Below are 288,358 nucleotides of genomic sequence, written 5' to 3'. Positions count from 1 at the left end.
TCTTTCCAGTGAATTCTCAAGCATACAATATTAGATTGGATACCTTCCCTTTAATTATTTCAGATCAGTTTAAATACCTAGGGGTAAACATCACAAGTAAACACAAAGCTCTTTATCAACAAAATTTCGCCGTCTGTATGGAAACAATTAAGCAAGACTTGCATAGATGGTCAACCCTTCATCTCATTTTAGCTGGAAGAATTAATGTTGTTAAGATGAATACTCTTCCTAAGCTTCTCTTTTTTTTTCAAAGCATTCCAATATACATCAATAAATCATTTTTTTAAGCAATTAGATTCAACCATTACCTCATTTATTTGGAATTCAAAACATCCACGTATTCAAAGAGCGACCCTACAAAGACCTAAGGCAGAAGGTGGCATGGCTCTACCTAACTTCAGTTTTATTACTGGACAGCAAACATACAAACTATAAAAACCTGGACACAAATAGATGAACATACACAGGCTTGGTCCGCAATAGAAATAAAATCTTGCAGTACTTCTTTATATTCCTTGCTTTGTTCCCCTATAAATGCAAGTTATCGCCAATATACTAACAACCCAATTGTGCTTCACTCACTCAGAATATGGAACCAATGTAGGAAGCATTTTAAGATGGAGAATCTTTTATCTGTGGTACCTCTGCATGAGAACCACCTTTTTCAACCCTTGCAAACATATGCAGTTTTTAACATCTAGAAAACATTTGGGATTAAATCACTTAGAGATCTTTACATAGACAACGTCTTTGCATCCTATGAACAATTACATTCCAAATTTAACTTTCCAGCAACAAATTTCTTTCACTATCTTCAAATTAGAAACTTTGTTAAACAGAACCTGGCCGATTTTCCTCACCTCCCACCTCCCTCTATGCTGAAAAATATATTGCTCAGTTTTGAGGACTCAGACCGCATTTCTGTAATATATAAAACCATTTTACAGTCCCTCCCTTTCAAAGATCCAAGAGGACAGTGGGAAAAGGATCTCTCACTCAACATCTCAGAAAAGGAGTGGAAAGTAGCAATGCAGAGAATTCACTCGAGCTCCATATATGCAAAGCATACAATTATTCAACTCAAAATTATATATCAAGCACATCTGTCTCATTTTAAAACTGTCCAAAATGTTTCCAGGGCAAGATCCAACCTGTGAACGCTGCAATCAACTTCCAGCCTCACTGGGTCACATGTTTTGGGCCTGCGCCAAATTAACATCATTCTGGACCAAAATCTTTAAATGCCTTTCAGACAGCCCTGGTGTCACAATACCTTCTAACCCATTAACAACTGCGTTTGGTGTACTCCCAGATGGGCTTAAAGTGGAGAAGGACACACAAACTGTGATTGCATTTACTATACTATTGACACACAGACTATTTTGCTAAACTGGAAGAATCCTAACTCTCCTCTTTTAAGTCAGTGGGTAACTGATGTTTTATATTATTTGAAATTGGAAAAAGTCAAATATTTAGTTGGAGGATCTGTGCAGAATTCTTTCAAAACCTGGCAGGATCTTATCAATAATATTTTAGAATAAGCTTTTAGAGCACTGAGGAAGTAGATTCTCTTCCCATTTCTTTTTCTTCTCCATTTATCTTTATCCGCCTATTAAACTCATCAATTTATTTTTACTAGCTTTAAGTTTTACTCCGTTGGCCATGCTCTCTTTCTCAGGAGTGGGGGTTGATTTGTTTTCAATACTATGTTTTGTAAAAATGTATCTATTTGTATGGAATGATTACAATAAAATCAATAAATTCATTAATAAAAAAATAAAAAAAAGAAGAAGAAATCCAGCTGCACAAAGAAATGCTCAGCCATGGGTTCCTGATCTTGGTGATGAGCTTGGAGGAGATTGTTGTGTTAAATGCAGAACTATAGTAACATTGAAACATAACATCTCTCTCTTGTTGTTCAGTAGGGAAAGTCAAGGACGAGCGGTCAGGGGAGGCAGAGCCTCACATGTCATCATGAAAAGTAAAAAACTAACAATGATAACATAAAATAAATTTGTCCACATGTCTGCGCTATAAATTTGTTTTCTGTATGATTCCAATAAACTTGATAATTTTATAGTCAAAATCGCTGAATTGGCACATTTACTGTTCAAATACAGGGGAGAAACGCGGGGTGCAGCCTCAGACTGCACTCTCCCGCACACGGATGCATGCAGTTGGCGCCTGCCTGTTGTTGTCTCTCTGTATGGCGCCAATATAATGTTTGCAGACACGTTTATTATACACCCTGACTTCCCACAGTCTGTCTAATATCTTTAATGAATGTGTATGACATATTTAGTCTTGCTGATCGGACATAAAACCGCAGTGAAAAGGCACAAGGCGAGGCCGACAGTACCGTGTCACACTGAAGGGGGCGCATGTGAGCCCAACAGGTGCTAGTTGTGGCTGCTCTTCTACGCAGAGGCGCCAATAAGTTAGCGATATCAGAAAGTCAAATGCACTGCAGCGGTCCCTGTCAGCCAAAATGGAAGGTTAAGACTTTTAAAACTAAAGTAAAATAAGGAGGGCTTTTACAAGAAAGTGACGGAGATTTTCGTGGAGAAGGATAGGCGCATGGACTTCATTTACAAATAAAGGTAAGCCCATAGACTGTTTTCAATTAATTTTATAAAAAAAATGGATCAGACTAAGAAAAAAACAATCTAATATTTAAAAAGTAAATTTTGACCTTAAATAAAATATTCTTTTGTTTTTCTTGTTATCCTTTTGTTGAACCGTCTGTATTAAAACGGATTGAAACATCATAATTAAAACCTTTTAAAAAAACAACCAAATATTTCAATTAAGGTCAAAAGGGAAATCCGTTTTTTTGTACATCACTCCATACTTTCATTTGTATTGAATGAGTATGAATTGTGGAATTGCAACGGCAAATTTAGAAGACATGGAGGGTGCAGAGCAAATGCGCTCTCTCGCCGCTATAAATGTAACGCTCTTTCTTAGCCAAATACAGTATGTACGTTACCTATGTGTGTGTAAAGAATGCTGATGAGATAAGAAACATAACCACTAGTCCATGTGCAATGGTGAATAAGCTACTCTTTTGGGTTCATATATTTGTAAATCTGACTCTGAAGGAGTCCGTACCTCACCAGCCATGAACCTCCCCGCACGTCATTGGGTAAAGTGCAATATGAAGGATCAAGGTAATTTTTATCTTCTGTGGATCCGCTGGACTTGTATGCAAACTGTAATGGATCCAGCCCTTTTGGCGGAGAAGAGCACATGTAATTCTGACCTTTCCTAGTATTTATTCTTAAATACAGTATATATTGCCTAATCTTATTTGTTTTTCTCTTCTTGTAACGTTCTTTTGTCATCTTGTAAAGCACTTTGAGCTACGTTATTGTATGAAAATGTGCTGTATAAATAAATGCTGTTGCTGTTTTAATTCGGGACTAGCCTCTGGGAACATTTCATTGCTATTGGCATTAGTGCGATGGGACAATAGTCATTCAGACAGGCTGGATTTGCGTTCTTTGGTACAGAAACAACGGTGGATCTTTACAGGTATGTTGACAGGACAGACTGGGTAAATGCAAGATTAAATATTACTGTGAACACTGGGGCTGACACAAATCTTGAAAACACGTCCTGGATTGCGGTCTGGACCTGCTGCCTTCAAGACTTTCACTTTCCTATAAGCTCTCGTTACGTCCTGACAATGTGAGCGCTGTTTTTTCCAGGTCATCCTCCCCGCGCACAATTCAAATCAGCTTCTGCTCACGTGGTTGTGGGCAGGACACGCACAATTCCTAACTGTGATCTCAGTCCGTTTCTGACCACCTCCGGATGAAATCGGGGTGATGCGATGCTAAAGTGCATTTACCCTTTTAATGTCTGTACGGCCGTGATCGAATTACTGAAAACCCTTGTTAATTCCGTGTATAAAGAGAGCCTATATGTGCCCCCTCCTGGCTGTCCAGCACCCGCGGGCACATCGGCTGCGCTCCGCCGAGCAGGAGGTGCAGTGAGCCCCGAGAGTTGAAGTCTCGCAAATACAACGATGATCATCGAGTCGCGTTTACTTTTTGTACTTCCCTTCTTTCACTCCTCCTCCTTCAGAATTCGAAATCGGCTTCTTTTGTCTTCTTGCATTTTTTTCCAGTCGCGTATAAAGGATATTGTTAAACTAAATTGAATACTCGAGGTTAGCTCACTTCTTAGAGCTTAGTTTTTTTTTGTTTTTTTTAATTACGCATCCATGTTTGTTTCAGGGTTCACGCCCTTCTTCTCGCGCTATTGCTTTACCTGGTGTGCAGTGCTTGGGTGTGACCGCTGCAGAGTAAGTCTGTGTAGCATAAACCAAGGAACGAGCCCAGGCAGACCTATAAGCTGATGATAACGCCGAATGTTTGTAGCAGTCGGCTTCCTCGCCTAAATGTGTGCGCGTGTGTGTGATTTTGAACACTTTGATTGGCTGTCTAGCCTCAATCTCTGAACTGCGCCTGCGTCGCGTCATTTGTTGCCATGGTGAGCCAGATGCTCTGAACGCCGAATCTCAGACTATCAACTGCAGAGTCAAGTAGACTGAAGCAAGAAGTGACATTTGCCGAAGACCCCTAGTGAAACGGTGGCACTCCGGGGTGTCGGAAATGCCGGTTCGCAGGCTGCAAAACGTGTGCTGTGTGTCACAGAAAAGGGAAGCGCAATCTTCACTGTTTAATTAGCGATTCTTAATTAGGCTTCTGGCTGGAGTAAATCATGTGCAGGCTCTTCATAGGAGCGAAAAGAATCGAGCTGGCTGGGGGGATCCAATAAAAAGGTGATCAAAACCGAATGGGATGGCTTGAAAAATTAAAGTAGTGGAGAAAAAAATAAATTTAAAAAAGGAGCATCCGCAACAGTAAAGACAGTGGAAGTAGTCTTGGACCTCGATCTCAGCTGCTGTGGAGGCGACTTTCTCTGTTGAGATCCACTTTCGCTCCAGCCATTGCTAAAGTTTTTATGTTCACCCTGATGCCCTTTTTTTACGGGGAGTAAAAATGGCCTTTTTGAGGGTTTGCATGTAATAAATTCAAACAGAAGTTCAGACAGCTTTCCAATCAAAATTCCAGGTATTACTTTATGTTGTTGCCTTTCATGACAGTGTACAAAATGTTTCTACATGTCAGAAATTTTAGATGGTGAAGGTGGATTAACTTTTTTTCCATAAATTGACTTTATTATCTATCTATCTATTACAAATTACAATGAACAAGATGTTTTTTTACTTTTGTATACCTTTTGTTAGATTTCATCACAAATATTAAATGCATATGTTTGACTGGGATCAGTCTTCTGCGACTCTGAACTCTATTATCTGTGTTACAAAATGAACAGACAGAGGGAAGTCATTTTTCTGTTGTAGCGGCCACAAGAAATTGCATTCATTCTGTTTTGCTTGTAATATTGTTGGCTGGCATGGTGCTGCAGTGGTTAGGGTTACTGCCGCATGGATCCAGCATCCTGGGTTTGAATGACCTGTTCAGTGGCTGTCCATGTGGAGTTTTCAGTCTGCCATATTTCTGTGCTTTTTTTTCTCTGTAGATTAGTTGAATTATTCATTCTAAAGTGACTCGGTATGAGTAAGGATGTGTGTGTGGGTGTTTGACTGGGTCATCGTGATGGGCTCATCCCAGTTTCTGTCTGATGCTACTGGAATAGATTCTGGTCTCTTCATGTTTCAAAAGTACATGCTGGCCAGACACGCAAGTAAGAATTTCACCGACCTCTGTACAATACAACTGCCCTGAATTTGATTAACTTGGTTGGGTAACATTAAGGAAAAACTTCACCAAAAATTCTGTTTTCTTTTTTAAATGTTACTTTCCCCATGTAGTTTGTAGTGGTGGCCAAATAAAAATATGAATTTCATATTTTCGTGGCGAAATTAAATATTGAATACTCAAACCTCTGATCGGGGATGAACGCTGGAGAAGCTTTTGAAGGAGCGCTCAGCACTGGTGCTAACAAGTTTTCAATCTGTGGATTTAGAATTTTGTTATTGTAAGTACCTTTTGAGATGTTCTGGCTATTTGAACACTGCTTTGACTTTCAGTTCTGATTCCACACTTAACCTTGTTAAGTTTTTAACCTTACTGAAAAACGTTTTGACTTCTTTTATTCTTGTTTTGCATGTGAGTTTTTGGTAATACATTCTTTTTAAATGTTTTACATTGAACTCTGTTTTGTTATTGTGGGCCACAGGGTTTTTTGGATCCCTTCTCCCTTTACTGTGAACTTTTCTCAGCGTTGTTTCCATTGGCCAGTGCAGGCTGCAAAGTGAGCTTCTCCAGCTTGGGGCCAGAATGAGGCCTCATTGAAGTCCTGAGGCATAGTTTTCACATCGGAACTCTTTTATTTTGATGTTTGTGAACTGGCAAATCATAATAGGGGAATGCTACACAACTTTCTGTAGGTATTTCAAAGTGGTTCTGAGAATTGCCCCCAAAGTAGCCCTGCTCTTTAGTATAATGGTGTCTGAGCTTAGAATCAGGAGGTGGCTTGGCCAAGAGCTCAAACTGCCGAATATAAGTACATAGTAAAGCAAGTGCCCCAGTAACAGACTCTAATATTTCCACCACAGTTCCTCCTCTTACTGGTGTTCACAGTCTTGTTTCATGTATTTTTTAATTATTTATGTTAATGTTGATTTTATTGAATCATGTGGATTATTTTTTGTTTTTGACCATATCTGTAAGCTGCCTGTATTATGTTCCATGCATTTTGTGGGTGGTCCCCCAAGTGCTGCCACTCACTACCAAGAACTGCCCACCGCTTTATAAATTTGCAAGGTCTTCCACAATTCCTGGCAGTTTATTTCTAATGTGAGTTTATTTGTCCCCTTTTCTCGTGTTTCCTTGATTTATTTAATTTCTGACCGCTATTGCTCAGTTTTTGAACTTGTTTCTGGAATTCTTGTTCACTTGAATTGCTCTTTATTTTAGGCAACTCCATTTTGCCTTTTGTGCTTTACAGAACTTCATTCTTGTTACAAGCGATTTCTGTGGAAATAAACCTTTTGGTTTTTGTAAGGACTCTGTGTTGCCCTTTAATCTAGCTAGGGTTTGGCGGTATATTCCCTTCTAGTGGGCATTTTTGTAAGTGTTTTTAGAGCTTAATGGGATTTATTAATCCATGACAGAGACCGAGTAATAGGCGGACTGAGAAATGAGAGCATCCACAGTTAAAAACCAGTAAATTGACTGGGACAGGCAAAAATTCTATAGCAAACATTAATCCAAAAATGATCATTGCAGTTATTAACACTATTAAAAATGAGTTCTCTAAAATCTAAATGAAAATCCTGTCAATTCTAATAAGAGATTTTCTTAAACAAATTGATTCTTAAATATAGTTTTATGTGTTTATGAATTTATTCAGAAGCTTGAATGTCGAGGGCTCTGCACCACCAGCAACAGACAGACGACATACGGTGACAATAGTAGTGTACAAAATGTTAATGGAGTCACTGCTGAACTGGCAAAAATAAAGAAAGAAAGAAAGAAAGAAAGCATGGTTTAAAACCAAATAATTCAAGCTGCTCTTTTACCTAGTTAAAAGATGAATTCAAAAATGTCAAAACATAGAACTGAAAGCCATTAGCCCGCAAAAACAAGTAATTAATTCACAAAGAGTTGCCTTAATCCACGTTCTTGGACAGTGAGGTTGCCATGATATCGACTTACGAACCATTGAGTTAATGACATTGTCCAACACATCGTCTGGTGGATATACCCTTGGTAATTCACATTCATGTCATGTCAGTATGGCAACATCCATAAAACAAAATGCCATTGTGGGAAAAAAATACTAAAACACAATGGGCCAAATTCCCACTTGTTGAATTCAACTTTAAATTAGGAAAATAATATTATTTATGAATTTATTGACATTCAAAACATGTTTCTACTAAAGGAAACATGCAGAAAAATGTATCAGAAATAAAAATCACACTGATATCATAACAAAAAGCAGTGTCAACGATGAGCCACATGATCAGCAATGGACACAGTTACCATCATCAAAGAATACAAAATGGTTTCAACAATTAAAAAAGATGCCATTGCTAAGATATAAACAAATAATGAAAACATATAGTAATCAATAAATACACAATGTATCACCATAAAATAGTCACAAGCAAAAATATGCATGAAAAACAGAATTTACGACAACGGCAGTGGGACACTGAGGTCATAGCATAAGACAGAGAGAAAAAGAGACAGAAAATCACAGTTTGGTAGGTGACAGGCCTTTATCATGATTGTGCTGGCCACCGGAATGTGTCATCAAAGAAGTGTATCACAACCTCTTGTTTTCGCCAGTGGTGCATCGTGGACGTTTCATCATGGGACTTCTAGTTGTTCAGTATGTCAGACTTGACAACCCATATTAACAAACTGTTTATTGGGATTGTCTGAAAAGATATAGTAGCTTTCTAAGGATATTCATTTTGACAGCATTAATTCTCCCAGCTAAAGTAAGGTAGTGACGGGACTGTTTATTAACCTCTCTTTTAATGTTTTCAGTCATAATACTGAAAGCATGTTTACAGAGATGTTTGTGGACACTCAAATGTTAGTTTAACACTGGTGATTTAATGTGTCACAATAATTCCCAAGTATTTAAACTGTTCTGATACAATCAGTGAAGAGTGTCCTGGCTTGGCCTACTGTGAGAGAAAATTCACTGAAAAAATCACCTTGCTATTGAAATGAAATCTGAATCCAGAGATATTATGAAAATCTCCAAACATTTAATATTAATGGCAAAAGCAGAATATAGGTCTGAGATATGAAGCACCGTATCATCGACATAAAGAGATTTCTCTGATCAAGGCCTTCCCTTATGATCGATTTTGTCTCGGACTGCTTTCAAATATGGATAGCTAGGGGTTCTATAGCAATTGCAAACAGCATTGGTGATAAGGACACCATGGCTGGTTCTACATTCTAATTTGAAACCATCTGAATTTTTATGGATGATGGCTTCTGAACTAGCATAGAACAATTTAATACATGTAGATATACTGGGACCAAACCCAAATCTATGGTAAATAAGATATCCCCATTCAACTCTATCTGTATGAAGGCTTTTTCTGCATCCAAAGATATTAAGACCTTTGAAAATTTAGATTCTGTAGTAGAATGTATTACATTAAACACACACTGAAGATTGGGTACCAAGTGTCTGGCTTTAATAAATCAAATTTTATAAGGCTGAGCACTTTTTTTGTTCTTTTAACTATAATATTTGGTAGGATCCTAACATCGTTATTTAGAAGTGATCCACATTCTAGATCTTATTCTTTGGAAAGACAGTAACTAATATTCAAAATCATGTTTTTGGTAGACTTTAATCCAGCTCCAGTAAACATTGTTAAAAATATTGGTGTTGACTGAGTTGAGAACATTTCATAAAATTTCCCTCAAAATCTATGCAGACCTGCAACTTTGCCACTTCGCAGTGATTTTAACTCATCTTAAATTTCAGAGAGCCTCAAAAGTTTATCAAGCTCTTCTACACAAACAGTATCAAGCTGTGGTATTTGTGATTCTTGTATTTGAGAACTCTGTGACTTACACATCATTTTCTTTACACCATCGGGAATATAATGACTTATAGTATTTCTTAAATGTGTTAGTTATTTCTCTGTGCTTCCTGATTTTATTTCCTTCTACATTATTATTCTCTATAATTGTGTTTCATGTTACCTATTAATGTATTTATTGTGTTAAAATGTTACAGTGGGGGAAATAATTATTTGATTCCCTGCAGAATTTGTAAGTTTGCTCACTTACAATGAAATGAACAGTCTCTAATTTTTATGGTAATTTTATTTTAATGGAGAGAGACAATGAGAGGTGATGAATTTTATGAAGTCCCCATTAGCTAGTATTAACAAATTAAGTTGCTGAATGTGAGCTGGATTTATGGGATGTAATGATTTGAACAATGTGGTTTGGCACTAGTGCTTTTTTGTTACATTTTAGAATGTTTCTGAAATGGATGTGAGCATCACTGGAGTACCACAAGGAACAGACGTGTCTCCTTTTCTCTTTACTCTATCCACCACAAACTATATACAGTGGTGTGAAAAACTATTTGCCCCCTTCCTGATTTCTTATTCTTTTGCATGTTTGTCACACAAAATGTTTCTGATCATCAAACACATTTAACCATTAGTCAAATATAACACAAGTAAACACAAAATGCAGTTTGTAAATGGTGGTTTTTATTATTTAGGGAGAAAAAAAAATCCAAACCTACATGGCCCTGTGTGAAAAAGTAATTGCCCCCTGAACCTAATAACTGGTTGGGTCACCCTTAGCAGCAATAACTGCAATCAAGCGTTTGCGATAACTTGCAATGAGTCTTTTACAGCGCTCTGGAGGAATTTTGGCCCACTCATCTTTGCAAAATTGTTGTAATTCAGCTTTATTTGAGGGTTTTCTAGCATGAACCGCCTTTTTAAGGTCATGCCATAGCATCTCAATTGGATTCAGGTCAGGACTTTGACTAGGCCACTCCAAAGTCTTCGTTTTGTTTTTCTTCAGCCATTCAGAGGTGGATTTGCTGGTGTGTTTTGGGTCATTGTCCTGTTGCAGCACCCAAGATCGCTTCAGCTTGAAGTTGACGAACAGATGGCCGGACATTCTCCTTCAGGATTTTTTGGTAGACAGTAGAATTCATGGTTCCATCTATCACAGCAAGCCTTCCAGGTCCTGAAGCAGCAAAACAACCCCAGACCATCACACTACCACCACCATATTTTACTGTTGGTATGATGTTCTTTTTCTGAAATGCTGTGTTCCTTTTACGCCAGATATAACGGGACATTTGCCTTCCAAAAAGTTCAACTTTTGTCTCATCAGTCCACAAGGTATTTTCCCAAAAGTCTTGGCAATCATTGAGATGTTTCTTAGCAAAATTGAGACGAGCCCTAATGTTCTTTTTGCTTAACAGTGGTTTGCGTCTTGGAAATCTGCCATGCAGGCCGTTTTTGCCCAGTCTCTTTCTTATGGTGGAGTCGTGAACACTGACCTTAATTGAGGCAAGTGAGGCCTGCAGTTCTTTAGACGTTGTCCTGGGCTCTTTTGTGACCTCTCGGATGAGTCGTCTCTGCGCTCTTGGGGTAATTTTGGTCGGCCGGCCACTCCTGGGAAGGTTCACCACTGTTCCATGTTTTTGCCATTTGTGGATAATGGCTCTCACTGTGGTTTGCTGGAGTCTCAAAGCTTTAGAAATGGCTTTATAACCTTCACCAGACTGATAGATCTCAATTACTTCTGTTCTCATTTGTTCCTGAATTTCTTTGGATCTTGGCATGATGTCTAGCTTTTGAGGTGCTTTTGGTCTACTTCTCTGTGTCAGGCAGCTCCTATTTAAGTGATTTCTTGATTGAAACAGGTGTGGCAGTAATCAGGCCTGGGGGTGGCTACGGAAATTGAACTCAGGTGTGATACACCACAGTTAGGTTATTTTTTAACAAGGGGGCAATTACTTTTTCACACAGGGCCATGTAGGTTTGGATTTTTTTTCTCCCTAAATAATAAAAACCATCATTTAAAAACTGCATTTTGTGTTTACTTGTGTTATATTTGACTAATGGTTAAATGTGTTTGATGATCAGAAACATTTTGTGTGACAAACATGCAAAAGAATAAGAAATCAGGAAGGGGGCAAATAGTTTTTCACACCACTGTATATAACACCAGGTTATGTCACTTGCAGAAATTCTCAAATGACTCTGCACTTATGGGGTTTTATTGATAAAGCAGATGAGACAGAGTATAGCAGTCAGGTGAAGAACTTTGTTTCTTGGTACGGAAAGAATTAACAACTTAACATCAGCAACACCAAGGAACAGGTTTTTGACTTTCACTGCACCAAAGATCCTCAACGTCCAGTCACCATTCATGGAGTAGATGTAGAGGTGGTGCAACTCCGACAAGTACTTGGGGGTCCACATTAATCACAGGCTGGACTGGTCTCATAACACAGAGGAACTAGAGAAACTGCATTTATTTAATGTTGATAGTGGCATTCTTCACATCTTTTACACGTCTGTGATGACCAGTGTGATTTTTTTACGCTGCAGTGTGCTGGATTGGTAGCATCACTTTAAGAGAGGTCCACCGAACCAACAAACTAATTAAAAGGGTAAGCTCAGTTAAAGGACGCACTTTGGACCCCCTGAAGGTTATATCAAAGGAGAGAATGAAAACAAAACTGAGTGCCATTATGAACAATTCTGCACATCCCCTCTCTGACGCACTAACACTAAGCTAACAAATTATTCAGCAGAAGTGTGTCAAGAAACGCTACTGGGACTTCTTTATACCAACAGCAATACATCTGCGTAATGCCTCACTGTGACTGGGATTGCCAGTCAAATGTTTTCTTTCTCTTTATATTTCTTCCATTTTAATCATTCTGGTGTGTGTTCCAACTATAGTGTGTGTGTGTGTGCGTATATTCATGCATTTTTTAATTTATTAAGCTTCTGTAAAATTCCAAATTTCTATCTTATCTACCTAGATTGGTATCTCTAAATGAAACAAGTATGTATTTGTCTGTTTTGAGATGGATTGGCTTCCCATCCAGGGGTTGTTCTCCCATATATTCAATGTTGCAGGAATAACCTAGTTTTCCTCTGTTCATGATGGAAAACGCAGGTTTAGAAAATGAATAGCTAGAGGCAGTTTTTGCCCTCAGATTCAAACATCAAGTATAGAGAACAAACTATTCTGTTATATATGTTACGTTATGTTATGTTATGTTAATTGCTTTTTAAAATATGAAACCTAACATACCAACATCTTTACCCTTCACAGGTCTGGCTCATTATTAGTGTACCTGGCTTCATGTGCTCAAATATGCCATCAGTGAACTTCTCCGAGATTACTACATCTATCATTTTAGAGACTGGAGTTACTCAAAGCATCCCAAAGTTTTTCTCTCCTCGAGAAGGTGCTGACAGGGTTTATTTCTTGGATTCTTCTGCACATGGTTTGGAAACCATTCCAGAAGATATCCTGAGGATGAAACATCTTGAAGAGCTTCACTTGGAGAAGAACTCCATTAGTTTTATACCAAGTGGGATAAAAAACCTTGAGCACCTCCAAGTTCTCTATCTGCATGAAAACAGCCTGGAGAGCCTGTGCGATGAGCTTGGTGAACTTCATCAATTGCAGTGTCTTGATCTGAGTGACAATCCTCTGACATCAACGGAGGAGACTCTTCGGCCACTAAGTTGCCTTTGGGAATTGCAAGAGTTGAGGCTCTATAACCTTGGCATCCAGGAAGTCCCCATCCTGATGTGCAAAAATGTTTACAACTTGCAGCTGCTTGGCCTTTCTGGCAACCAGCTTTCCAGTTTGCCCAAAGAGATTGTCAATTTGACCAAACTTCAAGAAATTTACCTCCAGAGAAACCTGTTTGAAGAGTTCCCCACTGTATTGTGCCAACTTTCTAACCTGGAAATTGTGGACCTGGAGCAGAATGCCATAAGCTGCGTGCCAGATGAGATTGCATTGCTGCAGAATCTGACCAAGCTTTTCCTGGCATCCAATCGCCTGTGCTTTGTACCTCAATCCCTTTCACAGTGCAGCAGGCTCACCTATCTTGATGTGACCGCCAACTACATCAGCAAAGTGCCATGGAATGCACTGACAGGCCTTGTGGAGCTGGCGCTCTCTTACAACAGGCTTCGTATTTTACCCTCACACGTGGGCAAGCTGGTTTTTCTGCAGGTGCTCTACCTAAAGAATACAGGCCTAAGGAACGTGCCATCTCACATTCGCCAGCTCTCTGAGCTGCGTGTTCTGGATCTCAGCCAAAACCGCTTCAGCACCTTTCCAGTTGCCGTCTGCTCTCTGCCCCGCCTGGAGATGCTATCATTAGATGACAACAAATTAACACAGGTATGAACACTAATCTTTTTTTACTTAGGACATTTTCTTTACTTCATATTGCACCTCCAAAAAAATCTTTATTGAGAGGCTGGCACACTCAGTAGGGTCATATTCTAGATTGAAGAAGACCTCATTAGATGAACTTTTTCTTTCTTAAGTTTTGGTAAACAAAAGAGTGCTATAGGTAGTAATAGTGTCTTGTGACTAGCCCTCTGCACAGAGCATACAAGCCACTTAGATCCACACCCTGTCCCCTGTTGAAAGAACAGTCTGACCCTGGGATATTGGAGGACCAAGCAGCTGTCTGGATGTGTGAAATGGCAGCCTAGGAGATTTTAAAAGCGTTGGTAAAGATTGGATTTTCTGAAGACACTCCTAAGCTAAACCCCTGTCCATCGTTCATTGAAAGATCTCCTCAATCATCTAATGTCACATCTATAATCTTCATAGACATCATTTGAATGCCAAAAGAGATGATAGGCAGGGATTACATACTGGTCCTGTCAATGTCTCTAGGAAGGTTGCTTCTTTTCCACATATTCCTATACTTCCCAGAGATGTGCAAGTTAGGCTAAGCATGTGTGATTGTGGGTTTATGTGCATGGAGGACTATGCCTTGTGACAACTGCTGCCCTATCCTGAGCTGGTTCCTGCATTTTTCCTGACTCTTTTAAGATAGGCAGCATATTCTGCAGTTTTGAAACCTTATTGTAGCATAAAGCCAAACTTCACACACACCAAAACAGATGGACATTCAAATCTTGGAGTATTATTTCATGTTTTTCCTCATACTTTACTTACCTTGACCTTTAATGCTGGCTTGTTGTACTGCTGCATAAATATAAATTTTGTATATATGTCCAGTTTCTAAATGTTGTTTGTGGCTGTCCTTTTGCATATAAATGAATGTTAATGTAAGTGTAAAGGTCAGGAGATGGGATGGGATGGCAGTACGCACAGAATTTTTCCCACCTTAGTAATGAAACGTCCAGTTTTCTACTTACAGTGCATCTGGAAAGTATTCACAGCGCATCATTTTTTCCACATTTTGCTATGTTACAGCCTTATTCCAAAATGGATTAAATTAATTTTTTTCCTCAGAATTCTACACACAACACCCCATAATGACAACGTGAAAAAAGGCTACTTGAGACTTTTGCAAATTTATTAAAAATAAAACAATTGAGAAAGCACATGTACATAAGTATTCACAGCCTTTGCTGTGAAGCTCGAAATTGAGCTCAGGTGCATCCTGTTTACTCTGATCATCCTTGAGATGTTTCTGCAGCTTAATTGGAGTCCACCTGTGGTAAATTCAGTTGATTGGACATGATTTGGAAAGGCACACACCTGTCTATATAAGGTCCCACTGTTGACAGTTCATGTCAGAGCACAAACCAAGCATGAAGTCAAAGGAATTGTCTGTAGACCTCCGAGACAGGATTGTCTCGGGGCACAAATCTGGGGATGGTTACAGAAAAATTTCTGCTGCTTTGAAGGTCCCAATGAGCACAGTGGCCTCCATCATCCGTAAGTGGAGGAAGTTCGAAACCACCAGGACTCTTCCTAGAGCTGTCTGACCATCTTAACTGAGCGATCGGGGGAGAAGGGCCTTAGTCTGGGAGGTGACCAAGAACCCGATGGTCACTCTGTCAGAGCTCCAGAGGTCCTTTGTGGAGAGAGGAGAACCTTCCAGAAGGACAACCATCTCTGCAGCAATCCACCAATCAGGCCTGTATGGTAGAGTGGCCAGACGAAAGCCACTCCTTAGTAAAAGGCACATGGCAGCTCACCTGGAGTTTGCCAAAAGGCACCTGAAGGACTCTCAGACCATGAGAAAGAAAATTCTCTGGTCTGATGAGACAAAGATTGAACTCTTTGGTGTGAATGCCAGGTGTCACATTTGGAGGAAACCTGGCACCATACCTACAGTGAAGCATGGTGGTGGCAGCATCATGCTGTGGAGATGTTTTTCAGCGGCAGGAACTGGGATACTAGTCAGGATAAAGGGAAAGATGACTGCAGCAATGTACACAGACATCCTGGATGAAAACCTGCTCCAGAGCGCTCTTGACCTCAGACTGGGGTGACGGTTCATCTTTCAGCAGGACAATGACCCTAAGCACACAGCCAAGATATCAAAGGAGTGGCTTCAGGACAACTCTGTGAATGTCCTTGAGTGGCCCAGCCAGAGCCCAGACTTGAATCCGATTGAACATCTCTGGAGAGATCTTAAAATGGCTGTGCACCGACGCTTCCCATCCAACCTGATGGAGCTTGAGAGGTGCTGCAAAGAGGAATGGGCGAAACTGGCCAAGGATAGGTGTGCCAAGCTTGTGGCATCATATTCAACAAGACTTGAGGCTGTAATTGCTGCCAAAGGTGCATCGACAAAGTATTGAGCCAAGGCTGTGAATACTTATGTACTGTACATGGGATTTCTCAGTTTTTTTATTTTTAATAAATTTGCAAAAACCTCAAGTAAATTTTTTTTCACGTTGTCATTATGGGGTGTTGGAAAAAAATGAATTTAATCCATTTTGGAATAAGGCTGTAACATAACAAAATGTGGAAAAAGTGATGCGCTGTGAATACTTTCCGGATGCACCGTACGTCTGTTCTAGAAATTAGGATTTAAAGTGCCACCCAGCAAAGCATGGTTAGCCCAGTTCTCTCCACTCACCAACACAGCGATAGTTTTGAACCAGTTCTCAACCCTGCAAATATCTAGACTTCTGTAGTCTGTAGCCAAGGAATTTACTTTTGTTCATCTTGCCGTTGCTCCACGTTCATCTCAAGCAGTCAGTATGATGGTTACTTGAACTCTCATTTCTGACAGTCCCTCTGTGGCTTGCTGCATCTTCACGCTACACATTATGAGATTATTCCAGTTACTGTTCTTGTGTTTTCTGCCTTTCATTTTCTTCTTTTTTCTTTCCTTTTTATTTTTTATTGAACTTGTTAAAAGCATGTAACATTCCATACAATCAAGTCAAACTTAACAAAACTAAATTCAAATCAGCTTCCATCCATGAGAAAGAGAGGAAGGCCAACAGCCAGAGCAAAACTGTTAAGAATAGTAAAGAGAGAAAGAAGTCTTTCTCCCCAATATAAATGCTTATTCTAAGATGTTATTAATTAGATTCTGCCAGGTTTTAAAAAGATTTTAAACAGATCCTCTAAGTGAGAATTTGATTTTTTCCAGTTTCAAATAGTATAAAACATCAGTTACCCACTGATGTAAAAGAGGTAGGTTAGGATTCTTCCAGTTGAGCAAGATAAGTCTACGTGCCAATAGTGTAGAAATTACAGTTTGGTTGTCCTTATCCACTTTAAGCCCATCTGGGAGTACACTGAACACAGCTGTTAATGGGTTAGGAGGGATTGTGACATCAAGGCTGTCTGATAGGCATTTAAAAATTTTGGTCCAAAATGATGCTAATTTGGTGCAGGCCCAAAACATGTGACCCAGTGAGTTACAGTTACCATCGTTTTAGTTAAAGACAGGTTCATGCCAGCTTTACAACATATCAACTCTGCTTCTTTCATAAACCATTTAAAAACTGGACTGTCTTCCAGTTGTGGACTTTGTCTTTATGATTTCCTTGTTGTTTATGTGTTTTGGGTTTTGCTGGGGAACAGTTTGTTTTGTGCATTGCTTATTGTTTCATATGGCATTTTTATCTGAATGCTCATTTCTTTTAAATATATATGTGTATGTATTTCTGTGTTTTGCTTAGTATTCTTTGTTTTATTTAATATCTTCCTCGTTTTCAATTTTCACTCTGTATATAGTTGTTTTTCTTGTTGATGGGTGGTGAGGGGCTGGATTCAGTGTAATACTGGCTAAGTTTGAACTTACACCAAGCTTATACTCCTATGGGGACTGGCCAGTGTTGTGACACTTTTGTATTCTTTTTTGAGGATTTGTTACAGTCTTTACATGACAGATACAAGCTGTCCTTCATATTATCTGCACATCAAGAATCTCTAGTTCGCATAAGTGAAGACAGGAACATGACTGAGTCTCTTTTAAATTACTTTAGCTTTCTCCATGTGACTTGTTTCCCACAATAAGTTCCAAAGCTTCATGGAAAAGCACATTCTAAAATGTCAGATGAAGCAGCTGCATTCTTACCTCCTTATTTAAATGTTGCCTACAAAAATTTGTTTAATAAATTATAACTTTTTACAATTTGGTTCCCTTTCAATTTTTTTTTTGTGGTTATTGTGAAATTCTTTGGGAATTGCTTTTTTTGCTCGGTGTTTTGACATGTGCTGTATCTGAAAAATATTTAAATTAAATTAAAGATTTTTTTTTATTTTCCCGTCTCTTTTTAATTCCATCTTGTTTTGTGGAAGGCATCAGAGTTTTACAGCTTGTGACTTTTATTACAATGCTTTGTCAATTGTGACAGTATTAAAGGTCATCACCATTCACTCTCTGGCCATCTGTGATTGGAAAAATATTCTTTACGTGTGGTGCGTTCTTTGCTTTATGCTTGTTTTGATTTTATGAAATACAGACTTGTTGTTTCAGTTTCCTCAAATACTGTTTTTCTGTCTAGGCTTTGACTAAAGATAGGACTGGTTTTTTGGTTACAAACGTTCGCTCAGTTTAGAGTTTCTTGTCATTTCCTGAGCTCTGTGTAAACAATATTTCTGCCTTCCCTGCTAAAGGCATAACAGAAGTGATAAGACTCACAACCCAAAGGACAACGATTTTGAAAGAAGGGTTAGAAAATGAACATACCAAGGGACAAAACAAAGAGTAGACAAATAAACGGGCCATGATCCTAACCAAAAAGTCAAAAACACCATTTGTTAAGGCTGAACTGGAGATCAAAGAAAGAAGCCAAAAATCCCAGATATGTAATCATGCTTGATTAAGGTTTATATGCAGAAACTTGTCAAAGACTGAAGCCCATAGCTGTTCTTTAGCAGTTGCTGGTGGATGGCATTACGTGCCGTCAGTATAGCAAATATGATGGTGCATCATTGTCACAACCTAACATAGCTACAGCTGTTAGAACAAGGAACAAAATAGCAGTGAACACAACCTACAATAAAGCACAAAATGGCAGTGCAAAACAATCATGACAACAACACAAGTGGATTTCCCACCCACATCCAACGGACAGGCATGTTGGGTTAATTCACATTTCGAAATATGCTCTGTGCGTGTGTGAGTTGGTTGTGCAATGGACTGCACCTGACGCTGCTAGGTTTACGTAGAACTGAGAACATTACATTATGTTACAGTGGCATGCAAAAGTTTGGTCACCCTTGCTTAAAATGTCTTTTACTGCGAATAGTTAAGTGAGCAGTGATCATCAAAAGGCATAAAGTTAAAGATGACACATTTCTTTAATATTTTAAGCAAGATTACATTTTTATTTCCATCATTCACAGGTACAAATAACAAAAAAAAAATTAAAAAGGGCCTGAAGCAAAAGTTAGTGTTTTGTCTTGGTAGAGTAATATTTTACTCTACTTTCCCCTTTTGTATTATTAATATGTAGCCTTAGTCAGAATGCCTCAAATCTCCCAGATTTACCACTGTTTATAAGGTATTGTACCATATAACTTCTCCCCACCTTCCCTTCTACATTTATAACCTCAGGCAATTAGGTGTAGTAAAAACAAGCAGGAGTTAAGTTACACTTTAATGAATGTATTATTGATAATATTCATAAATAATAACAATAAGCAAAGTACATTTGAATATTGGCAACCATACAATCTGATAAATGGTGATGTGTAGTTTCAGACGGCACACCAACTTGTTAGTTACTTAAAATGTCTCTAGTTAAGGCATCATTTGTGGTCAGCTTTCTTCAGAACAGGCTGCATGCCTGTCTCAATATGGCTGCCGAGCTGTGCTCTTCATTGTGTTGTACTTTTCAGTTCATGGTGTGTGAGTGAGATGCTCCTTCATCATTTGGTCAGATAGAAAGGGAGGGGTAAAGCAAGCAAATTTATAGATTTTCTGTCTAACCCCTACAGCCAACAGGGCATCATGGTACTTAAAGGCTTCTGATATAAGCCAATTCCAAACAGCCTTACTTCAGCCCAATGGGGCAACGAATACCCTCACACCAGCCCCCAAAACCTTTTGTTAAAATGATGGTTGCCAGCTAGGCAGTCTGGCTTTCCTGTGGGGGTTGATTGAGAGAGTCCTGCAGAGAACCATTTGCCAAACTTGCTTGAGGCACTTCCCCAAACCCTGTCGCAAAATTCACTATCCTGACTTAGTCATAAGGTGTAAACATGAAGGCTTCTCACTAATGTAACACTAATATTACATTGCTTTGCCTAAGTTACAAATAGAGACATACAAAATATTTATCAACTTGTATGCAAAATTTCATACCACAACGGTTAGTAACACCCTTTTTGGCACTTTCAGCTACATTGTTGTATTATAATGTGCTATTTGAATAAATGTTGTTGCCCTTGATGTTTTTTGGCAAGTATCACGGCTTGTAAACACTTTCTGTGACCAGCTAAGAGTCTTCCACTTGTTACGTGGTGTATTTTTGCCCATTTGTCCATGCAAAAGATTTCTAATTCTGCAAGATTCTTGTGCCGTTTTGCCTACACTGCTCTTTTAAGATCAATCCACAGATTTTCAATGATAATTAGGTCAGGGGAATGTGAGGGCCATGGCAGAACTGCCAGCTTGCACCTCTTGAGATATTCCACTGTAAATTTTGAGGTGTGTTTCATATCATTATCTTGTTGTACGACTCCTCCTCTTTTTAATTCCAACATTTTAACAGATGGTGTGATGTTTGCTTCCAGAATTTGCTGGTATTTATTTGAATCCATCCTTCCCTCTACCAATATCATGTACCCTGTGCCACTGGCTGTAACACGAGCCCAAAGCGTGATCGATTGACCACCATGCTTAATAGTTGCAGATGTGTTCTTTTCCTGGAATTCGGCACCCTTTTTTCTCCAAACATACTTTTGCACATGGTGGCCAGAAAGTTCTATTTTGACTTCTTCAGTCCACAGCACTCATTTTCAAAATGCATCAGGACTATTTAGATGTTCATTTGCAAACTTCAGTTGCTGAATTTTGTGGCTGGGATGCAGGAAAGATTTTCTTCTGCTGACTCTACCACGAAGGTCATATTTTTTCAGGTGTCCCTGCACAGTACAACAGTGGACCACCACTCCAGAGTCTGATAAATCTTCCTGAAGGTCTTTTGCAATCAAACAGAGATGTTTATTTGCCTTTCTAGCATTCCAATGAACAGTTCTTTCAGAAGGTTTTCTTGGTATTCCAGACCTCAACTTGACCTCCACTGTTCCTGTTAACTGCCATTTCTTAATGATGCTACAAACCAAGGAAACTGCTATGGGAAAATACTTTGCCATCTTCTTATAGCCTTCTCCTGCTTTGTGAGCATCAATTATTTTATTTTTCAGAGTGCTAGGCAGCTGCTTAGCGGAGCCCACAGTTTGAGGAGTATAAGAATTTATATTGCTTTACCGCTGGGGCTTCCTAACGATGATTGTGAACAAGCCATAACTCTAATGGGCTTTGGGAACTCTGAGACTCTGGGAAAACATCTGAGACCTCAAATATTTTGGGGTGCCCAAACGTTTTCACGGTGCTCCCTTCTTTCCTTTTTTTTCCACCAACTGTACAAAACAAAACCAATACACTAATGTGGAATAAAATGGTGAGAAGAAATGTGTCATCTTTCACTTTATGCCTTTTGGTGATTAGTTCATCTTCTGCTCACTTAACTATTCACATTAACAGACATTTTAAAGTAAGGGTGCCCAAACTTCTGCATGCCACTGTATGCTTTTTTACAGTGAGGTCTTCGGTGATATGTGTAAAATGAAAAGTGAAAAATGAGACATCAAGTCATGACTTGAAACTGCAGGTGCATTGATCTTGTGAATCTGTGTTGAGATCGCAGACTTATGTCAAGTGGCTTCAATTTTAATTCATTTATATACAGTGCCCTTCTCAAGGCAGCTGACAGCTTTGATTATTCTGTTTTATACACCAAAATGTAATGCCTGCCTTGTGACAAAACCAGTAGTCAACAATTATTATTGTTTCTTCTGGATATGCCCTTGCTTAAGGCACCTTACAACATAATAATATGTTACTATTGTTTACATAGGTACCTTTTATATTATGAAACAAAGGCAGGTGATGTAACTTGAGCAGGGACACAGAGAGGGTCAGAGGTGGGGAATGAACCCGCACCCAGGTAGTTTATGGTTAATTGTCCTCGACATTCGACTATGCCTGCTGAGCAATAGCAAAGAGCTTTACCTTCATCAATCTGAACACCTTATCCAAATGAATATCAATATATCTACCTATCTATCATTAGCTCGCCCATATCAATCTACAGTATACGCTTACAGTGTTCTCATTTCCACTATTAATGCAACATTTTTGAGACTGAATGTTTTCATGGTTTCAGCCATTATCTAATATTAAAGTGCAGCTGAGTAAATAAAAAATGCTTCTTTAACTTACATTATTTATTAAATTAATAAAGTTATTCAGCACTATGTGCAAAAGTAATTTTCCCCTTACACTAAAATGCTGCTTGTGCCATCTTTAACTGCAATGGTTGCAATGAAACACTTCCTATTGTTCAAAATCAGTCATTCACGTCACCACAGAAAAATGTTACCCCACTCTTTCTTGAAGAACTGCTTTAATTCCAAAACACTTCGCATTTCATTTCTGTTTGGGCGCCGTTTAACTCTTTCAGGGCTGATGTTGACTCTTGTCAAAATTCAGAAGTAGACGGTAATCAGCTATAAACTGCAACAAAACTCACCCTTACGTTTTAGTTTGACTCTCTTTGCTAGAAGGAAAGTTACATAGCTTTGTTGATTGAATCTCGATTCCCTACATGTGCATGAGTAGCGAAGAGTATACAACCTCTAAAAATGGCACCGACATCTGGCAAGAGACCAAAGCGAATGTGCAAAGCAAAATACTCCATGGACGTTTTACGTAATTTTGTTGAATAGGACTCTGGCCTGTCAGACTTTAAGTTTGATGCAAGTGATCTGGAGATGGATATCAAAAATGAAAGTGAGGTACCAGCATCATCTCGATCAGTCCCCAGCTGATCGTGGTGTTGAATACTTTCATGTAGCTGATGCACCTACAGCAGCATTTGCCTGGGAGGACCACCACTTATGATGACAAGAGGTACAAACCATATTGTGTCACACTGCAACCATCTCCACCACCCACCTGCTGTGCGAAGACAGTCAGGCAGCTGGCCCACCATGCATTCCTGTTGTCCAACAAGGTGTCCCCACGCAGCCACTGCCGCCAGAGATGCTGAACATGTGCCAACAGCAGCCACAGCACATAGCAACTGACGTTTTATGTTGACTTATGTGTGAGACCATTGCTTTGTGTGCTTTCCAGAAAACTGAGTTGTTTGAAAAAAATATTCAGCCCTCAAAGAGTTAAGGAATGAAATGAAGCAATTTAGAGGAACAATGAAGCAATTCAGGGGAACAAATCTTAAAAAAGCAATTTAATTAATACTGAAAGTTAATTAGCAGCACAAACCAGGTAATCATTGAAAAAAGGATTAGAATGAAAACCTGCAGCCACGGTGGTCCTCCAGGACTGGAGCTGGCGACCCCTGTATTAGAGCAGGGGTGTCGAACTCCGTGCCTGGAGGGCTGCAGTGGCTGCAGGTTTTCATTCTAACCCTTTTCCTAATCAGTGACCAGTTTTCACTGCTAATTAATTTCTTTTCCTTTCATTTTAATTTCCCTGTTTTTAAGGATATAGTCCTTTTAAATTGATTTTTTTTCTTCATTAAATGACAACCAAACTGAAATGAGACGTGAGACGAGCCAACAGATGACCAGTTAAATCGGGGCTTCAGACTCCAACCAATTTCACTCCAACCAGTTTCTTAATGAGTTCTTGCTGTTAATTAAACCCGTTATTTAATTCTATGGCTTGTTGCTGCTCTCATTCTGCTATAGCAGACATTTCCAAAACTGGTCATTTTCTGTTTTTTTCTAAGAACACCTTCAAAATGTTTTGGTGACCTGAGAGATCAACCTTACTGAGACCTTCACCTTTCTTTATGTCCACATATTGTGTGATGGGCACAGGTGAGCTGGTCATGGGGTGGCTCGTTTTGTGTCTCATTATTGTTTTGCTGCTTAAGGAACAAAATAATTCAGAGGTCAATTAAACTTAAGGCAAAAGAAGTTAATCAGCAACAAAAACAGGTCACTAATTAAGAAGATGGTTAGAATGAAAACCTGCAGCAACTGTGGCCCTCCAGGACCGGAGTTTGACACCCCTGCTCTAGAGGAACATTCCTCACTCCTTCTAGTGCTCCGAATGGCTTTGTAGACCATTCCAGTCTAATTAACATCAACAGCATTTTTTTTTTTACTTTTTTAGAAAATTCTTTTGATCCTTTGATCACAGCAGTATGTGCTTGTTGAATCTTTGTGGTGGCAACTTGATTTTCATGGTATGGGTCAAAAAAGTGAGTTTGTTTGACTCTGTAGCCAGACCTACTGTAGTTGTGTTCAGTCAGATGGCTCTGACTGTCCACTCTTATCTCTCTTGTGTTGACTTAACTAAGGGGCAATTACGTTTTCACAAAGTGCACAAAGTGTACTTTGTTAAGTGAATGAAAATGGTTTATTTAAAAAAAAGCATCTCTTTAGGTTCCCTTTACTTAATATGAGATTTTGGAGGATGATCTGAATGCATACAGTATTAAAATTTTGCAATAACAGATGAAATTAGCTCTCTATTTATTGCTCATCACCATCAAGCTTTTTATGCACATCTTTATTGCTTTCATTTTTTTGTTTGTTTTTGAGCATGCTTCGTCTTAAACAGCTCTCCTATTAACAGGCAGATCATTAAATGATGCAAGATAAAATGAAAGTTAATTGATTGATAATTTTAAAAAAATTATTGTCCTATGTTTTTATTCCCAACTCGTATTCCCATCTTGTGTCCTTGAATGATGTGGAAGAGTTTAAGAGCTGATACGGACATCCTGAATCAACCTTTGACTCCTCTTTTACTTTGCCTTGCAGCTACCTGCAGACATTAAACAGCTCACCCAGCTGAAGAGTCTGGGGTTGACCGGCAACAGGTTTGAAATTTTCCCAGAGGAGATCTGCTTCTTACCTGCTCTGGAGAAGCTCTACTTGGGGCAGGATGAGGGGCTGAAACTTACACGTCTGCCGGACACAATCTCTATGCTGCAGGTTTGTTACTTGTTATGTTTATTTCTGTAGTTTAAGGGTGACAACAGACTCTATGTCCCTTTGTCTTTTAAAATGGGAATGGTAAGCTGCACTAGAGTCACACAAACACAACTGACTGACACCTGCTTACATAGCATTTGCAACAAACATGACATTTTAAAAAAGTTAAAGCTTAAAAAGAAAGACACTGCGATAAGGAAACTGACAATGTTTTAGTTTGAGGAAGACAGAACAAAAATCTCTCAGTATCTTGATACTTGATAAAAACGATACTTTTAGAAAGTGATGAAAGGTGGGACTTTTAGGGTTTCTGATAGACATTTCTTTAGGAATAGTAAGTATAATAAGGTTAGCGCAATGATCAGTGCTGCTCCATAATTCCCTCTAACATGCCAAACGTGTGTTTAGAGCTAAATGGTGACCATACATTATCCTGGTTTTTGGAAGACAGACTGACACCTTGTCCGGAGATAGCTCCTACCTCCTAGCTACTTGTGACCCTGAACTGATTTAGGTGAAACAGTAACAGTGCTTCAGACGGTGGTCTGTAAATTATTACACAACTAGAGGCTAAACTGTACAGAGCTAAAAGAATAACGTGAAAGGAAACCCAATACAGATGTGCTGACCTTTGAAAAAATGATTTTAAAAGGAAAGAAAATATAATACTGCTTTAGTCACCTGAAGAACATCCAGTATGACAGGGGTAAATGCTGTAGTCACTGGAGTCCACATCACAGCTATGAAAATGTTTCTGTTGTTTGGGGTTATCATGAGTGACCTAAATTACTCCCTGGATACCAGGAGTGTTTTGGGAATTTGAACTGAAGTGGAAACTCTGAGACTGAATTTACTGCCCTAGGCAGTTGCCTAGAGTGAACTAGTAAATGGGCCAGCATTTAACAGCCATTACAAAAAAACTACAGAGGTTTCTAATGCCTTAGAGTCTTGTTACATTATTCAGATTTCAGTATTGTTAAGCCACAAGCCAGAGTGTCATTAGTTCATGTTGTAACAGCGTTATGGCAAAAAAAAGGACTGGTTCAGGTTAATAAAGCCTATCCTGTTACCACTGGGCACAATGCACGAAACATCCCACACCTCTAGTCAGTTATATGGGCCCAGTTTACACCCAGCAATCAACCTAAACTACATGTCTTTGGGATGTGTTGGGAAAATCGCTGCACCACAGAGAAAAACTCAAGCAGACAGAAGAAGAGCAATCAAGCTCGACCCTGACAGTGACTGGTATGGCATTTGAATATAGTCACCTGAGGATGTGAAGCAGCAGTGCTAACCACTGTGCCACCATACCATATCTCCTTATTCCCTGTGGACCCTAGAGGGCACTGTTGCAAATAGTGAAACAGAGGACAACACACCACAGTCCACTTTTGGAAGTTACCAGAAGGAAAGATGGTATCTGGTTCAGTAAAAATACTTAATGCTGAGATGTCCGTTGGTCACACAGAGACTCAGGAGGAGAACCAAGACCAGTTATCGCTAACAAACAAGAAGTTTAGACTTGATCAACATTTTCAGTTCAGTACAGGGTCATGAAGGATGGGAGTCTATCATTGCAATATCGTGTGCAAAGCAGGCACAAGTCCTGTGGCCTCATGTATAAAGAGTGTGTATGCACAAAAATGTTGCGTAAGAACGTTTCCACGCTCAAATCGCGATGTATAAAACCTAAACTTGGCGTAAAGCCACGCACATTTCCACGGTAGCTCATACCCTGTCATACGCAAGTTCTCCGCTCAGTTTTGCAGATTGGCGGCACCCAGCGTCAAAGCAGTGTTACTGTTCCTGTGTGGTTACCCTTTCTTTTTTAGATCCACATCCCTGACGCAGCTTTATAAATACACTGAAACTAACCGCATGTTGTTTATTAGTTTAATGCATCTGATTGTAATTAACTTGTAACAATATAATGGGTCCACAGAATGGTCAAACTATTCCAAATACCATAACTGCTTTAGCGTTGTTACTCTCACTGCACCTTCTTCTTCTTCTTCTTCTTTCAGCTGCTCCAGTTAGGTGTTGCCACATCGGATCATCTTTTTCCATATTACTCTCACTGCACCACTCGGAGTATTTATATCACTGTATCTGAGTGTGAATCACAGCTGTACAGCAGCTGATCGGAAAGAGAATTATCAGTATACAGCATCAAGCACACGCTGCCTCAGCCATGCTGTCTATATCCGACAAACGCTTCAGAGCCTTTCCTGTACTGACCTCGCGGTTCAAAAACAGTTTCATCCCAAGAACTATAAACGTACTCAATCAGTCCATTAAGTGCTCCTTGTGGAACTGTTTGTACTTATAAGTACAATTACCTCACTGTAAACTTGCATTACAGTTATAATATTGCACAACCTGAGCCGCTTTATAAAGCGCGTATCTAACATATGATGACGATATCATTTTTAAGATGAAATGTAGCATAATATGTTTATTATATTATACAGATAAAACTTTAACTTTAACTACACGGTGCTGCAGCACTAGCGAGCCGCTGGCGCTCCGTTCACGGATTGTTCCTGCCTCACGCTGTATTCTTGCTGTGGCTGGCGCGACACTGGAAGGATAGATAGATAGAATAATTAAACATGTACTACAAAGATATCTCAATGTTCCTTAAAAATTTTGAAAAATCGGCGCTCTAAGCTTACAGATGGCTTAATGTCTATTATAGAACTGATTGTGTGGCAACTGGATATTTGGACAAAGAAAAGTAAGGACAGGAATTGGAGGTTAGTACGTTTGAAAGAGACAGTAATGAGGCAATAAAGTATTTCATCGAAGGTCGCGCATGGCACAGCAAGCCTCTTGCGTGAGACATGAACAATCACTGCGCCACCGTGTTCCCATGTTTAATAACATGCTTTAACTCCTATCATAATGAAAATGATATCACATATACATCTCAGTATTTTAATTATTCAGAGAGCTGTAATATCACGAATATAATGGATTCTGTGTCCTGTCGGAAGAAGAGAAAGCCCGGAAGCATGTTGTGATTCACACACATAGAGCACATAGAAGATCAAATACAAAACAAAGCATTTAATATGCTACTTTAGTTCCGATGGGATTGAGAAACTAGTAAATTAAACGATTTAGGATGAAGTTTATGTTGTTCTACTTTAATGACAAAATAAACTACGTGATTAAAGTAGAAATTTAGAGATTAAAGTTGACATTTTGTGCTTTTTTCCCCACTGTGTGCCTTTTTTTTTTAGCTGTACCCTAATAAGCTTTCATGTGACACTCAGACGGTGGGCTATGACTCACCTTTTCACGGCGACTTTTATATCTGACAACTTCTTTTTTATTTCGGGCACTGTGCGACTTTGTGAACTTGAGCTTTGTCACTCAATCAACTTCCTTTTGTTGTTAATACCACTGTTTAAACCAACAAATAGTATGTTTTTCCTTGCCTCCACTTGGTATTCACTGAAATTCTTCTGTTTTCCCCCATGCTTTTGCCATTGTCATTTCACAGAAGGCTGACCTTAAGGGCTATTTATATTGATTTGCATATTCAAAGAGGCATAATTTTGGGAGGAGTTGGGGCGGGACAGAAGGCGTGTGCACGTGCGTTAGTTTTCACACTGACCAGGATTTATGGAGCTGAAGAACGTGGAAATTGGCGTTCGCACAGATTTATGCATCTGGATTTTTTTGTGCGTAAGCACATTTCCGCTTTTGTGCTTATATCATGTTATAGTGCGAATTCTATGCACGGTATTATGCATGAGGCCCCTGGTCTGTTGTCAGTTCCACCAGAGGCGTACTCACTCATACACCCACAGTTAGACACACCAGTCCATTAAGAGTTGCCAGTTAAGCTAAAGGGAAGAGGGAGGAAAGTCGAGTACTTGGTGAAAAACCTATGCACAGGTAAGGACAATGTGCAAACAACACCTAGACAAGCAGCAGTTCATGGGACTTTAAGGCAATGGTGGTAACGACTACAACAGAAAGCTGGAATTAAAGTGAGCCATAAGTAAATGATACAGGAGAGCATTTTTTGCAGTTAACTGGAAATAAGTATGCTTTAAGGATATGAGCCATCTTTCTATTCTTCAGAGCCTGAAAGAACTTTATGTGGAAAACAACAGCTTGACTGCTCTTCCTGCTGCCATTGGCACTCTAGCCAACCTGAACATTCTCGACTGTCATAATAATCAACTAACGGAGCTATCTGAGGGCATCTGTAACTTACAAGGTACTCATAAGTGTTGTGTGTGTGCGCGTGTGTGTGTGTGTGTGTGAGACAACTTAATCACCTTAATGGAGTGTAGGTGTCTGGATCCATCTCTGCCCTACCTGTCTTGCTGATGTCAATCCACAAGCGTAGTCTCTCCAAGTCGCAGACATGCAGCTCCTTTTCCCAGGTGTCCTTAAGGAAACATTGCTAATAGTCAGGAGAAATTGAAAGCCAGCCATTTACCACCCTTTATTTCGGTATCCACTTACTGCAGCCTTATGTTTTCAGTGAGGTCTTGGTTGGCAACTCCAAAGATGAAGATAAAGCCTGCAAGGGAGAGCAGGGTAAAAAGAAAATGACAAACAGGCAGAAAGTTGTGAATGTATTTTTTGAAAACCCCCACCCAGGTCCTCACAGACTGTACCCCTCCTGAATCTCATGTCTGGCAGGCTATTTTTGCACTATACACCTCACTCTGTGTGCAGCACAGCTCATGAATGTAAATGCCATTTAGCCACAGATGGTTCATGCTGCAATTTCTGTGGACTTCATGCTGCTATTGCTGTGGACATTTGTCATTCACTGAAAAGTTCATTCCACTGTTCGTAGACTGTGCGTAGACAAAGTCAAACCTGTGGTACCCAAGGATTCTCCAAAGAGACACAGTACCAATGGAGTCCAGTCTTCGTCTCAGGTCACCAGATAGCGTCCATGTCTTGCAACCATAAAGCAAGACAGGAAGCACCAGGACTCTAAAGACTTGGACCTTCATCTTTCTCCATAGATATAGGGAATGCCACACACCCCTGTCCAGCGACCTCATGACCCCCCCCCCCCCCCCCCCCCCCCCCCCCCCCCCCTCCCCCCCACACTCTCTGAATCCATCTACTGACTTCATAGGAAGAGTCACCGGAGACATGAATGTCACTGTTGAGGTAAGTAAACTTCTCGAGTAAACAAATTAAAATGTGGTATATACAGAAAAAGGGGTATGGGGGTCCTCTTTGAATCCAACCTGAGAATAGACCCCTGTAACTTAGATCAAATTGAACCAGCATGTTCACTGGTTCATGTTTAAATTGAAAGTAAGTTTCCTTTGTTGTCTTTGCACTGGCACAAGGAGAGTGATGGACAGCAGATGTACGGTAAAGTCCAAGACTGCACATAAACCCATCTACAAATGAATTCAGTTCTCACTGACACTCAAAGGGGGCTGATCAGAAGAAAATAACACTGTATAGTGGCCCCCAAGGGCGTCTGTGTAATTGGAATGAGAATATGACTGTCAGCAGCTGTGATCTGAATAGCTGAACATGGTGGTGTATGGGTGAAGGCTGCAGATTTTAAACTCTAAAAAGGTTTTGGTTTATCTATTGGGGTTAAATAGCCTCTCTTCATCAATTGTTATAGTTCATAAAAACTAGTTCATTAAAAATGCTATATGTTATTTTTCAATGTTGAATAGAAAGGGTTCATTATTCACTTCATAACCAATGAATTTTTTTTTAATCTGCAAACTACAGATCTAATGCCACTCATTCCTAGTGACGTCACCTGCAAAATAGCCACCAAACCTGGATGTTATGCCTCTCCATCATAGGGCTCAGTCATGCTTTCACCCAGACTCCCTCATATTGAACCACTTTTCATTCGTCCATCCGTTTTCTGGACCTGCTTAGTCCACAACAAGGCTTTTGGAACACTGCAACAATTTACATTGAAAGGAAACAGAATGGTCAGAGAAAACCTACACAAAGACTAATCTTGAACTCAAATCCACAGTGGCGGACGGAGGGGGCAGTCCGCCTTGGGCGGAACATTTTTGGGGGCGGCATTATTGGCTTCGTGTGTAAGCAGCAGGGTTCGGAAAAATATCACTCATGAATGAAAAAAGTAAAATTCTCTGATTTTTATCCACCAATGCTTCAAAATTAATTTTCAGACTGTCTTTCTATGACGGCATCAGACACAGCAGTTAAAATTTATGAGGCAATAACAAAAATAGAAATTAACATTACACCGCTAATAATTTCTAGAAAGATAAAAAACTAATTTACAATTTATAATTTTGTTTCGTTATGAATCCGAATGCGTTCTCGCTCTGCACAGAAAACATCCCCACCTATCACTTGTACACTACACTGGTTCTGGTTTTCGCAGCGTAATTATATTAAACTAATAATTAGAACACGGCTTATCAGTGCGTCTATACTATATTCTTGTCTAGTTGATGCTTATAAATAATTTTATGTGAAAAATTATTGCTGTTTCTCTATATATGAATAACTCTATACAAAATTTATCCTCATTTTTCTCTATGCGTCATTTTAATTTTCTATTTAAATAGAAAATTAACATATTCAGATATGTTGGAGGGCAGCAAATTGAAGCACCACTCCGCCCTGAGCGACACAAACTCTAGCTATGCCACTGCCACTGCACCACCCTGCCATCCAGATCTATTAGTAGTTTATCTTAATTACATTTTTCTTGGAGGTTTTTTTTTAGGTCCCCATAGGAAAAGAAAGTTAAGTCTGCTAGTGTTCCAGTCAGGTTTTTCTCAGGAAGACAGGGATTTAATGCATGCTCTCTTAATTAGAAAATAGTAATACATAGTGTGAAAGGATCAGACTCGACACACTTTAAAAGATTTGGGGCAGCCACCCATATATTATCCCTGGCTGCAATGGGTTTTGGAAGTAAGACAGTAGTGTCTTTGAAGGAGTTCAAACAAGAACCGATGATTAATGGTTAAGATGGTGGCTTTAAATGCCAAGATCGGAAGTGATGTTAGGGAACTGGAAATGACCTCCTTCTAGGTGCCAGAACCGGACGTGATGTTCTTCTAGCCGCCAGAACCAGAAGTGAAGTCTTTAGGGATGAGTCAGACAGGTTTTTTTGGTCTGTAGAGGTAACAGAAGAATGTTTACTGCACCCCACCACCCCCTGGCCTGGTGTGGAATTTCCCTCACTTGGTCCATACAGCTTCTTCCTTCTTGCACGTGTATGACAATAGACATTATATAAAAAACTGAATGTAAAACAACTGAACTAAGTACCTACTAAGATAACCAATAAGTAAAAGGGCAAGCTCAGTTATAGTGCACACCCTGGACCCTCTGGAGGTCACAGAGAATTAAAACAAATCTGAGTGCCAATATGAACAATGCTGCACATCCACACTCTGACACACTAACACTGAAGACTTTCAGCTAACAAATTATTCAGCAGAAGTGTGTCAAGAAAAACTACTGGGACTATTTTATACCAATAGCAATACGTCTGCAAAATGCCTCACTGGGACTAGCACTGCCAAGTCAGAAGTTTTCTTTTAAGTTTTCTTTTCTTTTGAATTCCTGTGTTTGTTCAGACCAAAGTGTCTGTTTATTTATTTATTTACTTACTTATCTATCTATATTTATTTATTTAAAGAGCTTCTGTTAAAAAACAAAATTCCCCCCAGGGACAAATATAGTTCTGTCTTTTTATACAGAAAGCCTTGGTACAGAAGAATAAAACACAACATTAAGAGCAGCATTCAATCATACGCAAACTGTCTATCCTTCAAGAGTCCTTCATTGTCCTAAGAACCTAAAGAATCCTGTAGTCTCCAGCACTGCAGATCACGTCAAACTTGTGTTAAGCATCCTCTAAACCCCTTAAAGTGATTTTTCAGGTGCAATACTAAATATTTCCTTTAAGACATGGATTGAAAAGTATGAAAGCTTTGAATTTCAGGTGTCTTTTTCATTAGCTTAATCATGCCAGATATCACGTTTGTGTTTCTGTGCCCCTGCTTAGTCCACATCCCCTTGTAACCTGACCTTATAAATGGGAGTTTCTTGGGTGTTGTCTTCTGGCTTGGTGTAGAAGGTACAAAAAAAGGTGGATGGATTCTGAATGAGAACTGCTGCAATGCATCTGAAGAGTTGTTACTGGTTTTCTCTTACTTAACATTTCTCATTTGAATTACACAGCTTTAAAGAGGCTCTTCATTCAGGGCAACCAGCTGAGTCAACTTCCCGATGATTTTGACCAGCTGCAGAACCTTGAAGTACTTCAGCTGGAGGGTAACCCACTTTCAGATCCCCCGATGGAAATATGCACGATGGGAATTGTGGCCTTGCACAAATACCTTCAAGACAAGAGGATGCGGCAGATCAAAGCCACAAAGGTACCGTAAGCGACAGCTTATAAGCTGTATAGTTCACAGGAGTGGACACTTGAGTTTTAGATCAAATTATTTCTGAAAAACTGTCACTCAATGTGCTCACATGTACTTGGGTAACGGTTATTCACACAAATCTGGTTTCTAAAATGCCATGCAAACCTTTACTCCGGTTAGAGAAACTGAGTTTTTGGTCCCTGATAAACCTCGTTAATGCACACAGATTTCTCCATGAGTAACCTGGTTATTTTGCCATGTAAGCACTTAGCCACATTACAATTTAGCATTTTGCAGTCTGTGCATGTCTGTTGCATTCTGTTCACCTGCGTATATTAGCTTTGCAAACACTTTCAGCAGCCACAGGTAGAAGCGTCCACAAGATAAATTTCTTGAGGCAAATATTCAAGCAACCGCATTATTCCTTCTTCTGGTTGAAATAATCTGTCTCAGTATTTCAGAAATTGATAGATTTATGTGGATGAGATGAACGTATAGCAGTGCAATGTACTGTAAGTAGCAGTGTTGTGGATAACATATGAAATGTGCTGTGTAATCTGATTGCTTTTTAAAATAATAACCAACCGAACACTATAGTTATTTTTTGAGGTAAAAATACCTGAGTTATTATTATCCCTGCAGCACTGGGTGTAAGACCAGAAGCACATTTTATAGGGCTCAATTGCTCAACCAAGAAGAAGAGCGTGCTGTATGCAGCCCAGTAGCAGAAACCTATAAAATATTAGTTTAGTTTTAATCCAGCAATCTGCTATATATATTGTAGGGGACGGCTGGGAGTCTGGCCTGGTCAGGATGCCCTCAACCTGCAAGGGCAGGGGGAGACAGCTTATATGAGGCTTTGTCTCCCCATGGACACTAGATGGCAGCCAACACAGGCTGGAATCCCTGCACGAGTGCCCACAAGACATGCCAGGTGTTGCAGTTTGAAAGGACATCCCTGTTGACTCCCGTGGGGTCCGCCAGGGAGAGCTTTGGGATTTGGGCGTCCCTACTTCGTAGGGCTCCAACCTAACTCAGAAGCGCTTTGGAGTTGCAGCTTCATACCACCAGACGTACTCACAGGGATTGGATAAAAGGGGCTGCCACAGAGTCGGGAGGAAGGAAGCCAATGATTGCATGGAGGGGTGGAGACAGCGGCAAAGAGAGAGACAACACAGAAAAGCATTTCTGTGTGCTTGCTGTGTTTATTGTACTTGGCTGTGGTGGGAAATACTTACCTGAAGAGTTTCCCACAATAAAACTTTTTCATTCATTTACACTTGTGTCCAAGCCTTTATGTTGGGTGTTTGGGGAGCTGCCAGAGTTCGTAATGCAAATCATTAGTGGCTTAGGTAGAGGAACGAAAAAGGGGATGGAAAGTATTCAATTCACAGCGGATGAAGGACTAAATGGATTTACAAAACACAATAAAATGATCACAGTCTACGCCCTTGTTTTTGGATTCATGATGACATTTAACTCTTTTTTGCACAGTTTAATGTTGGAGCATTTTGCCAAATAAGAACTCTAGCAGCATACTTGTGCATGTAAACAGAGGTTTTTGTCTTAACAGGGTTATTCACCTGATCCCAGTGTTGTGTGCATACGCAAACACACTCAATGCCATCTTAAGTCCCTCTGGTAAAGTAATTTGAAACAGTAGTTTATTTAGACACTGCACAAATTCATAATGCTATCTTGAAACTCTGCATGCCACACTCAGCGGTTAGTTTGAATATGGGTATACAGACTTCACCAATATGTACTTTGTCATTAAGACTTGAAGAAGTCATGCCACCTTATTTAGCTGTCCTGACATAGTAGGCAAGTGGCTTATAGTTTTTAAATATTGCCATTGATTTACCCTTTTTGAAACCTGGCCATCAAGTACCTTCATTTCACTTTTTCCCCCCAAATTCTCAATGAATGTTATATACTGTACATACAAAAAAAAAATTACGAGGCAAGTATTGTGCATTAATGTGATAACTGAATAAAGCCAAGATTGCTAGTTGGAGAGGGTGCAAATTCATCACAAAACGTCCTTTTGAAATGAACCAGAGCAATGTTCTTCATGATCTTGTATTTCTTGTGCATTGTCCTTAGCATGTAAAATGAATTTATGTGAAGCTTGGTCACTGGCCTAACAAGTTGTTTCTGCAATGCTATTACAGATTCAGGCATGGTGGCGGGGCTTGATGGTGAGAAGGGGCCTAGGCCCATTCAAGGAGCTCTTTGGGCAAAGAATGGCAGCCATCAAGGGCAAAGGAAAAAAAGGTGCACCAGCCAAAGGAAAGAAAGGAGCAGCAAGCAAACCAGCAAGTGGCAAGAAAAAGAAATAAACAAGAAAAGAAGTTTGGAAAGTTTTTGATATAATAACTGCTTCTGTCAGGTTTTCTTAATAAACTATTTTAGTTATTGAAATGTGGATGTATTGTGAACTTCAGAAATGTTCTAATGATGAAAATTTCTTTGTTATGCCATCCATTTATTACCCAAAAATGTTTTCCTTCATTATAGGGCTGTCAGAGTGTACCCTAACAGTATTTCGCACAAGTCAACATTCGGATCTTGATTAGACATTTACACAACACACAGAATTGCAAAATGGCTAATTTCCAGTATTATAAGCTGAATTAAACACTAACAGCAATAAAAACCACCACTGTCTGGCAGTGGTATATCTACAACCCTCAGGCTTAAAGTTCTTAAAAAAATGTGTCATCTATAACTCAGACATGAAACAAATTTAGGAGAAAATGTAGTGATGACAAATTTGAACAGTAAAAATGATCAGAATAGTCACCTGGTAATAATAACATTCTTAGCATACAGTATCGGGAGTGACTTAAGCTTAGATGTCACCATGTAGACTGTCCAAATGAGAATATCTTAATAGACCAAAAGAGAGGGGCAGTGCGGGGTTTTCATACAGCTGAATCACCTTATTAATTTCTTAGCAGAATGGCATTCTAGCCATGAATCTCACTATAATGATCTAGAGGGTTAGACGTTAAGCACTGGACTCTGCTGTATCATCAGTCAATATCCAGTGGTCATCAAAAAGGCTACCAGAACCCTGTATGAAGGGTCAAAGTCAAGAGACTGAGATTTAGTTATAGAATGCACTCAACAATTCTAAGTAAACAGTTTAAGAGCAAACATAAAAAAGTGTTGAAGATGCTGCTGGGAAAGCATAAGGCTGATGTCAGCTGTAGGTGTAATACAAGTCCTTCATCAAGAATGTGGGAACACAGTTGGGTATAGTTTATGAATACAATTCATACTGTTGACTAAAGATGCATGAAATAAGTTACTAAGATGTGTAATAAAAAGCAGCACCTCAGAGATCTTAAAATCTTGATACACTGTATTATTATACTGTGTATACACATTACGTGAATATAAATAAATAAATTATGTTGGACTTAACTTGAAATTCAATGTTGCAATGTGCTTGTAGAAACTGTAAAATGATTTGGCTAAAAAATCATCATGAGTATAATTTAACATAAAGTCTACTCTCACAAGATACCCAGCTCCTTCCAACTGCTCCCATCTATTAATCATTGCCAGTCTTGAGGCAACAATTTCACATTATACCAAAAACAAAATCTAAAATATACACAATAGGGTATAAAATCTTATGGTCTGCAATCAGCCACTGTTTAGCGTAATGATAACAAATTGTTAGCCATTAACAGAAAAGCAGTCATTAGGCAGAATGTCAACCTTTGCTACTTATTGCCTTCACTTCACCTCTAAAATCATTTGTGCTCCATCTTCTTATTCCAGAAGTATGAGGCTTGAAGGCTTATTTTTAATGAAAGAAAAGGAGAGCATGCAGGATTCCTCCTGGTCTACATAGCCACGAATGTGCTGTTCAGGCAACATCTACAGGAGCATGTTGTTCTTTCTGCGCTGGTTCACTAAAGTCAAAGTGAACCTTGATATTGTGACTTTTACTGAAGGTTTCCAGAGAGGCAGTCTGAAGGCCAGACAGCAGCCATCTGTGCAGCCCCAGTTCTCTCAGGGCAGAGGTTCCAGTCAGAAATGTCTTTAGGCTTGAGAACCATGGAGTACAGTCCCTTCTTGTGGAGGGCCGCAAGCTTATATCTAGCTCTGTCAGGTCCTTCAGAGTGTTTGCATTTTTAAAGAAGTGGTCCCAGCCTTCATCTTCCACTGTGTCATTGTATGTCAGATCCAGTTGTTTAAGGTTAACCAGGTTCATTAATGACACTGAAAGAAACGAAGACATTAATGGGTGACAGTGTTATTGAAATACTACAAAACAGTTTTCATCAGTACGTTCAGTCACTCCTTTTTTACCACACTTATTCAGCTCAAACAGCCAGTGCCTACACCAACAGCACTCAATGCAAGGCAGGACCCTAACCTGTACAGGATACTCATTAGGTACACTCACAAAAAAACTTACTGGGAAAAGAAAACCAATTTAGTCACCAACTAACATAACAGACATCTTTTGACATGTGAGAAGAAAAGTGGAACACCTGGACAAAAACTTGATATCGACATGGAGACAATATATACTGTAAACTACGCAAGCAGTGCCTGGACTGAGATTTGAATCCATGATTCTGGAAACTTGAAGCATCACTAACCACTTTGTCATCTAACATTGTAAGTAAAGCCATCAAATCATGCAGACAACATGTACAGTATATTCCTATTAAACCTGACATCACTGAAGTTCCACAGCTTACAGAACAAGAATATGAGCACTGACAATAAGTGTTATGAAAGGCTATCTCTAGCCAAATAAGAATATTGAGGAAAAAGATAGAAATAAAAATTTAAAAGCAAGTTTGATCAGGGACCACAAAGTTTAAGATCCCATGACACATACAGTATGCTGCTGTCAAGTAGCACCTCTTAATAATGTTAATCTGTTGTGGTAATAAATAATGCTGTTTAATAAAAGTGACAGCAGCATTTGCACTTACACAGTTGTAAATGAAGCATTTGTGATGACTTGGATTACAATCTCAAGTACACATCACCAACAACTTTCACCTCTGCTAAGTTAAAGCAGTTTAAAAACAAGCTATACTAGATAACTCAGTTCCAAATATCAGGTTAATGGAAAAGTTCCTAGGTCTCTAGGAACATGCCCAGATTTCTCTCCGAGACTGAAAAGTAAATTAAGAGAATGTCAAATTGGCATATACAGTAAATGTGCATAACATTAACCAACAACCGCTAAAACACATTCAGTCAAGTACTATTTTTCTTTTTTGAAGAAACTAGATTCCTGCTAATATTAATAGAATTTAGCTAAAGACAAGAAATACAGGTTCAATGTCCCAGAATGCAAGTAGTAATATACTGAAAATGTAATTTCCCCCATGCAATACATATAACCTGCAAGCGGCTTCCACTAAAAAAACATTTTCAACATTGACGTGTCAAAGGCTGTGAAATAAAAAAAAAAAACATTCAAATCCACTGAAGTACCAAATTGTTGCCTCTACATGCATCTCTTCACTGCTGATGACAGCAAGAAAGAAAAGTGATGAAACCAATGACTGTACAAAAATTTCTTTACTTAGCATTTACGTGTGAATGCAATATATTCTTTGTTTCACCTATTTGCCGTGGAAGCCAAGGGAACGGAATTTGTGGAACCCTAGTTCAGATAATACAAGTATAGTTCTTTCTGACATAGCAGAACAAGCATTCCCTCTTTTTTAAAAGCATTCTTCATTACTAAGAATAGATAAAATGGCAACAAGCATGAGTGTTAAGTTCCATTCTATTTTTTTGTGCAATTTCTGATGTTTGCTAAAAAATACAGTGGCTCCAGAAACACACAAGGTTATCATGGTAAACTAAAATTATTGAAAAAGCATTTTTGTAAACTGAAATAAAATTTAAATTAACAAAAAACTAAAATGATACAAAATGCTTACAGTAGCTGAAAAGATTAACTGAAATAAAATATTAAATGACAAAAAAATTTTCAATTTTTGTGATTATACTTCTATGGTAGAATGCATTTTTGCATTTTCCGTAAACTTCCTGGCCTGGCCCTGTAGGTGGTAAAATTCAATATACCTGTATAAATTTTCTCTGACTAAAATGGCATCAGCCATAAACATGGCGGGAAGAAAACGACAAAGTGCTGCGTGGTAACTTTTCCCCCCTGAGTATAACACTGAAAGCAATAATAGCAAGTGCACGGTGGTACAGCAGGGTATGTTGTGTGCTGCACTGATTAAGGGTAAAAACCTGACAAACCTTAAAGTTCACCTAAATAGCCATCAAAAATTAGCCTATGATCTATTTCTGGGCAAACTAAAAGACAGGCTGAAAAGCGCAAACAATCGGAGCACACATGCAAGTTCAAGTCCACATAATACAAGACAGCAAACATTAACATCATGTTTGCAGTGGACAGCAGCTTGGGGAGCAAACTCGACTGAATATCTAAAATGCAAAAAAACAGTAAGTAAACCTGTTTATTGAAACTAGCATAAGTCTATAAGGCTATGTGACATGCCATCATACAGAATATGTGTTTCTTCTCTTGACTCACAATTTAACCTGCCATGTGCTACATAAATAAATGCACACATCACACATAAAATTGATACAGCAATACAACATGTCCAAGAAATTATCAAACAAGAGCAAAAAGTAAGCCTTTGTGTAGTGGAATGCTGTAAAGACAGTCTAACAGTTTAATTTTTGGGAATCTTTGCATGCTTTTACCGTTCACCAACAAATCAAACAAACCATGCTTTGTCAAGTTTACATCAAATATGTCATCCACACACAGGTGAAGCTTTGGCAAATGCTGTCGGCTGTACTCTGGATGAATGGAACATACAAGAAAATATCCATCCATCCATTATCCAACCCGCTATATCCTAACTACAGGGTCACGGGGGTCTGCTGGAGCCAATCCCAGCCAACACAGGGCGCAAGGCAGGAAACAAACCCCAGGCAGGGCACCAGCCCACCACATACAAGAAAACAAAGTTATGATAATAGTGACACACAATGGAGCAAAAACAGAGTAAAAACTGTATATAACTGTATGTTGTGGAAAGAACGGAGGTGAGGAGACTATTATAATTGACAATTGAGATACAGATATATAAGATATGCACTATATGTTATATTAATTTCTTTTTTCCATCCTTCCTTTATTGAACAAGAACTTTGTGCATATTTAATATGAAACAAATAACCTCTATGCATAGAAGAGCCCGTCCTAATATGTTTGTAGCAAAATTCATACAGGTGTTTGTTTAGATAGAATAAAAATATATTGTTAATTCTGCACAACTATTTGGTTAAAGCAAAGTTGTATTTTTTATTTATAAATTGGCATGCTAATTAAATATTTTAAACACTGTTAAAAACTTTAATGTATTAGGTAGAAATTATGTAGTGCCAAAATAATTTAAGGACTTTATGAAAGAAGAGATGGGAAAATGTGTTTTGCACGCATTACTTGCTAGCCTCAGACATACTGGAATATCTGTCACTCTTGCAACTGGTTTAAATCCTGAGATTAAAAAGGGAGAAAATGGAGAAATGTACACATACCTGAACAAATATTTTTCATTAGAAAACTGAATGGTACCATGGAGCCTAAGTGTTTTTGAGAATTTGATTCAATTTTACTGGTACATTCACTCTTAGCTTGCCTATGTGCACTGGCCACTCCTTCTCTTCTAAGATGAGTTAATACAACAGTTATTTGTATTTACTGAGGCAGTGGACCACAAACACACCATAGCATAACTACAAGATGAGGCTGCATAGGTTCTAGCAGTTTCAGAAAACTCCACAGTTCTATAGAAAGACAAGTTATTAACTATAAAAATGATTAGCTTAAACTCAGAAAACCACTCTTGACCATCTGAAAGTAATCCACTTGCAGAAATATCTGAAAAAAAGTTAGGCACGGTGTTTTCACTGGCACTCCTGTTTAATTCTGGCAAGCCAGAGTGGCTGTGTATCTTACCCGTGTGACTTTGGATATTGTGTGTACCCCAAACTCACAAGCATTTATTGGATTGGGAAACAAATGATCACTTCTCCAGAATACAGAGTTTTCTTCAAAACGAACAGAAGGATGAATAATCAAATCACTCTAACAATCAGGCTCTGTTTTGTATTAATGTTATGGTGAGACCTTAGAAATGTAAATTGTATTCATTGCTTGCTTTATACAATTTAAATTTGGATACATAGTTTGCATTCAAAAGTGTAGTTTATTCCACATAAATGATCATAAAATGCAAGTATCTTCTAAAATTGTTAATTTTCAGTGCTAGCGAACCCGCGGTGTAGTATACGCTGCATAATTATTTATTGATGGGTGAACACTTCCTGAAAGACACAGTTGTCCAAATGGGGTGGGTTTGAGGATACGACTGTAAGTGCATGAAAAGATGGAACTCTGGAGAGAGCAACATACAATTGTCCGTGACTGAAAACTGGAGGACCACCGCCGCGCCTCCACCTCCCAGAGCTAGTGATGGGGCTGGACGGCGCATGGGGGCGGAACAGGGGGAGACGGGAAGGACGCACATTCTGCCCCGGCCCCCTCGCCTCTCCGGAGAGAGGGCAGGGAAGCGGGTCCGAGAGGTTTCGGGTCCTAACCGTCTAACAATGGGTCTGTAACACGTGTAACACCAGTGTTTTTGTTGGCTTGTCTTTGTAACGTTTGTTCCTCGTGACCCTCATGAAATAAGATGATTTGTTGTTCCGGCAAATGAACTAGTAATCGTGTAATCACGTGAGATTTTTCTGAAAGACTGTACTCATTCAAACGCCACATAGCCTCAGGAGCACTAACATATCTACCGTCAAGGAAAGTCTGTATTTTGTCATGTTGGAAAATATCATCGGCTGGCTCACTGTGAAGTGCAATGGATGCAGCGTCGTGTCCTTTGTACACATACTTATATAGATACTTGATACATTGAATGGACGCGCAAACTTCAACATTAATAATGCCCGGATGTGTTGACCTCTGCTGGCCAATGAAGAGCATTGCAAGAAGCACATAGTGCAGTAGGTAGGCCAATGTTATGTTCTTGGACGTGAATGGCGGTATCTTCTTGAAAAGCTGCGGAAAACTGAATGCGATATTTGTGCATGAACGATTTAGTGCTGTGCTGACACTGAAAGGAACTGGAATGAGTTGTTTTGAAGCATTGCTGGCAATGTTCACATTGCATAATTCGTTCAGTGGAGTGTGTTTTTAAATGCGTGTTGAGATATCTCTGCACTCGGAACGTTTTGGAACAAATGGTGCATTGAAAGATCTGTTTGGAATGCGTTTATTCAGTGGAGTGTGTGTTTAAATGTGCTTTGAGATATTTCTGGTGCGTGAAGGTTTTGGAGCAGTGTTGACACTGAAAGGAATTCATCAGTGAATGTGTTTTGAGATGGTTAGTAAGATATCTGCGTGCGTGAAAGTGTTTGTCACAAATTTTGCAGACAAATGTTTGTGTTGAATGGATCTGCACATGTTTGTGGAGATCCATCTCACCCGTGAAGTCCTCGTTACAAAATGTGCAATTGAAGGTGAGAGTGGAATGAGTTTGTAAGTGTTTTTTGAGAGCGTGAGTTGCTTTGAAGCATTGCTGGTAATGTTCACATTGCATCATTCGTTTAGTGTTGTGTTTTTTTTAAATGTGCGTTCAGATATCTCTGCACTCGGAAGCTTTTGGAACAAAAGGTGCATTGAAAGTCCTGTGTGGAATGCATTTGTTCAGGGGAGTGTGTGTTTAAATGTGCTTTGAGATGTTTCTGGAGCGTGAAGGTTTTAGAGCAAATGTTGCATAGAAATTCTGGTGTGAAAAGCGTTTGTAAATGTTTTTCAGGAAGAGGAGAGTGGGCAGGTGACGTCACATTAGTGTGGTGATCACGTGGGTGTGCACCCTGTGTGCACATACCGACAGCGTCAAAAGATGTCACCAGAAGGTTATCACATGTGTATTTGAGAGGCATGAGAACCTCGTAATGACCATGATCCAAAGGACCGCTAAAGAGCAGGGATATGGAGAGACGTTGGGCCGGATTGTAAACTCGAGGAGAGGCATGAGGACGTTCTCAGAAGTAAATGGTGATAGTAGCTGGAAGCATTTGGGACATTGCCACAATTTCTGCCTCGCCACCATAGACTCCGGACGTATTCATGTAGTCAGCGTATTGTTGAGCAGACTGTATAACAATGCTTCTGTGACTAACAACAACGGACACCACGTCGCCGAAGTTATCCCAATGTTGGCAAACAAAGCTAACAGCCATGTTGTGAAGTCTGAGAGCAACAGTTTCGTCGATGACATTTTTCCAGAAAAACCCGACTGATAGAAACAAACAGTTACCTGATGCAGGAATTTGTATAACATTGAAAGAAGTGTTGCTTCCATGAAATACATTTGAAGTGGTGGCCATGGAAGGCAAATGAATAGTCAACGTGGCTCACAGCTGGATGTGGACTGTAGCACAGACCAAAGCGAGTGGGTATGTGTTTGGTGAGCTGTTGGGGGCGGGCACATGAGTAAGCCGTGCCTCGAGAGCAAGGGTGGACGTGGGAGGACGTTTCGAGTTGGCGGGCAGGGCTCTAAGGTGCGTTCCCTATCACGTGGGAGGAGGGTTAGAGTTTGTGGGCGGGGCTTCGTCATTCCTTTCCCATGGTTTGCGATGGTGGACGCGGTCGTGTGTCGTAACCGAAAAGAATAATGAAGTCAACGTGGCTCAGAGGTGCATGTGGACTGTAGCACAGACGAAAGTGACTTACATGGTTGGTTAGTGAGTTGTTGCGTCCGGGCACATGAGCAGGCAGTGTGAATGCCTGGAGAGCGAGGATGGACGCGGGCCGGGGAATAAGGAGTGCTGGTGGGCGGGGAAACATTTTCCGTGTTCCTGCAGGACCATCTAAGAAGAAGCATGTTGGTCACGGATGCGAATCGCTGTATGTAGTGTGTAAAACATTTTGTGATGGTGGACGCGGTCATGCGTCGTAACCAAAAAGTCAACGTGGCTCACAGGTGCATGTGGACTGTAGCAGAGACGAACGCAAATGAGGCCGTGTTTTGTGAGTCATCGTGTCCGAGTTGGTGGGCGTGGCTCTGTGAGTTGGTGTCCTATCCCATTTGGTGGGCATGGCTCTGTCCTGCATGCTCCATGGGTGTCTTGCTCTCTTGCAGCTTAGTGAATTATATATATAGATTTGGTTTTATTTTTGTTTGTTTTTAACCCCTTAACCGCCCTCTGCCGGATATATCCGGCATCGTAGCTTTATTGCTGACGCCTTACTGCCGGAATTATCCGGCACATTTGCCTGTGGTTATGTGAATGCCTGGCGCGTAGTATAACTGACAGTTTGGTGTGGGTATTATTACTACGTTGTATTTCGACAACTCTGCGGTTGTATTGGCCGCTCACGTGATGTGATTCGAAAGTGAAAGCTGTGAATATGGCGAAACGTAAACTGACTTCAAGTGAGGTTTTGCAGGCGATTTTGGACAATAATTCTGATAATGATTGTAGCAGTTCTGAAGAAGATTTTAGCGACAATGATGATCAGCAGTGTCCTGCGGTGGGTTGGCACCCTGCCCAGGATTGGTTCCTGCCTTGTGCCCTGTGTTGGCTGGGATTGGCTCCAGCAGACCCCCGTGACCCTGTGTTCGGATTCAGCGGGTTGGAAGATGGATGGATGGATGGATGATCAGCAACGTGCGCTGCATGATACTGTGAATGACGACGCCTCGGATGATGGCGATGAGTGGGTGTATCCCCAGCATCTCAACTGGACTGCTGCCCGTTATCTGAGCCAAATATGAAAGATCCAAACCGTGACCGCTTGTTCAAGCTACGTCCTTTGATTGACCATTTATTTGAAACATTTCAGCAGGTATTTCAGCAGGTAAATACTGCTTGAATAAATGTAAAGTAAAAAAACGAAAATTGTTCAGATTTCTCCTGGCATGGGGAATATTTAGGGAGTTGGCGGTTAAAAGGTTAATAGGACATACCCACAGATTCACTGTTGCACAAAATTAACCTTCATTAACATCGCTTTAACCATGCCGTAATTACTAAAAGTGAAACTAATATATATAAAAAAAGATAAAAATGTCTTGTGATAAAATAAACAAAGCTAAAACTAGTATGGTATGCAAGGCTATCTAAAACTAAAAACTATTAAAATATATAAATGCTTTTTTTTTACCAAAATTCATGCATTGATTTTTTTTTCTTCCATTTTGGCGGAGTCGTACTTTAAAGACATTTAAAAAAAAAACACATAGAAAAGCCACTATAAAAGTATTTCAGTGCATTAGCTCACTAACTGTTGTGAGGGACAACATGCTCGGACCACCGACCCAGCCAGAACTGGTTTGGGGTCCTTACCTGGATGGAATGCCCATAACGCATAAAGGACAGGGAAGAGCAATAATTCCTGCTTGTTGTATTCTCCCGTACACTAGATGGCAATAGACCTGGATATCAGTACCCATTTGGATACTCATAGGGAATGCTGGGTATTGTAGTCCGGCAGCACAGCACTGCTGGTGTCTGTGGGTGCTACAAGGAGTTACACTCCCCACTATGGCCCGGAAGTACTTCCAACAGGCAAAGCATGGGCACTAGAAGTACTCCTGGGTCCTCCATAAAAGACCACACTGCCTTGTCCAGGCAAGTCAGAGCTGGGTGCAGAGACAGGCAACACTCGCCTTGGAGGAATGGCAGTGTGGTGGAGAGAGAAGAACAGAAAAAAGAGAATACCAGGTATTTGTAATAAAAAACCCTTTATTTGAACCCAGGACTTATATTGTGTGTTGTGTTTGGGGTTCAGTGGCACCCGATAGCCTGTATAGCATCTACAGCTTAAAAGTGCATTAAATAATAATGACGAAACTAAAACAATGAAACTAGTAAGGGAAGCATTTGTGTTCCTCACCTAGATTGGTCAAGTCTTTGTCAGTCAGGTTGCAGCTGCTCAGCCGAAGCGCATGCAGGGAAGCAGTAGAAGGCAAGACATCCAGGAGCACATGTAGATTTCCCCCGATGCATTTGTTCCAGGAAAGATGCAGGCACTCCAATCGAGGCAGTTGGGATATAGCATCAGCTATATAAAACAGATATAGTTTAACATGAATTAACAGGCAGCGTGAAAGAAACAGTTAGCCTGTTGCCCTATGTAAAGTATTTAGTCAAAGTTATAAATACAAAAAACTCTTACTGTCCAAAGATAGCAAGCACCTTCAAAGGATTATAAAACGTTAAGTTTTAAATCACCTTGATACAGAACATATGTTTGCACATGGCTGTCAACTCACCTAGAGAATGGTAAGCGTCCTCACTTATGCCACAGCTGCTTAACAAAACACACTTGAGTTTTGGCAGAAAACGCATCCGGGAAAACATCTGTTTAGCACAACCTCCTATGTTTTTATTGGCTGACAAATCCAGCATCTCAAGTTCTGACAATAATGGGATAACTTGAGCTGCAAAAAAGGGTAAAAGAAATGCTCACACCCCCTCTCAGAACTGCACTTAAATTCTTTTTCCCCTTTATTTATTGTATTTAAAACATTTTACCTATGTATACATTACAGATCAATACAGTTTTTTCAAAAATTAAACTAACAGGTATGTTCTGATTTAAATTATCATCTCATGCTTGCTACACATATAGTATATAAAGCTCTAATTCACAAACAGTAAATTATTAAACCATACAACATCTATATACATAAGCACACAAATTGCATTAAACATACAGAGTAAAAGAATAAATATCAATTACTGACAAACAAATCATGACCACATAAAGTATCAAGATAATAACTGAGAAACAGCCAAAAGATGGCAGAGGACAGGAAACCAAAAACTTCTATTAATAAAATTCCTGGTCAAACAATGGTCAGAAATAACAGGTTGTGCCACATGTAACTTTTCAGTAAGTAAAACACAACAAAGATAATTTCTGATCTACAATAAATTTGGTTTTACTGGAGACAACATCCACGTGAGCCATGGTCACTACAGTTCTGGTGCTGCGGCACCACAGATCATAGTCAATAGTAAACCAAGCTTGAATGGACAGAATGCCCTGGTCTATAAATGATCATATTAAGTATGGGTCAGTGAAGTCAAAAGACACACCTCAGGTAATCACCAATAATACTTTGAAATCATTCACATTTCAAGCGAAAGCTACAGCCACCCATAGCCTGGGCCAACAATTATGTCAAACCTAAGCTAAACACCTCCCACTTAAGTCCAAAATTTTAAAAACAGGTTTGGAAAATGGGTGGATGGATTAAAAACAACAAAACACAAACTAGCCTGAATGAGCAGCCACGTCTGGTCTAGTACAATGTCCAGATTAAGCCTTGGCTGCATATCTTCGTCTTTCTTCCATCCTTCGATTTTCCTAACCTCCTTATCCAGTGGAGAAGCTGGAGCCTGTTTATATCCCACCTATAACAAAATGAAGGTCCCTCCATGTGAAAAGAATTACTCACTTAGAGCTGCCATGTCCTCCTGATTTAAGCAGCATAGATGGAGATCAAGACTCTGCAGCTTTTTAAGACTTGCCAGGTGGGTGGCTCCATCCTTGAAAGACCCAGCAACCTCTTTATTACAAGACAGATCCAGAGTCTCCAGACATGTAAGGAAATTAAATACTTCACCTACGGGCAAACAGAATTAAAAAGTAAGATGTCTGTGAAGGGATTGTATCTGTGTAACAAAGACTCCAGGAAAACTGATTGTTGTTATAATCCAAAACAAAAAACAACTCAGTATGGAGCTACCCTCAGCCCAAAGGCATACAGGTAAAGTGCAGGTAAAGACAGCTATTAGTCTCCTGTATTTCCAAGTGTCATGTTGCAGAGTGTTAACTCACCTGGAAGTACACATACAGTTCTGGATACAAACATAACATTTTTAGTACCATATGTTTTTTTTTAGCTTTTGCATTGAAATTTAGCCTGAAATGCCACATGTTTATTTCAAAGGTTCTTTACTAGATTCTGTCATAATGTCTTACCCTGGTAAGTTCAGTGTGCAGTTCCAGTTACATTTTTTAAATCAATAAGGACCTGAGTGCCTTGGAAAAATGTTTATTATGAAAGGTGATATGGACCAATAATATTTTGCCCCAGTAATTTCAGACTGAAACAAACAGCAGAATGTTAAATTCAGCCATCACCAAGAATCAAAAGCAATTTGAGTTTCGGCACCTTTCTAAAGTTTTAAAGCAAATTAAAAAATGCTGTAGGAGCTGGAGTAAATTTCTTTTATCGGCTTCTTTACAACCTTATGACGTCCCCAGTCAATGCTCTAGCATGTACTTTGTGAGCGGTCTCTGGTGCTCCACAAGCCTCATACCAAGAATGTGAATGCTGTCCTGTCTCAGTCCACACAAGTGCATCTTCAGCACTTTCAGGCGTGTAGTGTGGCTTAGCTGTGGAGCAAAGTCACAAAGGCCATCAGCAAAGTGCTTATTTACAGAAAGATCAAGCAGTTCCAAGTTTGGAAGCACCTTCAGAGATTCTCCTGGAATAAAAAGAGAAAAAAAAAACCAAAAGAATTAAGCTGTAGAATCAAGGAAAAAGTATACACTTCAGCTCACATATTACAGTGACTTATCTCTATACTAGTGACAGCACTACAAATCTAAGTTCATAATATCTTTTGCATGACCACCAAAAAACAAAAAAAAAAAAAATAAGAGAAATGGTCAGTTTAGTAGGTTGAGACTGATACACTCTGCCTGAGATAATCATGGTGAAGCCCTTGTACAGAGGGTATGCTTACCTGGGGACCAGCAACCACACTGTTATATTTCTAAGGCCATTCATAACAGGTAAATCCACTTATAGAATGGCATGATTTGAAATTGGTATTTGCAGTCAGATATCTTGGTCTGGTAGGCCTTTCAGGAGCTCAAAGATTGAATCCGACAAGCCATTGAATTTTAGTTTCAACCAAGGTGCAAGAGATTACTGGACATGTTCCTGGCAAAGAGTACAGCAGATATCTAAAGAAACTAAACCATAAAACAACCCATAAAATCCACTGAGTTAGCCAAGGAGCCTTCATAAAAAAAACTCAGATCTTGTGTGCTGCATTCTATATTGCAAAACAAAAGGCAGCAAGCCTCAGTACAGCCACATTATGTAGCAACTGAATTACAGAAGTCAGATACACTTTCTGCTAGAGGAGGCAGTTTGTTCATAGATGGATTTACCTGCAATTCTAACTTCTCACATAGGTAAAAAAAAACAAAAAATTTTACCTAGTGCTTTAGCATCGACTGCTGTAAGGCCCAAGTCCACCAGGTGTAGTACTGTAATCTTGCATCCAGGTTGCAAGTAATGAGTAAAGCAGGACAAATTGCCTCCCAAGTAGCTATTCCATGACAGTTCAAGCTCCTCAAGATGAGGTATGAATCCAAGGGCCTCTCCTATACATTTGCAAAAGAAAAGTAATGGTCTTCAATCAGTAAATAATGTGCTTTTTAAATCAAACTAGCACCTCAACTGATAAAACTTTCTTCCATTTCAAAAATATGGTTTTCTAGTACAAGCTTGAAAGGTGCTAAAGCTAAAGCTGCATGCTATTAAAGATGTCACAAAAACAGATACTTTTTAGTACTTTGGTACAAAACAGTACCTTTTTTTTTTTTTACAGTATCGGTAGTTCAAGGAAATTGGTATTATGGTTATGTGTAACTGCAAGTAGAATTACTTCAGAAGGCACAATAATACATGGGAAAAACATGAGTAAAAACTACATATAAAAATGGCTCACAGTAGTGGGCACAGCTGCAGTGCTGGTAGCATACAAGTCCCCAATTTGCCCATGAACTTCATGTTAGCACGTTGCTCGAACTGCGACATTGTGCCGAATGACTACACACAGGTCTAACTCAAATGGTAATTAAAAAAATACTACACACCGAAACCAATCCAGACCTGTAGTAACTGGTCTAAAGACATGCTGTGCTCCCCTCCACAACAATGTGTGCGTTATCTGATCTCTCACTACTATATCACAATTCCGGGAGCTTTTTGGATGCCCCCTGTATAAAATCTTAAAATACCACATATTGCAAACCAAACAAACAGATAGGTTCATTGACAAACAGACTTTAAAGCATGTTGTTACAAAAACAGTTTTGTTTAAATGGAAATACCTTAAATTATCTTGAAATTCACTAATTCAACAGTACACAGATAATAATGTTTAAAATTTTAGATTTACATTAGCATACATTTTAAGCAGTATTTTTCAGTTACTAGACAGAAAAAGTCAGAATAAATTCAAAATATGAAAAGATAAATCAGATAATTCATGATATATCATTCTTTATAAACCCAATACTAAAATTCCCCCCAAGATTATAAACACCCCATTTGTTGTTAGACTGCTAGGCTGGTCACCTCTGCCACACTTTAAAGTTCAAACTCTATATTGCATTTTGATGTAGAGTTTAATGAAGAGCCATTGAATGGGATTTCTGTTTTTGTCGTGGTATCAAAAGGTAGTAAAAAGGCAGTATTATAAAATTTCGAATATAAAAATTCTGGTATTGAGACACCACTAGCTACAATTATTATACATTATTGTATATTTAACTGGCTTACAATATCAGGATATCTTACAACTATTTTTAGATATTCTTTACATTTGGAGAAGCTAACTGACTTGCTCAGTATAACACTGTAACACACAGGCAGAAACTGATCCAGCCACCTTGGGGTTTAACATCCAGAGTCTGAGCCACTAAACGCAATTACTAGGCATGTGGAAAAATTTTCACATCACTCATTCTCACAGCATTGCATTTCATATTATCTCTTTGTGCTTAAATTTTGTGATGAATCGACATTTTTGCAGTTTTGAGTTTACTGCGCTTAAAAGTTATCATTCTCATGCAGAAGGAAAAAAAACAAGTGTGTTACTCTCAATAGCTCATTCTTAACTTTGTAATTCATCCATCCATCCATCGTCCAACCCGCTGAATCCGAACACAGGGCCACGGGGGTCTGCTGGAGCCAATCCCAGCCAGGGTGCCAACCCACCGCAGGACACATACAAACACACCCACACACCAAGCACACACTAGGGCCAATTTAGAATCGCCAATCCACCTAAACTGCATGTCTTTGGACTGTGGGAGGAAACCGGAGCACCTGGAGGAAACCCACGCAGACACAGGGAGAACATGCAAATTCCACGCAGGGAGGATCCAGGAAGCAAACCCGGGTCTCATTATAAATACAATTTCATAGCTCATGTCACATGATAAGGCACTAGAAGGATTTGTATCATAATTTCTACATAACTATTTTAAAACTGCTGACCTTTCTTAGCACAGTCCCAAACCCATAGCTGTAGATCTGCTTTAAAGAGATTCATGGTAACTCTAGTATTACATTCTAAGTCACTTTAAACATTAATAATCTTTTACATATATTCACAGAATACTTAAACAGACAGTAGGGTGTTAAGGCTATTGCAATACGAAAACAAAGTACAACACCCACTACCTTCTGCTAGAGACAAATAGATAAAGATACTTAATTCATTAGATTTAAAAACACAACTAAAACAGTTTATGGGGTCTTAGTATGTATACAGTAATTAATATAAAAAATTGCCATATGAAATAAGATTGGCATGTGCCTGCTGCTTCCTTAGTACTACTTATAGGCCTTGCATTCATGAGCCAAGAACCTAGTCCACCGTGGGACAAAGTGGGCATTGTTTATTTAGCTAGACTTTTAGTGGTACACAAAGCATGTTAAGGCAGCAGATTTAACAGTAATTTAGAAATTCACCTGCACTCCACACTCTCACTTGAGTGAATAATTGAACTGTTGTTCTGCCAACATTTTGGTCAGCCCTGTACTTCATCTGATAACAAAGATTTAAATTAGAGTTGAGCTGACACCTTTGTCAAAACTTCTTTAGACAAAAAGGCACCCAACTGGACATTGATTTTAGACTTGTAACTGCTAACTAAAAACTGCTTGGATGTACAGTAATCCCTCCTCCATCGCGGGGGTTGCGTTCCAGAGCCACCCGCGAAATAAGAAAATCCGCGAAGTAGAAACCATATGTTTATATGGTTATTTTTATATTGTCATGCTTGGGTCACAGATTTGCGCAGAAACACAGGAGGTTGTAGAGAGACAGGAACGTTATTCAAACACTGCAAACAAACATTTGTCTCTTTTTCAAAAGTTTAAACTGTGCTCCATGACAAGACAGAGATGACAGTTCAGTCTCACAATTAAAAGAATGCAAACATATCTTCCTCTTCAAAGGAGCAAACAAATCAATAGGGCTGTTTGGCTTTTAAGTATGTGAAGCACCGCGGCACAAAGCTGTTGAAGGTGGCAGCTCACACCCCCTCCGTCAGGAGCAGAGAGAGAGTGAGAGACAGATAAAAAAATCAATACGTGCCCTTCGTGCTTTTAAGTATGCAAAGCACCGTGCTGCATGTCGCTTCACGAAGCAGCTGCACAGAAGGTAGCCAACGTGAAGATAATCTTTCAGCATTTTTAGACGAGCGTCCGTATCGTCTAGGTGTGCGAACAGCCCCCCTGCTCAATCCCCCAATGTCAGGATCAGAGAAAGTCAGAGCAAGAGAGAGACAGAGAAAAGTAAGTTGGGTAGCTTCTCAGCCATCTGCCAATAGCGTCCCTTGTATGAAATCAACTGGGCAAACCAACTGAGGAAGCATGTACCAGAAATTAAAAGACCCATTGTCCGCAGAAATCCGCGAACCAGCAAAAAATCCGTGATATATATTTAAATATGCTTACATATAAAATCCGCGATGGAGTGAAGCTGCGAAAGGCGAAGCGTGATATAGCGAGGGATCACTGTAATGGACAGAATGATATGCACCTATAAGGAAGCATTGAATCTATAACTGGAAGTGACATCGAACCAATCACCAGAGGTTACACCTTCCTTCATAGTTAGTGGCATTCATATCATCCAGTCCCTTTGGGAGTGTTGAAAGATGAAGACCTGTTTTCTTTGTAAGATAAAAGCCAATGAGCCATTTTCTTTGGGGTGAGAAGCCACCCTCTGTCTGTGCAGCAAAAAGCTCACAAAACATTCTTTCACCTCTACATATAGCCTTGTAATTGGACAACCTGACCTGGCTCAAATAGTCACTCTGCCAAGCCAAGCTCGGTGCCAGTGACTTAACTCAGTCTGAGAATATTGAGAAGCAGAATTACTTCAGGAAGGGAACTTTAGTGCCCACACTCTGGTGCCAGAAAAAAGTAGTGCCTTTCACTATGAGGCTGCAGAGGGAACAGCAAAGAGCCTAACAACAAGCTAAAGAAGACAGCACCACATCACATCATAGACAACTAACAATGAAGCAAAGAGAAAGAGTGCACTCCAACACAAGAAAAGCCCTCCTTGAACTTGTAGCAACAAGACACAACTCTACACAGCATCAGACATCATTGTTAATGCACTGGTATCATAAAACTGAATTATCACTCTAAACAGCCAGTAAACAGTCGGCATGTTCTGTGTTAAATGTTAGTCTGTCTCATATGTGTTATGTCCTTTCTTCTGAATCCATATATTTGCATATATTTATCATATTTATATAATCCCTGCGATGGGCTTGCGCCCTGCCCGGGTTTTGTTTCCTGCCTTGCGCCCTGTGTTGGCTGAGATTGGCTCCAGCAGACCCCCGTGACCCTGTAGTTAGGATATAGCGGGTTGGATAATGTATTATTCTTTTTCTTAAAACAAGTGTGTTTCAGAAAGGTAAGTAAAAATAAAGTGGAGGCCTTACCAAATTATTTAATTAATTACTGCCATTACCAAAGGCAAAATTGATAATTAATTAACTGATTGGTTAACTTCAATCAATCAGTTCTTTTTCTCATTGCACTTAATTCCCAACATTTATTTGGTGTCCTTGGGTAAGAGATCCCTCACTCATTTCTTATACCACCCATGGTACACATTTCTCTAAGAATTGTACTTAAATGCCAAGATGAGATTTAAAGAATTCAGCACAAGTTCAATGCAATGATATTCTGCTTCCTTTTACCTAAAGCTGTCACATCCTCAGCAGTCAGTCTGCAGTTGCTCAACTTCAGGTTTTTCAGGCGACTTACATGCTGCAGGTGTACAGTTAAAGCCTTTAAAGCCCCACCAATAAAGTCATTCCAGGACAGGTCCAGTTCCTGCAGCTCTGGCAGAAATGCCAATAATGAAGCTGTAAAGAAAAGATATTTTAAATGACTACAATGTCAGAGGATATACTGGATCACTTCCACTCATATAAAAAACTGGAAACTGACTTGTTGCTGCACCAAAAATGAAAACACACAATAATGGCTGATAATATTTCAAGCAATGTAAATACTAGTAGTACTAGCCAAGATCATTAGGGTATATTTTTATCGGGAGTTCAGTAGATGAGGACTGAAACTGCTACATATGCCACCTGGCTACATAAGAGGAGATAACAGCAAATTAAAATGCCATGCTGCATTTACTGGTGCTAACATTGTACACTCCTGCATGTAATATAACTTCATATAACTTCTATATTTAAGGTCAAACAGTCCTGAGGAAATAAAAACAAAAACTACCAAGGCCTACCATACTAAAAGGGTTGAGAAAAAAAAAAATAACAGCTTTTTCATCCAATAACTCACCTGGCTGTGTTTGTCAAGTAGGAGTTACACTTTTCATGTAAGCCAGCAGATGACGTTTAATAATCAAACAGCATGATATCAAAAGTGCTGCCACATGTAAGCAGCTGTAAATATGACTGTTGGCTCACCCAATTCTAGCAGATCAGTGGCAGTAAGTCCACAACTGCCAAGAGTCAAGTGCTGTCGGTCAGCCTTCTTCCCCAGTTTCTGCAAGAAGTGTTTCACTCGCCCCCAACCAGCCACCGAACACAACTCACCATCCACAGATGACATCTCATCTAGAAATGTTGTGGGGAGCAAAGGCAGAAGACAGAACAGTGTGAGGAAGGAAATGAGTGACAAGTGATTAAAAGATAAAGACACATTAATTATAAAGGTTGTTTTGTGAAATCCATTATGCTTTGTTTTAATTCACCATAGCATCCATTCTGGGATCCAGGATGATTTGTGAGGCCATGAAGTAAATCACATCACTTCAGAAATATTCAACATAATATCAATACCATCAGCCCAAATTCCTCACCCTGAAGAGGAGGCCTATCTCCCAGTGCCCACATATGTAAAAAAAAAAAAGAATAATTACATATTTTCTGGTGCATTTGCAAAACACCTAACATCACACTCAGCATCTAGTTTATTTCAAATTGTCATTGTTACTTGCTTTACACTCAGCATCTAGTTTATTTCAAATTGTCATTGTTACTTGCTTTGTAAAGTGTATTAAGTTCTCTGTTACTCTGTTGGAACTGTATTACATAAAATCTAACAGATTCAAACATTTCATGTTTGAGGTTGATATTGGATATGGGTGTTGAAGCCTGTTCTAGTCAAATGAGGCATAAGGCAGAAATCGTACTAGAAGAGGCACCATTATGTCACAAGATACACTCATGCACATTCACTCAGTTTAGAGTTTCCAATTAATGAAACTTGTAGACCTTTAGACACTGGAGGAACCCACAAAGACATATGGAAAACATATAAACTGGCCTGGATTCAAACCCAAGTCTCTGAAGCTGTGAGGCAATGGGCATTTTAGGTCCTACTATACTGCCTGGTATACAAAGTGACAACGACTCATTTTATCTTGTCTCACTGTTCAAGTAACAATGGAATATGCAAGGAAATGATTACACCAATTTGGGTTGCCTTGTCTCAGGACCACACACTATATCTTAAGAAATCACTGTAGAATGGTTCTTCGTAAGATAAAAACATAACTCCTTTCCTCCTGTACCACCAACAGCCTTTATTCTAGTTGCCACTTAACTAACATGCATCTTCTGGAACAGGAAAAGGATTCAGTTTTATCGTATACAGTATCTCTCATAAAAAACAGTGAACAAATGTGTTCTCACAGAGCAATGAAGAGAACGAGATTATAAAACCAAACAAGTGATTCATGGTAGAGAGAGAGAAAGAGAGAGACTGTAGAGTCTGAACAACATGTTGGGACACGAGACAGGTAAGCAGTGTCATACCCAAACTTTAACATAAAGCTCCTTAGACTTTAGCTGCATTGTACCATGAGTGTGCAAGTCCACTAAGAACAGACCATCTGATCTACTCCCACTTTCTTTTTGAGAATACAGCATAGACGGAGTAATGTTTATTGTTTTGGTAAACTGACATACAATATACAGTAATAAAGAGTGCTGGGTATAAGCAGTAAAGCTATGGCATCTTGTGGCACACACAAAATATTTTCAGAAGAGCAATTTAGCTGAAGTAAAGCACCACATTGCACAGATGTTTAACTTGATTTTCTTTTTTGTAGTCAATAGCAAGTTTTTAATTGTTGGTACTTCTGTAGAGGTTTATGAATAACCATAGTGCATGTCTTGAAATGGGGTGCTTCACTTATTGTTAGTATTTTATCCAGATAAATGTCTGATTTGGTCATTAAAACTCTCCACAGTAAAGATACGTTGAAATAATTTTTATATTTATTATATTGTTTAAAGATGCCTGCATATTATACCTTCTTCATTGCCTTCTTTATCTGCATCATTTCTTTCTGATTCCTTGGTAACAACTTCATTCCTTGCAGCCTTGTCATTATTGTCTGATGTTTTGAAGAACCTCGTCACAGAAACCCGTTGACGTCGCTCCACCACTGACTTTTTTCTCCTAAGCTGATTCAAAATCAGCTCAAAGGGTGACCTTTTATTTGATGATTCCTCTCTTTTTTGAGAATCTGTAAAGAAAAAAAGGAAAAAATTACTTGGCACACTACTTCAAACAATACTTTTTTGTTTGTGTCAAGGTGACAGTGCAGCTACCAAGCTGCAAGCAGTTTTACCATTTTATCTCCTATTTCAATATCAAAATTCAAAAACACCAGTATACTTCATTTTAAGTTTGATAATACATCCATTTTGTTATTCAGTTATTCATGAAGCATTAGTCATGCAAAACAGGAGACACTTCTTGAACAAGCACAGCATTTAGCCACAGGGCATATTTGTGCACATACCCATGCAGGGCCAATTTAGAGTCACTAATTAAATTAACATGGACATCTTGGAGATACCCTGTGGAAAACCCTTGTGAACACGGTGAGAATGTGAAAAACCCAAACAGACAGTAGCCTAGACTCTGGTGCTGTGAGCCTCTGCTGCTAAGCACTATGTCATCCACATCTGATATCAACATTATACAGTAAAGCTTGCAAAGCATATTTTAAATTTGATATTAAACATTGATTCAAACATTTGCAGAAAAGTATACATCTCTGCACTATGATGAAATAGATAGATAGATAGATAGATAGATAGATAGATAGATAGATAGATAGATAGATAGATAGATAGATAGATACTTTATTAATCCCGATGGGAAATTCACATTCTTCAGCAGCAGCATACTGATACAATAAATAATATTAAATTAAAGAATGATAATAATACAGGTGAAAAAAAAAACCAGACAATAACTATGTATAATGTTAAATATTAACGTTTACCCCCCCTGGTGGAATTAAAGAGTCGCATAGTTTGGGGGAGGAACGATCTCCTCAATCTGTCTGTGGAGCAGGACAGTGACAGCAGTCTGTCGCTGAAGCTGCTCTTCTGTCTGGAGATGACATTATTTAGTGGATGCAGTGGATTCTCCATAATTGATAGGAGCCTGCTGAGCGCCCTTCGCTCTGCCACAGATGTTAAACTGTCCAGCTACACTATCCACTACATATGCACATAAATCCACTGTAAAAGTGATAAATTGTTCACTGAAAAAAATTATAATCTATCTTTTATAAACTAAAACCTAATTGTGATTAATGCATTTCACTGCAGTCTTTTTAAGTGGTAGCCACTGAAAATAAACTACAGTGACCAACAGGTTAGTACTGGAGATGTTTTGATTCCTTGGATTGTGAGCTAGCAATAGGCTTTTTCTATACATAGAAAAATGCTATAGTAAGTTATACAGTATACTGCAGTGCTTTACAAAATTGAAGAACACTGAAAAAATATTTAAAAGAAAACAAATCACATGCTTGCATTGATATCAAAAGCAATTTACCTGGGTTTTCCAACCTTTTAATTATTTTGTCACACATCTCTACAACAGGGTGGCACAGTGGTACAGTGGCAGTGCTGCTGCCTCACAGTAAGGAGCAAAGGGTTCTGGTTCTGGGTCCTCCCTGCGTGGACTTTACATGTTCTCCCTGTGTCTGCATGGGTTTCCTCTGGGTGATCTTACCACAGTCCAAAGACATGCAGCTTAGGTGGATTGGCAATATTAAATTGGCCCTAGTGTGTGTTTGGTGTGTGTGTTCGCACTGTGATGGACTGGCACTCCGTTCAGGGTTTGTCACTGTCTTTCGCCCTATGCAGGCTGGGACGGGTTCCTGTGACCCTGTTCAGGACAAAGTGGGTTTGAAAATGAAATGAAGTGAAAATCTCTCTACAGCAATGTAATTAACTGATTTTTACTAAAAACAAAATTTGTGTTTATGACATATGCGCTTGTTTTTTGGATGCTTACAGTTGTTAATATTACAAATCATTGTATTTGTTTATTTGTTACTTGGATTACATTTGACGACTTTTAAGTGTCCTAAAATATGCTAATAACAGCGTACTATATCACATATTAGCAACACACTTTCAGAAAAAAATCTTGCTAGCAGCAATCCACCAAATCTTCTTTCAATATCACTTCAGGAAGCACAATAAAGGTGAACTGATCTTCAAAGTAGGAAATAAAAAGCAGACAACAGTATATAGGCTTGCCACTTCCAATGCGGCCAAGTTATATGGAAGTCACAGAAAATGTTTATAATTTGATGCTTTCTACATCACAAATTTAAACAGAAAATACCACGTAACTTCAAACAATTCAAATAATGAGAGTCACAAGAGGGATAGAGGTTAACACTGCTGCCTCATAGTTTCGAAGTCCTGAGATCAAATCTCACTGCAAGCACTGCTTGTGTGGACTTAGCATCTTTTCTCAAAGTCTTTCTTTGAATATGCAGGTTAGGTTAATAGATGACCAAAAATATACACTGCTGAAAAAAAATTAAGGGAACACTTAATCATCACGGTCTAACACCAAGTCAATTAAGCTTCAGGGATATTGATCTATTCATTTAGGAAACAGAAGCAATTGTGAATCAACTTCATCTGCTTCAGTACAAATGAAAGTGACAACAGGTGCGCTACATAGGCAACAGCACGATAACCCCAAAAAGGGAATGGTTTTACAGGAGGTGGCCACAGACAATTGAACCAGTCAGGAAGGATAAGGAGAGAGCTTCTCTAGTTTTGCATTTTGTTAGTGCCCTTGCCAATATTGGAAGCATGAGAAGGTAGCTGCAGCTGATTCAGGTTGGATGGCACAATCATATGTGCCGTCATGAGAAGGTTTGTTGCGTCTCTCAGCACAATCTCAAGAGCATGGAGAAGATACCACATTTTTAGTATCTGGTAGAAGATCAGTTTTGGTGGAAAAAACGGGCAAAAACTTAATTTTTCTGTCAAAACCGTTTATCTGGGTGTGAGGTGTCTCATCGAATGTTGTTTACTTATATCTATTTTCTTACAGCATAACGTCAAAGTAGACTGCAGAGCTTCCTGTGTTTGGTCGACATGCAGTAGGTATGCTGACAAAGTACATGTGCAATGCCACTCCTTATTTAGAAAAAGATCCCAATTGTCCCACGGGAGAAAGACTTTCCAAGACTAAGGTCATAAAGCTTATGGAGCCGTTTCTGGACAAAAGCATAATCATAACAACAGACAACTTCTTCACATTACTTTCACTGGCTATTAGACTGCTGCACCACAACACAACTCTGTTTGGCACCAGTGCGATGGTAGCTTTCACCTGCAGGTAGAGACACTTCAGTACATGAGCAATGGTACAGAGAATGCAGTCATACTTCTTCTTTTTGGGCACATACACCGTAAGCACAGCGCTGTCAGATGTAAACACTAGTGTGGAGAGTTGCAGAAACAAAGTACAGTAATAAAACTATTATAGTACACAGAAGTTGGGATCAAGCGCCGATGGCACATTGCCACACATGACAAACCACCTGGTTTGGGACACAAGTGCAGCAGGTGATGCCTCAGCGTGAGGGTTTTTTTTTTTTACGGTGGCTGGAGTGCCAATCCTGCCACCAACCCCCAACTTTTCCCTGTAAGTTAGAGGACCTGCTTGCAGGTCATTAACACCACACCCAGGATGAAGCAATTGCAGGTTAAGGGACTTGCTCAAGGGCCCAACAGAGTAGATTCATTTCTGGCATTTACGGGATTGAAACTAGCAACTTTCCAATTGCCAACACACATCTCTAGCCTCACAGCCATTCTGCCTAATAGTACACAGTACACAGGACGCAGTTATTTTGACAAGTTATCCTCTTAGCCTAGTTGAATTTGAGAATATTAGACCATTCAATCTCAAAATCTCTAGGCTTCCTACTATTTATTACATATCTGTTGGGTGAAAGAAACCAGAAGATGAAATCATAAAGGTCAGAGGCTGCACAGAAGGTATTCATGGTTTCATTTCTTTCTTCCACATCTTTCTGTGCAGGGTTATTAACTGCCTTAGCAATTATTTTACCTCTGACACTTCTTTTACTTATCCAGTACCTCTCACACTTATTTTACCTATCCAGTATCAGTGTTAAAAATAATCAGTGTTACCGCAGTGACAAATGTATTTCTGTAGAAGTATCATTTGCGTCACAGCATGTCTGTGTTAAATTGTGAATATTGCATAAAAGGAGAATAGAGATTTTGGGGCCAACTCTGTACATTTTACCTTCAACTTTATGTATGTTGTCACAGGAAGTTATTTGCCTACTAAATCATTGCTCATATATGTGCATGTCCTGCTGCCCAATTTGTCAATGTTCATGCTTTAAAAAGACTAATTTTACTAAGATACAATTAATTACATTTGATGCAGATAATTGTTTAATAATGACTGTCATCATGCCAACATTGACAGATTTCTAAGGTAGTGTTTAAGTAATAAAAGGCACAACCCAGTCAAGAAAAGCTTCAATGGCATTAAAGATTCAAGTTAACTTTACAAACACACAAAACAACAGAATGTAATAAGTCAGTATTTAGATGTCTATTAATGATCTGTACAAAACCTGTTTAATAAAAAATTAAACATTAAACTTTTATTACTCCAACAGAGCTCTAATGTTAATCACTTTTGAAAAAACATCTAATTATTTTATAAAGTGTTTATTTGAAGTTGTCACTTGCCAGATGAAAGTTAATTCCACAAATGCATTCATCACTAATCTTTTTCTTGTTGCTGGGATAGGTCTCATTTTCTAATTTGCTACAGCACTAACATTTCATTAGTATTCTAGTTTGCCATGTAAAGTGCATTGTGACGGTGTACTCTGTGAAAGGTCATGAATAAAATAAACTTTGATTGGCTACTGGCTTCATAATAGAACCTTTACATTTAACAATTTCTCACCATATAAAATAAATAAATAAAGTACATGCATTTACTAAATTCTTTCTCAGTTCTTTCAGTTTGTATATAAACATTAATATGTTATATTTCCATCCAACATAAGGTCAAGATCCCTGTAATCTTCTAATGCAGATTCAGAAAAATCAAATCATTGATGACTGACTGGCAGCTATCGTGACAAAAATGCCATGTAAGATATTCTAAAACTGAAATCTTCAAGAGTAATACGGTTCTATCATGATATGAATGGCAGTTTACACAAGTCGTGACAAATTGCATTTTTTTAATGTGACAGAAAACATTAAACACTTTCTGCTGAACACAGTTAACTTAAACAATGCTTAAATAATAACTTAAATAAAAGATAAACGTATGACATGTCTACATAAATTACCATTAACAAATGAGAAATCACTTTTTCTACATTTAAACATACATCATCACTCTGCAAACTTCTGAACACTTTTGGCACCTATATGTAATGCAGTAGTAGTGGAGAAAACAGAGGCATGGGTGGATCGTTGAGTCTGCCTACGCACTTGCAGTGATAACACATTTAGCACAATGAAAAACCGCAGAACCACATCTGTGAAAAAGGCTTGCTATAAACCAAGAAAAAGCAGTCCATAAAATAATATAATTTAAATTTTTAGCTACAGAGTGATGTCTGCCATTCAAGTTTCCTTTACACTTATATGAGGTTATATCAATAAGAATTCTAAAATAAAGTACAGAGACAGAATATTTACCAGAAGGACAGGTAAGTATAAATAAAAACATATTAACCTGTGACAATAAAAGTTAAGGTTACCCTATATTTTCATTAAATGCTTCAAGTTTTATATTAAGATGTCCTCATGAATGTATGATAAATTGCACATTTATGTGTTAGTTGGGGTGCTTGAGGCTTTTACTGCTGGATTAAAAATATTTCTAAATGGCTTTAATTCAAAAGCGTGACCTTGTGTGAGAGGGCTTCTGGTTTGTGGATCACTGTCATTTTCCAAAGGCATTTATTTAGCAATATTTTCACAAAAAAAACTATGTTTTTTGCACACTGGGGGCATAAGACTAAACGACTTAGCATGTGGATTAAGCAAAATAAGGAAGAGATTTTTTTCATTGACATTTTTGATAATGTTTGCTGTCGTTCAGCACTGGTCTCCATTGACTCCCTTTCTATCAGAAACATCTCCATTCTTCACAAAAACATGAGATTAAAAATTTCTTGCCCAACACTGCAAACTACAGGAGTGAGTAATATAAAAATATTTTTGGGTGGAAATTCCCTTCAAAATGTCAAATTAAATTATGATAGGGTCTCATGTTTACCTCCAAAGACAAATATTATAGAACCTATTTGCAATTTCATTTTAGGCATTAAAAAAACAACATCCTTGAAACACATATTAACTCAATATGTGCTCAAGTGTATGAGTTGCATGTGAAATGGCTATCATTAACACCTGTAATATTTTCCACTAGTGTACAGCTCAGCTTTCAACAAACCTAAAAAATAGAAATAGAATTGTTGGGAGTAAAACTAAAAAGCAGGCTTTTAAAATGTAATATTATGGTTACAAAACTTATGATTTCCAACTGCTTTCACAGTTTGCAAGCTCACAAAAACAGAGTTAAAAAGTGATTTTATAAAGATCATAGATGGAAAACAAAAATCTCCACTTTTATGATACAGAGAGGCATTTCTTAATTAAGAAAACACAACTTTACAGCAACAAAGAATGGTAGCTAATGGGCGTGTTTTTGAAATTCTTCTCAACAAATGTCAATGTAAGACATTTGGAGTCCTATAAGCAGTATGCTAGTCAGACAAACAAACAAAATTAAGCCTCTTAAACTTCGTGGGTACGATTGGAGAAAAAATATGTCAAATATTTAAGTTCAAAAAGAATACCTGCACGTTCCATGTTAAGGTTAGCCCAAATGAAGCTAATGAGTTTTGTTGAAATCTGTAAGGAAAAACAAATACAAATAAATTTACGAACAAGTAATATCACAGCAGGGATGAGGAGTTAAAAAAAGAAAACTTAAAAAGAAGCTGCTGGTACTTGGAGCTGACAGCGCACGGCGTTTACCGCTCGAAGTCCGCGCTTAGTGGCCACTCTCAGGCTGAACTGCGGCGGTTCAAGCCTTTGGTGACAAACCGCTGAAATCATGACACAAAACTCATAGACAGTGACTAAATTATATAGTTCCAAAAGTAACAGCCCACATAAGCAAAGAGCACTAAATATAAAATTAAACTCGTGGACTAAGATAGTTCTGCTGTGGTGAGAAAATCGCTGACTGCGACATAATTCCCATAGTCGCCAGAGGAGGTCAAACCCCAAAGGACAGGGCTCACGTCTTATGTCGGAGTTACCTGAACGAACACGTAGACCCGTGTAGTTCACCTGTACGACAGCCGGACCTTGACAAACCTTTCTTTCAAACCCCGTCCCGTGGCTCTCTGAGGATCCAGGAAGCCAGTACGCCTTGGCACTTTGAAGCCCTCCGGTCAGGTGAGCGACTGTATGCAAATGAGCCGAGATTCAGGCGTCGAGTTTCAAATTCAGTCCCGCGAACAGGACAAAGAGCAACATCTCGATGTGTGCGCCTCGCTCAGCTGGGGACATTTCAGAATGTCTTCTTTCTTTCGCAAAATTATGTAAAGATAAGAGTTATGTATGGATTCTTTTTACATATCCTGGTCCCACCTTAGGATCACAGTTGCGCCGTGAATCGCTTTAGCTCCAGGTGGTTTCCAGTTGGCGAGTCTGCTATGCTCGGTTTGCATGTTCTCCCGTGTCTATATACAGTACATGGGCATCTTACAATTCTCAACTGCTCAGAGGGTGAGTGGTTTCCTTCATTGTACCCAGCCTGTGTGTGTGGTGGTAGATATGGGAGACATATGGAAAATTGTAAGCCTGTCTGGACAGTAACCAAAACTCTGGACAGAATGCAAGTCTAGTGCAGACCAAGCTCACACACACATAACCACACTCACTTAATGGGGCTCATTTACACCCTGTCCACTGGTACCTGGGTATTTTTGCAGTGAATACACTTGACTTGAGCATTCATAGTTTTCATACTCTTTCTTTATATGTTTAGCATTTGTTTGCTGAGAGGTTCATGTGCTTGCTGCTTCCTGAGCAGCTCTTCTTTTCTCCACCCTAGTGGCCCGCTTCTTCTCTTCTTTCGGCATCTTTTTGTGTTAAAACTGGTTAAGTCAGTGTTTGTGTTGCAATTACTTTGTACGTTTTCCATATTTTTTCAGTTAAGCTGGCACTTAAGTCTTCAATCTGCCTCAAGAATGATTTGGGATATGAAGAGGTAGGGGTAGTGATGGCGAAGGTGGTAGGGAATGAGAACGGCGCCCATATGCATGCTCCGCAGGGCCGGCCGCTGCCGTGATTTGATTCTACAATAAAATAAAATAAAAATATTGGCACGTAGACTTATCTTGCTCAACTGGAAAAATCCTAACACTCCTCTTTTAAGTCAGTGGGTAACTGATATTATATAATATTTGAAACTGAAAAAAATCAAATTCGCACTTAGAGGATCTCTGCAGAACTTTTTCAAAACCAGGCAGGATCTAATCAATAACATTTTAGAATAAGCTTTTAAAGCACTGAGGAAGCAGATTATCTTCCCTTTTTTTCTTCTCCATTTATCTTTATTCATTTATTAATTAACCTATTTACTTATTTTTACTAGCTTTAACTTTTACTCTGCTGGCCTAGCTCTCTTTCTCAGAGGTGGGGGTTGATTTGTTTTCTGTCCTATTTTTGTAAAAAATGATTTATTTGTATGGAATGTTGTGTGATCTCAATAAAATAAAATAAAAAATAATAAAATAAAAATAAAAAAAGGAATAACCTTGGATGCCAATCATCACCCCAAAAGCGGATAATAGATGTCACGTAGTATATGTGTACCAAATTTCAGGTCAATAGTTCAAATGGTTTGGGAGTTACAAGTTATTTAAAATCCTGGACAAACAAACAGACAGCCACGGTAGCATATTATATAAGAAGATAAAAAAAATATTTAATGTGTTTTTATTAAATACATAAATTGACTTTGAATCCTAGTTAATTCTAAGATTAGCATTACTAGATTGTAAGAACTTTCAAATGAAACAAGTAGTAAAAAGGAATTCATGTTCTGTTTTAAAATGGGGAAAGCTGTGAGCAGGCAGGATTAGGAGTATGCATATATATATATGTATATATATATATATATATATATATATATATATATATATATATATATATATATATATATATATATATATATATAAATACAGTAGATTTCCTTTTCTTGGGTATGAATATCACACAAACTGGTTATCTGTGAAATGTGCATGTTGTCTCCCCCTCTCTGTTGGTCTTCCTGTGACATCTCCAAAGAAGGTTTGTTAGGTCGTCAGTTTCAAACTGACTCCTATGTGAGTGGTTACTATCCGGATTTGTTTACTGCCTTGATAGAATGTGTATCTGTTGGCACCATAGTGTTGCTGGGATAAATCCTTGCAATCCTGAATTGGATACAGCAGTTTTGAGAATAATACATTATGTAGGTAATGGCATTGTATAAAATGAAAAATTAATGGGCTGGTTGATTGACTAATTAAAATGTCTAGGAGGAGTTAAACTTAATCCTTACAAAGCATTGAGAATTGCAGGTTTGGTGCAGTTTCTTTTCTTCCAATTAAAAAATAAATTACCATATTTGTATGTACGTCCATGATTCATGCCAGAAGAGATTATGTTAAAAACAAATTTCTTTTCATAATTTGTTTAGGAAGTGAACCATGTTCTACTATATTTAATGAAGATGGAATGAAGGAAGACTTTACAGCTTCAAAGAAATAAATACTTGGAACATGACATGCATAGCATATTAGACTAGCCAGCTGTAGAAAGTGCTGTCTCAGTCATCAATTTCAATTACAGATTTTACAGTATGTATGGTTTTGGTGAATTTCATGGAGCAATAATGTGATTATGGACTCAACAACCTGTGAAGACTGAATATGAACTTAAGTTCATAAGAATAAAAACAGACATTACATTTGATACACAAGCAAAAGCATTGCACAGTTGTCTGCTTAACATTTCACATGCCATAGAAAAATTGGTAAGTTTGACTGACAAAGCTCTACAGATGGCAAAGTCCTTATTCAAAGTGTTAGTTACATGCAGTAACTGTATACAGCTATAGTTATGTCTCTAGCAGGCTGATGTGCGCAAAGTTCTTTTGATAACTTTTTCACAAACAGTCAAGAAATCTATATGATTTATGGGTACATGATCATAGACACAGTGACATAGGAGACGTTAGGCTTGGGAAAAAACTGACATAGCACAATAGAGTGGAATGATCAGATGCTTCAGTGCATTTTATTCTCTCATTTTTCAAAATGGAATCAGGAGTATCATCCAGGACAGGCCACTGAAGTTTCCCTGGAAGGTGCTGGAGGCTAATCCTTCACAAGAGAATCCAAAGTAGGAACTTAAGGCAGCCTGCTTTTTACGCATTACCTGTAGAGGTCTATACAGTGGCCTAGGAAGAAGGCTGGGTAGTTTGTTTTCCCCCTTCAAGCAGATAAGAGACTCACCTTGAGAGGCTGCTCTCAGTATTTAAGTAGGAGAATGTAGGCTGACAACAAACTGAGATCTGTTGGGGACTCCTATAGGTTAAATATGATTTTAAACTGTAAACTTCCATGTCTGAATTAAATGCATATTGCTAGTTATCTTTGCTGTCACATCCTTTATTTCACCAAGCCCACCCTGGCTTTGGCAACAATGGCTATCTACTAATCATTATAAACTTTTAACCATGAGTATTCAAAGTGACTGTTAACATGCAATGGTCTTTCATATTTTTGAATAGCCTTTTTATCTTAGAAAGATTATGGCTGAGAAGCAATTTCTCTGAGATTTGCTTCTAGGAGGTATAGTTATCTACAGGTATATAATTATTAATTAATCTATCAATTCATCTTTCTGAATACATTTAGTAAACAGCAGGATCTTGAAAAGCTGGTTCATTTATTTGTTTCAAGCTAAATTGACTATTGCAATACTTTATGGTCAGGAAGTTTGAATCTTCATTTACTTGTCTAGAGTTAGTTCAAAATACAGCAACAGTAATCATAAGTATAAATAAGACATTTGACCATATAACAGTTTTTAAATCACTTCATTGGATTCAAGACAAAGTTTGCAGCCTATTTTAAAGTCCTCCTTTTCATATATAAAATTTCAAATGATTTAGGGCCCTCACTATAAAGGTGCCTATACCATAACTATGATTATGTTATGCTAGTGCCTATACTTAGTGGAAATTGCAATCTCAAGATGAAAGCCTTTCCGGAATTTTGCTAATATGTAAAATTAGTTTGGGAGAGATAGTCTTTAGCTTTTAGCATCCACACTCTGGAATGACATACTTTCCCAAATTAGAGAACTCCATAAGTTTTGGCAGACTTATTATTTTACATACTGTATCATAGCATATTCTAAAGGCACAACAGATATGGTTGTTATTGCCCTCTTATACAGTACTGCTTTCCAATTAATTGTAGAAAATGTTTGGTGATTTGTCTAGTTTGGCAACTTTGTGGTGCAGCAGTTAACACTGCTGTATTGTAGATCTTGGTTCACTTGTTACATCCAGTGATTGGCTATGTGCAGTTTGCATGATCTCCCATGTTTGTTTGGGTTTCCTTTGTTACTGCTGCTTTTCACCTGCATCCTCAAAGAAATCAGTGTGTGCTGATGGGCTCTCCCATACTATGACTTGGATTACACTGATTTGAAAATGTATGTTTGCATAAATTACTAAGTCTTTTACATTTTATTTGTAATCTTGGTGTCCAAGGTAGCACTTTACATCAGGAAGGGTGCATCATCATGGAGCTGTTTTCAAAGTTCTTCTCTCCAAATAAAATGGTCATCGTGCATCATTATACTTTGCAGAAAGTGTCTAATCATTTACAGATGGAATTTGGACATACGGCCACTCTCTCTCTCTCTCTCTCTCTCTCTCTCTCTCTCTCTCTCTCTCTCTATATATATATATATATATATATATATATATATATATGTGTGTGTGTGTGTGTGTGTGTGGCCACCAGGGTACACACCAGCTCCCCAATCCCGAAACAGACAGACGTGGACACAAGTTCAGCACACACTTTTTTATTTTATCTCATGGGAAACGCCTTCCCCCGTTTCCCACCTGCACAGCACAGTTCCAAACACAATAAACATGGTACACCCCAGTGTCTTAACTTCTCTCTTCTCTTTCTCTCTCTATGTCTCTCTTTCTGTCTCTGTCTCAGACTGCCTCCACTCCCCATATAGTCTAAGCATAAAGTCCCTTGATTTATATTACAAAGTTTTAAAGATATGATCTAACATTTTATTTTCCTTTTTAATTTCTTCTGCACATTCCTCAGATAAGAACATTGTGTCAATGTAGCCCCCTAAATTCTTTTCAGAGGTTGCTTCCTGTAGGACATGACTGCCATCTTGTATTTATAACTGACATTCTTTTGCACTTTGCACCTTTTTAAGTGAAACTCTATTTTCCTCAAATTTGGCCAATTTTGAAGATTGTCTAGGTCTTTTTTGAATCTTTTCCTGCATCCTCAGTATCTGCTATTTCTCCATTTATAATATAATCTAGGAAATCCGCAAGTTAACCAATTACAACAGAATGTGTATCTTTAAATTAAATTAGAAAAAGTAGTGGTCCAAGGACACCATTGATGTCTGCACTCTGTCACCTGCTGGTTAATCAATTTGAAATCCAATTTTGTAAGTTACCGTGATGCTGACAGCTTCTAGTTTTATAATTAATCTTCAGTGTAGGACTGTATCATAGACTCCTTGAATGTCTAAGTAAATTATGTTAAATGTTTATGTTGCACCTCTTTTTTACCATAGTTTTATTTATTGCATTTATACCACATTGGATTTGTAAGTGCAAATATGGTTAATAAGAATAGATCAAACTGATTTCAGCTGAATTCTGTTACAGAAGTGTGAAAAGCCAGAGCCTTTCCCTGCAGTAAACAGTGCCACTTAACCCTGTCCATTGCTTGATGTACACACCTGTCCACACTGGGTTGATTTAGAGTCACCAGGTAATATATCCTACTGATCTTTGGAATGTAATAATAATAAGAACATACCTACAAGACAACACCAAGAATGAAACCTTTATGACATGAAAAGTGAATTAAATGCATCATATGAATGCTTTCTGCCTCTTGCAAGGGAAACATTTGATTTTTTTATACCTCATGACAAAAGAGTTTACTTTGACCAACACTTTCAATATTGATGAACATATTTCTTTCACTTTTCATTTATTTTCTGACCAGTTTTCCTAATTTAAACTTGTCAGATTCTTCTACTTTCATAAAGTCAAACTCACTGTAAATTGTTAACACTTTAATCCACCTTGCTCATTTGATCTTATTTCTACAGTTGCTAGGATCATTCATTCAAGTTTCATGAAAATAACTTGATTAACAACACACCACCTCCTTTTTTATTAGTATGATGTTACAGTAAATTAAATTCATTTTTTGGTTGATTAAGGTTATCTTCACGGGTAACGTTTAGAACAACTGATTAATACAAAACATTTCAGACTGTTAGATATAGTCTTGGCATGTTTAGACTGCAGAAATGAAAGTGCAAGAGCAGTGAGGTAAACTGTCCTAACACCTAGGCATCGCTCCAATACTTCCACAAGGTGGCAGGCTTTCCATGAACAGGTTCAAAGTCTTAATACTGTACACATACGCACGGAGCAACAGTCAGACGGACTCTTATGCAAAAACATCCAAATATACCAGGACAGTTTAAAGTATTCACTTAACCTAAAATACACTATTTGTGAAAGGAAGGAAACACCAACACCACACAAAGCTAACCCAAGTCACTAAAATTGTGAGGCAGCAACATCTTCTCCCAACTGGTCACATGCAGTTGCTCTAAGAATGCCAATTTATATCTTACTGGGTGGTTCAAGAGAAAGGATGATCCTCTATTTCACCATTTCTAATGAAGACAGTGAGACTGCCATTTTATGTTCAATTCCCAGCATTTCCTTGGCAACCACCTTTATCCTAATATAAAGCTGTTTATTTGCCAAAGCTTAAGTATCTTCTTCTTCTTCTTCTTTCAGTTGCTCCCGTTAGCAGTTGCCACAGCGGATCATCTTCTTCCATTTCTTTCTGTCCTCTGCATCTTGTTCTGTTACACCCATCACCTGCATGTCCTCTCTCACCACATCCATAAGCCTTCTCTTAGGCCTTCCTCTTTTTCTCTTGCCCGGCAGCTCTATCCTTAGCATCCTTCTCCCAATATACCCAGCATCTCTCCTCTGCACATGTCCAAACCAACGCAATCTCGCCTCTCTGACTTTGTCTCCTAACCATCCAACTTGAGGTGACCCTCTAATGTACTCATTTCTAATCCTATCCATCCTCGTCAGACCCAGTGCAAATCTTAGCATCTTTAACTCTGCTACCTCCAGCTCTGTCTCCTGCTTTCTGGTCAGTGCCACCTTCTCCAACCAATATAACATAGCCGGTCTCACCACCATCCTGTAGACCTTCCCTTTCACTCTTGCTGATACCCGTCTGTCACAAATTACTCCTGACACTCTTCTCCACCCATTCCACCCTGCCTGCACTCTCTTTTTCACCTCTCTTCCATAATCCCCATTACTCTGTACTGTTGATCCCAAGTATTTAAACTCAACCACCTTCGCCAACTCTACTCCCTGTATCCTCACCATTCCACTGACCTCCCTTTCATTTACACACATGTATTCTGTCTTGTTCCTACTGACCTTCATTCCTCTCCTCTCTAGAGCATATCTCCATCTCTCCAGGGTCTCCTCAACCTGCTCACTACTACCGCTACAGATCACAATGTCATCAGCAAACATCATAGTCCATGGGGACTCCTGTCTAATCTCGTCTGTCAACCTGTCCATCACCATTGCAAATGAGAAAGGGCTCAGAGCCGATCCCTGATGTAATCCCACCTCCACCTTGAATGCATCCATCACTCCTACCGCAGACATCACCATGGTCACACTTCCCTCGTACATATCCTGTACAACTCTTACATACTTCTTGCCACTCCCGACTTCCTCATACAATACCACAACTCCTCTCGAGGCACCCTGTCATATGCTTTCTCCAGGTCCACAAGGATGCAATGCAACTCCTTCTGGCCTTCTCTATACTTCTCCATCAACATCCTCAGAGCAAACACTGCTTCTGTGGTGCTTTTTCTTGGCACGAAACCATACTGCTGCTCACTAATCATCACCACACTTCTTCACCTAGCTCCCAATACTCTTTCCCATAACATCATGCTGTGGCTCATCAATTTTATTCCCCTGTAGTTACTGCAGTCCTGCACATCCCCCTCATTCTTAAATATCAGCACCAGTAGACTTCTTCTCCACTCCTCAGGCATCCTCTCACTTTCCAAGATTTCATTAAACAATCTGGTTAAAAACTCCACTGCCATTTCTCCTAAACACCTCCATGCTTCCATAGGTATGTCATCTGGACCAACGGCCTTTCCATTTTTCATCCTCTTCATAGCTGTCCTTACTTCCTTCTTGCTAATCCGTTGCATTTCCTGATTCACTATCTCCACATCATCCAACCTCTTCTTTCTCTTGTTCTCTTCATTCATCAGCCTCTCAAAGTAGTCTTTCCATCTGCTCAACACTCTCTCCACGCTTGTGAGTACGTTTCCATCTTTATCCTTTATCACCCTAACCTGCTACACATCTTTCCCAGCTCGGTCCCTCTGTCTAGCCAATCGGTACAGGTACTTTTCTCCCTCCTTAGTGTCCAACCTCTCATACAACTCATCATACGCCTTTTCTTTAGCCTTCGCCACCTCTCTCTTCACCTTGCGCCTTATCTCCTTGTACTCTTGTCTACTTTCTGCATCTCTCTGACTATCCCACTTCTTCCTTGCAATCCTCTTCCTCTGTATACTCTCCTGTATTTCCTCATTCCACCACCAGGTTTCCTTTTTCTCCTTCCTCTTTCCAGATGTCACGCCAAGCACCCTTCTTGCTGTCACCCTTACTACATTTGCTGTAGTTTCCCAACTGTCTGGTAACTCTTCACTGCCACCCAGTGCCTGTCTCACCTCCTCCCTAAACTCAACCTTGCAGTCTTCCTTTTTCAACTTCCACCATTTGATCCTTGGCTCTGCCCTCACTCTCTTCCTCTTCTTGGTCTCCAACGTCATCCTACAAACCACCATCCCATGCTGCTTAAATACACTTTCCCCTGCCACCACTTTGCAGTCTTCAATCTCCTTCAGATCAACTCTTCTGCATAGGATGTAATTTACCTGTGTGCATCTTCCTCCACTCTTGTACGTAACCCTATGTTCCTCCCTCTTCTTAAAATATGTATTCACCACAGCCATGTCCATCCTTTTGGCAAAATCCACTATCCTCTGACCTTCTTCATTCCTCTCCTTGACACCATACCTACCCATCGCCTCCTCATCTCCACTGTTCCCTTCACCAACATGCCCATTGAAATCCGCTCCAATCACCACTTTCTGTCCTTTGGGTACACTGTTCATCACTTCATCCAACTCACTCCAAAAATCATCTTTCTCATCCATTGCACACCCAACTATGCACTAACAACATTCATCATCACACCTCCAATTTCCAGCTTCATAATCATTACTCTGCCTGACACTCTTTTCACCTCCAAAGCACTCTTGACATACTGTTCCTTCAGAATAACTCCTACCCCATTTCTCCTCCCATCCACACCATGATAGAACAATTTGAATCCACCTCCAATCCACCTGGCCTTACTCCTCTTCCATTTAGTCTCTTGCACGCACAATATATCAACCTTCCTTCTCTCCATCATATCTGCTAACTCTCTCCCCTTACCAGTCATACTGCCAACATTCAAAGTTCCTACCCTCAGTTCCACTCTCTTGACTTTCCTCCTCTCCTCCTGCCTCCAGACACATCTCCCCCCTCTTCTTCTTCTTCTTCTTCGGCCAACAGTAGCCCAATTTCTGTCACACCCTGTTGGCTAACAGTACTGGTGGAGGTTGTTGTTAACCCGGGGCTCAAAAGATACGGTATGGAAATTTGTATTGTTGTCCGCATATTGAAGTATCCCAATACCCATAAATTTGTGAAGCATTTTAAAGAAATACTCTAACAAAAATCTGTTACTCAAGTCACATTGTTTGTACTGATGGTCGACGAACTAAACAATAGCATCTCAGACAAAGTGTCACTAATAGATCCTTAACTGGGTTATGCACTATAAAACTACCACAAACTCTAATAACGTTATCTGGCAGTAGTAGTAGCAAGGCTTTTTGGATTTGTGGGTTTAGTTGTGACTCAGGTGTCACAATGAGATGGCATCAGATGTACTCCTGGGTCTACACTTATAAGGTCTTACTCAGTAAGACAAGCTTGGAGTTGAGAGAGGAGTAGAGGCAAGTGTTTGCCTGGCAGGGTAGAAGAGGATGCTAATATATTGAGGAAGGGGAAGTCGAGGAAGTAGGATAGAGCATAATACATCTGAGGGTTAGGTGTGCTATGCATGCTTATGTTATGTCTGCAAGCACTGAAGCAAAGCTCTATGAGCAAAAGAAAGGGAGACCTATTTTCTTTAAATATAAAATATAAAAAGCAAGTGTATGTGAAGCATCACAAAATTGTTTTACCCATGATCAGCTAACTTGCAACTTTTATTAGTATTTCAGTACGGAACAGCCTTGTTTGCTTGTTTATGGAAGTTTAATACTAACTTAATACTGAGAAAATAGGATGGTAGTGGTCTACATGTATATGCTCATATTCAGTAAGAATTTTAAATGCATATTTGCATATATTTAAAATTATTTTAAGTATGAATCTTTTTATTCTCAGTTATTTGTTTGCAGCTATATTGCAAACATAAGGGCTTATCTCGCCCTGCGGTGGACTGGTGCCCTGCCCAGGGTTTGTTTCCTGCCTTGTGCCCTGTATTGGCTGGGATTGGCTCCAGCAGACCCCCTTGTACCTGTAGTTAGGATATAGCGGGTTTGGTAATGGATGGATGGATGGATGGATGGATGGATGGATGGATGGATGGATGGAGGGCTTATCTCATAGAAAGTTATATAGTGTAACTAAATATTCTGAGTCTTACTACACATCAGGTCCCTTCAACCATTAAAAAATTAAATGGGATGGACTGAATAATAGGATTCTAGATAGATAGATAGATAGATACTTTATTAATCCCAATGGGAAATTCACATTATCCAGCAGCAGCATACTGATACAATAAATAATATTAAATTAAAGATTGATAATAATAATAATGCAGGTGAAAAACAGACAATAACTTTGTATAATGTTAAATGTTAACGTTTACCCCCCCGGGTGGAATTGAAGAGTCGCATAGTTTGGGGGAGGAACAATCTTCTCAATCTGTCAGTGGAGCAGGACAGTGACAGCAGTCTGTCGCTGAAGCTGCTCCTCTGTCTGGAGATGAAACTATTTAGTGGATGCAGTGGATTCTCTATAATTGATAGGAGCCTGTTGAGCGCCCTTCGCTCTGCCACAGATGTTAAACTGTCCAGCTCCATGCCAACAATAGAGCCTGCCTTCCTCACCAGTTTGTCCAGGCGTGAGGCGTCTTTCTTCTTAATACTGCCTCCCCAGCACACCACCGCGTAGAAGAGGGCGCTCGCCTCAACTGTCTCATAGAACATCTGCAGCATCTTATTGCAGATGTTGAAGGAAGCCAGCCTTCTAAGGAAGTATAGTCGGCTCTGTCCTTTCTTGCACAGAGCATCAGTATTGGCAGTCCAGTCTAATTTATCATCCAGCTGCACTCCCAGATATTTATAGGTCTGCACCATCTGCACACAGTCACCTTTGATGATCACGGGGTCCATGAGGGGTCTGGGCCTCCTAAAATCCACCACCAGCTCCTTGGTTTTGCTGGTGTTCAGTTGTGTAGATGACATTTTAACATTGTATACTTGATCCCTGGAAATTTCCACTCCTACTGAATCATTGAAGTAGAAGCTATATTAAAATTATTTGCACCTGTATATTTGTAATAACTAGAGTTCAGACAGGTCAAGTGTTCAATGTCACAAATTGGTGGTGGTTTAAGGTCTACTGCTGCTAAGTGAGCTGAATAGACCTCACAGCCTATTTCCAATGAGTCCAAGTAATTTTACCTACACGGCCTCACACTTTGTCGTGAATGCTTAATGATTATTTTATAAATGTGTTTTAAAAAGAAAGTATGATGATCAACAAACAAGCAGAGATGTGGCTGGAAATAATCATGTATTACTGGCTGTATTTTTCTCCAAACATGATTAACTTTCTTCAGTTTTTAGATAGAAAATATGCACATTGGTGATGCAAAAAAAGTTTTGTGAATATAACATCCTAAACAATTCCTGTGTTTTTAAAATTTCTTTGTAAGGTTAAACACTTGATAAATTCATTCTACCCATCTGAATATCTCTAACATGACCGATGAAGCAATAACAAATTAACAGTCTGTGATTTCATGATCTAACAAGAGTATTCTGTATCAGGTTCCCAGAAAGTATTCAGAGCATTCAGGTACTTAAATTTAACACAGTAGTCTAAGCAATTTAATATTAAAGCAAAAAAAGAAACTCTGTATTATGATCATGTGACCAAATTCCATTGACCTCAATTTATACTTCTTTTAATAAGCTCAAAGCTGTCTCTGGGCTGTCTTCACAAGGAGCACCGTTGACTACTTGAGTAATTCCCCGCCACTGTGTGCTTCTTATCTTTCCAAGGAGCATATCGTCTGCATTTGTAATGAAACTGCGGAAGCATAAAGTATTTAGAGAGCTGCATTTAAAGGTTAAGCTGGCTCTAATCGCTTTGCCTTAACCTGACTCTATAATGCAGGGCACACTCCAAGGCCAAAAATCCGTTAAAAAGATTACGAAGACAAGATGATTTAATTAGCGCTTAACATGTCTTATCTCTATTTACTTTGCCGCTAAGTCCCATGTTAGGCAAGCCTTTCTCAATTTAGTTTTCTCAAGAAGAAGTAAAGTATGTGTTGGACAGGGCTTGCTGCATGTAGAGCGCGCTTCCAGCATGCTGCCAGTGTGTGGCACCCAAGTTAACCTGTAAATAAACCAGTGCCAACAGGCAAGCTGCATCACTTTCCATCCATCCATCCATTTTCCAACCCGCTGAATCCGAACACAGGGTCACGGGGGTCCGCTGGAGCCAATCCCAGCCAACACAGGGCACAAGGCAGGAACCAATCCTGGGCAGGGTGCCAACCCACCGCAGGACAAGCTGCATCACTTTTTCTAAACTAATTAGGCTCACTATGTGGGAAATCTTTCCAGGTGCCGATTCTTAGATTTCTTTTAGATTTGATAGCTTTCATAGCATAAAGCTTATCTCTGATAGCAAAAAACCTTTTAACTTCATCACAAGCTTCTCCAGCAGTCTTTTCTGTGGATTTCTAAAACCATTAGAAAGCATGTGAAGCCCTAAAAATAAGTGTTTGCCATTCTCAGGGTCTAAGATACCTGCAAATGGAACCCCAGAATTAGAAAGAGCTCATGTGTAAAATTTTACAATGTACTGTATCAGGGTATATCGATGTGTGTGATTTTTCTTTACTGTATTCCATGAGGAAATTGGGCATGGGTGTCAAATTAAAGATAGTAAGTCAGGAATGAACATTTCCCTACTAAAAATAGTATGACAACTGCAATCACTTTTAGATTCATGAAAGCTTACTCATTTTTGACCTCTAGGTGAGGCCCTGGCCCCATTTCTCTATTGCTATGTTCCTTCCACCGAAAGAGCCACCTTTGAATATTATACCATAACAGAATTGAAGTATTGGTAGCACACTTTGTCCAGTCAATACAAGCTCCTCTTTCTCCAGCTAGTGACTACTTTGAACATTCATTGGTGGTCAAGGTTTTACACAGAATACTCAGTTTGGAAGTACTTATTTTACATCTGCAGGATATTTCAGCCTGCACCACAAAAAAAAAAAAAGCACCAGCTAATGAGCTACAAGGGTCTGGCTCACCATGTTTTCATTTGAAAGAGATAAACAGAGTGGAAACAAAGCTGTTTCAACTAAATTCCACTGTTTAGTTTATTCTTAAATGTCACACTAACTCACATTTATGAGCTTAGCTCCATATACACTATTATAAATAGATTAATCCATCGTCTAGCCTGTTCACTCAGTTTAGAGTTCTGGGGAGCCAGTGTCTCTCTGCACAGTATAGGGAGGAAGTAATGATATAAGCAGCAGCTGTCCATCAAGTAGCAAACTAACACATACCGACCAATTAACCCAACACATGTAGACACACAGGAGGAAAACCTATGGAAAATGAGGGATAACATGCAAACTTCACATAGATAATGACCAGGTATGGGATTTGAACCCACTGTTGCTTGATTTATAGACAACAACAATAGCTACTGTGCCAATGTACTGTTGTAATTGGAGAAATCTGAAAATGTTATGTAGCTTGCTTGTTTACTCTAATTAGGTTCTCAGAGCATAAAAATTACAGTGAGAGAAAAAAAAAAACCATTTGACCAACAATACCAACTACATCTGATCAGCCAGCTGCCCAGTTCCACTACAGGAGCTCCACAATGCATCATGGTGTAGTCAAGTATTGGCAAAATACAATGATGATCAATCATTAACAACATCACATTCACTTTAAGCTCCCATTCCAAGATCTGGAGGGAAGTTTGTTCAAAGTAAAGCAACAAGAACTGGAAAACACCTAGTAAAAAGCCAAGTAAGAAAATTACTACTCTTCTTACAAGGCAATGTAAACAGTCTTAGAAAACATTCACAAAAAGGGTATTCTACAGGTGTCTTTAGCATTAACTTAAATTCTTACAATGAAGTGGCCTTTCTAATACTGGTTTTTAGAACAGTTAATGTATCTTTATTTTATAAAGTTCTTTTTATTGTAAGCACTATTACTTTATATTGTAACAAATCAGTCTTCATTTTTAAAGTGTTCCTTATACCTCTCAATGTTACCCCACCTTTGTTCGGAACAGGATGAGTAATGCTGTGTCTGTACTTCTGGAAACATGAGACTAAATCTTCTTTGAGGCTTCATTAAAGTTTATTTATTTTGGCCCTGCAAGTGTGACTACATCCAAGACTGTGGAGAGTGATTCAGGAAGAAAAAAAACTTGGTTTTGTTGTTACTTTGCTTAATGGTTTAAGACTCTTGCTGTCCACTTATTGACAATGACCTTGGTTCATGCTTCATGTTCTGGAATTCGTGCTCAGTTTTGACTTTTTGGCTTTGACTCTTGTGTATTTGCTGACTATAATTGTTTTGCCCATTTTCTGAGATGCTCATCCAGTAGTTGTAACATTATGATCAAGAGAAGCAATTTCTACTTTTAACCACAGCTCTTGCAACCATGTCAATTTTGAGTCCTGTAACTCTGATGATTTAAGTCATTTTTATTTCTTTATTTTGATTTTGTTTATTTCACCATTTGTCAGTCATGTTATTGGTGCACTTTTCAGAACCTGTCTTTAAGTAAATGCATGCTTCTGTGGCATATTCATGGTGACACGGTGTTTATTGTTACAGTGGTCATGTTATATAAGACACAGGTCCTGGTTTATTTAGCATCTGCTCTTTGTTCATGTTCAGAATTAAAACGTTAGCACATACTCATCAATGTAACTTCATTTTCTGTTAAATCTGACCTTGCCTGTTGTGACTACTCTTTTGTATGTACATAAAAAACAAGAAAATATTTAAAAAATAATTTGCCTCTACTCTTGCACTGTCACTCTTCTCCAAAACATTTCATGAATGCATTCTAGTAATAATTTACATTCAGACATCACAAACCTAACCTATTGAGTGAGGTGAAAATTGAACTCTGCCAAAAAACAATTTTCTTCCCTACTTCCCCAGAATACCTTACATCCAGGATGCAAAGTGTCCAGCCGACCACTCTGGGCAACTGAGCCAGCTATCACCAAGTAATGGTCAATTGACATTTCAGTACATCTCTTTTTTTGAGTGCCTCAGATCAAACTACTCCACTACAAAGCCAAATATTGAACTTTGGTCTTAAATGCTTGGATACTCTGTGCTTAAATATAATATTTGTAAAATGCAAAGCAAACTTAGAACATAAATTCAATAAGAATTCATCACCCAGATCACATTAGATGTTCAATGTCTCCCATTCAGCCCCCCTGTTTTCTCTGCCACTGCCACATGTAAACAATTAAGTCTTGAAGTATGAGGAAACAGCCAGTAAGAGGTACCTTTTTGAGTCCTGAACCTAATGTCTGTAAGCAGGACAGATACTTGGAATGGTTGCTGAGAAACACAAATAACTTTTCTGTCATAGGACAGAAGAGCCAACATACCAACTCCAGCAACCCAGTGCAACTCCAGTGAAGCCAGATATTGCATATTTATTAAAATATTTTCAGATAGGGGAAGGAAAAGCAAAGCAAAAACTAAAGTAATCAGCAAACCAGTAGCCTCTCTTGGACTACAGTTCCAGCTGCTAATTTCTACCTTCCTTACAGCATCATGACACACTCTCTTCCTCCATCTTTTTCTCTCTCTCAAGTTACAGATACCTTCTTCATTACATGATACATTATCCGCTAGATATATTAATTTGAAAAAGAGTAGACTTTGGGGATGCACGGGATATGCAATAATGCTAAGGTGCTATACAGCATTCAATTGAGGAACTATAGGTATTGTATATACCAAGAAAATATTTCACTACACCATTATATTACCTCCTGACCTTAGTCAACAGGTGTGAAACCCGGTATGTTTCTGTGCTACTGCAGGGTTTGATACATTCAGAAATTCCGCTCTATTGTAAAGAGATATTATTTGAGCAATTGTGCCCTGCTTTTCTGTTAACTTGAATGAGTCTGACCATTCTTCTCTGACCTTTCTCATTAACAATGTGTTATCACTCACAGAACAGTGGGGGTGGGGCATCTCTTTGAATCCAAAGTTTCACAGAGCAGTCTTTGCTACTTGTGCAATGAGAGCAAGGACAATGAAACAATTCTTAAATTTATCCCAGTTCAAAATTACTAGATTGAGACTGAACTTGGAACATTGGATGTTGTGATGCTTCATTTTAGAAATCAACATTCTGGGCACCCTGCACACACATAAAGTATTTGCTCAAAATTGATTGTTCATAAAGAGTGGATTCCATGGACTCAAGTAAAATCTATAGTGTCTGCTATCCCAAGCATGATCACAATTAATTCCACCATAGCAACATTTTTGTATGTTATTCATGTCAAAGGCCAGACAGGCTTTGCCTAGCAACCAAATAGCATCATTGTAAATATATTAGTATGGGGTGAGTGGAGCTTACTAGATTTGTTATGGGTTGCTTACTCTTGTGCACCCTAAATATAATATACACACACACATTCAAAGAAAGATCGACACATACTAGAACTTTAGCACTGATACGGGGGTCATACACACACAGCCTATCACTCCTCTGTTACTCATAGAATAGACTCAAAACCTTTGGCTTGAACAGAAAAGACATGTGTCCTGTGGACAGTCTGTAGACACTGTCGGTTGATACATCCTATTTATTGCTACTTACCAATGGTGTGTTACTTTCAAACTACCCACACCAGGTGCCATGTATCTATATATATAATTCACTAAGCCATCGACAAGTAGCCACCCATGGAAAGCACGCAAGACAGTCACGCCCACCAACTCTAAGACCATTGGATACGACGACAACTTGCAGAGCCACGCCCACCAACTCGGATGCAGCAACTCACAACACCGGGCGTCATTCACGTTTGTCTCTGCTAGACTCCACATGCACCTCTGAGCCATGTTGACTTTTCATTAGTCAACCTCAGTGGAACCTCGGTTCACACAGAGGCAGCGTGAGAGAGAGCCGCGCACACACACAGGCAGCGCCAGAGAGAGACAGAGGCACACACACAGGCAGCGCGAGAGAGAGAGCTGCGCCCACACACAGGCAGCAGCAGAGAGAGACAGAGGCACACACACAGGCAGCGCGAGAGAGAGAGCCGCGCACACACACAGGCAGCACCAGAGAGAGACAGAAGCACACACACAGGCACCCCGAGAGAGAGACAGCTCGTACAGTCTGGAACTGATTAATTGTATTTACATACAATTCTATGGGAGAAATTGTTTTGGTTCACGACCAAATCGGTTTACGACCAGAGTTTTGGAACGAATTATGGTCGTGAACCAAGGTTCCACTGTATTCTTTTCGGTTATGATGCATGACCGCGTCCACCATCGCAAACTGTTTTACACGCCATGGTCTTAGAGTTGGTGGGTGGGTCTCCGTGAGTTTCTCTTGCGAGCGGGCACATGACCAGGCGGTGTGTATGCTTCGAGAACGAGGGTGGACGCGGCAGGACTATCTAAGAAGAGGCATGTTTGTCGTGGATGTGAATCGCTGTATGCAGCGTGTAAAACAGTTTGCGAGGGGTATTCCATGGTCTTAGCAGTGTCTATACTTCGATGTGAATCGCTGTATGCAGCATGTAAAATGCTGTATTGTGTGTTGCCCTCTCCAGAGTTACATCTTTTCATTCACCTACAGTCGTATCCTCAAAACCAACCCCATTTGGACAACTGTGTCTTTCAGGAAGCGTTCACCCATCAATACATAATTATGCGGCGTAGTGGCTAGTTTACTATATTACTCAAGATGGGCAGACAAAGTATAGAAAGAAATATTTATTATGAAAAATTAATAATAGCAAAGTAAACAATACTTTCCATAAGGATCTAAAAGCTGAAGAATATTATCAAATGTGCTTTGGGAGGAAGCTTGTCTTCAGGCAGCTAGTCTTGATCAAAAAGTCAGGCTGATGCACTGGTGGTGTTTCTTGGTCCAACTGGAAGGAGTCTCTCTCTCACCTTCAGGAGGTTCTGTCCTTTATTCCAAATTCCCATGTGGGGTTCCAAACCCTGTAATGTCACATTCAGGTAATTGGATAACTCCTTTAATGATTGATGGCTTGTCCCACAGGCTTTAATCATAAAAGTATGTGCAAAACATTTATCTTGTCAAGAGTGTTTATCTGTATGGTATCCAGTTCCCTTGAGAAAGATATTCCCATCTGGCATTTGAGTTATAGAAATATAAAATATAAAACAATACATAAAATAGAGTCTCAAAGCATTGCTCATTATTAAGCAGGTAACAAAAGACTTCAGAGTTTAATTACAGTTCACCATTGTTAATCTGAGCAAAGGTTTACAGCGAAAAAGCAGCCCTCTATGATATTTGAGCAAAATGCCTACATTCGCAAATTGACAATTTTGTCTCTCCTTAACAGGAACCAAAAGTCCCAAAGCAAGCACTCAAAATAGTGCAATATACAGGAAACAAATACATAAAATGGCAAAATTATGATGTCACTGCAATGAGAATAATAATAACAAATGGGTGCAAAAATAAGTAACACACACAAATAAAAATAAACACAATAAACAAAATTCACCATTCCTGTTAACTTGGTGCTGAAAAAAAGAAACGTACTTTGATGAAATTGAGGGGTGTCAGCAAACCCCAAACCCCTAAACACGATCACACCAAGTCCCGAGTTCAAATGATGGAAGGTTTATTAAACAATTCTTCCTCTCTTTCTCTCTCCACAATACCTCTCCTTTTCCCACTGCACTAACCTCCTCCAGTTGAGTGTTGCTCTACATCCTCCCAGCTCCAACTCTCCTGGATAAGGGCGTGTGGTCCCTTTTATTATGGACCCGGAAGTACTTCTGGTGCCAGGGTGATTGCTTGAAGGAAGTACTTTTGGGTCACACGGAAGTCCCATAAATTGAGGAGCGCAACTCCATACAGCGCCTCCTTGTGGCACCCATGGTTTGCAGCAAGGCTGTATTGCCAGATTTCCTCTACCAGCATTCCCTGCTGGTTCCCAAATGGGCGCCTTCATGAAGGGCTGCTGCCATCTTGCGTCTTGGGGGAGTAAAAAGCCTCCAGTGAAATCTTCAGTGGGCTGTCCGTCCATCCCTTCTGGTCCTTCCTTCCGGGTCTGATCCCTTTCTCCTCCCTGGCCAGGATGCATGTCTGCCTACTAGAAGCCTCCTGTCCGGTTAAGGAATCATCCCCTCTTCTGGCCGGAAGGCCCATCCCACCCATGTGGCACCTATAATACACAATAAACTACAAATTCAACAAATCTGTAATTCACATTTAACATACAAGCACTAATATTTGATCTCTTACAAAATCAGAGCCAAAGAATTGTCTTTTGGATTCAGGCTCAAAACTTTTTAATCAACCCTGGTATATACTGTATCCATCAATATATACATACACAGATATATGCTATATAACCTAACCTCTTGTGATTTAATCCTTGTCCTGACTAATCTCATAACTATAGACTCATGCAGTTCTATTGATGGTGTTAATTACATCCTGAGGTTACTTCCAGTCAAACAACAGGATTGGGGCAACCACAACTTTGCTAAAAACTTTCCTTCTGGTGGTCTCTGAAGTCACTACACCCTAAATATTCAGTTGTTTAAAAGAGGCATTTCTACAAGGCAACTCTGCCAATGCCTGCAGTGCATTTTTAATTATGGAACCTTGCTTTCCCAGCCTAAGACTGTTTCCTTCTTTAAATCAGCCACAAGGTGTTTAATCCATCCAGGGCCTGACATTTACACCATAAGGGAGAGTTAGGTTCCCAATATGTCTCTACTCAAGCCCCAAACAAAACACACATCCTCTCTGAGACAGAGACAGTGAATTATCAATTTTTTTCTGTTACCTTGCTAAAGGACAACTCTTTCAGCCCTACGACTAATTGGGCTGCCTACTATAAAAGGGCCTTTTATGCAACATCATGTTCTCTCTCAGCCTTGTTACACTCTTGCACCTGCCAAGGTGCTTGATCTTTAATGTTATTACAGCATATACTTCTCACTTGCTTCTTGTCCTTTCTGGTTCCTCTCTTTACGCTGAACCATTTCATGTCTGGAAACGTCTTGGTAACCCGTCATAGGATGGAGAAAAGAAAGGCATTTACAAAATATTAGACCAGGTAAGGTTAAGTTTAAATGTTATTCATTTATTATGTCAGAGAGACAGCTGGGCATACAAGCTGCAACCTGTGTAAATGAAGGAAATGAGAGGAAGATCCAAGCATAATTGGTATAGAAGTAGTAAAAAGCCATAAGAAGATATAAGAGTGTGTAGGGAACAAATACAGAGAGAGAAAACTGACACTAAGCCAAATTTGTACAGAGCTTCTCAAGAGATAACTACTGTGTTAAAACCGGTCAGGAGAAATGTCAAGTCAAACTATATTTTTCGTGTGACAGAAATGAGTAAATGTCTTAAGACATGTCTTAATTAAACAAAAGGGTAGGCCAAAATTAAAGCTAAGATTCCTTACACAGGTTTTCAGTTCTAAGATTGTTATCAAAACAAAAACATTAGCGAAAACCAAACAAGTAGTCTATACCACAAGACATTAACAAATATTCTTTAGCTGTTTAAGAACAAGTCTCTCTCCTCTCTCCTAATGGCCATCTTATATATCATGGCCACCATGAGGTCACAGGTCATATAGTGTGTGCATCTTGTTCCTTGCAACCATGCAGTATCAGTGATCAGTAGTGGTGCAAAGGATCAAAAAACTCACGATTTGGATCGGATCACGGTTTTAAGTCACGGATCGGATCAATTTTCGGATCAGCAAAAAAAAAAAAAAAAGACAAGACAAATTTAACTCTCCATTTATTTAGTTAAGTATATTTTGCCCATTAAAAAAACATTCAACTCAAGACTCATTCCACTCAATTATATAAATACAAATTAAGGTGCAATATAGGGCATGATAACTATTTCCTTTAATATGGACACAATAAAAAACAACTTTAAATGCAATTTAAGGCATCATTGCTTCTTACTTTGAACATGGAGAGAGAAATAAAAACTAGCTTATGTCCACATCATCAAAAAAGAAGAAAGAAAGCAAAGCAGACCTAAGCTTATAATTTCAAATTTTTTTTCAAAAACATGAGGATGTCTACATTTTCTGGGGAAAGTGTAGATCTCTTTGCTGTAACTATGTCCCCTGCTGTTGAGAACACCCTCTTGCTAGGCACTGAAGTGCCAGGCACAGCAAGATGGTGTCTTGCCATTGTGGCAAGGTGAGGGTATTTACATTCGTTGCTTTTCCACCAAGTCAGTGGATCACCATCGACTGGAATGCCACTTGCTGCCTCATAGGATACCACCTCCTCTTTGATGGTGTCAGCAAAAGCCTTGCTGACCATGTCCTTCTGTGCAAAGGTCTCGGCAAAAAGCTCCGCCATTGCCGACTTCTTCTGAGGAGGAGATGTGTCTGCTCCTGTTGGTGCTGCATATTGACGCTGCAGGGAAAGTTACATTATTGATTAAAACTTTTTTTTTTCCATAGACATTAAAATGTGGCAATAACTTAATAAATAACTTAATAAACTTAACTAAAAACATCATAAAAAATAAAAAATATATAATTTCAAAATATTTATTTTCTTTACCTTTTCACAGTCTTCAGTGCCAAGACTGCTCACAATCTCAGTAGTGAGATCACTGTATGTCCTCAGGCGTAGGGCAAGGTCTAGGTGAGACAGCGACTTGAACCTTGGATCAAGTGCAGTAGATCTGTGAAGGTAGTCCTGTTGGGTTGGTGGTGAAGTGTATCTGGGCTTCAGGTCCTCTCTAATGGCAGTCTTGACATCTCTTGTGATGGTGCTGTCTTCCTCACTTGGGGCCATGGATTGTAGGATCCTTGTTTTCAGAGGCAGGATCATGGACACAGATGGTGCAGTTTCAGTGCTCAACAGAGTTGTAACCATTTTGAGTGGTTTGAGCAGCTGGAGGACCTCCTCTGCCACTTTAACATCATCATCAGACAAGGTGATGATGTCTCTGGCATTTTTCTTCAGGGTTTTGTCTGTTAGCGCAGAGTATATAGCTGCCTGCTGCTCAAGATAACGCTCCAACATATCATAAGTGGAGTTCCACCTTGTTGTGACATCATGTATGAGCTTATGAGTAGGCAGCTATAGCATTTCTTGCTTGGTCTTAAGCACATGAGCAGCTGTTGAGCTTCGGTGGAAGTAGGAAACCACCTTCCTGATCCTCCCAAGGAGACGGTCCATCTTACACACTTTCATTCCCTTTTGGGATGCTAAATTAATTGCATGTGCAAAGCACCCTATCTGTGGGCCCAGTCCTGCTTCATTCACTGCATTTATTTGGTTTTAGGCATTATCTGTTGTGACTGGGATATTAGTATTGGGCCTCTCTATCCTCCACTCTGCCACTGCTTCCGTCAATACGTGTGCCAGGTTTGTGCCAGTGTGACTCTCATAGAGGGGGCGTGTCTGCAGTACAGGGCTTTATATCTCCCACTCCGCTGTGATGTAATGAGCGGTCACGGTCACATAGCTTTTTGTTGCCCTGGAGGTCCACCCGTCTGTAGTTAGGGCCACGGAAGATGCCTGGGACAGTTCAGCCATAACCTTTGACTTTTCCTGCTCATACATACTTGGGACGATATTGTCACTGAAGTGAGTGCGCGACGGAATATCATAGCGTGGCTCAAGCACATGTATCATATGTTTAAACCCCTTGTTTTGCACAACGGAATATGGCCTCATGTCTGCAGCAATAAACACCCCAATAGCTTTTGTGATAGCTTTAGCCCGGTCTGATTGGGCAGCAAAGGGCTGCTTATCTTTGGTTGTTGTGCAGCAATCGTCTTGGGTCCTGTCACATCAGGGTGGTGTCGTTTTAAATGAGTGGCCATGCCCGACGTGTTGCCAGTCTCATAGGGCTTCCTCGTGCCACACAGTCGACAAACTGTGGTGGTTTTATCCACCACCCTTTTCCCATCAACATATTTAACAGGGAAGCCAAAATGCTCTCACACATGAGACTTAAATGATGCTGGAGGTATGTCGAGCTCCTCTGCTTGAACTGCTACCGCTGGCCATGACCACACGTATGAAGCGGCAAACCGGACAAAAGTCGAGCGAAAATGCGCGAGAGAGTTTGAGTTAGTGTGCGAGAGAGACTGAGTTAGTGCGTGAGAGAGAAAGTTAGTGCGCGAGACAGAGAGACAGAGTTAGTGTGCGAAAGAGGTTGAGAGAGTGCGCAAGAGACACGCACACAATACAGTGGAACTTTTTTTTTCTCGGATCCTCGGATCATGTGCGTACCAAACCGTGGACAGGAATCGGTTCGGATCACAGATCAACAGTGATCCGTTGCACCACTAGCAGACACACAATGTGGTGGCACACATGAAATCTAGAAACACAAAATAGCAGCGCCTATAACAAAACAATTACACAATATGGTGATGTGAAGTCACCACTGCAATAATGAAAACAAATTTAAACAAAGAACAAAAATATTCTGAAAAATTGTCCAAAATTTTAAAACAAATGAAAAATTGAATATTTTAATGAATTCTTAAAAACAAAAGTGAATTATACTACTACACACAGAAACACTGATCAGAGAGGTACAGCTTGAATCAGAAAAATTAATGATTCTATGTTTATGTAAATAATAATAACAATAATTCTTTACATTTATATAGTGCTTTTCTCACTATTCAAAGCATTTCTGTGAGTGGGGAGCCACTTCAACCACCACTAATGTGGAGCATTCACCTGGATGGTGCGACAGCAGCCATTTTTAAGCCAGTATGCTCACCACACATTAGCTGTTAGGTGGTGAAGTAGTGAGAGAGACAGCCAATTAGAGACAGGGGATGATTATTGGGCTAGAATCACTAGCCCGTGGTAGCCAATTTAGCCTGGACACCGGGATACACCCTACTGTTTATGAAGGATGCCCAGGGATCTTCTATGACCACAGAGAGTCAGGACCTTGTTTTTACGTCTCATATGAAGGACGGCACCATTTTTACAACACAGTATCCCCATCACTGCACTAGGGCATTGGGATTCACATTCAGACAATGGGGTAAGTGCCCCCTGCTGGCCTCACCAAAACCCTTCCATGCAGCAACCCAAGCTTTTCCTAGACAGTCTCTCATTTAAGTACTGGCTGGACTCGAACATGCTTAGCTTCAGGTGGATGACCCGTTCTGATGTGTATGTGGTACGGCTGCTGAGAGAAGCCAAATATATCAAAAGCTGATAAAAGGTCAAGAGGCATAAGGACAAAAGAGTGAGAAGCAGAGGCAAAAGCACTGTGTGACTAAAAGTTGAGCAGTCTCTGCAGAATAGCTTCTTTGGAAAACACACCGGAGAAGGTCTTACAGATCAGTGTCTTCCTGGAGAATGTGGAGGATTATTTAAAATGTATCCAATCCTGTTTCTTGGATAGATACAAGGAGGAGGAGGAATTGACTCCTGGCATCAGCCAAGGTTAGAGAGTGCTTCTTGAAAGTAAGGATCAATTAAGCTTTCGGGAGAATGTACTAAAATGACATGTGGAATATACAGTATAAGAAGAGACAGAATGAAGGAAATGCAAACAAATGGGGTTCATTACATAGATGGTGTGTGTGTGGTTACAGAGTAGTTAAGAAATGTCAGAACAGATTATAAGGGAGAAAAATGAAATAGAAGAGCCAGTATTCAGTGAATCAGAGGATATCTGAGTTTTGAACTGTTTCTAAATATCGGCAAAGTTAGAAGAGAAGAGGGAAGGAAACACATCTAGGAAAAAAGACAGAGGGAGCAGGATCGCATGAGGGCTCAAAAGACAGTTGAAGTCAGAGAACAAGCAAAATGGATTCCATTAGGAATACTGACTGATGAATTGAAGGAAGGGAGAATGAAGGGAACTATGGACACATAGCACAAACTGTGGTAAGTAAGAAAGGCAGAAAATGTAAACGAGTCAACATTACTTAACCTTTATCGCTCCTCCAGGAAAACATAAAGCAGAAGAATTTTTTCTTTGCATACAAAACAGCCAGGGGAAGTCGTTAAATTACATCATTCAAGTATCTAGTATTATTGAATAACATCTCTCTATTATAAAAAAAAAAATCCTTGGGAGGCAGACTAGGGAGACGAGATGTGATGTTCTCGGAAGACAATTTGAAGTCCAGCGATAGACACTTTAACTTGCTCCTGTGGTGTAGCGGGTCCACAGCTCAAGTCAAAAAGGCCACTTTTAAAATAAATAATCGGCGCCTGCGTGGCTTAGAGAGGGGGCGTGGTAGTGTGACCGGATGCGGTTCCCAGGGGAATTTGTGATGCGGACGGTCCTCGCTTAAGTGCACGGGTGGGGAGTCATCCGCAACCATAATTGTTGCTGGGAGCTGCTGATTGCCACAACTGATCCACGTCCCTGTGATAAATAGAAGCGCAAGGTGGCCAGGAGGAAGAGAAAAGATAAGAGAGAAGGATGGAGGTTAAGGGAGAGGAAGGATGGAGAAGTGGGGAGCCGGTGCGAGCGAGCGATAGCAGGCTCGCTTGAGCAAGGCAGGCAGCTAGAAGGAGAGCCCTGAGAGAATGTTTGGCCGACACTCAGGGTGGATGGATTGGGTCACTCCTGCTGAGCTTTTCAGAGGAGCAGGTGTGACCAGGATCATGGACGGCTCGCCGTGTAAGGCCAAGAAGTCAGTGGCAGTCGTGGAGGCTTTGGGGGTGTTGAGCCCTAGTGTGAGCGCCCTGGCTGCTTAGGAAGGAACCCAAGTCTCAGTCCGGCTAGAGCCCAACGTAGCCAGGGATCGGACGGCTACCAGACCAGTATTGAAGAAGCTGTATTTTGCTGGTAGGGCGACTCCCCTGTTCCAGGGCCCGGAAGGGAGAAGCAGGGGAGTAGCCGGGTTAAAGAAGTATGCACCACATTATTTAAAGAAAAACTGCTTACAGCCGTTATGTTAACCTCGCTGTTTTTAAAAGGATGTATTTATTGGATTTTAACCTCCACGGATTCACCTCTGTTTTAATGGATTATTTATTTAAGGATTTGTGATGCACTGCACTTATTTATTTGAACACTGTTTTTGATTTTGTTTTTAATAAAAGGACTTTGCAGTTTTTGCACCATCCCCTTGCTTAATTGTTGATGTCTTCACTGCTTAGCTCATCGGTGACATTATCGACGGTGTCGGGTCCAAGAGCTCCCAGAAGTCAGATGAGAGCATGGAGCAAACCCGCATTGCCACAGCTCCTAGCTCTTCAAACAACGACAAGCGACAAGCAAAACACACAGCTTGCCAGCAGCAGAAAGCCAGCAGATGATCTGACTGCTTCTCCTTAGCGTGTGTTCAGTCCCCACTTCACAACGTGAGCGGCAGAGACACGAAGTGGCAAAAGGACTGCTGCTGTACAGGCTTTAAAATGATCGACGGGCACGCGACAGCAGCAGCAGCAGAAAGACAGCAGATGATCCGACGGCATCTCCTTAGCATGCGTTCAGCTGCCCCCCCCCTCCCCCTTCACAATGCGGGCATCGTTGTACATCCTGCAAGAAAGAGATTTAACCATGCCCACGGCCGGAAATAAAGGAGAAGTATTGTTTTTACAACGTCACGCGAGACAAGGCAGTGAAACATAATTTAAAACAAGTCCACGGACATCTAACCTAGCAGTTGTTGGATTGCTTTTGGCAGACACGCTTCATGTGCTCCCAGCTTTTAAAACAACAAGTGACAAGCAAAACACGCAGCTCGCAAGCAAGAGAAAGCCAGAGATGATCCGACCGCATCACCTTAGTGTGCGTTTAGGCACCCTAAACCCACCACCCCTCCACACCCCATTCACAACACGAGTGGCAGAGACACAAAGTGGCAAAAGGCTTTGAAATGATCGGGCAGCAAGACAAGCAGAACAGGCAGCTCACCAGCAGCAGAAAGACAGCAGATGATCCAACGGCGTCTCCTTAATGTGCGTTCAGCTGCAGTCGTGGAGGCTTTGGGGGTGTTGAGCCCTAGTGTGAGCGCAACACGAGCAGTGTAAAATGTCCTGCGAGAAAAAGATGTAACCACGCCCGGGGCCAGAAATAAAGGACAAGTATTGTTTTTACAAAAGTTTTAAAGTAAAAGTGAAAATAATGCATATGTAACAATTCCCATGAAAATAACAATCTCTTTAAATTGTATATCCGGTAAACCAAACCCGGGGGTGGGTGAGTGAAGCGAGCAAGAGGCGGAGCCCCCTACTCTTAAATATAATTAATTAAGAATAACATTTTGATGACTAAGTAATTGGCAAATTGTGAACTCAGTAATACTAAGTCAATTGTCATGAACCGACTAAATGCACAGTATGTTGGCTTAAAACAACTCTAAAATGTGCAACTCTCAGCTTGAACAATGGAAGCCAATGAGTAAGCACTGACTACAAGGATGCGTTAAGCCGAGGGTTTTCAGCAGTTGTTAATCAGATCAGCCCATTTAATCCTTAGTTCATGTGAGTTTGCTGAAGTGGCATTAGCTACAGAAAATTAACTATTGACTATGAATTAACTATTCACTATGAAACAGCGGGTCTTTAGAAAATGACCCTTCTAAGCTTCCACAGCCAGCTTTGTTTGGCATATTTCCTTTCCATACATTGTCTTTCAACTGTGTTCATATTATATGACAAACTGTTCATATGGTAAATATATAGCGGGTGAAACCTTGTCTTCAAAACTGCTTGAGACAAAGAAGTGCTTGATGGAGGCCATATAAAAAAGCAACCCAATTTGGGGACCGTAGAACCTCTTTAAAATCTAATGCTACAAGAACAGGGGCTGTTGAAGTAAATTTTGTAGGTATAGAGGGTTCCTCAGAACAAATCTAGTTACATAGACTAGATAATGGAAGAGGCTACAGTGGGACTTGCAGGACACATACTTTACTCCCTCAAACTGCTAGATACAAGCAGGAAGTCTCAAAAATTGGCTACAAAGTTGCCCCTAAACATAAAACCACAATGGTGCATAAATTGCTGCAACATCCCAATACACATTTGGTCTACAGGTTTTGTTGGTAAACCTTGGATAACACCCACTAGCAGGGAACTAACAGAGCTCTAGTTAAATAAAGAGCAACATGACCTATTGAGTTGTAAGGTGGGTGAGCAAATGGACCACCTCACCACCTAATGAAGGAAATTGAGTATTATGAAGTTTTCTTTTTTAAATAATTGGTACTTAGTATTTTCCTTACTTTTCTAAGATTTCCCATGTTTTCTGTGCTCAAATTGGCATAATTTTGTCCATCTTTATGTGAAGTTTAAATGAACAATTTGAGTTGTAGTTTAGGGTTATACTGGCATCACTGAGCAAAATGTACTGTATAAGCGAATACGGGAAAGAACATCAGTCAATTATAAGGTACACGCATGGACACACTCACACTCGCAAAGAGACAATTTAGAATCACCATTTAACCTAACATTTATGAGATGTAAGAATGCTGACGAAGACAAAAGATAAACCAAACAAAAAGCCAACACACACACATAAGAATGTGCAGCCTCACCAAAGACAGCAGTGTCAACCTAATATAATCACATTTTAATAATAAAAAAAAATCCCCTATAGAACATAAAACAATAATAAAAGGGAATACTGATAGCCATTCAATAAATAATGATCCTACTGACTTCATTACAGTATTTAGGGTGCAAAGTACACCTCTTTTTTATGTTGTGTACTCTTGATGAGGGACAGACAATAGGTGCTATCAAAAGGTAGGAGATGGTGAAATCCATCCTTAACTTTTCTTCTTTCTGGTAGAAAGATCAATTCATGTTTCTCCATCACTCTGTAAGACCTTTTTATATATTTTCAAAAGGATGTAGTAAACTATTTGACACATGTGGTGCAACCTACTCTCTCCAATAATGGTATTTTAATATTAGAACCACTAATTAAATTTTTATTCATAACTTTCCATATGTTGTCAAAGTATTGTTGACAAGTGTATATATTGTAAGAGGAAGTTTACTTTCTAACTACTACAGAAGTATTTTTCACCCAGTATTTCAGTAAAAAGCTAACATAAGGAAGCTAATTTTTGCTTCTAAATAGTCTGCAGTGACTTTATTTCAATTTGCACAAATAACAAAACTAAAGTAAAAGGATAGCAGGATAAATCAAATCTTTCTGAAAAAGCTGCACTATGTAAAGTGTATCTTATGTATACAACTTGATGAATAAAGTAGCTGTGATTAGAATTTTATAAAAATTTGGAATGATTTTTAAAAATATTGTGATTGTAGAAGAAGCAGCTTTGCTGACATGAGGTGATTTGCTACAAGAAAAAACACTTTCTCATAAACTTAAATTAAGGTAATTCTAGATTAGATGCAGCAACATGCAAATCTCATATCTCACTGTAATCAAAGTCTTTAAAAGTGCCTGATTTCGTAATAAAAGAAGTAATTTCCTGGCTGGGATTCTTCACTCTTTCGGGTCCTCGAGGAGGGCAGAATGCATCCCCAGCACAGTAAGCAGCTCTGATGAAGACATTTATAAAATTTACTGGATTTAACAAGAAGGGAGCAAAGCCAACTCAGCCCAGAAGATTTACCAAGCCCTCTTTTATGTTTCCATGTTGTTTTTAAATACTATTCAAGAGCCTGAAATAAAGTCTGGTTTGAAAAGAAACTGAGTCTCTAGTTTATTTATGCAATGCAGAGCCCAGTATGCAACAATATGTAAGTTACAATACTCCACCTGCAGAAAGAAAATTTCATAAACTTTGGTGTGAACTGTGTACATAATCACACAGTTAAAAATATATACATCTACTGCTAAAAAACATTAAATGTTGTATTAAGATAATGGCTAGTAGGACAGAAAACGAGGACTATTGTACATTTATCTTCCTACTTTTAATTGTTAACTTTATAAAGGACCTTCTGATGGCATATTCTGGGAAAAGCACTATATTAATAAATCCAAATTTTCAGTTATGAAATTTATTACAATCTGCAGTAACTTTTTAAAGTTATAACCATGTACCTTGGCAAGAAAGATAATGCTGATTATTTTAATCACATTCTAAAATCTGCTCAACTTTTTACTTTTTTATAAATAGCACTTGCCAAATGTTTGTATGAAATACAGTTGCATTAAGGAAGTATTCAGTACTCTACACTTTTTACACATTTTGCTATGGTGCAGCTTTGTGCTAAAATCATTTAAATTCATTTTTTTCCCACATCAAGCAACACTTAATACCCTAGAATGACAAATCAAAAACAGGATTTTAGAAATTGTTGCAAATTTATTAAAAATAAAACACTGAAATATCACACTGACTCAAGTATTCAGACCCTTTATTATGATACTTGAAATATGGCTTAGGTGCATCCTAATCTATTGATCATCACTGAGATTTTTCTACACCTTTTTTAGATTGCATCTTTGGTCAATTCAATTAATTGGGACATGATTAGTAAAGGCACACACCTATAGAAGGTCTCTCAGATAACAATGTGAAAAAAATTGCCTGCACAGCTTAGAGGCAGGATTGTGTTGAGGCATAAATCTGGGGAAAGCTACAAAATATTCCTGCAGCATTGAAGGTTCCTAAAGGCGCAGCTACTTTTATAATTCCTAAATGGAAGAAGTGTCCAGAAGACAGCTATCACTGCAACACTCCACTGATCTGGCTTTTGACAGAATGGCCGGATAGAAGAGTCTCCTCAGTCACATGGAGGCCTTCTTCTAATTTGCACAAAGGCTCCAAAGGACTCTCAGACTATGAGAAATAAGATTCTCTGGTATGATGAAATCAAGATTAGTGTAATGTCTAGGAGAAAACCAAATAGTACTCATCACCTGTGCAATACCATTTCAACAGTGAAGCATGGTGGTAGCAGCATCATGTTGAGGAGTGGTTTTTCAGCAGCAGGGACTGATAAGACTAGTAGTAGTTAAGGGAAATCTGAATGGAACACAGAGTACTGAGATATACTTAACGAAAACCTACTCCAGAGCACTCTGGACCTCAGTCTCTACTAAAAGTTCACCTTCCAACAGGAAAATAACCCCAAGCACAAAACAAAGACAACACAGAAATGGTTTAGGCACAGCTCTGAAAATGTCCTTGAGTTGTCCTGCCAGAGCACTGGCTTGATCCAAACAGAACATCTCTGAAGAGTCCTAAAAAGTACTGTCTACCTACGCTACCCATCCAATCTGACAGAGCTTGAGAAGGTCTGCAGAGAAGAATGTCAGAAAATCTCCAAATCCAGGTTTATGAAGCTTGTCACATCATAACCAGAAAAAGGCCAGGCTGCAATTACTGCCATAGCTGCTCCAACAAAGTACTGAGCAAAAGCTCTGAATACTTGTGTCAATGTGATACTTTGGTTTATTTTCTTTTATTATTAATAAATTTGCAAAAATGTTTAAAATCCTGTTTTCGCTTTGTTATCCTGGTTTATTAAGTACTGCACAATGTAGGGGAAAAATGAATTTAAATGATGTTAGCACAACGCTACAACATAGCAAAATGTGAAAAAGTGGTCTGAATAGCTTCTGAATCCTCTGTGTTTGTCTGTGTGTATGCATGTTTTATATATGTAAATATATATATATAAAAATATACTATCAGACTACTGTTTTGCTGTAGTCTACAGTAAAATAAAGCCTCACTAATCACAGTGGTTAGTACTGTGCCTCATAGCTCCAGGAATCAGATTTATAAATCTTGCATACGCACAAAAAGAGGCTTGAAATGTGTGTATGCAGCTTTTGACGGTAATGTTGGGATCTTTAAAAGAAAATTTATTGGGAGAACCTGCATATATTTTACGGCAACTCGGACCCATCCATGCACATTTTAGAGAAACTTGGAAATAATGACACCCTTGATCAAGCAGGCAAATGCAGCCAAACCAGCCAAAGGATGACTTACTCATGTAAAAATTAATATCATTAATTACACTTTAATTAATATTACATATTACACTTCAATAGCATTGAATATGATGTACAAACTGTATTTTAGTTTCCTTTTAAGAGGGTCAATGTTGCTTTTCACTTTTAACTCCAGCATGCTTGCTGTGCTGGAAGGCATTATCCAACCAACGAGGCACTACCTTCTGCTTCTGTATGGTGTGGGTGTACATACATAAACCATAATTTAGACAACAGTCGCTGGTTTTTCTAACATAATCGGAACACTTTACTGTGCTCAAATTGCAATGATAAGGGCATCTAGCAAGAATTAAACTGCTTGTTAACTATAAGCAGTGCCATCCCATTAATGCACAAGCCATTTGTGATGGCAAGATGAGACTGACTATTGTCATGGCTTGGTGACCCATGACTCATTTATTTTCAGGCAAAGCAGCTTTGGCAGATGTGATGATGCTGTATGTGGTGGCTGGCTTGTTGTTAAGGTAACTGGATGAACCCTCAGTTTTTTATATGGTCTGCACTATTCATTTTAACAGCAAGAGTGTTATTGCATTTGCCAGGCAAAAACAGTTATCTGCATAGACACGTGTACCTTATGCCATTCCTCAATCCTTGGAATGCAGATTTTTTTAAATGAGACCCCAGGAGACTAATTTGAATTCCACTCTTGTCTGCATGGAGCTTGCTTGTTTTATTGTTCTCACTGTGTTTGCATGGATTTATTAACACATATTTTGTTTTCCCTACCACATCCCAAAGACACACATGGCAGGTTGATTGGGAAGGCATATCAAAATGAAAGAGAATGGATGCGTGTATGTGTTATGAATTACAGGTCAAACAAAATTCAAAAAAGGCTTCACATTCAAATGTAGATCTCAGGATACAAATGAGATCTAGAAACACTGAAACATTGCTATAAACTAAATTAAACTTGCGTTCTGAACACATAAAAGGCAAAGCTTACAAATACGAAAAGAGAGGGGGAACTGTGAAAAAACCCTGGTGCCAAAATGTATAAACAGTCCTTCTTATAACACTAATAATAAAGTTTATCTAAAAAATGACAGAATTCCCAAACAACAAAACAAAAAGTTAATCAAAAAATAGAGAAAATACATTAGAAAAATGTTATCTCTAAGTGGGAACAATAAGTAAACAAATCTAAAATCCAACAATTAAATCATAAACATAAAAGAGATCAGAGAATCCACACTGAAAAAAAGGGAAATGGCAGGTTGTTACATTTACAAGAATGTAGTATTGTTTATGTTCCACTTTTGAACATAACTCGATCATGTTTAATTTATTGAATCTTATGGGATGTGCAATATACTAATTTCAGTCATTTAGGTAGAAGTCAGAATAGTTATATTTAGTCCTCACCGGAAATTAATACGCACCAAGCGGATTTATCATCAACACAGGCTGGATAACTTGGCGGTAAAGTCATGTGACTTTCAAAGAAGCAACAAGTTGTTCGTTTGAGTTATTGTCGCTGATTAAGAGCTAAAGGTTAATGAAATAAAAGTTAAAAAAATAAAAACACACACACACAACGAGAAATATTCAGATATTCATTTAAAATACTTAATCACACAGACTAACGTTACTCCATTTTGCATTTTTTCTTGTATTCTCTTTTAATGTTTTATCAAGGCTGGCACAGGGGCGCAGTGGTAGAGCTGCTGCCTCGCAGTAAGGAGACCCGGGTTCGCTTCTTGGGCACTCCCCGTGTGGGGTTGCTTTACTGACATGAGCCATGTTTATTTAACATAACATAATTAATTTAACAGAGAATAATAAGTTTCATTCATTTTATATAAAAATATCATGCTGTTTCAGAATATAATGATTTACTGCATTAAGCATAATGAAATTATTTTTGATAAAAAAAAATTTATTATGTGCAACCAATGTACATTTTATTTTTATTTTAATCTGACATGCCATTTTTTTCTGTGCAGAAACCAGAAAATCAAACAGTTAAACTTACAAAAATACCAAGAGTAAATCCAAAAAAATGCCAAACAGCAAAAATCGGGAAGCTGATTATGTTTGAATTTCCTCACATTAAAATAGTGATGAGGGTGATCCCACAGCTGTAGCATTGGGGGCTTCCATCCTCCTTAGGTTCCACATACAGAGAACATGAGGGACTGCAAAGAGAATGGACATTATTGCAGAAAGAATAGATAACTACAAAATAATTGAACTGCAGAAAAATACTTGACAAAAACTATTAAACATAATGACAAAGAAATTGAATACAACATTCATTAATACATATATTGAAATATCTTAATACATAATTCGCCTGCCTCCTCACTCACTCACTCACGTCCGTCTGTGCACGTCCAAAGCCAAATGCGCAGTCGCCTTCAGCGCCGCTGCCAGAAAAACCTTACGAGACTGACATCCAACCCCAACATCGCGGCAGGCGGCGGATTTACGGCCGCAAAAATTGAAAGAGAAAGGCGACTTCGATTAAAGCTCTAGAGGCCTGAAAGGCGATTCCGACTACAGCTCGAGGCCTAATTACGCATTCTGATTCAATTACGCTGCGGTGGGTTGGCACCCTGCCCGGGATTGTTTCCTGCCTTGTGCCCTGTGTTGGCTGGGATTGGCTCCAGCAGACCCCCGTGACCCTGTGTTCGGATTCAGCGGGTTGGAAAATGGATGGATGGATGGATTCAATTACACATTCATTCAATACGCCTATATCAGGTTTGTGGTGCTTATACTTATTACTATTCCATATTGTACTGGAACATTCATTATTCAATATTATACTATAGGCCTGGAAAATTCATCAACTAACAGTACAAGCCTGTACAGTAATGAGTAAAGCGGACTACAATCATTACAAAACAACTTCTTCGTTACTTATCATTTGTTCTTCATGGACAGTTTGACATCCGTGGCAGAGCGACGGGCACTGAGCAGGCTCCTGTCAATAATGGAGAATCCACTGCAACCCACTAAACAGTGTCATCTCCAGACAGAGGAGCAGCTTCAGCGACAGACTGCTGTCAATGTCCTGCTCCACTGACAGACTGAGGAGATCGTTCCTCCTCCACACTATGCGACTCTTCAATTCCACCCAGTGGGGTAAACGTTAAAATTATACAAAGTTATTGTCTGTTTGTATACCTGCATTGTTATCGGCATTGTTATCACTCTTTAATTTAATATTGTTCTTTATCAGTATGCTGCTGCTGGAGTATGTGAATTTCCCCTTGGGATTAATAAAGTATCTATCTATCTATCTATCTATCTATCTATCTATCTATCTATCTATCTATCTATCTATCTATCTTTATCAGTTTAAGGTGACGCAGTGAAAAATACAAACATACGGTCTTGATGGGCCCATTCCTGGAGGTGCACCAGTTTATGTTCTGTATCTAATGTTAATTGCTTTAAAGATCAGCAATTCACTGTAACAGGTCCCTTTTTGTAGATAAGGTATCATGTCCAATATTTATTATATAAACGATTTTAAATGTACTCTAATTAATACAACATAGTGTAAGCTGATGTCTTTATGTTACTGAAATCATACGGTGTGCTTTTTTTATTATGGCAGTTATGCTAGAAACATTCACCAGGGTGTTTGATAGCACAATACTCTTCTTCAGACTCTGAGATACCCTTTTGGGCAGATGTTGTGATAACAAAAAGAACAACAGACAGATTAACAATATTTGTTCCCTTTTCCAGAGTAGTTATATTTTGACTTGTGAAGCACAATTACACAGACTTGTAACACTTCAACAGCATACTGCCCACCAGCTCTCTTATTATAACCTCTGTGTCGTCACAGTGACCTTTTGCCCTTAATTTTAAAAATTAAATATTTTTTTTTCTAAATTATGTTACAATAAAAACCTTAGTAATCATCCATGCATTTTCTAAGACGCAAACTGGCTCCAAGGTTACAAGATCCTGCGATATGAGTCTAACTGCAGCCCGTAATATCAGTTAGACTCTGTTGGGGATCCTGCATCTACCCCGACAGCACTGGGCACAACTATCCCTGGACGGGACGACACTTCATCGCTGCTTTAGTACTTTTTCTGTTCATATATAATGCTTTTTTTAACAGCGATATTTCATCACTGCTTTAGTACTTTTTCAGTTCATATACAGTATAATGCTTTTTTTTTTTAACAGCGAACATCTTAGCAAAGTGGATCGATAAGCGACCGTTCAGCAACATAACCGACCAAAACACAGATACAAAAGATAATCATTCATATATTTTACCCATTCACTCTAATTAAGGGGCAAGACAGTCTATCCCGGTAAAGCACCAAGAAAAAAAATCAGCACTAGATTGGGCGCCAGTCCATCAGTGGGTCCACTCACTCACACTGGTACAACTAAGAGTCGCCAGTTAACGTAACAGGTATGTCGCCGGGGTACGTGACTGAAATCTCGCATAGCACACAATTACATGTAAAACAGCAGAAAGCGAATCTTAATTGGGAACGCAGCTTGTGTGTCAAGTGGCTCAGAAAAGTGTCCCAGGAAGGAAGTAATCCGAATCCACTGGGGGTGAATGAAATCACGCATTGAAACTTAGTTGAAAAAGAGCTCCCCTGGATAGTCATATCAGCGTCTTCAAAAAATGAGAAGGTAGGTTCATGCGTTTTTATATTTCAGGTTTTTCGACATAATACGAAGCAACAAAGTCTACCTCAAGACGAAGCATTTCTACCTGAGAGGGAGGAGTCCGATGAGGAGGCACCCGCTAGCTTTCCACAGCAGGGGGCCTTCTGGGAAAATCCGCTTTCCACTAGGTCGCTCATCGCAGGCCTCGTTCGCGTCGGAGAATCCCAGGAGGGTATCGCAAACGCAATGCGAGATTCGCAGGTCGAGCACGACGAGTTCACCGGGAACGCAGCTGTGCACCTTGACGCCCTGCAGGCTCCTAGCCTCCTGAACCCATGGCTGACGATGCAGAGTTCATGCTTCGCAGAGTCTGTGCCTTCCGAAAAGGTTTCGGGAAGTCCCCCGTCTCCCTGCTCTTATACCTTTCCTGGCCATTGTTACCTGCCGCCTGCCGTCGGCTACACGGAGCTACGCGGCGGATTACCGCCGGCTTTTGCTTGCCCCTGGCTGACCTGTATGCCTGAAGAAGGCAACGGAGAGGACGCGACCTTCGCCATGGAAGTGCTGTACAACTGTGGGGAGCCCTGTGTACCGGTAGAGTGCGGAGAGAAGCGGGCGCTGCTGTACCCCTCTCGGCTGTGCCAGGGCAGCCGTGGTCTGTCAATCTTGTACGGAGGCATGTGGCTCACGCCAAATGAGTTTCAGAGCGCCAGCGGAAGAGAGAATGCCAAGGACTGGAAAAGAAGCATCAAGCACAAGGGTGAGAACTTGCATCTTACAGTGACCCTCTTCCGCCAGACCCTGCTGCATCATACAGTGACCCCCTCCCGCCAGACCCAGCGTCATAGTCGCACTGCCCAGGTCTCAAACCTGACGTTCTTTTTGCATACTACACATTTTGTAAAAGCTGTCGAACAGATGTGGTCTCCCTTTCCATTCGAAATGTGTTGGAAACGTTCAACATACGATGCATCAGCTTGCTCTCCCAGCTGTAAGGTTTGTTCCATTTGTGACCAACAGTTAGAAGTGAAATGTATCGTTTCAGTCACCTTTGTCATGTGGAACTGGACTCAGTGGGGTTGACGTTGAAAAATAACATTCTGTACCCCTGAGCTCCCCTCGCTGGCATAAAAAGATGTGAGATGGGAGTGCTGATTTTTAATGAAACTGCCACAGCCTACAGTGTTCACTGTCAGGTTTGAATTTTAAATTAATGTGTAGTACTGTTATCCATATTATCTCTGCTTTTAAAATAAAGGTCTGTAAAGTAAACCTGGTGTAAATAATAAAATGAAACTGTTTTACCAGAGGACTTCTTTGACCTCCTTTGTTTACTTTAGTGTTTTTTTACATGTCCAATAAATCAATTGCTTAAGTCCTTATCTCTACTGTGTGATAGTTCATGTGGTATTTCAGTAGAAGATGTGCAGGCAAGATGAATAAGAAATCAGTACAGCAGATAGAAGAGCATGACTTTCACCTTTTGACTTTTTTTTTTTTTTTTTTTTTTCTTGTTTTATTTTAGGGAGGAATCTGAAATGGTTAATCTCTAGAGGGCTGTTGAGTACTCATCCCCCAGTTTGTGAACACACAGGATGTGATTTCCACCAGTTAACAGTAAGTATAATATTAAAGTAAGAGGTCAAATCTCCAAACAGCATTACATAGTCAGAAAGTCACAGGTTCACAAAAATGCTATCACAAATAGTTCAGAGAGCATCTTCCTCAGTATAACAAACACAATTATGTAGAGGATTTGAACCTACAGCTTTGTGAATTTTCTTTTTTAACTTTATTTTAACCCAATATGCACAAAGAGGTTTTTAGCATTATTACGCCTAAATTACATACCACAAAATCAACGGCTGTTACTCTGCTTATGTAATAAAGAAGCTTCATATGGCTGAATATTAGTGAGTACAATACTCCAGGTTTTTAAAAGAAAGTGTTTATCTGTTTAAAAAAACTTTTTGTTTATAGCAATATCAACTAAATAAAACACAAAAATCCACTTTAGGAATTTCTTTAAAAAATGGATTTTACAATCAATAACTAAGACAATTTATGATGCACAACCCTGGGATCAATTTTCTTTTGTGCCCCAATCTGTAGTCTATCATTGTACCAAGTTTAGATGTCATATTCCATAGCATTGCAAAGTTACACTGATTGGCACAAGGTGTCCCCCTTTTACGAATCTTTTAGTCTCTTAGATCTAAACAATCTCTCAAAACAAGTATTGCAGTTGCAGTTTTTTTATGAAGGAGGTTAGAGGGTGGGGATAATGCCTTTCCTGTGTTTTTAAGGTACTTTTGGGTCACAGGTGGCCTTTACTGCATTGCGAGCACATGAGAATAGTTCATGGTATAATCGCCCCCTCACAGATTCTAGTCAAATTCATTTCTGCCTTCTGGGGGAAGGAGATTATACCTTAAACAAGACACTAGCTAAAACAGTTTTTATTCCTGACACCTTGATATGCGTGATGTGATACAATAACTGAATTTTAGGGGGATAGGGTGCAGGGGAGATTTCCTCCCTGTGAAACTGAGTGGCGGCATAGCATGGCACAGCGTGTCGCTGTGTGATTTAGTGATATTTGATTGGGGGGATGAGGGTCTCCACATGAAACTGTGAGCAGCAGCGTGATACCAGTCTTGGATCAAATGTATTTGTGTCCTGTGAAAGTTTGCATGGGCAGTGACATTCGATCAAAGTTGAAAAAGGAAGAACACTGCTTAGCAAACTAACAGAGAGAGAACATGTAGCAGACAGCATCCAGATATGGTAATTGAACCCATTACGCTTAACTCTTTCAGGGTGGACATCAACTTTTGTCGAAATTCAGGGGTAGAGGACAGTAATCGGGTGTGAACGGCCACAAACTCACTGTTACATTTTAGTTTGACTTTTTTTGTTAGAAGGAAAGTTAGCTTCGTTGATTTGACCTTGATTTCTTGCATGTGTGTGAGTAGCGAAGAGCAAACCACCTCTAAGATGGCATCGACGTCTGGCAAAAGACCAAAGTGAAGACGCAAAGCAAAATACTCCGTGGACAACGTTTTGTGTATTTACGCCGAATAGGACTCTGACTTGCCGGGCTCCAATTTTAATGAAAGTGATCTGGAGATCAAGATCAAAAATGAAAGTGAGGTACTGGCATCAGCAGATCGGTCTCTAGCGAATCGCGGTGCTGAACACCTTCTTGCAGTTGATTCACCTACGGCAACATTTGCCTGAGAGTATCACCACTTGTGATGACAAGAGCAACACACTTGATTGAGTTGTATTGTGACTGCCACCACCGCCCACCCACCAGGCAGCAGACCCAATGTGCTGGCCATCAAGACGCCCCCACACCAGAGATGGCGACTGTGCGGCATCAATAGCCACAGCATGCAACGACATATGTTTTATGTTGATTTTTGTGTGAAACCATCACTTTGTGTGCTTTTCAGAAACATATTCAGCCCTCAGTGTTATACTTTAAAAGTGCATGCCTCAATGCTTCAGCTATACTAAGCAGTACTTAAAAATCAAGCATAGCATCAATTTCTTCAGCAAACATGTCGTTCTCAATAGACTCAAAGCTGTGACACATGGCCTTCATATTTTGTATCTTTATTCTGTAACTTTTCTAGGACTTCCTCAACTGTATGTTTTCTTTCTTTTGTTTTGAAGAAAACATTTCCCTAGTATAAATTTCGAGTCTTATTGCACATCAACCAAACAATCTGTCTGCAGTATTATAGAGATGTGTGTAACAATGTACAAAAATTAGCTGTCACATACACAATATATTTTGTGTCTTTTATGCACAGCACTGACATGTAAAACAAGGGACCAATCACAGACAACTATACATTATTGAAAAGGTCTTAAACTCTGCAGTCTGTTAAAACTTGGTTAATGAGTCTTTCACTGTATGTGGCACGATGTAGGTGGGATCTTTGATAAAAGAAAATTCACTCGGCTGTAATGTGGTGCTCACCTCTGTATATACATGTGCAAATCACATATTCTATTAATGTAAGAGAGCAGACAACATGGACATTTATGATTTACTGTGTATGAAAGAAGACAGTCTTGGATATATAAAAATGCCATTATTGCTTTTGATTGAGTTGTGGGTTTTTTGTACTATACACAAACAACAACTTTGAAATATGATGGTGCCCCGACAGCAGGGCACCTTGTGCATAAAATGGCAACAGGAATATACAGTGGCAAAATATTTTTTTTATATATTACTTATCCCATGCAGTTTGTAGTAAAGACAGAGAAAAAAAATATTCTCATCTGTTTGTGAAGTGCGAATATAATAGTGTTTCTAATAGAACAGGACTCTTGCTCCATGAATGAGGGGTAGAGATGGGTCTTCATTTCAAAAGCACAAACCCATGTGAAGGGGTTTTCTGTTTGTGGACTGCTTTAATTTTTCAGAGCTATTTATTTAACAATATTTTAACAAAAATGTATGTGTTTTGCACATTGTGAGCATACTGCAGGGTTGACAGGAGATGTGGGTTATGCAACATGAGTAATGTGCAATTTATTTATTTTTTTTTCATGGACGTTTTTATATTGTTTGCTAGAGTCCAGTGTTGGTCACAATTGACTCCTGTTCTATCAGAAACATTCTGTCAGCTCTCCATGAAAATTTGTTCATTTTTTTGTCAGCCATTACTACAAACTACATGGGGTAAGTAATAAAGAAAGAAATACAATTTTGGGTTGGAATATTCCTTTAATTTTTTTGTAGGGCTTGCTAAATTTTATGATTGCTTTGTTCTTATTTTCCCTCCAAAGCAAGTAACCATTTTCTCAGTAATTTTTTTTAACAGTTTAGAATATATATCTTTTCATTCCTTTTTGGAAAGTTCATGTTATTTGATCATAGGCAATTTACATTTCCTGTTTGTGTTATATAGATGATCACAATATAAATGCCTATGCCTACTCCTACTGGGAACCATATATAGGTGACAGAGCACTTTTTTAATAATCAATTTGGGGTAGAGATTTTAATGTGAGGTTTAGATGATACAAGTGTCATGGCATACCTCATAGTTCATTAGCTGTCATTAAGAAGAGGGCACACAGACTGATTACAAGAGGTATCGCCAGATGGCTTTTATGTAACTTTGCTTCACTTCTCATGTACAGTTATGTAAGTTAATTATTTAAATTATAGTGATGATTGCTTCCACATTGAGTGCATTGCTATTGCCTAATTATGCAAAGTAACCAGAATACCTAATTCATGCATTGTTGCTCTCCTAATCTATTTATATTATTAGTATGTATCTGGCAAGTGTTTACCCCAAGTAACATGCAAGAAATGTTTGCAGTGTTTTATATATTTACTTTTTTTTTATTTATCTTTCATAAATAATGGAGAAGTCTGACTCCTTTGTACCTTGGTTCATGAGGGGAAATCAGCACTCAGGTGTGTAGTAAATGCTGATGTAATAATAATAAGAAATTGTGGAACATTGTGTAGTCTTACCACCAAGTATTTCCTGTTCGCTTACAGCATCCTGCTTCTTCATGGAACATGAGGACTGCACACCAAAGTATAGCTAATATCGTGTTGTTTAGAATATTCTTAGGTGATACTGTCTTTTTGGTGTTCGGTATTGTTACATAGTGTATTATAAAGACAGGGTTGTAGGCTTCTGTAATCCTTTATCAGGTTCCTATACTATTGTTTACACTCTTTTATCTCATATGCTACATATAATTGGTTGGAGGCACCCAATATAGCAGCGGCCACTCCAGTTTCTTGATTGTGATGTGCAATTTTCATTAAATGTACTGTCTGCTCCCAAGTAGTTAAATATGAGATTGGTCTACAATCGATGGCTTACTATCCTTAAAACTCAAAACACTCAAACCTGGGAATTTATACCAGCAAGACCCAAATGTCTGTGCAGCAGTGGACTCTTTTATTATCACTGACTGCAACTGGAAGCGACACAAGTGGTGTGAGAGACCAAACAAACGTGGTACTGGAGTGGGTATTGGAGCTAGCCTAAAGACTAACCACTATGAACCTGCACTTCCATCTATTCTGTTGTCAAACATCCACTCACTGGAAAACAAAATGGACTATTTGAGACTGGATTTAACTACCCAGTGCAAGGGAGGATCATATTGTGCCCTCATCTTCACCGCGACATGGCTAAATTCCACTTTTCCTGGGACCGCCATTCATGTGGATGGACTAACAACATTCCGTGCAGACAGGAGCCATGCTCTTAGCGGTAAGTCATGGGGAGGAGGTCTGTGTATTTACATTAACAACAATTGATGCACTAACAGTGCATATAGAGTTCCTACTGCTAAATTGTCTATCATTCTACTTGCCAAGAGAATTCACAGCTATTAGCATTACAGCTGTATGCATTCCCCTCAGTGCAAACACGAAAGACACACTATTCACACTGTATCAGTCAGTCAGCGCAATGCAAAATACTAATCTAGACTGTGTGCATATTATTGCTGGAGACTTTAACCAAGCCAACCTGAGGCCAGTTTTACCACATTATTACCAACATGTGGACTTCACAACCATGGGCGAAAACACATTAGACCAGGTTTACACAAACATCATATAAGCATTTGGGGTAGCCCCCCCCTCACATTGGGAATTTGGACCATCTCTCTGTAATGCTTATATCAGCATGCAGGCGACTGCTATCTAGAAGAAAGCAGTTTTAAGCAGATAAGGATTTGCCCAAAGGGAGTAGTTCCAGCACCTCCGGACTGTTCTGAATGCACAGATTGGAATGTGTTGAGAAAGGCTGCCACTGTTAACCAACAAATCAGTTTGTGGTGGTACGCGGAGACTGTGATGGGATTCATATCTAAGTGTATGGAAGATGTGTCCATCATCAAGAATATCACCATATGTGCCAGCTAGAAACACTGGCTCACCAGAGAGGTGTGTGCACGTCTGAGAGCATGAAATGCTGCCTTCAAGTATGGGGACAAAAATGCTCCTTAGATTTGCAAGAGCCAACCTGAACTGGAGCATGAGAGCAACAAAGCATGCTTATGGACAGAATCCAGGGTCACTTCACTGATTCAAATGATCCCGGTTGCTTGCCGCAAGGCATACAGTCGATCACAGACTACAGACAATGACATTATTAATTTCTTTAATACACTTAACACTTCAGCTGGTTTGAAGAAAAAAACAAAACGGTAACAATGAAAGCCCCGCCCAGCCTGGCTGAAGTAGTACTCTGTCTTGACCCAGCTTATATTCAGAGGACACTACGCAGGGTCAACACACGGAAAGCTGCAGGTCTTGACAGCATACCAGGGTGTGCACTCACAGAATGAGCTGACCAACTGATCTTGGCAGACATTTATAATACCTCCCTGAGTCAAACCATTATATTCCCTTGCTTCAAGGCCAGTACTATCCTGCCATTGCCAAAGAAGTCACCAACATCAGTGCTCAATGACTATTCCCCTATAGCACTCACTCGCATTGTGATGAAGTGCTTTGATAGGCTGGTCAAGGATCATATGACATCCAGACTTCCTGCAATGTTTGACCCACTTCAGTTTGCATACCACCCTAACCGCTCTACTGATGATGCCATATCGGCAGCACCTGACCATGACCCATCTGGAGAATAAGAACAGTTATGCAAGGCTGCTCTTCATTGACTTTAGCTCTGCTTTTAATGCAGTTTACCCCCAGCACTTAGTAAGAAAACTTGACCCACTAAGCATCAACACCGTATTACACAACTGGATAGTGGACTTCTTCACAGACAGACTCCAGATGGAGACCATCACCATGAACATGGGGTTCCCCCACGGCTGTGTTCTGAACCCTCTGTTGTTAACTTTGATGACTCTTGATTGTTGGGCTGAGCAAATCATATCAGATTCGCAGATGATACAATGGTGGTGGGCCTCATCAGCATCAATGTTGACTCGGCCTACAGAGTGAAAGAACTCATTGTCTGGTGTGATAACAACAGCCTGTCCCTGAATGTCAGCAAAATGAAGGAGATCATTGTTGACTTATGGAGGAAGTACATGGCACGTACTTCACTTATAATCCATGGCATCACTGTGCAGTCAGGAGGAAGTACCTAGTTCCTGGGGTGCACATCATGGATGACCTGACATGGACTACGAACACCACCTTCCTTGTCAAGAAGGCACAGCAGCATCTACACTTTCTGCGATGGATGAGGAGAGTAAACCTCCCCTCACAACATTCTACAGAGGTGCTATAGAGAGCATCTTGACCAGTAGCCTCTCAGTCTGGTATGGTAGCTGCACTGCTTTGGATCACAAGTCCCTACAAAGAGTGGTGAGGACAGCAGAGAAAATCATCAGAACCTCCTCCGGTCTATACAAGATCACGCTGCCTTAGGAGAGCCACCAAAATAGTCAGAGACTCCACCCATTCAGACTGTTATTTCCATGCATTATTTTAATGTTTTTCATCATTTGAATACTTACCATTGTTCACCAATGTCAAGTTTACATCTTTTGTCACATTAGTATGCCTTAGAATTTGAAATCTATACTAATAAAAGGCAAAGCCCTGACTCACTCACTCACTCACTCATCACTAATTCTCCAACTTCCCGTGTAGGTAGAAGGCTGAAATTTGGCAGGCTCACTCCTTACAGCTTACTTACAAAAGTTAGGCAGGTTTCATTTCGAAATTCTACGCGTAATGGTCATAACTGGAACCTCTTTTTTTGTCCATATACTGTAATGGAAGGCAGCAAGATGGCCGTAGGAGACGGAGTTGCGTGTCGCGTCATCACGCCTCCCACGTAATCATGTGAACTGACTGTGAACTCAGTACGTAGAAAAGGAGGAGCCCCAAAGAGTGCTGAAGAAAACATTCATTACACAATTGACAAGGCAGCGAAACAATAAGAAGCGAGTGAGTGACGCATACAAGCATCTTCATAAGACACGAGGTATAAAAAAGCACGGTGTAAACCGTAAGTTTAAATTAAGTTTATAGAAACGCTCCCGCTGCCGTTTGCAATACCATATTCGCCCCTGCAAAGCGCGGGGATTTTACTATATATATTAAACTATTTCAACCATTCTATGATCTGCTTCTCGCAACTGAAAGAGGGCACCGTGGCAGAAGTTAGCCGACTTGCTGACCAACCACAAGCATTACCTGGTAGGTAACCACCCATACAATCAGATTGTGAATCGGACTACGAATGCCTGCAATGTAATTACCCCGATTTACATGCTGTCAAATGAACGAACCACACGGCGTGGCACAACGTTAGGGTCTTCGCCTCTAGCGCTGACGTCCAAGGTTCAATTCCCGTAAGGGAGTGCAATGAGTGTGTACGCCTGATGAGCCCACAATTACGGCGAAACACGTGTCGCGTACTATGCATCTTCAAAGCACGGTGTAAACCGTAAGTTTAAATTGAGTTTATAGAAACTCTCCTGCCGCCGTTTGCAATACCATATTCGCGAGATACAAGTTTAATGAGAAGACACGAGGTATAAATGAGACTTTGGATGACTTTGTAACAGAGTTAAAATTGCTGGAGCGAGAAACTTTTAACTGCCGGGTCATGTCGTGTGTTCTTGGGTAGGTACACCAAAAAATGTATACATTTATGCATGTAATGGGCAAACAAAAAAATGTACTATATCCGAAAGCACTGCAGTAGTACTCAATGTATCTTTACTTCTTAAATGTTAATGTTTTACTGTTTAATAATTTATGCGCTTCTTATATGTTGTTCAAATTCTTTTATCAAAACACCAGTAACAGCGCACTGCACGATAACGTGGAGTGAATACACTTGACATGAGCATTCATGTTATTTATCCTCTTTCTCTGTACGTTTACCATTCGTTTGCTCAGAGGTTGTTGCGCTTGCTGCTTAATGAGCAGCTCTTCACCCTAGCGTCCCGCTGCTTCTCTTTTTTCGTCGGCATCTTTTCCCATTAAAACTGATTAAATTAGTTTTTGTGTTGCGATAACTTAGTATGTTTTCTTTAATTTTTCAGTTAAGCTGGCACTTAAGTCTTCAATCTGCCTCAAGAATGATTAGCAAAGGTGGTAGGGAATGAAAACGGCACCCGTACACATCCGCCATGGCTGCACTGGTACGCGCAATAAAATCTACAATAAAATAAAATAAAGATAAAAAGAGTAATAAAATCATCACCCCGAAAGCGAATAGTAGACGTGACGTAGTATATGTGTACCAAATTTCAAGTCAATAGGTGAAACGGTTTGCGAGCTACAGGTGATTTAAAATCCTGGACAGACAAACGAATAGCCACGGTAGCGTATTATAGAAGAAGATTTTACTGTTTAATAATTTATATTTATATGCAATGTGCTTCTTATATATTACTTCATATTCTCATATGATAATGATGTTAATGTAAATGCTCTTTATTTGTGGAAAAATAAATTTGGCAATTAACAAACTTATTTTATACATACTACATTTTATTTTTTTCTCTTGCACTCAGTGAGCGAATCCACTGGTTAATCAGCTATATATATATGTAGATATGTATATATATGTGTATATATATGTAGATATGTATATATATGTATATATATATGTAGATATGTGTCTGTGTATATGTATATGTGTGTATGTATGTATGTGTATATGTATATATGTATGTGTGTATATGTATATATGTATATGTGTGTGTGTATATATGTTGATATGTGTGTATATGTATATATATATATATATATATATATATGAATGGAAGAGAAGGTCTGTGATACGGTTTGCATATTTGCAGTTGGAGATCCACAAAGGGAGAAAAAACGAATCACGTATCATAAAATAGTTTTATTCCTGAGCTTTTTCTTGCTCAGCTGTATACATAGGACAAACGTCAAAAAAAATCTCAACACGTGTACAGGAACATAGTGCGTCCTTTCTTCTGACGGCGTTGCGATCTTTGATATATGCACATACTAAATCGACAGGACACACATTCAACTGGGACAACGTGAAAGTAAAATTTAAGGCCAGTACAAAAAGCGCCAGAGAGTTGGCCGAGTCTTGGCTATCAGATGAAAATGCCATCAACAGACACTTGGACATAAACCCAGCATATGCCAACTTAAGAAGGACATATGCACTTTAATTTAACGATACACCCCCCCCCCCTTTGATCATACTGACTTAGTCACCTCCACCCACCCCCCACTGAATGTGTTGCTATATATTGCCTTTGATTCTTGTAAGTCTAAGCATTATCCTCTGATGAAGACCCCTGACAGGGGTTGAAAGCTCAGGAATAAAACTATTTTATGATACGTGATTCGTTTTTTCTCCCTTTGTGGATCTCCAACTGCAAATATATATATATATATATATATGTGGATGTGTATATGTAGATATGTATATATGTGTATATGTATATATATGTTTATGTGTGTGTGTGTGTGTGTATATTATATATATAAAAGACAGCAACACTCATAACAATGACAACACAATTACATTGACAATCATGTTACGTTATTTTTAAAGTGTTTCCTTTTCTTTTTCATAACCTCTTTAACACACTAATTCTCCGCTGCGAAGCGCGGGTATTTTGCTATATATAGATAGATATAGATAGATAGATATATAGATAGATATATGTGTATGTATGTAGATATGTATATATATGTGTATATATATATGTAAATATGTATATGTATATATATGTGTCTGTGTGTATATATATATATATATGTATGTGTGTGTGTGTGTGTGTGTGTGTGTGTGTATGTATATATATATATATATATATATATATATATATATATATATATATAATGTGTGTCTGTGTAAATATATATGTGTGTGTATATATATGTATGTGTGTATGTATGTGTGTATATATATATATATATATATATATATATATATATATGTTGATATGTGTATATATATATATGTATATGTAGATATGTGTATATGTAGATATGTGTATATATATGTATATATGTTTATGTATATATATGTTTACATAACCTCTTTAACACACTACTTCTCCGCTGCGAAACGTGGATATTTTGCTAGTATTCTTATATAACTTGCAATTTTTTTTGTCTCTTTGTCTATTGGACTATACCAGTGCTTCTCAAATAGTGGGGCGCGCCCCCCAGGGGGGGCACGTGGCTCCGTCAAGGGGGGCGCGTTTGACCTCGGGGAACATGCTTTTTTATTTTTCTATTTTGATTTTTTTTACTGTTCTAGAATAAAGTGCAATACCACTCCACTACATTAAAGGGCAGTGGCGCTCTCATTGGCAGAGTGTGCGCAGGGAGCATTCGCTCGGTGGTGTAGGGGTTTTGTTTGCACTGAGCATGCGCGCTTTGCACACAGTACAAAGTATGAGTATGAAGTGTAGACACGAAGTGTAGCAGACCCTCAAGTGACATCATGAAAAATTTTTTAACAGGGATGAGAAGACAGGCGGAGAAAGAAGAAGATAAAGAGACAAACGAAAGTCTCCCGAAAGCTAAGACGAGGAAATATGATGAAGCGTATGTAGCGCTTGGCTTCACTGTGACTACGGTGGGAGACGAGGAAAGACCGGTGTGCTTACTGTGTCTAAAAATGTTGGCAGTGGACAGCATGAAGCCAAATAAATTAAGGCGTCACTTAAAGACATTACACCCTAATCACGCTGATAAGCCGCTTGAGTTTTTTCAGCGAAAACGTGTTGAATATTGCCAGCAATCATCCCGCTTTCTGACTGCTACTTCAGTAAACCAGCGAGCGTTGTTGGCATCATATAAGGTGGCGTACCAAATTGCTCAGTGCAAAAAACCCCACACCATAGCAGAAGAGCTGATACTGCCTGCAGTATTAGACATGGTCTCTGTCATGCTGGATGACGCAAGTGCTGCAAAAATAAAAACTATCCCTCTGTCAAATGACACTGTTGCTAGACGTATAAATGACATTGCTGACGATCTTAAAGAACAGCTGGTAGAAAAACTCAAAGATAAACGTTTTGCCTTACAATTTGATGAAGCAATTGACAGCAACAAAGACTGTTTGTTTATTGCTTATGTACGTTTTGAAATCACAAATTCCCTGTGTGAGGATCTACTTTTTTGTAAATATGTCAGAGACAGAGCCACAGCCGAAGAGCTATTCAAAATGCTAGACTGCTTCCTGACTGAGAATGGGCTAAAGTGGGAGAACTGCATTGGTGTTTGCAGTGATGGTGCACAGACCATGGCAGGGATGAGAAAAGGACTTCGGACTCTAATAAAGAAGGCTTCACCTAATGCTGAGTGGACACACTGTATTTTACATAGAGAGGCACTGGCATCAAGGCACCTTTCCTCTGAATTAAGTGAGGTTATGACTGACATTGTAGGAGTAGTCAATTTAATAAAGACCAGACCACTAAAAACAAGAGTTTTCTCTGCTATCTGTGAGGAGATGGGAGCTGAACATCAAGCTGTGCTGTTTCACAGTGAAGCAAGGTGGCTGTCACGAGGAAAAGTGTTATCCCGAGTTTTTGAGCTCAGAGAAGAGATAAGAATGTTTTTGGAGCAGGAGCACAAGTATGAAGTTGCAAGAAAGTTTAGTGATGAGAACTTTCTGATGAAACTTGCTTACCTGAGTGACATATTTGGAAAGCTCAATGAACTAAATCTACAGCTTCAAGGGAAAAATCAACACCTCCCTCAGGTCACAGACAAGATCAACTCTTTCACTCGAAAGCTTGCAATGTGGGGCAGGCGACTTGATGAAGGAAATACTGTGTCATTTGAGAACTTGCAGGAATTTGTTGACACTACTGACTATGATGTCACCTCAGTGATTCCATATTTTAAGCAGCATATTTCATCACTGATGGGATTCTTTACAAAGTACTTCCCTAAAAACAGTTCCCAGTATGACTGGGTGAGAGATCCTTTTAATGCACCAGCTCCAACTGGTTTTAGCCTTGCAGAGAAGGAGCAGTTCATAGAAATCACATCTGACTCCATATTGAGACTAAGTTTCACATCCCAGACACTGAGTGAATTCTGGCTGAATGTGGAGAAGCAATATCCACTCTTAGGACAAAGAGCTGTGCACATTCTTCTTCCATTTGCAACTTCTTACTTGTGTGAGACTGGCTTCTCTGCTGTTGCTGCTCTGAAAAGCAAATACAGGTCCCGGCTACACATTGAGAAGGAGCTGAGAGTTGCTGTGTCCTGCTTCAAACCCCGCTTCGAAAAGCTGTGCATTGCAAAACGTGCTCATTGTAGCCATTAATCCAGACATCATCTCTGATTAAAAAATCAGCTCAAATTATTTTATATATTTTTGTTTTGCAGGTTAAAGTTTTTTTAATATTGTGCTCCTGAGTAAATGTTGGTGATCAGTTTGAATGCATTATTATTTGTTGATTTTATGTATTTTTTTTCAGTATCATATGGTTTGACATGGTCAATCAAAAAATGTTTATAGTTTAATTAAGGATTTAATTTTTTTTGAATTTAGAATGCACTTTAAATCTTTTCTGTTACATTTAATAAAGCTATTTTTTGTTGTAAATTGGTCCATATTTCTTTCTTTTTTTATTCTCTTATACGTTAATAAGGATACAGTGTTATGCAGAGGTGTACTTATAACAATTTTATAGACAAATGATACTATTTATAGTCGCGCGGGGGGGCGCGAGATGTTTTCTTCTTCCTAGGGGGGGCATGACAGAAAATAATTGAGAAGCACTGGACTATACATATAGTTTGTCAGTTTATGCTATTATGTCTACCTGTTGCTGTATAACTATGCACTTTTCTTTAGGTTTATGTTTGCACACTGAGCCTAGAGAGAGATTCATTCTACTGTGAGCTCCTTGTTGTATATAGTCTGAATGACAAAGTAAATTTACTTATTCATTTATATACAGTTATATGAAAATGTTTGGGAACCCCTCTTAATTCTTTGAATTTTTGTTTATCATTGGCCGAGCTTTCAAAGTAGCAACTTCCTTTTAATATATGACTTGCCTTATGGAAAAAGTAGTATTTCAGCAGTGACATTAAGTTTATTGGATTAACAGAAAATATGCAATATGCATCATAACAAAATTAGACAGGTGCATAAATTTGTGCACCCCAACAGAGATATTACATCAATATTTAGTTGAGCCTCCTTTTGCAAATCTAACAGCCTCTAGACGCCTTCTGTAGCCTTTGATGAGTGTGTGGATTCTGGATGGAGGTATTTTTGACCATTCTTCCATACAAAATCTGTCCAGTTAAATTTTGATGGCTGCCAAGCATGGACAGTCTGCTTCAAATTATCCCATAGATTTTTGATGATATTCAAGTAAGGGGACTGTGACGGCCATTCCAGAACATTGTAGTTCTCTCTCTGCATGAATGCCTTTGTAGATTTTGAAGCTGTATTTTGTCTTGTTGGAATATCCAACCCCTGCATAACTTCATCTTTGTGACTGATACTTGAACATTATCCTGAAGAATTTGTTGATATTGAGTTGAATTCATCCGACTTTAACATGGGCCCCAGTCCCTGAACTAGCCACACAGCCCCACATCATGATGGAACCTCCACCAAATTTGACAGTAGGTAGCAGGTGTTTTTCTTGGAATGCGATGTTCTTCTGTCATGCAAAGCACTTTTTGTTATGACCAAATAACTCAATTTTTGTCTCATCAGTCCAAAGCACGTTGTTCCAAAATGAGTCTGGCTTGTCTAAATGAGTATTTACATACAACAAGAGACTCTCTTTGTGGCGTGAGTGCAGAAAGGGCTTCTTTCACATCACCCTGCTATACAGATGTGCAAATTGCGCTGAATTGTAGAATGATGTACAGATGCACTATCTGCAGCAAGATGTTCTTGCAGGTCTTTGGAGGTGATCTCTGGGTTGTCTGTAACCATTCTCACAATCCTGCACATATGTGGCTCCTGTATTTTTCTTGGTTTGCCAGACCTGGGTTTAATAACAACTGTGCCTATGGCCTTCCATTTCCTGATTACATTCCTTACAGTTGACACTGACAGTTTAAACCTCTGAGATAGCTTTTTGTAGCCTTCCCCTAAACCATGATACTGAACAATGTTTGTTTTCAGATCTTTTGAGGGTTGCTTTGAGGATCCCATGCGGTCCCTCTTCAGAGGAGAGTCAAAGGGAAGCACAACTTGCAATTGACCACCTTAAATACCTTTTCTCATGATTGGACACACCTGTCTATGAAATTCAAGGCTTAACGAGCTAATCCAACCAATTTGGTATTGCAAGTAATCAGTATTGAGCAGTTATATGCATTTAAATCAGCCAAATTACAAGAGTACCCAAAGTTTTGCACAGCCAATTTTTCACATTTGATTTAATTTCATACAACTAAATACTGCTTCACTAAAAATCTTTGTTCGGAAGACACCCCAGTACAGTACTCAGATATTCCTAGGAAATGAAAGACATACCACTGTTATCTTTTTTTGTTGAAAGTAAATTATTATGCAGGCTGAGAGGGGTTCCCAAACTTTTTCATATGATTGTATATCTTTCTTTTAACTGGTTTCATATGACATTAGCAGTGGTGATTAAATACCAATGTTTAGAATACAAATTTAGGGATGCAAATGATTAACTTTTGATTACCTTGTATTAAGTATATAAACTGAACAGTCTTTAAGTAATTAATTAAAATTTTACATTTTCTTAATATGATCTTCAACTGATCCTTATAACGCTTCCTCTGCCCCCAGCAGAGCGTCATCCATGATGTAGCTGGCTATATACCCAATTTAAGGGCATGCTTACCATAAAGTGCTCCAGAGGCTTAATGTGGTGGCTGTACATTACCCAAGCTTCACATCTATGAAGAAGGGTGCTAATGCAGATGGCTTGGTAGACACGGACCTTTATGCGGAGATGCAAATTCTTGTTTTGAAAGACCTTGCACCGAAGTCTCCCAAAGGCAACTGCTGCTTACTGGATTAAGTTCTGGACCTCATTGTCAATGCTGCTGTCTTCAGTGAGAATACTTCCCAGATGTCCGAACAGTCAAAGTACTGACTGATATTCATCAGCAGTAGTAAAAACTGGCGGTATTATTGGCACTCCATTGATGGATTATTTCCATTTTGGTGGTGTTAATGATCAGTCCTATCCTGCTGCATGCTGTGACTGCTGCATCAAGGACAGACTGGGGGTCTTGTTGGTTGTGAGAAACAAGACTGCAGTCAGACACATACTGCAGGTCAAGAACTCTCACTCTGAAACCAGTGCCATCAGATCAATTGTTCTTGGCTGTTAACCAGTTGGCTAACAGCTTATGTGGATGACTGACTCTCAAGGTTTTTGATGTGTTCGTATTAACAAACTTTTATAAAACTCTTTCAGTAATGAAAAGAAGTTCTAACACATTGTCATTTAAGGTTGAAACAAAGCATAATGCATAAATGAAATCATTTCTGGAAGTTTATCCTTGTGTTATTTCCTGTGTTATTAAGGAGGGTGTCTCTTAACTATAGACAATATTACTTGATTAGGAGTTTGATTATCAGTTATGACATGTAATTAAAGTTTGCCTCCCTATTTATCAGCAAAGTGATTAAGAGTACATCTAGTCTCAACTGACTTGCACTAGCCACAAAGCAGTGTTTCAGAAAACAAGGTGCAATGAGAGAAATGTGTACTTGCTCTAGCATCATTGCTTTTTTGGGCTCTGCATGCTTCTCACATTTTTGTTAGGATATTGTGAAATTTGTGCACATTAGAACATAGTTACCATCTTCAGTTGTGTAGTTTTCTTTATTTGGGTTGGTTTCTTTGTTTTTATTTTCTTGTAAGTATGTAGATGTGATATTAGGACATCTTAGCTATTAGCTTACCAAACAAGCATGTTGGACTGAAAGGTCTCCACTCACTTGTCAAACTCTTTGGTTGTGTCTTGGAAGGTATGCCACAGATATCATTGCATCCGGAAAGTATTCACAGCACATCACTTTTTCCACATTTTGGTATGTTACAGCCTTATTCCAAAATGGATTAAATTCATTTTTTTCCTCAGAATTTTACACACAACACCCCATAATGACAACGTGAAAAAAGTTTACTTGAGGTTTTTGCAAGTTTATTAAAAATAAAAAAATTGAGAAAGCACATGTACGTAAGTATTCACAGCCTTTGCCATGAAGCTCGAAATTGAGCTCAAGTGCATCCTGTTTTCCCCAGATCATCCTTGAGATGTTTCTGCAGCTTAATTGGAGTCCACCTGTGGTAAATTCAGTTGACTGGACATGATTTGGAAAGGCACACACCTGTCTATATAAGGTTCCACAGTTGACAGTTCATGTCAGAGCACAAACCAAGCATGAAGTCAAAGGAATCTGGGGAAGGTTACAGAAAAATGTCTGCTGCTTTGAAGGTCCCAATGAGCACAGTGGCCTCCATTATCCATAAGTGGAAGAAGTTCGAAACCACCAGGACTCTTCCTAGAGCTGGCTGGCCATCTAAACCGAGCGATCGGGGGAGAAGGGCCTTAGTCAGGGAGGTGACCAAGAACCCGATGGTCACTCTGTCAGAGCTCCAGAGGTCCTCTGTGGAGAGAGGAGAACCTTCCAGAAGGACAACCATCTCTGTAGCAATCCACCAATCAGGCCTGTATGGTAGAGTAGCCAGACGGAAGCCACTCCTTAGTAAAAGGCACATGGCAGCCCACCTGGAGTTTGCCAAAAGGCACCTGAAGGACTCTCAGACCATGAGAAAGAAAATTCTCTGGTCTGATGAGACAAAGATTGAACTCTTTGGTGTGGAATGCCAGGCGTCACGTTTGGAGGAAACCTGGCACCATCCTTACAGTGAAGCATTGGTGGTGGCAGCATCATGCTGTGGAGATGTTTTTCAGCGGCAGGAACTGGGAGACTAGTCAGGATAAAGGGAAAGATGACTGCAGCAATGTACAGAGCCATCTTGGATGAAAACCTGCTCCAGAGCGCTCTTGACCTCAGACTGGGCGACGGTTCATCTTTCAGCAGGACAAACGACCCTAAGCACACAGCCAAGATATCAAAGGAGTGGCTTCAGGACAACTTTGTGAATGTCCTTGAGTGGGCCCCAGCCAGAGCCCAGACTTGAATCCGATTGAACATCTCTGGAGAGATCTTAAAATGGCTGTGCACCGACGCTTCCCATCCAACCTGATGGAGCTTGAGAGGTGCTGCAAAGAGGAATGGGTGAAACTGGCCAAGGATAGGTGTGCCAAGCTTGTGGCATCATATTCAACAAGACTTGAGGCTGTAATTGCTGCCAAAGGTGCATCGACAAAGTATTGAGCAAAGGCTGTAAATACTTATGTACATGGGATTTCTCAGTTTTTTAAATTTTAATAAATTTGCAAAAACCTCAATTAAACTTTTTTCACGTTGTCATTATGCGGTGTTGTGTGTAGAATTCTGAGGAAAAAATGAATTTAATCCATTTTGGAATAAGGCTGTAACATAACAAAATGTGGAAAAAGTGATGCGCTGTGAATACTTTCTGGATGCACTGTACATATCCTTAACTATTTATAATGTCAGTTATACCATGTCTTAGGTATAAACAGTGGACTGTGAGTGCAGTACACTGATTAGTGCTTTTGTTTTCACTTTAGATACCATGTCTCCCCGAAAATAAGACCAGGTCTTATATTAATTTTTGCTCCAAAAGATGCACTAGGGCTTCGATGTTTAATGAATGGCTCGATGTGGTGAAGCAAAATGCTGACATACAAATGTATTCATGTTGCCTTTATATTCAAGCATTGCATATTCCCCAAATACAGTTTGTCCAGATATTTATGGACTTGAGACAACTTTTTTCTAATTTTGGTTCTGTACATTACCACAATGAATTTTAAATGAAACAACTCAGATGCAGTTGAAGTGCAGACTTTCAGCTTTAATTCAGTGGGGTGAACAAAATGATTGCATAAAAATGTGAGGCAACTAAAGCATTTTTTTAACACAATCCCTTCATTTCAGGGGCTCAAAAGTAATTGGAGAAATTAAATAACTGGAAATAAAATGTTCATTTCTAATACTTAGTTGAAAACCCTTTGCTGGCAATGACAGCCTGAAGTCTTGAACTCATGGACATCAGCAGATGCTGGGTTTCCTCCTTTTTAATGCTCTGCCAGGCCTTTACTGCAGCGGCTTTCAGTTGCTGTTTGTTTGTGGGCCTTTCTGTCTGAAGTTTAGTCTTCAACAAGTGAAATGCATGCTCAATTGGGTTAAGATCAGGTGACTGACTTGGCCATTCAAGAATTTTCCACTTCTTTGCTTTAATAAACTCCTGGGTTGCTTTGGCTGTATGTTTTGGGTCATTGTCCATCTGTATCGTGAAACACCGCCCAGTTTGACTGCATTTAGCTGCATTTGAAAAGACAGGTATGTCTTTGAACACCTCAGAATTCATTCGGCTGCTTCTGTCCTGTGTTACATCATCAATAAACACTAGTGTCCCAGTGCCACTGGCAGCCATGCACGCCCAAGCCATCACACTGCCTCCACCGTGTTTTACAGATGATGTGGTATGCTTTGGATAATGAGCTGTTCCACGCCTTCTCCATACTTTTTTCATGCCATCATTCTGGTACAGGTTGATCTTGGTTTCATGTGTCCAAAGAATGTTTTTCTAGAACTGTGCTGGCTTTTTTAGATGTTCTTTAGCAAAGTCCATCTAGCTTTTCTATTCTTGAGGCTTATGAGTGGCTTGCACCTTGCAGTGTACCCTCAGTGTTTACTTTCATGCAGTCTTCTCTTTATGGTAGACTTGGATATCGATATGCCTACTCCCTGGAGAGTGTTGTTCACTTGGTTGGCTGTTGTGAAGGGGTTTCTCTTCACCATGGAAATGATTCTGCGATTATCCACCACTGTTGTCTTCCATGGACGTCCAGGTCTTTTTGCGTTGCTGAGTTCACTAGTGCTTGCTTTCTTTCTCAGGATGTACCAAACCGTAGATTTTGTCACTTGTAATATTGTATTTTTTGGATGGGTTTTTTCTGTTTTCGCAGCTTAAGGATGGCTTCTTTCACCTGCATGGAGAGCTCCTTTGACCGCATGTTGTCTGTTCACAGCAAAATCGTCCACATGCAAGCACCACACCTCAAATCAACTCCAGGCCTTTTATCTGCTTAATTGATAATGACATAACGATGGACTTGCCCACACATGCCCATGAAATAGCCTTTGAGTCAATCGTCCAATTACTTTTGAGCCCCTGAAATGAAGGGATTGTGTTAAAAAAATGCTTTAGTTGCCTCACGTTTTTATGCAATCGTTTTGTTCACCCCACTGAATTAAAGCTGAAAGTCTGTACTTCAACTTCATCTGAGTTGTTTCATTTAAAATTCATTGTGGTAATGTACAGAACCAAAATTAGAAAAAAGTTGTCTCTGTCCAAATATTTATGGACCTAACTATATGTTACATTTTACAGATAAATCGTTAACTTTTGTTTAAATAATGAATACTATTAATAGTTACACATATGGGGTGGTAGAGTGGTAGCGCTGCTGTCTCTCAGGGAGTCATGTCCCTTGTGATCCCTGCCTGGAGTTTGCATGTTTTCATGGTGGGTTTCCACAGTGTGCTCAGTTTTCCATCCAAAGACATGAAGGTTTGGGGATTTGGTGAAGCTACAATGACATCAGTGTATGTATGTGCTTGTGTTCACCTTGCTATGAGCTGATTCCCCGTCCAGGGATTTTGTTTCTGTCTTGTGCCGATGCTGCTGGAATGGGCACATCCCGAATTGATTGATGTTCTCATTAAACATACTTATTTTTGGGGTAGGGCTTATATTACAGAGCAGCCTGAAAATCATGCTAGGGCTTATTTTCGGAGTAGGTGTTATTTTCAGGGAAACACGGTAGATTGGTAGATAGAACTTTATTTGTCCTCGGAGGAATATATGGCTTTTTACAGAAGCGCTATATATATATATATATATATATATATATATTTATAATATAAATACATTATATATGTGTGACTGTTTTTTCACTAGTTTTGCATTTGCCTATGGTCAGTGTCACTACTGGTAGCATGAGGCAATATCTGGACCCTACAGAGATTGCACAGGTATCGGGGTTGTCCAACTTCTCCAGGATGGCACATCAATATGTGCCACTGCCTGAAGGTTTGCTGTGTCTCCCAGCACTGTCTCAAGGGCATGGAGGAGATTCCAGGAGACAGGCAGTTACTCTAGGAGAGCTGGACAGGGCCGTAGAATGTCCTTAACCGGTATCTTGTTCTTTGGGTAAGGAGGAACAGGATGAGCACTGCCAGAGCCCTACAAAATGACCTCTAGCAGGTCACTGGTGTGAATGTCTCTACACAAACAATCAGAAATAGACTAAATGAGGGTGGACTGAGGGCCCGACGTCCTCTAGTGAGCCCTGTGCTCACTGTCCGGCACTGTGGAGCTCGATTGGCATTTGCCATAGAATATCAGAATTGGCAGGTCCACCACTGGCGCCCTGTGCTTTTCACAGATGAGAACAGGTTCACCCTGAGAAAATGTGACAGACGTGAAAGGGTCTGGAGAAGCCTTGGAGAATGTTATGCTACCTGTAACATTGTTTTGCATGACCGGCTTGTTGGTGGGTCAGTGGTGGTCTGGGCAGGCACATCCATGGAGGGACACACAGACCTCTACAGGCTAGACAACGGCACCTTGACTGCCATTTGGTTTCGGGATGAAATCCATGGACCCATTGTCAGACCCTATGCACGACAGTGCCCGGCCTCATGTGGTGAGAGTATGCAGGCAGTTCCTGGAGGATGAAGGAATTGATACCATTGACTAGCCCCCACGCTCACCTGACCTAAATCCAATAGAACACCTTTGGGACATTATATTTTGGTCTATTCGATGCCACCAGGTTGCACCTCAGACTGTCGAGGAGCTCAGTGATGCCCTGGTCCAGATCTGGGAGGAGATCCCCAGGACACCATCCATCATCTCATTAGGTGCATGTCCCGATGTTGTCAGGCATGCATACAAGCACATGAGGGCCATACAAACTACTGAGTACTATTTTGAGTTGCTGCAATGAAATTCTGGCAAAATTGACTAATCTGCCGCATCATTTTTTCACTTTGGTTCTAAGGGTGTCAATCCTCTGTAGGTTGATAATTTTAATTCCATCAAACAATGTGGCATCCTTTCGTTCCTAACACATTACCCAGTCTATATCCGTATAGATATCCAGCATGTTTTTTTTCCCCATCTTCTGATGTGTTTTCAGAGTGTTCCTTTTTTTGACCAGTTTTTATTTTATATATAATATAATATACACACACAGTGCTATGTAAAAGTTTAGGCACTCCTCTGAGGTTGCATAATAATTTGTTCTATCTGCATAAGAGAAGATCACAGCAATATGCCATTTTTTACTAGAGAAATGTAGATAAGGGAACGTTTATCAGACCAAAGTTCTCAATGTAGCATTATTGAGGTGTATGAAATAAAATAAAATGTAAAAAATAGGATGTGCAATACTTTGGGAACTCTTTTAATTGCATTAATTTGAAGACCTGTAATCATTTAATGCTGACAGGTTGCAGCACAAAATTGCTTTGATTAGCTCATTAGACCTTAAGCTACAAAGACAGTTGCAACCAATCATGAAAACAGTTATTTAACATATGTAATTGCTAGTTGTGCTTGTCCTTCATTCTCTCTGAGAAAGTGGCAACATGGGAACCTCTAAAGAATTCTCTACTGACCTAATAACTAAGATAATTCATCGTTATGAATTAGGAGAAAGGTACAAGAAGTTATCACTAAGGTGTGGACTGTCTGTCTCCTCAATCAGAAATGTAGTTACAGTAGGAAATTGAAGTCCACAGGAACAGTCCTTGTGAAGAAAAGATGTGGTAGGTTAAGAAAAATATCTGAAAGGCACAGCGGAAGGCTGGTTAGAATGGTCACAGACAAACCACAGACCATCTCCCGACAGTTACAAGAACATCTGGCTGCTGATGGTGTCATTGTACATCGTTTCGCAGTCTAGTGCTCTTTGCACGGGGAACAGCTCGCTGGAAGGGTGATTTTCTGAGTACTCGCCATAAGAAGAGTCGCATGAGGTAAGCAAAAGTGCATCTGGACAAGCCAGAAACATTTTGGAAAAAACATACTGTGGACAGATGAGACTAAAGTAGAGTTATTTGGTTACAACCAGAGGCACTATGCATGGCGAAAAACACAGCATTCTAGGTGAAGAACTTGCTGCCTATTGTAAAGTTTGGTGGAGGGTCCATTATGTGATGGGGCTATGTGGCTAGCACAGGTACTGGAAACCTTGTTAAAGCTGAGTGCAGCATGAATTCCTTGCAGTATAAGCAGATTCTTGAGAAAAATGTTCAAGGGTCAGTCAAAAAGTTGAAGTTACACCGGGGTTGGATGTTTCAGCACGACAATGATCCAAAGCACCATTCAAAATCTACCAAGGAATTCATGCAGAGACACAAGTACAATGATTTAGAATGACCATCCCAGTCACCAGACCTGAAAATCATTGAAAATGCGTAAATTGATTTGAAGCAGGCTGTCCACACTCGGAATCCATTAAACCTGACTGAACTGGAGGCATTTTGTTTGGTCCAAAATACCACCAGCCAGACTTCATGGATTTGTCAGTGGCTATAGGAGGCATCTACAGGCTGTTCTTTCAGCAAAAGGAGGCTCTACTGAATATTGATGGGATTATTCCTTAATTAATATTAATTTATGCATCTGCCTGTATTTGTTTAAATTGGTTCTGTTGGTCCAATAAAAAATATTTCACTACTGAAATGTTGCTGTAAAAAAACTCAAACAATTGACTCGAACCAGACCCCCCATCCCACCTGGTACACGCTTCCTTATCAACACAGTGTGTCTGAAGCTGCAGCACGCATCCTGGCCAAATCAGGCATCAGAATAGCACACAAGCCTATAAACAATCTGCGCACTGTCCTTTTCAACACTAAAAACAAGAAATCGACAGCAGAAACGCGAAACGCAGTTTATAGCATTCCATGCAGTTCTTGCCCAGCGGTATACATAGGACAAACATCAAAAAGAATTGCAACACGTATACAGAAACATTGCAACACCATTAGAAGGAAGGACTCGCGATCACAGATCTATACGCATATAAAATATCTATACTAATAAAAGGCAAAGCCTTCACTGACTCACTCATCACTAATTCTCCAACTTCCCGTGTAGGTTGAAGGCTGAAATTTGGCAGGCTCATTCCTTACAGCTTACTTACAAAAGTTAAGCAGGTTTCATTTCGAAATTCTACGCGTAACAGTCGACAACGTCCGCCATGTTAAACTTTCTTATTTATGGCCCCATCTTCACGAAATTTGGTAGGTGGCTTCCCTGCGCTAACCGAAACCGATGTACGTACTTATTTCGGTGGTATGATGCCACTGTCAGCTGCTATATTGAACTTTCCAACGGTCTTTGTTACTTATGGGCCCATCTTCAAGAAATTTGGTACGTGGGTTCCCAACGCTAACTGAATCCTACTTACGTACATATATACGTCCATAGCCTGCAGCTCGGTCGCCGTGTGAGGCGGCGTTGGGTCCCCTATCCCCACGCCTCCCACATAGTTGGCTGCCTGCCTATATAAGGCCGTCAGTCGCACCGGGCTCTTCATTCCCTTCCTTGCTTCGCCATGGTTTTCACGTCTCCCTGCTGATAACTGCAGCCTTTTTATTTAATCCACGGCTTCTCTGCTGTTTTATTGTTCATTTATTACGATTATAGTTATTGTGTAGGTATTTTAGACTTAGTTTACATTGTTCAGGTACCCATTTCCTTTATCGTTCCAACCGTACCCCCATTAGCATGTCACCATGATCGCCATCGATCAAAGAACTGTCATTTACCGAGTGGTTTCCATGCCTGGAGATGGCGACTGCCTTTTCCATTCTCTGTGTTACATATTGCACAGCCATATCAGGATCACTCTTGATATTCGGAGGAACATTGTGTCTTATGTATTGAATGACTGGGACAGGTTCAAGGTGTGGACTGATGACGGTACAGGAGATAATTATACTACACAGGAGCACTATAAGAGTGAAATGCTTAAGCCCTTCACCTATGGTTCTGCATGTGAGTTGATGGCTGCTGCTGAATTGTTCAGTTGTCGCTTTCAGATGTACCGAAATGGCCAAATATTTTACACCTTTGGATAACCGCCAATGCCTCTTAAACATCTTAGATTCACAGGTGACGATTTGAGTAGTGGACACTTTGATGTTTATGAATGTTTAAACTCTCAAAAGCTGGATGCGAAGTTATCGATGAAACCCATTTCAATTCAAACGCCTCCAATTTCCAGTAAGGCTCTACTTCGCAATGACAAAAAGTCTCAGGGACAGACTCTACAAAAGGTTGGCATTGATTTGAGGCAAGATTGCTTTTCACATGGCCAACTATACATTGCATGCTCAAGAGTAAGCTCAGCGCACAGCTTGATCATATTACAACCGGAGGGCTGAACTGACAACGTGGCATACAAAGAGATCCTTAACAAATAATTATTGGTATATTTTCCCTTCAGTTTAAAAAGGTTTACGTTTCTTCTTAATAAAAATTTTAAAGCAGTACTTCGCCGCTGTGAAGCGTGGGTATTTTGCTAGTATATACATATATAGTGGCGAGCGACTGGGGGCGGCATCCAGCCGGAAGGACCGGAGGGAGGATTACGCCTCCTCCCGACCACGAGGGGGCGACCGCCCTGGTGGCTATGGGGACCATGGAGAAGGAGCATAGAAGCTCAACCCTATAGGGGCCCGTGGTCACCACCAGGGGGCGCCCCAATTCCTGAAGGGCCCTGGCCCTCAGCACTTCCACCGCACCCGGAACTGCTGGGGGGACGAAGACCAGGGACACCTGGAGTGCTTCCGGGTGCACAGCTGGCAATTCCGCCACACCAGGGAGTGCCGGCAGGAGTTCATTGGGAGGCACCTGGAGCACATCTGGGTGGATATAAAAGGGGCTGCCTCCCTCCATTCGATGGCTGGAGACGGGAGGAAGAAGGACAGAGCTCGGGAGGAGAGGAGAGGAGTGGAGGTGGACCTGGAGAGAGAGGCATTGTGAGAGGCCTGGACTTTGGGGGTGAAAGTATGGAAGTACTGGGTTGTATGCTGTCACTTGTAAATATGTGTGTTGGTGCTTGAAGCATCAGTGTCCGCCTGTCTGTGTCAGGACCATATCCCACAATATATATATATATATCCTCTTTAATAAAATCCCTGTGTGCGTCCAGGTGTCCGTGTGTGTGTGTGTGTCTTCTGGTAAAGTGCGCATGTGCGGGGCACGGTGCGATGCGCGATATTACTGTCACAGAAAGTTACAGGCGTTTTACGGAAATACAAACCAGTATTACTGCAAGAGGAAATTAAAGGTACACAATACAGTGACTCATATTACAGCCACATACAAGCCAGTATTACTGTCAGAGGAGATTAAAGGCATATTACCGACGCGCACGCCTGTGTTACTGCCAGAGAAAATTAAAGATATATATTACGGACGTACAAGCCAGCGGACGTACAAGACAGTATTACTGTCACAGAAAATTAAAGACACACAATACACAGCGGCAGCCCACGAAGAACGGTCAGCTCAACAAGTAAACATCAACAAAAGAAAGGTTGAAAGAAAGAAAAATATGACCAACAAAAAGAATGAGTTCAAAGTCCCTTGCCATTTAATACAGACTGTTCCTATTAATGTTTATGCACTACTGTTCCAGCGCCCGTTATTGTAACGGGCTAAATGACTAGTATCTATATATATATATATATATATATATAATTCACTAAGCCGGAAGACAAGTAGCCACCCATGGAAAGCGGCGTGGATTCACTAAGCCGCCAACAAGTAAGACGCCCAAGACCATTGGATACGACGACAACTCGCAGAGCCACGCACACCAACTCGGACGTGACAACTCTGAAAAAACGACATCATTTATGTTCGGCTGGGCTACAGTACACATGCACCTCTGAGCCACGTTGACTTTTCGGTTACGAGGCACGACTGCGTGCACCATAGCAAACTGTTTTACACGCTACATACAGCAATTCGCATCCGCGACAAACATGCGTTTTCGGTTACGACACGGAAGACATTTCCCCGCCCACCAACACTCCTCTTTTCCCGGCCCGCGTCTACCCTTGCTCTCTAGGCATTCACACTGCCTGCTCATGTGCCCGGACGCAAAAACTCACCGACCACCCAGTTAGCTAAGCCGGAAGACAAGTAGCCACCCATGGAAACCAGACGCAAAAACTCACCGACCACCCAGTTAGTCCCTTTCGTCTGTGGTAGGAGTCCACATGCACCTCTGAGCCACGTTGACTTTTCATTATTCTTTTCGGTCTCGACACCCGACCGCGTCCACCATCTAAATTAAAAATGGATCCGTCATCATGCTTCTCAGAAACCTCCTGCCTGCAAAAGGTCTTTGTAATGGCACTAGACTGTCTGTTAGCGCCATTCACCGCAATGTACTGGAGTGTAAAACTATCACATCTGTAACCTCACAAACTGTCCTTATTCCCTGGATATGCCTGACCCTGTCAGATTCAAATTTGCCTTTTACCCGAAGACAATTTCCTGTTCGATTGGCATTTGCGATGACAATTAATAAGGCACAGGGACAAACTTTCAAAAAGATATGCCTGTATCTGCCAAAACCAGTCTTCACTCACGGACAATTATATGTTGCTCTCTCCAGAGTTCCATCTTTTCATTCACTTTCTGTTGCATCCTCAAACCCTCCCTTTTTAGACAACTGTGTCTTTCCAGAAGTGTTCAACCATCAATAAATAATTATGCGGCGTTTGTTATGCTGCGGGTTCACTATTGTGTTGTATTTTGCTCTCTCCAGAGTTCCATCTTTTCATTCACTTACTATTGTATTCTCAGACCAACCTGTTTTAGACAACTGTGTCTTTCCGGAAGTGTTTAGCATTCAATAAGTAATTATGCATGAGATTGAGCATTAACAGGTCTGTGATGCGCTTGGATGTCCCGTACTGCACGCGCACTACACTGAATGGATCAACCGGGGCTTGCATTTGTTCCCCATGAACGAGGAATTCCCAGGAAGTGCGGTTCATACGCTCGCACTGATTACGTCCCTACCCTTTGTACAATCCCCCCCCCCCCCCCCACCATGGTCGGATGACACAAAACACGGCATCAATCCAGCTGTAAGCTGCGTTGACTGGTCATTTGCCTTCCATGACCACCGCTTCAAATGTATTTCATGGAAACAACACTTCTTTCAATGTAATACAGATTCCTGCATCAAGTAACTTCACCCGCGCTACACTGAATGGATCAACGTGTGTCTACCAGGCGCAGAAAGGCGTGTGTAAGCCGTTGAGCCCCATTCGTGCTGCAAACCGGGGAATTACAAGTAACTGTAAGTCATACACTCGCACTGATTACGTCCCTGCCCTTTGTACACCCCCCCCTCCCAAGCCCCCACCCCCGCTACTACCGTGATCGAGTAACTTGGTGAATTATATATAGAAAAGCAGCCAAAACCGCAAAGAACAATGAAAAGTCTATGTGACTCACAGGTGCATGTGGACTGTGCCCGAGCGCCGTCCACCCCCATCCCTCGGTCTGGGAGGAGAAGGTGCGATGGCGGTCCGCCAGTTTTCAGTCACGGACAGTTGTGTGTTGGTTTGTTCCGTGCATTGTTACAATGTTACTTTTCTTGGTGATTTATTACATTACCCATTTTTCAAATGTTAATTTTCTCCCTGTGCTTAAAAATCATTAAAAAAGCGGCTTGATTATGCGGCATATGGTACACCGCGGGTTGGCTAGTATATATAATATATATACAGTGCATCTGGAAAGTATTCACAGTGCATCACTTTTTCCACATTTTGGTATGTTACACAGCCTTATTCCAAAATGGATTAAATTCATTTTTTTCCTCAGAATTCTACACACCACACTCCATAATGACAATGTGAAAAAAAGTTTACTTAAGGTTTTTGCAAATTTATTAAAAATAAAAAAAATTGAGAAAGCACATGTACGTAAGTATTCACAGCCTTTGCCGTGAAGCTCGAAATTGAGCTCCGGTGCATCCTGTTTCCCCTGATCACCCTTGAGATGTTTCTGCAGCTTAATTGGAGTCCACCTGTGGTAAATTCAGTTGACTGGACATGATTTGGAAAGGCACACACCTGTCTATATAAGGTCCCACAGTTGACAGTTCATGTCAGAGCACAAACCAAGCATGAAGTCAAAGGAATTGTCTGTAGACCTCCGAGACAGGATTGTCTCGAGGCACATATCTGGGGAAGGTTACAGAAAAATTTCTGCTGCTTTGAAGGTCCCAATGAGCACAATGGCCTCTATCATCCGTAAGTGGAAGAAGTTCGAAACGACCAGGACTCATCCTAGAGTTGGCCGGCCATCTAAACTGAGCGATCGGGGGAGAAGGGCCTTAGTCTGGGAGGTGACCAAGAACCTGATGGTCACTCTGTCAGAGCTCCAGAGGTCCTCTGTGGAGAGAGGAGAACCTTCCAGAAGGACAACCATCTCTGCAGCAATCCACCAATCAGGCCTGTATGGTAGAGTGGCCAGACGGAAGCCACTCCTTAGTAAAAGGCACTTGGCAGCCCGCCTGGAGTTTGCCAAAAGGCACCTGAAGGACTCTCAGACCATGAGAAAGAAAATTCTCTGGTCTTATGAGACAAAGATTGAGCTCTTTGGTGTGAATGCCAGGCGTCACGTTTGGAGGAAACCTGGCACCATCCCTACAGTGAAGCATGGTGGTGGCAGAATCATGCTGTGGAGATGTTTTTCAGCGGCAGTAACTGGGAGACTAGTCAGGATAAAGGGAAAGATGACTGCAGCAATGTACAGAGACATCCTGGATGAAAACCTGCTCCAAAGCGCTCTTAACCTCAGACTGGGGCGACAGTTCATCTTTCAGCAGGACAATGACCCTAAGCACACAGCCAAGATATCAAAGAAGTGGCTTCAGGACAACTCTGTGAATGTCCTTGAGTGGCCCAGCCAGAGCCCAGACTTAAATCTGATTGAACATCTCTGGAGAGATCTTAAAATGGCTGTGCACCGACGCTTCCCATCCAATCTGATGGAGCTTGAGAGGTGCTGCAAAGAGGAATGGGCGAAACTGGCCAAGGATAGGTGTGCCAAGCTTGTGGCATCATATTCAACAAGACTTGAGGCTGTAATTGCTGCCAAAGGTGCATTGACAAAGTATTGAGCAAAGGCTGTGAATACTTATGTACATGTGATTTCTCAGTTTTTTTATTTTTAATAAATTTGCAAAAACCTCAAGTAAACTTTTTTCACGTTGTCATTATGGGGTGTTATGTGCAGAATTCTGAGGAAAAAAATGAATTTAATCCATTTTGGAATAAGGCTGTAACATAACAAAAGGTGGAAAAAGTGATGCGCTGTGAATACTTTCTGGATGCACTGTATATATAAAATGTGTGTGTGTGTGTGTGTCTGTATATATGTATACACGTGTATGTTGTGAGGTTTCTGAACCCTTTTAGGCCCCCCCCCCCCCCCAACAGGACAGTATGCCAAAGTGTGATTGCTGCGTCTGTGGAGGACTGCATGTCCGCTGCTGAGGCAACCACAGGTTTGCAGCAGAGCATCACGGAAACGACTATGAGCCGATCGAGATTGCGCTATACATGCTTTTTGCTGATGGGTGATCCAAGGGACATTATAAATGCAGGGAACAGTATAACTTGGCCACTAACCTGGCCCCGACTATGCCCCATTTGCTATGTCTGTTTATAGGAAAATGGTAGCTCCCGCTGCATTCAATAACCCTGCTGTTCATGGTCCTTTGTGTGTGTGTGTGTGTATATGTGTGTGTGTATGTGTATGTGGTACCCAAGAGGACTGGAGGAGGGCTTATGCCTCCTCCAGACCATGAAGGGGTGACCGCCCTGGTGGCTTTGGGGACCACGGTAACAGAGCATAGAAACTCAACCCTATAATGGCCCGTGGTCACCACCAGGGGGCACCCCAGTGCCTGAGGAGCCCTGGCCCTCAGCACTTCCACCACACCCGGAACTGCTGGGGGGAAGAAGACCAGGGACACCCGGAGTGCTTCTGGGTGCGCAGCCGGTACTTCAGCCACACCAGGAAGGGGCGGTGGAAGCTCATCAGGAGGTACCTGGAGCACGTCCGGGTGTGTATTAAAGGGGCCGTCTCCCTCCATTCGATGGCTGGAGTCGGGAGTGGAGAAAGACGGAGTCTTGGAGGAGAGGAGCGGACCTGAGGAAGGCAGTGTGAAGGAAGGCCTGGACTTTGGGGAAGTACTGGGGTTGTGTGTGCACTAATTGTAAATAACATGCACCAGAAAGACAGAAAAGGAAGAAAATTAAAAAGAAATACTTCTGACAATTTACTGTCTTAAAAATATCCTTACAATGAAATACTGCACATCATAGAAGAAAAAACGAGAGGAAATATGTTTTGATTTTTAGTGGGTTCCAAAATCATGTTATTTCTGTTGTTAACCTAACTATTGAACACAACACACCAACAGCTTCCTCCTCTTTGTTATTCTTCCCATTCAATGTATGTTTGTGTTTATGGTAATTGTTCTTTGCTTGTGTTTGTTTCTCCAGTTTATGTAATGCCACATGTTTCTCCAAGTAAAGGCAGCTTAGTTGTAGATTAACCATGTGTCCTGCTAAGTGATGACTGATTATATTTAAATTTATTCTCAAGCCTGAGGATGGTGATTTGTATATTAGGACTTTCTCTCTCTCTCTCTGTCTCTCTCTCATGCATTTTTGTCTGTGCATTTGTTGAGAAGAGGCCAATAGCACCCAACTAGCAACTGCCAAATCCTTTTTGTCTGTGCAGCTGTGGTCTTAGGATGAGAAATGAACAGGTCCCTTGGCATTTTGTGAAGAAGATACAAAAAGGACAAGTTCCAACCAATTGGCAGCTGCCTAATTTCTATTTCACTGTGTAGCAGGCATATCCCATCTATGCACAAGCAACCTATTGTCTTTCCTGTCTCTCTCTCTCTCTCTCTCTCTCCTTGATCTTGAAGCAGTGATCATTATATTGTAACTTGGCAATAGTTGTCTCTTTAGCAGAGCTTCTTTGGTTTTGAGGTTGGTATGTCTCATGACTTGATGTTTTTTTTCCTCTTGGTCTAAAAGCCCTGCATTCTCAGTTTATAAAATTTCCCGGTAATAATTGTTTGCTTTTATCCTTACTGTGTTTTTTACCTAGTACTTAGGTACTTGACCTCTATCAGTAGAAAATAACATTTGTGTCCCAATTAGTTCAACAACAACTGTTTTTTTTTCTTTATTTACTTACCAGGCTGGATTCTAAAAGCACAAATGAGTGCCACCTAGTTGGTGTATTATTCAAATTTTACAGAAAATGAAAGCATTATGGATTTTTCTTTAAAAAAATTATTTCCATAACTCTCCATTCAATAAACGCTTTTACCAAATCTCACAGAGTAGTCTGTAATGCCTCTGTAATAACAGATCTATGCACCATGGAGGAATACATAGTTTCTATTATGCATCTTGTAGTCTTGTGATCTGTGTTGTAATGGTGATCAGTTATTAATATTTTCTATTTAGTATAACATTTGTTCCTCAAGAGAAATAATGGCCCAGGTTGCCTTTGCTTAACTGTAATGTTGGCTGTCTTTTGTTCAGTCACTGAAGAATAGGGAAAAAGGATCAATTCCAAAGTTATTTTACAAATTAAATGTTCAAATATTATAAAGATTTGATTGATAAGTATTTATTGGTTGACTGATCTTGCTTAAGAGAGTAGTATAATAGGCTAATACACCAAGAGTAGTTGGCTGTGTTCCTCCACTGTTAATTCTATAGTTTTTTAATTTTTCCCTTTTTAATTATTCCTGAGCTGTTTTTTAAGCTGTAATTTTAGTATTTATAACATTTGTTTGGATGTCTTATACAGTTTCACCGCAGGCAATTTCCAGTTTTGGTGTATATTCATAGACACCATTTAAATTTTACCAAAATTCACATTCCATGTCAAAAAGAAGATAAAAGAAAGTGATGCCTACCCTTCAGCACAGCAAAACCTTTACTACCTTCCCTGTCAGCATGCCTGTATCATCTGAGATGCTTTTTGGACAGTTCAGCGAATTTTAATTTGGTTTTGTTAACTTTCTGTGCTGCATAAGCTGGGGATCCAATTTATCCTGCAGTTTTTGTAATGGTTAATCATATTATTTTTCCCTCTTTGAATCTTTGAAACAATTCCCAAGTTCTATTTGCTGAATGTATGATTAAACTCTGGGCTCTACAATGTAGTTGTGTTGTGCTACCAAAATATAATTCATTTTAATTTAGGAGCAGATAATGCCTGGCTATCTTAACTATCGCATGCTGTTGTAGTGCAGAATATACATGTGAAGCTTGAACTGGAAGCATATGGAAAAGGAGAAGGAGGCATAAATGAATATTGACAACTGCTGCAAGTTGCTTTAAGTACTTAAACTTGCAAGTTCTGAAGGATTTTTAAATGAATTAAACCAGGATGATTATTTCTGTTTAACAATGAAGAGGCAAACTTCACCTGAAATTATGATTTTGCTGTTATATTTGCTGCCTCTTTCTTTGTCATAGGACTAAGCTGATGATTAACAAACACACAGTTGTTCAGTTCTTTTTATTATGCATTGTTGTCTGCTAATTTTTTCATTCACTGCTATTTCAAGCACAGGCAAAGCTGGAATAATCATGTAAGTTAAGATTGTGACACTACCAGGTGCTGCACAGGTAGCTGCCTTTTACAAGAGCTCTCTCTCCTTTTTTTTTTTCTTTGGGACAACCTTCTTTTTCTTCTTTTTTATAATTATTAACCAACTTATGTAATTATTAAGATTTGGCCTGTGATCACATATATATATAACATCTCAGAATGTGAGATACTGTGAGAACATAAAGTGAGACATATTATGTATTCCCATACTCGGCTGGTAGTACTGAGATCACCACTTCCTGCTACACTTTTTTGCAGCTCATCCTAAGATGGAAATAATATGGAGCAAGGATAAAAGTAAGGTGGAAGGTACTCAGAATTGGCATGTCTGATAAAGGTAGAATGTTCAATTGCTTCTAAATTAGTTCAATGAACTTTTATATGTCATTGCAATTTCAGGTACTGAGGAATTTGTTTATCGTGGAGATCCAACTTAAACTTCATATTTTAATGCTGGATGTTTTTTTCACCTCATGTGATCAGATGGAATGGAAAAGGCAAGAGGTGGACTGGAAATTTTAATGAATTGATCATTCTGATCCTAGAGTGCTGTTGACATAACCAGGGAGACACTGCAATGAACAAACTTCAGTTAGCATGTTGAATTTTGTGGACACAAGAAGCTGAAGTTGGCTTTATTCAGATGTCAATGCTTTACATGTAAGCCTGCAGTTCAGCTGAACAGATCTGGGGCTTCATGTATAAACGGTGCGTACGCACAGAAATGTTGTGTAAGAACGTTTCCACGTTCAAATTGCGATGTATAAAACCTAAACTTGGCATAAAGCTACGCACATTTCCACGGTACCTCATACCCTGGTGTACGCAAGTTTTCCGCTCGGTTTTGCAGACTGGCGGCACCCAGCGTCAAAGCAGTGCTACTGTTCCTGTGTGGTTACCCTTTCTTTTTCAGATCCACATCCCTGACGCGGCTTTATAAATACACTGAAATTAACCTCATATTGTTTATTAGTTTAATGCATCTGATTGTAATTAACCAGTAACAATATAATGGTCCATGGAATGGTCAAACTATTCCAAATACCATAACTGCTTTAGTGTTGGTACTCTCACTACACCTTCTTTTACTTCTTTCAGCTGCTTCCGTTAGGGGATGCAACAGCGGATCATCTTTTTCCATATTACTCCCACAGCACCACTCTGAGCAGCTGATCAGAAAGAGGATTATCGGTATACAGCATCAATGCACACGCTGCCTCAGCCATGCTTCCTATTTGAACTGCTTCTCACACGGCAAACGCTTCAAAACCTTTCCTGTACGGACCTGGCGGTTCAGAAAGAGTTTCATCCCAAGAGCGCTAAATGCAATCAATCAGTTCATCAAGTGCTCCTTGTAGAACTGTTTGTACTTATAAGTACAATCACCTCGCTGTAAACTTGCACTACAGTTATAATATTGCACAACCTGAGCCACTTTATAAAGCGTGTATTTACATATGATGATGATATCATTTTTAAGATGAAATACAACAAAATGTTTATTATATTATACAGATAAAACTTCATTTAAATAATCTATATTATTAATAATTAAAGGACACGGTGTCGCTACAGTAGCAAGGATCTGGCGCTCCGTTCACGGATTGTTCCTGCCTCGCACTGTATGCTTTACTGGGACTGGCATGAAGGATAGAATAATTAAACATGTACTACGCAGATATTTCAATGTTCCTTAATAGTTTTGAAGAATCGGCATTATAAGCTTACAGATGGCTTAACGTCTATTACAGAGCTGATTGTGTGGCGATTGGGTATTTGGAGAAAGAAAAGGAAGGACAGGAATATGGTGGTTAGTACGTTTGAAAGAGACAGCACTGCTGTAATAAATTATTTCATGGAAGGTCACGCACAATCACTGTGCCACCGTGTTCCCATGTTTAATAACATGCTTTAACTCCTATCGTCATGAAAATTATATCAAGTATACATCTCAGTATTTTAGTTATTCAGAGAGCTGTAATATTGAGAATGTAATGGTTTTTGTGTCCTGTTGGAGGAAGAGAAAGCCAGTAAGCACATAGTGATTCACACACATAAAGCACATAGAAGATCAAATAACAAAACAAAGCATTTAACGTGCTACTTTAGTTACGATGGGATTTGAGAAACTAGTAAATTAAATGATTTTAAGGTGAAGTTTATGATGTTCTACTTTAATGACAAAATAAACTACGTGATCAAAGTGGAAATTTCGAGATTAAAGTTGAAATTTTGTGCTTTTTCCCCACTGTGTCCCTATTTTTTTTTTCTCTGTACCCTAATAAGCTTTCATATGAAACTCAGACGGTGGGCTACGACTCGGCTTTTCATAGCAAATTTGATATCTGACAACTTCTTTTTTTATTGTGAGCACTGTGCGACTTTGTGAACTTGAGCTTTCGAGTTTCTCTGACATGCTATGTCACTCGATCAACTTCCTTTTCTTGTTTATACCTCTGTTTAAACCAACAAATAGTACATTTTTCCTTGCCTCCACTTGGTATTCGCTGAAATTCTTATATTTTCCCCCGTGCTTTTCCCATTGTCTTTTCACAGAAGGCTGAGCTTAAGGGCTATTTATATTGATTTGCATATTCAAAGAGTTGGGGCGGGACAGCAGGCGCGTGCACGTGCGTTACTTTTCACGCTGATCGGGATTTATGTAGCGGATTAATGTGGAAGTTTGCGTACGCACAGATTCCTGCATCTGGATTTTTCTGTGTGTACGCACATTCCCGCTTTTGTGCTTATGCTATGTTATAATGTGAGTTCTACACACGGCGTTATACATGAGGCCCCTGATCATCTTACTGCCACCAATAAGCCTTTGATCAACAGAAGTACCTGTCTTATGGGTCATTCCATGTCAAATCAACTAATGGCCCACATACTTCAGGCTCAGAAAATTCTGGAAAAATTACCAGTTTGTACCTATGTTAGTCAGGAGACATCCTTTAATTTTTTTTTTGATGTAAGATTAATACTTTCCAAGATACAGCCAGTTTCCCGAGGGGAGGGAGCGGTGTCGATTTTATCCGGCCTCATTTTTTTATCAAATCTCACAACTCCATAGCTCAAGAACTAAACCACCGAGCAGGCTCAAACATTGCACGGTGGTACATTAATTGGTATAGCATATGATGATCTTAAGTTTGCCAGTGAATAGCTGGGCCTGTACATGTGCCATCTTCAGCAGGGGGACCTTGTGGGTGCTGCAAGATTTCAATCCATTACGGCGTAGTGTGTTATCAGTGGTGTTCTTGGTGACTGTCGTCCCAACTGCCTTCTGATCATAGCCCATTCCAGCCTTGTAAAGGTCTACAGTCTTGTCCCTGATGTCCTTTGACAACCTTTGACAGCTCTTTGGTCTTGCCCATGGTGGTGGAGAGGTTGGAATGGAAGAAATTGATTCTGTGGACAGGTGTACTTTATACACATAATGAGTTGAGATCAGGAGTATCTGTAATTGATTGATTGATTATAATTTGTGTGCCAAACTGTGGAAGCCAGAATTCTGGTTGGGTTGTAGGGGATCAAATAATTATTTCACTCAATGACATGCAAATCAATTTATAACTTTTATGTAATGTGTTTTTTTTTCTGGATTTTTTGTTGATATTCTGTCTCTCTCCATTAAAATGAAACTACTATAAAATTTAGAGACTGTTCATTTCTTTGTAAGTAAGCAAACTTACAAATTCAGCAGGGGATCAAATAATTATTTTCCCCACTGTATAAAGGTACCATTATGCAAAATATGAGCCAGTTAGGTGGTTTAGTTCCTAAGATACGGTCTTATGAAATTAATGAAATAATAAAGCTGTGTCAAAAATGAAATCTCCCATCACAAAATTGGCTGTATCTTGGAAGGTCTTTATCTTGCATCAAAATAATTTTTACAGGGTTTCTCCTGGATAACATGGGCATACCTGGATTTTTTCAGACTTTTTTGAGACTACAGTATATGTGGGATTTCTGGAAAATCAATTGATTTGACATAGAATGACCCTTATTCAAGCCAGAAGTTCTTATGTATGTTTGGAGGGTAATTTTTTGTTTGTTTTGTTGCAATATAAATATTTACATTTTTTTTCTGTAAAGTTTTAATTTCCCCTTGGGAACAAAAAAAAGTACATTCATCTACTGTATCTGTCAATGGTGCTGAAAAAGTGAAATTTTATCTTGTCTGAATACATTTTATACACAAGTAATCCAAACTGGATGGTTAATTTCATGACTGTCATACTAAAAAAAAAATATGATTCATCAAATTAAACAAGGTGTTTACTTAACAGAACTGTATGGATTCTGGTTAATAAATGGGCTGATACAAAAACAGTAGCCACAGAAGTGCCTTCTAATTTCTAAAGTGAATTGAGGCTGCAAATCTTATTCCTTAAGTACTATGTATTTGCATTTTTGGATATCCTTTTAGATATATTTTGTTAAAGGTTTCATAACAAGGCTCAAAAGAGTTACATTGTGGTCCATTTATTCAGATGTGTTATGTTATATAGTAGTTTAAATAAATGTTGTAAGTAGGACAGCCCGGACACAACCAGACAGACAGCAGCAGTTCTAAAAAACACGTTTATTCCACAATGTCACAAATACAAGTCCCGCACACACACAGTGCTCCAGCACCAAGCACCCTTTTAGTCAGGCCTTTCACTAGTCCTTTCTGGGCCGCCTTTCCTCCTCACTCCCGAGTGTTGCCTTCTTCCACCCGACTCCGGTTTTCCGACTCCCTTTTATCCCCACCCGGACGTGATCCAGGTGCCTCTGATGAACTTCCGCCGGCACTTCCTGGTGTGGCAGAAGTGCTGGTTTCCAGGGCTCTACGATTCTCCAGGCGCCTCCTGGCAGTGACCACAGGCCCCAATACAGTTGAGCGTACAAGCTCGGTTCCTGTGGCCCCCATACAAGGGAATCCATTCCCGGGAATTCGGTAATCCCGCATTTCATTCCCGGGCTCCTGGGGATGACACCGTGCACGAGCATCTCGCATGTGAATGGTTTTAGAACGACCAACACTTATTTTTAATAAAACTACTGCAATATGTTGACACAAATAAAAGACTAACCTTATCTACAAGCAGTTCATGCTGTCATATAGTACATGTACATGTACTATACATGTAGTAGTAGTACATGTAGTACATGTTTAGGTGCGGTAATAAGACCGTAGAAAGCACAACGTCCTCACAGGTGGCGCAGTGGTAGTGCTGCTGCTTTACAGTAAGGAGACTGTGGAAGATTGTGGGTTCGTTGCCCGGTTCCTTCGTGTGGATGGCGCTTTGAGTACTGAGAAAAGCGCTATATAAATGTAATGAATTATTATTATTATTAACGTGTCCATCGTGCGGTCGTCCAGACAAGAGCGCACTTTCATGCAGAAGTATGCCAGCCGCTGAGAAAGCACACTCTGCCTCCACTGAAGTAGGCAGCACAATCATCAGATACTGATACACTTGTTCTAAACAACGCCCGCACTTGCCGTTGCTCTGTAACACCGCCATTTCAGCTTTTACTGATGCATCCAGTTTCTTGTCATCATTCTGTGATGGCAAGTTTCTTGGCACAGATAATGCGGATGCAACAGACTGACGCATTGCAATTTCAAGTTGCTGTTCAAAGCTGTTGTCTGATGAAGTGCAAGCTGCAGCAATGGTGCCACCTTAATTATTTTCAACTATAACTCTGTTATTTCTTGATCGATTTTTACACTTTTACACGCTATATATGCGAGCTTGGCCGTTCCCGTTTTCTCGGAAATTACAGCAGAATTCCTGGGAATGCGGAAATGAAAAATGTCCGGGAATACCGGGAGCCCGGGAATGGATTCCCTACCCCATACTAACCAGGGCGGCTGCCCTCTCGTGGTCTGGGGGAGGTATAGTCCCTCTCCCGGTCCTTTCAGGCATCCCGGCTGGGTATGACGCCCAGCCGCCTGCCACAATGTTTAAACCAAGGCCGTAATGTAAGGTTAGACAGTTGGGGATCACTTCATGATTCATTGTGTTTTGGAAAACTTGAGTTATGGTTTGTTAACTGCATGAATGTTTCATATTACAAATGTGGCCATTATTTTATTACTCAAACTCCTATGTTAAAGCAGAGGACAAATACTTCATGTTATCTTAAATACAATGTAATATTGATGGTAAATTATTAAAAATACCTATTTGTTTTGGGCCCAGTGCTGCCAGGGTAAAGTCTGGCTCACCACAACCCTGAATTAGATTAGGTAGGTTTTTAAGAATCCTACTGTATGTAACATGTTGAATGGCTGTTAAATTGCTTGCATGATTTCATTATATATATATATTTTTTTTTTGTTATCATTCCTTCACTTTAATGCATAAATACATTTTTAAAAATATGTCCAATATAACTAATCCAGCAACATATGCTGGTACTTGCATTTTAGAGCTGAACGCACTTTAGTGTAGAGCAGACAATTTTTTATGTTGTTATTGTTATGATTATTGTTATTGTTGCCTTTCCTGTTAAAGGATGGGAGTCAAGCACCAGGACAACTTTTGGGTCCAAGCAACCAGACAGAAAGCAAGGATCTGTTAATCTCCAAGAATGAGGAGAAGAAGCAGGAGGAGAGCAATCATCTTGAAAGTAGTCATTCAGGGTAAAGGACTTTTATTTTTTTTCAGCACTGGAAGGCAGTTGCAGTTTTATCAGAACTGACTTTTAAAAATTGGATTTTATTGATTGCTGCCTTTGGAACAAACATTTCACAAGCTCTTAACTTACTAACCCCTAGGTTGACAATTAGAAACTATGTTAATGAGCCATATTTCTCATTTTAAAAACAGTGTAGTGAGGCCGTTAATAAATGTCAGCTTGTTTTCTTGTATGTTGACTGTTGGCATTTAGATAGTGCTTATATTTATGTTCACAAGACATAATCTTTGAAATCTGTATAGAGTACCACAGAAATAATAATTATACACACAACTAGTAAATTACAAGCATAAACAATATGTACACTTTATGTGGCAAAGTGCTAGAAAAAAATAATCGGGAGTGTGCTCCCCTCAACTTTTTCGTATACTGAGATAGAGGAAAAGGTCATCGGAACCACTTCCAGTTGCACAGTATTTTTCAAATATCATATCTCTTGTTTCTCATCATAACTAATTAATAATATCGATACACAATCATTTATCTCTATAATCAAACTTTACCTGTATATTAAAATATTTTTGCACTTAGGGAGGTCGAAAATGGTGGTGAAATTTTTTATGATTACATATGCATTACCTAGATTATGTGCAAAGTAAAAAGAGTTATAGTCACCTAAAAACATAGAAAAAGTGTTAGTATTATATAATATTTATTGCAATAAATTGCTATAGGTAAAACTGCATTTAGCCACATTTCATTATGATAATGATGTCGGAAATAAAAAATAATATATCATAAAATTAAATGTATTACCAGGAACATGATGGGGACGTAGCAGCTTATTGTTCCCATTACATCTTTATATTTACATGGCATGTTCAATGTTTACATATTATTGTTACACTAATGATGTATAAATTAAAATGAATAATAGTTATTGAAAGAATATGTGCGTTATTGAATACAGTTTTTAATATTGTGTGCACATTTATATTTCCATGATACAAACAACTTGGATGGTTGTTTAAATAAAATACTATTTCCAGTTGAGTAATTTTTCTCAAATTTCATATCTGTTTGCTTTTAATCATTATAAATATCTATACAAAATTTAAATCATCTATCTATAATTCTAACTGTAGTTTACTTGAAAATTCGTGAAAGTATTCAGTTAAAGTAGCATTTCTGGTTGCCAGAAGTGGCCAAAAAGTAGATATGATTCCTTATTTTTGATATAAAACAGGTGTACAAAATCTCATTGACCTAGGTCAAAACGTTTTCAAGTTTTCTTGTTTACACACAGACACACAAACGGACATAATTTCAAAAATGGTATTTTCTGACTCAGGAAGGTCTCAAATGTCAAGATTCATCAAAATCTCAAGGTCGAATTTTTTCACGATTCCTATACTTTCTCTATACTATGTATACGAGAAAGTAAAAAAACAGACAGGTTTATGAGTGAATCAAAATTTGGGAGAAAATTAAACTACTTCAGATCCACTGTCCTTGTAAAAAGTAAAGTTCTATTTTAATAGGTCATCTTTTCAAGAAGACTTGCCTTAGGCAATACAAATTATACAGTATAAAACTCTCCACAGAATGTAAACTAGTATCCATAGCTGGAGTCAGACTTGTTTGTGCTTGAACACAGTGTAGTTGTCTGTTCAATTTCAGGGGTGAAATCTGTCATGTGGTACTGTAAGTTTCTCTTTCTTCCTTATTTATGTATGTTGTACCTTTGTTACTGCTTACTTTTACCAAATCATGACCTAGAAAACACATACCAAAGTAGTTTTTGCAATCAGTATGAATTCAAAATGATTTACTTCTGATTTTCACTTTAATATGGGTAAACTTTGGAATTAATTATTGTTGCTCTCCACAGGAACCTAATCTTCTAAAATATCAATTTGCCCATCAAGTTCCTAAAACTTGAGACTTACAGCTTTTTCTTGAGAGCATATACAATTTATACGATGTTGGGAAGCACAGAATGTTATCCTGATCGCTCTTATATTTTTTTTGATACGCTAAATCTGCTATGTATTAAAGTGTAATTGCAAATTTATGTGTACAATATACAGTATGTGCAATCTATAACCTACAGTAATTATAGGTCGAAATGAGTAATTTTGGCAAAATTATAAATTTTAGCATAAAGGTAAATTGGCTTATCTAGGCACATTGCCTCTCTTGTGGAGAGATCCTTTTGTGTTAGTCATTTATTTTCTGAATACCATGAAAAGCACAAGAAGAGAGCTGAGGCAAATCCAGAGTCCCTATGTATAGAATAATGCCCTAGCACTAACCATATTTTAAAATGGTAATTCTAGGTAGTGCTCAACAGGCAATAAGCATTTAAGAACAAACTGTCAGATTAAAGAGTCTGAGAAGATGATCCTTACAACACATTTAGTAGGATTGGTGCAAACTAGAAGCTGACAATCTCACAGGTCAACTTTTTAATCTCCCAATTCATTTCTTTAACATTAACACCAATAGTTCTTTAGTAAGAGTGATTTAGGCCCATTTTATATACTGGTTAGTTGACATTATTTGGAATTGACTTCCCAAAAGTAATCTTATGTATATAAAACTACTGCTTGCCATAGTATTGGACACTGTCTATCTCCCCTGCTGTCTTAAACTCTAACAAGAGATTAGTAGGGTAAATGTTGGAAGAGGGTTAGCCTGCCAGCTTAGGCACTATTTGTGTAATTACATTTCACCACTGAGCAGCATCATATTGGAACGCAGATCACTATGATGTCAGAAAAGGGAGGATTCAACAAGAGTGGATGAAGAAAGCTAAGGAAGATCAAATAAGTTTGTATTTGAAGCAGACTGTTCATTTAACACATTTCTGTGGTATGGAATGAGCAGGTTTGGCCATTGTGCTGTATTGTGTGCGGATAGCTTGCTTTAAAGTGAAAGTGCTTTATTTTAAGACTTGAAATTCTCACTTGGGAAAATACACTTGCTTTTTACTGTTAGCCCACAATTTAGGTGAGTAATTTGCAAATTCAAAATTGCCTTCAAACGATGCATTTTTTAAATTTTTTTCAGCTTGTGCCAAAACTTTGTAGGTATGACATGTGCTTTTAAATATTAGAGTAAATTTAGGTTAAAGGCAGGGTTGTTTCTTGCCTTGATCTAAACACTTCTGAGATACTTGCTGGCTCCTTCAATCTAAAACATTTTTAAAAAGTTTAAAAAGTTTACTGTTTGTCTGAATGTTTCTTTGGAATGTAGTATGCCAATTATAATATACAAAAAGTTTGTTTTTTTGTTATTTAGTCAGAATCAAGTTTGTGTGTTTGTGGTTTTACATTTGAAACCCACTGTACCAGTGGGGAAGGGAGCATTTGACATGATAATAAAAGATTTTAAAGATGAAGAATAAGTGTAGTGTAGTGGCTAAAGGAGAGGAATTTAGATCCAAGGTTGCCAGTTTAATTCCTGCCTCCAGCTCACTGTGTGGCTCCGAGCAAGCTTGTAAGCTATCTTGAATAAAGGCATTAAGTAAATATACAATAATAGAAAAATAAATAATATATATAATATTAGAAAAATCACTGTTCATCAATAGATGTCCATTACCTAATAATATTTCTGAAAATAATGCAAGATTTAGACAAGGAACCATGTTCTTAATATTAAGGAATTTAACACATTTTAACACATTAAAATGTACTATTCATTTAACCCTTGTCTAAGTTAGGATGAGAGTTAGCAGTTGATGGTTTAGAAGAACGTGTTTATATGCAGAGTTTAAAATTGCACACATTCTGTGCATTTTTTAGTAACTATCTAAATAAAGAAACCAGTGTATTTCATCAGCTGCAAGTTTTGCTTAGATATGTTACCCTATAGCCTTAAATTCATGATCTTATGCTATAAGTGTATTCTTCCTCACAAGAGCTTTTATTTAGTAGTGACAAAACTAATAACCATAACTTCAGTAAGAGTTTACCAGCAGGTAATATATCCTAGGGTAATTTATGGGATAAAGTACAACAAGAAACTAAAAAATGCAAATGCAATCTATGTAACTGTTTAAAATACAAACTCTTAAAGGTTATAAACTGTCTTTAAATCATTTTATATCTTTTCTGATGCTAGAAGATTGTCTGCTTGAATTGTATTTAATAAATAATGTCAAGAGTTTTAGTATGATAAAGTTTGATATAAATAAACATTACTATGATATTTTTATTTATTTACTTCTAATACATCACAGTTTGGGACAGGTATGGTGTTGTATCAGACTTTGCTATAACCTGTAATCCAACAATTTATATTATCAATAGTACATCCTTTAACCTTTAGGCTAGCTATTTGGATATTATTTTTGCCCAGTCTTTACAGGAAGTAGAGAGTTTTATCCTTAAGGCTGGTTTAAATATTGCTGTCCAACACAGGATGAATAGAAGTGTGCCTTTAAAACTATTAACATTTTAAATTCAATACTATTACTAATTCTGGAAGAGTGACAAACACTGCACTTCATGGAGTCAATCACAATTTTTTACTAATCTGTTAGCATCAAGTACAAAGACATGATGCCAACAGACATCAAATATTTAATATATTTCCTATAAATGCTACTCAAAGTTGTGTAATCAGCAAATTTAAGATGTGCTTATAGCTATAATTGACTTTGCTATCATAAATGTAGTATTTCAAGAATTAAAACTACCTAAACTAGTTTCTGATTATTTGGGAAAAAGTCTAATAAAGATAGTCTGACAATTTTCAGATCCATTTATCAATCCGTTTTTCAAATTTGCTTAATCCAGTCACAGGACTATGAGAAACTGCAGTCTGCCTTTGCAGCATTGGACACAAGGCAGGGCACCTTCTAACCGCAAAGCATATTCTTGCATGCATCCACCGTTACTTACTCGTGCCGGGCCAATTTAGAGTTACCTGTCTACCTAACCTTCACGTCCATGGAATGCGTGAAGAAAACCAGAATACCCAATAGAAAAAGCCCACATAGATAAACTGAGACAGTGCAAACTACACACAAATCAAGCTCAGTCTTCTGGAGCAGAGCAACTTTGTTAGTCACTGCAAATAATGAGAAAAATAATTTGTAAACATTTCAGATAATTTCATATGGTAGGTTATGTGTATTTGGTTTTTTTTCTCTGTGCACATTCACTTTGTACTTATAGTGGATACATAGTTTGTGTAGCAGCAGCATTATTTCATACACAGAACATTTCTGTGGTCTAGCTACAAATACTTTTTTATGATCATTATGTGCTGCTTTTGCAAAGTCTTAACATATCTGTTAGAAAGACTAAAATGACTAAAAATTCAAATATTGAGTGACATTTGACAACGAGCCTGTGAATAAAAATGTTATGTGCCATATTTCTTACAGGTACCATAAGTCTTTATTTTCTCACCATTTTAAACAATAGCAGACAATATACTTTTAGTGTGACACCGATGTACTAAACAGTTTGGTCTACAAAGTCTGACGGTTTCCTAATCTGCAAAGGCTTGAATGGACATCTAACTGATGTACTGTATATGCCTACTACAGTCTCTATAAAACTTTTCATAGGTAAAGTAATGATGGCAGATTTTAGTGGAAATGTTTTCTAGCCTGTATGTAAAGTACGTATGAACATAAAAAGTAAATTAATATAAATGGGAAGATCACAAGATCTGCTCTGTGGAAGTACTTGTGCCTAGATTCAAAGTGCTATTCACTGCACCACCGTGCCAAGCAGCTTTTAGATATTGTTAAAAAATGATGATTGGAGCTCAAACAGTAAAGATTTATTTTCCCATGTTTTTTTCTTTCTCCATTGCATCATTTAGCTATTTTGATGGAGTCCTTTTGAAAGTAAAGAATGATCAAGAAGAGGCAGGTATAAAGAAGTATCTGCCAGGGACTATTTCTAGCGCAGCTGGTGAGTATAATGGAAAGTATGAGGGGCTATCAGTCAGAGTTCTTTGATAATTTGCATAGGTTCCTTCAGTCCAGAAAATTTTAAATAGCAACATTGATTAAAACAAGCCCCTGGTTTACTGAGGCAGGTATTAGAAAAGTCATTCAGCTCTTTATTTTTTCATATTTTTATTGTTTTGCAATGTTGTATTTTTCCATTTATCCAATTACCTGCATGTGCATTTTCTGGGTCACAGGAGTTTCTCACTATTTTATTGTATGTAATATGAAATTAATTTTTGTGTTGATAAATGATACATACTTTGTGTCAAAATGATAGTAAAATTCTGCAGATCATTCTAAATTACTGGTAATTTTAAAAGAAAAGACATGATCATATACATGACACACACACCCTCATATTATGTAAATATTTGTTGAGATCAGTTTGACAGAGATTATGACCATGAGTATTTTAGAAAAATCTATTGCAGCTTTGCATCTTTTTACACGGTGGTGTTTTCTCATTCATTTTTACAAAGTAGCTTTCACTCCCTCATGTTGATTAAAGCTACTGGTGAATGGCATTTATTTAGCTCCCACTACAACATGATCGGTCTTAGGTCCTTGTTGTTACTATGGCATGACAGGATTTTAGTGTTTATTTCTTTTCTTTTTTTAATCATATCCTGTACCTGGATTGAACATCTAATTTGTGAAACGCATTAACTATGCTCACATGGATGGTATTTGTCTAATTACAAGATACATTACTTTTAAAGCCATTGTCAAATAGGTGTTTAATAGCAGAAACAAATATAATAATTTATTTTCACCTTTTGACAAAAAAAAAAACACGCATACATTGTTTTTTTTTTTGCATCAGCTCTACATATTACAGAGTAATGGAGTGCTAAAGCTTATCGTTAACCTTCTGAATGGGGAGACATGGACTTGGGGATAACATGATGACTGTGAATACTACTGTGGTCCCAAGAGACGCCAATTAAATCAGAATCTATATTCCAACAAAATAAGTCTTTTATTTTTTTATTTGTGAATTTGAAAAAAGTTAAATATTTCCATGCTAAAGTAGAAATCTTAATACTGCTCTATGGGGTAGCTTTTGTCCAGTCTCATGTACTGTAAAGAGGTTGTTCTTGCTTAGCGTGTATGTATTTTCTTAAGCCTCTTTTCACCCTGCAGACCTATCCTGTTTTATAATTATTATGCTTTTGCACTAAATGCTGAATGTTAGCAACTACTGTAAGGGGTGCTTTTTATAATCCGATTGGCAGGAGTCTTTTTATAAAGGTGTTTTCAGGACAGGGGTGGGAGACATGATTAGCACTTGGTGTATGGTTCAAGATACTTAGAAAGAGGGTTTGCTGAGGGTAAAACTCCAAAGCTTGAGATTAACTCAAACACATCTCTTTAAAGTGGTGTATAGCCAGGATTTAGCTAATAGGATTTTGGGAAGTGGAGGGAGGGGGGCTGACAACTTGTATCTATGAGCTTGTTTTCAACAGATGTCACTGGCAGACTTTGGACTAACAGAGGATTAGCGTACAGCAAGATTATTTGTTTTCCATAAGGAACTATGGGTCACTTGTCAGCATAAAAAAGGGATGAATCAGATAATTGCCCTTCTGGTCAAATTTAATACTTACAAAAGCCGTTGGCCACTGCTGCTCAGTAGCTTGATCATGATCTGACAACCATTATCAGCTTTTTCCTGGACATTACATCCTTAGTCTCATCAAGGCTTTCTTTAATTTATGCAGAGCCAGCATCTTCAAATAGAATTTATGCAGATTATTAAAAATGCTGCAGTACTGAGGTACACTAAGAAGAAAAAGAATGTAAGTAAATTGACATGCTACTACAAATGAAATTCACCAACATTATTTTAATGAAAAATATTTTACAGATAACTTGGATGACACAAGATTTATAATTAATTTGTCATGGTCTAGAACAGAGATGGCCAAAGTTTCTTGGCTAATGGGCCAAAATGTAACTTGCAAGAGCCGAGGACCAAACTTTGATACCTATTAGAATGGTTGGTTGTCTCTCTGTCTATATATGTATTCTAGATTGTGTCATACTACAGTAGATTAGTGGTAACGTTTTAGATCGTTAGTATTTTATTTGTTCCAAGCAGGAAATTAGCTTTAGCTTTTTACCTAAAGGAGCAATTTGACAAACACCTAATGTGTCAGTACTAAATCCGTTCACTTTGGTAAAACACTCAGTTACGCTAATTAACCTGTCACTAGTTAAACTAAAAAATTATAACAAAACACTGACTATTCTTATCTTCTGTTTTAACTTGCATAGTCTTGAAAATGTTCTAATCATGCTATTCTGCCATGTCCTGTACCATATCAACAGTGAGGTGAGTTACAGTTTGATATAAGTTTAAAAATGTTAGCTTTATCAGGAGTTTACTCAGCAGACACTGAAAGAAAATTTTAATGAGCTCTTCTATGGAAAACTACAGTACCTCTTACTTTTCACAAATGTTGTGTTATGGCGAACTCTTTGCTGTAGACACTACAATAGTCCAAGATAATCCAAATTAATTCTTTTAGATGTCAGACATATTTAAACCCGGGTTGAGGAATATGGTACTTCTGGTATAATTTGGGCCTGTGTTTCTCTTTTTCATTTATATATATATATATATATATATATATATATATATATATGGTTGAAATAGTTTACTGTCAAATAATGCAAAGAGTACGCGATACGTGTTTCGCCTTAATTCTGGGCTCATCAGGCATACACACTCTACTGCACTCCCTCTTGGGAATCGAACCTCGGACGTCAGCGCTAGAGGCGAAGCCCCTAACGTTGCGCCACGGCGTGTGGTTCATTTATTTGACAGCATGTAGATCGGGGTAATTACATTCACGGCATTCGTAGTCTGAATCACAATCTGATTGTATGGGTGGTTACCTACCAGGTAACGCTTGTGGTTGGTCAGCAAGTCGGCTAACATCTGCCACGATGCCCTCAGTTGTGAGAAGCAGATCATAGAATGGTTGAAATAGTTTACTGTCAAATAATGCAAAGAGTACGCGACACATGTTTTGCCCTAATTCTGGGCTCATCAGGCGTACACATTCTGCTGCACTCCCTCTCGGGAATCGAACCTCGGACGTCAGCGCTAGAGGCAAAGCCCCTAACATTGCGCCATGGCGTGTGGTTCGTTTATTTGACAGCATCAGATTGTGATTCAGACTACGAATGCCGTGAATGTAATTACCCTGATCTACATACTCTCTGTTAAAGGTTTGATTAAACATATTCCCATATTAGTCACGAGAACTGACACAGTACTTTGCTGAATGGAAAAGGGATGAGCTATTATTGAGTCTCTTTATAATAATCCATACATGTATCCTACTTCATTTTCTAAATTTATGTTGTGTATCAGGCAGACCATTTATGGACTCTTAAGAGAAACAGTTGATGGCTGATATTATTAACATAAAAAATACAACATACATTATTTTAGAGGATGTCTTGGCAGACCAATTTATCCCTGTGACCATGGTTTTGCCAGCCATGCTCGAAGTTTTGTTTGCTGGTAGTAGATGTACATTTTGTCACTGATTTCACAATATCAGTGCCCGGTGTTCGTGATTTCTCTGTTCTTCTCCTTGGAAGCATTCTGATGTGGTGAATGTTTTATGCATATTAGATATATCACTGAATCTATTCATTAAGACTCTAAATACACTGCCTATTGTCCCTTTCTTGATGTAGAATTGGTGTATAAATGACAGGTATGTCATCACTCTTTCAATATGCCTTTGAGTCAGTCTAAACATTTGTTCCTTATACAAAAAAGGGCCTTATAGAGGAGTATTTTCAAAGTGATGGCTTTTGTCACAATCTACAAGTGAGGCTTACCTAGTAACCCTGTTGCCTTTTAGTTTTTCATCTGCATTTAAGAGAAATAAACAAGTATTTAAGCTATACCCAGTTAGAATACGTTGGCATATACTGTACATTGTAGTTTGCACAAGGTGTCATTTTTCTATCGAGCAGAAGCATTTTTCTTTCCAAGAAAATGCAAATGACCGTGAAAAGTGATAGGGATTTGCCAATGACAAATGTTACAAAATCTGAAGAAAAAAAAAAAAAAGTCCAGAAAACCTAAAAACACACTAGATAGATTGATAGATACTTTATTCACTAGACTCTTTGTGGGAAATTTGAAAGTCGAATTAATAAAATGTTGAACAAAAATATGTACCTGTTAAATGTTCAAAGCGTCTTGTAACGTGAAAAATGTCATTACAATACAGTTCATTTTCCTTTTCCTCATTTTAATAGCTGTTTTATTTTTCCATTTTGAATGCTTATCCTGTAGTTATGTAATTGAGTGTGTCCTTTGACAAACTGGCTTCCTATCAAGAATTGTTTCTTTATTTGCAACCAGTGGTTACAGAATAGGCATAAATGTTATCATTATTTAAAAATATACAGTGCCCTCCGTAATGTTTGAGTCAAAGATACATTTTCTGCTCAGCTTAAAATTACAACTCAGACAATTCAGGCGTGATTAAAGTCACATTGCAGACTTCAAAATTAGGGTATTTACCTATATTTTGGTCACACCATGGAGAAATTACACTTTTTATCCATTGACCCCCATTTCTGGGCATCATAATGTTTGGGACAAGTGGTGTCACAGGTGTTTGTGATTACTCAGGTGTGTTTAATTGCTTCTTCAGTGCAGGCATAAGATACCCAGGCTTGGTTCTGGAGTATGTAGTTGCCATTGTTTAAAATGAGAACAAGAGCTGTGCCGATGAAATTTAAAGAAGCCATTATGAAGCTGAAAAACAAGAATAAAACTGTTAGCTACATTGGTAAAATCATGGAATTGCCTAAATCCACTGTCTCGAATACACTAGAGAGCTTAATAATCGAAAAAGGGACTGGTAGGCCAAGGAAGAACTCCTCTGCTGATGACCGAAGAATCCTCACTGCAGTAAAGAAAAAGCACCAAACACCTGTCTGACAGATCAGAAACAGTCCTCAGGAAGCTGATGTATATGTGTCAGAGACTACTATCCACAGAAGAAATCATGAACAGAACTGTAGAGGCCACACTGTAAGAGGCAAACCACTAGTTAGCCTATGGGAGGTATTTTCTGCAAAAATAAAGCAAAAATTATAGTTATAAAATGTAGTACTAGGGTGTTGTACCGTGTTAGCCATTATGAACGTAGAGAAAAGTCAAGCAAAATGACACCTTTTATTGGCTAACTAAAAAGATTACAATATGCAAGCTTTTGCGGCAACTCAGGCCCCTTCTTCAGGCAAAATGTAGTTTTAGTTAGCCAATAAAATGTGTCATTTTGCTTGACTTTTCTCTACAGTTATAAAATGAAAATGCAATCTCTCTTTTTTTTTATTTTCAAAGTCTGCAGACAAGAATGCTGCGAAAATTAAAATGAAATAAAACCATTTGCAATTTCATTTTCAAAGTCTACACACAAGAATGCTCCCACAGTTAGCCACCTGAACAGAATGGCCAGATTACAGTTTGCACAAAATATACTCAAAAGAGCCTGCAGAATTCTAGAAAAAGGTCTTGTGGGCAGACAAGACAAAGAGGAACCTGTATCATAGTGATGGTAGCAGTGAAGTGGACAGACAAAAGGAACTGCCCAGGATCCAAAGCATACAACCTTATCTGTTAAACTTGGTGGTGGGAGTGTTATAGCCTGGGCATGCATGGCTGCCATAGGTATTGGCACAGTTATCTTCATTGATAATGTAACTGCTAACAGCAGTTGCACAATAAATTCTATGCAACAAAGTACTAAATATGACTGCTTTAACTAACATTGCTATCTCCCAAACATTATGGTGCTGTGAAATGGGGGGGTTGGGGGGTGTAAAAATGTTGTCATGTCTACATGCTATGATCAAAAACCCCTAAGTGAAAGTCTGCAATATGCACTTTTTTATCACATCTGAACTATATGATTTGTAATTTTAAACTGTGGAGTAGAGGAGTCAATCAAAGGAAAATGTGTCTTTGTCCCACATTGTGGCGGGCCCTATAGCACAAAACATTGTGAAAGACAATACTGTTTTTACTTTTAAACAAAAAAAAACTTCAGAAGGGGAATCTTGTTTCACAAAGGTGAGAAAACTAGTCCCTGATTGCATTTTGACAACATTTCACTTTTTAAGCATACTGTCTCAAAACTCCAGAGTACAAGGTTCTTCCCATGTCAATGTAGGTCTTTACATACGTACTCCAGTTTTCTTCCCAGAATTATGCATTTTAAGTAAACTGACAACTTCATATTGGCTCTTCAGATGTGAATGTGCACTTCAGTGGACTGACCCATGTCCTGGGTGAAAGGGCAACCATCTGCCAAATGCTGTTAGACTAGGGACTGGCTTATTTTATGGATAAGTAGGTTAGAAAATGGATGGAAGTTCTTATTAAGATGAAAGTAAAGATAATATTGGAAGCAGTTAGCACAGTGTCAAGCACTGCCACCTCACATCTTCAGAGGCCAGGGCTTGAATCTCAGTCCTGGCATTGTTTGTATGTTCCTCCATTGTCTGTCTGGTTTTTACTCCACGTATTTCAGTTTTCCTCTCTGGTGTGTATTTTTGATTTATTTGATGCACTGTGCTAGGAGGGTGAGTGGTGTACTGTGGTTCATGTATGTGTTGCTTAAGTGTGCCATGTATAGGGTTGGTTCTTGCCTAGTAGGACAGGCTACAATAGATTAGAGAAAAAATGAATTATGTATTGAATAAAGGTTTAGTTAAAGGTGATGTGCAAGTGTTTTGGGCTGGTAAAGGCCAATATGATTTACACTATGTAACAAAGCAGTGAACTTTGTTGTCCTTAAAATATAATACTTTTAGCTATGGTAAATATGTATCCTCTCCCAGATGAAAGTGAGGAAAAAGGAAATGATATCCACACACATGCTGTGTGTACTATACTTTTTAAATAAATTAAAAAAAACAAATGCCACTGGCTTTCCAGTGCAGATTTAATGTGACGCAAAGCACCACTATACAGCAAAATAACATACAGTACCATTCTCCAACAAGCCAAATCTAATTCAGTTTATGGTGGGCCAAAGCCTAGTCTAGCAGTACTGGGTGCATGGCAGGAACAGTGTGCTGGTACATTGCTGTGCCCAGACACAAGTAAGACATATTCATATTTTAAGAATCATTTAGTTTGAAGGGCATAAACATCCTTACATATACATAATATAGTGTTAAATCAAATATATTTTTTATTTATTTAGTATTATGTTTGTGGCATAGCAAATATTTTTAAGCCCTTGGTTTTCACTTTTTCAAGCCCGAAAACAAAATCATTTAAGCAAGAGTGGTGACTGAAGCCATGCTAATGATAAACAAAAATACTGATTTAGAATGATAACGCCTTTAACCCTGGTTTAACACATCTTGCCGTAGGTGCAAGATTTGAACTATCTACACAGGATGTGTGCAGTGTCTCTGCAGCTAAATCCCAACTGCAGTCGACATCAAAGGTAGCTAGTAATTTTTACTTCTACACAGTTTTTACTGATTAAAAAAATAAAATAGGCCATCCCCTTTGTGACTGTAGCAAGTCAATATTCTCAAATGAGTGCATTGCAGTTTACCTTATTTTGAAACCATATAATCGATCCTAGGCATTTTGGTGGTGTTTCAAACTGTGTGTTGTTTGTAATGTGGGGGTTTCCCAGTCTGTATCTGTTCATCTTGTTACTTCAGGGTTTCTCTTCACCGTTGTTTTAGCATTTCAGATGTAATTGTTGAACTGTAGCATCAAGATGGAATGCTTTGATGTTTCACGGCTGGGTTTTGTTTGCTTTGAAGCAGGAAGAAAACGACAATTGCCCGAGACGGAAAGCTTGCTTTCAGACAACAGTGTGCAAAGTCATTCACCCTCAGGTAAGTGGCCAGCTTTAAACCTTTGGCAGCAATAGACAGGACATACTTGCTTTTAAATGTTAACCGGAGAAAGCTGAAAGAAAAACCATAATAAAAATTTCCTTCTTTTGACAAGTTATAATTTTAAATATGCTCTAATTGTAGCATTTTTGAATCAGATTATTGTGTGATTAATGTGCATTTTCATTTAAAATTTAGACATCATTGCTTCTTATGATTATTTTTAATATTCATTTAAACAATGTATATTAGGCCTCAATGGACTTTTTGGATAAAGGATTCATTTTTCATGCAAAAGCTCTATCCATATTCACATTTTTACTTTTTTCAATTTAAACTTGCTTAATTAAAGAAAGCATCATTTTAAAAAATGCTACATCACATAAGTTATACGTAAGGTATAAGTATACGGATCAGGGATTTTTTTTTTGCTTTTCATAGTCTATGATTCAATAGCTTTTAACCTTTAATACTATTTGAATGTTTGAAAAAGTGAAGTGTGGTGTTTCAGTTGGGGATAATTTGTACTGATATTGTTGCCCTAGTATTTGTCTTTATACTTTTAATTTGTGAGTCATTCTGAAAATAAATTTCAATAAATACATCTAAATACAAATTCTGTTTTACTCAGCATGGCTGTCTTATGTTCAGAATGTTAAACACGCATACCTTATCATCCATATCTGAGAAATTTGTCTGTGACCTGAAATCATTGAAACTGAAAACCACATAAACTGTAATATGTGCATTTTAATTGGAAAATTTTTGAAAGGTTAATATCAAGAACTCACTTTTGCAAGCATACAAAATAAAAAAAAAAACAATGTGCACAAGAAGTGGTGAATAGTATACTTTAAAAAGGTATTTGTGGGTATTTGAGGCAAACCTATTTAAACTTACTGATCATAGCCAAGTATGTCTTGAAAATAACAGTATCTTAGAGCCGATGCATTGCAGTCGTAAATGTCCTAGTCAATAAACCTATTGTATTGATTTATACAGATTACCATTTTGCCAACAAGACTTTGTAAGATGATGCCCGAGTAAAATGTATGCAACAGTCTAGAGTTTAATAATACATGTTATGTTTGGTTTGTTTATTTTGAAATAAATTTAGCCCTAAGTCTTTCAAGACTCTTTACATTCAGATTCATACCACAACAGGAGAATTACAGTACTATACAAATCATGCCTATAGAAAGTTGGAGAAGGCCTTTAGGCATATAATCAGACTTGATGTAGTTCTTCTGTTAAGTGTATGCTTAAGTGTATGCTTAAAGTATTTGTGTCTTATTTGTGGTTTTAGAAAAGCAGCACCGGACATCAGATCCACAAAGTGACATGACACCCCGGGAGCATTTAAGGAAGATGTCTGCACTGGGAGAGCAGGGAAATTTGGAAGAGAAGCATTGGTACCGACTTGTGAACAATATGGCTGCAGGAGGTTAGAGTGTTCAGTTTCTAGAAAATTTTACTTTAAGCAAACCAGTAAGAGTAATGAGTTATGTTCTCCTGTTTCTCTCTCTCTTTAGTTTTGCATATCACCGCATATTTGAATTGAGATAATAATATTATTAGGCCCCATTTGCTGGAAGTTTCTGAGATAATACTTCTTTACCACCAGTGAAATGAATGAACACCATGTTGTGTCAAAGTGAAGATGCTAAATGTTACAGTGTTGACAAAGGAATTGTCCTAAATGATTTTGAAAAGGAGTAGACTTTTAATATTTTGTAACAGTATATTCATGTGTCTAAAGTTTATTTAGAGTGAATTAATATTACAGGTAGCTATCCTGCTTTAAATTTTTGTATTTTATATCAGTCATTTATTGTTCATAATTTGCTTGATAACATCCCATTTTTTTGTGTTATTTTGTAGAGCTGCGACAAAGGCAGGAGGTATTAATGAGGAACCAAATGACCATGAATGCTCAGTTAATAAGCCCGGCACAGCAAAGGATGCAGGCCATAGCTCCCCCATTTGAGCCTCGTTTCTTGGAGAGGTGATTATTTCTTTACAGGTTTTTATAATTTACTGTACTCTATTTATATAATGCATTGTATATGCTGTATACTGAGAACAATTCAAATGATAAACACCCATTGTTTTATATTTGTCTTCTACCCACAGTAGAATGGATTGAAAAAGTTAAATGATGCCATAGCTGTCTTTGTGGACTTACATAATCCAGTTTTGCCTGTCTCGTAAAACAACACAATGACTTGCCTTTGTTGTTTTCTGTTTAAGTCTCTTTTCTATCCTAATCTGGCTATTACTAAACTTTCTTAAATTGTCTTCTCCCTGTGGAAAATCCTGTGGCTTAGGTATAGATCTACCCTAAATAGCTTCGTACTAGTTCTGCCCCTTGATATAGTATAAACATTTAGTACATAGAAATCTGCTTTTGTCTTTTGAAATTAGACAGGAAACTTACTAAATTATGGCTGCAAACACAAAAGAAGGTTGAGAACTTGTGCGCTTATGTTTTTGGTGTATACATGTAACATGTATGCTTAAATACTTGTTGTACTAGTATGCTTATATAACTACTAACTGAATGCAATAACAGATTTAAGTTGAAAATGCTTAAGTAATCTTTTGAGTAAACACTCTGTCTTCATTGGTAATTAGTTTTCCTTTCTTTTCTATATCAAGATCTTTACCTTTTACTCTTGAGGTTGCTCTAGACCAAGTAATATACAGTACAGTAACTTTCTGTTAATCCCTAAATAAATGACTTCTAAATGTATTGTTTCTTAATTTTTTCATGCAGTTAGCAATATTTCAATATTTTTTTTAGAAAACCCTGGAGTGTGTTTGTCAGAAAACTTCTACCTTTGAGTTTAAAAGGGAAAAAATACATTCTTGCCACTTAACATCACAGACAGTGCCTTTAGCAGTAAAGCATGCATGTCTTGGCATTGCTCAAACTGTGTTATAAATATAGGAACAGAAAATGGAGCATTGGATTGATTTAAGGAATGAATTAAACCTCTGGAAGAATTTTGTAATGATGAACACAGAGATGCTAAAGGAGGACTAAAGTCTTGGAAGATATTTCCATAAATGCTCACATGGCATGAGAAAATGTGCTGATGTATCCCACACAGTGTCTGAATAGTTGCTCTGTACTGCAAATTAAAATTCCTCTAGTGTGTCCAGTGCAGATTATGCTTCACTGTGGAAATGCTGACATAATTCTGGGTAATCCTAATAAACAGAAATACTAGATCATAACTTACTATTTTTTTCTTTATTTGGCTTTAAAATCACAGTTTATCCTGGAAAGTGTACAAGCACCTGTTTCATTAATGCTTTCTACCTTTTTGTAATCATATTATCATTCAATGTGATGAAAGGAGCTACTTATAAGTATTCACTTAAAGATGTGTGAATATGAATTGTATGCCTCTCTGAAATGATTCCATGCTTGTGTTATAGCAAAGACAGTGATGTGGGATTGGATTCAGTTTGATCAAACGGATACAATTTTTGTTGTTTTCATTTCATATTTTACTAAATACCTTTGTATCAGTTTAGATATATTAGTTTTCTCCTGCATCATATCTGTATAAATTTATGTTTTCCTTCCCCTGCTCCATTTCTCTCTCTGTGAAGGGATCTTGTAACTCCTGCTGAAATGGTTCCCTCAGAAGCAAGGCAGATGCACATTGGCTCGCATCTGGGGCCCCCTCTTCCACAACACTCAAGTATCATACCAAGTCGAGGCTTTCAGGGAGCAGGTAAAGGCTCATTTTCAGTACCTACAGTAATTGTGCACTACTGCAATTAAATGGACAACCACAGTAATAATTTAAAAAATAATGCTATACTATTACTTTTACCCTCCAACTTACCCCATCAAAATCAAAAAGCTTTGATTTTGACTTATGTCAAAACAAGCTTTGTTTGTGCAAGAGATGACAACCAATGAGAGTTCACCTGGAAGTAAAATGCATGCAATGTAGCTGCTGTAAATAGAAAGCATCCATACAGCACTGATGTTGTCAAGCCGCACATTATTGATTGTCACAAACAGGGACAAGTTGAGGATACTTCGGAAATAAGAAATTGTGATGAAAAGTCGTCACAGAGTTATGTAGTTTGTTATCCCCTGCAGTTCCTTTTCACATAATTTGACATCCTCAGGCGACAAGGTCAGCAACAGCAGTCAACTAGTTTGACATCCCCTTTTACCATGTAACGCCATGTGATATGATGCCAGATTAAGTCAGTTGGGTTGGTTGTGTGTCTGATCAGTGAGGTGGCTAAGATCAAAATGGCTAAAGTTTGATTACAGGTTGGGAAACAAGTTGCAACAAATGATAAAGGAAATCTGTGTTACATTATGAACAGGTTTGTGAACTCATTTGGAATTTCACTCATGGGGGTAAATGTTAACATTATACAAAGTTATTGTCAGTTAAACGTGCATTTTTATCACTGTTTAATATTGTTTTTTATCAATAAGCTGCTGCTTGAGTATGTGAATTTCCCCTTGGGATTAATAAAGTTCGGTCTGTCTGTCTGTCTGTCTGTCTGTCTGTCTGTCTGTCTGTCTGTCTGTCTGTCTGTCTATCTATCTATCTATCTATCTATCTATCTATCTATCTATCTATCACCCTGCATGAAAAGAGGACAGCATGACTGCAACCTGCTTTGAGATAGTGCTAGAACAAACTCCATCTTCTATAATGCTTCACTGAGTTAACCTCCAAAGACTAATTCTCACTGAGTTTTAAGTTAAGAAAAAATTATAAATATCTAATGTTTTCATCAATTATTAATAAAATGGCTTGTAGTTAAAAACAAATCTACCACAAACATATTATGAGTTTATTATATAGCATCAAAAGAGAATCAAATGATTTTTTAAAATTTAACTCTACTGAATATAATTTATTATAAAGTTTAGATCAGTAGTGCTAGGAACATATACTAATTTCCATTCTGATCTTTTTGTTTATTTTCAGATCAGAGTTGGAAATTTTGCATTAAGTATGCATAACTTAGTATTGCATGTTTCTTTTCTGTGCACTCTTAATGATTTCCTTAGCAAAGACAGAATTACATAGGTTGGGCATCTTGTTGTTGTAGGCTGAGTTTGAGAGTGGTGTGATTGGTGTGCGCTTTGAATACTAGTAGAATTCACCCAGTTTCTATTTTTTTTTGATTTAAGGTTTTGGATTTTTACCTTCTGAGCCTATGGATTCTGTTGCCCGTCGCCAAGAAATGATACACAAGCAAAACCTAGCCAGGTAGAAAACTTTGATTCTCATTATTAAAAGCTGTAAACAGAAATTGGAAAGTATTGTGTTAACATATCCATTTTCAGCTAACATTTATTATGCTGTTGTAATTTACATTATACGAGCTAGGCTATTCTCATAGCACATTGATAAGCTACACATGAAATTCAATGTTTGGACCTTGTTAGCATTCTTTTCAGTGGAATTGATGTTTCTGAAGGCATGGGTATAGACTTATTAAAAATCTATTTGTGTTTTCTTCTTTGAGGATGGAGATGAATGCCATTCTTCATCAAAAGGAAATGGAAAGTGCACATCAGAAAGGTTTACTTGGGATGGAAGCACCAATGCTGTATCCTTCCATTCCAACCAATGCCATAGCTTACCGGGGGAGGCACAGGCTTCAGGAAGGGCATCTCCCAAGTGACTTGTTTGTCCAGCGTACAAATTTAGAGGATCTCCAAGGGAATGCACTGCTTATGTCCTCACACCCATATCCAACTGTCAACACTCTGCACAGGGAGAAAGTCCGTAGGTCTGGAAGAAGGGCTTCTAATCAAAAAAATGCAGACTGTAATGTAGCTGGACAAAAGTACCAACTAGAAGAAAAGGTCATGGACCAGGCCTCTGGAACTCCAGGGGAAGAAAAAGAGCTTGAAACAAAAGGTGAATCTGAACATGGGTCCACCAATAAAGTGGACCAAGTGAAAATGGATGTTGACTTGTCATCCAGTGGAGGGAAGAGTTACAAAGAATGCGAACAGGGGCTAAGAAAAAGCTGTAACACTCATGAAAGTTGTTCTGATCCTACAAATTGCAGTTCTGTGGACAAAGACCTTCCTAATTCTTGCTCATCTTTCCATGATAAATATACATATCCTGGAGCAGTTCCCCACACAGGAATACCTTTTGGGTTTCCTGTGTCTAGCAATGGACTTCTCCCTCCAGGTGAGTTGTTGTTAATAGGGTCAGAAACTTTACCAATATGTGACTTTGTTGATCATTTTAATTTCTGTTTTGTCCACATTTTGTCATTTGTATTGATTATGTAAAGGAAAATGAAAGCTTTATTTTGGACTGTTAAATTAAAGCATGATGTATCTAAACCTTTTTGAACTTTGAATACACTAAAAATACAACTACTGTATTCCATGCCTACACTTGATAAATTTTAACTTTGTACCAACTGCGTGCCAGTTTACAGCAAGACCATAAAGAGCCAGTTCAGTGCACGTATAAACAAAGCAACAGAATTTTGTGCTATGGCAGGTCCCACGGATTTTTATGTACATTTATTTTGGTGACATTGGCAAGTGGTGCGCAGTAAACCAATACACAGGAAACCAAGTATATCTTCTAAATCCAAACATTTTGGATTGATTTAATTATTTAAAAGTGACATCTTTGGTTGTAGCAGACCTTGACGAGGATAAAGGCTGTAATCTGGCCATCTCTTTTTAATGTTTCCTTTTGGAACACCTGGAGCTGTCTTTATATAGCCTTCTTGCCCAAAACACCCACAGATGAAGTATTTTTTTTACCATCTGATTGTCTTTGTGTTCTTTCTATCTGCCTGACATTCCTGGGGATTAAACACCCCACTCTTGATACCAGTATGGTTAATGAGGTCTTTCCTGCTGATGTTCCTTGTGCGTTCATAAAAGGTTCACTGGTAGGGACTGGACAAACTTTGTAAATGGACATTTTTAACATGTTTCTGATTGTATTTGTTGCAGGAGCACACAGTGTATTTATTAATGGAGATGAAATGTCTTCCATTGAAGATATTCGCAAATGGACAGTAGACGATGTGTATAACTTCATCAATAACATACCTGGATGCTCAGAATATGCACAGGTAATGATTGTATGTATTATTAGACCTTATGGAAGAGGATAAGTGAGGTGATTTTGCTAAAATTGCTGAAAAGGACACTTAATGATATTTGTGTCCTTTTTTAAACAAAGAAATTGATGAGTAACATCCATTTGCCTTCATCCTATAGAAGATACAGTTTATATCCTCTACTTCAGGGGTATCCAACTCCAGTCCTGAAGGGCTGCAGGTTGTCTTTCCTGACACTTTCTTTATCAGTGGCCAGTTTCTGCTATTAATTCATTATTTCCCCTTCATTTTAATTGCCTTGTTTTTAAAGACACTGTCCTCTGGTTTGCTTCTTTTTTCCTTAAATAGCAGCCAAACAAAATGAAATATAATGTGAAGCAACAGATGAGCAGCTAAATTGGGGGCCTCGGACTCCAACCAATTTAACTCCAACCATTTTCTTTATTAGAAGCCGGTTTTTTGTTGTTAATTAAATCCATTAGTTAATTCAGTGGCTTGATGGTAATCTCATTCTGCCATTGGAGACATTTTTAAAGCTGTTGATTTTCTTTTTTCTAAGAGCAGTGTCAAAATGTTTTGTGGATTTGAGCAGATCAACGTTACTGAGATCTTCATCTTTCTTTATTTTCACTTATTGTATGAAGGACTTGGGTTAGCTGGTCATGTGTTGGCTCGTTTTGTATCTCATTATTGTTTTCCTGCTAATTAAAGAAAAAAAACAATTTTTAAGAGCATTAGTCTTAAATAGAAAGTCAATAAGAATTAAGGCAAAAGAGTTAATGTGCAGCAAAAAATGGTAACTGATTAAGAAAAGGTTAGAATGAAAACCTGCAGCCACTCCAGCCTTCCAGGATTGAAGTTGGACACCTGTCTACTTGATGTTTTCAATAAAAAGTTGATGTGTGAAAATTTTGAAGTGATACCATTAGAGGATGCATTTGTTATTAGTATGAGTGGATGGATTTGGATCCAAGCTTGAGTTCAGTTGACAAAGTAGGTTGAGAAAGTGAATACTGCAGAGATGTATACTGAAAATGGCCCTTTATGATATCTTGTAAAATTTACATGTCTGAAATATAAATGTATTGTGAAGACCACCATTCACTAAATTCTTGGCAACAGCTGACCTATTAATATTTTTGTATACTTCATGGACTGAATCATATTGTGAACTTTGCTTAATTAAAAGTCTGTTTTTTTTTTGTTTTTTTTTTTTTAGTTTTTGGCTCAATTTTAGCTCAGTTGTGTCCTAATTGATGCACTATAGATAAATGTAAACACGCTGTCTTTAAATCCAGTTCTTTTATGACTTGTTTAAATTTGACTGCATACAGACATTCAAGGACCATGTCATTGATGGAGAGACTCTTCCACTACTAACTGAAGAGCACCTCCTTGACACGCTAGGCTTGAAACTTGGACCAGCTTTGAAAATTCGATCTCAGGTTTGTTTCTAGTTATTTTCAAATACCAACCCTACTGTAAGAACAGTCTCGTGTTTAATGTATTAAAACAGATTAACTCCTTTCCTAATTTATATAAGAAAACACTGCACTAGGCCTGTATACCAAAAATGAAACTCATTCACAGCCCAGATTATAAAGTAAAAAGCATACAAGATTTTAAAATGAACATTTATGATAATTTAAATATTTGCACCTTATGTTTTAACACTGTCTTCTACTCAACTATCCATAATGGTTTATTCATGGCCTACTTAAGTTAACTCACATTGCAAAATCAATTGATTTTTAACTTAGGATAAGCTTCTTCCAGTCTGAGTAGGTAATTTCATACTGTATGTGTGGTTTAAACCGGAATGTGTAAATAGTGTGTTATATTACATGAGATGAAGATGGGTGTGAATGGGCATTTTATGACAATATGTCTTTTGTATGTTTTTTTTTTTCTTTTTCCTCCTTTCATGGCGGTTTGTATCTGTCAAGTACACTGCCTTCATCCCTTTAAACAGCTGAACAAAGTTTTCTAATTATGCAATATTAAATGTATGTTCTTGTCCTGCAAAATTGAATTGTTTTAAAGTTATGTATAAACTTCATAAAAAAAAAAAAAAAAACACTTTGCTCCTGTATGGCCTAAAAAATGTCTGCTGCAGCTCAGCATACTGACGAGCCTATGTAGGCTCAATAATTTCCACATAGGTACATTTCTTGTACTCTAGTTAGAATTTGTGGAAATGCCATGACTATAATGAATACATAACACTTTTGAAAGGATGCTTCTTCCCATCTATCACTTCAGTTGCATTTGACTTGTATTTTTGCAGGTGTCTCGCCGACTGGGCAGTATGTTTTACATGATGAATCTGCCTCTCTCTACTGCTATGTCATCCATGACAGAGAAGCCAGGAGACCAGTCCTCCGATGTCAACTCTCCTGTTAACTGTAACAGTGCCATTGACTTGCTAGGAAGCCCCTGCTCAAGAGAATTAGAAAGCAGTAAACCTCAGGAACAAGCAGCTCCTTCAGATACCAGTGTGGCTCTCAGCGAAACAACATAGCTCTTCCTAAGCTGGATTTGGAGAAATGTTGAGCTGGATTCAACTTTTTTTATTCATTTATTATGAAATATTAAATGGTTCAGGGAATCCTATTTAGTATAGCATCTGTGGCCTTGATTTATTAAAGACTTTTTTTTTTTTTGAAAATGGCCTAGTTGCAGTATTATTCTTATATACAACATGTTGGAAAGGAAAAAAAATTAAATTGCACATTCAGAATGCAGAATGTATTGACAACTGTTTTTAAAGTGTTTGCAAGTTAAAATAAATGGGCTAATTTTTTTTTTTAAATGAAACAGTGAATCATATCAAAAATTAAAGTAAAGATAATAATGTAATAGCTTGATATTTTGGAGTCAGATTTGCATCAAGCCTTTTTACTACTTTGCTTTTTTTATGTTTTTGTTGTTGTATTGGTGGTGGTCGGCATAGTGGCTACTGTCGTGGGGTCACATTCCACTTTAGTCACTGTGCAGTTTGCGTATTCTCTCCACTGCTGTGTTGGATTTTCTGGGTACTTCTGTTTTCTTCAACAAACCTGCAGTGGTCTGCAGGATTGAACTTGATGACCACTGAGTTAAACCTTTTATTACTAATTAGCACACAAATGAACATAACATTGAAGTAGTGGCTCTGCTCTAACATTCAGTATCATTTGCAGCTGCGTCAGTACAGCTCATCACTAATAGTCAGTATTTGAATACAATTTAAGGAGCATACTCCACAGAAATAAGGTGAATTGTAATAAAATTCAACTTTCATACTAGAGTGCTTTTCTGAATGCAGAAAAAGAAAAGAAAAAGCCAGCCAAACAATTTGTTTGATGAAACATTAGCATGACCCACGCATTGGTGAGACTGGTTGGAATGAAAGCCTGTAGATACAGTGGTACACCAGAACTGAACTTGGGAACCCTTGTTGTATATGATTTTAGGAGTTCATCATCATTGCAGGAGCTTTTCTCTTCCTGCAGTGCCTCAGGTTTTAAATAAGCTGACAAATATGCATTTCATTTTCCCTTTCCCATTTACTAAAGTCCCAAATGTGGTCAGTGTTAAGTGACAAGACATTGCATTTGACATTCAACTGTATGTCCTCTGGGGGTGGGGAGGGAATCTGGGAAGTTTCGGTATGATGTAATAATTCCAGGTCACTGTTAAAATAAACATCATAAACTATGCTGCCCACTACAGAATGCCAGAAAAATTAACAATCCCAAGGTTCTCACCCAAAAGCTTGATGATTAATTGCTGTTCCTCCTCAAATGTTGTAGAATATTAATTCTTTACATCAATTTCAATATCATATACTGGTTAAAACACTGTCTTGAGTTAATTGAAAGTAGTTAGGAAAATATTATCAAAATTAGAATGGAGCATAGTAAAACCAAATTTTTGTCATCAGTTTGATTATACAAAAACAAAAAGTCTGTCTACTGTGCCCCAAAAATATAAAACTTAAGTTATTTGTATTTTAGTATTCAGTATTATAGGACATTTTCATTTATATTAGAAAATAACCACATATAATATAAAGTAGTGCAACCTGTTATTAAGTTATATTATTCCTACTTTGAGTATAACATTGTCAATCGGAGAACTTATGAAGTAAGGTATTTGTGTTGGTAATTTAACAAAGAGTCGATTCTTCCTAACAAGTTACATGGTTACAAGCAATTTCTAGGTGCATCGTCCCATTTAATAAAGTAGAATAAGAAACAGTCTGGAATACTAAAGCAGTGTATGTGAAGGAGCTGAAGCCTAAATAAAGATGAGAATTTCAACTCTTCTCTCTGAAAAAGCATTGACTGTATCCCAGAGTAGTTTTAATAAGGCTCTGCTGAAGGAATTAGTCAAGCAAGTGCATTCAGATGGGCTTTTTTGTCTCCTATTGGGGTTGAACTGGATGCCTGAGCACTAATGGGCTTTTTTGTCTCCTATTGGGGTTGAACTGGATGCCTGAGCACTATGGTTGGTCTTCAAGTCCTCAATCATTACTGTAGCTGCAGATCTCTTAACCAATTCATACCACTCAGCCAGACCAGAGGTGACTACCTGGTTTTGATCAGAGTTTTGTGAGGCTTTGAACATCTGATTGTTGGATGGCTTGGAAGATGTTTTTGAAAACCAATTAAAGGATGTGGATGCTCCCAGTAAAGGTGATGACATAATAACCTAGGCTGAAGAGATTTTCCAGAGGTTGAAGACCACCTTGAAGGAACTCTAAACCTGATGGTCATAATTTCCTTCATACTGGTAAAGCTGGGTAAGGTGAAATCCATTCCTGTGATTGAGAATCCTTCACAGCAGTAGCACTGAAAGTGTCAGACAGGGACTTTTCAAAAATACTGAAGATATTAAATTGAGTTTGAGTTTCTAGACTTGAATGTCTGTTTAGTGGCGAGTGGAAGGTTGGGATGGCACCAGTTGACTTACATTGGAGTGATGCTCATTTAAAAAAAAATGAGGGGTGAATGCATACTTTTGGGGGATCAGATTAAAAGAGTATCGGAAAGCTTTTAGCCGGATGCTCGAGAGATGCTTTTGTCCTAGAGTTGATCCTTGGACTTGGAGGTAGAATATAGATTTCTTAACGAAACAGCTTTTTTCCTGGAATACAAATCTAAGCGATAACCTTCTCCGTGATAAATAGTTCTTTTACTGTTCGCACAATTTGCATTTTCTAATACTTTTTCAGTTTTTTCCAACAGACTTTCTTTCATAACTGACCTTGTGCTCTATCTGTTCATTAATTGTTTGCTCTCTGTGGCAGTTTCAATCTTCTATTTGTTGATTCATATAACATCTAACTTCATGTAACAAAAATGTTTATATTACTAGCTAGGTACTTAATATTTAGCATACAGTGAAATAAAGGTGTAAATTGTGTAAGCAGAGCAACAGTATAGCATACAGTATATCAGTAAAAATGTTTTGACATACAAATCACAGTCACATCAAGTGGTGTATTATTATTGTCATTCCTTAACAAAAGTGAATTTTGCCTGTTCTTTAAACTTGTTTAAGTGAAGTAAGGTTACCACATTCTTGGTTTAAACTTGAATGCTATCAAGATCCACATTGGATTATTCGAATGTGGTATCGTATTTCAACTACAGTCTGTGATCTTCATGTTAAAACACAGATGAGGTTTAGAGAGTTTCCAGTTTGTAGTACTGAGGATGGCATCCCTGCTGTTCAGGTATAATATTGTCTTTCTGACCGTAAGGATAACATCAATAATAAAAACAGCAGTAATGGGGTTTCTCCACGAGAGAGATTAGCAGAATTGTGATGTCCATGTCCACAGCTAAATGGCACCATCTGATTCCAGGGACATCAGTAGTCATAACCAAGATGCACCAGGGAAAGTGAGGTCACAAACAAGACTTGCTTTTCGGAATTGTTCAGGAGTTTTATTAAGACAGGGAATTCAATCAAAAATTTCAAAAAACCCTGAAGGTCAATAAAAAAAGTCTTCAAAAATGTGACATAAAAACAAGTGTGTCCAGTAATTAATTAAATTAAAAAAATATTATTAAAACCACAACACTCCTGCATGATGTACCCCACCCCAAAAAAAACCCTCCTTTTTAGTTCATCCCATGAAGCTGACTGCATCCAAGTCTGCCAGACAGACCCGACCAGCCACATCAGTTGGTAACCCATAGTGTCTGGAGCTGCCACCTTGGCCAGTCTCCACAGTTTCGTAGAGCACCTTGCCCTCTATCTTGATGCTGCCACACTGTGGATCTGCTACTATTCCCATGGCCTATCTCCATCTTTATCTGCTCTCTTACATGGCAGATGTGAACTTTGCCATACACTTGAATGTCCACACAGCCAATGGCCCTGCTCCCTTTCAAACTGCTTCACCATTCACTTGGGTATTTGTTTTGAGGTTATATTTTGTTAACTGCAATTATAATTTATTTGAAGCATTAAATTAAAAAGGCATGGTTCTGATATTCTCCATATTAAGAAGTTAAATATGTTTTAGTCAGATTTATATACCTTAAAGTTTTAATGTAAATAATTGTTTTTAAATGAAAGTGAGTGGACATTATCACATAACTGAGTGGGGGGATTGAAATATTCAACACAGAATTGTCAAAATGTGTGAAACAAAAATTAAAATAACACTATCCAGACCAAGACTTCAAAGTTCTGCCTCAGAAACAGGCCTCACATCAGGTTTCCTGGTCCAAAACTCAAAAGGCAGGTAAGCCTGCAAAGACCCAAAATGGGGTTCAGGTTTTAAAAGTTCAGAAACACTTGAAATACTCTAATACGCCTTTTAAGGGAGAGGATAACTGCAAGCCACTGGCTTAAAAGGACAAAAAGAAAGCAATGTTCCTTAATTATTACATAATTTATTAAATAGCCGGATTCTGTTGAGTTTAGTAATAAGGCATGTATCAAAAAAATGTACAGGCATACACTGAAAAAATTGTTTTGATTATTTCATGTGATTTTTATATATTTTTGGCACCAAATTAAAAAATGAAAAAATATTTTCCATCACACATTTCTTTACAATTTTTTTGTAATTGATTTTGCAGTTTTAATTTAATTAATTAAATATCAATATTTCATTTTATGGTGCGGCAGTGATAGCATTGCTGCTTTGTAGTAATCCGACCTGGCTTTGTGTCCTGGATCCTCTCTGCATGGAGTTTGCATGTTCTCCCTGTGTCTGTGTGGGCTTCCTGCAGGTGCTCTTGTTTCATCCTGCAATCCAAAGACATGCAGGTTAGGTGGATTGGTGATGGTAAATTAACTCTAGTGGGTCTGTGTGTGTGTGTGTTCACCCTGTGATGGGCTGGTGCCCTGTCCTGGGATTGATCCTGCCTTGCACCCTATATTTCCTGGATAAGGCTCCGGCCCTCCCCACATCCCTGTTCAGGAGTAAGCAGGCTTAGAAAATGGTATGGTACTCAAGATAATAATAATTTGTGTGAATTTAAATAATTATTTTTAATATTAAGATCTATGTTTTAAGCAAAACAGTTTCATTAGATAATAAGTTCAGAGTATAGTTGACAGTTCTGTGTATCTTACTGGGTTTTCAGTCAGAATGTACACAATTGCCATGTTTGCTTTGTGAATGGAACAGCAGAGCCAAGGATTGACAGTGGATTTAAAAGGAATGTCCAGCTAGAAAAAACCTGCAGCTTGGTGCCAAAAACATCATCAGACCTAGTCTTGTGGATCAAGATTAAGTGCTGCTACCAGCGCTTCATATTAAGCTTGGTTTAATGAAGCAGTTTGTTAAAGCCTTATCAAAAGATGGGGCCTGTTTTATGTGTTTGTGCTGAACGTTTACAGGTTTGTCCGAAACTGAATTGAAAAAAGGGTCATTTTTGCTAGATCTGACATAAGAAAACTGATTTGCTGTGTACACTCTGATGGTGTGATGAACGACCTGGAATGAAAGGCGTGGGTATCACTTGAAGAAGTAATTTTTAACTTTTTAGGGAGCAATAACAATTCAGATTACAAAGAAACTGTGAAAAATGTATTTGTTGAGTTTAAGGAATTGGTTAGCAACATCAGTCTCAAAGTTCAATTCATTTTTCCTGAAAATCTTGGAGTGGTGAATGAAGAACAGGGTAAAAGATTCTATCAGGATATCAAGGACATTGAAAAAATGATGCCAGATGCTAGTATGATGGCCGACTACTGCTGGATAATTCATAGGGGCCAGAAAAAGTGTATAAAAGACTGGCCACCAAACAAGGTTTGCTATCAAAAAATAAAGTTATATGTAAGTCAATGAATATGTATTGTTGTTTTCTTTACATATATATTTAAAATATTAGCTTGACAAAATATTTTAATGGTAAGTTGATTCAGAACAATAATGTATATATAAGAAAATTTATTACATTTTAATTAAATTTCTTCTCAGTTCACAATTAAAACCTTTTTATGAGTTTAAATTTACAGACCCGTGATATGTATTCATAATGTACTTTAATACTAGGTAGGTATGATTTTACATACTTAATATACAATAATATTACAATTTCAACTATATCAGAATGGCAAAGCAGTGAAAACTATATGATTCTGTAGCAAGTCTAAAGACGACTTAAGTCATCACCAGGCAATTTAAATGTGTAGTGCGGTGTTTATTCGCATTATCGGTTTTATTACAGATTTATCTCTCCACTGAAGGTATGGCAAACTCTACCTGTCTAAAGTAAGAAATAGCGGCTTTCTTCTTTCTTGCGCGCAGTTCTTGCATTCGGCTTGTTTGGTTGCTATGGGAACACCACGATGGTTGGAAGGAAAACCTACCTCGGGCGGAAAACAAAACTGAACACGTCAGTACGCGTGACTTCTCGCCTTTAGGAATTCACGCGCTTAACTCTCGCGACAGCTTACTTCCTGTCCACGTCACACGGAGACAACTGGAGAAATATGGCGGAGCGGAGGAAGCACAAGAAGAGAATACAGGTAAACAAAATTGGCAATGATTACGGCAGGCTCAGCGTCTCGTTGCTGCTCTATGCAGAGGTGTTCTCATTGCTAAAAGAAAATAACAAGCTGTGGAGACTGTAGTCTTGTCTTTCCCGTTGATGCATTTCGGAGCAGTTCTGCAGTGACTGTATTGGCAGCAATCTGTTGATGGGAGTATATTATTTAACCGAAACAGAAAGCGCGTCTCATGGGACGTTAAACCCACTTCAGTAATGCTGTTTCTGTAGTCACATTTGTATAAATTAGTTTATATGACTGTATCCATTATATACGGTTTGCTGAAATGTCCACCTCGAGGAAATGTGTATCAATGTGTTGGGTACCACTACTCAGTCTCGTGCGTAGCTAGGTTACAGATGGTCAAGCGTTTTGAATTCTGTAGTTTTGTCACTTTGCAAAATGCGAAACAGAGACACAATACTATGGTGTTTTACTAGCTGTGATTCGGAAATCACTTCTTCTCCGATGTATGCGCTTCCTTATGGAGACAATTCTTTGAACGTTACCTGTAGCATATTGGGTCGATACGGCTACACGTGAATGATTTCTTCTTTTTAACAGACATCTCCTACTTCACTTCCAATCTGTCTCTGGGCTCAAAGTGAAGTCTGAGTCGATGCCCGTAACACATATTACTGGGTTTTGATGTTGGGTAACTTTTCAATTTTAAAGTTTTACATATTTTGGAAAATAAAAAGAAGAATCCGTTATTACTACAGCCTGTTGGATGGATTATTTAGTTTTTTCATGAAAATATTTTTTTTTCAAAAGCCGTAAAAATTGTATAAGGTTTTAAAATAACTGTATTTGAATCCATCCGTCCATTTTTAGAAATCACATTTTTGATCACGAGGATTAAGGTAAAACGAATGTAGAAGTCTAGGATTAGACTCAACAATTGGCTTATTTTAGTAGTGGGGTTTGTATACAAATTCTCTTCACTCGGTTTCTTTGATATTTTAAAATTGGTATAGTATATTTCAAATTCATAATTCTGTTATTTTACAGTTTATGTAAATTATCATTGAATGAGCTTACTTGTGTATGTTAGTTGACTGATGGATTTTTCTCAGGAAGAGAATGCTGTGTTTAAAAACATTTAACCCTTTAGTTAATAAATATTAATCTAAAACAGTAATGTTTCTTAGACTTGCCTCTTTATTGTGTAATTTGCTATGTACAGTGCATCCGGAAAGTATTCACAGCGCATCACTTTTTCCACATTTTGTTATGTTACAGCCTTATTCCAAAATGGATTAAATTTATTTTTTTCCTCAGAATTCTACACACAACACCCCATAATGACAACGTGAAAAAAGTTTACTTGAGGTTTTTGCAAATTTATTAAAAATAAAAACTGATAAATCACATGTACATAAGTATTAACGGCCTTTGCTCAATACTTTGTCGATGCACCTTTGGCAGCAATTACAGCCTCAAGTCTTTTTGAATATAATGCCACAAGCTTGGCACACCTGTCCTTGGCCAGTTTCGCCCATTCCTCTTTGCAGCACCTCTCAAGTTCCTTCAGGTTGGATGGGAAGCGTCGATGCACAGCCATTTTAAGATCTCTCCAGGGATGTTCAATCGGATTCAAGTCTGGGCTCTGGCTGGGCCACTCAAGGACATTCACAGAGCTGTCCTGAAGCCACTCCTTTGATATCTTGGCTGTGTGCTTAGGGTCGTTGTCCTGCTGAAAGATGAATCGTCGCCCCAGTCTGAGGTCAAGAGCGCTCTGGAGCAGGTTTTCATCCAGGATGTCTCTGTACATTGCTGCAGTCATCTTTCCCTTTATCCTGACTAGTCTCCCAGTCCCTGCCGCTGAAAAACATCCCCACAACATGATGCTGCCACCACCATGCTTCACTGTAGGGATGGTATTGGCCTGGTGATGAGTGGTGCCTGGTTTCCTCCAAATGTGACACCTGGCATTCACACCAAAGAGTTCAATCTTTGTCTCATCAGACAAGAGAATTTTCTTTCTCATGGTCTGAGAGTCCTTCAGGTGCCTTTTGGCAAACTCCAGGCGGGCTGCCATGTGCCTTTTACTAAGGTGTGGCTTCCATCTGGCCACTCTACCATACAGGCCTGATTGGTGGATTGCTGCAGGGATGGTTGTCCTTCTGGAAGGTTCTCTCTCCACAGAGGACCTCTGGAGCTGTGACAGAGCAACCATCGGGTTCTTGGTCACCTCCCTGACTAAGGCCCTTCTTCCCCGGTTGCTCAGTTTAGATGGCTGACCAGCTCTAGGAAGAGTCCTGGTGGTTTCAAACTTCTTCCACTTATGGATGATGGAGGCCACTGTGCTCATTGGGACCTTCAAAGCAGCAGAAATTTTTCTGTAACCTTCCCCAGATTTGTGCCTCGAGACAATCCTGTCTCGGAGGTCTACAGACAATTCCTTTGACTTCATGCTTGGTTTGTGCTCTGACATGAACTGCCAACTGTGAGACCTTATATAGACAGGTGTGTGCCTTTCCAAATCATGTCCAATTAACTGAATTTACCACAGGTGGACTTCAATTAAGCTGCAGAAACATCTCATGGATGATCAGGGGAAACAGGATGCACTGGAGCTCAATTTTGAGCTTCATGGCAAAGGCTGTGAATACTTATGTACATGTGCTTTCTCAATTTTTTTATTTTTAATAAATTTGCAAAAATATCAAGTAAACTTTTTTCACGTTGTCATTATGGGGTGTTGTGTGTAGAATTATGAGGAAAAAAATGAATTTAATCCATTTTGGAATAAGGCTGTAACATAACAAAATATGGAAAAAGTGATGCGCTGTGAATACTTTCCGGATGCACTGTATCTGGTAACACCTGGGTTGTATAGTAGTAATAGGGTAATGTTGCTGTGGTAACATTTTTCACTGTACACTGCAAAAAGACTAAATAAATAAAGTCAGTGAATACATATCAGAATGTGTTGGCACTTTCATCCATCCATTTTCTGCCCCATTTATCCAGATCAGAAATGGTGCCAGTTTCAATAGCACTGGACAGCAGCACACACCCTCACTTCCCATAGTTCCTGTAGAAAAAAAAAACCACACCGGACATATGTAAGCACCAATCCAAAGATAGGTACCACTGCTAATAATCACATCAAAACATTATATACACAATGGCCAGACTTACATAGAAAAGTTGCTCCAGCAATTTTACTTGTGGTACACCCTTTGTGCATGACCACTTAATCAAGGAAGCAGCTCAGCAGACATTAAATTACCTCTTGCTTATGAAGGCAATGTAAATTATGTTCACAGGCCATAAGACAAACCCTGTAGTCGGTATTAAGCACAGAAAATGTGCTGTATTTATAAGGTGTACTGTTATATCATAACACACATTCACTAGGGCATTTAAGAGTTAACAGTTAACCCAGCATGCACATCTTTGGAATTTGAGAGGAATTCTGAGGTACCGACCAGTGATGTCCAATGCTGACACATAGAAAATATGTAAACGCAAAAATTGATGAGATCGTGACTCAAACTCTGGTCTCTTCACCTGTGAGGTATCCACACAAACAACTATGCCCCTATCCTATCCCAACATCAAATATGCAGAAATATATTCTTCTGATGATTTAAAAGCGCAGCACTGTATATCACTGACCAGCATTAAAGATAAATGCAATATCAGTGGGATAGTAAACCCTGAGATAGAGAGATTGCACATCATTTTGGATGCAAATATTTACAACATTCCAATCGTCAGTTAAGTATTCTTTTTAGTTGCATCTTTGTATTTTTTCATATGATTGCAATAAACACACAATTGTGTCTAAGACAGGGTTTGGTATTGGTATTGCAGCCATTGTTGCAGTGTTCAACTTATGAAACAATTATATCGTAAAAATGCATTTCTAGGTAGCGTTTTTTCTAAAATAAGTCATATTTGACTGTTTACAGGAATATTTTCCATACTTAGCTGGGAGGCTGGAGATGTATCACTTTTATTTCTTTACCTTTTAAATGAGCCAAACAGAATTAGTTCTCAGTGAATTGTGGCTTTTTACCAATAGTGACATGAATTAAAACATATATGGTTAATTATAATCATCTTAAACTCGCAAAAATAAAACCCTGAAACACCTACTGCCAAATATTTGCATTTGGCTGAAAATAACAACTTTGAAAAATGTTTTGTTTTTGCAACTTTTTGAATTTTTTACCTGTGCATAATGGCTGATAATTGTACTAGAGAAAATCCATTGGAAAACTACTAGATTTATTCTAGGATATGCAGTAAAGAATGTTAGAAAGTGTGGAATTTTTCCCCCCATGAACAAACAGAGAAAGTTAAGACATGAAAGAAGCATTTACTGTTGAATCGAGTAAAAGGGTGTGAACTTTGAAAGCTTTTAACTATATAAAACCACTTTTTCCATTTCATTATGAAAACTACACTTCAAACTGAAAAATAAATATATACACTGTATATGGTATTAATCACAGGACAGTAAACACTGGAAATATTAGAAGGGAAAATCCAAAGTGTGACTTCTGCAAAACAACAACAGGATATGGTAACGAATGAGTGCTAAAATTGTCTGATCGTTGAAATTTTGATTATTGTTCTGTAGCAGAATTTGGAAACATGCCTAATCCTGTCCTTTCTCTTTTTTTAAAGGCACATTAGTATTTGCTTTGATTGCAGAGTACGTAATCTGAATAATTGGTGGTAAAGGTTAGGTTAAAGAACATCAGTTTTGCTTTCAGAGATTTGAAGTTTCATTGTAGTGAAACAAAAGGACACTCAACAAATTAGTTGTTGTTTGGTTGTTACAGTTTACATGACACATTTGTTTGCTCACTCCAATACTGTATAAAGATTGAAGTAAACAACGGTACCAAAGATTTTAAAAGAACTAGGGGGCTCCGCCCCCTGCTCGCTTTGCTCGCCCACCCCCGGGTTTGGTTTACCGGATGTACAATTTAAAGAGATTTTTAGTTTCATGGGAATTGTTACATATGCATTATTTTCACTTTTATTTTAAAACGTTTGTGAAAACAATACTTGACCTTTATTTCCAGCCCCGGGCGTGGTTACATCTCTTTCTTGCAGGATGTATAACGCTGCTCACGTTGTGAAGGGGGTGCGGCTGAACGCACATTAAGGAGAAGCGGTCGGATCATCTGCTGGCTTGTCGCTTGTTGTTGTAAGAGCTGGGAGCACATGAACCGTGTCTGCCAACAGCAATCCAACAAATGCTAGGTTACATGTCCGAGGACTTGTTTTAAATGATGTCTTACTGCATTGTCTCGCGTGATGTTGTAAAAACAATTCTTGTCCTTCATTTCTGGCTCTGGGCGTGGTTAAATCTCTTTCTTGCTGGGGGAGGGGGGTCCGGTGGGGGGGGGGGGAAGGGGGGGGTTTGGGGCAGCAGAACACATGCTAAGGAGATGCTGTCGGATCATCTGCTGTCTTTCTGCTGCTGTCGCGCTGCCTGTCGATCATTTTAAAGCCTGTACAGCAGCTGTCTTTTTGCCACTTTGCATTTCAGCCGCTTGCGTTGTGAAGGGGAGGGGAGGGGGGGATAGGGTGGCTGAACGCTTGCTAAGGAGAAGCGGTCGGATCATCTGCTGGGTTTCTGCTGCTGGCGAGCTGCGTGTTTTGCTTGTTGCTTGTCGTTGTTTTAAGAACTGGGAGCAAGTTAAAATTTCTCTTGCGGGACTTCAAATTGTCTTCCGAGAAGATCACGTCTTGTCTCCCTCCCAAAGATTTTTTTTATAATAGAGAGATATTAAAAAGATAATGCTACAAGAAAGCGCTCTCAAATAGATGTATGCCCCATATATACAGTATTTAAAGACACTTGTGATAAAAATGTCACTTTTTATAAATGAAACTATTCTATTTTCTATGTTTAGGTCATTTATTAAAATGGGGTGCCAAAATTAAGATTTTGTTGTCTACTTATAAGGTAAAGGATTTGAACATATTATGGAGACTGTGTTTAGATAAATGGACACAGGAGAAGTGCAAACTAAACAGCCTACTACCAATAAAAAACATTCTTTTCCTTTTTCTGCTTAATTCACGCTAAGAACAGTTATTCCCTGCCTTTTATTGCCCTGTTCTGTAAGCTAATCGTGTAATAAATGTTAGTTTCCATGGATAATTCTACAGTATGTATAAATGAAACCACAAATCATTACACAATACAGTACTTGTTACATTTACATGTAATACTAGTGAACATCCAACACTTTTTTTCTATAATTTGATAAGATTAGTAGCTGTTAAACAATTTATTACATTGTCAGTGAATTCAGTTTGCTAGGTTTGAATACCATGCTTGGTCATTGTCTGTGTGGAGTCTGCACATTAAGTCTTAATATGTTTTCCTTCCACATTTCCAAAGATGTCCAGGTTAGGATAATTGCTAGCTCTAAATTGGTTCCAGTATGAGTGAATTTGTGTTTGCTACGTGATTGACTTGTTCCCTATCCAGAGTTATACCATACTGTTGGAATAAGCTCTTTCTCTACCCAACATTGAACTGGATTCAACAGGTTTGAATGTTACATATGTTTTATAGTGAGGTAATGAGGGTAAGTAAATGTGTACCAACTCCAAAATACTTACCACCACATGAAGTTTTGGGGCGGATAAAGAATAACAAGACAAGAAGAGAAATTTGTAACTTTGTTCATGAGTTGGGATTATTTCTTACTAGCCATCCCCCGCAACACCGCCCATGTAGTAGTGAAACAGGACAAACTTTAAAAATCAATAAACAAAAAGGTATTGCTAGCTAAGTGGAGGCAAGGTACATTCCAAAACACAGAGGTAGACCAACTTCCCACTCCTGACATCATGCTTCCCCCTCCCCTCAGTTCGCAGCCTCTGCCTAGGATTACCATGCTGTAAGCGAACTATGATTCTTAGTGCGATGAGAGAAGTCACAAAATCAACCAGAATATTCAAGCTAATTCTAGAAAAAAAAACACACAATTCACTAGCTTAGCGGAGGTAAGGTATGCCCCGAGGCTGGCGTGGTGAGTGAGGAGGGCCCCACCCCCCCCCCCTCCCCTCAGCCCACTGCGTCTCTCTCGGATTCGCGCAAATAAATTGGTATCGCAAGTGAACTATGATACTTATTTGAGATGAGAGAGCTTGCAAAATCAACCTGAATGTTCAAGCAAATTATAGAAAAAATAACAGATCTAAATCCGTAGTTCTCTCATGAAAAGCAGACAGACAGACGTTGGATTTTATATATATATATATATATATATATATATAGTATATATATACAGTGGAACCTTGGGTCACGAACGTCTCGGACAATGTACAAATCGGGTTACGACCAAAAAGTTTGCCAAACTTTTGCATCTGTTCATGACCACACACTCGGGTGATGAACAAGCCAGTTTCCCTTCCGGTTCGTACACGCCAAATGATTTCCACACGTGTTCAGTCTCTCCCTTTGCATTCTCTGTGCAACGAGCGAGAGAGAGAGCTGGCTGCGTAAGGCCGAGAAGGCAGTTAAAGAATGCACCGGGCTTGTTTTTAAAGAGACTGATATGAGTATTGTTTTAACCACGTTGTATTTAATGAAGACTTTTTTCTATTGGATTTTAACCTCCACTTCACTTATGTTTACAGCGATCGGTTCGTAGCGTGCATTGTTGCAATGTTACTTTTCTTGGTTGTTTATTAAATTACGGATTTTTCAAATGTTCATGTTTTTCACTGTGCTTAAAACTCATTAAAAAAAAGTGTTTACAGAGATTGGTTCGTAGCGTGCATTGTTGCAATGTTACTTTTCTCTGTTCAAGGTTTGACCCTGTTGACCCTGTTGCCAAAGAAGGACACAATTTCTGCCATGCTCCTTGCCGATGTGTGACACATTGCTCCATCTTGCTGGAAGTAACTTTCCGTTAACTCTCGATCATCCAGTTGATTCTGACGTTGCTTAAACGAATTAGTGACCCAATAGGTTGGCACCATAAAGATGCGCTGCTCAATACTGTATACCACCATCCTGATGAGAACTTGAGTGACTGAGTGAAGGGGTACTGGCGGTATGCACCCAGAAGTTGGAAACAGAGGTTAAACGTCGCAATGGCTGTCCGGCGCCTACCTCATCGCTCCGACGCAGGGGCATCCTGGCTTCTTCAAAGCTCCATATACTGAGGAGCACATTGCATGTTGTTTCATTCAGATTGCTTCATCCTAGCAAGAGCTATCACAGAATATTTGGGGGCTCTTTTGAGTGATTTACCCTGTATATGGTATGTACTATACCAAAATAGGATCAATCTGTGAGATTTATATTATTTGAAAATCGGACAGTATTTAAATATTCTGATTTCTTTAAATTAGTGCTGTACACCATACTGGTGTTTGACATACTAAATATTTTATACTGTATGACCCTAAAGAAGTAATTTAGGTTTTCTCTCTTTATAATGATGCAAACTTGTAAATTGTTGCATTTAAAAATAAAGTCCTTTGGGATTTATGTTCTCTGTGTGATAAGTGTTGTATACATTTGACTTTTAAGTGTTAATTGCTTTTATGAATCTAAGCATTTCACTACATATTATACTGTATGTATAATTTACATGTGACAAGACAGACTTGATTTGAATTTGAAACGCTACTAATAATTTAAGTTTTTGTATTGAACTTTTCGGTACAAGCCTTGGGTGCATGAATAACTGATCAGGTCTTGAATTTAGTTTTTGATAGAGGTGGGAATTTCTTCCGTATTACAACAAATTGAAAGATTCTCTTGTACCGGAAAGGGGATTTTTAGCATACATTTTAGAAAAAAATGATCTATGATCATCAAGGATTGCTTAACCTGTTATGCCTTAAGGGATGTTTGGCATTATTGTGCTTAAATTACATGTCCAAAAATGAACAGCTATTATTCTGCTTATGTAATAAAAGAGCTGCAAATGGCTGAATAGTAGTGAGCATAATACTCTCAATTTTTGTAAACAAAGTATTTATATGAATGAAAAATGTTGTCAATTACAGTAAAACACAAAATAAAATGGAATTTTACAGTAATCCAGACATTTTATGATGCAACCCTGGAATCAGTTTTCTTTTGTGCCCCAACCTGTCAGTTATTATTGTACCAAGTTTAGATTTCATATCCCATAGCACTGCAAAATTATACTTTTTGACAACATGTATTCATTTGTGCCTAAACAGTCTTTTAAAACAAGTACAGTGGAACCTCGGGTCACGACCGTAATTCATTCCAAAACTCCAAAGTAATTTCCCCCATAGGGTTGTATGTAAATACAATTAATCCGTTCCAGACCGTACGAACTGTATGTAAATATTTTTTTTAAAGATTTTTAAGCACAAAAATAGTTAATTATACCACAGAATGCACAGCGTAATAGTAAACTAAATGTAAAAACATTGAGTAACACTGAGAAAAGTAATATTGCAAGAATTCACGCTATAGCCTTACGAACCGCTTGCTGTAAACACTTTTTTTTTTAATGAGTTTTAAGCACAGGGAAAAACATAAACATTTGAAAAATCCATAATTTAATAAACAACCAAGAAGAGTAGCATTGCAACAAAGCATGCTACGAATCGATCACTGTAAACAGAAGTGAAGTGGAGGTTAAAATCCAATAGAAAAAAGTCTTCATTAAATACAACGAGGTTAAAACAATGCTCGAATCAGTCTCTTTAAAAACAAGCCGGTGCATTCTTTAACTGCCTTCTCAGCCTTACGCAGCCAGCCCTCTCTCGCGCACTCTCGTGCTCTCTCGCTTGTTCGTCACCCGAGTGTGTGGTCGTGAACAGATGCAAAAGTTTGGCGAACTTTTTGGTCGTAACCCGATTTCTACGTGGTCTGAGACGTTCGTGACCCGAGGTTCCACTGTATTGACGTTGCAGTTATATTTTTCATTAAAGAAGAAATACTGTGTATAATAATCACTCTAAAACAAGTAACCAATTTGTAATTGTGCACATATAATTGTGTACTCATCCAGACCTTTACTTTCAAATTATTTTTCATCCTAGTCCTTGAAATATTTTATTTACCAGAGAAACATAGAGAAATCTTAGTTTTGTACAATAGGTCTTAGTTTATGTGGTTACACGTTTCCTGATTTTCTGTTGCAGTTGCCCCACAAAAGTTTAGTGTGTTTTTATGTCTTTCTGTTTAGTTGTTGCTTGCTTCTTGCATTTCACATCTGGAATAAACAAAGTACTTACATACATTTTCAAGCTAGCTTCTTCTAGTGCTTGGTCTTGGGGTTGGGGGCAATGAAAATTACCATAGGATTCTCTGAAGACTGCAAAACATGTCTGACTGCATTCCTCTGTGCTGGTTGTTTCATTTTTGTTGTTTGTTTTTGCTAGTTAGTTTCACATTTTCTCAAGAATGCTGCAAAAAAAAAACTTCCACAGCTGCTGAAAACGGCAGAAATGCTTTCTGCCAGTGCCTTACTTATACTGAGTTTTGCTGGCTACAGAGAACTTGAATATCCACCTGGCATCACATGCATAGACGTTCCAGGCAGATGTGACACTATCATTTACTGAGCCTACAGGGAATGAGTGTCTGAATGAATGTCTTCTGTTATGTAATACTGTTTTATACCCTCATAAAATATGTAATGTCCTTCACATGTTTTAATCTTAGTTCTGTGTATGCCCTGTGTGACAGAGATGCAAAAGGTATCTATAGACTTGTAAATATACTGGCTTTTTACTCTATTGTTTTTGTTTGCTGCCTATTTTTACAATGAAAATGCATTACATTCATTTTCTTGTGTTTTTTTCATAAGTCAGGGATGGAGTGAGGAAGCTGAATAAAGAACTGTTGCAGTAGAATTTTTTGTTTTATTTAAATAATTTGGTGTTTTTATTTAAAAACTATTTTTTTCAAAAAAACTGCAATTTCATTTAATAATACAAATCATTTCACTGCCAACAGTAGCATATAGAATATGCAGAAGTATAAGGTACTCTTTTCTATTTAAACAGTGTAATTTTTATGTAAACAATGCGAATTTACATTTAAACAATCAATTAAAATAATTTCCTACAAATAATAATTACATATAAAACAACAAGCTGTATCCACGTACAAAAATTAATCATAGAAGTGCAATTAAACATTTAGTTTAACGGTCATAACTTGGATAAAAACCAAGATCCAGGCCTTTGATGACCTCTTGGGAACAGCCATGAGCAATGTGTCTGTCTGCGGAGAGAGCGCTGACCGCATCTTGAGGTTTACTTATCTTGGCAGTGACATTCATGTCCCTGGTGACTCTTCCAATGAAATGAATAGATGGATTCGGAGAGTCGCTGGAAAGAGGTGTGTGATCTTTGCAAAAGGCTGAAGGTCCAAGTCTTTAGAGTTCTGGTGCTCCCTGTTTTGAAACCAAGACTGGACTCCTTTGGTAATGTGTCTCTTCGGAGAATTCTTGGCTACTGCTGGTTTGACTCAAGGAGCCCCAAATGAGGCAAATTACCTGCATTGTGAGGTAGAGTCAGTTACTGCACTACGGCTATGTGGTGCGATTCCCCAAGGGTGATCCGGCTTGCAGGATCCTCATTGTTGAGGACCTGAGCGGCTGGACTAGGCCAAGAGGATGCCTGGCTGTGGCAGATAGATGGTCATTTCCAGAGGGTGGGACTGGACTGCGTGTCTGCCTGAGGGTAGCCAGCTGGCATCCCGAGCTGTTCTGTCGTGTGGTGTGTGCGGCAATACCAGTGTATGCTTCCCAACCTATCCTGAACTAATGGTCAATATCAGTTAATTGAATCAATGTGTGAGGTGAATATATATATATATATATATATATATATATATATATATATATATATATATTTATTTATTTATTTATTTTAAACAAATGGTAAAAGAATACTTTTTTAAATTAACCTTTGTTTACATTACAAAGTATGTTGCAGAAGAAATTAAACAATATGACAGCCTGAAATTATGGGAAGCATTTTTCTTTAATGCCATATGTATTATGGATAAATATTTTCTCTGTGTATTTTATTAGTTAACAATGTATATTTTAAGGGAATTTTATTTTAGTATTTTTATGGTTACTAAACAATAAGCCTAAAGAATTTAATGCTAGTAAAAACTGAACAGGTAATACCTGAGCTCTATACTTTAATTTGAAAAATTCCGAAGTTAACACTTTAACTCTTTTAGGGCTAATTTTTTTTTTTTTTCTCCCAGGGCTGAATATTTTTCCAAAAACTTAACTTTTTTTTAAAAAAAAGGACACAAAGCAATTGTTTAACATATCAATATTCGGCAAGAAATATTTACTTTTGACAAATGTTACTGTCTTGCATGTTGTATGAGCCTGCATACTATATGATTTCGCATACTATGATTTCACATACATATCACATACATGTTACACAGCAAAGTCCTGGAAAGTATGATATCGCTCAAAGCAGCCAATTGCATGCATTGCCACATTGCACTGTTTACAGTATGTGTTGCACTGGTGCTTCCTTTTCAATTGTCTGTTGCTGCACTTTCTCACATTTATTGTTAGTGTGTACAGTAGAGAAACAAGTCACCCGTTTGACATTGTGCCATGCCAATGCCACCAAGTTTTCCACCCACATGAAAAACGGATTGTCACCTCTTTTCCTCTTCAGCCTGTCTGGCTTCAACTGTGAAGGCTTGTGTCTCCTGTTCACCCTCACTGTGCCACAAGCTCCACTTCCCCTGCTCTGTAGCTCTATGAACAATTCTGGGCATGTATAAAAATTGTCCATGTACACAACTTGACTAAAATGTGCATAGCCCTGAAGCAGCTCCAGCACAACCTGACTTGTCAAGGGACAGTTCTTTCTTTGAAAGAAATACTTTCCTGTATATGTAATTACTTTCAGGAAGAAACCAGTGTTTGCTTCTGCCAGTACAAAATCCTTCATGCCATACTCTGTGGGCTTGTCTGGCATATATTGTCAAAAAAAGCGTCCCTTTAATTTTATCATAGATTCATGCACAGACAAATCACGGCCAGGCTGATAAAATTGTTTATATGTTGGTTCCACAATGTCAAGCAGGGGCTGAACTTTATACATGGGGTTATAGCCTGGCTCACCCCTTGGGATTTGCTTCTGGTTATCATGGAAGTGAATAAAACTTTGCAGCAGCACATACCTATCGTCACGTGGCATAACCTGGCCAAAACCACCAGGGGACAAAGCACGTTTGGACCAATGCTCCCTGAAGCTATATCACCAGTCTAGTCCCATCTCTATTTGTAATGCCACAAAGCCCTTCATCTCATCTTTTGTTGTGGGTTTCCACTTTGAAAAACGAGAATGCGGCGTAAGTGCATCCCACGATTCAAAAAAATTGCTCTGCATACCTGTTTGTCTTGTCTGACAGTAGCTGAAAAGCAGCATCAGGAGAGAGCAGCCTGAAGTAGTCCAATGGCTGGTAATTTGTCGTGTCCAACAGCAAGCCATGCTGTCTTGTGAAGTCCGGTAGCCAGTTTGGTTCCCACGAATCAATGTCTGGGTATTCCTCCCACACAAACCTTGTCATAGGTGCGTCGGCTGTGCGAATGTGCTCAGCTGGCAGCCGATCAGCTGGGGCGGCATCGGCTGGTGTCCGATCAGCTGATGCCAGTTCCTCACTCTCTTGCTCGATCTCTTAATCACTGTCAACAAAATCAGAGTCCGGCTCGGCTTTAATGCACAAAACATCGTCAGCTGAGTATTTTCTTTTCTGCACTCGCTTCGCTCCATCGTGAGATGTCGATGCCATCTTACCTTTGTTTACATTTCGTAACTCACACACACGCAAGGATTAGATGCCGAGTCAATGACTCTAACATTCCTCCGAGCACAGAGGGAATGCCTGTGACGTGACAGTGAATTTTGTCGCTATTAACAGCTGATTGTTGCCCTCTACCCCTGGATGGTGACTTTTGTCGACATGCGCCCTCAACCCGTCCTGTCAACAAAAGTCGGCATCTGCCCTAAAACAGTTAATATAGAACATAAGGATTCTCTGTGTGTGATTATGCAGGGGCGTAGTGTAAAAGTTTTTTAAATAAATATTTGTATCCGTATTAAACAAACTGGATCGGAAATACTCTACATGCAGATCACCTGTGTTGGAATAAAAAAAGACAGCCAGAATATTCAAAGTGAAGAAGTTAAGTGTGACTTTGAAATAATATCCATGTTCAATGTCATTCCTTTTTATTATTCTTACATAAGATCTTTAATGGAGCATGTCTTTTTTCCAGGACAATTTTCCAGCTTGCAGAGTATGAGTACACCTTCATTTTTCAGGATTGGTCCATTCAGGCAGAGGCAGTGTTAGATGTTATTATGTTGATGTATTCTTTATAATCCCTATTCATTTCTTAAAATAAAAATTTCAATCTTTACTTCTTTTTGGCAATTTATCAATGCAGGGAGCTCTGCTATATTGTTCAAACTTTCCTCTTCTGATTTTGTGTCCCAAAAAAAAAAAAAAAACAAGGTCAGTCAGATTTTACACAAATAAGTTGCCTGTCACCTCAGTGAGCTGATTAACAGTCTACATCTGTACTTGTTGTTAGGGTATTGTCATCACTTCTGCGAGGCTACACTGCCAGTAGCACCTTTTATATGTAGTTTATTAGGTTTTTCTGCCTCGTGTTACCATTTTAAAGTAGTATCACCAGTGCAGTTATGCAAGTGTTTCGCCAACTTAAAAGTTTAGGAACTTTGACTTGGAAATTTGTATTACCTTGACTTGAACTCTGGCACACAATTACAGGCTTTTTATTTAAAAAGTTACACATCATTTCAATTAATAATGCAGAAAAAATCCTGCTGCACTGTCAGGGAAGAAAGATCTTTCACTGTTGCTAATTTTATCCCATTATGGAATTAGTTGAAAAATAAAAGTATGTGATTCATACATGCTTTAAGAGTATGATAATGTGACCAGTTGACAGTGACAATTGTCCTACTTTGTAGTGTTACACATTTTATAGTCAGTTGAAATGATGATGACATTATGAGCCATTTAATAAAGTGCTATGCATAGGTCCAATAAAGGAATGAAGGCTTTACATTCCTCATTTGATTGTTATTAAAATGGCCAAAGTTGTCCATCCAACTCCCCCATTCTTTTTTTAACAGGCTTATCAAGTACAGCATTGTTGTAAGCCAGTGTCTGTCCTTGCTTTGAGAACGTATACACCCCTGAAGGAATGCCACTTGTGCACACATTCATCTACAGTGGTGATAAGTTAATTACAAAAACATGTATTCAGTTACATTCATATTGGCCAGAAATTTCTGTTGCTCCATTTGTAATGCTTTGAAGCATGAGGGATAAATCTTTAAAGTGATAAAACATGTAATATGTTAATGGAAGTACGAAATTGCGGTTACTTGCTGTACCACCACTACTTCTAGTAATACTATTTACTACTGCTACTAAAGTGGCATATACAGTACATATGCGCTGAAAATGAATCATCTAACCCTAAGTTTCTGTTTCTTGTTTGGTTTTTGAAGCCAGATTAATGACTATTAGCATAACAACTAAAATGCACCTAACGCAAGTAGACCACAGTAGCTTGAAAAAAAATCAGGAAAAAGACTTTTACAGGAATTCTGTAACAAAATTAATAATCTTAAATTGACTTGTTTGATTTGTTTTACAATGGTATTCATAAAGTTGTGATAAATCTAAAAAAGGAGGGAGAGTTTTTGGAAAATTAAAATATCAGATGCTTGTGATATTTGAAATTTAGATGAATTTTCTTTGTCCATTAATAGTTGGAGAGTAATAATTAGTGTCTTCTCTATATACCAATGTCAACATAAATCTCACAACAGCAAATGCCACAATCCATACAAAATGATTTTCTGATAAACCTGATGTGAAAAGTGTATTGTTACAAAAGAGTCTATATTCATGGAATATCCTGAATTACTTGGTATTCAGTAACTTGTGTGGCAATTATATAATAATGTTTGAATTTTTTTCTTAGAATTGATTTTGCACAGCATTTATTTTTCAGTTCCAGGAGAGAAATTGTCAAATATTTTTTTACATGCAAATGTTAAGATAAATCAGTTCTGGATAGCCATATAATTTATTTTATACACCCTCCTAAACCAATAATCCCCTAATTCTTGTTATAGATTCAGATCCATAAATATTTGGACAGTGAAAAAATTCAACCCCAGATTTCCAGGGATTCACAAGTACAGTGACCGTAATTCGTTTCAAAACTCTGGTCGCAATCCGATTTGGTTGTGACCCAAAGTAATTTCCCCCATAGGATTGTATGTAAATACAATTAATCCTTTCCGGACCGTACGTGCTGGATGTAAATACAGTGGTGTGAAAAACTATTTGCCCCCTTCCTGATTTCTTATTCTTTTGCATGTTTGTCACACAAAATGTTTCTGATCATCAAACACATTTAACCATTAGTCAAATATAACACAAGTAAACACAAAATGCAGTTTGTAAATGGTGTTTTTTATTATTTAGGGAGAAAAAAAAATCCAAACCTACATGGCCCTGTGTGAAAAAGTAATTGCCCCCTGAACCTAATAACTGGTTGGGCCACCCTTAGCAGCAATAACTGCAATCAAGTGTTTGCGATAACTTGCAATGAGTCTTTTACAGCGCTCTGGAGGAATTTTGGCCCACTCATCTTTGCAAAATTGTTGTAATTCAGCTTTATTTGAGGGTTTTCTAGCATGAACCGCCTTTTTAAGGTCATGCCATAGCATCTCAATTGGATTCAGGTCAGGACTTTGACTAGGCCACTCCAAAGTCTTCATTTTGTTTTTCTTCAGCCATTCAGAGGTGGATTTGCTGGTGTGTTTTGGGTCATTGTCCTGTTGCAGCACCCAAGATCGCTTCAGCTTGAGTTGACGAACAGATGGCCGGACATTCTCCTTCAGGATTTTTTGGTAGACAGTAGAATTCATGGTTCCATCTATCACAGCAAGCCTTCCAGGTCCTGAAGCAGCAAAACAACCCCAGACCATCACACTACCACCACCATATTTTACTGTTGGTATGATGTTCTTTTTCTGAAATGCTGTGTTCCTTTTAAGCCAGATGTAACGGGACATTTGCCTTCCAAAAAGTTCAACTTTTGACTCATCAGTCCACAAGGTATTTTCCCAAAAGTCTTGGCAATCATTGAGATGTTTCTTAGCAAAATTGAGACGAGCCCTAATGTTCTTTTTGCTTAACAGTGGTTTGCGTCTTGGAAATCTGCCATGCAGGCCGTTTTTGCCCAGTCTCTTTCTTATGGTGGAGTCGTGAACACTGACCTTAATTGAGGCAAGTGAGGCCTGCAGTTCTTTAGACGTTGTCCTGGGGTCTTTTGTGACCTCTCTGATGAGTCGTCTCTGCGCTCTTGGGGTAATTTTGGTCGGCCGGCCACTCCTGGGAAGGTTCACCACTGTTCCATGTTTTTGCCATTTGTGGATAATGGCTCTCACTGTGGTTCGCTGGAGTCCCAAAGCTTTAGAAATGGCTTTATAACCTTTACCAGACTGATAGATCTCAATTACTTCTGTTCTCATTTGTTCCTGAATTTCTTTGGATCTTGGCATGATGTCTAGCTTTTGAGGTGCTTTTGGTCTACTTCTCTGTGTCAGGCAGCTCCTATTTAAGTGATTTCTTGATTGAAACAGGTGTGGCAGTAATCAGGCCTGGGGGTGGCTACGGAAATTGAACTCAGGTGTGATACACCACAGTTAGGTTATTTTTTAACAAGGGGGCAATTACTTTTTCACACAGGGCCATGTAGGTTTGGATTTTTTTTCTCCCTAAATAATAAACACCATCATTTAAAAACTGCATTTTGTGTTTACTTGTGTTATATTTGACTAATGGTTAAATGTGTTTGATGATCAGAAACATTTTGTGTGACAAACATGCAAAAGAATAAGAAATCAGGAAGGGGGCAAATAGTTTTTCACACCACTGTATATATTTTTTTTTTAAGAATTTTTAAGCACAAAAATAGTTAATTATACCATAGAATGCACAGTGTAATAGTAAACTAAATGTTTACTTACTTTTTCTGCTTGGGCTCTCTCGCTCGCTGCACAGGAAATGCACAGGTAGAGACTGAACATGTGCGGAAATCATAGGCGCATACGAACCGGAAAGGAAACTGGCTTGTTCGTCACCCGAGTGTGTGGTCGTGAACAGATGCAAAAGTTTGGCGAACTTTTTGGTCGTAACCCGATTTGTACGTGGTCTGAAACATTCGTGACCCGAAGTTCCACTATATATGGACATTTGACTGACAAGCTGTTCCATAGTCAGGTGGGAGCAGTTCTTTCATTGTTTCACTATAACTATTAAACAGGTAAAAAGTCTGAAAATGGTTCCAAATGTGGAATTTGCATTTGGAAGCTGTCACTATGAACTATCAATGTGAGGTCCAAAGAGCTGTCCATGCAAGTAAAAAGATTCCATTAGGCTGAGAAAACAAAACCTTTAGCGAGATAAGACACATGAGGAGTGGTCAAATCAACCATCTCGTACATTTTAAAAAAGAAGCAGCACCAGAAGGTTGGAAAAACCAGGGAAAACAACTGTGCTGGATGATTGCAGAATTCTGTCAAGAATTTAGCCAAACCAAGAACACCCTCCAGGAGATAGATCAGTGACAGAAGTGGTTGTTTGTACCTCTCGTCATTGTAAGTGGTAGTCCTCTCAGGCAAACATTTCTCTATGCGTGTCACCTACACTAACCTATTCAGCACATCGATTAGCTGAGGACCAATCAGCTAATGCTGGTACCTCACATTCGTTTTTGATCACTTGTATAAAAATCACCTTCCGACAAGTCAGTCCAATTTAGCGATAATATGTAAAATGTCATCCACCAAGTTTTTCGCTTTACACATTTGCCAGGAATTTGGTCAAACCAATGAAATTAACTTCCCTTCTATCAAAGAGAGTTCCAAGTAAAGCATAACAGTAGGTTTTGTCACTGTTTGCAGAGGGAGAGAGTGTTCTTGGAGGGGATTGTTGGCATTGAGGTGGTCTCTCTTTGAATGGCCCTCGGGTGGAACTGTTGTCCACCACCTATCCACTTACTTTAGAGTCGCTTGCTGGCGCTAGGTTGAAAGTGGCAAGAAGGGAAACTAGTAAAGTTTTAGAAGGTGCACATTTGTGGTTTTATTGAAGATTGTCAACTGGAGATTAAAAAATGCGCTTCATTGAGTGTGGGAAGGGAGATACTGGAGATGTTCATGGGTGCACACTGCTGCTGTCTCGTGAGTGTGCATGCATGCATGAGTGAGAGGTTAGCTTGCTTGTATATAGGAGTGTGTGCATATGTGACAGAGGAATGGGTGACTGGACCTTTCCTAGCTGATAGAGGGACAAGGTTATAAAAGCACTGCCAGAATTCAGTATGGGGTGAGTTAAAGGTGTGAGATGCAGATGTAGTTCATGTAGCCAGTGAGAGTATTATAGATGTGAGCATGTTTTGTTGAACAAGATGGACTGGAATTTCTTTGTAGCAATGACCTTGGTTTGGTTTGGTTTAGGTTTATTTGTCATATATAGGTTAACACAGGGTCAACATACAATGAAATGTGTATGACGAGAAAAACAAGTCACTCAGCCTAGATCCAATAAAGCTAAAAAATAATAAAAAAAAAAAATTATAAGTTAAAAATAGACTAGCCATATAAAATAAAATGTGTACGTTTTAAAAGAAGTTACAGAGCAATATGAGTTAAATGAGCAGCAAGTACAAATGACAGTTATTGCACAGATAATGTTTTATAAGTACAGATGCATGTTCCAGTCAGTATTCAGAGTGTGTGCAAGTACAGTTTGTGTGTGAGTAGTGCAATGTAGGTGTAATGTAAGTGTTCAGGTGTTGCTGTTGAGGAGTCGAATGGCCTGTTGGTAAAAACTGTTCTTAAGTCTTGTAGTCCGAGCAGCCAGACTCCTGTATCGTCTGCCAGACGGTAACAAGGAGAACAGCTACTATTATTAATAGATAATTAATTCATTAATTTTTCTCTGCTTCAATAACAACATGTGAAGCACAGTGAAATTAACTGGATTAGATTAGAGCATTTAGGGGCTGTGTAAAAAAAAAAAAAAAAAAAAATGTAATAGTAAATTTTAACACATTAATCGCACTGGTTAATGGCAGTTAATCAGCAGGCCTAATAATAACAATAACAGTAAAACAATAAAGAAAAAATACACAGAACAACAAAATAGATGTGTGAGAATAATTTGCAGCCTAGAATACAGGTCACAGGCCATGGTGTGCTTGTTTTTTTGTTTTCATTTTTACTTTTTGAGATTTGTTTTACACTTAGATTGCCTAAGCGGTTCCTTTTATTGAATGAGCTTATTTGCTTTTCTGTTTAGTTCGTTACCTCACAATGATAGTTAAATATTGCCTATGCTGGTATGCATGTGCAGTCAGTCACTTTTACTAAAAAAAAAAAAAAAAAATGAATAATGGACAGAAAAAAGCTGTTGCAAAATTTTACAGCTGTGCCAGGGAAGTATGGGAATCATTAGTGAACTTCTTGCAATGTCTGGATGGAGTGCTTCAGGGACTTTTTCAGATGTCTTCTTTTGTCTCATTAGATATATAAGGAGTTATCAGAATGTTTTCTCCCTGAACCAAAAGGCAGTGTTCTACAGTGATCAACGATTAGCTCTTTTGTACTTACAGGTTCCTTTGTGAATTACAGGTTTCCGACTTTTGTGGTTAATGGAGTGTGTGTGTCATACTTCACAACTAAGTCAACATTGAAGCCAGAAAGTACAAGAACAAGTATCTTGTTGCTGTTGTTGAATTTCTAGCTCTAGGGGACAACAAAGAAGGAAAAACTGTGATCAATTTTTTTTTCTATGTGTTCCCATTTCTCACCCAAATCTAAGTGAATTTAAGTGGAGATTAGTATGTATATGAGTGTTTCATGTAGTAGACTGGCACCTTAGTGGTTGGTTCCAGCTCACAGGATAGGTTCAGTCTCCCTGATACCTTGAACTTGATTAAATGGGTTTTGGAAATTAATGGAAGCTTGTATTAAACAGTATATCAAATAAGTTGTATGGTACTACTAGAATAGGTGAAATGGCACAGGACATTTCACATTGATTTGCATTTGTTTTTACTTCTGGAGTAGAGACAGATTAAGTGACTTGCTAACAGTTACACAGCCTTATTGTTTTGTACAGCCTGCCTAACCGTAATACGTAAACAGTATTACATGAGAAAGTAACCTAAACCTTTTAACTATGTTGCCAAAATTTACCAAGTCTTGCTTTTCAAAGATGGTGTTAAAGAAATCTAATGCTTATATTTTATGTCTTACTGCAGGAGGTTGGTGAACCAACCAAGGAGGAGAAGGCTGTGGCAAAATATCTTCGTTTTAACTGTCCTACTAAGTCCACAAACATGATGGGCCACAGGGTGGATTACTTCATTGGTGAGACATTAATGCACTTCATGGATGATTTTGTTACAGGGAATTTGGTTTTTTAGCAATTGACAAATTATTCAGAAAATGAATTTGTCATTTGTTGTACTTTTAAATAATGTGTAATGCAGAATATTGGCACAAATTAAAAATTTTATTTTATTTTTTTTATATATTTGAGTGACTGATAAAGAATATGGCCTACTTGTTTGTATGACTTATTATGCAAAAATAGTGGGCAACGAGATTATTGTATTAACTTTAGAACTATCATTTTAGAACAAGTATCACTTTTACTTGAAGTTGTATTTTACCTTAAATAGGCTAATACTATTACTATGTCATCACTACTCAAAATTAAAATTATTGGTATTGAATTCCAAGAAACTTAATTTAGTAAACAATCATAGTTTTGTTGATAAACAGATCTCACTAAAAGTCTTTTCTGCTAATTGTTCTTAAAAGTAGCCATAAAGGACGGATCAAGAGATTCCTGATAAAACAATTTGGCTTTTCCCCATAATTTTAGTGAATGATTTATCACTGTGGTAAATTTCTGTCTTTCGTACATCTGCAAGCATCTTAAAAATGTTTAATAAGAAGAAACACATTGGAAAATGATTATATATGACTGATAACACAAAGGCTCAATATTGACATATGATCATTGAGTGTATGAGTGTACCCTGTGGTGGACTGGTGCTCAGTCCAGGGCTGACTCTTGCCTTGATGATGTTGGGATAGATTTCACCTGACCATGATCCTGAATTGGATTATATTTTGCTGTTAAAAATGTAAATATTCAACTTTGTTTTGAAACATAAAAGGATATTTGACATGTTTATACAGTGTTGCTTCCACATCAAATGCCACCATACAAAGTGTCGCCAAACTGAAAAAGTTACTTTTTTATATCCTGATCTGTATGCACTTGGAGAAATCTTAATGGTTTCTGTGTACAATAATGCATACTTACATTGATATTTCTATTGAACACACCTGAAAATGCAGCACTGGTTAGTTAAAAGTAGTACTTCAGAGGGCGTAGTAACACAGTCTGTTCCAGCTCTGCTTCAAGAGAGACAGGGGGTTTTACGTAATCAAGAGAAGTTGAGACACCGGTGAAAAAGACACTGGTTTCTTCAACTTCCAAGGCTTAATTTAATTGAATTGCTGTAGAATATCTTTGGTTTGTAAGCTGTTAGCTGCTCCCTAAAGAAGGCCTATTTATAATATTTTGAAATGTACTCTTATCAGTTTTTGCTAACCTAAACTTTAAATTTAAACCTCTGGCAGTGTACTGCTTCCTTTCCTCCATTTTAGGTCATTCTTTGCATTTCAACTCTTTAAATTTGAAGAAATACTGTAAAAACTGAGGTGTTCTAAAACTTCTGATTGCTAGTGTGTATGAGTATAAATAAATGAGAATGACTGACAACATTCAAACAAAAGAGCGACAGGGAGCATGGTTTGTTCAAAAAAAAAAAAAAAGGAAAGTAGACAGAGAAAACTGAACTTTCACAGATGAATGGACAAACCAATATATGTTCATTCTTCCTGTGGGTAGTTCAAAACTAGTTTGTCTCATGTGTTCTGAAACCTTGGCTTTAGTAAAAAATAGGAATGTGAAGCGCCACTATGAGAGATAACGTGGATCATTTGCGCAAACACATCTACGGTATTCCAAAGTGAGGGCATGTAAAATTATGTAATAGTCTGCTCACATTCGTTTTCAGCGCAGCACCATGCAAATGAATGTTAAATTAAAGTAGTGTGGATTTTGGGGCAACATTAAAAAAACATTTTCTGATTGGACCATTGTAAAGTAGTGCACTTTTTAGTTTTATTCAGATGGTTCTGTTTTCTTTTACTTAAAATGTCAATGTCATAGGCCTACTTTTATTTTTTTATTAAATAGAGCTGTTTATTTGTTTTATTTGTTATGTTAAACATGGTTATTTTTATTCCATACAAATACAAGGCCAAATAAATTCAAAGTGTCCACATGTTTAAAGTCCTTACTATAAGTTGAAAATAAATATTGTTGAAATGCTGTGGTTATTATTATTATTATTATTAAATAGACATTCAGTGACTGCAAAAATAGGGATCTGAATTGCGGCACAAATGTGAGGTTCAGATTTTTGATAAGAGAGAATTTTGTTGGTCAGACCTCTAAGTTTTAATTCAGTACCCCTACTCTAGCATCTCTGTTTAACTTGCTGGTCTTCCAGGTAGCTTACAGTGCAGACTGCTCTAATATAATGACAAAATTCTATGAAATAGAAGTGCAATGATTATCCATACCCATTATTCCATTTTGCAGTGTCTTCGCTAATTTATGGAAAGAATGCAACATAACCATCCAAGAAATGCACAGTGTCAGTTTTTAAGTGAGATAGGAGCTACCAAGATCTTATTTAGCATGCCAGGAGCAAAGGTGTAGGTAGAACAGTGTTTTACAACCTTTTTTCTGTGGTGGCACACCAAGATTCTACTAACTAAAAAAGCATGAAATCTCTTAGATGTGCTAAACTAGTGTTTCCCAAACTCGGTCCTGGGGGAACCCCTGTGGCTGCAGGTTTTTGTTCCAACCAGCTTCTGGTTTTAATTGAACTCCTGAGCTAATTAAGTGAACTGATATTTCCCAAGTTCTGTGTTTAGGGAACAATATAGAAATTAGAAAACTAAGTTTGCTAAAAAAAAAATATATATATTAAAATGTAACAAGCAGTTATATGGGAATAATGTATTTTTTTTCTTTTTAACAGTATTTTCATCTTGATTTGCATTCTACTTTTCTAGGTGTTCTAATTGTTTAATTAATCCATTATTTACTAATTAGTGGGTCTGACTCTAAAGTAGTTTCAGCCTTTGATTATTCAGTGTTGTTTGCCTGGGTGTCTGATCTACTTGTTTTAAATTGTCATAATTAAGGTACAACGAAGGGGGAAAAACTGCACAGAGAAAGGTGCAAAGTATAATGATATCAACAAAAGAGAGTTAAGCATTTAAATCTATAGCAAAAGCAGAAATATTTCTAATTGTCTTATATGTGTAAAAATCATGCTGCTGTGCTTTTCTGAATGTCAAATAAAAGAAAAAAATACCAGCTAATTAAATGAGATCAGTGCTATCAGGTGTTGTTATTGATTAGGAATCCGGTTGGAGCAAAGAGCTGCAGCCACAGGGGGTCCCCAGGACCGAGTTTGGGAAACACTGTGCTAAACTGTCCGAAGGGGCGGGACGGGGGGGGGAGGTAGCAAAAAAAAAAAAAAAAAAACTGTCCAGCAATTGCCATTTGTAGACACAGCACTTGGTGAGCACTTTAGATGCATTTGTGCTTTGTGCCTTTGCCTACTCATATAGGCTGTCCCCTCTGCCTCACTCCATTAACCCAAGGTCAGAGGCAACTTGCATGCCCACTGGCCCTTAGCTCTGTGAGAGTTGCTGGCGAACATGTACCCAGACCGATGGACACCTGACACGTCACCTGGCTGCTAAAGTGCTCTCTAAGTGTTGTGTCTGCAAAACAGCGATCATGGAGCTGCTTTTATGTTGGCTTTTTCAGGTAGTCTCTTAAGTACCTGAGGAGTGTATCTCTTTCAAGTCTGGACCCAGAGGCACTACACTGCTATTTCCACGGAGCTTTGATATACGGCTGAATGAATTGAGGCCATTCGTACTTAGGGCTGAGGGCCATAGGAAAACAATAGGATAGTAGTGTTCTAGAAATTGCTAAAACCAGCCACTACAGGGTGCAAAGGCTATATGCCTTTTGTTTAAAATGAGCTTGCGGCAGCTCTGGCAACCATAGAATGATACACTGTATTGAAGTGCTGGTGGAGTTACAGAGGTAGAAGCCTCTGAGCTTTTTTCCTTTCTGCACTGATGCTGCATATTGCAGTCACAGAGTAAGATCTTCAAGGCACTGAGCTTCACGCAGCTGGCACATCTTTTTTGCTTTTGACCTGTGCAGATGGTTCACACTTTTTTCTTGTATAAAGAACATAGAAATGGCCAATAAATAGTAATCTGTCATTATTATCATTGTTTCATAGGGCCTTATGTGTTTTCTGACTCTTGGAGGGCTCTTTAAAGTTTGATTGGTGCTGCTCCACCTGGCTAATTCTTATGCACTTGGCCTGCACTGCCTTAAAGATTCGAAGATCAGTTTGTGCTACTGCGTACAGGCAGCTAAAGTATGCTTAATGATTACCCACACCAGACCCACAGAGCCTCATTTGTGATGATCTGTACACTTTGTGACCAACGTATAGCCAGTTTGGCATCTGACCAAATGGAGCCAAAGTCTGTGCGTGACTGTATACCTATATATACCTACCTGACTCAGCCCAGACCTAATAATGGACTTCTCACGCAGAAGATAATCTTGAATTCTATTGACAATGCCTTTTTATGGTATCTGAAATGCAGGTTCTGTGGTTTTCTCCAAGCACAAAAAATGACTATCGGCAAGTGACATTAATTTATTTAGTACATCAGGTGCCTAAAAGAAGGAGTGTTTAGGTCAGTGTCACAAGAGTTTTCACTATACAGCTATGTTCAGGTCAAATGAGCTGGCTGTAGCAATTTTTCAAGCATTCACTAACTCTTTTTTCTGTACACCACCTGAAATTTGTAATAATACTAATGATGTTTTTGTTACTGTCCAAACAAGTTAAAGTGTGAATTGTATGGCTACTCATGGATTCGTATTCATACGTTTTTCATGATAATTTATAAAATTTTTGGCTGTCTGAAACCCTTCTTTGTGAAGTAAGCCTTTGAATTCACTGCTCTCACAGGGTGCTAAGCCCTGCAAGTCGTAGTTGCAAACGGTCATTGTTCTTTGTGTATACAGTATCTCATATTTCTGTTTCCAAATGTTGTAAGTATAACTCAAATGAATCTGTCTATAACATGACTTTTTTATCTTCTTTGTTCCTGTGAAGTTTGATCTTTTTTTTTTGTTAATAATTGATTAGGTTATTATAAGTGTATTGGTTGATGCAACATTTTTATATTTTGTAGTTTTTAACATTTGTTAGTTATGTTCTGTGTAAATATGCTACATTTATCTTAGTTGAGTGCTTGTTAGAAAGAATTCTTACAAATTTTCAAAACTTTTTAAATTTCAGCCTCAAAAGCCGTTGATTGCCTTCTCGACTCAAAATGGGCAAAGGCTAAGAAGGGAGAAGAAGATCTTTTCACCACCAGGGAATCTGTTGTTGATTACTGTAACAGGTAGCAAAATCATATATAAAATACAGCTTTTTGTTCTATTGCTTTTTGTTAGCACATGGGTTCCTCTAGAAAGAATATAGTCCAGAAGACCATAAAAAAATAAATAGAATATTGCCAACCCACACTATAAACAACAGTAATTAAACTCTTGTTCAGAGCCCTCATTTACTAACAGGCTGCACCATTTCCTTGAATAACAATAGATTCAGCCATGAATTTCTTGTCATTAATATTTATCCTCTGTGAAATAGCTCTATGGAATTCCATTCTTTTCCTCTTTATGGTGACTTTTTAGGGATTGAATGTGCAGCTCACATCTGGTTATTTTACACTTGTATACTATGTACAGAGTAAGCCCCTGTTCAGTCTTCTCTTTAATCATTGGGTAGTGGCAACTGTCATCATCTTTTTCATGGTTCACTTTCCACTGTGCATAATTTAGCTAATGGACAATTCGTCTGTCTATCTTCTTTAGATGATAGACTGAATTTATGTTATCATTAATGACAAATTCTCCAGATACTGATACAGCAAAGCAAGATATGATTGCCAACTACCAATACCCATCCTTCACACTTCACAGTTTAGGATATGCTGTTTGATTTTGACCACACAGGTTATAATGCCCCTTAAATATTTATTTTATTAATTGTTCTGTCTTTATAAAATACTGTTATCTTGCCCTTGTTTTTTTTCATTTCCAGGCTTCTAAAAAAGCAGTTTTTCCATCGAGCACTTAAGGTTATGAAAAAGAAACCAGAAAAGGAACTCAAAAAAGAAAAGGAGAAAATCAAAAGTGAAATCGGAAAAGATGAAGATAAAAAGAGTAAGAAGGAAAAAGATAAGAAAAAAGAAAGTGAAATTGTAGAAGCAAAAAAGGAGAAAAGTGTATGTTAAAATTTCCTTCTGTTCCTTTGTTATGGTCCTCCAGTCACTCATCATACTTAAAACTGTGATTAAACTAACTTTGTGTGCATGACATTTAGGATGAAAGTCCTGGAACCCCTAAGAAGAAAAAGGAAGTGAAAAAAAAATTCAAGTTAGAACCTCATGAGGATCAAGTTTTTGTTGACGGTAATGAGGTCAGTGGAGATTTGACTTTTTTTTTTTTTAACTGATTTATTAAGAAGATTCAGTTATCAAAAGAGGAGAGACTTCTGTGGCAGCCTCTTAGCCAATATAATCAACAGAAAACTGTTCCATTGTCCCATTCAGTTTGGGTATTAAGTAAGGGTAAGTAAGGCTCTTCAGGTATACACTGCAAAGGATTTCTTCCGGTTTTTCATTTCTGTTTGTCGTGTTAACAATTTACGAGACACTTGCACAACTTTTAAAATAACTGGTAGCAGTTGTTATTTCTTGAAAAACTCCATCCATTCATCCGTTTTCAATAGTGTCAGGGAAATTAAGTTGCCTAAATAAGTTACTGCCATCTAGTGGTAGTGTAGTGGTGGAATATTCATATTAATGGGTATTTTTCACAACGTAGTATATATGCATTTGCCACATGAAATTGTGTTCTAAAGTTAAGTTTTTTCTTTCAACAGTGATGGAAAGATATTTTTTTTAAAGTGTTTTCTATCAATATCTTGTCCTCACATTTGCTTTGCAATGTATAGTAGGCTAATGGGGCTTTGGACACCACCAGAAAATAAAAGCTTTAAACTTTACCAAACATGTCCAAGTTGTCAAGTATTGATCCACATCTTATGATTACACACACATTGTAAAATAGTTTATACATGTCATTTTTGAACAAAACAAGAACAATATTATGAGATTCTATGAGATTTTAAAAGAAGACTAACTCTGCCCACTAGTTCTCCATTTGTCTTCTTCCACAATAAACTTTCACCTTCCCATAGTGTGGCTTCCTCTCAAAAGATCAAATCACAGTAAACTTTTCATGCCACATTGTTGGTTTTGTTTTGTGAGAACTCACACAAGCGAATAGAAAACATATCCTTACCACAAGAAAAATAGTGCCAGGAATATGTGATAACATACTTTTTTTCCAGATACCTTTTCTTCTCTCAAACATGCATTGGAAACACAGAAGGCATTTTTTTCTTATATCAAAACGTTTGCTGTTTCGGTAGGTTTTTATGCTTTTATTCTCTGGTGGTGGCCCATGCTCCATAGTGTCCACTGTAAAGTGCCATTACGGGCAAGTTGAATCTTACATATGCCATCTTTTTTTCCAAGCAGCTGAACTATGTTTTAGAAGATGCAGTAATTGAGCTTCATTTTTATCCAAGATTCAATAAGCCAGAACTTTGCTATCATTTTTAACAGGTTTACGTTTGGATATACGACCCAGTTCATTTTAAAACATTTGCCATGGGCCTTATATTAGGTAAGTATCTGATTGTTAATTTTGTGAGAACTGTCAAAGAAACAGATGACTGGATTACATCGGTTTTATTCCAGTAATGTCTGTTTGGACTGATTTTCTTTTCTTGCTCATTTCCAATTAACAACATTTGCTCTGTTTTACCAAAATCTGCTCAACATGGTATGTAATGTAGCCTGAGGGGAGTTAAACATGTTTCAAGGGAAGAAGTAATTTGAATTTCCATAGGGCAGTATCGCCTTTTCAAACACTTTGTGTGCTTGACATTTTATTGTTAGCATCCTTGAAAGCTATGTTTGGTAAAGGGCAAATATGCAAAAGTCTGCACAACAAACAATTTAAATGAGTTAGTAATTAGTTATTAAGTTAAAGAAAACCCAGTGACTGTCCTTTTTCATTTTAGTTATTTTCTAGTGAATGTTAAGTTGTTAGCTGGAAGATAGCCACCCAATTGGTCCTAAAATATTGTTTCTGAAGTGAAGCATAGACACCAATGAAGGGATGGAAATCTTGGAATGCATTTACAAAGTTCCATGTTTTCTTTTACCCTAGTGATTGCAGTTATTGCTGCCACGCTATTCCCACTCTGGCCTGCCGAAATGCGTGTTGGAGTTTATTACTTGAGTGTGGCTGCTGGGTGTTTTGTTGCCAGCATCCTTCTCCTTGCAGTGGGTAAGTACTGTCTTCATTGTCTGCCTTTACTTTAGTCCTATTCACACTTGATCCTTGACCAGTTTTCTTATTGTCAAATGATAATTGTAATGTTACAAGCTATTGTCAAGTCTTGCATCTGTCATTTCATTTTTTAAGCATGGCGTGCCTGATTGTTCATAGTTTAGCCACAAGATGTCAGAATGACAACCATGCTTCTAACTGAAGCACACAACTGTATAGCAGCTGTTGAATTCCTTTTGTATTCTGATCTTATGTTTAAAGTTCACATGCACTCCACTGTTCATGTGACTTTCCACTTACAGTCAAATAACCAGCTTTGTTAGGGCAAATTACATAAAGGCTGTATTGTGATGTGGTTGAGTCAGTGACTTCTTGCTTTCAAACTTTATATACAAATAATATTCTAGTAAGTTGGCATAATTGTATTTTTTCAGTAAGGCATAATTAACTGTTTATTTCCATTGCAAAAAATACAGAAATATGAGATTATTTGCAGTAAATAAGGATTAGTATTAAATAAATTTAAAAAATAAATAAAAAGCACAGAATTTTCCTCTTTCTGTTAGAGTGCTACTAACCTGATGCCTGCCTGATGCTATAAAAGAGGTGTCCCTGAAAACCCTAATTGCTGAAAGCCAAAGGTACACTTCTGCCCTGAAAGGAATTTAAACCAGACCAGTTAATAAACTGGCAGTTTCACAATGCCTAGGAAAAGTATTCACCCTTTTAAAGATTTCACATTTTATTGTTATATAATATTGAATCATATTGGATTTTTTTTTTTTTTGACACTGACCAACAGGAAAATTCACTTTGGCATTAAAGAGACAACATAAATATTTGGACAGAGACAACTTTTTTCTAATTTTGGTTCTGTACATTACCACAATGAATTTTAAATGAAACAACTCAGATGCAGCTGAAGTGCAGATTTTCAGCTTTAATACAGTGGGGTGAACAAAATGATTGCATAAAAATGTGAGGCAACTAAGCATTTTTTTAATACAATCCCTTCATTTGTATCTCTACAAAGTGTTCACAATCAATTATTTTTCTATAACTGGTCATATAAGTATTCACCCCCTTATTGTTAGCATTTAGCAGATGCACCTTTGGCAGCCATTATAGCCTTGAGTCTGTATGCACAGGTCTTGATTTAGTGTTTTTTTTGACAAGGTTATATGGGGATTGTAAATGAACAGCCCTTTTTCAAGTCCATCCACAAATTCTCAACTGAACTCTGACACTCCCAGGACATTAACATTATTGTTTTTAACTCATTCCTGTGTAGCCTTGGCTTTATGAATGGGGATGTTGTCTTGTTGCAAAACAAATCTTCTCCCAAGGATTTTGCTGAATTAATTTTACCCTCCACTATCACAAGCCTTCCAGGGTCTGCTAAATAGAAGTTATCCCTGAGCATGAAGCTGCTGCTGCCACCATACATCACAGTGGCATGGTGCATTTTTGTGCAGTGTTTGGCACATTATCAAAGGTAAACAAATTCAGACACTTTAAAAGAAGACTGGCTGTTGCCAGCTGTCCAGTTCATCATTGTCTATGGCAACATTTAAGCCCCAGGAGCATGGATTCACAGCAGAAAGTCTTTGCAAAGTGCCATTGTTGACCTTATTAAATGTTGCTGTCCTTGTTCTGTAGACAACTGACAATAATAAGTGATTGCTTATAGTTCATTCACTATATGGAATCTTTTTTTTCTTTAATTCACTGCCACTGACAGAGTGCATGCATGTAGCATGCAATCAAGTGACAAGAACTGAATAGACGTTCTAGGCATCCATTCATCCATCCTCTAAACCTGCTTATACAGAACAGGGTCACAGGGCTGTTGGAAGCTATACCATTGGATGTAAGGCAGGAAAAATCTCTAGAGAGGGGTGCCAGTCCATTGCAGGGCAAACACATCTGCACACACATACACTAGGGCTACTTTAGCAACAGCAGTCCTCCTAAACTGCGTGTGTTTAGACTGTGGAAGGAAGCTGGAACACCCAGGGAGACCAAGTCAGCACCACACAGGGATGCAGACCCCAATCTGCTTCACTGTGAGACAGCCGTGCTAACACTGCAACGTTATAATTATTGTTATTAGATGAGATTAAGTTAATTCCAAGGGGAAATTGAGATGCATACCGCAGTAGAAATATAAAAAAACAAAGATACACACTCACATGAAAAATAATACAGCCAATCAATCACTCAATCGATAAATAAAAATATATTTATACATGTATTAATTGCAGTCCTTAAAGATATCTTCCATCCATTTCTCTCTGCTATAGGCATAATGATGATGATCCATCCATCCATGCTCCCATTCATCCATCAAAACAGATCAGTGTCAAAAAACCAAATGAAATCCATTGTGAATTAATGTTTTATAACAAAAATTTGGATGTGAATGTAGGCTTTGTGCCCTTGGAACCAAGTTACCCAATCTATTCTATAACATTTCGATAATTATTTATCACTCTGATGCTGAGGTTTTCATCATAAAATATGTCATCACAATAGCAATTGACAAGTAGAATTTAATTAATTGCAGAATTACTGTATTTGCCTTAATTCTCGAGATATTGTCAAAAATTAATTCAGGGGTTCCTCTAGAGTGCCCTTTTCTCTTGCATGATTTGGCTCAAAAACTAATTCCGTCCAGCCATTTTAGTTCTAGACAATCCTCAAGAAACTGTGACCCACACACCCATCATCGAGATATCAATGTTTTCGGCATCCAGGGACTCTAAAACGTCGAGATCCGTTGAAATTGAAGATTGAAATTTTTGATGACTCAAAAGCTTTCACTCCACCCCCATAGACAATAGGTTAAGGTGGAAGAGGACACAAAGAAATAAAATGGGGAAACTTCCAAGGGCTGAAGAGTTTTTAAAGGCTCTGTAAGTGTAATTGAAACCTAAAGACCGCATTCTCTCATATTTAGGGACTCCCGGCTGAATGTCTTCTTTTTTTTTTTTGTAAACCAAGTCAGCTGTTGATGACAGACCTGTTTTCTGTTTGCAGCTCGATGCATTCTTTTCCTGATTATCTGGGTGGTGACAGGTGGCCGACACCACTTCTGGTTCCTGCCTAACCTGACAGCTGATGTAGGATTTATTGATTCCTTCAGACCTCTTTACACTCATGAGTACAAAGGACCACGTTCAGACTCTAAGAAAGCTGCCACAGACAAATCAGAGACAGGACCCAAGCACAAATCGGACAGTGAAGACAAGTCCGACACTGAGAAAAAGGAAGAAGGAGAGGAAGAAGAGGACGAGAGCAAGGTACCCAGCAGTTCAGTAGAAGAAGTTAAAGTGGTAGAGAGGCATTCAGACACAGACAGCGACCAAAGGGAGGAGGATGGATCACAACACAGCAATGGTAACGACTTTGAAATGATCACCAGAGAGGAGCTCGACCAACACACAGATGAGGGCGAGTGTGAAGAGGAAGGAGAGTATGAAGAGGAGGATGAGGAGGAGGAGGATGAAAACAGTGAGACAAAGATTTTGCAAAAAAATTCATAAATGCAAACTTTTGCTGTCAGTAAAGGACTTCTACTAAACGTGAAGAATCTTTTTTTTGTTTGTTTGTTTGTTTGGACTACCAAAACATTTTACACCCAGCAAGCTCATCTTTTATGTGAGAAAAAGAAAACTAAGCCTTACTGTGATCAATTCCTCCCACTGCCAGAACATTCAGGGTTTCAGTGTTCTTATCACGTCAGTGTTTCCTACAGTTTTAGTCATGTTGAAACGTGAATAAATAAAAGCTTAAACACGCGGCACAGTTGAAGAACACTCTCTCCTTGTCATTATGTGTGTGACCAGGTCGTGCACAGGTGGACAAAACCACTTTCTATTCCTGCATGCTTTATCGTACCCGTATGGTGAGAACATTTTTATTACTATGTCTTAATTTTAACTTCATGCCAATAAATGAGCAGCTGTTTATAACACTTGGAACTGGAGCAGGCCCTTCTACACACCAATGGAGGGGCTGTTGAAAATTTTTTTTTTATTTTTTTTTGTACCGTATCTCACAGATTTAATTTCTTTGAATAAGAAAGAAAAAAAAAAGAATAAAATCCTTTTCATTTTAGAAGCAAATACTTGGAATGTAAAGAACTTTTAGGTGCCAGTTAGATAACTAAGACGAAATGTGGATACGATCCAAGGTTGGTCCCTTGATGCAAGAAATGCATGCAGTTTTCCTTCAGGTTTATTTACATGGTGCCAAAATGCCTAAAATGTATTGTGTTCAAGCTTTTATTTAGATACTCAATTTTTGTGTGCATGCAGTTATCATTTACAAAGGCTGTGGGATGCAAACAGAGTGCTTGGAGCATACCACACTTGTTTGATGCGGCCAGAGCCACAGTAGCATATCCGTACTCTCTGTCTGTAAAACTCTGTGTTCAACTGTCGTCTTTATTAGCTGCAGTGCTCTCAGTATTTTCTTTTCATTCTTTAAATACATAAGGCATGTGGGAGGAAGATGATGTTGCAGTTGACTTTCTGAAAGTAATGTTATCAGCGATTAATAGTATAAATATCTCCCTTTAAAAAATTAGAGTAAATGTAGTACTTTTCTTTGGTATTTGAGAATCGCACAAGAACGTTGGCCTTCCCATTCAACACTGACGACACAAAAGCGTCTAATGTGGTAGACGTGTGGCTATGGGAGGTGTGAACAGTTTGAGCAAACATTTCCACTGTAAGTGTGGGGGGCTCACGCACATAAAAGCCCCACAAGATTCACTGAAGAGAATTTAATACAATCTAATATATATATATATATATATATATATATAACAAACGTGGGGTACCAATGAATTTCTAGATCCTGCTCCCAAAAGCCTTACCAGTACTTTTCCAAAAGCACTTTTATTGATTCATATATTCTAGTGAACTATTCCATTACCTTTATGGTAAACATTTCTGACTGTGTTCAGGATGAATTGCTTGAATGAGTTACCAGCGCCTTTTTATAAACTTTTGGTCAGTAGTAACCTTAAACTGATCGACTGCCCAAATAAAGTAAGTCAGTTGGGTACAGTGTTTTTCATATTTAAAATCTAGATTAAAATCAAGAAGACATGCACTTTCTGCACATTGGTAACTGAAAAGAATGAACATTTAGCAGGTCCAGTCATTACAATTTAGCTCTTCTTAGTGGCTTTATTCCTGCTTTTGAAAATATAACTTGGATGAGGACCATACGGTAGGATAGCAGAGGAAGTAGCATAGCTTTTTCTATCTAATACTGGTTCTTCTTCCTCATAAGCGAACCAATTGTCTTTATTTTACATTTTTCAATCAATTTCTTTTCTAAAGGAAAGGTTTGCTGGTGTGCCAGTAGCTTTATTGTAGATAAAGGAGGATCTATTATTTCAAAATATCTCAAATTGTATTTGAGTGTTGCACAGTATCAGTATCACTTGTATATTGTAGTTCTCTGCTGCTTTTCCGTAACTTTCAGGAAAAAAAAAAAAAAAGATATTGCATTTTTACTCGTTAACCACTTAGTTGTTCATATTGGAATTAATATAAGAATACTCTTTGTAGTTACTGGAACATAATTTAAAATAAATGTGTGTCTGTCTTTAATGTATGTCCATCATTTTAATTGCAATAAAATGAAAGCAGTGGAGGCTCTAGTGGTGTGTTTTTATTTATTTGTTTTACTTTTAATGTGTGCTTTGATTTATTAAGTGCCATTCAACAGGCTGCTGCTACGCTGAGGGCCCCAAATTTCCAGACAGACCCTGGCCTTGGCAATGACCCTGAACTGAGTTAGCCAGCTTCAGCAAATCAAAGTATGGCAGCTGACATAAAGTAAAACAAGGTGTTCATGGTATTAACTAATACAATCATGCACGGTTTTCTCTTTACCTTTTTAAAATTAGAGGCACTTGTAGCCATTTTTGACTTCAAAATAAAATATATGTGCAGGATTTATTTTGAATCCTGCACATATTTTTTAAGGATAAAGTGGTATTGTTATAGAACAGCCCCACTTAGTATAACAGGACACATGGAAATTGTGTCTTGTTTTCCAAGAACAAATACAGGTGCATCTCAATAAATTAAAAATATCAGTGAAAAGTTAACTTTTATTTCAGTAATTCAATTCAAAAAATGAAACTCTTATATAGATTCATTACACTCAGTGATATTTCAACTGTTTATTTCTTTTCATTTTGCTGATTATGGCTTACAGGTATTGAAAACTCAAAATTCAGTATCTCAGAAAATTAGAATATTACATAAGACCAATAAAAAAAAAAGATTTTTAATATAGAAATGTTGGCCTACTGAAAGTATGTCCATGTATGCACTCAATACTTGGTCGGGGCTCCTTTTGCATGAATTACTGCCTCAATGCAGCATGGCATGGAGGCGATCAGCCTGTGGCACTGCTGAGGTGTTATGGAAGCGCAGGATGCTTTGACAGCGGCCTTTAGCTCGTCTCCATTGTTGGGTCTGGTGTCTCTCACCTTCCTCTTGACAATGCTATAGCGTTTAGGTCAGGCAAGATTGCTGGCCAATCAAGCACAGCGATACCATGGTCATTAAACCAGGTATTGGTACTTTTGGCAGTGTGGGCAGGTGCTGCTGGAAAATGTAATCAGCATCTCCATAAAGCTTGTCAGCAGAGGGAAGCATGAAGTGTTCGAAAATTTCCTGGTACACTGCTATGCTGACTTTGGGCTTGATAAAACAGTGGACCATCCCCAGCAGATGACATGGATCCCCAAATCATCACGGACCGTGGAGACTTCACACTGGACCTCAAGCAACTTGGATTCTGTGCCTTTCCACTCTTCCTCCAGACTCTGGGACCTTGATTTCCAAACAAAATGCAAAATTTACTTTCATCTGAAAAGAGGAATTTGGACCACTGAGCAACAGTCCAGTCTGTTTTCTCCTTAGCCCAGGTAAGATGCTTCTGAGGTTGTCTCTGTTTCAGGAGTGGCTTGACACAAGGAATGTCACAGTTGTAGCCTATGTCACGCATACGTCTGTGTGTGGTGGCTCTTTAAGCACGGACTCCAGTCACAGTCCTCTCCTTGTGAATCTCCCCCAAATTCTTGAATGAGCTGTGCTTCACAATCCTCTCAAGGCTACGGTTATCCCTGTTGCTTGTGCACCTTTTACTGCCACATTTTTTCCTTCCACTCAACTTTACAATAATATGTTTGGATACAGCACTCTGTGAACAGCCAGCTTCTTTAGCAATGGCCTTTTGTGGCTTACCCTCCTTGTGGAGGGTGTTGATGACTGTCTTCTGGACAACTGACAAGTCAGTAGTCTTCCCTATGATTGTGTGGCCTACTGAACCAGACTGTGAGACCATTTAAAGGCTCAGGACACCTTTGTAGGTGTTTTGAGTTAATTAGCTAGGTGGAGTGTGACACCATGAGTCAACAATATTGAACTTTTTCACAATATTCTAATTTTCTGAGATACTGAATTTTGGGTTTTCATTAGCTGTAAACTATAATCAGCAAAATGAAAAGAAAAACCTTGAACTATATCACTGTGTGTAATGAATCTATATAGTACGAGTTCCACTTTTTGAATTGAATTAACTGAAATAAATTAACTTTTTGATATTTTAATTTATTGAGATGCACCTGTATCTCACTATATCTTAAGACCATTCCAGATTTTATGACACCTTGTGCATGTGATTTACAAATTGACAAGCATGCAGCCATTATAGAGGTGCAGGACACATGGGAATTTTATCTTGCTTTTAGGAATGCTTGACTCCGCTTCTCTATAAACAGTACTAAATAAATTGTTTAAATGGAAATCTTTTTTGTGTAATAGTATTCTGCTAGTTAGAGACCTTCTTCTGCATCTAAAATAATAAAAAAGGTGTTGATCTGGTTAATCAAGTAAATATTCTCTTCCTCAAACTAGCAACACTTTAAACCTACAGAAAAGTTGTCATTCTGACAAGTTCATCCATAGTGTCATTGTAACACAAGTACAATTTACCATGTGGTATGTCATCTTCAGCAGTATATCGAAGTACATTCCAGATTTTAAGAAACCTTATGCACGTGAGTTACAAGCAAGTTCCAAAGTGATGGAAGAACTAGTCAGCAACTTGAAGCAACACGTTTTTATTTAATGCATTTCATGCTGGTAACTGAAGCTTTGAGATGTTTTTGGTTTGTTTCCTCAATAAACTGTTTGACTCCTGGGGCGAGTGAACATGGGTGGTGTGTTATCGATCTTCCTGGTAGAACAGCCTCCTGCCCCCATGTTCCAATGTTAGAAACGGCAGTTTTCAAAAATGGATTAGCAGATAATCCCGTTTTCTTAAAACAATACAGTATTGCACAAGACAGCAAATTGTTTTACTTTAATTGTCCAAATGTATCAAAAACCAGTTCCCTATAATCCTGTGCTCACAGGCCAGTAGTGGATGTACAGTACTGTGTTGAGCTGAGAGTCGCCAGGAGCAGTTGTTCAGTTTTTCTGTGAGTCGGCGCTGCAGTTGGTAACTGGCTCAGTCAGTCTCCTCAGACATTCTGGTCTGCTTCTTGCGAACATTCCAGTGCAGACACTCTGCCAGACTTTCAAACCAGTCGTACACCAAGTCATGGCAGCAGATGGAAGGCACAGAGTAGCAGGATGTTGTGATCTTAATGCTGAAATAAACCGGAAAAATACTTAAGTCTTTTTGCATAATGGAAGATAAAAGAATACTGTTATAAAAATTTACTAATGTGACTTTTTGTACTGGAGAAGAATGTAGGAGGTGAAGTTGCAGTGGTAGATCAGTGAAAAGAAATGTTCTGTGCTGACTGTTTCACTGCAAAAATAGATAGGACATCTTAAACAAACTTTAACCTTACTTTAATTCAGTGTATTTTTGGGATGTTGAGCAAGTAGGTACTGTATTTACCCCTGCTGTGGTACAAGAGAGATCACAAAATAAAAAAAAATGGTATTACGTTTAAAATACCAGCCATTAAGAGTAGGCTAGAACTGAGCAAATCCTCGTAATTTTGTAATGTAGGTATAGTTTAACTTTTAAAAAGTGTGTGACTCTTGGATTACAAGAATATGCCGTGGGGGGAATGTCAGTGTAGCCGTAGATTCATTTGATTCTCCTAAGAGAGTGCACAGCCCTTTGTTTCCATACTTGTAAAAGTACTTAGCAGCTGTTAAATATTCTGTCCACATTTTAAATACATTAATAACAAGGCTCCCAACTTTTGAACAAATTGGCCCAGAGCAGCTTACCAGTCACCTTGATGGATTTCTTGTCTCTTTCTGCCATCAAAAGACACCCAGGCTGTGTTCCGAGCATCAGGAGACAGCATCACCTATAGTCATGCAGAAATTTGGAGCTTATCATCTGTACAAAACCTTTGATGTGTGAAATGTGAAGCAATATAAACTGCTTTGAAAAGTTTTTTTAGGAGACAAACTAATTCTGGTGTCACACTGGATGCTCACTTTTAACCCTTACAATGTCTTTCTATGTTGATACAATGCTCTGTGCCTTCTTTTAACGGGCTCTGAACATCAGCTTTTTCACCACAACTCTAATTTATATTGAGTGACCGTCTTAACTTATAAAACTGATAATCTTGACTTTCAGAACAAATGATTCTGGGTGGTCTTAGACTTGCCAGTTGGAACCTCATGCTACTTTTTCAAGGAGTGCACCATTGGGTCCTATAACACAAACACAGAGACCAAGTTTCAGACACCACTGTAGGCAGCAGCCTCCACTATTGAGGACTTCAACATGCTCCATGCACTCCATATATCTCCGACCTGTTGTAGCACTGCTACATAATTTATGTTCTGGTTTGTCTTTTGTCTCTCTATGTGAATCCTGACTCCATCTGAGCACAACTATAGCATAAGATGGGCGGCTTGGATTATGTAAATAGGGAGGACCTTTGTGAGGTATGGGCTGTTGTTGTGATTTCCGGGAGTGCCATTGAAACGGACACACCACTATTGAAAAGGAGCGTGAAAAGGCAGGAAGAGAGGAAAAATAGCCTGAGCTTTATGGTGGAGGGGAAAGATGTGACCTATCTAAGGCCAGGGAAAGGATTGTTTCTTGTGAAACACCAAAAGTCCGATACGGTTTGGGGGTGGCCACCTTGAAGAATCCCAATACACTGAGGGAAGTGGACTAGACAGTGGAAGGGATCGGGATCACAGAGCGCAATAAGTATTTTATTCTGGGATTGGCACGTCTGAAGAATTGAAATATTGGGAGATATGATTATCTTATAAAGAGACTAAAGTTGAGTGGACATTGTGGTATATTTTTGGGTACATGATTTTATAGTATTTGTTTACTGTATATGCTGGGAGAGGGGGTGGGCAGTTTCAGAATCAGCTTACAGTATCTGACAAAAGTGAGTACACCCCTCACATTTTTGTAAATATTTTATTATATCTTTTCATGGGACAACACTGAAGATATGACACTTTGATGCAATGTAAAGTAGTCAGTGTACAGTTTGTATAGCACTGTAAATTTGCTGTCCATTCAAAATAACTCAACACACAGCCATTAATGTCTCAACCGCTGGCAACAAAAGTGAGTACACCCCTAAGTGAAAAATGTCCAAATTGTGCCCAAAGTGTCAATATTTTGTGTGGCCACCATTATTTTCCAGCACTGCCTTAACTCTCTTGGGCATGGAGTTCACTAGAGCTTCACAGGTTGCCACTGGAATCCTCCGGATGTTACAGACCTTGCACTCCTCCACCTTCTGTTTGAGGATGCCCCACAGATGTTCAGTAGGGTTTAGGTCTGGAGACATGCCCAGCACCTTTACCCTCAGTTTCTTTAGCAAGGCAGTGGTCGTCTTGGAGGTGTGTTTGGGGTTATGTTGGAATACTGCCTTGCGGCACAGTTTCTGAAGGGAAGGAATCATGTTCTGCTTCAGTATATCACAAAACATGTTGGCATTCATGGTTCCCTCAATGAACTGTAGCTCCCCAGTGCCAGCAGCACTCATGCAGCCCCAAACCATGACTTTCCCACCACAATGCTTGACTGTAGGCAAGACACACTTGTCTTTGTACTCCTCACCTGGTTGCCACCACAAACGCTTGACACTATCTGAACCAAATAAGTTTATCTTGGTCTCATCAGACCACAGGACATGGTTCCAGTAATCCATGTCCTTAGTCTGCTTGTCTTCAGCAAACTGTTTGCGGGCTTTCTTATGCATCATCTTTAGAAGAGGCTTCCTTCTGGGACAACAGCCATGCAGCCCAATTTGATGCAGTGTGCGGCGTATGGTCAGGGCACTGACAGACTGACACCCCAAACCCCCCCCCCTTCAACCTCTGCAGCAATGCTGGCAGCACTCATACATCTGTTTTCAAAAGACAACCTCTGGATATGATGCTGAGCACGTGCACTCAACTTCTTTGGTTGACCATGGTGAGACCTATTCTGAGTGGAACCTGACCTGTTAAACCGCTGTATGGTCTCAGCCACCGTGCTGCAGCTCAGTTTCAGGGTGTTGGCAATCTGATGGCCTAGGCCATCTTTATGTAGAGCAACAATTCTTTTTTTCAGATCCTCAGAGAGTTCTTTGCCATGAGGTGCCATGTTGAACTTCCAGTGCCCAGTATCAGAGAGTGTGAAAGCGATAACACCAAATGTAACACACCTGCTCCTCATTCACACCTGAAACCTTGTAACACTAACGAGTCACATGACACCGGGGAGGGAAAATGGCTAATTGGGCACAATTTGGACATTTTTCACTTAGGGGTGTACTCCCTTTTGTTGCCAGCGGTTTAGACATTAATGGCTGTGTGTGGAGTTATTTTGAGGGGACAGCAAATTTACACTGTTATACAAACTGTACACTGACTACATTGTATCAAAGTGTCATATCTTCAGTGCTATCCCATGAAAAGATATAATAAAATATTTACAAAAATGTGAGGGAGGGGTGTACTCACTTTTGTCAGATACTGTATGTCTGGGGAGTTCATGGGATTGCATACAAGTCATTACTTACATTTTTTCTCTGCACCTTTTCTCTTGGTCATTCTGTAAAATACACTTTTATTAGTGGATATAATTTTCAGTGCCATGGGCAGGGGTCTGAAGACAGTATGGGGTTGACATACAATCCATAAAATTTACCACTATTAACTTAGTGAAGCATGGAGATTATGATCGCTACACTGTTCAGAGTTGCAAATCGTTTTGTTTGCCAGGAGACCTGATCACATAATTTCTCACATGACGGTAGGTTAAATGCACCCCATGGAAATGGTTTGACATTTTCAATATATTTGAACAGGGAAAATTATATCATTAAGGTGATATACTTGAACAAATGACACATACAATTGACATGGTATGTTCATTCTCAATCTAATTTAACAAAAATGCAGATCTGTCACATTTTATTGAAATCCATCAAAGCAGAGAAGGATGTGGATGCTTAGAACTCTGCCAAGGGAATTTGAAGATCACCAAATTATTTGAAATCAATCATTCCCCTGTAATGAAAAAAATGGTGCCAAAGTGCATACATCTACAATAAGAACGACTGCACAAATTTGAACTGCATGTGAGGTGTGCCAGGAGAATACCTTTGCTGTCCAAAAAGAACATTACAGCAAGACAACAGTTTGCCATTGAACATACAGGCAAAGACGAGGCCTTCAGGCACAATGTGCTTTGGCCAGATGAATCAAAGTTGTTTGGCCACCCTAACAGATATTTGATGCCAACCAAAAAACAGCATTGCAGAGGAAAACCTCTTGGCAGCTGTAAAGCATGGTGGTAGAAATGTTATGGTTTGGTGCCTCTGGACCTGGCCAACATCCAGTCACCAAATCTACTATGAATTCTACATCATACCAATGCGTGCTTGAGAAGAATGTGAGCCCACCTGTCCAAAGGTTGAAGTTTAAATGGAAACTTTCAACATAATAAAGATCTGAATCAGTTTAGCAAATCCACCAAAGAATGGCTCAAAAAGGAAGAAATTTTGGGTTGTAGACTGGCTTAGTCAAAGCCTTGATTTGTATCCCATTGACATGTTGTTGGGAGAATTTGAAACTGGTAGTACATGCAAGAAAACCCATAAACATGATGTTACGGACTGCTGGGCTGTTATGCAAAATGCCTATAAGACATCATTTCTGCTAAAGGGGGTAATACCAGCTTCTGAGGCCATGGATGTATTTACCTTTTCCTAGTAGACCATTACATCTATTGATAATTTTGCTAAATAAATGATTAAAAAGGCAAAATGTCCCCTGTTTTTTATTCAAGTGTATCACTCTTATCTGGAGGCACTGTTTGCCTGTTTAAATATATTGAAAAAGCCAAGAGCTTCCATGGGGTGTACTTACTTTTTCAACAACAACAACATTTATTTATATAGCACATTTTCATACAAAAAGTAGCTCAAAGTGCTTTACATAATGAAGAGAAGAAAAATAAAAGACAAAATAAGAAATTAAAATAAGACAACATTAGTTAAACATGGCTGTAGCTCATGACCTGTTAGTGGTGAGCATCTCTCTATACACCCAAAGCATATAACCTCAAATTAGATGACACAGCTACAAACAGGGTTGCTGACCCCTTTTGTCCACCAGATTCTTGTACCAAGTACTTGGCATGATGTTGCTTTTGAATATTTTATTACTGCAAGACTACCACAGAAATCCCATACACATTCAGAACAACCTGTCTGTTCCTCCCAGTCAGTCCCCTCCAAGTATGTCCATCTTTCCCCAAGATGTGATGCTCTCAGAACTTCAATAGGTGGTGCCCTTTAAAGGACCAAAAGCTCCTGTTAAGATATTCTAAATATTTGTTACATACAAATGCATAAGTAGTTTTCCTCTGTAATTTAAAGTCATATTCAGATGGCTCAGCCCAGAATGCTTTTGATGAAAACTCAATTCTTACTGTAGATTAAGGTCCTGATATACAGCAGATTCTTGCTCTAGCAACAAATGGCTCAAGTGCCTTTTTTCACTTCCAAGCTTTAATATGCCTGCTATCTGTTTACTTGTTCCTGATTCGATTTGAAACTTCTATATCTATGTAATTTCCATTTGTCAAAATGTTAATTTATTTTGATAACAGATTTTAGACATTACCTTTAGCTCCACTCCTGCTGGCACCACAATAGGTCGGAATGAGAGTGAGTGTGGACAGATTGGAGTGACCATGATGGCAGGTACGTTAGGGTGGATCATAGAGGCCCCTGCAGCAGCAGCATATGCTGTGCTTCCAGTTGGAGTTGACACAATCACCCCTGCACATTAAAGACGAAAAGAGAAATTAAGTTTACACTGCCGTCTATTAATGATACAGGCGTCACCTGTATAAAAGTCTACTATATCGATTGAAAGTTGTGTGATGTCTGCGTATTCATGTTTTTCTATAAAAGAACATGCATGGCATGGTTTATTTTAACCCCTGCTTATTTAAAAAATATTAATCAAACTGGTTGTTTACAGAACTTGTCAATACTTGTCTACATTTAAAAACCACTTTTAAATCTTCAGAATGCTAAAAAGAGATCATCCACAGGTAATGAACCACTATCCAATACATTCTCAGATCAAACATAAATACACCAATCTAATATAAATGTACACATTTCCAGCAAGAATAGTGCTTAAAATTCAATGGCTCAAATATTATCATCATCAGCTCTTACTGACCATCCCCCTGGACTGTTGTAATCAGACGATCATCCAGATACAAATCGACATTGGAGAGAAATGGTGATGGCCCTCTGTCAACAACCACCTCATTCAGCACCTGAAAAATGTCAGAAGCAAATAAAAGCTTTATTTCTCTTTATGCCGCAACCCTCCACCCTTGATGTTAATATAAGATCCTTGATTAGTAAAAGTGAGACACAAACCCCCTTACTGACATTTGAATAGTCAAGCCTTTGCAGTACGATTCATCCATTTACTGAGCTTGCTTAAATCAAATACAAGGTCACAAGCAGCTATAATGATTTTGAGTAGCACTGCGTGAAAGACAAGATAATAAAAACAACTGGTTGGGGATACCGATTTATTCAATTGACCTAACACATCTTTAGGATGTCAGAGGAAACTAGTCCAGGGGAAAAAAAAACAAAACTAAAACACTGAAATACAGGGAGAACGTGAAAATTCCACACAGGCAATGAACAGGATGTCATTGATTCATCTATCCCCTTTCATAAATGTGCGAGGGTTGGAGATCATGCCAGGCGCAAGGCAGCATTTAAAACCACCTATTCACATACATGCCATTCCAGCAACATCCCTCCCTCCCAATAAAAGACTAAAAAATAGAAATCTAACCAGTATGAATTTGGAGATGTTCAGCAGAACACATACAACCCCACTGAGAATGCATGCGGACTCCACATGGAAAAACAAAAAATGTTATTCAAACCGTGACTGATGGAACTATGAGGCAAGTCCACCGTTTCGCTAATGTTTTATCAGAAATAACGGAGAGACCCACTAACTGTTCATCATTTAGCTTAACTACTGGCTCTCACCTTCTTGGTCCTATAAGGAATATTCCAATAGCAATGTGTTACCTCAGACATTTCGACTGGTTTGATATTTCATTATTTTTGGATGAACCCCTTGTCTCCTTGACTGTAGTGTTATGAGTGGTGAACTTCTTATCTGCATTTGGCATTACTCTCTCATGTAAGTATTACAGCCTTCATTCAAGGAAAAGTAATCAGTTTACATTTTATCTTAGATCTGACCTTGTAAGGGGCCTAGGAAATAACTACACACATGAAAATCAATGCAGAGCATCTACCTGCAAGTTTAGGTCCACTTTTCCAACATCGCTGTTCACATGGCTTTGAGATAAAATTCCATCTTCTTCCATTGGATATGTACTTGCACTCTCCTGCAAGTGGCTCAAATCCTTGGTAATCTTCACTTTCAGACGGCTACGTAGGATTATTGCTGCATTACCTTGAAAGTGAAGCATGGAAAAGATTTTTTGAGCTGATGTTAGTTGTTTCCTTTGTTACATTTCTATAACAGTGATTGGTATGTGTTCAGTAAATATTGGACTAAATGGACAGAACAATGTGTTACACTTTCCATTAAGGACTATAGAACTAATCTTTTAGAAGCATTTTATTTCAATGGATGCGACGCAAGAACAAATGACCACTTTATGTTTACATTTCCTTGACATTAGCAATACTTCTATACTGTATTGTTTTTCAATGTTTATCTTAATCTGCAAAGATAATAGTAACAATAAGATGTAACAAACATTTTGATTATTTTTACAGCAGTTGATTTATACTGCATACAGAAGGTTTTATATAACATGGTAATGCAAATGCTTATCAGCAGAGTAGAGAAAATAAACCCCTGGGGGCCTCATGTATAAACGGTGCATACACACAAGAATGTTGCATACACCCATGTCCACACTCACATCATAACACTAGGCATATTTTCACGGCAGCCTCAGACCATGCATATGCACTTTTATGCTCAACTTTGCAAACAGGCAGCACCCAATGTCAAAGCTGTACTACTGTTTCTGTGTCGTTTCCCTTTCTTTTTTAGACTTGAATCCACGATGAGGGCTTTATCAATCACACCGAAATTAATTGCGTATCATTTACAAATTTAAGGCACTTAATTGTAATCAATCTGTAACAATAATAGTGCACGGAATGGCCAAACTATTCCAACTACCATGACTGCTTTAGCGTTGTTAGAAGACGTTACCAAATGGAAGAATTAGAAGAGAGCGCATATTTAGAGATTATACTGATTTCTTGTCCTATGATGACGACTGGCTTCTAAGACGATTTCGATTTCCAAGAGCTTTCCTGTTGGAGATGAGGGCTGAACTGGGGCTGACTTCGAGGAATTGCGCTCTACCTGTTCTTTTGCAACTTTTGTCCACTCTCAAGTTTTTAGCCACAGGAGCTGTTCAGCATGAAGTTGCTGACTGATTGGGTATTTCTCAGTCATCACCGAGTCATGCCATGCCAGCTTTATGAGATGGTACTCTCCCGCTTGTCATCCAGATAGATAAGATTTCCTTACACGGTGCTTGAACAAGCAAACACCAAAGTGCAATATGCAGGTTTTTCAAATGTAATTGGAGCAGACGACTGTACGCACATTGCTATAAAGGTGACTTCAGAGAATGAATTTGCTTATGTAAAAAGAAAGCAATTCCACTCTATCAATGTGCAAATTATCTGTGATGCGAAAATGTGTCTTGTGATGTTGTGGCAAAATTGTCTGGCTTGTGATTTATTCATTCTGAGAAATAGTGTTGGGAACAAACTTAAAAATGGTGGTGTGTGTGATGGCTGGCATCTCGGTAAGGTAAGACATTTAATATTACGCTTTTGGTCAAAATTGTAAATTATCTATATGACATAACCATATAACACAATTACTTAGCAGGTACCCACTGAAGACATGGCTTGTTGCATATATCTCTGACCACTTCTTTTTCATTTTGGGCACTGTGTGACTTTCTTATCTTGAAATTTTGAGTGCCTCCACCATGCTGTGCCACTCCATTATTTTCCTTTTGTTGTGTATACCGCTGCTTAATCCACCAAATAGCATGGATTTCCTTGCCTCCACTTCACCGAGCAGGACCTTCCATTTCATGTTCGCTGAAATTCTTTTTTACATGTGCTTTTGGCATTGTCTTTTAACAAAGCACTGAACGGAAGGGGTTATTTACAGTATATTGATTTGCATAATCAAATAGGTGAATTTCTGGGAGGAGTTGGGATGGAGCTATAGGCGCATACACATACATTAAAATTCACATTGATTGGGATTTATAAAGGGAAAGTGCACAGAACTTTACTTATGCACAGTTTTATACGTCTGAATTTTTTTGTGCATACACACATTTCTAGTTTTAGAGTAAAACATGTTTTAGTGTGAATTCTATGCAAGGTGTTATACATGAATCCCCTGGTGTGTTGCTGGCCCAGTGGTTCACCTCCTCTTTTGGCCTCAGTTCATTCAGTCTCATTGGGACTGTGCAAGCTTAATCAATGCAGCAGTCTAATCAGAGGTGCATCAAACATCAAATCGGTTCATTCCTAAAAAGATGTGTTCAAACAAAAAATCTCGACATAGGCTGACACAATAAACAGATCTGATTGTATGGCAAGGCACACTGCATAATGCTGGCATCCACAGGTATAGTGAGGTATTACAGTGAGCCATGCTGCACTCACAACAACATGGAATTTAGAGGTGGGCCAAGTCATGACATGTTGCCGTCCAAAACAGCAAGGCATTGCCTAATGTGGTCAACAGGCAGTGGAAGGTATGTTAGGGTATATCAATAAAGAGGATTGCTTGTGTGGAAATCTAGTTTACCCTTAAAATTCCAAAATGAGGAGTTGCTGCAGTAGACACAAACTGCGGGGTTAGTTGTTCAAGTTATCAGCATCCAAGAGACTTGAGGGTAGAGTTGTTCAGTAGCTCATACTCTAAAAATTTGAACATACCTTCTTTGGAAATATTTGAAAATAATGGAGAGTCTTATAATTGGAAGGAATACAGCATTTTAAAGGGGAAAAACTGAACATTAAGTGAATTAGCAGTAGGTAGGCATATGATTTTGTTGCATTCTTATTTTTTGTTAGCCTTATTGCCAGGGGTTACCCACAGGACAAAATAAATGAGGGCTTAGCACAGACGATTAATTGTTTAGGCAGCCTAACAGAGTAATTAAACCATTTTCAAATAGCATTTGAAATATTACTCTGTTAGTCATTTCTTTTAATGTAAAAAGTGCTGTTACAATTAAGTACTAATGAGAAATGCAACCTTAATACCTTAATTAACATTTGCTTTCCCTCTCCTCTCCTCGCTCTCCCTTCTCCTTTCTTACCTTCAAAAACCTTGTTTATCTCAGTTTTGTAAGACTCAAATGTAAATGGTGTCAAAAACCCAAGAGAACCAAGATGGAAAGCCATGACTGGAGGCACACTGTCCTGGAGGGAACAGAAAATGTAATAGCTGTTTAGTCTATTAAGCCAAAGAAAGAGCAAAAGACATATTATAAGTTAGAGTGCACTGTTCCAAACATTTAGGTAGTCAACAGCTAAGTTGTCCTAATATATGATAATACATATTAAAAAAAGCAAAAAAAAAAACCAGAGTCTGGGCGTGATGCCTAGATCGCCCACAGCTGGCATCACTCCTTAAATTCAGACATTGATAGTCACCAAGATGGAACAGTGCAATGAACACACATAACAGCAGAAGCTGGTGCAACCCAAAGTGTTATATAGATAATAAAAAGCACAATGCAAACTGTCCGAAATAAAGTGCAATGCAGTGTCTTCTTTAAACAAATAAATCATCCAATTAAAACCAAGTGCTTTCCCCCAGTGGGAGTAGAAATCAGTCAATAAATAATCCACAGGAATAAAAACTGGAATAAAACCACGACATTAAAACTAGGGCTCCTCTGTCTCTCCTCTAAGCTTTGGTGCCTTTCTAAGTCTTGTCAGCTTCTTGTTCACCCATCAGATACGGTCAGCTGAGAGCTGAGACATTGGCAAGTGTGCTCATCCTTTTAAAGCTCATTTGATAAGTTCAAAGTTTTTCTTAATGGGATTCTGATACCTTTCACTTCCATTGTAAAAGGCAAAAGTGAACTAATTATTTTCAAAGAGTTATAAAATATGCTTCATTTTAGGCAAATGAATACAAACCATTATTATGAAAAAAAAAACTGTTGATCTACATGAACCCATTTAAATGTTTTATGGCTGACAAAAGTCAATGAACAATATTTCAGATTGTGTTTGTCTTATCTGCTCCAACTACTCCCATTCTGCTAACCAGGCAGATTGTTCCATGAGCTTTCTGAGATAATTTACAAACTAAATCAAATAACCATACGCAAGTTCCTCTTATGAATATATTAGTATATTTATTACCTGAAATAAAGAGGATGCGTACAACAGGGTTCCATCTCCACCAAGGCAAATGATCAGGTCTATACATTTAGAGATGTCATCATAACCTTTTAAAAGCAGAGAAATATACAATGTGAAACATGACTTCTTGCTAGTAACATTTTTTTGGGGAAGTGGAGAAGATGAACTGCAAACCTTAAGAAATAACTGTAGGAATTCAGAATAATCCCAATATCAAAGAGGATTCTGAGATCTTATTTTTTACTTTCATACAAATGCTAGCATCAGAATAGTCCCATAATGATATTAAAAATGGAATGTCTCATAATGGCCTGATTTGAGATTGCCTTTAGGGATGTAATATATCTATACTAATAAAAGGCAAAGCCTTCACTGACTCACTCATCACTAATTCTCCAACTTCCCGTGTAGGTAGAAGGCTGAAATTTGGCAGGCTCATTCCTTACAGCTTACTTACAAAAGTTAAGCAGGTTTCATTTTGAAATTATATGCGTAATGGTCACCAACATCCGCCATGTTAAACTTTCTGATTTATGGCCCCATCTTCACGAAATTTGGTAGGCGGCTTCCCTGAGCTAACCGAAACCGATGTACGTACTTATTTCGGTGGTATGACGCCACTGTCGGCCGCTATATTGAACTTTGCAACGGTCTTTGTTAGTTATGGGCCCATCTTCAAGAAATTTGGTACGCGGGTTCCCAACGCTAACTGAATCCTACTTACGTACATATATACGTCCATAGCCTGCAGCTCGGTCACCGTGTGAGGCGGCGTTGGGACCCCCATCCCCACGCCTCCCACATAGTTGGCTGCCTGCCTATATAATGGTGTCCATCACTCCAGTCTCTTCATTCTCTTCCTTGCTTCGCCACGGTTTTCACATCTCCCTGCTGATAACTGCAGCCTTTTTATTTAATCCACGGTTTCTCCGCTGTTTTATTGTTCGTTTATTACGATTATAGTTATTGTGTATGTATTTTAGACTTGGGTACCTGAACAGTGTAAACTATTTCCTTTATTGTTCCAACCGTACCCCCATTAACATGTCACCATGATCACCATCGATCAAAGAACTGTCAATTACGAGTGGTTTCCATGCCCGGAGATGGCGACTGCCTTTTCCATTCTCTGTGTTACATATTACACGGCCATATCAGGCTCACTCTTGATATCCGGAAGAACATTGTGTCTTATGTATTGAATGACTGGGACAGGTTCAAGGTGTGGACTGATGATGGTACAGGAGATAATTATACTACACAGGAGCACTATAAGAGTGAAATGCTTAAGCCCTTCACCTATGGTTCTGCATGTGAGTTGATGGCTGCCACTGAATTGTTCGGTTGTCGCTTTCAAGTGTACCGAAATGGCCAATATTTTACACCTTTGGACAACCGCCAATGCCTCTTAAACATCTTAGATTCACAGGTGACGATTTGAGTAGTGGACACTTTGATGTTTATGAATGTTTAAACTCTCAAAAGCTGGATGCGAAGTTATCGATGAAACCCATTTCAATTCAAACGCCTCCAATTTCCAGTAAGGCTCTGCTTCGCAATGACAATTAATAAGTCTCAGGGACAGACTCTACAAAAGGTTGGCATTGATTTCAGGCAAGATTGCTTTTCACATGGCCAACTATACGTTTCATGCTCAAGAGTAAGCTCAGCGCACAGCTTGGTCATATTACAACCGGAGGGCCGAACTGACAACGTGGTATACAAAGAGATCCTTAACAAATAATTATTGGTATATTTTCCCTCAGTTTAAAAGGGTTTACGTTTCTTCTTAATAAAAATTTTAAAGCAGTACTTCACCGCTGTGAAGTGCGGGTATTTTGCTAGTTGTAAATATATAGTGAATTAAGTATACATGTACTCTAGGTACATAATTTCAGCAGACCAGACTGCTTTAGGTAGGTTTTTACCTGGATACTCATGAGACTCACCTTCTTTGAAGGTACATAGCTGGTTTCGAATTTTTCCAAAAATCTCATCCTGTAAAAGTATGGCATCCTCCACTACTTTCCGTTCAACATACACCATAAGATGTTTCTCCTGTATAAGAATAGTAAGATTAGTTTGGAAAATATGAGTTACTTAGCATATTGTCAACAAATGTCACTCATATCTGCGAGGCTCTTTTAAACCCCATATTTAAATCAAAATACTACTTATCTCCTGAAATTTTTGTTTATGGCATTGTGTTTACTCTTCCTTTCTCATCTTCAAATAAAACTCACTTGAAAGCTTTGCCTACACTTCCTCACTCTTTTGTGGCTACTTAATAAATTATGTTTCTTTGACAATGCTCTTATTAGGTGCTTTGAGTAATGCTTTATGATATTATATAAAACCAACTATCCATCATCCAAATCAGTTTATCCAAAGCGGTGTCACCAGGCAGCTGGAGCCAATCCCAGCAAGCATCAGGTGAAAGGCAGGAAAAATCCTTTGACAGAACACCAGCCCATCACAGGACTACTCACACACACGCACAAAGATAATGAAGTGTAGGCAGGAGGATTATAGTGAGTAAAAATAGTTCACTATGACAACAGGTACAACGCACCAGACATCATATCTTTATCTTATCTTTAAGACAGCTTGTTTAATAATTTTCTGTATCTAAGAATTATTTTTGTTTCTGTTATTAATCTTACAGTGAGTAAGGGCAGGCAGCATTTGCCTGAGCTCTAGACATCTTTGCTATCAGTGATGTACCAACTCGTAGTGACACTTTCAATGACACAACCTTGCATGACTAAAGTACAGTAGATGCTTAGTACTGCATACATTATGCTTGCTAAGAATTCAAGTGTGATTAAAATTAATATTATTTTTCCCTCAATCTATACCCAATGTTACACATGTCTAGCTCCACAGCATTTAGGCCCCTTCTTATACATTTTCCACCTTTTACTGTTTTTTCTTTCAGTGGTTCTGTACAAGATGGATACTACTTAGATAACCAGTCTTCTAAGTATCAGATTTAATATTTATCATGTAACATATTAACTCTTGCCAGTTCTTAAAGCATAAGGTATTTACATGAGCTGGCACATAGTTGGATCCTTTTCTTTGGATTGTTGCATCTTCTAATTTTGTTCTTTCAGTGGTCTATATAGGATAGATACTACTTAGATTGCCAGTCTGCTGAGTATTAGATTTAATATTTATCTTATAAGATATAAACTCTCGCCAGTTGATCAAGCATAAGGTGTTTATGTTAGCTGGCAGACATTGGGATTATTTGTTTTACATTTGTGCGTCATTGTGCTTCTGAATGAGAAGGCAGGAGATGAATAAGTCATAACTGTCCATTGTCCAGGAGGCTAGCAACAGAGTTGTTTCAGAATTCAGCTACCTCTGCAAACATGATGCTGGCACCATGTACATGGAAATACACATGGAAAATGTATCTATGCCTAAAACTGTTCCTGCTGTTACAGCATTTTTGACCCTCCATCCATCCATCCATTTTCCAACCCGCTGAATCCGAACACAGGGTCACGGGGGTTTGCTGGAGCCAATCCCAGCCAACACAGGGCACAAGGCAGGAACCAATCCCGGGCAGGGTGCCAACCCACTGCAGGACACACACACAAACACACCCACACGCCAAGCACACACTAGGGCCAATTTAGAATCGCCAATGCACCTAACCAGCATGTCTTTGGACTGTGGGAGGAAACCGGAGCACCCGGAGGAAACCCACGCAGACACGGGGAGAACATGCAAACTCCACACAGGGAAGACCCGGGAAGCGAACCCAGGTCCCCAGGTGTCCCAACTGCGAGGCAGCAGCGTTACCCACTGCGCCACCGTGCCGCCCATTTTTGACCCTGCTGTAGAAAATTATTGATGCATTAGTGACAAGGCTTTATTATATTTGCTAATCCGCATTTGGAAAAAAAAAAAAAACAACACTTTCTCCATCATAACTACGTCAAATGGCTATATTCCCACTAAAAGGCAAGCTGAACCCAAACTACAGATTCTTAGACTTCAGATTCCAAAGTTACACTTCAAAACAGTTTAAATTTGGAAAGCACAGACTTACAGACTTTATGATTCCACACTGTATCACAAATATGGAGGACAGACACAGGCTTTCCAACATTTCTCAGCATACATGACTCACAATGTCAATACATTTGGGAATCTTGTTTGCTTCTAAGTTTTCTTTTACCTCAATTAAAAATGTGCAAAGCTGTTTGAATGGTTCCAGCAGACTTTCATCTCGAACTTTTTTAATGACCAGGATATTCATAGGCGGCTTGGTCCAGGTGAGCCTTTGGCTTGCTGGATCTTGGATGTGCCTGCAAATGAATCACAATTTTCTAATTAGATCTCAACTTAGCTTTTTGCCACTACTGAGCTATAATACACTGGAGCTCCATGCACATGTCTGGGTTTGGTTTGTGACAGGTTTTGTTTTGTTTTGTTGTTTGCTTGTTTTTATTATAAAGGGCAATTAACAATAATCCAAACACTGGACAAGCAAGAACAAAATTACACCAGAGAACTGTTAAAGAAACGGATGGCCTGATGTTGACTCAGTGAAATTTTTTTACCACTCCTCCATGCAAAATTCCTTCAGTTTCAAGGTGTTTGTAGGTTTTCTTGCATGTACTGCCCGTTTCATATTCCCTCACAACTTTTCAATGAATTCAAATTAGGGCTTTGGGAATACCAATCCATAACCCTCGATTTCTTCATTTTCAGCCATTCCTTTGTAGATTTGCTAGTCTGCCTTTGATCATTATCGTGTTGAAAAGACCATTTCCAGTTCAACTTTGACAAAATATAAAAATTTCACTATCACAAAAATGGAATTTTCTGGAAAGTACACAGAGCATTGAGTTACAGACAAATGAGACAAAGGTAAACCTCCATCAAAGTAATAAAAGGTTAAATATTAAAGAAAACTCTAATGTCACTGTGATAAGATGATACATGCAATTGCTTACGGAAGTGCTAGGATTTATTGCAAAGAAAGAGGAACAAATGCAGGAATGACCTGTTTGGCAGTTGGCCACTGATGGTCTAGACAGCCTTGGAGGGCTGCACAGACCTCCAGATGCTAGCCAACAGTACCCTGACTGCTGTTAGGTACCAGGATGTAACCCTCCGTCCACTGTCAGACCTTATACTGGTACAGTGGGCCCTGGGTTCCTCCTTAGTGCAGAACAATGCCCGGCCTCATGTGGCCAGAGTGTTTAGGCAGTTCCTAGATGATGAAGGCTTTGATGCCTTTGACTGGCCCACACGTTTCCCAGACCTGAATCCAATTAAGAACCTCTGGGATATTATGTATCAGTGCATTCGACATGCCACAGACTGTCTAGGACTTGGCAGATGGTGTCCTGGGGGGTCTACATCAGCGATCTTATCAGGAGCATGCCCAGATGTTGCCAGGAGTACATACAGGCACATGGGGGCCCATACACACTACTGAGTCACATTATGAGTTGCCATGATAAAATTCACGCAAGTTAGATCAGTCTGCGATATAATTTTTTTTTTTTTTCAGATTTTTGGTGTGATGTTGAATCTAGCCTTCAATGGGTTGATGATTTTGGTTTCCATTGACCACCGTTACATCATTTTATTCTCAACGAGTCACATAGCGTTACTTAGTAAAGGTTTCGTCATTGAGATCCGAGGTGGGACTTCAGTGTTCCCTTAATTTTTTTGAGCAGTGCATATACACCAGAAGTCTAATGATAACAAAAAACTCTTATCAAATTGTGTACCTTATTTCTGAAAGGTTGACTGTTATAATACAGGAAATATGGGGAATAGATAGATAGATAGATAGATAGATAGATAGATAGATAGACAGACAGACAGACAGACAGACAGACAGACAGACAGACAGACAGATGGATGATACTTTATTAATCTCCAAGCAGAAATTCACATACTCCAGTAGCAGCAGCATACTGATAAAAACAATATTAATTACAGAGTGATAAAAACACAGTGCAAGGTGGAGAGTGCGAGGCAGGTATTACATTCAATAACATTGTATAATGTTACCGTTTACCCCCCCCCCCGTGTAAAGAACCAGAAAAAGTAGATATTTACACAGAACTCGGAGTCAAATTATAGTATCTGAAAATTGACATATTTTCAGCATCACGCTGCATAATATTCTGCTCAGCATTGGAAGGTTATGTTGACTAAGCTGTGCCTCTAGAATGTCTGCACACATGACAGAAAGGCTCCAATAGTTATTCCATGTTTTATGGTTATGTAGCTGGTTGATGTTTAAACATTGGAAAGGGGGGGTAATCCTGCTTGCTATTAGGGTTCCTTTCTTTTGAACCACTTACTTTGCACACTCTCACTTTCTTTCATTCTGTCCTTGAAGCAGCAGCATGGCAGATGTGAAGTGAGCTATACAGTAACTTGTGACTCATTCTACCTCCTTCTGCTTGTAACAAAGAGAATAAAGTAAAAAGAAATTTGAACAGGGGTCTGAAAAAACTAGGAAAGGCCAATTTACAAAAGGGAAAGTACAGTTCTTAGTTTATACGCATGTGCGCTCACTTCCATTTATACTAAATGCCAATAAGTGTGCATACCAGGTAAGGGTTACACTTACAAATATTTATCACTAGCTGTGCTATCCAGCTTTCACCCCTTTTGAAACTTCCAAAGACAGTGGGCCTCGGTTATAGTGCTGTTGGTTAATTGGACATTACAGAATTACTACTTTATTACTACTTATTACTATTTATTATTACTGTTTTGTATGCGGTATTTTGTGTTTTTATTAATTTTACCAGGGGCTATTATTATTAGCTCACTGGAGCTCCTTACTCTTCAATACAGTATGCTGCACGCTATTGCACAGGACTAAAGCATTCGTGTCGTTGACCAATTTTTTTCTTTTCCTAGTGACTGGCCTTGACTTTTTGTTGATGGTCACTGCAAAACACAATTATAGAGGACATATAACAACACTCTAGGTCTATGACAATTGTCTGAAATAATATCTGAAAAATAGTTTATCCTAGCAGATTTTACAGCTTTCCGGTAGACAAACTGACCTTTAAAATACCAAAGGACACCTGAAGCTTGTCTTTTTTCCACTTTTCCACGTCTACATGTCTGCCTCAGGGTATTAGTGGCATCATTTAACCATGGCTCAGGTTTAGGTTTTAAGCTAAATGAATTAAGAGTCTAAAATGTTAGAACAACTATCATTAAACAAAGATTAGATAAACATTGCTTACTTTGCTCCCTGTATGGTGTCCATGAATCCAAACAAACTTCTAAAACTTCTTTTAGTCTCTCATTCCATGCTATACACCCCAGTCTCGTAGTCTCACTAAAGTCTTTTTTACTCGCTGCATGACTGTAAATTCATTGTTGCTTCCATGCCTCTGTTATAAAATTGGCCAGTGCAGGAATATGTATTGTATTTTAAGTTCTCACTGTGGTTGTCATCGGAGTAAGAAAAATGAGGAAGATCTGCAAGGAAGGATTCCACATATGTTTTACTTAGACTTGTTAGAAATCACTTTATTATACTACTTGACTTGATTCAATTGTGCATATCTTACAGGATCAACATGCAGTTTAACAAGGAAGCTATACTATACATCACTTTCTCTATAAAAGGCATTAGGCATTGTGTTTTCTGTAAAGTGCATTATGATGGGAGAGGTAAGGTGGTGAGAGACTAGAGCTTAGGTGTTAGCAATTCCCCTCACCCCAAACAGTTTTTGTCTTAAAATCAGCTAAACATGTAAAGCCATCTCACATTGCATGACTTTTCCAGTAATTTTCAGATGTAGCCTTCAAGCCTTCATTTACATAATCTTAGTGAGTCGGAGGTAATTGGTGGCACACTTCTATGAAGCCAGCTGTATAGTGGGCCACTGCCCAGCAACTCAATCAAACTAGTCTGTGTAGTCAAACAGGTTTAGTCGTAGGGCAAGCTGTGTGTGCATGACAGCAGACAACCAATGAATGCTCATTTGGAAGTACAATATGTATATTGCAGCGACAAGGAATAAGGAACACACGTGTTTTGAGCCTCACAAACAGAAGAGAAGATAGTCTGTCTGATGTATTGTGATTTATGTACCATGACAGAATGGAAAAGAGGGGGAAAAAAAGGGACAGATTTTGTGGCTGAATTCGCAGTACATGTTGACCTTTAGAAACAGGTAGCACTCTGTCACAAAAAGGTTGGCACACATTCAATAAACATGACATAAATTTTAGCAATTTTATGACAGCAATTTTAATTTGACAAGATCTGGCGACAAGAACAGCAATTGCAGTCTGCAAGTCTGACATGCCCCACAACTAAAAGCCGTGTAATGTGACATTGACTTTAAACAGTTTTTATTCAAATCGCTATCTGAAACTGTAACCTTGATAACTATTCCTGGAAGTTACAAATAGCAAACAAAGGTTGTTTACACAAATATAGATTAGTGGAAGTGTTGCTGGGTTTTCCAGGGTTTTCTATATTAAAAGGGACACAAAAAAAAGGAGAAAATCTGAGCAGGGGCCAAAAGTATTCTAACATCCATGCTGTCAATGAGAAAGTCTCTTTATACATCTGTAAGGGAAGGTAAGCGCCACCAACAGGCAGTAAACTTACAAATGTGATGGGTCTTTCAGACACAATTTAACTGATTGCATGAGCGAGGAGAGAGAGATCTGGTAGACAGGAACAAAGAGACCTGGTGAGAAGCTAGAACACATCCTGATGAATAGAACAACAGGGATTGGGATCACGTTGCCCTTCTAGAGGGGAGGTTTTTGCAGTTTGTTAGGAGGCTCATCTTAATTCTTTTGCCTGTTGTGGAGCTGTACATGATTCAAAGCTGAAAAAGTGATGATCATTTTGCCTCACAACAAGGACAGGGAGCAGAAAAGCTGCCTTGGGGGAAGAGGCCTATTTAAGGCTACTGAGGGTTTGTATCATCATAGTGAATTCTTTTGCGTTACACACTGATCACAAACATAAGGTTATTTGCTGCATATATTGTGGAAGGACAGCCCCCGGACACAGACAGACAGACACCAAATGTCTAAAACACACACGTTTATTACAAACAACAACTCCACAATGCCTTAATCAGCCAACTCAGTCCCTTCTTTATTTCTTTCTCTTTCTTCTCGAATCCTTCTGCCGCCTCTACTCCTCTCCCTGCAAGCTCCATCTTCCTTCTCCGGACTGCAGCTCATCTACTGGACTGAGGCGGCCCCTTTTATGCAGTACCCAGATGTGCTCTATGATGATCTTCCGGAAGCACTCCGGGTGTCCCTGGAATTCCTTCCACCAGCACCTCCAAGTGTGACGGAAGTGCTGCCATCCAGGGTTCCATAATCGTCCAGGCACCCCCTAGTGGTGGCCACAGGCCCCAAAAGGGATGAGCTTCCCAGCTCCGTTCCTCTGGCCCCAATGCAGACCAGGGTGGCTGCCCTCTCGTGGACCTTCCAGGCGTCCCAGCTGGGTAGGGTCCCCAGCCGTCTGCCACAATATGTAGTATTACATAGGACTTTCACCTAGACAAGATTGTCAGTCATAGTGCCCCCAACTAGTCAGATAAGGATGCTAATTAGTGGCTGAAGCCCTAACTTTAGTGCTGTTTAATCTAAGACTCCGCTATGCACAGATTATCTATTTAGCCTGTGTGTTCGAATTTCTACTTAACAGACACGAGGACTGTCAACCATAGTGTGTCCACTAGGTAGCAGTGGCTTCAGTTAGTAAGGTACACTCTTACTCATATAATGTCACTTCACCCAAGAGTACAGTACACAACGACTGTATTGAAAATGCTCCCTCTTACCTCTACTGAACTATAATTAATGAGTTCTTAATTCCCAGAAGAGAAACTACAGGCAGAAGCAGTAAAAGCAAACTGTTCCGTTCAATATAATCTAAGTGTACTATCCTAAGTAGTAGCAAAGGTAGAATTACTACATAAAGCATACAACCTGGACTCTTGTAACTGCAGTAGTTTTAAGATGGTCTTCATTCTCTCTCCAAGCGGCATATTTCTTAGTTACAGAGCCTCTCCAGGCAGACTCGCAGCAGCTTACTTCATTCTCTGATGGAAAAGAAAACGACTCTCTCTCTCTCTCTCTCTCTCTCTAGCTTATTGTTTGTAGGTTATATCACCTATCTATTAGGCCTGCCGATCCCGCTTGTGCTGAGTCATGCCTACTTGTTATCCTTACTCTAAAGACCAACACCCAGTAAATAATATATAGATACACCATTCTAATAACTGACCCTTTTTCAAGCGGAAACAAACAAACAATTGTTAAACCTTAACCAAATCAAACAAGACTGCTAAAACAAATTTTCATTGTTAAACTTTAACCAAGATAAGGAACTCTAGTAAAGCCAGTTCGGCATTTCAGTCTATACAACAATGTCTCTGTAATGCCTCACGGAAATGCTTCTGCAACCTGGCCAGACAAGACTCAAGCAAGGGGTTTAAAGCTGCCTTGGGTCAAAGGCATAAGGAGAACTGGGACAAAGGAACAGTCAAGTTTATTTGGTCAGGGCATGAAAGAGGCTGAGCTTGACTATACTTTATACTGTTGTTATGCTCTACATTTTAAATTCCTCACATACTGTAACTTAAATGCAACATTTTTGTACACTTTAGGATTCGATATTATTTATTCTAGATACAGAGGATTGCCATGATTGCCTCTAATCACAAAAATATGTTCTTCTTTTAGTTTTATTGGGCACAGAAATATATAATCTGACTATGGCTTTTAACGAGTGCAGACAGAGATACCCTTCCACCTAACAGATCAAAATCCAGAAATCCGTGCTAATTTCATCATTTTTTAGACTCTGCCCAGTTGTAAAGAATGATGCAGTAAAATGCAAACAGTACATTGCTTAATAGAGGATTCATTGTTCAAAGAAAAAAATCTTCCTGTGCTATGCATCCCCTATTCCAAAAATGCTACTTTTTTTGCTTTACAATGGTACACTAATTAAGGGATTTCAGTTCAATGTGTTCTTTCATGTGAAACAAAAAATTATATATGTAACACACTTCAAAGAGCAGAGAATTCTATCAATGTAGTCAGTGGTAGGAAATGAGGTCAGGTCAGGGAGCGTGCACTGTACATCTTGGGATCCTGGTTGGCAACCCCCAGGCAGACACAAGGTCCAGTCCCACCCTTAAGAAATGACCATCTATCTGCTGCAGCCAGGTGTTACATGGGCGTCCCCTTGGCCTGGTCCAGCCACTCAGGTCCTCAACAATGAGGATTGTGCGACCCGGATCACCCATGGGGAATCGCGCTATATGGTTATAGTGCCGTAACTGACACTCCCTTACAATGCAGGTAATGTTCCTCATTTGGGAATCCCTGAGCAACCGCTTGTTCGACACAAAGTCAAACCAGCAGTAGCCAAGGATCCTCCGAAGAGACACATTACCAAAGGAATCCAGTCTTCGTCTCAGGTCACTGGATAGTGTCCATGTCTCGCAACCAAGACAGGAAGCACCAGAACTCTAAAGACTTGGACCTTCGCCCTTTTGCAGAGATATTGAGAGTGCCACACACCCCTTTCTAGTCACCTCATGACCATCCGTGCTCAGCCAAACTGTCTACTGACGAGTCGCTGGAAACATGAATGTCACTGCCAAGGTAAGTAAATTGCTCAACGAGGTCGACATTCCCTCTGCAGACAGACATACTGCTGATGGCTGTGAACAATAGGTCATTAAAGGCCTGGATATTGTTTTTTATCCAGGATGCTCTCAAGCCCAGACACTCAGACTCCTCGCTTAGTCTCTCGAGAGCCCCGATCAGAGCCTCCATTGACTCTGTGAAGATCACAGCATCATCAGCAATGTCAAGATCAGTGAATATTTCTTCACCAACAGATGCCCCAGAGCTGCTAGACCCCGTGACCCTGCCCAACACCTAGTCCATGCAAGCATTAAACAGAGTAGGTGCAAAAACACACCACCGATGAACCCCAGAATCAACTGGGAAAAATACAGAGGTTCTCCCGCCACTCTGCACAGCATTCACAGTATACATGCCAGCCATGATATCCAGCAACTTCAGGGGGATCCCACAAAATCTCAGGATGTTCCATAGGGTAGCTCGATCAACTGAGTCGAACACTTTACAAAAATTGACAAAGGCCACAAAGAAACTCTGCTGATATTCACGTTTGCACACAGTAAGAACCCTCAGAGACAGGATGTGGTCAATGGTAGACTTCCTACGCGTAAAACCAAACTGCTCCAGTCACTGGCAGGTGAGCAAGTGATCACGGATCCTACTGAGGTACTGAACCCAAAATCTCTCCATCTCCCTCCACCAATCTTGCCCCATAATTAAATTAAATTAATGATGGTTAAGTTCAACAATACCTTCTTAAAGGTATTCAGCATGGCTGTATTAGCTATGATATGCTACCTGAGACATAATGTCTCAGGGAAGTATAGATATGTAGGGTACATTACAAGAATTTGCCAATTTGGTCCACACTCTACTCAGTGTTCTCCCTTTCAAGCCTAGGTAGAAACCAATACGCACCTTTAAAAACTCCATACTCCTTAAGGTGTGGCATTTCATCAGTAAATAATACAATCTTATAGATCATAATACAAGAGATGTATTTGAAACACTTTTGAACACAAAACCAGTGGCAGATAACTCTGTCCAGCCAGAGACCATCAACCCTGTTGAAGATGTCAATGAAGAAATTCACCTTTGTCACCAAAGCTACCGTTTGTCGCCTCTCATCACTCAAGCAGCAGCCAAGCTTATTAAGACGATGAGTTGTTTTTCCAATGCTCCCTAAGGCAACACACGTTAGAGTATTCAAGCAAAACCATTAATCTTCGTAACCGTACAAGAAAGTTTCAAAAAGTAAATAAAGAAAGTGCCTTCCAGAGACCATTAAATATACAAACAGATCACTTAAAAGGCTAAACTCGGTCATCAAAATACAATATAAGGTTTGGTAAGAAATGGCAACTTTATTGTGTTAGTGGATGTATATATCGAAACAAATCATTCCCCTATGCTCCATAAGAACCACCACATTGCTATTCTACTAGTGCTGCATTGCCATCAGAAAGACTCATCTACGGATGGCAACCTTATTCAGGATGTAGTTCAGTTAGCTGGACTATAGATAACAGGGAGCAAAAAAATATCCAATGTCATACACAAATGTTTGACTTGCCTAAAAGTACATAATACAATACAAAACGTCTTACCTATCAGGTAATCAACTTGCCTTAAATTCCCATTTTTAAAACCGTGCAAAAAGAAAGTTTCAAAAAGCTTTATACCACCCAGACTTTGGAATGACCTCCCTAAATTAATTAGATCAGCAGATTCCATTCATTCTTTTAGAAAACAACTTAAAAAACATCTGTTCTGGAAGGCTTTTAACTTAACCTAACATTCTGCCCCTTCTTTCAGTTCACCTCTCTGTCCAGATACTATTTTTTCATGCTTTTCTTCTACTATTGACTATAGTATTTTACTCGGGGTTGTCTTTTATTCTGTTTAAAGCTTTATTTATCCTGTATTTATCCATTTTAATGTTCTATGCAGAAAATATTTGTATCCAATGTTACATACGCACTGCTGTTTAAGTAAGCAGCTTGAGTATGGGAAAGGCGCTATATAAATAAAATGTATTACTATTATTATTACAATATTATATGCTAAAAAGGACACATGCTTTTAGATATTACTGCATACAAATTTCAAGTTGGGGAAAAATAACTGTAAAAGGGATGAAACTTTGTTTGAAAACAGAAAGATGTGGATTGAAAATGTTAAATCTCTGAGTAAGGTAGCTAATGTTACATCAAAGTCTAAGTTGGTCTCAAGTTTATGTTACAACCTGCTACAGACCGAGTTGGAAGAGGCAGGCAAAGAAATTGATCAGCCAGGAACTGAAACTGCAGCATCTCCTCCGGTCAACAGCGAATGTGGGAGCAAAACTGTGACAGAGGCAGGCGATGAGAATTTGCCAATCTCAGGCAAGACATCAGAACCGAGTATGGCCTCTTTATCCCAATTACTAACAACCCCACTTGTGAGTCAACAGCCTCACCTTCAACAGGATACATAATACTGTCTTGTGAGCGTGGAGAAGATGGAAACAAACTGATTACCGCATTCAGGGTGAAAATAAATGATGCAAAGGAGGATATAAAGAAGGATATACACAACAGAATAGACAATCTGCTTCAAAATATTAAAGACCAGGAGGTATGTTTAATAAATAACTGATGGAAAAAAAAGGTCTAGCAAGAACTGATGAAAAAATAGAGGAAAATATGAGCAAAACAGAATAAAATCAGAGTACTTGTTCACCTGGAAGAAGGTAAGTAAACATTTTACAACTCATATTGAAGAAGTTAAACAACTGACATCCACCATCTAATCTGAATGCAAAGTGACTGATGACAAATTAACTGTGTTTGAAGATAGACATAGAAGAAACAACACCAGAATCAAAGGACTTCTTGAAAACCTTGAAAGTCCAAATCCAGTCCAGCCACTGAATTCTCAGCAGCTTATCGCATACATGGATCAAATGCATCAAAATCTAGAAGTCTTATTGTCCAATTCCACAAACTACGAGTTAAAGTAGACAACTGCTGCCAAATGAGCTGCATTTCACAGAATTAAACAGCGCAGACGCAAAGCTGAAATCTGATATGGCCTCTTGTGTCCAGCCAAACTGAAAATGATTGTTGATGGCCAATTCTACATCTTTAGATCTCTTGACATAGTAGAAAAAGATCAAAAAGACTGATCCCAACATCATTTAAAACATGAACATAAGTCATTTTGTGTCCTGGTAATGCAAAGATTCTGCTTGCAACTTGGTCTACATGTAACATTTGCCTTAATTATACATTCTATTTCCTCTTTGGACACTTTTTTCAGTTACTATATTGAAATTTATTCTGTTAAATATACATATATTTTGGTAACCATTAAGTAACTAGTAATTTAAAATCTGCTTAACATATACGATCTGGGTAACTTAAGCACATCCAGACACCAAGCCATTACATACATGGCATTGGATACATAAACAAATAAAAAAAAAATGAATGCATATTCGTTGTGCCATAATCAGACATAAATTACTTTAAGTAAAACTAAAGCGAAAGGTACAATGAGGCCAGTAACCTTTGGCTTAAGCTGGCTTCCTTTAAAAGAAAACATGGTAGATTTTTCCTTAAAAAAAGAAGCATTTCTGCCTTTTCACCAGAAAATCTGTTTCTCTTTTCATTTACTATATTTGACACAGTTGAAAAAAGTCATTCACTGTCTATGCTACTCGATCGCCTCCTTGGCCAAGATGGGGAAATGGGCAGCATTCCTTTTTCAATACTGAAGGGCATATTTATTTCTGGAGATAGGGAGCATGACAGACATAGTTATTCTGAAATAAATAAACAAGTTTACAAACATGTACCTAAATAATTAAAAAAATAATAAATTATTAGGATGACCAGATTTGTGGTTAAAAAAAAAACCAACACACAGGATAACCCCTTGTACCAACCAAATTAATAAAAACCTGTGACGTTGAAAGTGTGATGTATTGGGGTCCAATAATGGGCATTCTGTATAAAGTGTGGTGCAGATGTGCTTTTAAAATCTCCAGCACAAGCTGTTCCACAATAAAATTCACACAAGTGTGCCTTGAAATATTGAGAGAATGACATTTTTCATGGTGATGGTGATTGTTTTAAAGTAAAGCTTACATTAAAACTGGAGTAGATCTTGTTTTAAAATCTTTTACAGTTTAGACGCAGGAGACAAGTCTTTTACAAGGTACAAAACTTGAAGCTGCATTAAATTACATTCCTTCACTGTTTTTCCACAGCAATTAGACTGTCCAAAACGGAAAGACCCACAATCTGTACCGCTGCACAAACAGTTTTGTGGGCAATATGGCAAAGAAGTTGTAAAAACTGGATGCCTTTAACATGTTCCTTTTCATCTTAGTTAATGTTTGCAGAGCAGTTTGCCCCGTGCTCCTAAGTAATGCTCTGTCCCAGCAGGCCGCCCTGCAGTGCCGACTGTGAGTTACTGGCAAATGCACGATATACTGATGGAATATTTAGAAGTTGAAGTGTATGATTTGCGAATTACAAATAAACAAAAGAACTGAGATCAGGACATCTGGTCTACATAATTATGATTATATTACTTTGGCAGCAGTTGAATGTGGTTTTGCAGCCACATACAAATTTTCTTCAAGAATTTCTTCATACATCTCCAATAATGAAGCAGCAACATCTCTGCGTGTGCAAATCCTTTTCTGCTGTGGTTTGCGGTTACCCTTTACATCTCCATCACTAGTGGACATCTTAACCAGTTGTTTCTCAAGTGCTTCTTGCACTTGTTTTTTTGGTATCTTGGTTAAGAATATCGACCTTTGTACCATGGACCAAGGACAGTAGATAGATAATATAGTGGCTCAGAGAATACGCCACTAAAACATATGGGAAATCTGTCTTGTCACACACCACACTTGCTAAGTAGGCATTTAAGCACTTTTTTATTCGATGGAAAAACACCTGCAATTGTAGATGAATGTGCGCTTCTGTCTTTAGTAAGTTGCTCGATTGGTTCAAGTAGAGTAATCGTGTTTTCCCACAAGTCCGCACTGGTACGCCAAGAGAAAGACAGGAAACTCATATTCAGCACCATGCGCAAAAAGAGTGTGCTTCTGATCAACCAGACTTTTCAGTATATAATACTTGCTGTTGGATCCTGCCTTGTGCCCTGTGTTGGCTGGGATTGGCTCCAGCAGACCCCCGTGACCCTGTGTTCGGATTCAGCGGGTTGGAAAATGGATGGATGGATACTTGCTGTTGCCAATAGTCAGGATGTCTTGCTGAAGCATTCTTGTTGGGGTATTTAGCTCTGTTTGTATTTCTCTCAGCTGCAAAATGGCGAGGCGTGAGTCCTTAAAATGAGTGAGTACTCATGTCCCAATGACAACAGAGTTGGAGATGCTTCTCTGACTCGATAAGCCTTCATTTACAGCACACTGCAAAGTGTGAGCCATGCAACCAAAACTTTTAATGCCACTTTCTTCCATAGCTTTTGCACGTAGAGCAGATAGCAACTCTGTCTTCTTTTTTCATAGAAGAGTACAACAACACGGCTGACATGCTGCTTTACTAATGATACCTGCCTAATGAATAAACTAAACCCCAAGGTGTTTTTTTTTTTTGAGTGACTGCAAGGGGGTATGCTAGCATGCATATTTTTCTGCAGCTTAATGTCTGCCTCATCACACTGAACAATAAAAAATATATTTATTTAGTGAACTAATAAGACTGGCAGGCCTGAATTATATCTGTCAGCAGTACTGATTAAAATTTACAAATGTAACCATTTCTGATGTCGTTATTTGTAATGAACATTGGCCATTAACAATACAGTTCCCAATATATTGTACATCTCTATTAGATATCTCAATTTTAATCCTTACCAAACCACTGCTTGGGGTTTTGTTTTGCATGTGTATGTCAGAGGACTGGGACTCTGAAGTGTGTCCTAGCCTCACTTGGGGAGGCAAACTGGGAGCGAGAATGAGAGCAAGTTACTTCTTATTTATCTTTTTCACCCCCACAGCTGTAAGTGCCAACATACCAATATGCTCCTTAGCCATAATACCCGACAATAACATGAAATCAAGGTTAAAGCTAGCTTATGAAACAACTAACCACTTTTACTGAAGACTACAAAAATGTCCTCAGAAGTTCAGAAGCAGTGTCTCTCTGACCAGACAGTGAACTTTGTAAGACGGAATGTCAAAGGTCTCGATCACAATCTAAAGAGGGAAAAAAAGTATTCTCCCACCTGTCTTAATGCTAAGATAGTATTTTTACAGGAGACTCATTTAATAAGTAAGGACCAGTTTAGATTGCAAAGATATTGGATTGCCCAAATTTTTCACTCCAGGTATACAAAGAAAACCAGGTGTATGTGAATCTTAATACACAAAATAATCTTAATTGTAGTATCAGATAGAGTATATGATCCTGAAGGGCAATAAGTCATAGTGATGGGTAATTTATTCAAATCTAAAGTAATTTTGCTAAATATCTATGCACCTAATGTTAATGATAGAGATTTTATACAAAATGTATTTGCATTTAATCCATAAATGAAAATTGAACAAAATTATACTGGCTGGAGACTTTGTGTTTTAAATCCAGACGTGTAGTCTTCAACTACAGTGGCGATAACATCTAATATCACAAAAACCAATCACACAATTTGTAATTGATCATAACTTATTAGACCCATGGAGATTCTTAAATCCAAACTCTAGAGAATATTCCTTCTTCTCACCAGTACAGTATAGTCATTCAAGAACTGAATATTTCTTTATCGATAATAATTTATTACCCACTATCAAATCTTGCAAGTATGACTCTATCGTTATATCCAATCATACCCCACTGATCTTCGAACTTGAATCACTATGCCCTACTTTCTACCCTATCGTTAACAGACGTGAACTTCACAGAATTCACCTCCAAACAAATTTAATTATTTTTCAGAGACAAACACATCCTCAGAGATCAATGCAGAAATACACTGGGAAACTCTGAAGGCATTTTTAAGAGGATAGATTATTTCATATCTTGCCCATAAAAATAAATTGGAGACCAAGAAGACAACAGAGTTAATCAGAAAAATGACCAGAATAGATCAAAAATATGCCAGGTCTCCAAATGAAGCACTTTATTGGGAAAGACAAGTTTTGTAATCAGAATTTAAACTCTTGACAACTAAAGAAACAGAACAGCTCATCTTTAAATTGCAACATTACTATGAACACAGAGAAAAGACTAATAAGATCTTAGCTCAACAAATCCATAAATAGGAAGTTTGCAACACAGTAACAGAAATTACCAACACAGATGAAGATAAAATCATTGACCATAAAAATATAACCCACAAATTTAGGGAGTACTATATGTCCTTATATACTATTCAGTTTAACAAAGACACAATCTAATGAGTTTTTTAATACATTACAAATACCACAGCTAGATACTCTTAGTGCAGGGGAACTGGACAAACCTCTGACACTCTCAGAATTACTGGATGCTGTAAACTAAGCATGTAGCAACAGGCCCTTATGGCTTCTCAGTGGAATTTTACAAATTTTCAAGTTAAGTTAGCTCCACTATTATTAGCAACATTTATAGGGGCTAGAGACAACAAAATTCTACCTCAAACTTTTTGCCAAGCATTAAACTACCATCTTTCCAAAGAAAAATAAGGAATTATTACAATGTGCATCATAAAGACCAGTTACACTTCTAAATAATGATGTTGAGATACTCTCTAAAGTTCTTGCTAAAAGGACCGATAAAATGCTTCTTTCTGTAATATCATAAGACCAGACCGGATTTATTAAAGGCAGACACTTATCTTCTGATCTTTGACGTTTGTTTAATGTAATATACTCCCCCAGAGATCTTACTATTATTGTACACAAATAAATCATTTTACATGGTCAAATGGGAATACCTATTCACCAAATTGCACAAATTTGGGTTTGGCCCACATATATGTGCATCAAACTATTTTATACCAGTCCAGAAGCCTCTGTCTGTATTAACATTATCTCAGACTACTTCATACTAGAACGTATTAAGGCTTGTTTATACTTCACGCTCAGAACACGTACGCGCACGCATCGTGGCTGCCACATGTTCCCAGCGTTCATTTGACGCATCCTCTGAGCACATCCTCAGAAATTAACGCAATGGTGCGCAAGTTGCAATACCAGCAAAAAGTCGGGGGGTGCAGTTTGATTAAAGTAGGACTGTGACGTCAAGGTCTCTGTTTACTATCTACATGTAACAGAAAGTCGCTATGCTGATGGATGTATGATGTATGGTTCAATGTGGTGAAGCAAAATAGCGACATACAAATGCATTCATGGTGCTTTTATATTCAAGCGTTGCATATTCCCCAATGTAATGACACGTTTTAAAAGTCTCACATACAATACCATCTTCTGTGCCGTCTTTTTTTTTTTTTTTTTTTTTTTGCACCCTAACAAAAGCTTCAGAATGTACGACAGCGTATTTGAGCCACACAGAAAAAAATTTAAGGGCATGGTGAAAAGGTCTATTTTGTGATTAAAGTGGAAATTTCTGCTTTAACCTCGTAGTTTACTTTATCATTAAAGTAGACCATCGTGTCATCTTGAAACCAACCCAGTTGTTAATCGTTGTTCCTCCTGAACTGACAATCGCCACACACAGTACACATTACGTTTATGTTATTTTCCAGCTCTCTGCACATTTAGAATCCTAAGATTTATACTTGATATCACTTTCATGATGAAAAGCTTTCTAAAGTATGTATGTTAGATTTTACAGAAAAGTCGTTAACTTCATTTAAATAATGAATACTGCGCGCGCACGAGTGAGGGAGAGGGAGACACACGCGTGTGTGAGAGAGAGAGAGAGAGAGAGACACACGCGTGCGTGAGAGAGAGAGAGACAGAGACACACGCGTGCGTGAGAGAGAGAGACAGAGACACACGCGTGCGTGAGAGAGAGACACAGAGACACACGCGTACGGGAGGGAGAGAGACACGCGTGCGCGGGAGAGACGAGAGACGCACGCGAGAGAGAGAGAGATGAGAGACGCACACGAGAGAGAGGCGCGAAAGAGAGAGACGCGCAAGAAAGAGAGAGAGACACATGCACGCACACACGCGAGAGAGAGAGAGACACATGCATGCGCGGTGAGAGAGAGAACTGGCCGCATAAGGCTGAGAAGGCAGTTAAAGAATGCACCGGGCTTGTTTTTAAAGAGACCGATTCGAGCATTGTTTTAACCTCGTTATATTTAATGAACACTTTTTTCTATTGAATTTTAACCTCCACTTCACTTCTGTTTACAGCCATCAGTTCGTAGCATGCATTGTTGCAATGTTACTTTTCTTGGTTGTTTATTAAATTACGGATTTTTCAAATGTTCATGTTTTCCCTGTGCTTAAAACTCATTAAAAAAAGTGTTTTTAGTGAGCAGTTCGTAGTGCTATAGCGCAAACTCTTGCAATGTTAGTTTTCTCAGTGTTATTCAATGTTTTTACATTTAGCCCACACATCTGATGACATTAAAAAATTGGCAAAGTCTTCTCAAGTTACTTTGGCTGTTATTCCAGGTGGGCTTACATCTGTATTGCAGCCCATAGATGTGTCTTTAAATAAACCTTTCAAAGACTGTGTGCAAAAGATGTGGCTTGAATGGATGTCATCTGGTCAAGCCCGACTGACAAAAGTTGGAAATCTAATGAAGCCCGACATAGAATTAATAGCAAAGTGGGTTCAAGATGCATGGGAAGACATTCCAGAGGACATGGTGCAACGTGCCTTCAAGAAATGTGGCATTAGTAATGCTATGGATGGCAGTGAAGACAGCACTTTGTATGAGAATGACAGCAGTGATGGTGATGACTGCGAACTCAGTGATGATGTCAATGTCTATGCTGACAACCTCACACCAGCTGAAGTTGAAGCTCTGTTTGGACATACAGATGATGATGAGGAATCCAGTTTTGAAGGATTTTAACTCTTTGTGTTTTAGCTTGGTTGCCGATTGAGCTAAGAGGATTGTACTCTTAAGGTATCATTGTTGATACCATATTGTTTTTGTTGAAACCTCTTCTCCACTTACAGAGCTAGTTTACTGTTTTTCTTTGAAATAAATACTTAAAAACATTTAACCTACTGATGCCTCAATTAATGTATGGTAATTTTATTGGTATTTATTTTGATTATTGAAACTTTCCAGTAGTTGCTGCATTTCACACCCTAGGCTTATACTCGAGTCAATAAGTTATTCCAGTTTTTCCAGGTAAAATTAGGTACCTCGGCTTATATTCGGGTAGGCTTATACTCGAGTATATAGAGTCGAGTATATAGAGTAATCATTAAACATCCTTTTTAGAGATATTGTGGCAAGGTGTCCTCGGAGTTTAATGGAGGTTTCAAGCAATTCACAACACAGCAAAGATAAATGTTTTCTCACCGTGATATCTTGCACTGACACCTGTTCAAATCTTCCAGATTTATGGAAAGTACACGGCACACGTATAAACAGTACAACGCTTGCATAGCAGTAACGTCCGCTGGAGCATGCATCGCGTGAAGTATAAACCTGGCCTTACTCAACAACACGATGCTGTCTGTCACCACTGTTTTTTGCAACTGCAATTGAGCCATTATCCATTCAGTTTTGAAATGCATTGGATATAAAGGGGATTACCAGAGAAGGACTACATGCAGATAATATGGTACTGTACATATCAGACCAACAAACATCCTTATTAGTACTCCTTAATGCACTAGCAGAATTTCAAAAGATATCTGAACTCAAAATCAATTTAAATAAAAGTGTGCTTTTTCTAGTGAACTCTCCAACACACTAGACTGGAAAAATATCAGTTTATTTATACTTCTATAAAGATGTTTTTCAACACTATTTTGCGATCAGCATGGAAAAAAATTAAACAAGATGTGAAGAGATGGCCTACCCTCCATCTCACATTAGCAGGTAGAATCAGTACTGTCAAGATGAACATCTTTCCCAAGCTTCTTCTTCTACTTCACAGCATCCCTATATATACTAAAAATCGTTAACTTTAAGAAACCAGACTCAATGATAACATAATCTATTTGGAATTCGAGATATCCATGCATTCAAAAGGCAACTTTGCAAAGACCTAAAGCAGAAAGTGGCAATATTTAATCTTTGGCAAACATCCAGGATTAAAACACTTCAACAATTATATACAGATGGTGTCTTTGCATCTTATGAACAACTACACTTCAAATTTAACTTCCTAGCAACACCATATTTCCACTACTTTCAAATGAGAAACTCTGATAAGCTACCCAATTTCCCACACCTACTACCCATTTTTTACTCCAGAAGAAATATAGAACAGTCTTGAAGACTCAAACACCATCTTAATAATAAATATATAAAAACAAATTCAATTCTCTTCCTTTCAAAGATCCAAGGGTACAGTGAGAAAAGGATTAAGAAATAGCATTGCATAGAACACACTCTAGTTCCATACTGTATATGCAAAGCATTCAATCATCAACTTAAAATCATTCATTGATCACATTTATCTTGTTTAAAATTGGCCAAAATACGTCCAGGGCAAGATTCAACCTGCGAATGTTGCAATCTAGCTCCAGCCTCACTGAGCCATATGTTTTGGGTGTGTACCAAATTAACATCATTCTGGATGATGCCTATCAAACAGTCTTAGCCAATCATGTCTCACCCATTAACACTTGTGTTTGGTGTACTCCCACATGGGCTTACAGTGGAGAAGGACAAATTGATTGTAATTGCCTTTACTTCACTACTACCACGTAGACTTATCTTGCTTAACTGGAAGAATTCCAACCCATCTTTTACATTGTATAAGTCAGTGGGTAACCGATGTTTTATACTATTTGAAAATTGAAAAAAAAAAAAAATTCTCACTTATAGGATCCATTCAAAACTTTAAAATATGGTAAAACCTAATTAATAACATTTTAGAATAAGCATTTATAGTGCATCCGGAAAGTATTCACAGCGCATCACTTTTCCCACATTTTGTTATGTTACAGCCTTATTCCAAAATGGATTAAATTCATTTTTTTCCTCACAATTCCATACACAACACCCCATAATGACAACATGAAAAAAGTTTACTTGAGGTTTTTGCAAATTTATTAAAAATAAAAAAATTGAGAAAGCACATGTACATAAGTATTCACATCCTTTGCCTAGAAGCTCGAAATTGAGCTCAGGTGCATCCTGTTTCCCCTGATCATACTTGAGATGTTTCTGCAGCTTAATTGGAGTCCACCTGTGGTAAATTCAGTTGACTGGACATGATTTGGAAAGGCACACACCTGTCTATATAAGGTCCCACAGTTAACAGTTCATGTCAGAGCACAAACCAAGCATGAAGTCAAAGGAATTGTCTGTAGACCTCCGAGACAGGATTGTCTCGAGGCACATATCTGGGGAAGGTTATAGAAAAGTTTCTGCTGCTTTGAAGGTCCCAATGAGCACAGTGGCCTCCATCATCCGTAAGTGGAAGAAGTTCAAAACCACCAGGACTCATCCTAGAGCTGGCCGGCCATCTAAACTGAGCGATTGGGGGAGAAGGGCCTTAGTCAAGGAGGTGACCAAGAACCCGATGGTCACTCTGTCAGAGTTCCAGAGGTCCTCTGTGGAGAGAGGAGAACATTCCAGAAGGACAACCATCTCTGCAGCAATCCACCAATCAGGCCTGTATGGCAGAGTGGCCAGATGGAAGCAACTCCTTAGTAAAAGGCACATGGCAGCCCGCCTGGAGTTTGCCAAAAGGCACCTGAAGGACTCTCAGACCATGAGAAAGAAAATTCTCTGGTCTGATGAGACAAAGACTGAACTCTTTGGTGTGAATGCCAGGCGTCACGTTTGGAGAAAACCTGGCACTATCCCTACAGTGAAGCATGGTGGTGGCAGCATCATGCTGTGGGGATGTTTTTCAGCGGCAGGAACTGGGAGACTAGTCAGGATAAAGGAAAAGATGACTGCAGCAATGTACAGAGACATCCTGGATGAAAACCTGCTCCAGAGCGCTCTTGACCTCAGACTGGGGCGACTATTCATCATTCAGCAGGACAACGACCCAAAGCACACAGCCAAGATATCAAAGGAGTGGCTTCAGGACAACTCTGTGAATGTCCTTGAGTGGCCCAGCCAGAGCCCAGACTTAAATCCGATTGAACATCTCTGGAGAGATCTTAAAATGGCTTTGCACCGACGCTTCCCTTCCAACCTGATGGAGCTTGAGAGGTGCTACAAACAGGAATGGGCAAAACTGGCCAAGGATAGGTGTGCCAAGCTTGTGGCATCATATTCAACAAGACTTGAGGCTGTAATTGCTGCCAAAGGTGCATCGACAAAGTATTGAGCAAAGGCTGTGAATACTTATGTACATGTGATTTCTCAGTTTTTTTATTTTTAATAAAATTTTGCAAAAACCTCAAGTAAACTTTTTTCACGTTGTCATTATGGGGTGTTGTGTGCAGAATTCTGAGGAAAAAAATGAATTTAATCCATTTTGGAATAAGGCTGTAACATAACAAAAGTTGGAAAAAGTGATGCGCTGTGAATACTTTCTGGACATTCTCCCTTCATTGTGGTCTTTAAAGTTTTGCCCTTGCTGTTTGGCCCTCCTGTCTTTCTCTCAGGAGGGGGTTGAATTCTGTTTTGCTAACTTCAGCTTGATTATATGTAATATTATCTTCTTTGTTATACAAGTTAGACTTGATTGTATGTAATTTTCTTCAAATAAAATAAAAAAAAAAATTGAGTAACTTTTAGATGAGTGAATGCATTTGCATCAGTTCCTATTTTGACATACTGCCCTGCTCTTTTTTGTTTTACTACCTGACTGATTATATTACAATAGCACTAGCATGTATTCTCTTCATGCATGAAATAACTTATTTTCAACAACAGTGTACAGGACTATTTTGTCTTGTCAATTATATTGAAGCAAGCTTTTATAATCTCTTATCATGATGTGCTCTGTAAAAGGCTCTATTAAAATAAGCTGGCTTAGAAATATGAGTGGAAATAACATGTTTATAGTTAGCAAAGTATATAAATAAGTTTACACAAGTAAACTTTTTTTAAAACAGACCGATTGGTATTATGACAATTACAATACAGCCAAGCATATTTTATAGACATTGACACACCAAAAAAGAAAATACTCACATAACCGAAGTAGGATTAGGCAGCATGCAGGCTTTGGGCCCAAAGTGCGTTGCTGGATATGGTCCATGAAGGAAACGTGGATGTCTTTAAAAAAAAAAAAGGAAAAAAAAAAAGAAAAAAAAAGTGTGACTTCTGGCCTTATTAAAACTTCTTCTTTTTTACTTTTCTGCCATAAAGATCAACTTTAATAGAATTTACTGATTTCTATTAACAATTCAAACACCTAAAAAGTGAAATGAAAAGTACCCTGACTGTATGACAAATAAGACAGAGATCTAAGAAATGTTGCACTTGTTTAATATTTTCCCCTTTGAATGTACTGCACCAAGAACTGAACGATGTTCAACACCCTTGAAATGGTTTTGTACACTCCCCAAAATTGTTCTTTGATGTACAGTAAGCAGATCTCTGACCTGCTTAGAATGCGCTTTTGCATTCTTTTTGAAGCTACCTTTCCACAACCTATGCCATACTGAAGAACCTTAAAAATAAAAGATATTATTCTCACAGATTAAAATAAAGCAGGTGATTCACTACAACTCCTCTAAGTTTAGAGTGCATAAACATTGCATAACCTGTTGAGATAACACATTACAGTCACCTGTGTGAAATGTCACTGACAAGTGGAACAGGGAAAAACATTTAATCTTAGTATTTCTGCTTTTCATTTTGTACAATATTTTTTTGACAATCTCCATTTGAATTCACATGGTATATAAAGTATGAAAAAAAAACTAACAAACAATATAAAAGTCAAAATCTAAGCGAACAAAATGTAAAAAAAAGTTTAGAAATATTTTTTCAAGGTACTGTTTAAAAATAAATGATAACATTAAATTTACCAATACTAAAGTAACAAATTTCTCGATCAGGAATTATATACAGAAACAGATGGTCAGCTGATTACTAAAAACTGTGTGTAACCAATTAATACAACCCAATTTTTAAAATTTGCAATTGAATCAATATATGTGCTAATCATAAATAAATACTTTACCTGTCAAAACATATGCAAAACTAATAGTCACTCATTTCAAACGTGCTCATTAGCAAGTTACTTAAAAACTGAATTTTAAAGAAGAAAGAAATGTTTATGGGTTGCAAAATTATAATCCTTTAGAAAATCTTGGCTTGTTCTGCTTTAGAAAATCTTGGCTTATTCAAGATGAACAAGCCAAAAAGACTAAATTTCCTTATCATGACAGTTGTCAATACTTCATTATTACTTATGTAACAGATTTTATAGCTAGTTTAAAACACACAAACTATTTCTAATTAAAACATCATTAATAATTTTGCAATTGTTGAACTGCAAAATTACACTAAAATTGATAATAAAGGTTTCTTCCTAGATGTTAATTTCTAAATAATATCTATCTGTACATTTTCTTTACAACCTGATACACTTTCAGAGTATATAAATCTTGTTCTACATTTCTCTTAGTCTTTTTAGGCCTCTTGCTAGTACCTTTTCATCTTGTCATTGTTCTTTGACAGGTGTGCATGTATTAGTTGGCTAGTCCAACAAAACCTTCATTCCAGCCAAATGCCTGACAAAAAGTCGATTGTTTAAACATGATTTGAACATGGCTGGTATTGAGGGCATTATATGAAAACATGACCTGATTGCAATGTCTTTCAGACACAGCATATAAATTATCCAAGTTTAAATGATCCCTTTGCACTTGTTTAATATTTTCCCCTTTGAATGTACTGCACCAAGAACTGAACGATGTTCAGCACCCTTGAAATGGTTTTGTACACTCCCCAGAATTGTTCTTTGATTTACAGTAAGCAGATCTCTGACCTGCTTAGAATGCTCTTTTGCATTCTTTTTGAAGCTACCTTTCCACAGCATCTCATGCAACATCTCACTTGGACCAGGTCAATTACTTGCTGCCATACTTTACCTTAATTTTTAAACATACCAAAGGGGCTCTCAAGATGGTAACCTAATAAGGATGTACGTGCAACATACAATAAGTGTGATTTAATTTTAAGTAATTAATTTAGTCTGTTTTTGGAGACATTTACTCCCATCTTATTTGCATCTTTGCATTTGGATCATTATTGGTATAGTTCTGATTTCATACAAGCATTGCAAAGACTAACAACTGTGTGGTGTGTTATATTAAGCAGAAGTGAAGAAGTTGCTATGTTACACTGGTAAGTCACCAAATACATCTGAACAGATGTACAGTGCTTCAGAATATGCACGTCCTAGGTTATACTTTGCACATATTGTCTTTAAAGACATTCTGCTCCAAATATGAAATGAATTTCATTGTTTTAAAATGCCTAATACAGTCACCTAAAGCACTGATTCTCATTTTTTTCCACCAGGGACAATATGTGGCTGCAGGTTTTTGTCCAGAATCATTGAGTCATTTTAACTCTAACTGATCTCATTTACCTTTTTTCTCTTCTCTTATTCCACATTTTAAAAGGCACAACAGTGTGAGGTTTACAATTATAAGACATTTACAAATATTTCTGTTTTTACTATAACTTTAAATGTTTGATATCTGTTTAGTTTTCCCACTTGATTATATCCTAGTAAAATTAACAACAAGCAGAGCAAGCACCCATTCAAACAAAAAAGGCTACACCTATTTCAGCATCTAATCTAGTAAGGTGCTTATTTGTAAATAATGGATTAAATAAACAGAACATTTGGAAAAGCAGAATGAAAATCATAATGAAAATTCCAAAAACCAAGACTAAATTATTTCCATGTAACACACATAAATGCTTAGTACATTCTAATACAAACCTTGCTTATACAGGCTAGGAATACAATTAAAAACAGAGGTTGGTTAGTATAAAAACCTGCATCCACAGGGGGTCTTCAGGCCGGAGTTCAAAAACCAGTAGTCTAAAAGTTAACCATCCAAAGGAAGAGCAAGATACCTGTAATTATCGGAGGTCACATCAGAAGCAGCAGCACTAGTTTCTTTCCTGGACATTGGTTGCTTTTTTTCTGGATGCTCGGTTGATTGCTTACTGCTTCTGCATTTCATCATTTGTCCTTCAGCTTGAGAGGTCCTTTTTACACTGCCAACCCTCCTTGGTGATTTGTCTTTCTTCTTCCGGGATATCATAATTTCTGTTTCTCCTGACATGTGCTCCAGCATCTTTGAAAAATGCTTCTATGTTTTTTTAGTGCTCCACACAATGCAACACCTGCTCCACCATGGCACATTGAAATCTACAACAGAAATTAACAGAACCACTTTTTAAATCATTTGAAACACATGGCAATGTTTTAGAAGATCGTCTGTAAAAGAAAAGGCAAATAAGCTGGTATATTAACAAAACATTTCCAATGATTTGGAAGGCAATTTTATCCTTGAGAATTGCTGAAGATAAATACTGTAGCAATGGCAAAAGTTTTTGCTCCCTAGTAAGTTAGTACTCAGGAACACAACCTTTGGCAAAAATCACAGCTGACAAAAAGTTTCTGTAGTTTGGAAAAACATACATATGAGTGTGGCTAACATGGGTGGCTGCATGAAACACCATGGGACTGGGGGACAGAACAAGGAGAACTACTACGGTTTTATTTTTAACTCTTAAACTATTGCTAAAGTCCATCTATGAGAACGGCTAGACAGTTACTGTTTTCACAGATGACTATAGTAAAACTCCCAACGGTTCTTACACAGCTTCATAATTTTAATTATATAATCGTTGACGATCATCGTGTTTTTATAAGACGTGGTTTGCATTAAAGGCACATTCAAGTATTTGTTAAAAAAAAAAGTACGTAATTGTGCATGCCATAGTATGGAAACTCGGCATCTAGCGCTTTACTATGACTACGGCGGAAGGCAGCGATAGCAGTCCACCGAACAGGCATTACTCAAGGATTCATTTTTACACCAGGAGGTGGAGTAAAGTAATTATTACCGGAGGACCTTTGCAATTTTAGTCCCGTCCGAATCGCTTATGCCAGGAATTTTTTTTTTTTGTTCCGAACCGCGTGTTCACGTCTCAGTAAAGATTACAGAGCCTTTTACCTTTTATAAAATTCCGTAAAAATAATGCCGAGTTAATCTTGTCATGTACGAATGTTAATAAAATTCTGTCATTTGCGCTTTTTGGATGGGACTAAAATTAGAGGTCCTCTGGTAATAATTATTTACCTCCTGGTGTTAGGCTCTATCAAGGCGATGTTAGTTTAAATCGGAAGTATGAACCTATTTTGGTTTTCTGAAAAATATTTTGGGGAAATTATATGAACATGCTGCCCTATCTGAAGAACATGCAGAAAGAAAGTGATGCCGCGAAAGGGAGAAACACACCGAACTAAGCAAGTCATCTTCCAGACAATCACCAGCTATACAGCGAATTACGGCGATTTCAACACATTGCTGTTTAACTTTCTAACTGCTCATCAGAATGAAGCTTAACAAGTATTTTAATGCATATGTATTGTACTGATATTTGTGTTACCCGTGTGTCCGTGCTGTTTACTGCGCCGGGTGATCCATCCAGTAAATTTTGTTCATTTGAATCACTTGTACATGTATTTAAACAGGCTACGTTAACGTATAGCTTATGAATCAGCCAAGAGTTGAACTTCAATAAAAGAAACTCACATAAATACATATTTTGGAATATAGTGATCTAACTGGACAATGTGATGTGCATTTTAAATAACGTGATCACAGTTTGAGATTCAGCGCCAGATTGTGGGTGTTCCACACAAAGTTAGTAATGACTGCAAATTTCGTATTTTTAAAGTGCTATTTTCACACTCACATTTATTTGGTATGCGATCTCTCTTGCTTGTTGCACAAATGACTTTTTAATCACTATTTTATAACTATGCCTTATTTGTTATTTACGTTAAGATTGCGTGCACAAGATGTCACAACGCTTTGCAGTTGCTCTTGATTGCATCACAGAGCTGTGGTCAATGACGGTGCGTGCATTGCCCTCTGTTTGAAACTCGGTTTTGAAGAAACACAACTAAACTTTACTAAAGTGAAGGCTAAAAACAGACTCAATATATATACATATATATATATTTTTGTTAAAATCAATACAAACATTAAGGAAACTGTCTTAGATTACTTCGTGAATTCGTATTCAGTGTACCTCTTCTTTATTGGACAAACTGCTGCCAGTCTGCGGCTGCAATGTAACTAAACGTAAAGATTCATTCAATCGTCATTTTTTTCCAAAAGTATATGATGGATTGACTGCCTTTAGCACTGAAATTTAAAGAAAAACATAGTAAAACTCAAAAAATGGTGAACAATACTCAAAGATAACCTTCAAGAAAATCGCTGCTACCTCTCTAACTCTTAAAAGATGGATAATCCAGCAGAAAAATTAGGACATCGTTGGGCACCATTCCCTGTGTTACCACAATTCACCTTTACATTCTGGTATGGTCTTATAGAAGTGTCCTTTGGTTTTTTTGACAGTAGTTTATGGTAATCTAGAAGAAAATATGTTTCCTGGCAAAGTCATTTTTATTCATAAATCCACTTACTGCAATTCAAATGTGCAAAAAGAGAAGAATCTATCCTGGCAATACTAGGCACAATGCAGGAAAAGGGCCTGTGCGTGGTACAACTTCATCACAGGGTTCACTCACACACACACACACACACACATACATACTCTTGCACTGGGACAATTTAACCAAACCAACAAGACTTTGAGAAGATGGGAGGAAAATAGGAATTGCACATAAAAAACATACAAAACACAAAAAACAAAAGGAAAACATGCAGACTCCACACAGACAATCAGGTGCTGGATTTGAGTAAAGTATACCAGATTGGTAAAGTAGCATTGCCAATTAGTCAACATTACAGTGCATCCCTAAACTAAGGACACAGTAATTATATTTTAATATCTCAAATTCTTAAATTAACAGCATTCACACTTACAATACTGACTACTTAACTAACTTAAGGTGGCAAAACATGATACTCCAACAGGAAAAACAGTACAGTATGGATGAGAAAAAAAAAAAAAACTTCTTTTCCTCAGCAATATTTTTACATTTTTTGTAAATCTGGCTTTTTGACTTACTATGAATGGAAATCTTTACATGCATAAAATTAAACAGAAAATTATTTAGAATTAAAATAGTACAGATAAACTAGTTGAAAGATGGCTAAAAACTTAGTCTACTCAAAATGTTATAAACTTCCACAAACATAAGGGAGAATAAATTGTGACATTAACAAATTTCTGAAATATTAATAGCAAGAGTGCTTTTTAAACTGTGGGTTTTTGACCACCCAACACATCTTCACCCGCCCCCATCCCCCCACCTACTGAGTCTGCAGTCTCCCCTTGTGTTAAATTTACGGAGGGTTTTCCCCACAATTTCAAAACTGAATTTCAAGCCTTGTATATAGTATGGGCGTCAAAAATGCCATAATTTGTGTTTTTAATACCAATAACAGTGAAATTGTATTATATACTAATTGAAAACCACAGCAAAAATGAAATCCCATTCAATTGCTTTTTATTAAAAGTACTTCCATAAATTGAATTAAACAATATTTTGCCCATTTCTATTACAGAATATGAAAAATACAAATACTAACAGTGACAACAGTTTTAAAACTGTAATATATCCATCAAGTAGTTACTCAGCTATCATTGATGGCATTCATAAATAGAAAAATGTAATACAGGGCTTGAACTTTAATGTGTGATAGACAAAGGATTCCCCCCAAGTGTTAACAACATGTGGGGGCATGTTTTAACCTTGGGGGATTCCACTATATGGTTTATACTATATTATCATGGACTACTGGATTTATCTTAACCGTGTGCACATAGTAAACTTACTCTCTGGCATTGTCTCCTCAGTAACTGAAAAATAAAAAGGGAAACCTCCCTATATCAGTACTGTTGAATTTTTGAATTCCAGGATATTGTCATTCAAGCTAACTGTTTAAAGCCGTTTTTCCAACTTGTTTTTAAAATCTGGTTTGTCAGAGAATTACCCTATTAGGTTTGTAATAGTTGCTGTTGTAAGATTTATTTTTTGCATCATTAGCTAGTTTAAAAAAAAATAAAGGGTAACATTTAGGCCTGTGTAAAAATACAGAGTTAACTGTTATTTTTAGTTTAAACGATTCAATGTCGATTGTAAAAGTCTCAAGATCAATCTTATGAATTTTTATCCTACTGATTTATTATATGTAGATACTGTATGACTGGTAAAGGGAGAGAGTTAGCCGATATGATGGAGAGAAGGAAGGTTGCTATATTGTGCATGCAAGAGACTAAATGGAAGGGGAGTAAGGCCAGGTGGATCAGAGGTGGATTCAAATTGTTCTATCATGGTGTGGATGGGAGGAAAAATGGGGTAGGAGTTATTCTGAAGGAACAGTATGTCAAGAGTGTTCTGGAGATGAAAAGAGTGTCAGACAGATGGAAACTTACTCACAAGTGAGGAGAGTGTGTTGAGTAGATGGAAAGAGTACATTGAGAGGCTTATGAGTGAAGAGAACGAGAAAGAGAAGAGGTTGGATGTTGTGGAAATAATGAATCGGGAAGTGCAATGGATTAGCAAGGAGGAAGTAAGGACAGCTATGAAGAGGATGAAGAATGGAAAAGCCGTTGGTCCAGATGACATGCCTGTGGAAGCATGGAAGTGTTTAGGAGAGATGGCAGTGGAGTTTTTAACCAGATTGTTTAATGGAATCTTGGAAAGTGAGAGGATGCCTGAGGAGTGGAGAAGACGTGTACTGGTGCTGATATTTAAGAATAAAAGGGATGTGCAGGACTGTAGTAACTACAGGGGGATAAAATTGATGAGCCACAGCATGAAGTTATGGGAAACATTAGTGGAAGCTAGGTTAAGAAGTGAGGTGATGATTAGTGAGCAGCAGTATGGTTTCATGCCAAGAAAGAGCACCACAGATGCGAGGTTTGCTCTGAGGGTGTTGATGGAGAAGTATAGAGAAGGCCAGAAGGAGTTGCATTGCGTCTTTGTGGACCTGGAGAAAGCATATGACAGGGTGCCTCGAGGGGAGTTGTGGTATTGTATGAGGAAGTTGGGAGTGGCAGAGAAGTATGTAAGAGTTGTACAGGATATGTATGAGAGAAGTGGGACTGTGGTGAGGTCTGCGGTAGGAGTGACGGATGCATTTAAGGTGGAGGTGGGATTACATCAGGGATCAGCTCTGAGCCCTTTCTTATTTGCAATGGTGATGGACAGGCTGACAGACGAGATTAGACAGGAGTCCTGGTGGACTATGATGTTTGGTGATGACATTGTGATCTGTAGCGACAGTAGGGAGCAGGTTGAGGAGACCCTGGAGAGGTGGAGATATGCTCTAGAGAGGAGAGGAATGAAGGTCAGTAGGAACAAGACAGAATACATGTGTGAAATGAGAGGGAGGTCAGTGGAATGGTGAGGATGCAAGGAGTAGAGTTGGCGAAGGTGTAAGAGTTTAAATACCTGGGATCAACAGTACAGAGTAATGGGGATTGTGGAAGAGAGGTGAAAAAGAGAGTGTAGGCAGGGTGGAATGGGTGGAGAAGAGTGTCAGGAGTGATTTGTGACAGACGGATATCAGCAAGAGTGAAAGGGAAGGTCTACAGGATGGTAGTGAGAACAGCTATGTTATTTGGGTTGGAGATGGTGGCACTGACCAGAAAGCAGGACACAGAGCTGGAGGTGGCAGAGTTAAAGATGCTAAGATTTGCATTGGGAGTGACGAGGATGGACAGATTAGAAATGAGTACATTAGAGGGTCAGCTCAAGTTGGACGGTTGGGAGACAAAGTCAGAGAGGCGAGATTGCATTGGTTTGGACCTGTGCAGAGGAGAGATGCTGAGTATATTTGGAGAAGGATGCTAAGGATAGAGCTGCCAGGGAAGAGGAAAAGAGGAAGGCCTAAGAGAAGGTTTATGGATGTGGTGAGAGAGGAAATGCAGGTGATGGGTGTAACGGAACAAGATGCAGATGACAGAAAGATATGGAAGAAGATGATCCGCTGTGGCAACCCCTAACGGGAGCAGCTGAAAGAAGAAGAAGAAATAAGCAATGTCATAAAATGTGCTTTTATGCTGACTGTTATTCAGTTCACTATTTTCATACAGGTACTTTTCTAAACACTTTCTTCTTATAGTTTCCATACTTGTTTATGGTATAGAAGTTAAGACGTAATGATCTGTAATTAACAGAATCCATTACATTTTTGGAATTTTGGTATCAGTTTGGTACAGAAATATCAGTTCTTGCAACACCCCTAGTGCATAATAGAATTTTAGGTATATAGCCACAATTATAGTTTGGTTGAAACCTGTGTGTGTTTGGTTAATGTATGCAAGACGCTGAACAACTGAAAAAAAGAGAGAAGAAACTGCAGGAGAAATTAATGTAACACCACAAAGTGTAGATGGTCTATCAGATATAAACCTATAACATTAACAGTTTTCCAGAGCGGCTATATTCATACATTCAGGCTATCCCAAAATGTGCTAAATTTTATTACATATGTATAATTAATAGCTGCACAGACAGAAGTGAAAATGTTTTACTGAAATTTCAAGTCTCCTACATGTAATTTATCTTTCACGGCCATTTCCTCAACCAGAAGAGGATCCACTGATGTGAGGAATGGGCCATGCATCAGAGTTACCAGAAAGTTTTATACAATCCAGCAACCAGTGTATCATCAGAGGGACTGTTCAGTGTCAGTAGGCACACCATTTACCCTCATAACTCTCAGTTTAAATCAGACAAAGTAAATATGTTGACATTTTTACATTTGAATTTACAATACAGGAATACATACAGGAGTTTACACCCAAAGCACTTTATTTTTTTATAAAGAGATTTAAATAACTGGTGTGAATTTGATTTGTTTACATTTGTGTTTATATACTTTCAATATTACTATATTTCATGTTACTGAAAATCTGCCTTTTGTGATTGTACATGTTTACTACCAACTAGGTATAAATGCTGATCGTGTAAGTTATTTGAAATTTAATTATGTCCATTTGTAATATCTGACATTAAAATAAGTTTAAAACATCTGAGACAGTGAATTTTTGTTTTTCAAAATGACTATATTCTGTATTGATACAAAAATTGGTAAAATTATTTTAATGGGTGTTAGGGTTTTATTTATTTATATATATATATACTAGCAAAATACCCGCGCTTCGCAGCGGAGAAGTAGTGTGTTAAAGAGGTTATGAAAAAAAAAAGGAAACATTTTAAAAATAACGTAACATGATTGTCAATGTAATTGTGTTGTCATTGTTATAAGTGTTGCTGTCTTTTATATATACAGTAATCCCTCCTCCATCGCGGGGGTTGCGTTCCAGAGCCACCCGCGAAATAAGAAAATCCGCGAAGTAGAAACCATATGTTTATATGGTTATTTTTATATTGTCATGCTTGGGTCACAGATTTGCGCAGAAACACAGGAGGTTGTAGAAAGGCAGGAACGTTATTCAAACACTGCAAACAAACATTTGTCTCTTTTTCAAAAGTTTAAACTGTGCTCCATGACAAGACAGAGATGACAGTTCAGTCTCACAATTAAAAGAATGCAAACATATCTTCCTCTTCAAAGGAGCAAACAATTCAATAGGGCTGTTTGGCTTGTAAGTATGCGAAGCACCCCGGCACAAAGCTGTTGAAGGCGGCAGCTCACACCCCCTCCGTCAGGAGCAGAGAGAGAGAGAGATAGAGAGAGTCAGATAAAAAAATCAATACATGCCGTTTGAGCTTTTAAGTATGCGAAGCACCGTGCAGCATACTTAAAAGCTGCACACAGAAGGTAGCAACGTGAAGATAATCTTTCAGCATTTTTAGACGAGCGTCCGTATCGTCTAGGTGTGCGAACAGCCCCCCTGCTCACACCCCCTACGTCAGGATCAGAGAAAGTCAGCCCAAGAGAGAGAGAAAGAAAAGTAATCCGGGTAGCTTCTCAGCCATCTGCCAATAGCGTCCCTTGTATGAAATCAACTGGGCAAACCAACTGAGGAAGCATGTACCAGAAATTAAAAGACCCATTGTCCTCAGAAACCCGCAAAGCAGCGAAAAATCCGCGATATATATTTAAATATGCTTACATATAAAATCCGCGATGGAGTGAAGCTGCGAAAGGCGAAGCGCGATATAGCGAGGGATTACTGTATATATATATATATATATATATATATATATATATATATATAAAATGTGTGTATATATATATAATATACACACACACATAAACATGTATATACATATACATATATATATATATATATATATATATATATATATATATACATATACACATATCTACATATATATATACATATACACATCCACATATATATACACATATTATATATATATATATATATATATATATATACATATATATACACATATACACACACAGACACATATATATACATAAATATTTACATATCTACATATATACACATCTACATATATATACACATATATATACATATATATATATATCTAGACATACATAGATATATGTAGATATGTATATATATATGTGTCAATCTATATATATGTAATTGTGTTGTCATTGTTATGAGTGTTGCTGTCATATATATATATATATATACATACATACATACATGTGTGTGTATATATATATATATATATATATATATATATATATATATATATATATATATATATATATATATACACACACATGTATGTATGTATGTATGTATGTATATATATATATATATATATATATATATATATATATATATATATATATATACACACATGTATATATATATATATATATATATATATATATATATATATATATATATATATATATATACACATGTATATATATATATACACATATATATATACACATGTATATATATATATATATATATATATATATATATATATAAAAAAAAGACAGCAACACTTATAACAATGACAACACCATTACATTGACAATCATGTTACGTTATTTTTAAAATGTTTCCTTTTTTTTTCATAACCTCTTTAACACACTACTTCTCCGCTGCGAAGCGCGGGTATTTTGCTAGTATATATATATATATATATATATATATACACATACATATACACACATACATGCAGTTTCAATAACATAGAAATCAATATAAACAACATTAACATCATTATCATATGAGAATATGAAGTAATATATAAGAAGCACATTTCATATAAATATAAATTATTAAACAGTAAAATCTTCTTCTGTAATTTGCTACCGTGGCTATTTGTTTGTCTGTCCAGGATTTTAAATCACCTGTAGCTCGCAAACCGTTTCACCTATTGACTTGAAATCTGGTACACATATAGTACGTCACGTCTACTATCCGCTTTATGGGTGATGATTGTATTACTCTTTTTATCTTTATTTTATTGTAGAATCAACTCCTATATGCGCACACCAGGGTGGCCGTGGGCGGATGCGTATGATGTATTCACTCCATGTTATCGTGCATTGCGCTGTCACTGGTATTTTGATAAAAGAATTTGAACAACATATAAGAAGCGTATAAATTATTAAACAGTAAAACATTAACATTTAAGAAGTAAAGTTACATTAAGTACTACTGCAGTGCCTTCGGGTATACCTCATTTTTTGTTTGCCCATTACATGCTTAAATGTATACATTTTTTGGTGTACCTACCCGAGAACACGCGACATATAACCGAGCGTGGGAGAAGTATGGATTTTAAACACGCGTTGAGTTCATCTGCTGGTCTCCCTCGTGGAATAACTGGTAATGTTTGACTAAAATCTACAGCGAGTAAAACGACATTACCTCCTATTTTTTTTTTTACGATCTCTGAGATCTTGCTTTTTTCGGTTCAAGGCTTCATAAGCTCTTTTATGTTGTATGGTGTACTTATCCCAAACCATCATCTTTGAATGTTGCAAGACTTTCACCTTGTATGTAGATCGGGGTAATTACATTCATTGCATTCCTAGTCTGAATCACAATCTGATTGTATGGGTGGTTACCTGGCACTGTAGGGTTGCCACCCGTCCTTTAAAATACGGAATCGTGCCGCATTTGAGAATGAAATTGCGCGTCCCGTTTTGAATCAATACGGGATGGGATTTGTCCCGTATTTTTTTTATCATTTTTTTTAAAGCAGCGTCTCATGCAAATCATCCCACACGCATTTTATGAAGATGCCTCCTTTCCTACTTTTGATTGGGTAATACTTGATGTCATCGTTAGTTTGATTGGTCTTTTTAACTGTCCAGTGAGGAGGGCGGGTCTTTTAAGTAGAGTCTGCAAACTGTTGGCACTGAGATGTGGCACCCGCTGCAGTATGCGTCCCTTATTTTTTTGTATTAAAAGTGGTAACCCTACCTGGCAGGTAACACTTATGTTTGGTCATGAAGTCGTCTAAAATCCGCCACGTGCCCTCTTTTAATTGCGAGAAGCAGATATATATAGCCAAATTCTCGCGCTTCATTGCGGCAAAGTACTGCTTTTAATTTTTTAAGAAGAAAAGAAAACCTTTTTAAACGGATTGAAAATATACCAATAACAATTTGTTAAGGATCTGTTTTTTTGTGAACCTCGCTTTTCACAGCTGTCGCGCTACGGCGTGTGTTTCGTTTATTTGACAGTATGTAGATCGTGGTAATTACATTCATGGCATTCGTTTTCTGAATCACAATCTGACTGTATGGGTGGTTACCTGCCAGGTTACGCTTGTGGTTGGTCAGGAAGTCGCCTTACATCCGCCATGTGCCCTCTTTCTGTTCCCAGAAGCTGATCATAGAATGGTTTTAATAGTTTACTTTCAAATAATGCAAAGAGTATGCGACACGTGTTTCTCCCTAATTCTGGGCTCATCAGGCATACACACTCACTGCATCCCCTCTCGTGAATCGAATCTCTATCGTCAGCGCCAGAGTTGAAGCCCCTAACGTTGCGGTCAGCAAGTCGGCTAACATCCGCCATGTGCCGTCTTTCAGTTGCGAGAAGCAGATCATAGAATGGTTGAAACTGTTGCCCCTAACGTTGTGCCACGGCGTGTGGTTCGTTTATACCTCGTGTCTTCTCATTAAACTTTTATCTCGCGAATATGTTATTGCAATCCTTAACGGGAGCGTTTCAATAAACTTAATTTAAACTTATGTTTTACACGGTGCTTTGTTTTCCCTTATGAAGATGCTTGTATGCTTCACTCGCTCCCTTCTCAATTGTTTAATGAATTTTTTGTTCTTCGCTGTTTGCGGCTCTTACTTCATTTCTCCCTACTGCATTCACAGTCTTTTCACGTCATTACGTGGGAGGCGTGATGACGTGACACTCAACTCCGCCTCCCACGGCCATCAAGCTGCCGTCCATTACAGTATATTGTCAAAAAAGAGGTTCCAGTTATGACCATTACGCGTTGAATTTCGAAATGAAACCTGCCTAACTTTTGTAAGTAAGCTATAAGGAATCAGCCTGCCAAATTTTAGCCTTCCACCTACACGGGAAGTTGGGCAATTAGTGATGAGTGAGTGAGTGAGTCAGTCAGTCAGTCAGTGAGTGCTTTGCCTTTTATTAATTTATATATATATATATATATATATATATATATATATATATATATATATATATATAAATAATGACATTTAAACAATATATGGTGATAATACCGAACACCACGATAATTTTGATGAGAAATTTTCATAGTCTGTGTTTCTCCATCGTTAATGAATAATCAATACGTCTGATACCACTGGTGCCATCGTTTACTGTAAACTAGGGCAATTTCCCTCCACCCATACTTATTTTAACTATATAAGCTCTGTAAGGTACTGTCATCCTTCAGAAGTATATACAGTAGACCCCCGCAAAGTCGCAGGTCAGAGTTCGTGGCTTCAGTCATTCACAGATTTTTCCTTAGAACCGAACTAATAATTGTTAGCGGAAACCGCAAATATCTGACAATTTTTATGGCTTTTTTTGTGGCAATACTGTACTGTAGAGAGAACAGGAAGTAACCGTAGAGGAAAACGCGACTTGGGATGGTGAAAGTAGTCAAAAGAATTTGGAACAGCAACTCCCAGCAGTCCCTGCAGTGGCTCTGATTGGTCTTCTGCCGAGGGTGCAGTGGCTGTTGGGGTCAAAGGATGTCAGTGCGGCTTTTAAAAAGGGGGCCGATGACCAAAAGCAAAAAAAAGAAAATTTTTTTTGTAATTTGTGTTTCAAGTTCCTGTCTGCCTGCCTTCTGTTGGGTTACCTGTACTTATTTGTTTTGTCATGGATCATTTCGTGGTTGGTGTCTTTATTGTCTGCTGTCTGCCTGTGTACATGAGGACTGTAAGTGGATTCATGGCCATCCTGTGAAGAAAGGAGCGCTCCTGAACCCGTCTTCACCATTTCAGGAACTACCGGTAGGACTATCTTTACATTTCCATTCAACGTGCGGATCTCTGGACTAGCTATGTTCATCATTACATTTCATCTGTTGCAGTTTTTTATGGACTTTACTGTGTGTGTTTTGTTTGTGCTTTGTTGTATTTAATGTGTAATTGCCATAAGGGAACAGGGGTGGTATCGTCGTTTTTGTTTTACATTCTTTATTTGCCGATTGATTACCGGTTTGCTTTGTTTTTGTTTCTGTGAGTGCGTGTGGGTCAGGCCAAGGCTGGGTGCGTCCCTGGAATCTCCACCATAAAAATAAATAAATCGTGAATTCCTTGCTGCTGATTGACTGCTGCCCTGTGACGCATCTGCAGCCGAGTGTTCTTGTGTTTTCCCGTTTTGTTCTTCTTAAAGCCCCAAGATGCCGCTGAAACGCCCTGCACCTTAAAGCTTCTGGCAATGAAAACGCGCTTGCATGAATTACAGTACATATAGCGGTAACATCTGTATTTTTACATTCTAGCACTGCAGGAGACATAGCAGTACAGTACTGTACAGTATACTGGTTTACTTTTGCATTCTTTTTTTAGGTAATGTATTAAGCGGAGTTTGAAATGAAATGTGTTTTGGGGGCATATTTAGGGATTAAACTATAAAAATAGGCATTTTTTTAACCACATCCAAAATTTGTGGGTGCTCTAGGAATGTAACCCCTGTGAATTTTGGGGGTATACTCTATTCTGTCTAATAAGTTTTATGCTTCTCCTCATGTGCTGGGAATAAATAGTGCTTGAATTCACTCTGTTGATTATCTCAGGTATATTCCATGACAGTAGCCAGCTAGGAGCCTTTGAATAATTTTTTCTTCACTTTCACTTGTGGATTGCTTCTAGCCGTGATATGTTCTAAGGCTGTCTGGTGTGCACAGCATGTTTTAACATCTACTCACAGATATTCAATGATGTTCAAGTCTGGGTCTGGGGACTCTGAAAGCAATTCCACAAATTTCACCTTGAGGTACTTCATAGTAAATTTTGAAGTATATTTAGGATCGTTGTCTTGTTGTAGAAGCCATCCTTTTTCAGCTTTAGTTTCCTCCCCAGCATTCTTCTCAAGGAAGAAAAAAACCTTTTTACACTAAGTTCCTGCATAAACAGATGCATAAAAGCCTTATGTTCTATATTAAACTATAGATTACAGCTGCACCCTATTCATTTTTTATTGACAAAATTAAATTCTGGCAGTAAAGTACTAAAATAAATAAAATTAGCTTAATATGTATACAAACCTTAAGAAATAAAATATGTACAGAAACTATTTATCCATAATATATATGGCATAAAAATATTTTTTATAATTACAAGCTCTCATATTGTTTAATTTCTTTTGTAATATACTTACATAAAACAAAACAATTTAAAAAAACTAGTTTTCACCATTTGTCTAACAAACATATATATATACACATAATTATATATATATATATATATATATATATATATATATATATATATATATATATATATATATACACATATATATATACATTTTCAAACACTCTTTCAGTGAATTGATATTGGCAGTTAAACACTGCTTAAATGTAAATATACAGTACATGCACTTATTTTGCACTACACTTTTTGCTATTAAAATATACATTTACTATATTTAAAAAAAAAAAAAACACAGTTTATACCAGCTAGACATTCCTAGTGCTTGAGGTATAATTATAAATATGGATTACAATTGTAATTATGCAGTACTTGTTTCTTACTTATGACTCACACAAACAAATAATAAACAGAGTTCAAACCTTTAAAAAGGCCACAAATCTGTCAAATGTCAAATGATGTTTATCAGAAAGATACAAGCCTAACATGCTTAACAAGTTTACAAATGTTGCTGTTAAGATAACAAGTTTATTGTTTGCTAAGCAGCAACTTCGAATTCTTTTTATCTTTTCTTTTTCTCATTGGAAACATGAGCTGCTGTACTAAACACAAGCTCAATCACCATCTAAACTCAGACAAGCAGTGTCCATTTTAATTAAAGAACAAATTAAAAGTCTGAATTAATTAAAGTAGTTTCTTTGCTGTTTGACTAACCGCACAGGACGACTCCTTTGATTCTTTTTTGTCAGGTTATTACTCCACTTTATTTTATGTAAAGGCTAATATATTGGTCTACATTCTCTCTGGCAAAGTCTGCCTTGCTCAACTCTGTTTACAGGAAGTTTGCAGCAAACAAAAAAAGTCATAATTTATTACTTACAAAACTATATTTTGTTATTGTTTTGATATTTATGTATTCTTGGTTCTATTTTTTAAATATGTCCTCTTTGAAAAGACTGACTTCAATAACAAAATGATCAACCTTCAGTGTTCTGCAATTCAAATCAAAAGTGAAATGAATTTATTTCAGGCCTTATATTCAGCATTTGATCCAGGTGTTTACTGAACTACAGCTTTGGAAAAAAAACTTCCATTTTGTTGCATCACTAATAGTGATGAGTGAACTCTGTTGAATTCACTTTGCCTTAAGTTTAGGGAAAATATGGAAATGTTCGCAAACTTTGCAAAACTCTGCAAACTGCACTGAAGTCAATTGGGAAGGAGGAAATGCACTAGTTTTGAAAAGATTATATATGTGCAATAGTCTTTTTCCTAGCCCTCATGGACACTTAAAAGTTTAACTGTTATATAAAACTGCTTATTATGCCCAAATATGTGATCTCAATTAACACAGTGCCTCAAACATCAATAGACGCAGACAGAACAAATACCACAAACAAATTGCAACATATAGCAAAAAAAATACAATATAGATCAGTGTTCTCACATAGTTACAATCTTGGGGCACACATTGGCATGCCATAAAATAAACCAGAGGCACAGAACTGGCTAGTTCTATCGTTTGAAGTTGCATCTCCGGGCACAGCAGGAATGTATTTTTTGTTTTCAATGTATCTGTGCAGATGCTTTCACTTTCTCATTTCATTAAGATGAAAACACCCCTTGTAAGTAGTAAAACATCTTTTATTTTATTATTTCACAGTGTTTCCCGATGGATGGGGTTAGGCTCCTTTAAGGCTGGTTTTAAATTGTTGTTTCTGGGTACATGACTAATTTGCATTTTTTATGCTCTTGCCCAGGATACTATTCTTGGAAGCCACATTTAGAAAAACTGCGCAATGCAACTACTGAGCAAAGTGTATTAACAGTAGTACATATCAAGCTAACATTGGTTTTTCTGCAATATCTATATATATAATTCACTAAGCCGCCGCCAGCGCAAGCAAGACACCCATGGAAGCACGCAGGACAGAGCCACGGCCACCAACTCTAAGACCATTGGATACGACGACAACTCGCAGAGCCACGCCCACCAACTCGGACGCAGCAACTCACAAAACACGGCGTCATTGGATACGACGACAACTCGACGAGCCACGCCCACCAACTCGGACGCAGCAACTCACAACACAGGACGTCATTCACGTTCGTCTCTGCTACACTCCACATGCACCTCTGAGCCACGTTGACTTTTCATTATTCTTTTCGGTTATGACGCACGACCGCGTCCACCATCACGAGCTGTTTTACACGCCATGGTCTTAAGAGTTGGTGGGCGGGTCTCTGTCAGTTGCTCTTGCGAGCGGGCACATAACCAGGCGGTGTGTATGCTTTGAGAACGAGGGTGAATGCGGCAGGACCATCTAAGAAGAGGCATGTTTGTTGCGGATGTGAATCGCTGTATGCAGCGTGTAAAACAGTTTGCGAGGGGTATCCCATGGTCTTAGAGTTGGAGGGCGGGTCTCTGTCAGTTGCTCTTGCGAGTGGGCACATGACCAGGCAGTGTGTATGCTTCGAGTGCGAGGGTGGACGCGACAGGACCATCTAAGAAAAATCATGCTTGTCGCGGATGTGAATCGCTGAATGAGCGTGCAACGGCGGTCCACCAATTGTCAGTCATGGGCAATTGTAGTATGTTGCCCTCTCCAGAGTTCCATCTTTTCATTCACCTACAGTAGCATCCTCAAACCCATCCCATTTGGACAACTGTGTCTTTCAGGAAGTGTTGTACTCGGACGCAACAACTCACCAATCACCACATCAGTCGGGTTCGTCTCTGCTACGGTCCATATGCACCTCACAGCCACATTGACTTTTCATTATTCCTTTCGGGTACGACACACGACCGCGTCCTCCATCGCAAACTGTTTTACGCTCTACATACAGCGATTCGATTCCGAGACAAACATGCTTCTTCTTAAATGGTCCTGCAGGAACACGGAAAACGTTTGTCTACAAAATCTATATATATATATCTATATATATATATATATATATATAGATATATATATATATAATTCACTAAGCCGACAGAACAGGCAAGACAACCATGGGATACGCATGATATAGCCACGCCCGCCAACTCACAGAGACCCGTCCACCATCGCTAAGACGATGGGATACGCCGACAACTCAGAGCCATGCCCGCTGACAACACAGAGCCACACCCACCAACTCTAAGTCCATAGGACGAGAACGCCTGCCCGCCCGCCTGACTGTTACCAGCATGTAAAACCATTGCAGCTTTTAACTCACAAACTGCAACAACTCACCAAACAAGGACACCCTGTCTCTCGAGGCATTCACACTGCCAGAAGACAACCATGGGATATGCAAAAAATAGCCATGTCAGTCAACTCACAAAGCCCAGCCCACCAACTCACGCCCACCAACTCGAGCATGCATCCACCCACGCTCTCAAGGCATTCACAGTGCCTGCTCATGTGCCTGGACACAACAACTCACCAACTCGCTTTCGTCTCTGCTATAGTACACATGCACAACTGAGCCACGTTGACTTTTCATTATTCTTTTCGGTTTCGGCTGCATTTCTATATATAATCCACGAAGTCGTCTGACCATGGGATACAAACGACAGAGCACCACCCAACAACTCAAACCGATACAGAGACACGCCCACCAACTCTAAGAGCATGGGAAGAGAATGCCTGGATGCACGCCCGCCCGATTGATTGATTGTTACCAGCGTTCACCGCAATGTACTGGAGTGTAAAACCATCACAACTGCTAACTCACAAACTGCAACAATTCACCAAACACCACATCAGACGCTTTCTATATCTAAGAAGATATATAGATACTCATTATTCCCCGGCACGCGTCCACCCACGCTCTCAAGGCATTCACAGTGCCTGCTCACGTGCCCGGACGCAACAACTCACCACACACAAATTTTGCTTAATTTGACTCAACACGGGAAACCTCACCCGGCCCGGACACGGAGAGGATTGATAGCTCTTTCTCGATTCTCTGGGTGGTGGTGCATGGCCGTTCTTAGTTGGTGGAGCGATTTGTCTGGTTAATTCCGAAAACGAATGAGACTCCCTGCTGCTAAATAGTTACTCGATCGCCTACCGGTCGTCATCCAACTTCTTAGTGGGACAAGTGACTTTCAGCCATGCGAGATTGAGCATTAACAGGTCTGTGATGCCCTTGGATGTTCGGTACTGCATGCGCGCTACACTCAATGGATCAACGTGTGTCTACCCGGCGCCGACAGGCGTGAGTAAGCCATTGAACCCCATTCGTGATGGAGACCGGTGCTTGCAATTGTTCCCCACGAACGAGGAATTCCCAGTATTCCGTGGTTATACTCTCGCACTGATTACGTCCCTGCCCTTTCTACAACCCCCCCAAAATAGGTCGGGTGACTTGGTGGATTATATATAGAAAAGCAGCTGGAACCGCAAAGAACAATTAAAAGACAACGTGGCTGAGAGGTGCATGTGGACTGTAGCAGAGACAAAAACGTTGGGGACGGGCACATGAGCAGGCAGTACGTACTGAACGATGATTGTATGTTGGTTCGTAGCATGCACTGTTGCAATGTTACTTTTCTTGGTGGTTTATTAAATTACGGATTTTTCAAATGTTCATTTTTTTCACTGTGCTTAAAAATCATTAAAAAAGTGGTGTGATTATGTGGCGTATGCTACGCCACGGGTTGGCTAGTTCTCAATATTTAGTATTATGGATTGAGGTGATTCATGTAAAGAAAAATCTAATAATTAAATTAAACCTATAAGGTGTTACTCTATTTCCTGATCGCACTGTATGTCGCCATTTTGGATAGATGTCATAATCTGAAGTTGGATGAACTTGGCCTGAGTTTGTGAGTAGGAAGTCAGAGTTTGAGACAAGTTTTCTGTTTTCTGAGTCAGAAATTATAGGTTGAGAGATTTATTCGGATACAGCATTACAGTAGGCATGTGTGAAAGTTTTGTACATGGCTGCTACAGTTCTGTGATGTCACACTGACCTAGCAAAGCATCATAGGGTGCTTGGGAAAAAAAAAATGATGACCTGAGATAGCCGCACAGTATATTTTCCTGGAAATTCACAACAAACAAGGTTTCCAACAAACACAGCATATTCGCTACGAAAACTGCTTTGGCAAAGCAACAATAATAACTAATAATAGATAAAGGCATTCTATGTAAATAAAAATATATACATCATCCATTAAATAGAACATAGTTTTATCTTCACTGAAAATAAATGTTTGAGAAGCAGCAACTTCCTACATGGTAAATTTTTGTTAAACTCCATTCCCGTTTACCTTTTTATTTATTGCAAACTCATAGGTTGAAACAGAAAGTGCAGGAGATGCCTGCAGTTCCTTATCCATCAATCTTACTCTCCTGAGTATTAAACAGTGTGTTGTTGCAGTGATCTTTGCAAGAAACCAATTCAGTAGGAATACAGCAGTAGTACTGCATTTTCTCCATGAGTGTAATATGTACTATATTTCACAGAAGTAAAGAAGCCAAGTGTCCTCAGGATTGTTTGTTATCCTTTCTAAGTTTATGATCATCATTGCTTTTATTCTCTGATAACTAAAAGTTGTCCTAAAAAATGAAAAAGGTTTTTAAAAAAACAAAACAAAACAAATCTATGTACTGCATTCCCTACCTGTCAGAAGCATACAAGAGTGAATAGAAAGCATTAAAACAGCTTGATTGATGTATGCATTTCTTTCTTGCCTATTTGGAATGAGGGTGTCAGCAAAAACAATCAAGAATGTCTGCACCACCTAGTGGGGCCACCCTCCCCCAACTCAGTCTGCTTTTGGCACACACTGAGGTACAGCAGGCAAATGCTGAAGTTAAAGAAATTGCTGACTGAAATAAAGTATCTATCAAACTTGCAAACAATTTGATTGCAATTAGTGCAGAATGCAGCTCTGAAGCATTTCATTCTTCAAATAGTTTTCATAATTATTATACCCACGGCAAGAAAGGCAAATTTTACTGACGATTCGAGAAAATGTTTGCAGCCATATTTTAGCATATTCTTGCTGTTTTGTAATCTCAGGAAGAGCAGCAAAATGAAAAAGATAATTAAGATCCTGAAAAACAAAAAGATGCCATATGTAATGGCACACTCTCTCTGACACACTAACAAAGAGTACTTTTAGCCAAGTAATTATTCAACAGAATTATGTCAAGAAATAGCCAAGTGGGAACTTTTCTTTCTTTTGAATTTTCTTTCTTTCCAGTGTGTTCAGACCAAAGTATGTATTAGACATATGTACACTGTTTACATTTTTTCGGTGCTTGCATGCACCTCACTTCTCATTCAAACCAAGCAGACAAACTCAGCTTCATGGTACGTGTACGTTGTACATTCGCACAACAAGCTACCTTATGTTTGGCTGAGACAGATTCCAGCCTATCCCACTCAATTTGTGCCACAGATATGCTTGACAGCGACCTGTCCCCGCACGCTTAGCGGACACCTCAGCAAGTTCACCGATATAATAAAACTGCTGGGAAGTCTTCAGGTTGTTTTTTTTGTCCTGAAGGCTACATGCAGTCATAATTTAAGGAGCTTCTGTAAAAAGCCAGATTTCCTTCCGTGAACAAATAAAGATCTGTCTACTTACACAATATAAAATCCGGAATGTCTGACAAAATCTATAGACTTTAAAAGTAGATTAAAAAAAAACAAAAAAGGGGGAGACGATTAGAATACAGAATATGATTAAAATCCAGGGTTGCACAAATAATCATATACTAATCACAATTATAATTACGCCTGCCTCGATATACCAATTGTGGAATATGTAGCCTGAAACAACATCAAGCATGACCAATTTGGTGGTGGGTCAGTGATGTTCTGGGGAGGCTTATCCTTGGAGGGTCACACAGAACTCCATGTGTTAGGCAACAATACCCTAACTGCTGTTATGTATTCAGATGAAATCCTCAGAGTGACTGTCAGACCTTACACTGGTGCAATGGGCCCTGGGTTGCTTTTGGAGCAGGACAATGCCTCATGTGTCCACAGTGTATAGGCAGTTCCTGGATGACAAAGACATTGATGCCACCGACTGTCCCACACATTCCCCAGACCTGAATCCAATTAAGAACCTCTGGGACATTAGGTATCGGTGCATCTGATGCCACAAAGTAGCGCCACGCACTGTCCAGGAGCTCACTGATGCCCTGATCCAGGTCTGGGAGGAGATCCCCCAGGACACCATCTGAGGTCTCATCAGGTACATGCCCAGATGTTGTCAGAAGTCAGTAAAGATTTTCCACCACTTATCAAGATCCAATGTGTGATTTAAATGTTCTCTTAATTTTTCTGAGCAGTGTATATTGTTTTTAAAAGTGTACTATGTCAACTGTTAAACCACCATAAATTTTATTTAATAAACCATTTGCATAGGAGAAATTTACTCTATTAAAAAAAACAGTGACACAAATTAAATTAACTTCCTTAAGTGTTGTTTACCCCTGAAAAAACAAGAAAAAACACAGAATATTTTTCAGTAAGAAAAAAAAAAATGTTATGTGCAACAAACACTTAAATACCAAAATGTCAGCATAAAATACAGTAGGAAAGGCTCGTCTAGTGTCCACTGCCGTGCTGATGCAACTTTAGTACACATCCTTCATGTGGTATTTTTTTTGAAACAATAATCAACACACAGCCTGATAAAGTAATTGAGACAATATAAATGTGTTTCTTTGAGCAATTTTCTATTATTTCTATTATTTTATCTGTTGTCTGTATGTGAGAGTCTAGAATGACAGTGCTTTGTCAGCATGATGGACATGCCCATTGTGTTATTGTGGAAGTCCAGAAGCCTTGTGCTGTGGTAGCCTACATTTCTCATGACCTGAACTTTGAAAGTTGTTTTACTGTGAACAGTACTTAGGAGGCTGACATCTTTCTTGCCTTTCCACTTGACTGTAATCATTTTACTTAGTTACCATGCTGAAGTTTCATATGACGAAATTCACATGGTGGTTTGATCTTACAATACAGAATGCATCAGTTTCACTATCCGTGTCTATATCAGATGGCCAATTCACACTGTCATCACTATCACTGGCTTCAACTATTGGTTCAGTTTATTCTAAAACTGGCTTTACATTTTTTCCATTTACACATCATTGTGTTTTTTATTTGTAAGCTTTACCTCACTCATGAATATTGATGAGTTACCATAGAATGGTAATAGGCATAGAAATTTTCATTTTTTTTGCAGCATGATGCTATTCTATCCACTAGATGGCATCAGAATACTGTTCCCAATGTGCTCTTCAGGCAAACAATACAGATATCCCCAAGAATTCCAAGCCCGAGTCACTCGGGGGGGATTAATGCCAAGGAGGTTAGTCTGCTGTATTCTTTACTTTAAAAGATAAAAATGTACTATTTAATAATGTTTCTTTTTTAATTTTTCAACTAATCCAGCATTTAATGATTTCATATAAACAATTTTGTGCATAGTTCCCTGGACAATGGTGGCTCTACTGTACTGTGTGTAAACCCAATACAGTAATCCCTCGCTACTTCGCGGATTCACGACTTCGCGGATTTTATATGTAAGCATATCTAAATACATAACGCGGATTTTTCGCTGCTTCGCGGGTTTCTGCGGACAATGGGTCTTTTTACTTGCTTCCTCAGTTGGTTTGCCCAGTTGATTTCATACAAGAGATGTTATTGGCGGATGGCTGAGAAGCTACCCAATCAGAGCACACAGTTAAGTTCCTGTGTGCTGCTGATTGGCTCAGCGACGGAGTGTTGCATTAACCAGGAAGTCTCACCTCACTCATTCATCATTAACGTGCTAATGCTTCAGGGGCCGTGTCCAAGCACCAACAGAAGATACAAATGATTGCAGAAAAGGTAAAAGTTTTGGATATGTTGAAGGAAGGGAACAGCTACACCGCTGCAGGACATCGATTCTTTTTATTTAAAAAGGAGGAAAAGCATATAAGATCTACAGCCGCAGTGTCCTTTAACCAGGGTGCAAAACGAGTTGCAAGTGGACGTGATAAGGCAGTAGTCTGGATGGAATCTGCTTTAGGAATCTTTGCAACAAGGTCGATGACATCATGACCGCCTACAAGCTGCTACGTGTACTTCGCTATACAGTAAGTGTAAACTTATCTACGGATTTCATATTGCTTAGCAGTTGTCCCTGTTTTTAATAGAGTAAACGGTGGGTTGTAAACAATACAGGGAGGGTTTAAAAACGTCCAAATACACGTTAAATAATTAAATAAATATAGTGTCCCTACTTCGCGGAAATTCAGTTATCGCGGTCGGCCTTGGACCCTATCTCCCGCGATAAGTGAGGGATTACTGTATAGTATGTGCAGTTGAAAAAGACAATATGCATATTTCATTATACTGTTTATTAAAATTAATAATTGTACTTATAATATCAAAGACAGTTTTTGTAAATTGTCATAATTGTTCACCCCTGCTTCAACAGAGGCTTTATTAATTTTATTGGCATATTGGTATTTTTTTAAAGGGGTAAACAAAACAAAAAAACCTACTACACTTCTGTTGCACTTTGGTTAAAGTTTTTGCTTAAACTAGGGATCCTTTGATCAGATTTTTTTAAGGCCAATACCAATCACCAATTTCATGTTACTTGATCGTCTGATTCCGATTTTTTTCTGTTTATCCCTTTTAAAAACGTTTTACACTAAGTTCCTGCATAACCAGACACACAAAAGCATTATGTTCTATAGTAAAGTGTTACTTTAGGTATTTTTATGATTAAACAATAGACCACAGGTGTTAACGGTTTATTTTTAAATGAAATTCTGTAGGCTTATTGTTCAGTGACCATAAAAATACTAAAATAAATAAAATTTCCTTAAAATACATGCTTTAATAAAATATGTATCTATAATACATATGGCTTCAAAACAAAATCATTTTATAAACTGTCATATTGTTTATTTTTTTCCCTGTAATGTATCTAAACAAGGCTTAAGAAGAAAAAAAAAAAAACATTACTCTGGTAAACTGTATAGGCACCAGGGCAACGATATAAATGCATCTTCTTCTAGCCTTATAATGGCGTCTCATAAGAAACGTTTTTCAGCAGCCCTGAAAGTGATATGAGCAGTGATGAAGATGTGAATCCATCTTCATTAGTGAAATTGAAACGGACAGTGAAATCGAAAGTGATTCTTATGAATCTGAAAAGGACACTCACGTTAAGGTTTCTGTTGACCCTGTTTCAAATAAACCAGCATCACCTCGTTTTGATTTTGTGGGGCAGCCAGGGATAAAATTGAACATTGACAGCCAAGATCCATTTACTTACTTAGTTATTTCTTGATTATAGCATAATCAAATTAATTGTTGTTGAGATGAACTGTTATGCTGAACAGTGTCGGTTAAATTACTGTACACCAAAGCAGTTTTCCCATTCAAAGATATACCACACAAAACACTACTCAAAGTACTTCAGACTACTATTCTAAACAATAGAAAAAAATAATAATAATCCTTGTGTACTGTTTAGAACAGTGGCTAATAGAATTAGTGGGAATTCAGATCTACAGTGCAAAATACCAACAGACATACCAACAGTTCAGACTTTATGAACTTTTCTAATGAGAAAATTAAAAACAAAAAATCCCAGATCTCAGCATTACAGTGTAAACCTCATGCTAGCTTGGCAAACCCTGTCACACCTTGCATTCAACACTTCAGAAATTTTAATCCTGTTAATCCTAATTTTTAAACAGAGCAGGAAGTCTTAACTTTAACTTCTAAAGTGAAACACACTACTTGTTTCCTGGATCCAGCGTCAACAAAAAAATGCACATTGGATGTTCTTGCAGCACATATTCTTAGCATTATCAGTACTTTATTATTGCATGGCACAGTACCTGATGCACTAAAAGTGTCAGTCAAACCATTACTTAAAAAAAAAAAAAAAAAACCAGACCCACATATACTTTATAATTAGAGACCCATACCAAATTTACCCTCCCTCTCTAAAATACTTGAAAAAGTAATCACCATTTAGCTTCAATCACAGCTTACACATCACAATTTATTTGTAAATGACATTCTGATATCCCCTGATGAAGGAAAATCCACTGTAATTATGTTGTTAGACTTAAGTGCGGCATTTGGCACCATTAACCTTTTATTTTATTACACAGGCAGGAAAATGACATTGTACTCAAAAGCAATGTCCTTGCCTGGTTTAGTTCGTATTTATCAAATCGATTCACTGATTGTATCTCACTTCTGTGTATAATGATGGAATACTGTGTCCTGCAAGGCTCAACACTGGGACCTTAACTGTTTTCCATTTATATGCTTCCACTGGGAGCTATCATTAGAAAACAAAGTTAATTTTTGACTCGTACGCAGATGACATCCAGTTATACCTTTCTTTTAGACCAAATGAAGTTCCCACGGTTAGATGTGTTAGTGAATTAAACAAGTGGATGTATGAGAACTACTTGTCTTTAAAAACACAGATAAAACAGATGATTGTTGATCGCAACTATATTTTGTCATCATTTAACTCAGTTGAAATCACCATTAGGTTTACTGAATCAGCCTGGATTCTAGGTGTTATCGTTAACTCTAGCATGTCATTTAAAGCAGACATTATTAAGTTCTCCAACTTCCATCTTAAAAATGTTGGGAAATTAAGACATTTTCTAAATATCCAGGGGCCTCATGCATAATGCCGTGTGTGGAATTCACACTAAAACATGTATGGTCAAAAGCAGAAAAGTGCGTACACACAAAAATATCCAGATGCATAAATCTGAGCGTACACCAACTTCCACGTTCTTCCACTCCATAAATCCCAGTTAGCGTGAAAAGTAGCACTTGTGCACCTGCCTGCCGCCCCACCCGACTGCTCCCAGAATTACACCTCTTTGAATATGCACATCAATATAAATAGCCCCATATGTTTTGTGTTCTGTGAAAAGACAATGGCAAAAGCACAGGGGAAAAAGAAGAATTTCAGCAAATACCAAGTAGAGACAAAGAAAAACTTACTATTTGTTGATTTAAGCAGTGATATAAACAACAAAAGGAAGCTGATCAAGTGACAAAGTGGCGGAGAAACTCGAAAGTTCAAGTTTAGAAAGTTGCACAGTGCCCAAAATAAATAAGTGGTCAGATATCAAAGTCACTATGAAAAGGCGAGTCGTAGCCCACCGTCTGAGTGTCATATGGAAGCATGTTGGGTTACAGAGAAAAGAAAAACAAAATAGGGATACAGTGGAAAAAAATGTCCAAATGGCAACTTTAATCTACAAATTTCCACTTTAAATCAGGTAGTTTATTTTGTCATTAAAGTAGAACATGATAATAATCATCTTAAATTTGTTTAATTTACTAGTTTCTCAAATCCCATCGTAACTAAAGTATCACGTTAAATGCTTCGTATTCTGTGTGTTCTTCTATGTAGTCTGTGTGTGTGAATCACTACGTTCTTCTTAAACGGGCTTTCTCTTCTGTCGACTGGACACAGAATACATTACATTCATGATATTACAGCTCTCTTAACAATTTAAATATTAATATGTATACTTGATATCATTTTCATAATGATAGTGATTAAAGCATGTATTAAACATGGGGACACAATGGCACAGTGGTAGCAACGAGCTGGTGCCCTTTCCAGAGATTGTTCCTGCCTCCACAAAATTTTTGCTGTTCCGTGCATGACCTTTGATGAAATAATTGATTGCAGCAGTACTGTCTCTCTCAAACGTACTAACCCACAATTTCCTTCCTTCCTTTTCTTTCTCGAAGTAAACAATCGACATACAATCAGCTCTGTAATTGATGTCAAGTCATCTGTAAGCTTAGAACACTGATTCTTCAAAACTTTTATGAAACACTGAAATATCTTCATAGTACATGTTTAATTATTCTATCCATCCAGGGTCGTGCAAATCCCAGCAAGCATACAGCACGAGGCAGGAACAATCGCTGAACGTGGTGCCAGCTCATTGCTACCGCGGCACCACCGTGTCCTCACATGTTTGACAATATATATTATTTAAATGGAGTTAAAAATTTATCTGTATAATGTAATGTACATATTTTACTGCATTTCATCTTAAAAATGATAAAGAGCTCCAAGAAGATAGCGCTTGGAAATCTATACCGACTTTGAAGCCTGTCGTCATCATATGTAAATACGCGCTTGTGCAATATTAGAACTGTAATGCAAGTTTACAGTCAGGTGATTGTCTTTATCAGTAAAAACAGTTCTACCAGGAGCACTTGGACTGATTGAGTGTGTTTAGAGCTCTTGGGATGAAATGGTTTCTGAACCACGAGGTCCCTACAGGAAAGGCTCTGAAGCGTTTGACATACTATACGGCAGAAGTTCAAATAGACTGTGCGCATTGCTGAGGCAGCGTGTGCTAGATTCTGTATCCCAATAATCCGATCAGCTGCTGTACAGCTGTGATTCCACACTCAGATACAGTGGGTTAAATACTCTGAGTGGTGCACTGAGAGTGACAACGCTAAAGCAGCGATGGTATTTGGAATAGTTTGGCCATTCTGTGCACCATTATATAGTTACAGGTTGATTACAATCAGATGCCATAAACTAATAAAAAATATGCGGTTAATTTCAGTGCATTTGATAAAGCCACGTCAGGGATGTGGAGCTAAAAAAAGAAAGGGAAACCACATAGGAACGGCAGTACTGCTTTGGCACAGGGAGCAGCCAGTTTGCAAAACCGAGCAGAGAACTTGCGTATGCAAGGGATTGACCTGGCATGAAAATGTGCGTGGGTTTACACCAAGTTTAATTTTTTATAAATCATGGAAGCGGCATATGCAACATTTTTGTGCGTACGTACCCTTTATACGCGAGGCCCCAGGATACTGAGAAATTCATTCATGCATTTATTTCTAACTAGCTGTCCCCAGTGGCTCCGCCTGCATAGAAGTGAAACAGGAGAGAGAGGAGGGCCCTGCCTGGCTCCCTACTATTGACGTCACTCTTCACCCTCCCCTTGGCCCGCAGCCTCTGTCTCGGATTAGCACGAATATATCACTCCTGCAAGTGAACTATGATTCTTAGCGCGATGAGAGAAGTCGCAAAATCAACCAGAATGTTCAGGCAAATTCTAGAAAAAAGCCCGATTTAAATCCGTTAAGTAGTTCTCTCGTTTGCTAGCTAAACGGATGTAAGATACATCCTGAGGCTGGTGTGTGAGTGAGGAGGGTTGAGGATTACTTGTGTCCTGTTATGTGTATTGTATTTACCCCAGTTTTGACACCCACTGCATGCCCAACCTACCTGGAAAGAAGTCTTTCTCTGAATTGCCTTTCTCAAGATTTCTTCGATTTTTTTTTTTTGGTTCTTTTCTTGTCTTCTTAGAGAATCAAGACTGGGGTGCTATCAAAAGACTGGGCCTGTTAAAGCCCACTGCAGCACTCCTTGTGTGATTTTGGGCTACACAAAAATAAATTGACTTATATTGTACACGTCAAGTAAGAGATTTCAATTTTTTTTAATTTTGCAATTACCAGGCTTTGACAGATAAAGTGGCTAGGTCTTTTATAAATTATAAGCATTAAAAGAAAAATTATTTTTCAAAACTTGCCTTCCAATCCTAATACATATTACTTAGTCAGAAAAAGAACTGGGATGAGTTTCAATCATTGATTTTTAAAATAAATTAAGGAATAAGTTTTAAAAGCAAAAAATGGAACGTGCAATCAGCTCCTATTAACTTATAAACAAGCAACCCCACAGACATATAAAGTGATAAACACTAGAAGCAGAATTTTCAAAAAGATACACCTTTTAACAAAGTAAGATGGCAGTCAGCAAAGAAGCTATCCAGAGATGAATCCTAGGTGTGTTACAATTACCTTCTGCATATCCAGAATGTGGACTTTGTAATAATAATAATATATATCCATAATAATGAACTGCAGAAAGCAAGCATATCATCTGTAAACTGTAAATGAACATTTAAAATTAGCTTTGACGACTGAAACACTGCATTCTTGGATTTAGTACAAATGCACTACAATAAACATTATTTACTACCTGTCTTTGTACATGATTTGGAAGCCTTGGGCCATTTAACTATTATTTATTTTTCATATAGCCTACAAGAATTTAAAATGATTCATATATTAGTTCTGTTTTGTTACATTTTTTTCAAATAAAAGATAATAGGCTTACTCTACAACAAATGTGTTTGGAGATATGTCCAAGGTAAGATTCATACTCACTAACTCAACAAAGTTACGCTCAGTAACTACAATACAACGTGTTGTATACAGATGAGCAGATTTCAGTTAGATTTTCTCTGTACTCTTTATATGTGTACACACAGTTTTGAAAATAGACCATATATATGTTTATCATATGCTTATGATTCTAAGGATTAATAAAACAACAGTGGGAGGTCAAGCTTTTAGTTACACGGCCCCAAAGCTCAAAGTTGAATGACTCATTCACTCACTCAAGTCATCAACAAAAAACACTGTTTTATGTTTAGTTAAAAAGCTGAAATTTGGCATTATGGTACATCTAGGTCAGTAGGTATTCACCAAGAATGCAATTTTTGATACATCACAACTTTGGGATAACCCCCTCTGACTAGAAAAATTTAGCTTTCACTGTTACAGTTATCCGTGGTTTACTATGTTCCAAAAATATTACATGGAAAATTTCAGAACTAAATGATTCATAAGTTTCAAATTGCATACAATTTTGAGAAAATGATTTTGCTACTTCGGATACAAGATCTACACTGCAGCATTCTGTGTGCAGTGCACTGCGAAAATCCAGCACGTGCCAGCAGTGTGTGGCGCTCTGTCTCTATTATTTACTTCTGGTAAAGTCTTATTGTGCATAACTTATCAATTAAAACCTTATCATTGGTATGTAAATAAATGCAAAATAAAACATCTAGAGTTTGCTACTATCCATGGTTTCGGGCATCTGTGACAGGTTTTGGAACATGTCACCTGCAGGAGACTAGTGTACCTCAAAATCTCAAAAATGCCTTGGATTTGATTAAAACCTGGTGATATTATACAAAGAAGTAAATTATAGGACATGTGTTTGTCGATATTTAATATTATTATGCTTACTTATGTGTTCTGTACTGTGAGCATACTTTAGGCAAATGAAGGACACAGCAGACATGACTCACGTGCCACGAAAATAGCACCACTAACTGAAAGGGTGAGTGGATGGATGATTAAAGTCAGGCCAGTGTCATAGACAGGAAAAAAGAGAGATGATCTAATTTTGAAATGGAAAAAGAAAGTTTGAAGCTCAAAAGGTAAGCAAGCACCATTTTTAGCTGTTGACTACCAGCACTCTTAGATGTGTACCAGCTCTCATTCTGGTTATCCTCTACACTTCAGTGACCTTCTAACATGAATTATTGAGCACCACAAAGCACGTTTATACAAACGACATGCAAGTAATCCCGTGAAGTGTCAAGCACCTCACAGCACCAACACATGAACAATGATTGGTGTGTTAACCTGTGGAGTTTCTGGAGCTGCAGGTGCATTTCCAAAGGGTGAAATGCCCAATAACTGCTGCACAGCTCTTCTAAACTGCTGCGTGAGAGGAGGAGTGAGCGGTGTGATAACAACTGTGCTACAGTTTAAAAGTGTTGCACATTACCCCGAAAAATGGTGTGCAGCCATGTACCTGCACAGCTTAGAGGGAACATACCTGATTACCTGTTTAAATTTAAAAGAATACACTTTCCTGTAAAACTGTTTTGTAATGACCATAAACAAAAGGCAAGTTACTAGGAAAAGCAGGAAGAAACATCTATGGCAGAAATGTTTCACTCATCAACAATTGTGTATAGCATGTACAAGAGTAAGCACGCCATACACAAGCTCCAGTGACCTAATAATATTTTTACATATGTGACCAATGCCTTTATCCAAGCGAACTTACAACATCTGAGATACATCTGGTTATGTTTCTTTTGTTTTTCCAGATGGAGTTCCAGTTCCTGTTTTTCCAGGGAGATGAAATGACTTGCTCATGGTCACACAGTGTCAGTAGCAGGATTTGAACCCACAACCTCAAAGTCTGAAGTCCTGATTCAAAAGCCTTTACTACTAACAGTACACTACCTGCCAATAATATTAGCCATTGGTACAAAAAAAATACAAATATTGTGTATAGAAAAGCACTTAGCTATATACTACGTCCGATACACCCAATTAAGCAACAGCACTATTACTGTGGCACATTGTCTTACAAAATATAACCCAGCTAGTACGGCATACATCAGGATTATTTCTCTAAATACACAACTATTGCATATTGTTCTTTAATAGAATTAAGGGACAATGTAAAAAATTATGACATTTTTCTCTTTTGCCTGTGCCTGTAGTAGGGTTATAACACACGAGTACAAAGTTAACTGGAAATATCACATTTTGACATACCATGTGAAACTCTTCTTAATGTTTAGAAGACACTTTGAAAAACTGAATAAAAATGTGCATAAAATGTAAATTTTAAATTGACATGTCAGCAACATTCCGGTGTAAAGAAGAAAAACGTTAAAATTGCAAAGGTACACGTGAATTTAATCATTCTATCTAATCAGAACCTATTTTAATTGTAATCCTGGAAAGCCAAAACAAAAAAATAGTTTAAATGCAACAAAAACCTTTTTAACATCTTGAAAACAAAATATTTTTAATTATATGTGAATTGCATAGTCTAAATCCCTTAATAATTGCATTGTTAATACGGTTTATCTTTTTATTTAAAACACTAGACACTTTGTGAATTTCCCCTTGGGATTAATAAAGTATCTATTTACCTTTTTAGTCAATCGAAGTTGAACTATATCGGGGTAAAAAATGATAGATATTAAACACAACTAACACACCTGTTAAAATTTACTAGGCTGATTTGCGTATTTGTAATGTGAAAAACGTCGGTTTAAGTAAAATTCTGAAATGTAATAAAAATTTAATAAAGTTGAAATCAAAGTAGCATGATGGCTGCAACCTATTCAATAACCATAATTGAAAACACACATTTAACCCCTAACTGCTTGTATTAAAAAAGGATGCTTCCAGAAAAGAGAAATATGCAGGCTAAACCAGTAGGTATTAATAAAGGCGATCATAAAATAAATCCAAGACTAGCGTAGACAAGCACGCGTCTAGATGGGAAGCTATACCTACATGTATTCTCATACGTAAACAACGCTTCTCCTCAAATTCCTCTCATTTTATATTTAATGAGAACTTTAACTACCGTAAAGGGACAAAATAAACAAACCTAATGTTTTTAGATCTTTACATTATAATAAATTCCTGCACACGTTTTCAGTGCTTTTTAAAAGGTTGCAATATTGCAGATGATCAAACTATCAGACAGATGTAGTAATAAAATCGTACGTTCAAGAGTCACGCAGACTGTATTAAGAAGTCTTTCTGTATGTGTATGTATAATATAATGTATGAAAATCAAAATCAGATTTAATACCTCTAAATATAATTCTAGTAGGTCCAAACAGAACAGATACTCATTCTACCTCCCGCACAGGAACCAAATAAAGCTAGTCTACCGGTTTGGGAACGGAGGGGGGAGGGAGAGAGGTCATTGTCAAATTAACCAATCAATTGGCGATATGCACAGGCGGAAACCAGCTGTAATGTTGTGATTGGCTACTCAAATGACAATCTTTGTGTATCGCTTGACTTGGAATTAGGCCTGCTAAAACGACTTGTAGCGTGGGATAAAATTATTTGAAGCGCCAGAAAAAGACACCCCTTCCTTGATTTTAATTTACTTTAAACGTTCGTGTCACTTGTACGCTAGTACTGCCAAGTACACTGTCACTTTTGAGGGATGTGCAATTTCGTCTTTTGATTGCATGTGTAGTTTAATGATGAGCAGTATTATGAATGAGCCACACAAGAACGTTTACTTTAATACAATCAGCAGATACACAACACGATTATAACAAATTATGAGAAAATAAAGAGAATTTAGTATGTTCGACTTACAAAGCCCCATCACCTTTGATGCCTCCTACTTCACTCCATTCAAAATGATTATTGGCTCCCGAGCTCAGGTCTGGTTCCACGAAAGACTCGTCTGTGGGCTGTAATAAGATCTTATTTCTCATTGGTCCAAGATTTAACACGTGATAAGTTCTGAAGTAATCACGTGGCTAAACAAAGACAAACGTGCTTGAGGGCGGCCGTTTTACGCAAGTTGGGAACGGGCTTGAAGTTTTTGGTTTGAAGAAGTTCGATTGCTGGTGAAGAGAAGAGACGAGCAGGTTTTGATCGGCTCCGATCAGAGTTTACCTCTGAGGCCGCCAGAATAGGCCAAAGTCCATTGTGTTGTCTTTTAAGCATAAATAACGATGTGCAAAGTTTGGCGGTGATCATAATTATGAAGAATGTAAAGAACTGGTTTTGAAATGTTAATTGTGGTGAGAATCACGTTGCGGCATATGGGGAATTAAAAATATATGTTGAAACAGTAAGAAAAGTTAGAGAATGATGGCAAGCGTGATAGCATAACACAAAAAAGTAAAGGCGGTGGAAAAAAGATGCTACCAATAATCATGGAGATGTTTCAGAACATATAAACAGTGCAACAAGAGAGTTGTTTAATGATTTTGGCATTAAACAAGAAACGTAATAGTGGATACATTAAGATTTTTAGTTTTTCTTGTGGAGCTTTTTAATTGTACTGCACAGACAGGAAAGAAATCTGAGAAAATGAAAGTAATTATGAGGTCCGCTGTAAAGTACTTAAACATAACAAAAGAATGCACTGATAAATTACAGTAATTATTTCCAACTTCCAGCTAATTACGTCAGTAATGAAAATTATTCCATGGAATATAAGAGGTTTACTAGTAAATGGTTAAGAATTTAAGTAATATACTGTATACTATCAGTGGACAGCTTGCCAGAGTTTATTTGCATACAAGAAACCTGGCTAAAGGATCGTTTACAGTTTAATTCAAGGGGTTTTTCTCAGGGAGATGCGTGTTGTGTTTTTGCATATAGGCTATAGAGAACATGATATACAGTAAATATGGAATTCGAGTGTAATATGATAATAAAGAGTTCAGGAGGAGAACTGGTGGTGGTTACCTTTTATAATCCAGAAGGTGTTTTGGAAAAACAAGAATTTTAAAAGCTGTTTGTAAACGTAAGTTATCCATTTATGAAATGTGTATATTTGCTTGGATTTAACATTTGTGTCTAGTAGGTGAGCTGTTTGTATGATTGGGAGATTGTGAGGCAACAATGGGGAATGATTATTTCCCAATAATAATTAAAATAGATAAAATAAGTAAAACTCATAAGATGGATAGGATATTAATGTTCAATTTTAATAAAGCTAGTTGGAATAAATTTGAAAATATTTGTGATGAATTTGCTCAGAAATTGATATTTTCGGATAATATCAATGAATTTAACAATCAGTTAGTATAATAAATGAGGCGGCTGTTAAATGTGAGGTCAAAAATAGTGCCATGATGGACTAGTGATTTTGATAAGATAATTCGTGAAAGAAACCGAGCATTCAGCAAGCTAAGGAAGGCTTTTACATATGATAGTTTAATGCATTATAAAGGGCTAGTAGCGAAGTGCAGGAAAATACGTAAATCAACAAAAAAAGAATATTGGAGGGAGTATTCTTCAACACTAAACAAAAGACACTGGGGGATTTGGATAATGCAGATGGGGATTTGGATAATGCAGATATACTAGCGGAAACTTTTAGAATGGTTCCTGGAGATGAAAATTTGACTGATCAGTTTAAAAAGAAATCAACAGATTAGGAAATTGAATTGGATTTTGAAGGATCGGGCTGAAGAGGATGATTATGTGAATGACAAGTTTACTATAGTAGAATTAAAATCGTCAGTTTCTAAAGATAAAATAACAGCTGCTGGACTGGATAATATACTGTATTTAACTTATATTTCCAGAATTTAAAGTAATTTACTTAGTATTAAGTTTGTTTAATATGATTTGGATAAGAGGCCAGTTACCAAAAGCATGGAAAAAAATCAGTAGTATTGCCAATTGAGAAACCAGGGAAGGATAAAATTTCTCCTAATGCATGTAGGCCTATAGCACTAACATCAAATTTTAGTAAACTGATGGAAAGAAAGATTAATAAGAGATTACATTTTTTTTGGAGAAACACGCATTGATGATAGTTTTTGAAAGTGGATTTAGGAAAGGCAGAATTACAATTGATCACAATTTAAAACTGGAAAGGCTTTAAGTAACAAAGAGATAGTTGCAGTATTTCTAGATATAGAAAAGGCATATGATATGTTATGGAGAGATGGGTTATTAATTAAAATATACAAATTGGGATTGAGAATTTATTGGTGGATAAGGGACATTTTATCTGAAAGGACCTTTCTAGTAAGGGTAGGCAATGAAATATCCTCAGAAATGAGAAAAGAAAATGCCACACCACAATGTAGTGTTATAAGTCCAATTTAATTTAATTTAATGATAAACTATCTACCTAGTATGGTGTTTGATGTAGATATGTTGCTATCTGCAAATGATGGGACTATTTGGGAGAGAGGAAGAAACTTTGAATGCAAAGTGCAGTCTCAAATGTTGACATATCAGCAAATCAGTAGGGTTTTAAATTGTCAATAGCAAAAACAGTGGCAGTTTGTTTCTCATTAATGAAAATAAATAAATCCTTGTATTTGTACAGTTTTCTGATAGAACGGAAGAATGAATTTAGATTTTTGGGAATGATAACTCTCTATCATAAAAAAAAAAATCTTGGGACAAGACAAGACTTTTTTCCCTGCAACGAGACACGATCTTTTGAAAAGTGACAGAGAGACACTTTCACGTCCCACAAGATGATCAAGTCACATCATACTTACAACGTTTGGAAGCAAGTCCTAGGAGATGGTGACTTTTGCAAGTCACGCCCTACTTACACCCATTTTCAAACAAGACCACAGTCATCTAACCTCTCAGTTGTTGGAATTCTTTTGGCAGACACATGTCCTGTGCTCTCAGCTCTTAAAAATTTTATAAAGTAGAATGTCATAAAGAATTAAAAAAAGAGCAGGTTAGAGATAATGGAAGTAGGAAAATTCGAAAGTCTCAAAAAATATTAAATATCACATTAGCGCAAACAAACAGAAAGTATTACTTGGTCAAATAACGGAACAATGAAAAGAGATCGATTAGTGTTTGATGATGTGTGGGGGAGAAGAGAGACAAGGCAGTGAGACAAAAGGACAGCTTCTGTACAGGCTTTTAAAAGTTTGAAGCGCCGCACAAAATGTAGATCGCACGGCAGCAGCAGCAAGCCAGCAGCTGATCGAGCAAAGAAGAGGTAAAAAAAAACTATTTGTGTGTCGTTGTATCACCATTTAAGAGGGGTTTCGGGGGAGTGACCGCGTCTGCTTGGGGTGCGTTCAGCCCTCCTCTTCACAATTGCGTGTAGCTCTGGCGATATGAAAGGAGTTGGCGAGCGAAGCCCCCTAGTTTGATAATAAAGTATAGTGGAAAATACATGTTCAAGAGATTATAAGGAAATGTAATATTAGAATTAATCTTATGAGATATGTGTCTGGACAGTTGGCTGATAGAGTTGTACTACTTAAAATATATGCTTCCTTGATTAGACCTTTATTGAATTATGGATGTTAAGAATATGCCTCAGC

At 38.4% G+C, this 288,358-nt stretch overlaps 5 protein-coding genes and 1 long non-coding RNA gene across 13 annotated transcripts; 3 read left to right on the top strand and 3 right to left on the bottom strand.

Moving 5' to 3' along the window:
* The first annotated feature begins 4,515 nt into the window (after positions 1-4,515).
* On the top strand, positions 4,516-35,974 carry LOC114645456 (leucine-rich repeat and IQ domain-containing protein 4-like). Of its 2 annotated transcripts, none has more exons than XM_051922885.1 (6): positions 4,516-4,789; positions 12,846-13,934; positions 25,014-25,187; positions 29,286-29,424; positions 33,384-33,580; positions 35,746-35,974. In XM_051922885.1, the coding sequence occupies exons 2-6, from the start codon at positions 12,876-12,878 to the stop codon at positions 35,911-35,913; spliced, it is 1,737 nt and encodes a 578-aa protein (XP_051778845.1). In that variant the 5' UTR covers positions 4,516-4,789; positions 12,846-12,875; the 3' UTR covers positions 35,914-35,974. The 2 variants fall into 2 exon arrangements, with proteins under 2 accessions (XP_051778845.1, XP_028649140.2); XM_028793307.2 differs by having other exon boundaries at positions 4,516-5,081.
* A 794-nt stretch (positions 35,975-36,768) lies between these two features.
* On the bottom strand, positions 36,769-64,781 carry lrrc31 (leucine rich repeat containing 31). Its single transcript, XM_028794743.2, has 11 exons — positions 64,631-64,781; positions 64,163-64,217; positions 57,269-57,484; positions 55,416-55,565; positions 54,675-54,842; positions 49,875-50,042; positions 48,965-49,132; positions 48,097-48,264; positions 46,906-47,073; positions 46,527-46,694; positions 36,769-37,810 (listed from the first exon to the last, which is right to left on the bottom strand). Exons 2-11 carry the CDS (start codon positions 64,173-64,175, stop codon positions 37,455-37,457), a joined length of 1,743 nt encoding a protein of 580 aa, XP_028650576.1. The 5' UTR covers positions 64,176-64,217; positions 64,631-64,781; the 3' UTR covers positions 36,769-37,454.
* A 36,986-nt stretch (positions 64,782-101,767) lies between these two features.
* samd7 (sterile alpha motif domain containing 7) lies at positions 101,768-167,235 on the top strand. 2 transcript variants are annotated; one of them, XM_028794742.2, is made up of 13 exons: positions 101,768-102,667; positions 103,433-103,524; positions 143,265-143,392; positions 149,233-149,324; positions 157,199-157,270; positions 158,577-158,714; positions 159,152-159,275; positions 160,892-161,016; positions 162,453-162,531; positions 162,791-163,470; positions 164,259-164,380; positions 165,703-165,813; positions 166,656-167,235. In XM_028794742.2, exons 1-13 carry the CDS (start codon positions 102,154-102,156, stop codon positions 166,887-166,889), a joined length of 2,511 nt encoding a protein of 836 aa, XP_028650575.2. In that variant the 5' UTR covers positions 101,768-102,153; the 3' UTR covers positions 166,890-167,235. The 2 variants fall into 2 exon arrangements, with proteins under 2 accessions (XP_028650575.2, XP_028650574.2); XM_028794741.2 differs by having other exon boundaries at positions 157,196-157,270.
* On the bottom strand, positions 116,391-137,830 carry LOC127526701 (uncharacterized). Its single transcript, XR_007934133.1, has 2 exons — positions 137,526-137,830; positions 116,391-116,641 (listed from the first exon to the last, which is right to left on the bottom strand). It is a non-coding gene; the product is annotated as an uncharacterized LOC127526701 (long non-coding RNA).
* Positions 167,236-173,255: 6,020 nt separating the features above from the next.
* sec62 (SEC62 homolog, preprotein translocation factor) lies at positions 173,256-208,779 on the top strand. The gene is made up of 8 exons (XM_028794740.2): positions 173,256-173,350; positions 194,728-194,836; positions 199,969-200,074; positions 200,779-200,962; positions 201,061-201,156; positions 202,370-202,430; positions 202,980-203,099; positions 206,142-208,779. Exons 1-8 carry the CDS (start codon positions 173,315-173,317, stop codon positions 206,645-206,647), a joined length of 1,218 nt encoding a protein of 405 aa, XP_028650573.1. The 5' UTR covers positions 173,256-173,314; the 3' UTR covers positions 206,648-208,779.
* Positions 208,780-211,241: 2,462 nt separating this feature from the next.
* On the bottom strand, positions 211,242-284,790 carry nadkb (NAD kinase b). 6 transcript variants are annotated; one of them, XM_028794734.2, is made up of 12 exons: positions 284,682-284,790; positions 251,854-252,151; positions 248,944-249,027; positions 227,288-227,417; positions 225,045-225,153; positions 223,096-223,181; positions 222,039-222,141; positions 218,949-219,109; positions 217,832-217,931; positions 217,262-217,419; positions 212,387-212,469; positions 211,242-211,788 (listed from the first exon to the last, which is right to left on the bottom strand). In XM_028794734.2, exons 2-12 carry the CDS (start codon positions 252,075-252,077, stop codon positions 211,647-211,649), a joined length of 1,380 nt encoding a protein of 459 aa, XP_028650567.2. In that variant the 5' UTR covers positions 252,078-252,151; positions 284,682-284,790; the 3' UTR covers positions 211,242-211,646. The 6 variants fall into 6 exon arrangements, with proteins under 6 accessions (XP_028650567.2, XP_051778852.1, XP_028650568.2 ...); XM_051922892.1 differs by having other exon boundaries at positions 284,695-284,780; XM_028794735.2 differs by lacking the exon at positions 284,682-284,790 and adding an exon at positions 284,158-284,255.
* Between the last annotated feature and the right edge of the window lie 3,568 nt (positions 284,791-288,358).

The sequence above is a fragment of the Erpetoichthys calabaricus genome, chromosome 2 (assembly GCF_900747795.2).
Source record: "Erpetoichthys calabaricus chromosome 2, fErpCal1.3, whole genome shotgun sequence".
Classification (NCBI taxonomy): Eukaryota; Metazoa; Chordata; class Cladistia; order Polypteriformes; family Polypteridae; genus Erpetoichthys; species Erpetoichthys calabaricus.
This window is presented reverse-complemented; position numbering and strand designations above follow the sequence as displayed.

Bases quoted from the DNA above. Each gene is read 5' to 3' on its own strand.
- LOC114645456 (XM_051922885.1), top strand. From the start codon at position 12,876: ATGTGCTCAAATATGCCATCAGTGAACTTCTCCGAGATTACTACATCT. The intron at 25,188-29,285 runs GTTTGTTACTTG...TCTATTCTTCAG, and splicing joins ACACAATCTCTATGCTGCAG to AGCCTGAAAGAACTTTATGT. The intron at 29,425-33,383 runs GTACTCATAAGT...TGAATTACACAG, and splicing joins GGGCATCTGTAACTTACAAG to CTTTAAAGAGGCTCTTCATT.
- lrrc31 (XM_028794743.2), bottom strand. The intron at 50,043-54,674 runs GTAAAAGGAAGC...GCAAATGTATAG, and splicing joins TGAGGATGTGACAGCTTTAG to GAGAGGCCCTTGGATTCATA. The intron at 48,265-48,964 runs GTATGAGGCTTG...GTTTGCCCGTAG, and splicing joins GGACAGCATTCACATTCTTG to GTGAAGTATTTAATTTCCTT.
- samd7 (XM_028794741.2), top strand. From the start codon at position 102,154: ATGCGAGATTCGCAGGTCGAGCACGACGAGTTCACCGGGAACGCAGCT. The intron at 161,017-162,452 runs GTAAAGGCTCAT...TTTTGATTTAAG, and splicing joins TCGAGGCTTTCAGGGAGCAG to GTTTTGGATTTTTACCTTCT. The intron at 162,532-162,790 runs GTAGAAAACTTT...TTCTTCTTTGAG, and splicing joins CACAAGCAAAACCTAGCCAG to GATGGAGATGAATGCCATTC.
- sec62 (XM_028794740.2), top strand. From the start codon at position 173,315: ATGGCGGAGCGGAGGAAGCACAAGAAGAGAATACAG. The intron at 173,351-194,727 runs GTAAACAAAATT...GTCTTACTGCAG, and splicing joins AGCACAAGAAGAGAATACAG to GAGGTTGGTGAACCAACCAA. The intron at 203,100-206,141 runs GTAAGTACTGTC...TTCTGTTTGCAG, and splicing joins CATCCTTCTCCTTGCAGTGG to CTCGATGCATTCTTTTCCTG.
- nadkb (XM_028794734.2), bottom strand. From the start codon at position 252,077: ATGCTGGAGCACATGTCAGGAGAAACAGAAATTATGATATCCCGGAAG. The intron at 219,110-222,038 runs GTAAGAAAGGAG...TTCACTTTCAAG, and splicing joins GATAAACAAGGTTTTTGAAG to GTAATGCAGCAATAATCCTA. The intron at 217,932-218,948 runs GTAGATGCTCTG...GACATTTTTCAG, and splicing joins AAGTGGACCTAAACTTGCAG to GTGCTGAATGAGGTGGTTGT.